This window comes from Budorcas taxicolor, chromosome 19, assembly GCF_023091745.1.
Source record: "Budorcas taxicolor isolate Tak-1 chromosome 19, Takin1.1, whole genome shotgun sequence".
In the NCBI taxonomy this organism is placed as follows: Eukaryota; Metazoa; Chordata; class Mammalia; order Artiodactyla; family Bovidae; genus Budorcas; species Budorcas taxicolor.
In genome coordinates this window covers 35,327,988-35,616,345 of record NC_068928.1, presented here as the reverse complement: position 1 = coordinate 35,616,345, position 288,358 = coordinate 35,327,988, and the positions used below count along the sequence as shown (strand labels likewise).

At 41.5% G+C, this 288,358-nt stretch overlaps 2 protein-coding genes, 1 non-coding gene and 1 pseudogene across 4 annotated transcripts; 1 reads left to right on the top strand and 3 right to left on the bottom strand.

The window, feature by feature from the left end:
- Window positions 1-8,912: 8,912 nt before the first annotated feature.
- TOB1 (transducer of ERBB2, 1) lies at window positions 8,913-12,696 on the bottom strand. Its single transcript, XM_052657415.1, has 2 exons — window positions 12,417-12,696; window positions 8,913-10,746 (listed from the first exon to the last, which is right to left on the bottom strand). Exon 2 carries the CDS (start codon window positions 10,603-10,605, stop codon window positions 9,577-9,579), a length of 1,029 nt encoding a protein of 342 aa, XP_052513375.1. The 5' UTR covers window positions 10,606-10,746; window positions 12,417-12,696; the 3' UTR covers window positions 8,913-9,576.
- Window positions 12,697-72,486: 59,790 nt separating this feature from the next.
- On the top strand, window positions 72,487-79,018 carry LOC128065427 (group XIIA secretory phospholipase A2-like; annotated as a pseudogene).
- A 22,150-nt stretch (window positions 79,019-101,168) lies between these two features.
- SPAG9 (sperm associated antigen 9) lies at window positions 101,169-255,154 on the bottom strand. Of its 2 annotated transcripts, XM_052658900.1 has the most exons (30): window positions 254,852-255,154; window positions 220,073-220,193; window positions 191,527-191,597; window positions 179,533-179,627; window positions 173,518-173,668; window positions 153,833-154,040; window positions 153,127-153,226; window positions 141,785-141,906; window positions 134,847-134,904; window positions 134,075-134,227; window positions 133,572-133,623; window positions 130,641-130,771; window positions 126,973-127,029; window positions 125,772-125,945; window positions 125,114-125,243; window positions 124,362-124,451; window positions 123,951-124,118; window positions 123,320-123,491; window positions 119,642-119,860; window positions 119,175-119,370; window positions 117,857-117,982; window positions 116,571-116,651; window positions 115,837-115,904; window positions 113,678-113,826; window positions 112,517-112,688; window positions 110,449-110,562; window positions 108,576-108,614; window positions 107,504-107,680; window positions 104,538-104,687; window positions 101,169-101,842 (listed from the first exon to the last, which is right to left on the bottom strand). In XM_052658900.1, the coding sequence occupies exons 1-30, from the start codon at window positions 255,152-255,154 to the stop codon at window positions 101,727-101,729; spliced, it is 3,963 nt and encodes a 1,320-aa protein (XP_052514860.1). In that variant the 3' UTR covers window positions 101,169-101,726. The 2 variants fall into 2 exon arrangements, with proteins under 2 accessions (XP_052514860.1, XP_052514861.1); XM_052658901.1 differs by lacking the exon at window positions 108,576-108,614.
- LOC128065753 (small nucleolar RNA SNORD86) lies at window positions 169,165-169,251 on the bottom strand. The gene has a single exon (XR_008201130.1). It is a non-coding gene; the product is annotated as a small nucleolar RNA SNORD86 (small nucleolar RNA).
- Window positions 255,155-288,358: the final 33,204 nt, after the last annotated feature.

Sequence of the window (288,358 nt, the reverse complement as noted above, 5' to 3'; positions counted from 1 at the left end):
TCAGGAGAGTGTGGTGTACCTGGACTAGGGGACTGGTCCTGGGTCTCCAAACTTCTGCAAAATATCCATCTAGGGAAACGGTCTTTAGGAGGAGTGCCACAGCTGCACACACGCAGGCTGTTTTACTGTCCTTTCACCTTTCCCACACCTGAAGCAAGGGCAGATAGAAGGGACATTTGGTAACCCTTTTCTATCTGCTGTTGGACTCTTCTCCTCTGGCAGAAGCTCCTGGGGAGATGAGGTCTTATTTCTCTATTCCTTTATACAGAACCCCAAAAGTTCTTTGAACTAAATAAGAGTTTCTTTCCAAAAAATATTTCTTCCTAAGTTCCAAAAAAAAAAAAAAAAAAAGGTTCTCCCTTTCTTCCAATATATTTTCCAATCTATTGTAAGATTCAAAAACATGAAATTTCTCCAGGTAAAACTCTTTATGTAGCTCAGACAGTAAAGAATCTGCCTGCAATGCAGGAGCCCCGGGTTCAAAACCCTTTATATCCTTATGGAAATTGGGTTTTCTCAGTCTTTAGTTAAATGGCCTCTGGTGACACCTTAGTTTCTAGAAAGGCTGTCCAGGGATTGCAGCTGTCTTAAGCATTGGATTGAAATGGTTTAGGGATCCCCATCATGTTTCCTGGAAATAGAAACGAATTAGCCAAAAGTCAGTCACAGAACTGTATAGAACTTTAAAATGAACTGGGGCTTCCTTGCAGCCCTGTGGTTAAGACTCCACACTTCCACTGGAGGGGGTGTGGGTTCATGCAAGGTGCAAAAAAAAAAAAAAAAAAGAATGGCAGGTAGTGTACAAAACAAGGAAGGTTCTTGTTCTTTTTTGTAAAAAAGAGCTCTGAGATCAGTAGGCAGATCTGAAGAACCAGTGAAGAAAGAGCAGACATACTCATTACAAAACAAACAAACATCCAGCCTTCATCCTTACTAGAAATGAATCCATGTTTGGTTGGAGAGGTGGCCAGGAAAAGCCATCTGAAAGGAGTACTTGCATTTAGTTCAAAACAGAAAAAGGAATTGTCCCTAGAACTACTGAATTCATGTCACAGAACATCTGAACTCTGGACTAAAATGGACAGTTGCAGGGGCCTGTGATTCCATTTCTTAAACCTTACTGATAGAAGGAGCATCGGTATTCCTGTCTATCAGTATCCAGAAGTCATCAACTTATACTCACCTGCTAGAAACCCAGCTAGACAATGCCATGTCCATACTTGTCTTACCTTTCTAGGCCAAAGGACGTTCAAAATTGTTTTGAATTAGTATCTGGTTTGGGGAAATATCACAACCTAGCTTTCATGCTCCAAAAGAGGCTATGGAACCATATTCTCCCAGCTCTCTCAACAGCACTAAGGAAGGAAAAGGAGACTCAAAAGCTGTCAAAGGGCATGTGGAGAGCTAGTGTTTAAAAATAGCTGCAACCTGATGGCTGGGATAGAAGCTTATGTTTGACTTTAACATTTTGTACAAAAAACCCCATAAAAGCAATATCTTATTTTGTGAATGTGGCGTTTCCACATTATTTTTGAAACACTTGAGTGTATAGGCAGAAGGGGTGTGACCTACAGCATATGCCAAGATTTGTCTAAAAATATTTTACACCTGTTCTCTGTTCTGCACACTGGTCATATTTTATCAGTGAAGTAAAGTACTCATAATGCCAGATGAGGAATGTGTTTTTCCTTCCAAGTCCTCAATGTTTTTCCCTTCTGTAAAGCAAACCTCCTCTTCTTTTCTACCTGCACTAAAATAAAGCTAGAGACATTATCCACATGACCCATCTACCCTCAAAGCTACATTTTAACTCTTCCTGTTCCTGAGCGGTACTCTTTAGGAACAACCATTTCAATACTTTTCACGACAGTGTGGACACTTCAGCAAACATTTTTGACTGCTCCCAAAAGAATGCCAACTTGTACACTAGGTTTAAATCAACTTGCTGATTGTATAAAAAAGAACGCTGAGACACGGGTTTCCCTATCAGTGACTCAAAACTAGAAATACAAACTCAGTGGTATTTATTATGGAAACATGGATAAAATAGCTTTGGGGATATTACTGTAGAATTTTCATTTAATTCTCTGTTGATGCAAATAATAGACTGGACAACAAAATGTTGAATAAAGACAGTTATGGTTTTAATTTACATTCTTGCTTTCAAGAGGCAACACAATAAATAAATATGAATAAAATTCTGGACCTCGTGGTTTCTAAGAATGCATTACAATTTTTGATAGAAGGTGAATATTTCCTTATAATTCTCTGGGGAAGTGTATTGATATCACTGTACTTACTTTGCAGATGAAGAAATTGAGCCATCTGAGTCAAATTTCTTAATATGCTTAAGAAAGGAAATAGACTCATAATTTCCGATTGCCTCCAGACATGAGCTGCTTCCCAATGTCCTTTTTCCTAAGCTGTGCCTAATTATAAGATGATCTCAAAGCTTCACTTATAGATTATATGTATAAAGCAAGTCTTCTTAAACAGAAATCGTAAAACTCAAACACTGAGAAATGGTCAGTAGAGGTTTCACTATTCACAAGTCAAATACCATTACTGACAAGACTTGTAGCCCAGTCTAAACCTCCATAAGCCCATCTAATGGTTCAGCAATATTTGGTCCAATTAAATTTAACCCCAAGTCAAAAGACTAGGCATTTAGTATAACAAGATTTAATACATATAGAAATTACAGAAACTCTTCTGAGCTATTTTTTAAGTGGGCTTTTGTTTATTGTGCAGTTTAAACATGTTCAAAATGAATAGCAACAATAAAGGGAATATATGCGACTTCCCTGGAGGCCCAGTGGTTACGACTCTGTGCTCTCAGTGCACGGAGCACGGTTTCAATCCCTGGTCAGGGAACTAAGATCCCACATGCTGCGGAGCATGGCCTGAAACAAAACACACACATACGCCCAGAAAAACAACAAAGGGAATCTAAGTTCCTTCATAATAGCTTATCCTCCTAAAATGTAACCCCTTCTTATTTTAAATGATTTTAATTTATCTATTTTTGGCAGTGCTGGGCTTTTCTCCAGTTGTGGCCATTGGGGGTTATTTTCTAGCTGCAGTGAGCCAGCTTCTCTTGCTGCACAGCATGGGTTCAGGCTTCAGCAGTTGTGGCTTCCAGGCTGTAGGGCACAGGCTCAGTAGTTGTCACACATGGGCTTAGTTGCTCCACGGCATGTGGGATCTTCCTGGAGTAGGGATCAAACCCGTGTCTCCTGCGCTGGCAGGTGGATTCTTTACCACTGAGCCACTGGGAAAGCCCCCTTTCTTATTTTAAAGCAAAATATATTGATCTTTTTAAAGAAAATCTTTCAGAATCAGTTCAAAACAAGGTCATCTGGTTTCCTTAATGTTTAAAAATAAAGCAAAAAGACTAGTTATCACAACATCTATACATATAGAAGTCACATATACTACAAAGGTATGCCTTAAGATAGTTTTTCAAAGTAACTTAAATCATGGGTGCTAGAAACATATTGTTGAAGACTATTTTGATAGCTTACTTGGTCTTTCCTTATGTTGTTTATCGACAGCACAGGTAAGGAATGTGTGTGAAAATAGCTACAGGAGGCCAATGTTCACAATTTTACTTAGAAGTGATACAGCCCTTACTCAATTTGAAGGAATCATCACCCAGTGGTTCCAAAATAAGAGAAGTAAACACAACTTAATTAAGAAAATCAAAATTATAGAATTGATATAACAGTGATTTCTAAAAACATTGCCAGATAGCCTGGGATTATAGTTTATGACTGCTGGATTTCCTAAGTATATCTTTCAAGACATAATCATGACTTCAGAGTATGGCTAAGAGCCTTCCGCTAGCCTCTTCTCATTGACATTCTTGTAGAGAGATTCTACAAGTGACATGGCTAATATATCAAAAGAGGTCTTATTCCTGTAACTTCAAATCAGAATAGCAACCGGTGAGAGGGAAGAAAGCATAGAGCTTAAAGAGCAAGAGCTCTGGAACAGACTACCTGAGTCTGAATCCGAAGTCTGCCACTTACTGGCCATGCAGTATTAGCTGTGCCTCAGCCCTCCTTTGGTCTTCCTGGATGACTTGGTGGGTAAAGAACCCACCTGCACTGCAGGAGACACAGGTTTGAGCCCTGAGTTGGGAAGATCCCCTGGAGGAGGGCATGGCAACCCACTCCAGTATTTTTGCCTGGAGAATCCCATGCACAGAGGAGCCTGGCGGGCTGCAGTCCACAGCATCACAAAGAGTCGGACACACTGAGCACATGGCATAGCCCCCATCTGTAAACTGGGCTAGAACCATGCGCAGCAGAAAGTGATATATGTGTCCATTACCTGTAAAACATTAAAAAAGTATGTGTTGTATTAATTTTCCATGTATTAATTTTCTGTATGCACATTGGTTCTGGGTCCTTTATTCCCTTGTCTGCCAGGGAATTCCTGGTCCTAGGTCACTGAAGCATGAAGATATCTTCCTATGGGAGTTCCCTGGTGGTCTAGCGGTTAAGATTCTGAAGCAGTGTCCTGGGTTCCAGTTCCGCACTTGGTCGAGGAACTGAGATCCCACAAGCCATGTGGTCTGGCTAAAAAATAAATACATAAATAAAAAATAATTAAGAAAAAAATTAAAAGACGCTTGCTCCTTGGAAGAAAAATGATGACAAACCTAGACAGCATATTAAAAAGCAGAGACATCACCTTGCCGGCAAAGGTCCATATAGTCAAAGCTATGGTTTTTCTAGTAGTCATGTAAGAATGTGAGAGCTGGACCACAAAGTAGGCCGCGTGTCCAAGAATTGATGCTTTTGAACTGTGGTGCTGGAGAAGATGCTTGAGAGTCCCTTAGACTGCAAGGAGATCAAACCAGTCCATCCTAAAGGAAATCAACCTGAATATTCTTTAGGAGGACTGATGATGAAGCTGAAGCTCCAATAGTTTGGCCACCTGATGTGAAGAGCTGATTTAATGGAAAAGACCCTGGTGCTGGGAAAGACTGAGGTTAAGAGGAGAAGGGGGTGACAGAGGACGAGATGGTGGGATGGCACAACTGACTCAAAGGACATGAGTTTGAGCAAACTCGGGGAGACAGTGAAGGACAGAGAAGCCTGGTGTGCTGCAGTTCATGGGGCTGCAAGGATGGTCAGACATGAGTTAGAGACTGAACAACAACAAGGGAAAGAAGAAGATATTTTCTTAATATAACAAAAAAACTGAAGAACTCTGATCTAAAGTGAACTCCCGGGTCAAACTGATTAAGCATCAGCTGACTGGCATACTGAACAATAGAATGGGTTTTATTAAGCAACGGTAATTTTACGTCCTTGTCAGACTTTTTCCTTATCTGATCTTGCCCTAGAGTATTTTCATCCTCCCGACAGGTTTATATATTCTAGTCAGGCAATGAAATATATTTGATGTGCTGTGCCTATCCCAGGACTTCCCAGGCAGCTCGGTGGTAAAGAATCCGCCTGCCAGTGTAGGAGACGCAGGTTCGATCCTTGGCTCGAGAAGATCCTGTGGAGTAGGAAATGGTGATGGAGTAGGAAATGGCAACCCACTCCAGTATTCTTGCCTGGAACATTCCATGGACAGAGGAGCCTGGCAGTCCATGGGGTCGCAAACAGTCAGACATGGTTGAGCAACTGGGCACACATACTGAGCAGGCATGAATGTCTATGCTACATTGTTTGTGTAGGAAGGTCTCCAACCGGCGTTTTACTTCATTAGCTTAAGTACATGCAAAAAGAGGTACAGTTTATCCTTGAACAGTATGGGCTTGAACTGTGTGGGTCCACTTATATGGGGATTTTTTTTTTTTCCAGTAGCAAATATAATACTACATGGTCTGCAGCTGGTTGAATCCTCAGTGTAGAACTTGGAAGGACTGACTATGGATTTTCAGCTGAGTGGAGGGTGGTTGCTGCTTCTAACCCCATGCTGTTCAAAGCTCAACTATACTTCATTTTCTCTGTGCATTATATTGACATTTAAAAATAACCTAAGTTCTGGACATTTGTTAGATTAAGTCAATTATAATATGAGTAACATAGGCGAATAACACTGATACACATTAGAAAAACATTTTAAACTCAGGATACCTTTTAGTTTCACCTTCACAAGTTAAGACATTAATTACAGTAAACAAAGATTATTATCTTTGTGTGTGTGTGCGCGCTAAGTCTTCGATGATGTGCGAGGGCTTTCTCTAGCTACAGCGAGCAAGGGCTTCTCTGCAGTTTTGATTCATGGGCTCCTCATTGTGGTGGTTCTTCTTGCTGCAAAGCACGGGGTCTAGGCTCATGGGCTTCAGTAGCTGTGGTGTACAGGCTTAGTTGCTCCTTGGCATGTGGCATCTTCCCCAACCAGGGATCGAACCTGTGTTCCCTGCATTAGCAGGCAGATTCTTATCTACTATACCACCAGGCCAAGTCCAAGATTATTATCCTTAAGGAGGCATTTCGACTGAAGGCTTCATTTTGCCATCTAAGACAGGTTAAAGTTATCCAAAGGAGATTTAACAATACACCTGATTTTAGAAAATGGACAATAAAGGAATATTCTAAAATCAGAGAACTACTTTTTGGAATCATCATCTTCACTCATCAGTGATCTATGTACTTCGTAAAGCAGCATTTTAGACACCAAGATAGGGCTATTCAGAGGCTGCCACAGTATACTTATTGAAGAGCCACCCTCCCCACCCCCCCCCAAAAAAAGGGAAAAATCTATTAATATAATTAACTGTCAGCTATAAGTCTCCACACATAAGGTCAAAAAGTGTGATGGCAGTGGGGGAAAAAAGACTAAGATGTAAACTTTTCTAAGGTTTTCTAAGTTGTGCTAAACAAAAGCACCTTTAAAAATTTCCATTCCTCATGGACAAAAAGGGCATGAAAACAGAGAGCCTTTGTTCATTCTTAAAAAAAAAAAAAGAAAAGACTTCAAGGATACCAAGCTCAAATCAATTTCAAATCAACTAATTTTTTTTTTCTTGAACCCAATCATGATAAAATTGAGTTAACATTTTCAGCACCAAGCCAATGTACGCACCAATCTGAAATTTCCCTCAGATTGTTTGTCAGTACATGCATACCTAAGATCTAAAAGACAGTCATACATTAAGTTCAATTATTTACAATATGAATACATAAGTATTGTGTGTGTGTTAGTTGCATCTGACTTTGTGACCCCATGAACTATAGCCGACCAGGCTCCTCTGTCCATGGAATTCTTCAGGCAGGAATACTGGAGTGGGTTGCCCAGGGATCAAACCCTCGTCTCCTGCATTGCAAGCAGATTCCTTACCATCTGAACTACCAGGGAAGGAGCCCTGAATATGTATATTAGTGTTCTTGATTGTTACAAACTCTATTTTGTGTCTACTGGCCAGTTGCTTTTAGAAAAAGTTAACTTGAGCCTTTCTTCATTTATAAAAAGACCAGTTTTCTTCCAAGTTAAGCCTATAACTTTACCCAAAAGCTTCTAGCAGAAACTAGTATTTAAAACTGTTACTCTGATCATTCTTTTACAGCTTTTCAAACTCACAAAAGCACATAATTGATAGCATACAAAGAAAAATCTCTCCCATTTCCAGTCACCATCTCAATACTTCTTCATAACCTCATTCTGTCCACTAATGGACAAAGGCCTCACCATAGAGCTGACAGAACAGCTTAGCTCTGTTGTTTTCAGGGCTTGTTTCCTTAAAACTTTTTATTCCTCTAAATTACAAGGGTAACAGACAAAAGGCTTCTGTAGACTGGTGTCTAAAAAAACTCATTTGAGACCAAATTTATTTCACAAGTAACCTGGACAGTGCTGCTGCTGCTAAGTCGTTTCAGTCGTGTCCGACTCTGTACGACCCCACAGACGGCAGCCCACGAGGCTCCCCGTCCCTGGGATTCTCCAGGCAAGAATACTGGAGTGGGTTGCCATTTCCTTCTCCAATGCATGAAAGAGAAAAGTGAAAATGAAGTCGCTCAGTCTGGTTTCTCACTGAAAAAGCAGAGAAAGTTATTCCAATTCAAGACAATTTTCTAATGTCAACACTGTATCAATGGACATTCAAACAGTGAAATGACTCATTATTTTACTTTAACAATGTGTCTCACCCTTGCAACTCATGGGCTAAAAAAAAACACAAAACCTCCCTCCTTAAGGAGCCACTACAATTTGACACATTATGACTAATCTTTGAAGTACCAAACCAGGAAAAAACCAACCCAAAACCTGTGTGTAAACTTTGATAGGAAAATGCACAGAAATACTGACAACCTGTCCAATTTTTAATAGATGTTAATCATAAATTCTCCAGTTACAATGACTAGTCTCTAAGTGTAAGGATCAGTAAAAACAGAACTAAATCATCTTTAAGTAGTCAGGTGAGCTGCTTTGTCAAGCAAGTTTTCTGAGCTATTCATCTCCCATGCCGAAAAAGAAAATTGACCCAATGATTTCTTTCTCCATATACATTTCAAATAAATTCTCTCAGTTTACATTAGAGAATTTCATTTTATCATCTGACTCCATCTTAGATGTTAGTGTGACACAATTTTAATAAGGTTAACTTGCCTTAAGCATACCACCCTTGTTGCAGGGAGACCTGTGGGCTGAACAGTTAGTTGCTAAAAACAAAGCTGTCCCAAGTGTTGCTCAGGTTAAGCACAACTTTTTATATGGTAAGCTACTATCTGTGCCCTAGTAGAGCAACTGCTTTCCATTATAACTTTGTGATTCAATGAGTCAGATCTTTCTGCTGTATCAGCATTTACAACATAATTCCAGAATTAGATCTTTGGCAAAGACTTAAAAACAAAGACCACAATAAATGGTTTTAATTTTAAAGAATTTTAATACAAACTTAATATAAACTATTTCAGTCCCTCTTAACATATAAGACACTGACTCAAAATACTTTTATACCATTTTTTCAAGTATTGCACAATATAGGTACAAAATTAATATTTACGATTACATTTTCTTCCATAATATATAGCAAAAATTTTTAAACCTTTAACAGAAAATACTTTTTTTTGAAAAAGCAAATATTCGTACATTTTAATTCCACCACTAAAGGAGTATCCTGTACACAATTTTTAGAATAGGTGATGTCTTTGAGATGGATATTTTACAATTTCAGTAAAAAAAATACAACATGAAGCTGCTGTCACAGATCACTGTAGTAAAAAGATATAAATGCAATACCATGTCGTAGAAACAATATATATATCCTCTGATATTTTACAAACTTTGTACTAAATTAAATTATACAATTAGAAAAGACCAATAAACCCACTTATTAGTGCCAATTTTTTATAATAAAAAAAATCAGCCATGTCCTTGCTATATCTTAAATACTGTAAGAGGCCATATCTGAGAGTATACTTTAAAATATACAGTCAGTATAAAATAACTTTGTGCTTGGTTGGCAATGAAAAATGATGCATGTTTTATTTTTGTAACCAAGCTTGAATGTATCCTTACTATAAGCTTTAAAAAAAAAAAAAAACTCAAGGAGGTTATTAAAAAAAAAAATCCCCCTTGGGCCCAACCATTTTAACTTGTACATTTTTTTTTTTAGTTAGCCATAACAGGCTGGAATTGCTGGTTAGAATACTGCATGTTATTTAAGCTAAAATTCAAGCCATCTACAAAAGACTTCTCGTTGAGGCCTCCATAGGCCGCAAATACATCAAAGGCATTACTGTACTGGAGAGGACTGAGGTTAAGGGGGCTGTCACCTGGGAACATTCCACTGGTACTACTACCTTGACCCTGCATATTAGGAAAAATAAATTCCTTGGCATTAGGAGAAAGAGCAGAGGTTTTCTGCTGTTGCTGCTGCTGTGGTGGTGGTGGTGGCTGGGATGGCTGCTGCTGTTGCTGCGGCTGCTGCTGGTTACCCAGGCCAAGCCCATACAGAGAGTGCACTGAGGAAGAGATGGCTTTCTGCTTCAAGAGGTCATTCACATTCAGGCCGAGGTTAATAGGAGAAGTACGTGCAACCTTGTTGCTGCGGCCACTGTTCTTCATTTTGGTAGAGCCAAACTTGGTGGCAGCGAAAGTGGCAGTAGTAAAGGTTAAAGGCTGAGTGGACCGGGGCATGAAGGTAGGGCTTACAGCAGCAGAGTGACCAAACGGAGGCGATGGGGAGCTGGACACTGATGAGGCTGGGTCACTTATGGGCATAAAAACCTGGGCCTCTGGGTTAAAGCTGTTTTTGATCTCCTTATCCAACTCGCATCCATTTTCATTATTATCATCCACATAAAGCACCTTCACTGGTCCCTTTTCACCAATTTGGTAGGAAACCTCAAACGGGTCGATCCAAACACTAAGATCCTGTGGCAGATTGCCACGCACATCATCAATGTCCAAACCACTCTCTTTGGATGCTTGTTCAATCACTGGGTCCACTTTCTCCCCTATGTGTATACATCTAAACCCTGATCCTTTGTATGGCTTTTCAGGATACCAGTGTCCTTCATATTTCTTCTTAAGAAGTCTTTCAAGCTCTTCACCAAAAATGTTGACACGTCTTCTGGGAAGCTTATTATACAGATATGAAATAATAAAATTTAGTGCTACTTGGATTTCAAGCTGCATAGCTGCTATGCCACAAAATTAGGTTTGTGTTTCAACTCCCCCCTTGACACACACAAAAAAGTTCAGTTTGTGGCAGAGAAACAAATTTTCATTCAAAGTGCTGGTATTAGTAGATATCCTTCACCTCAAGCAGTCTTGTTCCTTAAAGAAAACATAGAAAACAAAAGAAAACATGTCCACGTAAGATAAACGTTAAGTTCCACAACCCTTTTTTACCCCCAGAGTAATTTCAGTTTTGAAAAAGTCTAATAAGCTAGAAAGTCTGAAAAATCTAATCAACACAAAATGTACGAACTTACCAATAGAAAATTGTCTACTGAAGACCAAAATCTTGGGAAAACAAGATCTACAGTTTAAAATGTGCAAAACAAAACCCTATTATTTACTTTGTTTCTGAATAGAGTTCTAAGAGGAAAAACACTTTCAGAATATACAGCATATTCTTTTTCTTCTTGCAGTTCTCAAAAGAATATTTATTGGAAACCATACTAAGCACACCTGTATATGCTTGTTTTAAACGTTGGTCATACTCCTATTCACTAGTTTAGAAATGAATTCTGTATTTCAGTTAATCCTGGACATATACTTCTTAAATCTGCTTTATTATCAAACAATCCCAAAATGTGAGATGCAAGGAAAAATTTCAAAGTACATGATACAACCTCTTCTCTATACTATTTAATGTGTATTTTTCTAAATCTGAAAATACTTCTTGTGCATCAAGTATAAGAAAAGAAACAACTAACTTCGAACTCTATTGATTATTCTGTTTAAAGGGTAGGGTTTCTGAGTTTTATTCTGATTTTCAAAACCAACTCCCTCTCTCACGATAAGAGAACAGCCGAAGAGGCATGTACGATAAGGTCGACCTTTAAACGTTTGCTGGATCAGCACTGGGTGGGGATAAGAAAAGATCAAGGGCAAACAAGATATTTGCAAAAGGGATCTATCTGTACACTTAGGTTGATTTAAAAGGACATTAAAAAAAATCAAGTTGGTATTAACCCATCTGTTTCATTTTCCATACTCTTGGTGATAAAGGGAAAAGAATCCCAGGCTGCCCCCAAACTACAAACACTTCCCAAGCTCGTGTGCTGGCAAAGGCAAGCTGATTAAGCCAAATTGCGTGAAGGTGCAGTCGAGCGAAATTCAGGCTCGGTGAAAGGTAGTTTCAAAGCAACGCCTTAAAGACGGGAGCATGAAGAATTACATAAACAGCCAGTTGGGTCTCATTAGATTTCTGCTCACAGCCTTCGGAGCCAAGCGCTACAGCAGCAGCAGTAAGAGGAGGAGGTGGAGGAAAGCCACGAGAAATGGAAAAGGGACCACTCGGGGCCGGGGGCTGGACACCCGGCGGGTCGCGGCGCCGGTCGCACCAGGTCAGCCGCTCCCCTCCCCCCGCCGTAACCCGACCCGCCGCTCCCTGCCCCCCACTCCGAGGTTCCTGGGACCCAGCCAGAGTCCGGGGAGCACCAGCTCCTCCGCACCATTTTCAGGCCCGGCGGCCCCGCGGACTCCAGCATTCCCCTCGAGCTCGCCGCTCCTCCCGGGCGCCCCAACCCCCGATTCCCTTTAGCTCGCCCTGGACAGCCCTTCCCCGGTGACCTGGCCCTGCCGAGCCCGACTCGCCGGCCAGCCCCGCCTCCGGGGCGCGCCGGAGACCCTCGGAGCCGCCTCCGACCGAGTGTCGGGAGCCGGTCCCCACCGCGCCCGAGCCGCGACGCCGCCATCCCAAGCCCCGAGGGCCCGGGGCTCGAAGCCGCTGCAGCCCCTCCTCCTCTTAACCCCGCCCGCCGCCCCTAGATACTTACGGGCTGCTTCCACCACAGACCCGGCCGCTGGGCGGAGAAGGGGAGGCGGGGCGGGGGCAAGGAAGGGTCGGCGGCGACGAGCTGGCCGGGCAGACTGCACGCCGACGCCGCCGGGAGGAGGCTGCGGAGGACCCGGGCCTCAGGAATTCGCCCCTTCTGGCTCGGAGTGGCAAGGACGGGGGTCAGGCGAGCCCGCTCACTTCTCCACACAACCCGGTGCCCGGCCCAGGGTGCCCGGTCCAGTGTCCCCGTAGAGCGCCCACTCCGCGCCGGGCCAGAGCTTCACTCTTTCTGCTGCGGCGCGCGCCCCGCCTCTCGTTTTATATTCTCTTCCCCACCCCCATCCCCTCCCGTAGGGATGCGCGCGCGCGCCCCACGTCACACAGCTCCGGGTAGCGTCACCATTCCCCGCCTTCCCACCCGGTACCCTGGACCCAGGCCGCTGGCTCCGCCCCTGCCCTGCCTCCGGACGCCATTGGTCAAGTCCCGCCTGCCCAAGTCCTGACAGGCCGCGGAGGGCCGGGTGGGCAAGGCCACACCTCTTGGTCTCCAGGGTGGCCAATGAACCGATGATCTTCCAGACACTGTGGGCAGGATTAAGAGAAAATTTGGAAAGGGATTGGGGGAGAGACATGCCAGAGAGGACGACAGAAGTGGTTTGGGGCGGCCAACTCTAGGTCTAGGCGGAGAACTGTGGAGAAGGGGGGAGGGGAGCGAAGCTGGGGGCGTAGCAGCGAGGTGAACAGGGAGAAGAGCCCAAGACGCCGAGAGGGAGGGGAGAATGGACAAAGAATGTGGGATTGTGGCCAAGGAAAAGCCCACTCGTTGACGAGCTAACAAGTATCGGCCTCCAGTGCACACAGGAGAGTCCAGAACAGGGGAACTATGAGAGGGACTCTTGTACTGATTGAATATTAATCACCTCAAGGGCCTAGGCCAACTGCCATTCACAGAGGGGCAACTGCAGAACCCAAAGTTGCCGTGCCAGGCTGGGGGTGGGGAAGGGAGACCACCTGGCCACACCTCCCGCCTAGGTGACAGTTTAACTGCCTCCGCATCCCACATCAGACCTCCCCGTGCGACCCGGCAGCAACTCGGATGTGGGGGTGGCTTGCGACTAAGAAGAACCACATTTTATTCCGAATGTCCCAATCCAGGCCTCCACGCCAAATTGTGTACGTATATGTGTATATATACGCATGCGTGTATTTCTAGTGCCTACCTTAACGTAAATACACATAATAAACACGGTGCCTTGTGTTTTGCGTTTAAGATAATTTTCAGTTGAAATCTGGGCGAGTACAGAGGGACTGGGGAAAGAGAGGGCCTCAAAGGGGGCGGGCAAGCTCTCTTTTCACAACCTGCAGCAGAGAAATACACGAAGTTACACTGGGAATGGAACCGCGAGTCCCTCTCCGGCTAAAAATATTACTCACGGGTAGCAACGACGCCTGATTGGCCACCCTTCTCCTTAGCAACCAGGCTATTGGCTGTCTGGTATCCAGGAGACCGACGTCAAATTTGCACAGGGAAAGGCGGAGAGAAAAGTCTACGCGGAGAGAAGGCTAGGAGAAAGAGAAGCAAGGAATGAAACGCCGGTCACCTGGCCTTCCCGTCTCCCCATTCCTGTGCACTTCAAGAAGTGCTTCCTGGGAAAACAACTGGGTCTCCGCCTTCCCCTCAAAACCGAGAGGCCGGCACTCTGAAACTACCACAAGGAAGTTAAATCGCAGTTCACCGAACAGTGGGGTGTTGGCTCAACCAGCTGCGCTGTTCGGGGACAAACTCGCTTTATGGACGCAAAATCTCGTCGTGGCTTTTTTACCCTCAACCTGACTTTATTGCCCCGCTCTGCTCACCTTTTAGAAGGAACAGAATTGAAAAAGGGTATTTCTAAAGCCTCAAAGTGTGTAAGAGGAGGAGGGAAGATGGGTTTGTGAAATAGGCTGAGGGTGGGAGTGGTCCGGTGACCGATTTCTTGTTTATTGTATGGATTTCTGAAACTTGGGCAACATTTTTTAAAAATAGTTTTACTCAAGTTCTAGTTTGGGTTTTTCAGTTGTTAACGAGGAAGAGATTTGGTTGTGACAGTATGAAAGCATTTTAAATTAAAACATCCCTTCCTCTGCATCAAAAAAATTTACATTATTCGTTCAGTGTTGTCTTTTGCTCACTTGTATTTTTTTCTATAGTGAATATTAATTCTATTTGTTTTTTAAATGTTATTTTAATTTTACATTTAATTGAGCACAGAAATTACAAGAATATAGGATATCTGGGAAACAGTTTATCCAGAGAAACAGTTGATTTTTCGTGTTCTCCAGAGCCTAATTTCCCTTACCATTAGACCAGTAATATTGTACCAGATATCCAGAATTGCAGGACTATGAATTAGCCATGCGTCTTGGTTTGTAATTTGGAAATACATCACTATATTAGAGGAGCATATTATGCTTGGCTGAGATTAATATATCTAACTAGAGATAGATGAATTATAATTGTATTCAAGTTATTTATACTTTTCAAGAATTCTCCAAAGGGAAGACACAGATTCTCTTTTCTGAATGCTCCCAATCTATAATCCCAGGTTTAAAATTTGAGAGCAGCCATCTGATAGGTATTAATTAAATATTACTAGTGGTAAATAGAATTTTTAAATCAGAAATTTATATTTACAACATGTTATTGCTGCTCAAGGGTATGAGAATGTTTCAAACCAAACATAAATAAATGGCACACAAGAAAAAGTACTGAAGAGCAGATACTGGGAAATCTGAATTTCACCCATTTTTATCAACTTGTAGTTCTCTCATCTATACATATTTTGGATTAACTAATCTCTTAACTCTTTCAATTAAAAAAATCCACATTTAAAACTCAATGCCCCTAAAGTATTTAATGCAGTTCTTTTCCAAATATATATTGCAAATACAAAGAAAACCAGATTCATAGCCTTCCAATATTGCCAGTCACAAAGTATAAAATTCCCTTTTTTCAAGTTTTGCCCTTTAAAGGATCCTACATACAGATTATTGCTATTTAACACTTACTTTGGAATTGTGTAGGGGAGTAGACTGCTAAATAGGTATTTAAATTTACGGAGAAAAAAGGATTTGATATTATTAAACTTCAGGTGATATCACAACCGACAGATATTCCTCTCTCTGGGCAAGCAATAGTCACTGAAAACCCTTCCCTTTCACATCACTGCATTCCACACAACTCCTGGAGCAATGCCTTACAATAAAGTGATTGTTTGGCAAATTCCAAGGAATTCCCTGGTGGTCTAGTGGTTAGGACTTGGTGCTTTCACTACCAGGCCTGGGTTCAATCCCTTCTGGGGGATCTAAGATTCAGCAAGGCCCCTGGTGCAGCTTAAAAAAAAAGCGAGAGACAGACAGATAGATAAAGTTCCAATGGTTCTTGAAAGTGCCCTGAATTATTATCTCATTCACACATATAAACACACATACACACACCTCACCTGATTTCTGAGAGAGATGTGTCCTAAACTTTCTAATTCTCGTTGTGCTTTCTTGCAAACTGAGACAAGATGATGGACGAATCACCATCACATGATCTGTATTTACTAAGGCTCATTTCTGAGTCTAGGGAATCAACTTTTATGTTTTCTTGAAAATTAGGCAATATGCAAATGTAACAGTGTTCATATCATTATGGTTATTCATTTCTTTTAGACAGTCATGCAACATAGACCATAGCATGCACATTTAAAAAAATTGTTAATAAGGAACAATTTTAAGCTAATCATTGTGTTATTAAAAGCCAAGTATACCAATTCTTTCCTGAACATTTCCCAAAGGAAGGTATGGGAACCTCAGTGTGGTTTCCTATGATTTCTCATATGGATTAGTAGAGGAGGGCCATACTTTCTCCAAGAGATGGGAACACACACGTTTATAATTATAACTAGATAACATTGAACAAACCCATTTATCTTTGGAACAGGCAACTTGGTCTGATAGGATCTTGATGAACAAAAACCCAAATAAAAGTTTGAAATTTCTTTTTATTAGCCAAGAATGAGGATTTTGATCTTAGCAAGAGATTATAGTTGCAAATTCTAGGAGTGATACAGTGTTCACAACATTTCTAAGTAAAAAGCACATTTATTTAGTCTCCATAAGCCAATGTTATTACTTCATGAATTAGAGATTTCATCCATGGCACACTAAGTTAAGGAAAATTGAAAATATTATAATAATATATAAATTTAAAGCATAGATTGCATCTACTGTTATGCAGTGCTGCTTAAAATAGAAATATATACATAATTCTATTTTATGAAATAGATAACATGACCCTGCAATTCTGGATATATATATATATATATATCTGGAGAAGGGATAGGCTACCCACTCTAGTATTCTTGCCTGGAGAATCCCCATGGACAGAAGAGCTTGGCAGACTTCAGTCCATGGGGTCCCAAAGAGTCAGACACTACTGAGTGACTAAGCACAGCACACACACACACACACACACACACACACACACACCACACACACACACACGCACACACACACACACAGTGGTAGCAGACATTGTTGCTATGTCACCCATTTCCCATGCCCTCTCCCCTTCTTCCTCTTGTCTGTCTGACTGAAGAGGCTATTAGAGCTAAATATGTTCTCTTCCCAGCCTTCACTGCAGTAAGAGTGACACTGTTCTGCCAATGAGACATAAACCGGCATCACCTGGGAAAACTTAATCAGGAATCATTTGGAGAGGGATAGTCTAATAGAAGTTTCTCCACTGGTGCATGTGTACCTGCTAGGTCACTTCAGTCTTGTCTGACTCTTTGTGGTGCTCTGAACCATAGCCCACCAGGATCCCCCATCCATGGGGTTCTCCAGGCAAGAATATTGGAGTAGGTTGCCGTCCCCTCCTCCAGGGGATCTTCCCGACTCAGGGATTGAATCCATGTCTCTTATGTCTCCTGCCCTGGCAGAGGGTGTGCGTGTGTGTGTGTGTGTGTTTTAATCACTAGCACCACCTGGGAAGCCTTCTCCAAAGATGGAAAGATGCTGTATCTGTGCTGTGCAGTATGGTAGCCCCTATTCCCATGAAGCTGTTGAGCAATTGAAATGTGTTCAGTGTGACTGAGGAGATGAAGCTTTTATTTTATTTAGTTTTAATTAAATGTAAATATAAATAACCACATGTGACCAGTAGCTCCCGAATTGGACAGTATGGATCTGGAGGCTTCTTCACTTACATGTCTAGCATGTGGGCTGGGATGACCCAAAGCCTAGGCTCAGTTGGCACTGTTGATTCGAGCATGTACACATGGCCTCTGAATTCTCCCTGTGGCTTGGGCTTCTCACAGCCTGGCAGCCGGTTGTGAGAAAAAGTATCCTAAGAGAGAGTTTCTGGACAATGAACATTCTAAGAGAGCCTGTTGGAAGCTGCAAAGCCTTTTATCAACCAGCCTCAGAAGTCATAAAGTACCACTTTTGCTATAGTCTATTGGTTGAAGTAATCATAAGCCTGCCTAGATCCAAGAAGAAAGCACATAGACCCTTACCTTTCAAGGGGGAAATGACAAATAATTGGGATCTTTTTTTAAATCACAGCTGGGACACTGTCTACCTTCTCCCTACCTTAACATGAGTCTGATGTTAAGTCTGATGTTAAGGCACTGCAACAGCCTTCTTATAAAACTGTGAAGAGAATGCAAGATAATCACAGAGATAAAGGCTCCAACCACACCTAGTAACTGCCTGGGTTAGGTCTACTTTTTAATCCACAGTAAATGCTCCATGATTTACAGCTGAGCATATTCTCAACAAAAATACCAATTTAACATCTTTTAAGGAAACCTGAACTTGATTCTTAAAAAAACAAATGTTTTAAAGTCTAAAGTATCAGGGTTTCTTTCTCATTATAAAACCCTGAAATGCTCATTGTAGAAAATTTGGAAAACAGAAATAAGAAAATAGTAATCATCTGTAATCTCACCATACAGTGATAACCATTGTAAGCATTCTGCTCCATTTCTTTCTGAATGAGTTTCTACTGCATATGCAGTTTCATATCTGCAGTTCATTTAGCATTACACTGTTTCTAATTTCTCCTGACATTAAGCATTGTCATGGTTATCATTGTTAATGACTGCATTCTATGATTTAGGATAATTCAGTCATTGCTCAGAATGTAGGATGTTGAGAATTTTTCTGTATTAAAAATAATCATATTTAATCAAACATTTTTATATATGTCTTTAACTACATCCCTGATTATTTCCTTGGGATAGTTCTACAAGTGAATTTACTGGGTCAGAGAGAAGGGATTTTTTTTTAAGGCTCTTAATACATAATTCTCCACTTTCATGAAAGATTATATTACTTAATACTCCCAATGTACAGTTTTGCCTGTTTCATACATGTTTTTCTATTCTTGGATAATTTGATAATAACATGGCATCTCTTTGTTCTAATTTGCATTTCTTTGAACATATGTAGGATGCACGTATTTTCACATTTTATCAGAGCCTGTATTACTCTTTCAGTGAATTTTCTATTCATGCCTTTGCTCTGTGTTTCCATTAGAGGTCTTTGTTTTTCTCTTTAATTTGTATGAGCATCTCACATACTGTGTGCCAAATACATGGCTGAACATGATTCTGTCTTAAATTTCAGTCTAGAAATTGCCCAAATGTTTTAAACAGGTGATTTATTTTGATGCCTACAACTTTGATTTCCAATCTATTGCTTAATTTTCTTAACAATTCAGTCTGACACAAATGCTTAAAAAATAAAAGGCAAAGCAAAACAGTTCTAACCATCTTAGTGCTTACCTTCTCCTTGATCTGTCACTTTTCACATTGTTTACTGATAGCTACTTAGAATATTCCCTTTTGACTTTTCATGGTCTTTCATTGACATAGAATGTACTCAACTTCCTATTTCAGCTTTCGTTGAGTGTAGTGAAAAATTATGAACTTGAGACCAGAGGATTTGTATTTGCATCCTGTTCTGCCAGATATTATTAATAGCTCAACATTCAGAAAACTAAGATCACGGCATCTGGTCCCATCACTTCATGGGAAGTAGATGGGGAAACAGTGGAAACAGTGTCAGACTTTATTTTGGGGGGCTCCAAAATCACTGCAGATGGTGATTGCAGCCATGAAATTAAAAGGTGCTTACTCCTTGGAAGAAAAGTTATGACCAACCTAGATAGCATATTCAAAAGCAGAGACATTACTTTGCCAACAAAGGTCCGTCTAGTCAAGACTATGGTTTTTCCTGTGGTCACGTATGGATGTGAGAGTTGGACTGTGAAGAAGGCTGAGCGCCGAAGAATTGATGCGTTTGAACTGTGGTGTTGGAGAAGACTCTTGAGAGTCCCTTGGACTGCAAGGAGATCCAACCAGTCCATTCTGAAGGAGATCAGCCCTGGGATTTCTTTGGAAGGAATGATGTTGAAGCTGAAACTCCAGTACTTTGGCCACCTCATGAGAAGAGTTGACTCATTGGAAAAGACTTTGATGCTGGGAGGGATTGGGGGCAGGAGGAGAAGGGGATGACCGAGGATGAGATGGCTGGATGGCATTACTGACTCGATGGACGTGAGTCTGAGTGAACTCCGGGAGTTGGTGATGGACAGAGAGGCCTGGCGTGCTGCGATTCATGGGGTCGCAAAGAGTTGGACACGACGGAGCGACTGAACTGAACTGATGACTGTGCTGAGTCTTAGCATTCTTGTAATAAATAGATGCAATAATTACCCTCTGATCTGTGTGAGAATCAAATGAAATGATGCCTCATCGGTGTGATGAAAATTCTTTGTGAACAGTAACACCGTACATAGATGTTCACATTGTCTTGCTTCTTCCTTTCCTCTCTCCTTTCCCCTCCTTTCCTGACCTTTCACCTCTCCTCCTCCTCTTACTTTGATTCTTACAGCTGATTAAAAATTTGATTCCGCTCAAGTAAGAAAATACGTGAAACTACTTTTAAGCTATAAACAAATATTATTAACACACTCTTCTCTCATACAGTCACCCCTACCTGTCATTCGCACCTTCAAAATGTCCCTCGAATCTCATGCCTTGGTGTTACGTAATTCTTAGGTTATGTAACTTCCCATGATTTATGTCCTGTCTCCTATGTTAGATTAATCCCAAGTTTTTATTTTTTTAGGGCAGGTACCATGTCTTACACTTTTTTTGTATCTTGGCACATAAGCTCTATAGTGCCTTATAGTCAGTTGACATAGACTGATTGATGGCTTTGCTCTGCAGTCGCCTAATCCAAGGAAAGAACAAGGAATATTAGAGAAAGGGTACGCGGTTCAGAGTGGCTGGTGTTTAAGTTCAGAAAGTGAGAATCTAGAGAGAAGGCTGGGTAGGCAGAAGACTGATAACTGAGGGCCTTGGGTTAGAAAGTTGAGATTTTGCTTTAATGGATGGGAAGATATTGATTACTTTTTCAGCTGGGAAATCTGTTTGGAACCTGTCTTATTAAGCCCTGAATCCCAGAGCCCAGTATAGTGCCTGTCACACAGGACTGTCTTGTCAGTAGGTAAGCAGTTGTTTTGATCACTCCACAGAGTAGGATGCTCTTCAATTGTTTGGTTATTCTGAAGATGAAATACTTTGTCTTTTAGGAAAGAAATAATAGGCCCTGCCTGTAGACCAGTATTTCTATCCACCTTGAAACGAAAGAGTCCTGTGGCATGGTGTATATATGTGTCTGTGTGTGTGTATATATATATATATATATATATAAATATATAAAATCTTTTGGTTTTGGAAAAACCTAAAAACTCTCTGTGGAGAATTCTACTGGAGCTTCAGGAAGGCTCACTTCCTGTATCGCTACCTTTCCTGTCTGTGCTGCACGTTTGTTGTTACTTTAAGCAACGTTCACGTCGATTCCTCCTGCCATAGCCCTGATTTCTGTCTGAGCATCCATCCCTCTCCCACTCTCTATCCTTGTAGACTCACTATTTAGTTTAAAAACAGGATATGGCCTTCTCCTGGCCACTGTGATTGGTTCAGGGATGGCCACTGACCTATTAGGCCAATCGAAACCAATAACCTTCAGTTCTGTGATTTCGGTCTGAGGTATGAGGGATAAGGACTCTTTCCCATGAAATAATGAACCTATAAGGTTCACATCTGAGGTTCCTGAGGCCGTCTTACTGCCATTAGGAGAGAGCTGTCAGAGGATGCCAGTAACCTAGGCAAAACATGCAGAAAAACCAAGTCCTGGAAACAAGCTTTACGGCCCTGAATCACCCCTATCTGGACTTTCAGCTTCAGCATGTCAAAGCAGGGTTCTCCCAAAGAGCAGAGCTAAAAAGCTTTGTGTCACCACTTTAATTGGGAATGAAAGCTCAAGGAGCAGGAAGGAGGAACAAGGGAAATCAGACAGAGGAGGAGGGAGAACAAACAACATTTTGCATTGCTGAGCCAGCCAGGCCTCCAAGAAGCTACATAAATTGCATTCCAGGACAATCTATTTGAGGAAGGAAAGGGTGAAGAATTTATATGCTGCTTGCTATCTCCCACTGATCAAGATTCGTATCATGGCACATTAACTCTCCCATATTTCTGGTCTTAGACATTGGAAGCCATGCACGTCAGTGGAAACTGGGAGGTCCCTAGGCAGGAGGCAAGGGACATAGTGTGAGGTGAGACGTCAGATTGTATCTGTGTGATGTTAATCAGAGCCTGTGCAGATCTAGTCACAGCAGTGACAGCTGGAAGGAGAGTAGGTGGGGCTAAGAGGACCTGAGGTTGTGCCTAAGAGGTATCAAATACTCATGAACTAATAATAAGTTCCTTTTTGGCTAAAACCAGTTGGAGTTAGGTTTCTACATAAGCAGTCTTGTGTCCACAGCCCCCATCTCCCTGAACTGCAGTAGTGCTTATTGTCTAGGCCATTTATTTTGGCATGAAAGTGTCTGCTGCCTTTTTTTGTTACTTAGCTATCTTGCGTTGGTGTGTGTCCTATCTCTGTAAGAGATCTGTGTTGCCATGAGAGCAGGGAAATAGCTTCTACTATCTGTGCCTTTGCCATTCACAGGGTGCTTAATAAATATTTGGCTAAGTTGAATTTACAAGTTCGCAAAATTCAGTATTCTGCTATTTGGTAATTTGCATCCCAATATATGCTATTCTTTTAACCTATTAAATTTTGTCATGTGGTCAGTACTTACACAATAAATCACAGATGATTTCACATGCTCAGTAGCATCTGGATTCTAAAGTTAAATCTGTGCTTCTGTTCTCAAGGTGGTTAATATGAAAAAATACTAAATGACATGTAAAATAGCTCTATTAATTTTGATGTTGACCTAAATAGGAATTCCAGAAGTTATGAATGGAGAGAAGAACCAGAAGGGAATAACTGAATTATAGAAAAAGTATAATATTTATTTACTTTATATATTGATTAAATATCTGAGTTCTTACAGGATTTTCCAAGAATAGACATTCTTTTCAAATGTCCATGGAATAATTTTAAATTGCCTGGGTTATGTATTGCAAAGAAATTTTCATAAATACGCCAAAGTAGAAATTTTATGACCTAAATGTCTGTAGAACATTACCCCTAGAAATTAACAACAGATATAGCAAAAAATTCTATTCACTTTAAAAGTAATTTAAAAACACTTTTTGAAATAGCTTTTACATTAAAGAGGAAGTCAAACCTGAAATTTCATAGTTTGTATTTAAATGGGAAAGTAATCAAGGGCATCACCGATTCAATGAACATGAACTTGGGCAAACTCCGGGATACGGTGAGGAACAGGGAAGCCTGGCATGCTGCTTTCCACGAGGTCCTGAAGAGTCAGACACGACTTGGTGACTGAACAACAAAAGGGAAAGTAAAACTGAAACAACAGATTATTTTAGAGTAATGACAATGTGCATGCTACATACCAAATCCTATATAAGCAAAAATATGATAAGTGGAGGGAAATTTATTAACTTAAACACATTTATTAGAAAATAAGAAAAACTGAAACTGAAGTTATTGGAGCATAAAACTAAGGATGCTAGAAAAAGAGACGCAAAACAGACCTAAGTAGAATATAAGAATTGCTATTCATTCTTTATAGATACAACAGAAATGGATAAAATAAAAAATAAATGTCAAGATGTCCAAAATCAAATGCTGATTTTACAGTCTATTCCAGGGAAGAGGACTCAAACTGACAATATTAGAAAAAATAGAACCAGAGGTTATTAAAAAATTAAGATATATTATGTACAACTGGATTACATCTGGATTAAACTTAGAATTTTCAGGGAGTATATAAATTATCTTAATTGACTTAAAAATAGTATCAAACCTAAATAGACCACCATCCATGAAAAAAATTTGGAGAAAAAGTAGCTTAAGGTCTACCTGCAGAAAAGAGACCAGGGTGGTTTTGTGGTAAGATCTAACAGACTTATGCCATAATGCTGACATAATGCTGATACTACAGTAAACAAGCATAGGACAATAACAAAGAAAAAGAAAACCAAAGGCTAAATTTGCTAAGAAACATACATTTTAAAAATTCTAAATGAAATAGCAAATTGAATGAGTGTACTAAAAGTGATGCAAAGATGATTCAAATATCAGTAATGCAAGGATATTTGTTGAAGCATTTCATCACATTGATACACCAAAGAGGGAAACAATCATTTCAATGGATACTAAAAAACAAACAAAAAAAAAGCCTTTGATAAAATCCAGTACCTTTTCATGACTGGAGACAGCAACAACTACTTCTTTTAAGTGAAGTAGAAAAGGAAACATCCTTAACTTGATTGAGTCTCCATCAGAAACCTACAGCAGTATTAGTTAAGTATTACTTAACATTGAAGTATTAAAAACATCTTCTTTAAAGTTAGGATTGAGATAAATCGAGGTGATACTATTGTTATTGTTAAACAAGCCTGTTCTACCCAGTCACTATCATAAGAAAGAAAAGGAGGACTTCCCTGGTGGCGTAGTGGATAAGAATTCGCCTGCCAGTGCAGGGGACATAGGTTCAATCCTTGGTCCCAGAAGATTCCACATGCCTCAGGAGCAACTAAGCCCATGTGCCCCAACTATTGAATCCCCGTGCCTAGAGCCTGTGGTCCACAAGGAGGGGAGCCACCACAATGAAAAACCCGCATGCCTCCATGAACAGTAGCCCTTGCTCACCGCCACTAGAGAAAGCCCAAACAAAGCGTCGACAACCCAGCATAGCCAGATATAAAGAAAGAAAAAAGATAATTCAGAAAAAAATTAAGAGAAGGAAATAAGAGATGTACATCAACATGTGAAGGGATGAATACCAGTGATATGAATATTTATCCAAAACATCTAATACCAACACCTTAAAATATGATTGTGGCTTATGAAAGATAAATAAGGTAATTAGGAAATACTGTCGTTCAGTCGCTCAGTCGCGTTGGACTCTTTGCAACCCCATAAATACACGAACATTTGATAGTTATTCTGTACAAAAACAATAATAAATTAGGAAATATAATAGAAAAAGGATGTAATTTACATTAATAAAAAATCTATAAGGCAGTTAGGAATAAATGATCAAATATTATAATATACAACAGGACTTTGGTCAGCTAGAGTCCGCAGAGTCCCAAAGAGTGGCATATGACAGTGCTTGAGCACGTACACAGCCTATAATGAAGAAAGCTATGAAACTTTATTGAAGGACATGCAAGTATTGAATATGGAGAAACAGTATATTCCTGGATGAAAAGTTCAGTATTTAAAAGACATTAATTCTTCTTCAAATTAATCCCTATTGACACACTGCCAGGACTTTTTATGGATATACCGATTCCAACATTCATGTGGAAGAGAAATACACAAGAATTGCCAAGAACACTTTGAAACAGAAGAATGCTGAGAGGAGCACCTCCTGTTATATATCATGACATACAACAAAGATATAAAAAATCTATTAATAAAAACTGTGGTATTGATGTAGGAAAAACCAAATAGATGAGAACAAAACAGAGTCCTGAAATATATCCTATCTAAATAGGAACTTGGTTGATAATAATGATTTAGCATAATAATAAATATGATAATTTATAAATATAGTAATTTGTGAGGGAAAATGGTGTTAGGACAACTGGCTATCAAATTTAGGGGGAAGAAGTTATAATACATCATACACAAAAATTCCAGTTAGTTTAAAGATTAAAATATTTTTAAAGCCTAAAACTCAATGAGAAATAAACATGCAAACTTTTTGGAAATCTCAATTTGGGTAGGCCTAAGGAAGGTGCAGATCCTAAAAACCACAAAGGAAAGATTCATAGAGAGACTATGGATAGACAGATTTATCTCTTAACAAAAAGATTAACCAATAAGCACTTAAATCTTTGGTATAACTAAATTTTGATAAACAATGCTAAAAGACAGATGGCCAACTGAGAGAAATTGTTTGCACCTTAACCAGAGAACAAATGATTAATATTTATAATATGTAAAGAATTTCTACAAATCAACAATAGAAAGATATATAAACTCAGTGGAAACTGACCACAGTAAAATAGAACCAATTCACTGAAGAAAAAAATACAGCTTATTAATAAACACATAAAATGGCATTCACTCTCACTAATAAATGGAAAACGAAAATGAAGACAGTGAGATATTTTATCTTGTCCATTGGTTTAATAGAACTTACTAAAAATTGCTAATTGTTGGCCAAAGAAATGAGGAAAGGGCACTCTAATGGAAATTCAAATTCAGTATGAGTGTGGGGGTGAAAATTGATGCCATTTTGTAGTGAGAACAAAAATGCCCACGTGTGTGCAGATAGATATATCTTTAAAGATACTTACCATTTACAATTGCAAAGAAAGTGGAAGCAGCTTAAATGAACATCAGTAAAGGATAGTTGAATAATGTTGATAAATCTTGTACTTTGAAGTTGTTGATGAGATGGAATCGTACAGATGGGGGAAAGATAGTATGTACTAAGTATTGGTCTCTGTGCTTTACATCCATTTAATCCTCACAGAATTCTCTGAGGAAGATACCATAGTTTGTGCTGTTTCACAGATAAGGAGGCTGAGGCCGCAGTGGGATAAATCATCTAAGATCAAACTCGTAGCTCAGTGGGTAAAGAATCTGCCTACAATGCAGGAGACCCGGGTTCAATCCCTGGGTCAGGAAGATCCTCTGGAGAGGGAAATGGCAACCCACTCCAGTATTCTTGCCTGGAGAATCCCACGGACAGAGGAGCCTGGCAGGCTACAGCCCATGGGGTTGTGAGGGTTGGACACGACTTAGCAACTAAACCACCAACATCAAACAGCTGGTAAGTGGCAGAGCTGGATTCGAACCCTTGTGATTTGGCCCCAGAGCCTGTGGATTGACCTTGACCCTAAATCATTATGACTATGACTGAGAAGATAACCAAGCATGGAAGAATATTGAATAATTTCATCTCTATTAAAATTGGAAAACATTTTGGTGCAGAGGAAAAAGTGGTTAAAATTGGAGTTGGGTGAAGGAACACTTCACTTTAGTTTCATTCCTTACATATTGCTTGCATTTTTCACAGTCAGCAGTTACTTTTGCAATTAAAATATACATCTAACATATTTTAATATTTATTATAGATTATATATGATTTATATTTGAATTATTTTTACATTTGTGGCTTACTTCTTTGTTTATATTGTGCTGGTTTCCAGAAGCTTCCTTCAGTTCAAACTCTTATCTTAAAAATGGGAACCGAATGTCCACACCTCACCTATCTGCCTACATTCCAAAAGCATTAATTTATCACTTTGGAAGAGATTTGGTTTTGTGCACTTTTAAATATCTATTTGTTACAAGAATTTTGTAAATGGTAGGGCTAAAACTTAACATCCTCCCGAAGAGAGCTTGCCTTTTTGTTCCTCGCATCTATATTTCCCTCCCACAAGTTATTTGTCAGATGCCATGCTGGGTACAGGGGCCATAGTACTGAGCAAGCCCCAGGCTAGTGGGAGCTACAGATATTTCCCAAGCTAGAAACTGAGGCACCATCTTGGACACCCTCTGTGCTCACCTTGCCTTTATTTCCAACCTGCTGCTGAGCCAATCTAGCCCAACTATCACTTTTCAGGCCACTGAGCACCCCTTCCCTGAGCTACTTCAGGATCTCGCTGACCCTCCCGCCTTCACTCCTGTCCCCAGTGTTAACCCATTCTCCACTGCACAGCTGAGAGATCTTCGTAAAAAGCAAAGAGGCCATGTTCCCACCTCCTACCCACAGCAGAGTAAATCCAGCAGTGTTTCCCATTTCTCTCAGGAAGAGGACCAAAACTCTCACTGCAGTCTACAAGGCCCTTGGAGGACCCGGCCTACACGCCCAGCCATAGCCCAGAGCTTGCACAACCTTCCTACACCCTCTTTTACTTCCTCAAATATGCCAGGTTCCCTCCCACTTTGCTCAGTACTAGTCCTTCCGCCTGGGGTCTCTCACCACACCGCCACAGCCCCCTCTGCTGCTTTCCCTAGCTCATTAACCTCTACTTAGCTTCCAGCTGTTATTTCTCTACTTCCAGGGAAGCTGTCCCAGCCCTCACTATTAGAGCAAAGCCCTCCTCTTTACCCTCATAACTCCTGTGTAGCTTATTACTCAACTGCTGTCTGTAAGGTCTGTAAGGGTAGGAACTGTGTCTCTTTTGTTCCCTCTGGTATCCCTGGAAACAAGCATAAAACCTGACTCTCAGTGAGCACTTGAGTGAATGAATGAGCGAATGAGTGATTTTGCTCCCTTACCAGACAGAGTGTGGGGCTGTTGGCGCTTGGCTAGACTGTCTTTGCTTGGGAGGAGGGGAAGGTATCACAGAGAAGAAGGAGGCCTTGAAGGGTAGATATCATTTTATGGGCAGGGAAGGGAAAAGGATATTTCAACTTATAGGCTGCAGAAGCCTGATGTAGATTCCACTGTGGTTGTCAAGTCAGAGAGGGGAGAGGCAGCGATAAGGCTGAAAATATGGGTGAGCTCAGCCTGGGGAGGGCTTTGCATGCCAAAAAAGGACTTGGCCTTTATTCTGCAGGTAATGGGGAACTGGGAAGGTTGGTAGGCAGTGTTTCGCCTACTCCCTTTCTTTTCCCATCTGTCCTTTCCTGCTCTTCCTTCTGGAGACGGGGCACCTCCAAATGCCAGATAGTAAGCCTTTTGATGAGAATAAAGTGACAAGCGGTTGTCAAGCAATTTGGCTCAATGGACCACTGTTTTCGGCCCTATCTCCAGACGTACAAAGCAGAACTAGAGTAGTAGAAAAAGGGAAAGTCATTTCACAGGGCAACCATATTCACACAGAGAGGTGCCTAGGAGCCTCTGAAGCACCCAGGGCCCTGAGGCCCAAGAGTGGAGGCTAGAGGGAGGAGTTGAGAGGGCAGGTGCCCATCGGTGAGGATAGCAAATTGATGCAGGCACTGCCAAGTGTTTGGGGAAGGTCCTGAGGATGTGCCACAGTGCAGTGTGTTTCCTGCACTCTAGACTTTGCCTCAAGAGGGCTGAGGGGTTGAAAGCCACAGCTCCCGGGCTCTGGGGCACAAACAAGTTTCACCATGTGCTTCTCTGAATAGGGTTGGTGAGTAAGGGAGCTCAAGGTGTTACCCTCACCTTGAAGTTAGCCTCACCTTGAAGTTACCAGTATCCCAGGTGAGGGCATGAGCTCCTGCCTGAGGTGGAGTTGGGGAGACAAGTGTCTGGAGGGTCAAGTCTGCAGTCATTTTTAGAGGTTCAGATCCATGCTCTCCTGGCACCTCTGCAGACATTTCAAACCCTTCGATATTGGGTTTCAATTTTTCTTCAACAGCATTGATTGAATGCCTGTTCTGTGCAAAGCCCTTCTAGGCTCTCAGTCATGAAGATGAATAACTCATGATCCTTGCTCTCAAGAGGCTTCCAGTCTAGTGAGGGAAACAGAAACCTTCAGAGCAATGTAAAGACCTCAAAAGAGGTCAAACACTATGGAATCCACATGACTTTTTACTGTCTTTACATAACTGCCATATATAATGCATGACCTAGAGGTATGACCCAACATTTTATCATCTTTGCAATTTTTATTTACTTCCCCTTCAGTGCCTCATTTGTGGTTTGAGATCATTTTGCTTTGTTTCACTACAAAGAAGATTAGATATGTCCTAGCGTCTCCTCAAAATTTCCTCCACATCATTGACCAGGTCAGTCTCCTGTGAGTCAGGGTGTGCCCCATCCCCTTCTCACCTGAGAAAGGCAGGCCTTTAACAGGTAGGGTGGATGCTGCTTAAGGAAGTAGCCGCTTCTGAAGATCAGGCAGGACAAGGTGAGTGGGGGTGGGGGAGGGATAGATTGGGAGTTTGGGGTTAGCAGATGCAAACTATAATGTATAGAATGGATAAACAACAAGGTCCTACTGGATAGCATAAGGAAATACACTAAATATCCTGTGATAAACCATATTGGAAAGGAATATATGAAAGAGAATATACATATACATATATTATACATGCATACATACATATGTATAGGGCTCCTCTGTCCATGGGGATTCTCCAGGCAAGGATACTGGAGTGGGCTGCCATTTCCTCCTCCAGGATATATATCCATATCTATATATTGTGCTCATGCTCAGTCATGGCTGACTCTTTGCAACCCCATGGACTGTAACCTGCCAGGTTTCTCTGTCCATGGAATTTTCCAGGCCAGAACCCTGGAGTGGGTTGCCTTTTCTGACTCCAATATCTATATATAGATGTATATAAATTAGTTTGCTGTACAGCAGAAATCAACACAACACTGTAAATCGACTATACCTCAATTAAAAAAAGAAGAAGAAAAGCAGGCAGGAGGGTCCTGGCCATAAATAAGACTTGATAATGTCCTAAGGTTTCACTTTTAGAACTTTATGCCTTTGAAGATGGAAGAGATTTGGGAGGAATGATGCCTTAAATGAGTCTTGACTGTGCGTGCATGCTCAGTCACTTCAGTTGTGTCCAACTCTTTGCAACATTATGGACTATAACCCACCAGGCTCCTCTGTCCACGGGATTCTCCAGGCAAGGTTACTGGAGTGGGTTGCCATGCCCTCCTCCAAGGGATCTTCCCATCCCAGGGAGCGAACCCAAGTCTCCTAAGTCTCTCGCATTGCAGGTGGATTCTTTACCCACTGAGCCACCTGGGAAGCCCCTAGGATTTATCAATGCTAGAGGGGATGTTGGAGAAGGCAATGGCACCCTACTCCAGTACTCTTGCCTGGAAAATCCCATGGATGGAGGAGCCTGGTAGGCTGCAGTCCATGGGGTCGTGAAGAGTTGGACACGACTGAGCGACTTCACTTTCACTTTTCACTTTCATGCATTGGAGAAGGAAATGGCAACCCACTCCAGTGTTCTTGCCTGGAGAAGCCCAGGGATGGGGGAGCCTGGTGGGCTGCCATCTATGGGGTCGCACAGAGTCAGACACAACTGAAGTGACTTAGCAGCAGCAGCAGCAGCAGCAGCAGCAGAGGGGATGTGTCCACAGCAGAGAGAGGCATCCAACTTTCCAGGCTCTCTGCATTCTCTAGACTTTGAGATTGTTTCAGGTAGCTAACCGCAGCAAAACTTGGTGGCTTAACACGCTGGTTTATTATATTTCACATTCTGTGAATTGGCTACTTGGGTGGTTCTATTACTCTCACCTGTGATCATTCATGTGGCTTCAGACATCTGACTTGGGCTGGGGGGTTCAACATGGCCTTATTCACCTCTCTGGTTGTCAGTCCTCCAAATGGCCTTTCATCCTTCAGGAGACTAACTGAACTTCCTCAAGGTATGGTGGTTGCAAGGTTATGAGAAGGTGACAGTAGAAGCTAGAAGACCCCTTAGGCTGAAGATCCAGGATTTGTGCATCATTTCTGCCATCTTCTGTTGGTCCAAAAAAGTCATGAAGCCAGTTCATATTCAAGGAGATGTAAAAGCAGATTTGACGTTGATAAAGAACAAGGTCCTACTGTGTGGCACAGGAAGCCATATCCAATATTCTGTGATAAACCATAATGGAAAAGAGCACAAAACAGATGTATATACGTATAACTGAGTCATTTTGCTGTACAGCAGTAATTAACACAACATTGTAATTCGACTATACTTCAATAAAAGAGAATTTAAAAATACAGACTTGAACTGTAGGTGGGGGAGCAGCAACATCACACTCCACAGGGGTATAGACATGTGGGGTATGACTCATGAAGGCCGTTATCCTAACCTCTATCACAGAGGCCTAAAGGGTGTGGAATGCCCGCTTCAGGACAGCAGGGTAGAGGAGCTGCAAGTCTTCCGTTCTTTTCTTTCCATGGTCTTGGCTAAGATTCTATTACCTTTTGCCAGCAAGAATATAACCTACAAATCCAGTTCTCTAGACTCCACAAAGCCTGTGGACTACAGCACTATTTGACCCACGTGGGTTGCCAAAGCATGTTCTTCACATTGCTCAGCAATATGCTGGTAAACGGGATGGGGCCGGGGAGCCCTGATTTGTAGCATTTGCCAGTTTCTGGGCCTCTCTAGTGGCTCCGTGGTAAAGAATTCGCCCGCAATGGTGCTAATGGGAGGTGCTGGGTGGGGAAGATCCCCTGGAGAAGGAAATGGCAACCACTCCAGTATTCTTGCCTGGAGAATCCCATGGACAGAGGAGTCTGGCAAGCTACAGTCCATAGGGTCACAAAGAGTTTGAAACGACTAGAGCAACTGAGCACGTAGGCCACCTGATCAGCATGTACACGAGTTTCTGTGGTTTAAATACTCCTACCATGGCTGATTTCAAGCTGCTAATGTGACATTACTAAGTGAAGAGTTTGGAAAAGATACGCATAATTAATTGTCAGCTCTGTACAAGCCAGCTGTATACTTGTTCCTTATCTCTGGAATTTTCTAGAAAAAAATGAATTTTTTAAAACCACAGAAAACCAAAAAAGCATAAACCTTTCTTGATGCCAAAATAATAAAATGTGTTAAGAAGACAGTATCTTATCTTGGAGAGTGAGAAATTACACAGCTATTAGCAGTCTGTAATGGCAACCCACTCCTGTATTCTTGCCTGGAAAATTCCACAGACAGAGGAGCCTAGAGGGCTACAGTCCACGGAGTAGCAAAGAGCTGTACACGACTGAGCGACTAAGACAACAATAGCAACCTTGGAGACTATAATAGATGAGATCAAAACATACCTAGTGATAACCTTTGTATGGGCATAGACAATTTCTGGAAGGTTGCTCATGCAACTAGAGTGGTTATTTCTGGAGGTGATGGTGGGTGGAGGTGAGGGACCTATCTTGATATATTTCGGTACCATCTTCACTTTTTTACAATGAATTGCATTAATTTATAATTAAATTGTTAAAATCAAATAAGCATAGATAGTATCATTGAACTTTGATTCAGGGAAACAAAATCCCAGAGAAGTTAGGGTATTTGTCATGGTTAAGACTAGAACCCAGGTCTTCTGACTTGGGAATTCAATTCTTTCTCTCAGCCCAGTCTGCCTCCACTCAATACAGCTATAAATGAGTAAGAAAGTGATAATGCTACCCCCGAAAGGGTGTGGAAGTTTGAAGAGCTTTACTCTGAAAGACTGCGCGCAGCTTGGAAGGCAGCCCACTAGGAGTAGGTTCCCGGCTTGGCAGACCACCAAAGGGCAACAGCACAAACCCCCCTGGGGATGGACATACCCTGTGGCCCCACAGGAAGTCTGACTGACTGCCAGTGTCATTGAACAGTGAGGTATCCAGCAAGTTATGGAAATCCCTGATCACTGGCCTGAAAGATAGATACTCCTACCCAAACTGCTCTGGATTCTCTTCTTGGGAAACTTCATCACTGGTAATAAATCAGCTGTTTGTTTGTTTGTTTGTTTGTTTTGGAGAGTTTAGTGTTTGTTTGATTTGTTTCCCCCTTTGGTGTGCTCATTTGCTTAAACAAGCTTCGGGCTTCAACAAAGTAAGTACAAGGCCAATCAAATGCAGTATAAAAAATAAGCACCAATAAATTAATGAAAATAACATGTAAAGGGCACCCTTATCTTGCAATTGCTTTTAAGAAGAGGTCTTGTCTTATTTAGGATGAGTGTGGGAGTGAGGTCAGGGAGAAGGAGTGCTAGCTGACCCAGGCAAATGAGGAGCTGAAGGGGAAAAACCTCTCTGGAAACAAAACAAATCACTGCAATGCAGGCTCTCAGCTCAGAGCTGCATTCATGTGCCACTGGGATGTGGTTGGAGCCCCAGTAGGGAGATTTCTTTTTCCTGGCTGGGCTGATGCAGAGGGCCAAACCATCCAAGCACTTGGAGGTAAAACCAGTTCAGCTCAGCCTTCCTGCTCTTTTGGAAACATTATGTGTTTCCTACTTCATTCTTAGTTCTGTGGGTGTGCACCCTCCTCCCTACTGGGTAGAAGGCTCCTTGAGGGCAGTGTCCATGTCTTAGTTCTTAGTATCTCTCCAAGTGCCTATCAGAGTAGCTCATTCTTGGCAAGTGATCAGTAAATGTATGTTAAATGAAGGAATCAAATTCAAGGCAACAAATATATTGCGAATGGACTTGGCTAGTTAGTTTTGGGGGAAGTAGTGGGCATGGGGGGTTGGGGGTCAGTAGGAAATAAAATATTAAATGTGATCAGGATCTGTCCCTGCCTCAGAGTTTCCAGACAAATCCAAGAGACAGTCTTCAACACAGACGTGGGTTAATTACTCATGTAGCTTCTTGCTCCGGAGCCTATTAGTTTCTACAGATTGTGACCAGACTTGACACTCAGGCGTCTCTGTTCCTCATGCCAACAGGGCCTCTCCAGACCAAACACAGGAGAACAGAAGAATGTGGTGGAAGAAGTGCTGGATCAGGGGATGCAGAGGCTGATCTGAGCTCCAGTATTCCATGAAGGTCCTCAGCAACTGAGGACAAGGGCCAAGGCTGAGGTCCAAGGGTAGGGATGGGGTAGGGTATCTACTCAAAGACCAGTGGGAGCAGGAGGAGCCAGGAGGTAGGTTCCAGCCAAGGCCCTTAGAGAGTTCCAAAGGTCAAACTGAAGAACGAGAATTCAGGAGTCAGTTCCAAAGGGCAAGAGGAAGGTTGTAAGTGGGAAGGGACCCAGGTGGCCCTGGAATGGAGTGGGAGCGGGCTGGGCAGGAAGTAAGTGTCCTGGAGTATCTGCACAGGACTTCAGAGATGCCAGGTGAAGATGTGGATGGCTTCAGTCAGCGTGACAGCTCAGGGCCAGTGCAGACAACTTGCTCATGGCCATAGAGTCTTCGTCATGTTCCTTGTAACCACACCCCCAAGATAGTCCTGGCCCTAGGCAGGGGAGCCCTGGACATGAGTATGTTCTAAACTCTCCGCTGCACACCACCCATGCTCTGGGCTCTATCAGCTGCTCTCTGAGAAAAAGACAGAGTAAACGAGCACTTTGTTAAGTTAGTTTTTGTTTCCAATTTAAATGGCTATTTTGAATTTATGTCTGTCTTACTTTTGGTAAAAAGCCTTTCTTTTATGAAACCAGAGTGATGGTGGGTAATAAGTTTTTGGTTGTTTGAATGGCCTCACTTGGGTAAATTTAAAAGTTGGCAATACTGGTCCCAGCCTTATGGGGGGAAAAAAATTATAACGCATCAAAGCCCACTCTGATTACTTCTGCTCTAAGGAACTGAAATCCTGTTCCTGAACCCCAGATCCTGGCTACCAAAACACCATTACCATCATCATCATCACCATCACCACTACCACCGTCTTTTTGTAAAGCACTGTCCTAAGCCTTTGCAAATGCTAACTAACTCCTCGCCTTGTTTTGACGTCATGCCCACATGCCTCTTACTTGTGTATGGCTCTCCCTACTGTGTGAGCTTCTCTAGTGGCTCAGAGGGTAAAGTGTCTGCCTGCAGTGCAGGAGACCTGGGTTCAATCCCTGGGTCAGGAGGGTCCTCTGGAGAAGGAAATGGCAACCCACTCCAGTACCTTTGCCCGGAAAATCCCATGGACGGAGGAGCCCGGTAGGCTACAGTCCATGGGGTTGCAAAGAGTCAGACACGACTGAGCGATTTCACTTTCTCCTACTGTGACCAAGCCACTGTCAACTGAACCCCAGTTCTGATGGCTTCCCTACTATAGGTTTCACAATCTTTTCCCTGACCCTTGGCCACCTAGAAAGTAAACTTCTGTCTCAAAATTCCTAGCCACTGGTTGTGTCTCTACTCCCTGCTGCCAAATCCTGGCCATACTGACTGTGGTTGGGCTCCTACCAGACACTCAGACTCTCTGAATACTGAGCTCCAACCCTGGAAGGAGAGCCACCTGCTGCCCAACTTTGCAGCTATTGTAAAGCGTTTTGCGGCTGATGCAGATGAATGGAGATTTGAAGCATGGACTCTGGAGTCTGGCTGCCCAGGTTTAAGTCTGGATTCCACAATAATGTCTGACTTTGGGCACTTTTCTCCAAGCTTCAGTTATCTCCTCTTTAAGGGGAATGACAATCATAATAATACCCGATGGCTCAGCAGGTAAAGAATCCACCTGCAATGCAAGAGACACAGGAGATGCGGATCCGATCCCTGTTGGGAAGCTCCCCTGTAGGAGGACATCCACTTCAGTATCTTGCCTGCAAAACCCCATGGACGGAGGGTGGGGTTGCAAAGAGTCGGGCATGACTGAGCGACTAAACATGAGCACGTGTAGGGTTGCTGCTATCTATCATTTATCTGCGTGTGAAGCCCTTAGCATAGCGCTGGACACACATGAGCTCAACATGAACGTGCACTGCTGTTAGCCTCTAGGCCAAGAGAACTGGGATGTTACCGCCACTTCACCTTTAAGGAAACTGAGACTCCAAGGAGTTGAGTGAAACGCACACTATCACACGGCTTTTGTGAGGTGGACCCAGAATAGAAGTTCGGAGCCTCTGGTGGAAGACTTGAGAGTGCCTTCATTTCTTCCAGTAGTTTCTTATTTTCATTTCTGATACAACTGCAACTGGCCCTGATTCCTAAGCCACCAGTTTCTGCCTCATTCATCAGCTCCTGCAAAAGGGCATCGCTACTGTTCAGAGCAGACCTGGGCCGACTCAGCAGCTGTCCACCTACACTTTGTCACCAGAGTGCTGGCAGGCAGTGGGGAGGAGCATTTACCTCCATCAGGGGCTGAACATTAGCGATGAAGTTGAGATTGTGGCCTGCCCAGGGCTGGCTGGTGTCGTCTCCCCTATTGTACTGGGTGGAGGCTCTGTCCTGAGAGCAGCTTAGCTGCCATATCTCAGTGACTTTGTTGCAGGTGCTGGGGCAATGAAGACTGAACAGGTTAATATAATTCTCCAGTGACTCATCCCAGAAGACCTGTGATGGATCATTAAGTTGTCTTGGAACTTATTTCAGGCCCACACCCCCAGGATGAACATTCTTAATTTGTTTACCGGGTCTCCAACAATAAGCCACTATTCTTCCCCACAACTCAGTTACACAATCTCTCCCCTCGAGTCTTTCAGCCTCCTACTGAAAATCTGCCTGTGCTGAGCGTGTGCGCTCCCCAGCCCTCCACCAGATGACTGGCTGGTGTGTCATCTGCCTTTGATGGGTAGCTCACTGCCTTCTTGCTGAGCTTGACTCTGCTCACCAGGATCCCTCTACAGTGGAGATGCTTATTCTCCTGCTTGAGCAGATTTTGCTCTTTCCCTCTTAAATTTTCTCTCCTTCGTAGACTCCAAACTGTATGTAGACTTCTGAAGTTATCTACCTTCTAGTGCCTAATGAATGTCCTGGATCTAGGGTTGATGTATTTAAATTGTTTAATTATTTTTTAAAATATGTAAATACCTCGTGTTTATTGTAGGAAAAAAGAATAATACAAATGTCCCATCATTCTGCCACCTAGAAATAACCTCTATAAATATTTTGGGGAGTACCTCCTTGTAGACCTTTGTTGTTCACTTGCCCAGTTGTGTCCAATTCTTCGTGACCCCACAGACTGCAGCACGTCAGGTCACTCTGTCCCTCACCATCTCCCAAAGTTTTCCCAAGTTCATGTCCATTGCACTGGTGATGCCATCCAGCCATCTCATCCTCTGACGCCCTCTTCTCCTTCTGCCCTCAATCTTTCCCAGCATCAGGGACTTTTCCAATGAGTCGGCTATTCCCATCAGGTGACCAAAGTACTGGAGTTTCAGTTTCAGCATCAGTTCTTCTAATGAGTATATAGGGTTGATTTCCTTTAAGATTGACTGGTTTGATCTCCTTGCTGTCCAAGGGACTCTCAGGAGTCTTTTCCAGCACCACAGTTCGAAGGCATCAATTCTTTGGCACTCTGCCTTCTTTACAGTCCAGCTCTCACAATTGTAAGTGACCACTGGGAAGACCAAAGCCTTGACTATACAGTTCTTTGTTGGCAGAGTAATGTCTCTGCTTTTCAACACACTGTCTAGGTTTGTCATAGCTTTTCTTCCAAGGAGCAAGCATCCTTTAATTTCATGGCTGCAGTCATCGTCTGCAGTGATTTTGGAGCCCAAGGAGAGGAAATCTGTTGCTACTTCCAACTTTTCCTCTTCTATTTGCCATGCAGTAATGGGGCTGGATGCATTATCTTAGTTTTTTAATATTTAGTCTTCAGCTGGCTCTTTCACTGTCCTCCTTCACCCTCATCAAGAGCCTTTTAAGTTTCTCTTTGCTTTCTGCCATTAGAGCAATATCTGAGGTTGTTGATGTTTCTCCTGCCTATCTTGATTCCAGTTTGTAACTCATCCAGTCCGGCATTTCTCATGATGTGCTCAGCATATAAATTAAATAAATAGGGTGACAGCAGACCGCCCTTTCATACTCCTTTCTCAGTCCTGAAATAATCAGTTGTTCCATACAGTGTTCTAATTGTTTCCTCTTGATGCACATACAGGTTTCTCAGGAAATAGGTTAGATGGTCTGATATTCCCATCTCTCTAACAGCTTTCCACAGTTTGTTATGATCCACATAGTCAAAGGCTTTAACATCAACGAAACAGAGGTAGATGTTTTTCTGGAATTCCCTAGGTTTCTCTATGATCCAGCGAATGTTGGCTATCTGATCTCAGATTCCTCTGCCTTTTCTAAACCCAGTTTGGATATCCGGAAATTCTTGGTTTGTGTAATGTTGAAGCCTAGCATGCAAGATTTTCAGTCATGCTCTCTTACTAGCATGGGAGATGAGTGCAATTGTCTGTTGGTTAGAACATTCTTTAGTACTAGAGTTCTTGGGAATTGGGATGAGGATTGACCTTTTCCAGTCCTGTGGCTACTGCTGAGTCTTCCAGATTGCTGACATATTGATTGCAACTTCGATAGCATCGTCCTTTAGAGTTTTGAATAGCTCTACTGGAATTCCATTGCATCCACTAGCTTTATTCACAGCAGTGCTTCCTAAGGCCCACGTGACTTCATACTCCAGAATGTCTGGCTCTGGGTGACTGACCACATCACTGCAGTAATCTGGTTCATGAAGATCTTTTTTGTACGGCTCTTCCGTGTATTCTTTCCATCTCTTCTTGGTCTCTTCTGCATCTACTAGGTCTCTACCTTTTCTGTCCTTTATTGTGCCCATCTTTAGGTGAAATGTTCCCTTGATATTTCCAATTTCCTCTTAGACCTACCTCCCCGCAAAATTGCCTCTGTGCCCTTCCTGGTAGGGGCACCTCTGATTGGTCCCCCAGCCTGTGTCCTGAAAGCATACAGATGCCATTTCTTCACAAGCATCTACTGCAGGACAGGATATATTTGTCAACTTATACATGGATTGGAATTGTGGAGTCAGCTTCCTCATTGTCTGGGAACAGCTCCAGGTGGGAATGTCTTGTCTGTAATAACCTCCTCCTGGACTCCTGGTCTCCTGTCCTTTGGCCTGTCCCCCACAAGATCTCCAAAGTGAGCCAACCAAGACACTAATGCCACCAAGTCCTTCTGTTTGCAGCTTTCAGCAGCTTTCCATCTCCTTCAGGATGGAATCAGGACTCCTTAGCCTAGAATCAGTGGCTTCTCATGACCTGAGGCTGGCTTGCTTTTCTGTTGCTTCACTTGCCTCCCCACTAAGGTATTGGTTCTCTACCCTTGTCAGGCAGTTTGCTCTTCCTAGAGTGGGATGGCATTTTGTGCTCCAGGATCTTTGTGTTCACTGCTCTCTCTGCCTTGAATGAGCTTCCCTTCCCCCTCCTCTGGATGATTTCTTTAAGACCTAGTTCAAGTACCATCTCCCCCAGAAGCCTTCTCTAACCACCTCCCCTCCAGTCTTGTCCCACCTCAGTTCAGTGCTTCCTCTCTGTGAGGACACATCGTGTTACCTGTGAACTTGGCTCATGACAGAAAATCTGCTGTCTTGTTTATTTCCCTCACTAGATCATGAATTAATGAGGGCAAGGACTGTGTTTTTTTAAACTGTTTTTTCTAGTCATTAACAAAATGTTTGGACCACAGCTCAATGGGTCTTTTATTCTTACTAGAATATAAGAATGAGAAATATACCTGTAACTGCCCAGTGTTACTCTTGCTTAGGAAGTAAGCATTTTTTTTTTTTAATCCAGGTACAGCATACATTTCAAAATTATTTCAGACTCTAATTTTGTACACACCTATGATCACAATACTTTGGCCACCTCATGCGAAGAGTTGACTCATTGGAAAAGACTTTGAAGCTGGGAGGGATTGGGGGCAGGAAAAGAAGGGGACGACAGAGGATGAGACGGCTGGATGGCATCACTGACTCGATGGATGTGAGTCTGAGTGAACTCCGGGAGTTGGTGATGCACAGGGAGGCCTGGCGTGCTGCGATTCATGGGGTCGCAAAGAGTTGGACACGACTGAGCGACTGAACTGAACTGATGATCACAATGCTTTATGTTATATATAAATTATCCCATTTAATATTATTTTAACCTCACAAAAACCACATGAGATAATAATTATTTCCATGTTATAGATCAGCAAGACTCAGGGATATATCAGCATCTTACAAATAGTAAGGTGAACCAGAATTTGAACTAACACCAAAATAATCATCATCCTCTGAAGAAATGATTGATATTCAGTTAAGGTTCATTTGGATGTAGAAACTTGTTTCCTCACCTGGTTCTTTGTAATTCAGCCTCAGAGGCAGTGAAGGAATCTGTGGCTAACTCATGGGCTGACGGGTGGCTCTGGCGCTTTCAGTATCGCCACTACCATCGAGTTGCTCAAACCCTGTCCCTTCCTGACCTTCTTCTCTTACGTATGTGAAAGCTTTTTTCAGTCATCTTTCTTTAAACCGACATTTTCGGCTCCAGTTGAAGAAGGGGCAAATGGTTACCCACCAATGAATTATCACCCATATAGGTGACATAGCTGGTACTCTGACCTGCCTTTAAGATCTGAATAGAAGGATTCTGATACTGAGTATTCCTTATGGGTAGAAAAGGGCCTTGTTAGACTCTGTAGACTCTCATTCATTCGAAAAATATTTACAGAGGGCCTAATAATCACAGTTAATAACAGTAGCTAACATTTGTGTGTGTGTGTGTGTGTGTATTCAGCCGCTCAGTTTTGTCTGACCCTTTGTGACCCCTTAGGACTGTAGCCCACCAGGATCCCCTGTCCATGGAATTTTCAAGGCAAGAATACCGCAGTGGTTTCTATTTCCTCTTCCAGGGGATCTTCCCAACTCAGGGATTGAAGCTGTGTCTCCTGCATTGGCAGGCAGATTCTTTTCCACCCCACCACCTGGAAAGCCCCAGCTAACATTTACTGAGGGCTTAATATGTGTTCCATGCCCTTCACATGTAGTAACTCATTTAATTCTCATTGGTAGAAGATTCCTTCAGGCAGGAACTATTATTTTGATAGTTTTATAAGTGAACAAAATGAGAGACAGGGAGGCTACGTAACTTTTCCAAGGCCACACAGCCTATGGTATATGACTCTCCTGCCACACACAATGTTCTCTGCTGTCTTTGGGTACATGGAGGTGAGTGTGAGGCCCTACCCTCAAGGAACTTTTGTGTTCATGCATAGAAGATATGAAGCCTATAGCTGTGATACTCTGTGATCCATGTGCGAGATGAAAAGAAGCATAAGAAAGGGATGCTTGGTGGCTAGTTGATGACGTCAGAGGAGCCACGGAGGAGGTGACATTTCAGCTGAGTTTTAAAGGACTAATACAAGTTAAGGAGATCGGGAAGGCTAGGGATTGTTGCAGAGAACAAACTTTGCAGTGGAGATAGAAGCAACAAAGAGTGGGATGGAAGAATAAGTTTCTTGAAGACAGTAAGAAGCTCCATGGGGTTGGCTCACAGGATCCACAGGGAAAGTTGACGAGAAATGAGCTAGAAGAGTAGGTTGAACCAAACTCATGGAGAGTCTAGAGACACTGTACTTTATTTTGTGAGAAATGAAGATTTGTGGAAGGCATTTTAACAAAAGAATGGCATGCTTATATTTGTGTTATACCTGTAAGCAATAGGGGAGGTTGACAAGTGGAAGAGTCAAAAAAAAAAAAAAAAAAAGAAGAAGAAGCCAGGAAATTAGTCCACCAATTCCTGGCTGGAATTACCCACACAAGAAACACAGAGTCCCCCAAAGAAGGCATTGGTTGAAAAAGTATTTTAAGTAGCATCAACAGAACCTGATGACCTTAAGCATCTTGCTTGAGCCTTATGTGGATAGGATGACATTAACTATGGCAGGAATAAAGGACAAAGGACTCACTCATTTGTCTGCTTTTTTCATTCAGTACACACCTGATCAGAGAGCCAGGACCTACACCAGGAAGTGGAGATCCAGCAGCCAATCAGACATAAATCCACCCTTGCAGAGCTCACAGTTTAGTGGCTGAGGCAGACAGGTAAACAGACTGATCACAATAGGAGGGATGAGTGAACCACCCATGGAGTTGAGTCCTTGAAGTCTGATGACGAAGTCTTTCCATCAGCCCTCACTGGCATGACCCACCCCAGAGGCAGCACTAATTTCTTCTCCGTTCCTTTGCTGGGCTCTCTACTTCCCTGTCACTCGAGTTGTCCAGCCTGGCTTCCCTGGGGCAAAGGCCAAGAATCTGGTGTAGATATTTGGGGCTGGCAGGACTGGAGTCAAGGCATAGCTCCTACTAAGGTGATGCAGAAACTGGGCATCCCAACATGTGAGCCGAGTCAATGCCCATCTCAGAATGCCAAGAAGACTAGACAGAAACAGGAAGTCTGAAGGGCCAGGAATGGGGAGGCAGAGCCAAGAGTTTGGAGTTGGGCAAACACCAGGCCAGAAGAAGCCAGAATCCCCAGGATGACTGCCACAAACCCTGGGGAGATTTGCTCTTTTCCCCAATGGGCTGGTAAGCACATGGTACACGGGTTCTGGGAGCTGGCCAAAGGGTCAGAGGTAGGACATGAACCAGTGTGCCTTTCCTACCTGCTGCAGAGAATGGCCTGGTCCCCACCTGCCGTTGGCCTCCCATGTAACCCATGCTGATTCATCTGGGCCTGCTGTACACTGAAGAGCACGGGGCAGGCTGCCTGGGACCAAAGGAAGCAGAGTCAGGAGCCCACTGATTCGACAACAGGGCCTGTGGGAAGACTTGTTTCCCTCTCCAGCTCCCTCGAATGAGGTCCGCGAAAGCTGGAGGCTGTTTGAGCTGCCAGTGTTGCCGAGGAAAGCCGGCAGTGCCCGCTCACTCATTTGGGATGTCCCAAGAATCTAGGCCCTGTTCAGAACATTCAGGGCATATGGAGGCAGGTAGAGAAGAAGATAGTGGGAAGTGAGCGGAAAGGGAGGTAGGGCGGTCAGGAAAGGGAGAAGCAAAGGAGAACCCAGGAGATCTGGGGAGGAAGATAGCCACCAAGGCTCTGTTTCCTGTCTCTGATTCTTGGAGGTCTGCATACAGCGGCCTCATTCCACACTACAGGGCTCCTTGGCAAGGGAGGGATCAGGGGGCATGTGGAGAGAGAGCCAGCATGACCAGGGAACCCACCTGGGGCTCTTGAAGCCTGACAGCCCCCGGTAGGCGATGATAGCAGGTCGACTGAGCCATGTGGGGGCAGGAAGCAGGAGAGGGGGCAGGGCATGATGAAAACCAGGGGCCCGTGATCGCCGCAGGCTCCTCTGCGGTTGCCCATGGCTTTGGGCAGCATTTGCATTGATTATTTGTTGCTGTCTCTTCATTTTATTAACTTTAATTCCTAATTGGGTTGATCAGCAGTTGTTCTTCCTGGAGGGTATAATTAGGATTATAAATAAAGCCAAATGGAGAGTTTGGACGACCAACAGCCGTGCATTCTGTGTCGTAATGAGCCTGGGGGCCCCCTCCTACCCTCACCCCCACCCCAGAGAAATCATTTTCCAACAATGGATTTGTTGCTTCGTTGGCTCCAATGGAAAGCTGAGGTCTCAGAAAAGCCTCACACTTCACTGTTTGGAAGGAATCAAGGTTGATGTTCCACAGACTAACTAGCTTGGGTATTTACTGTAACAGCCTTTTGAATTTAGAGGCCATAGCAGGAAATCAATTCCAGAAGTCACATCTCCTACAGGAAACCTCCCTGGGCACCATATGAAAATTCCCTTCCCACTTGCCTTACCCAGGTTAGACCAGCTGTCCCTCGGATCAATTCCCTTTTCTCCGTGCCTATTTTCAGGACAAGTCTTTTGCACCTAGGTTGCTCCATAGTCCTCCTGGCTGGTCTCTCCATGTTATGCATCTCACTTTCTCTAAGGTAATATTCCCAAAATGCAAATCTCTTGATGTCTTGCCTGCCTTCCAGGATAAACTAGACTCCCCTTAGCAAAGCACAGAGCCTTTCATAATCTGGCCTGTCTGACCCCCACATTCCTGCCTTACCACTCTAAGACAATCCCAAACACACCCACCCCTCACACCCCTGGGCCTTTGCACGTGTAATCCCTTTTCTTTGAATATCCTTCTGCCTCTTTCATATGGAAAACTTCTATCTACCCTTCAAGGCCCGGTCCAAATACCTTCTCCTCAAAATGAGTCTTGCTGAACTCCTTCCAAAAGATACCCTTCCTTGGAGCTTCCACAGGACTTTAAATTCACTTCTCAGCGCGCTCTCTTTCTTGTATATATCCGTCATGCTTGGTCTAATATTTGTCCTCTAGCATCTTAAATCTTGTGTGTCATTGCATCATTCTGGAAATGCAGAGGCATTTTGGGCAAGGATTGTACCTTTGAGGTCTTTTTTTTCCTTTAAGGCCCTGCCCATAAGCATCCTGGTAGATGATGCAGGAATGTTCTATGTGATAAAGCTGGTGCTGCTAAGTGTTTAAACCACTGCTGTCCACTAGAATTTTTGGTGATGTTGGAAATGCCCTACATCTACATTCTCCAACATGTTAGCTACTAAACCACTTGTGTCTACTGAACACTTGAAATGTGATTGATACAGTCGAGGAAATAAAAACTTAATTTTGTTCAATTTACCTTAATTAATTTAAATTTAAACAGCCACATGTGGCCAGTGGCTACCATAGTAGATGGTACAGACTTCAGGCAACCCCATGGACTGCAGCACACCAGGCCTCCCTGTCTATCACCAACTCCCAGAGTCTACTCAAACTCATTGATTCGGTAATGCCATCCAACTATCTCATCCTCTGTCATCCCCTTCTCCTCCTGCCTTCAATCTTTCCCAGCATCAGGGTCTGTTCAAATGAGTCAGTTCTTCACATCAGGTGGCCAAAGTACTGGAGTTTCATCTTCAGCATCAGTCCTTCCAATGAATATTCGGGACTAATTTCCTTTAGGATGGACTGGCTGGATCTCCTTGCAGTCCAAGGGGCTCTCAAGAGTCTTCTCCAACACCACAGTTCAAAAGCATCAATTCTTCGGCACTCAGCTTTCTTCACAGTCCAGCTCTCACATCCATACATGACTACTGGAAAAACCATAGCTTTGACTAGACAGACCTTTGCTGGCAAAGTAATGTCTCTGATTTTTAGTATGCTGTCTAGATTGGTCATAACTTTTCTTCCAAGGAGCAAGTGTCTTTTAATTTCATGGCTGCAGTCACCATCTGCAGTGATTTTGGAGCCCCCCAAAATAAAGTCTGCCACTGTTTCCACTCTTTCCCCATCTATTTCCCATGAAGTGATGGGACCAGATGCCATGATCTTTGTTTTCTGAATGTTGAGTTTTAAGCCAACTTTTTCACTCTCCTCTTTCACTTTCATCAAGAGGCTCTTTAGTTCTTCGTTTTCTGCCATAAGGGTGGTGTCATCTGCCTATCTGAGGTTATCTCCCGGCAGTCTTGATTCCAACTTGTGCTTCATCCAGCCCAGAGTTTCTCATGATGTACTCTGCATATAAGTTAACCAGGGTGACAATATACAGCCTTGATGTGCCCCTTGATGTACAAACTTGATGTCTCCTTTCCCTATTTGGAACCAGTCTGTTGTTCCATGTCTAGTTCTAACTGTTGCTTCTTGACCTGCATACAGATTTCTCAAGAGGTGGGTCAGGTGGTCTGGTATTCCCAACTCTTTAAGAATTTTCCATAATATGTTGTGGTCCACACAGTCAAAGGCTTTGGCGTAGTCAATAAAGCAGAAGTAGATGTTTTTCTGGAACGCTCTTGGATTAAGTACAGACTTGGATTAAGCTCATTCAGAATAAATTGGTGAAGATGGTGAAGGATAGGGAAGCCTGGTGTGCTGCAGTCTATGGGGTCACAAAGAGTCGGACACAACTGAATAACTGAACAACAACAATTTAGAATAAAAGTTAGCCAAAGAGGCAACCTACCTGTATTAGATTCAGCACTTCATATTAATAGCTGTATTGTAACCTTTGAATAAAATAAATGCTAACAGTAATAATGATAAGGGGCCGATTTTTTTTTTCTTTTTTGGCTGCACTGGGTCTTCTTTGCTGCTCTCCGGCTTTCTCAAGCTCTGGGAAGCGGGGGCTACTCTCTAGCTGTGGCGCACAGGTTTCTCATTGCCGTGGCTTCTCTTGTTGCAGAATACAGGCTCAAGGGCATGTGGGTTCAGTGTGGAGCACAGGCTTAGCTGCCTTGCAACATATGGGATCTTCCAGGTCCAGGGATCAACCTCGTGGCCCCTGCATTGGCAGGTGGATTGTTAACCACTGGACCACCAAGGAAGTCCTTGAATGGTATTTTGATAGCTTAATCTGGGGTGATATCACAATCATCTTCCCAGTCCAACTTTTGAGAGTCTGAAGCCATATCATCTATGGACTTGATTAAAACATACAGGGACTGGCAGGATCTTGCCAGTAAGTGTCTTCTAAAGAGTCAGAGCTTGAAAGCAGCTAAGTGAGTGACTCCTAAAATGGGTAGTGATGTGCTTTCAAGCAGGGAGAAAGGTTTCTTAGGATAGTATTCTGAGGTCTGAGAGATATTACAGCCTGAGAGTCTTATGCATGTATGCTCAGCCGTGTCCAACTCTTGGGACCCCAGAGACTGTAGCCCATTAGGCTCCTCTGTCCATGAAATTTTCCAGGCAAGATTACTGGAATGGGTTGCCATTTCCTAATCCCGGGGATCTTCCCGACCCAGAGATCGAACCCTCATCTTTTGGTGTCTCCTGCATTAGCGGGTGAACTCTTTACCAAATGCACCACCCAGAAAGCCCAGAGAGTCTTATAAAGAAGATCTTAATTTACCCTGAAGGAGCCAGTTATCGACCAGGGCCCAAAAACATTACAACAGGGTTAGAATAAGACCAGCCAGCAGATGTGCAGTGCCAGGCTTATAGGTTTCTTTAAACTCTTGCTCCAGCGGAAGATCTTTCTTTTACTTTCCCCACCTCTTGGCAGTTAGCAAAGAGTCTGAACTCAGAAAGCTTCATCCTTTCTCTGTGGACAGCTGCCTCGTTCAAAGTTAGGGGTGTCCAAAGCTCTCTGGTGACTGATGGCAAAGTAGGGCAATGTGACAGGGAGGTGAGAGCTGGGGCGGGGCTGACAGCAAAAAAAAGCGGAGTTCTCTAGCTACAGGCTGCCTGCTTCAGCTATCAGCCCACGCTAGTGAAGAGGAAGTGCTTGGGAACAGAAGCACCCACCGCCCCCAGCCTTGGGAGGAAATGGTTTTACCTTAGGGGAAGGCAGGCAGAGAAACCAGGGTGAGACTGCCAACATGGCAATATCTCTGTTTAAAAACACTCTCATGGGATGGTAAGAACTAGCAAAAGGAAAATAATTACAGCTTTTTAGCTAACAATGCATCTGCTTAAACTCAGGTATAAATAGATCCTTAAGCCTCCCCTACTCGGCACAGTTCATTAATCTCAACCTTGAGCAGTCTCTCTGAGGGGAGCAGGGGAATGTTTTTTGGTGAGGCAAAGGGGCTCTCTTCCCACCCTGAAGCACCAAACCACCTTATAAAACCAGTTCAATCCCTGGGGAGGAGAAAAGGCCAAAATGTACAGCAGGGAAGGGCTGCATTCAAAAACTTCCCCCACTCATACACTGTAAAAAGATACAATCATTTTGGGAAACAGTTTGGTGGTTTCTTAAAGAGTCAAACATATGCTTATCATATGACCCAGTGATCCCACTTCTAGGTACTAATGCAAGAGAAATGAAAACATACATACACATAAAGACATATATACACATGTTCATATCCACTTTATTCATAAAAGCTGCAGTCTGTAAGCAACGCGAATGTCCAAAAACCAGGGGATAGATAAACAATCTATGATATATCCATATAATGGAATATTAGTCCCCAATATAAAGGAAAGAGCCATCAATAGACACAATGAGATGGGTGAATTTCAAAATTATTATGCTGAGTGAAAAAAAGTCAGACACAAGAGTACAAGCAATATGGTAATATATATGAAACAGGGAAGTCTAATCTATAGGGCCAGGGGACTTCCCTGGTGATCCAGCGGTTCAGATTCCGTGCTTCCAAAGCAGGGGACGCAGGTTCAATTTCTGGTCGGGAAACTAAGATCCCACATGCCATATGGTGCAACAAAAAATAATGATGATAATAATAATAATAATAATGTATAGGGACAGAAAGCAGGTCAGTGGGCACCTGGGGCCAGAGTAGGGGGTGGTGATTAACTGGGAAGGGGGCTGGAGGGAATCTTTATTAGTCATTGCGGTAAGATTGTTATAGGACAAGCTGGCAGGCTTGGCAAGGTCACTCTGATAAGATGGAGGCTCCAGCCCCTCATCAAGGCTCTTGGGAAGGAATTATTTTCCTAATCAAGAGATGTTCTATACCTTGATTGGAGAAGGGAATGGCAACCCACTCCAGAATTCTTGTCTGGAGAATTCCGTGGACAGGGGAGCCTGGTGGGCTACAGTCCACGGGGTGGCAAAGAGATGAACATGACTGAATGGGTCACGAAGGCATGCCTACATTGGTTATTGTGGTAGTTACGTAAGCATGTGCATTCATCAGCTCATTGACTGGCACCTCTAAAATGAGTACATCTTATTGTACGTAAGGTACACTTTATTGCGTGTAAATTGACCTCAAATAAAGTTGATTAGGAAAAGAATTCCTTCCCAACAGCCTTGAAGAGGGGCTGGAGCCTCCATCTTATCAGAGTGACCCCAAGCCTGCCAGCTTGTCCTACAAGAATCTTACCACAAGCAGACAAATGTCTTCCCAGAATGCCCAAGCAAAGATCAGGGAAGTCTCCCTCCAGGCTTGGTGATACTGCCAAGCTGGAAAAACAGCTCCCTGGTGCCCTGGAAAAGGCTCCTCTCTGGCCCTTGATCCTTAAAAGGCTGGAATTTCTGGGTGAACAAGAAGGCCTGGGCCCAGTCCCCGGGCAACTTGTCTTCGGCTTCAGGCAGGGTGCCCAGCCACTCCTCATGCAGGTGCTGGCTTGCTGTTCAAACACAGTGCCCGAGGGCCCTGACAGGTCCCCCAGGGGGCAGAAGAGGGAGGTCGCTTAATGCCCAGCCCATCCGCTGCCCCTTCCCGCCCACCCTCCACCCCCCACCCCCACACACACGGTGGCGGGGCTTCTGCCTAGAGAGGAAGCTGGCAGGGGAAGGAAGCAAGGTCTCAGCACTCACCCTGCTTCCCCAAACAAGTTCTGGGCCAGGGAGCCCAGAGTCACCCAGACCTTTACTCTCAGTGCAGGTGGTTTTAACAGCCCTCAGAGAGCCAGGGAGTCAGTGACAGGACAGGGCCTGAAGCCGTGGACTCTGAACTCTTAGCCTGGTGCCCTTTCCCCTGCCTCAGACTGGGCTCCCAGTTACTTTCTGGGGGTGAGTTTTTCATGGGGGTTAAGAGTTCTCCAGAGCAAGGCCCATGAAACAAAGGGACCATCTCCGGCAGTAGCTGGTGGCCTTTGGGGAGTGGGGGCTGTGGCTGCTGGTTTGTCAAAGGGCAGATGGTCCCCAGGTGGGCACATTGCCTCTGCACAGTGGCTTAGGTGGAGGTGCTGCCTTCAGATTCTTCCGTTTCTGCAGCTCAGGGCCCTTGCGGGCCTAATCCTCTGTGGTGTTACAGAGAGGGCGGGCCCAGAGCAGATTCTGCTCACTGTGGGATCTGGCTTTCTGGGCCACCCGATTCTCAGGGGTCCCGGAGCCCCGCCTCCTCTGCGCCGTCCGGTTCCATGTGTCTCTGTCTCTGTCGCTCTGCTTTTCTCTGTCTTAGCCTCCCCTCCCACACTCTCTGTTGTCACCTCAACTGTTTCTCCTGCCTTGCTCAGTCTCTCCAATCAATGGACTGTTCATTCCCAGGGGTCTCCTTTCCTTATCTTCCTGGCAGCAGATGGCCTTGGCCCAGAGGTACAGAATTAGTTAACTCTCTCCTCCCATCCACTGTATTTCCAGAGAACTATCAGCAGCAGAGCTTCAAGGGCAGCCCAGGGTTAGAGCTCAGGAAGATTGGGGTCTGGTCTTCCCTGCTGTGTGACCCGACCCTCATCCTGTGCCATGAGCTCGGCCCTTGCCCCTGCGCCTCAGTTTTACCATCTGTAAAATGAGAGCATCTTAGCTTTTTACTATCGCAGCTCTGCACTAGCCCCCAGCATACACAATGCTTCATGCTTTAAAATAAATGAACCTTGTGCTATCAAACTACATTTTTCAGTAATTATTCATTCAGGAAGCAATTTTGTATGAAATAAAACCAACCAAAGCTTCTGAGCATGCCATAGTTTTGTTTCATATTGGTAATTACTGAATAAATGTACATTATCATGTTCTTCAACAAAGAAACTTGACATTTTAGTTAAGCCTGGGAAGACTTCACACAGATAAATGCTCTATTTCTGCTAGGCTTTTGGAAAGACAGAAATCAGCTCCAGGCCTCCTCTTCCCTCCTCTTTTCTGATCTGAGGTGTGAAGTGGAGAGCCAAGGACAGGTGATCGTTAAGACCCTGTGTATTGCTGGAGTCGTAGGCCCAGTGTGTCTCACTAACTATCATATTGGACACTCATTAGGCGCCAGTATCAATGATCATGCCCACCAATGCCTGGCCTCCCATCAGATGACAAAGTAAAGGGCCAGCAGGCTAGGGGCTGGGTACTAAGACACGCACACCACCACCACCACCTGGCACAAGCCCTTTTGCTCCATACCTGCCAACCTAACACCTAAGTAACCCCAGAATCCAGAGCTAGAGACAGTGGAAGCAAGAAGAAGCCACGGTTGTCAGAAGTGCCTCAGGATTCTCCTAAGGGAAAGAGGCCAGGCGCACTGGCAAGGAGACCACACTTGGGAACAGAGGCTGTTCCCAGACCATCTTGAGGGCGTTAAAGCAAAGGTGAGAGAAGAACTGGTCCCCTTGGCGCCCTCTCCCCTGTCCACCTGCTGCCAACATCTCCTCTCATTCCGCAGGTGGGGAAACTGAGGCCCAGCAGTGTCACTTCCTCGCCATCTTCTTTGTCCCCCTACCCCTGCCTCTCAGGAATAGGTCAAGGGTGCTGGGTGGATGGGGTAATCGGGGTTCTGGCCTGGTCCCCATCTAGTGATTCGCAGGTCTGCAGCCCCTGCTCCTAACTCCGTGGTCGGCTAGACACCCCACGTGATATCTTAGAGGTGCCTCAGTTGGTGCTCACACCAACCCACTTTCCCTCTTTGGTGGGGGAGTTGCCTCTCTGGCTGGGTTTCACAGCTTTGCACCCAGCCACCAATCACCCAGGCTCTGCCTTCTGACCCAGGGAACCCACCACCTGCTGCCCTTCATTCCTCTCAACCCAGGCCTCATCCTAGCTCTCCTAGACCACAGTGGTGGTCTGCCCAGGCTCCCACCCACTCCTACGATTTGTTTTCTTCACCTCTGACTGATCACTCACAACCTTGGTCAAAACCGTGAGAGACTTCATTGTACAAAGATTCAGCATAAGTGCAGAAGGCAGAATGGGGAGAAATGAAAGGAATACCTGAAGTTCTTGGAGGACAAGATGGGGAACCATTCATCAGACTCAGTGCCTGGCTCAAGGTCACCCAGCAAGGCAGAAGTAGAGTGGCATCTTTGGGGGACAGTCACACTCTCTCACCAGGAGAACGGACCACCCTTCCCCACCCCATCACCCACTGGATACTGGAGATTTCATGTACCCTATTCTTGCACACTCTTTCACACCTCTGCTTTCTTCTTCATGTAGCAATGTCCTTCCTCTCTCTCCCTACTTACAGTTAGCCAGCTGCCCAAGCTTAGCTGAAATTCTGCCTCCTCCAGGGAGCTTGCCCTCATGCCTGTCATGGCACACCTCTCTCCACGTCACTCAACACTCTCAGATTTAGGTTAGAATCATTCCTGTGCATGTCCCCTAGGAGGGATGGGACTCATCTTACCTTCATTTCTCCAAGAGCACCCTGCACAGTGCCTGGCCTATCATAGGTGTTCAACAAGTATTTCTAGAATGAATTATCATTATATTTATATTGTCATTATAAATGGCTGGTGTTGCCAGAGTCCTTTTTTGAATAAGTCACTGGACTCGGCGTGCAAGTCAGAGCACAGGTGTCTTCCCAATGATTAGCACCAACAATCAGCCCCATTTCTCAGGTGGGAAGACTAAGACTCAGAGGAAACAAGTCACTTGTCCTGGGTCTCACTGCTAGAAGGCAGCAGAATTGGAACTCGGCCCCAAGGGCAGCTGATTTTAAAGCCTAGATGTAGGCCTGTGACTCTTGATCTCTGTGCTCGTCTGCAGCCCAGATGACGATACACCTGGGCCAGGTGGGAAGCTGGTGAGGGCCCAAGGACTTTGTGGGCCCCAGATGGCCTTTCTAGCTGTGGTGACACAGTCTCCACTCAGGTCTGCTTTGTAGATGACCCTGGTGGTTTAGATCCCGTCCTAGAATTCTCAGCCCAGCAAGGTGACAAGAGTTCCCCACTGGCCCCATGCAACAGGAACACAAAGTACCTTTGCACACAACCTTTCTTTGTTGGTGATGGCAAATAGGGCAGGCCTAAGGGCAAAAAGGTAAGGTGGCAGAAGTTTGTCTTGGACGGTGTTTGCAGCCTTTCTGTTCTGTTCTCTTCCTACTTGGAGTTTCCTGCTGGCTGCCCCCTCCCCTTGCTGCAGATTGCAAGCTGAAGTTTAACCTGTTTATAACCCAGAGTGCTATGAAGACTGCTGAGGGAACCTAAGGCTTTGGAGGAGATTTACAATGAAGGGGCGAGGGGTGGCTTTCTCCTCCCTCATGGAACTTGGATCAACCTACAGCTGGTCCCAAAGAAAGCCTATGATTGTTCTGCCCCTTGAGTGGCCCCTTTAGCGTCTCTTCTTCTCTCAGCTATTTGTAAGGCCTCCTCAGACAACCATTTTGCCTTTTTGCATTTCTTTTTCTTGGGGATGGTCTTGATCACTACCTCCTGTACAATGTCACGAACCTCCATCCATAGTTCTTCAGGCATTCTATCAGATCTAATCCCTTGACTCTATTCCTCACTTCCACTGTATAATCGTAAGGGATTTGATTTAGGTCACACCGGAATGGTCTAGTGGTTTTTCCCTACTTTCTTCAATTTAAGTCTAAATTCGGCAACAAGGAGTTCATGATCTGAGCCACAGTTAGCTCCTGGTCTTGTTTTTGCTAACTATATAGAGCTTCTCCATCTTTGGCTGCAAAGAATATAATCAATGTGATTTCAGTATTGACCATCTGGTGATGTCCATGTGTAGAGTCTTCTCTTGTGTTATTGGAAGAAAATGTTTGCTATGACCAGTGCGTTCTCTTGGCAGAACTCTGTTAGCCTTTGTCCTGCTTCATTTTGTACTCCAAGACCAAATTTGCCTGTTACTACAGGTATCTCTTGACTTCCTACGTTTGCATTCCAGTCTCCTATGTTAAAAAGGACATTTTTGGGGGTGTTAGTTCTAGAAGGTCTTGTAGGTCTTCATAGAACTGTTCGATTTCAGCTTTTCAGCTTTACTGGTTGGGGCATAGACTTAGATTACTGTGATACTGAATGGTTTGCCTTGGAAACAAACAGAGGTTACTCTGTCATTTTTGAGATTGCACCCAAGTACTGCATTTCAGACTCTTTTGTTGACTCTGATGGCTACTCCATTTCTTCTAAGGGATTCTTGCCCACAGTAGTAGATATAATGGTCATCTGAAATAAATTCGCCCATTCCAGTCCATTTTAGTTCACTGATTCCTAAAATGGATGTGAGAGTTGGACTATAAAGAAAGCTGAGCGCCGAAGAATTGATGCTTTTGAACTGTGGTGTTGGAGAAGACTCTTGAGAGTTCCTTGGACTACAAGGAGATCCAACCAGTCAATCCTAAAGGAAATCAGTCCTGAATATTCATTGGAAGGACTGATGCTGAAGCTGAAACTCCAATACTTTGGCCACCTGATGTGAAGAAATGACTCACTGGAAAAGACTCTAATGCTGGGAGAGATTGAAGGCAGGAGGAGAAGGGGACAACAGAGGATGAGATGGTTAGATGGCATCATCAACTTGATGGACATGAGTTTGAGCAAGCTCCAGGAGTTGGTGATGGACAGGAAAGCATGGCGTGCTGCAGTCCATGGGGTCACAAAGACTCAGACATGACTGAGCGACTGAACTGAACTAGACTGAATGGTCCGTAGTCACAAAGCTCAGCGGGGAAGTTCGCTCTTGCTTTTGTTTCCCTCGCTGGATCCAAGTCCCTGTGCCAAGGTCCCCAGATATGGGGCCTGCACCGTCTCCTGTTCCTGCTGCTACCCCTGTGCCCCTGCCCCACGACACACCGGACCTACTCATGCTTAACCCTTCTGTGTGTCAGGCCTGCACTCAGCCTTCAGACATCAGCTCACTTGATCATCATTAGGGCCCTGAACTCTCCACCCCATTTGATGGATGAAGCACCCAGGCTCAAAAGGATTTGACAGGCTGCTAGGATTTGAACTTTGGCCCAGGTGGCTACAAAGCCAATCCACTTTGACCCCCTTTCCACCTACTGTAGCCTGGAGATCCGGCTCTGTTCCCCGGGGCAAGCACAGAGCCTGACGCTTCTGCTGCCCTGAACTGCCCAACACTGATGTTCCCAGTGAGCAGAGGCCAGCCGGGAACGAGGGAGAGGGACTGCCCAGCACTGCGGCTTCACTCCAGGGCGGGGGCAGACTGCCTGGGTTAAGCGCATCCTACTCTTAGGACCAACCTGAACCTCAGTTTTCACTTTCGTGAATCTATTTCTGGGGATTCTTCTGAGGATTAAATAAGAGAGTTTGAGCCAAGTTCTTGGCACAATGGCCCTGGGTGGGTGCTCAAGAAAACCTTTCTGACTGGCAGTCACCTGAGTGGAGGCAGGGTGAGGAGGGGATGGTGATGAAATGGCGCAGAAAAACCACAGGAAACTTCATTACAGAGACTGACAGCATGTGCAAGGGAAGGAACAAAACAAGAAGAAAAAACCTCAAAAATTTGGCTGAGTAAAGGCAACAGTATAATTACTATCATTTATAAAACTACTTTCCATTAATGCCTAATTCCCTTGAAGTGCAACAATGATTATCTCATTAACTATGTGTCAGATTAACTTTACTGTAGGCTTTATTTGATTAAAACAGTGAACTCTCAACATATACACTCATTCTTTATAGTCTGTAGTTTCTGGGGCACAGTCCTCTGCTGACAGCCTTTGCTACATTAGAAGGCATATTTTCACGCCAGAGACTTGTAAAATTCAGTTACTTTGATTTCCCAAAGTGAAGTGGAGAAGGGTGGAGGGAAAGTCTCAGAACTTTCGTCAGTGTCCACCTTGAAATTTGCAAAGGCCAATGATGAAAGATGAATTATGTGTCAATGTTTTTAAAATCTACCGTGGGTGGGGGGTGACTTTTATATTATTTGACTATTTTACTGTGTCCATTTGTATTATTTTGTAAGTAGTGGAGGATGCTATTTTTTTTTCCAGATACGTTGGAAACTCAAAAGTTGTTACATTCTGGATTCTCTTTCCCTCATGGGGAGGAAAGGTTGCTCTCTGTCATAGGACCTTAAGCACCTGATACTTTTCTCATTTTCTGATAGGCGATACAGCCTCCTCCCCCTTCTCCTCACCCCTACCTTAACAGAGAAGAGCTCTGTTCTACACAGCTCCCTTCTACACAGGGTGATAGCTGAGAATTTTCAATAAGGAAGTGTCATGCTTGGCCAACTCTGGGGAAGATAGAGTAATTGGCTGGAATCACAGACCTGGGCACATGAGAAGACAGAGCTGGTTGGGGGAAGGTCCCCCAGAGACTGGGCATCTTCCATGATGCCAGACTAGAGGCATTGTGTCCGGAGGCTCAGGCCCTTCAGCAGCCCCTCTCACCTCCAGGGACCCCTGGTGTGTGCTGTTGACATATGGGAAGAGTCTCTGAAGCCCACAACAGACTCCAAGGACCCTCTTTCCAAGGTCCAGTTGTATGTTTGTGGTCGGGGGGTTCAGCGCCAGCACTCAAGTCCAGTGCAGGGGGGAAGGTGGGGTGGGTCAGCTATCCCCTGACTTTATTGCAGGAAGGGAGGCCAGAGATCCAGGAGAGGGTACTGTCCTGCTGTTCTGACTCCCTGGGGTCTATGCACATAGGGGCCTGCAGGGGAGGATGAAATATCAGATGGTGATGCTTACTCTGATTCCAGCTCAGCTCTCAAGGCCTGAGACAAGGGCAAATTGGGATCCTGGAGGACCAGGGTGGGAGGGCCTCAGAGAGAGGAGCCCCTCGCAGTGAGGCGCAGGAGGTACTTGCCAGTTCCACCCTGTCCTCATCCGAATCCAGTGCCCAGATGCGGCCCATGAAAGAAACCTCCAGCTCAGGGCTCCTGGAGACCGTCTTACTCAAGCCCTGGTCTCACTCTTGTGGCCTGGCTGCTTTGCCTTTGGCCTGAGCATAACGCCCAGGGCAACTCTGTTCAGCAGAAACACGCCAGCACATATATGACTTAAGGTTTGCTATGGCCACATTTTTAAAGTGTGAAAGAAATAAGTGCAATTAATTTTAGGAATATATTTTTGCTTAGCCCCACATATCCAAAATATTATCATTCTGCTATGTAATCAGTATAAAAATTTATGAGATCTTATATATTCTTTTTTTGGACTAAATCTTCAGAATCAGGTGTGATGTTCACTCTTGCAGCACCTCTCAGCCTGAGCTAGCTCTATTCCAGGGCTCAATAGCCACAGGGCGCTCATGGATGCCACACAAAGGGCTTTTCCTGTGCCCCACCACTCCTCAAAGGGCCCCACCACCCCTCAAAGGGCCCAACCTGTGGCCTCCTCAGAGACCCCAGGCTTTTGTCTTTCTCTGACCTGGAAGCAAGCCAGCCTTTGGGTCTGGGTGCCTATCTATCTTTCTTTTGCTGAGCAAGGAGGCCCATGGGGAAGCTGTCACCTCCCCTCTCTGTCAGACAGGGGATTCCCATGAGATTTGTAACTTTCAAGCAATGGAACCTGTTTTTCAAATGAGTTCTTATGCAGAAGCCCCATGCATACCTCAGAGGAAAGAGTTGCTGCTGTTTGTTTGAAAAAGATGAGGGTCATGGGCCCTGCTTCCTTCAGGCCCTACACTGGCGGTAACTGATTAGCCAGGTTCCAGAGTACCAAGGAGGAAAATCCTGTACCAAGCATTAGTCTGCAACTCACATTCCTCACACCATCTTATAAATATGCAAAACAACACTGTAGGTTGCCTATGAACCCATATATATAGTAAAAGTATGAAAACACACACGGGAAATGCATCTGTCTCAAGTTAGTGGCCTCTGAAGAAGGAGGAAGAAGGATGAGTTAGGGATGGCACTTCTGTTCTACGGCCAACATTTAACTTTCCGATCAAGGAGGCTAAAGACAATGAGCAAAATGTTAACATTTGTTCAAGTTTAATGGTGGGTATGTGGCTATCTAAAATATTACTCTGTACTTCTCTGTATGATTGAGATATTTTATAATGTAAAATGTATGTAAAACTTTAATAAGGGTAAAAATATATAACCTGATGTCACCTAAAGCAAAAAAAAAAAATTAATAGTAAAGTAAAATGTAAGCCCCCTCCCATCCCAACTACAATCCCCCACCCCCACATTATCCCTAAGCTGCTTTCCACCCTTCCTGTTCTGATAGCCCAGGAATCCAGAGGCTCAGTTGACCAAGGCTTGGGGTCCTGGAGAAAAGGACTAGAGTCAAGTAGTTCTTCAGTGAGCGTTGACCGCATCTATGGCTACCAGACATGTGCGCCCCCCTCACGTGACTAAGAGCTAACCTGGTTCAAGAAGAGCGTGAGAGAAGAGACCTCTGGCCACTGGCCTCTGGAGCTGGAGTGGGAGGCTGGGCTCTGCTACCTCCCTGGCTCCCAGAGCTCCCAGTCGGTAGATTCTGGGGAGCCCCCTCCAATCCCAGCCTGCCTCTCCAGTGCACTATGGATCGCTCTGGACTCATCTAGCCAGCTCTGTAGATTCTGGGGAGCCCCCTCCAATCCCAGCCTGCCTCTCCAGTGCACTATGGATCGCTCTGGACTCATCTAGCCAGCTCTGGGCGCGACAGTACATGCTCGCTCATTCGACTATCTGTCTTCTCCCCCTGAGGACTGGCTCTGGCTCCTCCCAGTAGCCTCTTCTCTCCCCTTGGCTCTTGAGTCCTGGAAGCTCACAAAGGTCATTTTTCTGGTCTGGGCAAGGGGGAGGTGGAGGGTTGTTTGACGACAGCCATGAATTAGGTCTGGTCGGTTTATTTCATTCCAGAAAACAGGTCCTGCTGGTTTGCCATTTGGAGAGCTCGGCCCCAGTTCCCAGGGGCTGGTTAAATGGTAACTTGCCTTTGGTTGTTTGCGGAAAAGTGACAGAGAAGGAGCCACCAGCTCTGATGAGGAGCAAGGTGAGGTCCAGCTAGCTCCAGGTGCTGGACTGAAAGCGAAGCTTATTTTGCTTGTTTCTTACTCTTTTCTGGGATCTCCCTCCTTCACATGACTTCCTAGATGAGTAAGAGCAAGGAGGAGTGGTGATGGTATTAACAGAGTTCCACAGTCACCCAAGACCCTTCATGGGGACACTTCATGCTTAATCAAGAGCCCTGTGTCCATTTGACAGCAAGAACAACAAAGGCCAATTAGAGTGAGGTCACTATGAGTCACTAGCCTTCCTGGCTCAACATTCCCGGGCTGGGCCAAGTGGCTGAGCAGTCTAGGTGGGGGTGGGGCCTCTCCTTCTTCCCACAGACTGTCCCTCCTGGTTTTTCACCCCTCCATTGTGTGGTTGGGGGAAGGGTCACCATCCTCCCTTTGTTTAGCACCTGCCTGATTATAGAGCTGGACACACGGATCTCATCTGCTTCCACAACAGCCTTTTCAGGCAGGGCTGCTTTTGCAGATGAGAGAATTAGGGCCAGAGAGATTAAGGCCCTTGTTCAGAGTATTGCTGCTGATCAGCCCAAAGGAAACCAGGCCTCCAGGCACCAGCTTGGGATGCGGGCTTGTCTGAGGCTCCCAGGCTAATGCCAGACCTGCCTCTGTAGGCAGGACCCCAGAACACAATGTTTCTGGTCTGAATGAGGGAAGGATAAGGGTTGGGGATGTACAGAGGTCCATCTTGGAGTGGACAGTCAGTTTGAGAGCGAGGCTTCAGACCAGCCCTCCATTTTCACCTTCCTGCTGCGTTAGCCTGTCTTAGCCTTGAGAGTGTGTCAGCTCACTCCCAGAGCATCAGTGCCATGCTTACTGGCATTCAGTTCAGTTCAGTTGCTCAGTCGTGTCCGACTCTTTGTGACCCCAGCAATCGCAGCACGCCAGGCCTCCCTGTCCATCACCAACTCCCGGAGTTCACTCAGACTCATGTCCATCGAGTCGGTGATGCCATCCAGCCATCTCATCCTCGGTCATCCCCTTCTCCTCCTGCCCCCAATCCCTCCCAGCATCAGAGTCTTTTCCAATGAGTCAACTCTTCTCACGAGGTGGCCAAAGTACTGGAGTTTCAGCTTCAACATCATTCCCTCCAAGAAATCCCAGGGCTGATCTCCTTCAGAATGGACTGGTTGGATCTCCTTGCAGTCCAAGGGACTCAAGAGTCTTCTCCAACACCACAGTTGAAAAGCATCATATCTGAGGTTATTGATATTTCTCCCAGCAATCTTGATTCTAGCATTAGTTTGGCCATTTCTCAAGTAGGGTCCCACCTGTCACTGTATGCTCACCTGGTATCAACATTCTAGTGAGAAAAAGGAAGAAGAAGCACCCCCCGGCTCCTGGCCCACAATTCCAAGTGGGCAAAGGGAGTTCTTTCCAGCTTTTGGAGAACCTTGGGGAGACAGGCACCCACCCACCTTCTCCCAGTCAAAGATTATGTGCAATACAGGACAGGCCTGGGTCATCCTGGCTCCTTGGGGCATGAGCTGTGACTCCTGAATTTCCTCCCTGGTTCCCTGGAAAAGATACTGCCTTCTTCAGCAGGTCTTGTGAAGGTACAATGACATAATGTGTGTGGAAGAGTCTCAGGCAGGGGCTAGCACAAAATGTGGGCCCAGCAGCCTCACCCCCCATGGCTCCCCGGGCATCTCTGCTGTGATTTCAGCCTCAGAGGAGTGGGAAGCCCCAGGGTTTCACCAGGAGGGAGCATGCTGTCCTGATCCTCAGCAGCTGGCTCTTGCTTCATCGAGGCCACTTGCTGCCAAGCAGGGGCCAGATATTTTTGCTGAGGAATCTGTAGAGTTCAATGGGAGTCAGGAGCCAAGGTCACAAGGCAGGTGGGCTAAGGACAGCTCCCCATGGCAGGCCACAGCTGGGGCTCCCCCCAAGCTGAATGCTGGCTTATTTCCTCCTGCCAAACCATCTTATGCAAATAGGTCCTAGGTTGAGCACACACAAGCTAGAGTTGAGAATTGAACCCCCAGTGTGTTTAAAGGCCTGGCCCAGGGTGAGTCATCACTTAGCCCCTCTAAGGTCAGAGCAAGTGGCCCAAGGAGCTGGGCTCCTCCTCAGTGTGTCCTGGGAGGGACAGGCCTCCAGCCCTGATGCTGGGCCCATCCTCCTCCAGTGAGGAGGCTGAAGGATGCAGCCTTGAAAAGCCCATCAGCTGGTTTGGGAAGAGGGACCCTCTTGCCAGGTCCTTTCAAACTTTGACCCAATTTCTCCCTCCTTCAAGAGGCCCACACAGGGAAAGGGTGAGTCAGGCAGCTCCCATCTGCTGAAAGAGTGTGTCTCCAGTGGGCACCCAGTTTTGCTTCCAAGGCGCTGGTCCCTCTATCTCAGAAAGGGCGCTCCTTTTCCCTGCGCCTTGGGACCTCCTGCTGCCACACACTCGCTTCCTCCAGGGCACCCCAGTGAGTGACCCTCCTGCCCCTAGGACAATAGACTGTGGCCGCCCTTACAGAACCAGTTTGAAGCCAAACAGTGACATATCCCAGTTCAACTGAGCAGGAGGCTACGGTGGGGTGAGCACAAGTCAGTTCAAGGTCAAGAAAGGCAAAAGATCCATAGGGACCCAAAGGTAGACCACAGCAAAACACACCGGTTCATTTTCTCTTCATTACAACAACAGTTTTGGTCTAGTTTTTGAGTTTTCTGAAAGAAATAGGCTGCTTGGCTCTTCTTGCTGGGAAGGTACCTGACAGTACAGTTTCAACTAATCTTAGTAACAAGTGGTATGGCGGTCAACACTCAGAACTCTCTCCCTTGACTCTTTTCTCCTCTGATCAGCAGAGAATACATGGCCTTGCAAAGTAACCCGAGGTTCCCTTCTCTTCCTTGGGACCCTATCAGGGCTGCTGGGCAGCACACGCCTTCCTCTCCTCAGCAGCAGGCCCGATCCCTCACCCTGGGTGGCAAAGGAGGGGGAACAGATTGAAGGCTGTGGCCTTCCTAACATGAGAGGAGCAGTTAGGTGCAGTCTGCTATCTAGAACTTACAGAAATATCCTGAGAGGTTGACAAGTCTCCATGGGAGGGCTGTCCTCCCCCCAAGGGAGCTGAGGGCCCTTAGAGGTCTCATGGATCAGAGGATAGCCCCAGCATGGGCATTTGGGTGGACGTTGAGCAGAGCCTGGCAACAGGAACCAGAGCACAGGCTGAGCCACCATAGGGGAACAGGCCCTAGCAATTTCCTCAGAATTGGAGAGCCTGACAGGGCTCGTACAGTGTACATTCCAGTCTGGAATGGAAAAGCTGGAGGGGGCAGCTGGACAGGCAGCCCAAGGCTTCTTCCTGGAATCGCCCTCAGCCATGCGCTGAGGCCCCGGAGGCCCTCACCCTTTGTGCAGAGCAGGCTAGGGTGGGGTGGGCTAAAGGCGGCACTGCTAGATACAGATTGGGCTCCCTGGCCAGAGCTTAGGGATGAAAACGGCCAAGGACACCTTCTGAAAGTGCTGCCCGGCCTCTTCCTCTGAGGAGGAGGAGGTGGCAAAGAGGGAACCCCAGCAGCCTCTGTCAGCCCTCTGCTGCCCGGCTTCCCTGCTGCCGGGCGCCTTGGGGTGGACTCCAACCCGCAACCCCACCGAGATCAGAAGGCCACATCCTCTCCCGCTGTGTGCTCCCGACTTTCTGCTGATCTTCTGCAGAGCAGTCTGTTATTCTCAGTGTGAAGAGCAAAGATGGCTCCTCGCCCAGGGCCCGCTCACTGGGCACAGGGGGCCCTAGCTGACAGCCTGGCTCCTTCGTAATGCAGGGTATGACTGGGGCAGGTACATCCGCTTCCTGGACCCGCTTCCCGCTGACTGACGGCGTGAGACCGGAACTCCCTTGAGCTGCCATCCAGACCGTACAGTCTCCCATCCCATGCCTTTCCTCACCAGTACCATCCTTTTCCTGCCCACTCATCCACGGAGAGCTGGCAAATAACTGTGCCTTCTCCTCAACCGTGAGGCATCTCTCCTGGACCCCACATCAAGGGGCCCAACAGTCAGGGGCCCCCTTGCAAACACCTGAAGCTGCCTCTCACCACTGGACTAGGTTTTGACAATTTACCACGCACCTGTCTATTATTCATTATTCCCTTTCACCTTCATTGCAAGGCAAATATTGTTAGTTCTATTTTACTAACAATGAGATGACCGAGCCTCAGGCCTTGTGGCTTTGCTCAAAACTGCCAAGCAAGTCAGGGGCAGGGCTTGGTTTTGAACCCAGATCTGTATGGGGCCCACACCTGGGCCCAGCAGAGCCCGTGGGTCACCTTCCTCTGTGGGGCTGTAGTGCAAACACCCAGGTGCCTCCATTCAGGGCTTGGCTCTGCCGCCAGCTGAACCTAGTGATGTCAGCATTGCCATGGAAACCCTTCCCCTGGCATTGGGCAGGACCAACCTCCCTCGTGCAGTTTTCCTTTGTGTGGACTTTGCAATGCGTTGCCAAGGCAGTGGGGCCTGCTGGGCAGGTTGGCATGGGGTGGAGAAGGCAGACAAACTCACACTGCATCCCAGCAACACGGCCCACGTGTTGGGAGAGTCCATTGCTCTCTGGAGGGAGGGGCTGTGGTCTAGGGCCCTAGGCTAGTGGCCAAGGCCATGAAGGTTTTGAGGGAGACCCTGGTCAGAGCCCCAGCCTGGCAATGGCCTTTTGGCATATTTAGTGCTCCCTTGGGGTGTTGCCATCTCAGAATCACCTGGGCCAGAGTCTTGTGGTAAAGGCAAATCCCGAGGTCACTGCAGACCTGCTCATCAGGGGGTGAGGAAGAACCTCAGTTTAATCTTGTCCCCAAGAATTGTCTATTCTGAGAACCATCATTTATGGGAGATTAGATTTACTGAGCACCTAGATGTGTTAGGCCCTTTGGCCCAGTTTATCTTGCATAGTCCTCTTCCCAACACTGAGAGGAGAGGGTGAACAGGGGAACTAGGTTTTTGGTGGGTCTTTCTAATCCCCATTTCATAGTGGAAGACAGTAAAACTCAGAGAGCTCAAATCTCTTTCCTGCCTACTGTCACCTAGCTTGAAAGTGGCAGAGTGTGGATTCAAACCCAGGGGTTCAAAGCCTTGCCCTGCAGCCTCTCCACTGGCATGGGCCAGGAGCCTGGCATTGTTAGCTTCCTCCTGTTGGTTTTCCAGGAAGAATCGTTAAGTACCTTTGTAGAGTGGGCCAGCTCTGTCCTGAGCCTCCTATATGCTCCCAGATCTAAAAGGACCTTGAGCCAACAGAGAACCACAAAGCCTGCGCCTCCCTACCCGCGTCTGCAGCCTGCTCCACCTGGTGAGAAAAATCATCATCCCCCACTAAGTCCCACAACACCATCCTCTGCCGGTCTGTCCCGGCATCCTTGCTTTCTTGAAGGTCTCCTGAAGTCCCTGGTCCCTCCGCCTGCCCTGATGGGTGGCCACTGACCCAGTCCACAGAGATACCACCTTCTTGGAAGTCTCCAGGAAGAGAAACGCTGTGACCTTTGCCTCTGTGCTGATAGCCCACAGCCTTCCTTTGTCCAGCTTCACCCCCCCCCCCCCCCCCCCCCGTCCCCCGCTTTCTTTGAATATTGGCTCCTCTAACACAGTCTCCTTTCTTAACCCTTCAGGGTATTCAAGGGACTTTAGTCCTGGGGTTCTATTCTGCTGGCAACTGTGGGGGGAGGCTGAGACCCTGGCTGGCTCCAGGGCTACTGGGTTGGGACTCTTCCTCCCTACATGCATCTCTCACATTAAAGGTCAACAAATGCCAGTGATGTTGGATGAGGGCTGAACACACAGCAGGGATGCCAAAAAGCGTTGGATGGTGAGTGGTGATGGGACTCTCAGCCCTGTGCTGGGCGCGTCAAAGTCAGTCAGCATTCTGGCTCCAACCATTACCTGGCTCTGCTTGTCTTCTTTCATCGAACAAGTATTTCCTGAAGACTGTGCTATGCATTCTCTGTGCTCATAGGAAGGATTAAAAAAAAAAAATTTCCCAAAAAGCCAAAAAAATGAAGTGGATAAAAACTCCAAACAACTAAATACCTGTGATCCCTGCCCCTTAGGAGAATGTTTAATATCACTTTGGACAGAAAGAAAAGATACCTCCAAATACTCAGAAAGGTCATCTTTATCTGGTTGCATCGTGGGGGATGTTTAATGCCTTTTCCATATTTTCTGAACGCTGTAAGATATGTTACATAAGAAGAGCTGCCCTAGTAAACACAAGTGTTTCTTGCAACCCTATTACGAATATACAGGGGGTTGCCTGGTGGCTCAGTGGTAAAAAAAAAATCTGCCTGCTAATGCAGGAGACACAGGTTTGATCCCTGGTCCAGAAAGATCCCACATGCCGTGGAGCAACTAAGCCCCTATCGAGCCTGCGCTCTGGAGCCCGGGAATTGCAACTATCGAGTCCACAGGCTGCAACCACTGAAGCCCTCAGGCCCTGGAGCCTGTACTCTGCAGTGAGAAGCCTGCGCACCGCAACTGGAGAGTCGCTCCCACCTGCCACAAGGAAAGCAAAGCCCACACGGCAACCAAGACCCAGCACAGCCAAAAGCAAAATAAATTTTTGAAAAGATCTTTAAAAAAAAAAAAAAGAACTCACTATTTACAGCCTCTGGGCCTGGAGGACAAGTCAGAGGTGAGGTTAGCCATTCCCTTCCCCATGCCCAGACACGTTGGCGAGTTTTCCCAGCCCCACCCCTACTGGGAGGGTGAGGCTGCTGGGGCTGAGAGATCTGGCCACAGGGCCCTGGAGACCCCCAGCCCAAGCAGAGAGCGCAGAACAATCGAGGCACAGAGAACTCCTCCCACAGTCCTCTTAACCTCCTCCCTAGGCCTGCCAGCCTTGGGGAACAGAGGGGAGAGAGGCAGGTACAGCTTTCCTGAAGGGGAAAGGCATCAGTGAGACCTGGCCTCTCCCAGTCTCAGTTTAGTCATCTGTAAATGAAGACAACACCTCTTGCACTGTTGGGGGAATTCAGTGTGAAAACTGGCTCATGGGCACTGAGGGGGCTCCTGCTGAGTGAGTGGAAGAACCACAGGCTGGCTGTTCTCCCTTACTGGATGGAACCTCCCCACTTTGACCTTGAAGTTGTGAAACTTTTATAATCTGGATGAGAAGCCCTTCCTACTCCTCGCATTCTTGAGCACAGGCTGCAGCAGAACGCCCAGGGCTGATGATGCCCTGGTGTCCGGCTCTCTGGAAGTTCCCCAATGCCCTGGGGCCCAGGTGACCCCATCAGGACTGCCATACCCAGCTCCAGCACACCGCAAGCAGCAACCACAGGAATGAAAGGGGTTATGACTGTCTTGTGGGAAATGCAAATATTTAAAAACCCCGTGAAGGCCAAAAACTGTCCATCTGTAGGTTACAATCCATGTTCTAAATCTCAGCGTTAATCTTGCTAAAATAGCACCTTTGTATTTTATCAAGGCCTTTCCTCCAAAAAAAGAGACCACAGTGAGGGAATCACAGGCCATTTGACTGTCCCTGGGTCATACCAGGCATCCGTATGCCGTCTCAGCACAACGGGTTTTCAGGCTCCGGTGGATCTGAGATTTTGGCGACAGTCCAAGGCATTGAAGTTTCCCAGCAAATAAGGTTGGGGCCTCTGTGGAAGTACAGGATATGAACTGTTCCCTACATTTGCTGAGAGGAGGTCCACTGCAAGGCTGGGCTTGGGACTCTTGGGGGGGGTCCCAGAAATACCCCTTTCCCACACTAAGTATATAAGGATTTGTATCTGCTCGTCCTTCAGTAACCCCTGCATTTGATTCTCTCACCAACCATGCAGAAGACTATGGCTCCCATTGCCAGGGAAGACATTGAGGCCCAAAGGGTAATTTTTGAGAGGTTGTGCCAGGATAAAATCCAAGCCCTAAGAACTAGGACCATGTTACAGCAGATGTCCCGAAAGCTTTTTGCTGTCATATCTTTCCGAGGAGACTGTGGTTTCTTTGTAGATTTCATTTTGTAATCACAACCCCCACGTTAATACCCATTACAAGAACCCCGAAAGACCAAAAGATAATCTGTAACCAACATCTGTTGTATTTCCACATATTTGCTTCCAACCATTTTTCACAGGAAAATCCTATTTCATTGCCTCTGAGATATGAGTTTTTCACTTTTCTAAAATATAAATATAAATGATTTTATAATTGATATACACACATAATGTGCCTGTGGGTTTTTTTTTTGTTTGTTTGTTTGTTTGTTTTTGTTTTTTTGCCCCAGAAAAGCTCTTGGTAAATCTCTTGTGTTATAGAATCAAAGAAATAGGATAGGTCCTTTTGTAGAGATATAAGGCCATCAGTGTGACTTGCCCTCATCTCCACTTCTCTGTAGAGCTCTCTGCATCAGCAAAAGTCTTAAAGACAAGCAGCCCCTACTGGATGAGACCCAGTATTTCATAATCCCTGGCTGGCCACACAGAGCACTCTGGTAACGTGACTAACTTCAATACAAATCAAAACAGCTGTAGGACGTATGTAAGCCACTGCTTATAAATTCTAAGAGGAAACAGAAAGGAAAGAAACTGACATTTAGGTGCATACCTATTATGCGCCAGCCTTGTGTTGGGGAATTTCAGGAATGAGGAGGGCTTCTGACCTCAGATTGTAAAGGAAAGGTGTTTAACAATTTCAAGGTCAGGGTGGGGAAGGTGTCCAAGGGAGAGTAGTCCAACCTGTAGTGTCCCCTGACCCTTGGGATTAATAAACCAGAGTAAATTTTTTTAAAAGCATCTTTACATTGAAGGTGTCTTGTTAAGCTGCCTGCTTTCAGATGTCAAGTTACGGGCAGCCACCACCTGTACCTCTCACCTCAGTCTTAAATGATGAGCCTCAAAGTTTATTGAGAATCAGGATCACCTGGAGGGTAGGTTAAACCACAAATTGCTAGGCTCCAGCTCAGAGGTGCTGAGTCAGTTGGTCTAGGGTGAGGCTTGAGATTTTGCATTTCTAACAAGCAACCCATGATGCTGGGGCTGCCTGGTGTGCCTGAGGATGACCTGAGGGGCTTTGCAGCTGGTGCCCGGGCCCTCTCCGAGGATGCTGGGTACAGCCTGGGCAGCAGGATTAGCAAAGGTCCCCCATGATTCTAGCTCACTGACAAGACTGAGAGCCACTGGGGTTTATGACAAAAGCCACCAGACACGATTCAGGCTCCTCAGACCTGGAGGGCTCCTTGGATTTCATGGACAAACTGGTCAGTCTTCCTAGATTGGCAGGGCCCCTGAGGGTCAAAGGGAAGTTTCTCATTGCAAGCCATACTTCCATACCTGTTTCTTTGAAGCCAAAAAAAAAAAAAAAAAAAAAAAACAAAGCCATTTGCCAATGCTGGAAAAAATGTGTCAGCCTAATGTTCCTGCTGTTTAACTGCTCAGTCACGTCCAGCTCTTTTATGAGCCCATGGACTCTAGCCCACCAGGCTCCTCTGTCCACAGGATCTCTCAGGCAAGAATCCTGGAGTGGATTCTATTTCCTTCTCCAGAGGATCTTCCCGACCTCGGCATCAAACCTGCATCCCCTGCATTGGCAGGTAGATTCTTTACCACTGAGCCACCAGGGAAGCCCTGTAATTCTATTACTCATGTGTAAATCAGGCGATGTCATAAAACCAAGCCTTCTTGTTCCTCTCAGCAAGCATTTGGGCACGTGCAGTGTCTGACTGGAGCTGAGGATGGCCACCCTTTCAGATAGGCACCACTTGCCAGCTTGCCACAGTTCCCATCACTTCCCAGCGTATAAGCTTCCCTGGGCCTGAGACACCCATTAATCTGAGCTCCTTAGAGCCATTTACATGCTCCCCATTTAGTGCATAGGTATGAGTGGACAGGTGATCTAGCTGTGGGAATCCAAAGTGGTACCTTCAACTGAAGACAGGTGGCCTGGGGAAAGGACTGTGGCAGTGCGTGTGCGTGCGTGGTGGGTGCATGTTGGGTACGTGTTGGGTGTCGGAGAGTGAGGTTAGGTTCTGCTCTTACCCTGGGCAGTCACGGTGGTGGGGGGCTCGAGATCCAGGTTTTAATTCCAGCTCTGTCACCAGTTTGCAGGGTGACCTTACAACCTCTTCCTATGCCTCAGTTTCCTCACCTGAAAGATGGGAGCGTGAAACCTGTCCACCTGCTGGGTCCTTCCCACTCTAGGAGCTGAGAGAAGAGGGTCCAAGTCCTACAGCCATGAGCTGGCAGGAAGGGAGGAGGTGGCCTGGGGAAGAGAGACAATAGGGCCCCGGTTGCGGGCTGGGCAGACAGTCTCAAGCCTTAGCCCTGCTCCACCCTCTGCCAGGTGCCATGCCTTGGTGCCCTGAAGCATCCTGGACATGGAGCCAGTCAGCCCACCTCTCACCAGCTGTGTGACCTTGGATCTCTCTGAGCTTTGTCAAATGGGAAGAATAACCTCCCCTGTATATACCCTAAGCTCCACGAGGGCTGGGACAGTGTTTTATTCACTAGTATATACCCAGCACCTAGTCCAGAGCCTGGCACATAGTAGGTACTCAACAAATATTTGTTGAATCCATAAATGGATCGACTTAAGGATCAAATTGAATAATGTACATGGAACATAGTACCAGGCACACAACAGCTGCTGCATTAATATGCTTCTTGGATCTGAGTCTCCTGACTCCTTGGACTTCCGTATTTTCTTCCTTGTCTTTTCTTGTGGCCTACCCATGGGGACACATTCCAGGAAATTTGACCATGGATCTCCAGGCCATTGGGTATCAGATCTGCTGCTGCTAAGTTGCTCCAGTCATGTCCAACTCCGTGTGACCCTATGGACTGCAGCCCTCCAGGCTCCTCTGTCCATGGGATTCTCCAGGCAAGAATAAAGTGGATTGCCATGCCCTCCTCCAGGGGACCCCAACCGAGGGGTCAAACCTGCATCTCTTATGTCTCCTGCAAAGGCAGGTGGGTTATTTACCACTAGTGCCACCTGGGAAGTCGGAAAGGGAGTGGGCTCGTCCAGGATCACATCTTCCCCGCTGTATACCCCCTCAGGCAGTTTCAGCAGTAAAGTCAGTACGCAGGGCCAGTCCCACACCCTCTCAATACCTCATCTAACCCACTGCACTCACTTTCCTCCTGGTACACATTTATTCATTCACTCATTCATCATTCACTCACTCATTCTCCATTTCATGGAGTCTGTGGTCACCACACCTCCCCAAATCTCTCCCCCAAATTTTGGATTAAACACCTAATGAGTTGTTGAACATCCCACCTTGGACCTGCCAAAATGCAGCAAAAAGGCCAGATCACACTTCTCCTCCAGGGCTCTCCCAGCTGCTGGTGCCACTGCCCCCTGGGTCCCCAAGACAGAAACCCAGGAGCTGCCCTTGACACTCTCAGCCAGGCACCCAGGCCTGACAATTTATCTCCCAAATATTTCTTACACCTCATGCACCCTGGCCTTTTCTAGCGTTGAGACCCTCATGTTCTCTTCCCTGTTCCTAGGTTTTGCCTCCTCACCGGTCTGTCTCCACTTCCCTGCTCCCTCCCCTCTTCTCCACCCTCCTGCCCGCTGCCCCAGAGGCTCCACCTCCTGCCCTCACCTCCCAGCTGCTCTCCTGTCCTTCGAGGCTGGGGTCCCTGCCACCTACCCAGCCTCATCTTGTTCCCTCCCTGTCTCCTATTTCATAAGGGGCTTCCCTGCTGGCTGACTTTGTTCTGTTTCTCACCTCTGGGGCTTGCTCATGCTTACTTCTTCTGCCTGGACTGACTTTCCTTTCTTACCTCATCCCTTACCCAGACAACCCTTACTCACTTTTCAGAGCCAGCTCAATGTCACCTCCTCCAGGAAAACTTTTCAGACCCCACCCAGCCTAGATTACAGACTCCTGCTCTGTTCCCATATTACCAGCGCATGACTCCACCGGTGTGCTTACCACATTATTTTGTAATTATCTGCCTGTGTGTTCAGCTTTGCCATTAAATTGCTATTATGTTGGGGGCAGAGACCACGCTTGTTCATCATTCTACTCCTCTGTGTACAGAGTAACCCACTTTTTACATCCTATCACTTTGTAACAAATCACCCCACAATTTAGTGACTTATTTTGCTCATGAGTTTTTGGATCTGGAATTTGGGAAGGTCTCAGACAAGTAGTTCTCACCTGGGGTCTGCCATGGGCTGCAGTCATGCAGAGGTTCCCCCGGGGCTGGATAGTGTATGCTCATGCCTGCAGCTGATGCTGGCACTTGGCTGGGGGCTTGACGGGCTTTTGATTAAAATGCTACAATGTAGCTTCTCCAGCATGGCAGTCTCTGGGTAGTCAAAGTCAACACCTTGCGGTGTTAGTCACTCAGTTGTGTCTGACTTCTTGCGACACTATGGACTGTAGCCCACCAGGCTCTGTCTATGGGATTCTCCAGGCAAGAATACTGGAGTAGGTAGCCATTCCCTTCTCCGGTGGATCTTCCCAACCCAGGGATTGAACCTGGTGTCTCCTGCATTGCAGGCAGATTCTTTACCATCTGAACCACCAGGGAAGCCCAGTCAACATCTTAGGTAGCTTAATTCCCCAGAGCAAGCATCCTAAGAGAGCCAGAAGAAAGCTGTGTGACCTTTTCTGATCCAGTCTTGGAGTCAGGCAGTGTCACTTCCACTGTATTCTATGGGCTATAAGTGAGTCACTGAGGAAAAAGCCTAGAATCAAGGGGAAGAGACAGGGATCCACTAACTAAAGAGAAGAGTTTTGAAGAATTTGCAGACATGCTTTAAATCCTCCATCACCCTCAACACATTTGTCGGATGGATGGTTGGGTGGATGGAAATTGCTCCCCGCCTAATCTGCCCTGTGGGCACTTGGTTCTTTCTTTCCTGCTTCGTTCTCCTGCCCCACCATGACCCCAGCTATTTGAGAATTGGCAAGGCAGAGCAGCTGGTGGTGGAAGAGCCAACAGGCTAACACCCCACAGCCTGCTGTCGGCTGCTGGGAAATGGTGGGGCCAGTCCCTGTCAAGTCCTGGACTTCAGTTTCCCTGTTCAGATAACAAAGTGCTAGGCCACATCTCTTTAAGACCCCCTCTCCTCTGAGTACATTCAGACCTCCCTTCTTGCTTTCTGAGAAGGTGGCTGGAGGTGGAGTCCAACCTCCATCTGCAAGGCTGCTCCCAGCCTTTATGTCTTTGAGGATTTGCTTCTAAATGACACAAGCACAAACAATACATTCTGGTGTGAGAAATTCAAACAGTACAGAAGTATACAGAGTAAAATATGAACTTCCCTCTGATCTCTCTTTAGGCTCTGCCTCTTTTCAAAGGAGAGCAGCCCCATGAGGCCACCCTCGTGGCCCCTTTAATAGCATCTGCTTTTCTGACCATTGTAGATGCAGGGATAGCTTTGCTGGGGATTTGTGGTTTTCTTTTTCTTTTAACACAAATGAGACCATACTGTTCACATTGTTCTGCAACTTACCCTTCTTCACTTAATGCTGTATCTCTAACATGTCTGAATAGGGATCACCCCCAAGGCTTTTGTTGTCTTCTAGGATATGCCACAGCACCGAATACTCCACGTGGTTCATTTGCCCATTCTCCTTATTGTCAAACATGGGTAGATTTCCCGTTTTCCATTATTCCATGCAATCGTGGACGTTCCCAAGCTGTGTTCAGAGGCCCCCGGGCTTGGAAGGCTGCACCACATTGCATCTCTGCCCAGTGATATGGAGAAGCTCTCTCCAGGCAAACCTGAGTTTGCTCTCTCCAGTTCAAATTCTGAGTGCAAGTCCGGAACTGTGTGGCTTGGGACGCCTCACTTAGGTTCTCTGAGAACTGGCAGAGGCGCCAGTGGAATACGGCCCCCACCTCCTCCAGGCAGGCAGGCAGGCGCAGAGGCAGGATGGCGGGTCTGCGGGCTGCGGCGGTCCCCAGCCGGGCTCTGGTGTGGTTATGTAACTGGACTGCTAATGCTGCTTACATGGTCGGTAGAACCCAAATTAAAAGAGGAAATTATCCTCCGGATGCTCAATTCGCCTAATCCCCATCTGTCTTTCCCCTGGTCCCCCACACTCGCCGAGCGCTGGCATCTAAGGGTCTTGAACGTGCTCCAGATTTCTAATTTAGTTTGCTTATGCAACCAAAAATATTATGGCCGCGTTTCCTGGGGGTGACTAAGTCTGTATTCTGGGCTCCAGGCACGCTAAAAACGGCAGCGCCAGGGCCCCACGCTGCTCGCGCGCACACCACGCGCCGGCTTTTTTTGGTTCCTCCGAGGCTCAAGCAGCTCTGCGCCGGTGGGGGCCGCAAGGGCTAGAGGCCGCCGGACCTCGGGAACGCGGAGGGCCGGGGCTCCGGGGAGGAAAGAGTGCATCCCCGCCAGGGCTAGTCTGGGGTGGTGGCAGACGCGCCGCGCGGGGGGGAATTGGAGGGGGGACTTGGAGGGGGGGCGTTCTGGTCTCCGGCACCTGGGGTCCTCTCAGAACCTCACCCTCCTTCCTTTTCTTTTATTCTCTTGCTCTGATTCCTCTGTGCCAGGCGCAGGAATCCATCTTTTCCGCGTGTGCCCTCACCCAGAGATTTGTGGAAAGGTATTTGCCGCACCATTCTTGACTCTGAAATAGCGAAAACTTGGAGACGCACTTCTATCAGTGGGGATCCATCTAGTAAATGAGGGAGACTTCAGCACTCTGGGGTCAGTGCAGCTGATAACAAATAATGGGTTGATCAAGCTGGCTTGATGTGGATTTGATTAAATTAAAATAAGGGCAAATCACAAAAAATAGAGTAGAATTCTACTTTGTTTTAAAAAAACCCATCAGTGTGAACTCGGAAGGCGACATTGAACTGTAGGGGGTCACCTCTGGTCCGCAGACTGAGATTGGGGGTCGGGGAGGGTGGAAGAGTCTCGGGTTTTATCCTACTTCAGCAATTTTTTTTTTTTTTTTTTTGAAACATACAAAGAGACTGTGTTTGCATATTACTGGCACACTTTGCTTTCAGTGTTACAGGGGAGCTGGAGAGAAGAGCAGGGAGCTTCCCTGACTCAGTCCTAGTTTCTGGAACCAGTGGTCAGATCAAGAGTGGGACTGGCAGGAAGGTATCTGCTCTCTACCCGCTCCTGGCTGGGTATCAAGATGCAGGACCACTGTGCTTTGAGGTCTTGCTGCCAGACTTCTTGGAGTTGAAGACTGGATGGGCACCTGGCCTGGCAGGGCAAATGCTGAGGGGCAGAGCACCAGACCTGGAATCAGAAACTCGGCTTCTAGTCCTGGAGGACTGGGTTGAGGGCCGGTCTCCCTTATGCCCACTGCTTTAGCATCCTTTGCCCTGATGGCCAGACCAGGGCTGGGTGAGAAGGTGTGGCGACCTGGCCACCAGCTCTAAGCCTGAGGCCTACTGTGAGACCTCAGGCACTTCTTGGGGCAAGACCAGGACTCCCTGAGGCCCCAGATGCAGAGGGCAGGACGTGTTTCCCAAGCCTATGACAGGCCCAGTCTGCATCCACACAGTGCCAACCAGTCGAATGGTGGAGGCATCTACACTGTCACTGGAAGAGAAGAGAGGCAGCTGCCCACACTAAACAGGGCGTCCCTACAGCATGCTGCCCGTGCCCCCAGTGTGCACTCATCATTCCAAACCAGGAAGCCCACCGCGGGACTGCCTTAGGTGCCTCTACTTCATGACTTCTTGAGGCCTTTAGTCGCTCAGGCACACGGAGATGCTCCATGAGATGTACTGAATGCAGCTTTTACCAAAAATAGGTGACTCAGGGGCCCTTTCCTTCCTGAGCCTCTCAGGGGTCCAGAGTGCTACAAACTGGTGAGCTAGTGAAGGCAAGAGATGGATGGGAGGTGAATGGAACTGGCGCAGTTTGGAGAAACTTCAGATGAAGATGTCGGGGGGAGAAAGGGGCACCTCATCTGTGAGAGATAAAAACAAACAGTCCTGCTAATGTCTGCCAGGGCAGGTGCGGGGGACCAAGGGCAATCTCTTTTCCTCAAAGCTTGCCCCCTGCACATGCATATCACAAGCATGAACTCACACAGAAGGCATGCAGCGCTCAGCTCCTCACAATCTGAGCACATCCACTCATGCACACCCCCATGTACGCCCTCACATGAGAGGCACACCACTCATGAGAAGAGCACAGATCCATGCACATTCAAGGACACACCCACACAAACCCTGGTGCCCAGGCAAACCCACTGGTGCTCACGCAGAAGAAGGCAAGCATGCAAGACACCAAAGCACAAATGGGGCTCCCAGGTCCACACACACGCTAGCAGCCACGCATGTACGCGCACATGCAGGTGGACGCTGGTCTACTGGAGCTGCTCTGGCGGGCACACTGAGGATACGTTTGCATCCGCACACCCTCATCACACGGTGGTTTCTAAGGCCATAACAGTCTCCCTTCTTCTTCTTGTAAGTGGAGCCAGTGGGGATGGAGTGAAATTGTGGTTTAGAGGGAAGCTGAAGGACTCCTAAAACGCATTTAGCAAAGCAGTTCACAGAGGCATATGTCCCTGAGTATTTTTATCTTTAGCACTCTTATATGTCTAGCAAAGTCTCGGTGGCTCAGTATTGCTGCCAGGAAGGAGGACAAGTGGCATATGGCCTCTAGGTGCAGAGAAAGGGTACCCCTTGTTCCTTGTCACCCTCCCACCTCCCCCCGCCACACACACCATAGTGTTTCCTCCCCCAACCGACTGGGTTCCCCAGAAGCATGCCCAGGCTGCCCTCTTCCCACTAGGAAAACAGCCAGCGGGGCAGGTTCCTGAGCCCCCACCCAGGTGCCTGGACAGCAGGTCTGCCAGTCCCATGCCCACCCCTCAGGAGCTCAGCTCTCCAGAGCACTTGAGGCTGTAACCATCAGCCCTGGGTGTGGGCTGTGGCTGATTGTGGGAGGCCTGGCTCCAGTTCTCCCAAATGTATGCATGGATAGTGTTTTCCACTATTCCCGAGCTGGCAAAAGTTCTGGGCATGTGCCCTAGCCCTCTGGTTGGTCGCAGACAAGCCAGTGGATTTTGGAAGCTGTTTAATCCTTGGGTTCTGACGTGCCCAGTTTACCATCAAGCAGCATCTAGTGCCCACGGATCTGATGTCAGAGGGCGGCCCTGGCGCAGCTCCATCCTTCCTGCCCACATGAGCATGGTGGAGCCGACAGAAAGAGGAGCCCCAAAGACTTGCCTCGTGAATCACAGCCATTTGCTTCACGCTAGGCCTGCAAACATCAGCACCTTCTAAAAAATGATGCTGTAAAAGAAAAATAGCAAGGAAAAGTAATCAGGAGCTATCAAGTGAAGGTAGCATACGAGCAAACCATTATGACCTTGTGTTTATTTTAAACAATACTAAGTGTATTTAGGCAGAGAAAAAACTGGAAAAACTAACGGTGATTATATTTAGAAATTTATCATTCAGCAAATACTTGTTGAACACCTAGTATCTGTATTTGTCAGATTGCTCAGGGTGCTGGGATTATAATAGTGAAGTGACAAAATGCTTAGGGATCTTAGATTCTTGAGAGTTAACAGACAATAACAAACACCTAAGTTCACCTTGTAGCATGTTAAACGTTGATAAGCGTGATGGGAAGAGGGCAAGGAGAAGAGATACAGGGCACTGGAGAGCTGTAATTTTTTTTTTTTTTTTTTGATGTGGACCATTTCTAAAACCTTTACTGAATTTGTTACAATACTGCTTCTGTTTTATCTTTTTGGGAGTTTTGGCCACGAGGCATATGGGATCTCTGCTCCCTGCCAAGGAATTGAACCCACATCTCCTACATTGGAAGGCAAAGTCTTAACCACTGGACCACCAGGGAAGTCTCAGGAGCTGTAATTATTCATAGATTTTATTTTTAAAGCAGTTTTAGATTTATAGAAAAATTAAAATAGTACAGAGAGTTCCCCCAAATCCCACGCTCCACCCCGTACACAATTTCTCCTGTTATTGATGTCTTAGATTCAGTTCAGTTCAGTCACTCAGTCATGTCTGACTCTTTGCAACCCCATGGACTGCAGCACACCTATCTATTCACCATGAAGTGATGGGACCAGATGCCATAATCTTAGTTTTTAGAATGTTGAGTTTTAAGCCAGCTTTTTCACTCTCCTCTTTCACTTTCATCAAGAGGCTCTTTAGTTCTTCACTTTCTGCCATAAGGGTGACGTCATCTGCATATCTGAGGTTATTGATGTTTCTCCCGGCAATCTTGATTCCAGCTTGTGCTTCAGCCAGTCCAGCATTTCTCATGATGTACTCTGCATATAAGTTAAATAAACAAGGTGACCATATACAGCCTTGACGTACTCCGTTCCCAATTTGGAACTGGTCTGTTGTTCCATGTCCAGTTCTAACTGTTGCTTCTTGACCTACATACAGATTTCTCAGGAGGCAGCTAAGGTGATCTGGTATTCCCATCTCTTTAAGAACTTTTTGCAGATTGTTGTGATCCACACAGTCAAAGGCTTTAGCATGGTCAATGAAGTAGAAGTAGATGTTTTTCTGGAATTCTCTTGCTTTTTCTATGATCCAATGGATGTTGGCAATTTGACCTCTGGTTCCTCTGTCTTTTCTAAATCTAACTTGAACATCTGGAAGTTCTCAGTTCATGTACTATTGAAGCCTACTTTGGAGAATTTTGAGCACTACTCTGCTAGCATATGAGATGAGTACAATTGTGTGGTAGTTTGAACATTCTTTGGCATTGCCTTTCTTTGGGATCAGAATGAAAACTGACTTTTCAGTCCTGTGGCCACTGCTGAGTTTTCCACATTTGTTGGCATATTGAGTGCAGCACTTTAACAGCATCATTTTTAAGGATTTGAAATAGCCCGGCTGGAATTCAGTTACCTCCATTAGCTTTGTTTGTAGTGATGCTTCCTAAGGCCCACTTGACTTTGCACTCCAGGATGTCTGGCTCTAGACGAGTGATCACACCTTCGTGGTTAGACTTGATGTCTTAGATTAGAATGGTGCATTCGCAACCCTTGATAAATGAACCAACATTATTGTTAACTAAAGTCTACTGTTTATTCAGATTTCCTTAGTTTACCTAAGTTTCACTTTCTGCTCCAGGATGCCACATTTATGCTTGTCTCCTTAGGCTTCTCTCGGCTGTGACAGTTGCTTGGATTTTCTTTGCTTTTGATGACCTTTACAAAACTAGGAGGTCCTGGTCAGTCAGGTTTATTGGGTTGGAACTTGCCTAATATTTTCTCATGATCAGTCTGGAGCTGTGGGTTTTCAGGAGCAAGATCACAGAGATAAAGTGCAATTTTCATCACAGATCATCTCAAGGGTACATTTTATTAGCATGAGTTATGGCTCTGGATGTTGATCTTGATCACCTGGCCGAGGCAGTATTTGCTAGGTTTCTCTACTGGAAAGCTACTCTCACTTCCCTTCTTGAAGTGTGTGCTGCCCACATTTGGGTGAAAGTGATGCTCCCCCTCCCCCATTTAGGGTGAAGTATCAACATTATTTGGAATTCTTCTGCATGAAAGATTGATTTCTTTTCCCCCATTTATTGATTTACTCAACACATTTATAATGGACTCACAGATATTTATTTTACATTTGGGTTATAATCCAATAATATTTTATTTTGTTGCTAAAATTGGGAGCTCTCTCACTGACTCCTGTGGCCCTTTGACATACCCCCATCATTTTTTTTTTAGCACTGTCTTTCTCTCTGGTACAAGATGCTCCAGACTCATCTTGTGTACTTCCTGCCCCAGTTCTGGAATCAGCCATCAGCCCAGAGTGGGGAGGGTGGGGCAGTTGGGGAGGTGTGTGTGTGTCTGGGCATGGGGTGGGCCACCACGGAGCCGGCCAGAGAGACTGCCTAGGGCACCCACAGTGGCTCGTGGGGGTCAGCCCAGCACAGCCCAGTGCATGTCCTCCTCCTCCTCCTGGCTGCCACTTTCACGTGCCAGGAGCAGGCCCAGACCGCCGACGGAAGGGTCACCCTGAAGGCCATCTGGAAGGGCATTCACACGGTAGACTCATACCTGAATTCTGCCTTGGACTTCCTGGGAGGCAAGGACAGGCTCTGCCAGTGTAAGTGCAATGATGGATCTAAGCTTTTACCATGCTGTGGATATAGACCCTCCCCTCTGCCTCCTACGGTTTGGTGTTCATGTTAACCTCAGCATCCCTTCCTTGAAAAAGCGCTGCAACCAGCCTGGTGGGTGCTGTGAGACCTGCGGTAAACACAAAAATGACTGAGATGAGTGTCAGTGTTGCCCCTCCAAGATTTGCAGAGATGCACAGAAAACACTAGGGCTAGCTCAGCACGTGCAGGCCTGTGAAACCACCGCGGAGCTCTCGCTCGGGAACGTAAGCTTACATTTGGGCTGTAAGCTGAGCTGGACAGCCAGTGAGCTGCATGTAGGTGTCGCCAGGAAGAAAAAAATGATCTTTAAAGAAGATGCTGACAGGTGGTCACAGCAGATGAGGACAGAAGAGCATAACCTTTGACAAAGAGCTCACATTTTTACAGCATAAAGCTGCCTCATTCTTGTGAAAGGATTATTTTAAGACCTTATCTTGACATTAGAACTTCAAACGAAAGAAACAAATGCAGGTTATCTTCCTGGATGTTGATGTCTTCTTAGTGTTCAATTTTGTCTTCAGCAAGGGGTGCATGTTAAGGGGAGAAATTTTTAAAAGAAAGAGTCTGACTCAATTTTCACAACTGTATTTACCAAAAGATGAAGCCAAATGTAAAATTCATTATAAGGTATGTTCAACATTACCTTACTTGGAAATATGGGGAAATCTTCACTTAAGAAGTATGTTTGTTTATTGTAAAATTTAAAATACACATTTTTGCCCCTCCACAAAAAATCATTATATCAGGAATAGAATGAAGGGGATGAGTAGATACCATTATAAGAATCCAAAGAGCAATGACTTTGGCTTAGATTGGGTTGAAGCAATGGGCTGAGCGGCTGAGATTCTGAGGCAGAGCTGATGGCATTTTCTGATAGACTGGATGTTGGGTGAGAGCTGGCAGCCTGATCATATGGAAGGAGGCTGCTGTAACTAGCCCTGTTGTGGGAAGACTGGAAGAGCCGCAGGTTTGGTGGAGTGCAGGAGCTCACCTTTTGGATGTGCTAGTTTGCGGGGTGCCCCCCAGGGTGGGACTTGGGAGCCATATTTACTTTTTCCTCAACTCTCAGCCTCTGGGCCCCAAGCTGGTCATCAGGTCTGCGGAGTGAATGAAGGACGAATTCTGCAGGGCGGTATCTCTGGCCTGTGGGCTGGAGGCCACTGGACTCCTGAAAGAGGAGGGGTGGAGGAGAGGGGGCAGAGAAGGCACTAGAGGAGAGAAGAGGTGAGGGGATAGGAGACAAGGGAAGAGGTGAGGAGGGTCAAGACACAGGGAGGCGTGGGGGGAGGAGAGGAGTGGGGACACAGCAGCCCTCTCCAGACTCCGCAGCTTGGTGAGTGGGCAGCCGCCAGGAGCCCGCCTTGCTTCCCCGCTTCCTCTCACCCACTCTCCTGCCCATCAGCAAACGCTGGGGCCCATTCACCCTCATGATGGACACACGGACCACCCTTCCCCCCACCCTGACCGTCTCCCCCTGGTTCAGGCCGTCACTTCCTCCTACTCTTGCTCAGTCCTGTTCAACCTGCCTCCCCGCTCTCATCCTTGCTCTGGGCCACTCACACGGGCCTCCTCAGTGCCCCCCGACTCAGCAGGTTATGACTGCCTCGGGCCTCTGCATCTGCCATGGCCTCCACCTGCCGACCACTTTCCTCCACCATACCCCCTCATTCTCTTCAGGTCTCAGTTAGGATGTCACCTCAGACAGGCCTTCCCCAACCGCCCTCTACCACCGCCACTCACTACCCCCTTACCCAGCTTAGTTTTTCTTAGTACTTTTTACTGGTTCATATATATATTTAAATTTAAGACTTTCCCATGAGAATTATTTTGCCACCAGTGTATCTCCAGCATCTGGAACAACTCCCAGACTGGTAGGTACTTTGTAATATTTGTCAAATAAACTAATAGTGATCTCTCACCTCAGAGTCCCTTAGAGCTGGCTCAGGCCGTCTTCCTCATCAGGTTCAACCACTTGGCTCTCAGAAGTTCTTAGACCTAAGTAGAACCTGCTAAAGATGGGAAACTGATCAAAACTTCAAAAGAGCCAGTCACACCCTCTTGCAAATGTAAAATTCCACCGTGATGCTGAAAACTCCTCCTCCCCCAAGCCTTTGAGCCAGCCAGGCCTCAGATCCTTCAGGTCACCTCTGAAACATCTTCTCAGTCCCCTTCTTGTCTGGCTCAACTGTCTGCTTGCTCATCAGCTCAAAGCCTCAAAACTTCCACAGGAATCCAGAGTGGTTGCTAACAAGCACATCAGGCCTGCTCCCCGCCCCTGTTTAAGTTCTTTCTGTCGTCCTCAGGATAAAGTCCGAAGTTCTGGATGTGTCTCCTCTGGCCCCACTTCCTCTCCAGGATCCCCCAAGGCTCTCCTTTCTTTTTGATCCTGGGTGAGTCAGCCCCAGGATGCCCTCACATCCCCCGCTTCTCTCCACAGCCCTCTCCTTCTCTTCTTGCATGACTACAATTAACTGTGTAACTGCCATCCTGACTTCCCACTATGAGCTCTCAGGGTTCCATCTGGAGTCCTGTTTGCACAGCAAGCTGGCTGTTCTGTTTGGATGATAATCAGGAGTGGCCGTGATAGGTGAAGGATGGTTGTGGAGGGGGAAAGACCATGGAAAGAGGAGACCAGCGAGCCTACTGAGGCCCCTGGTCTCTCCCCTGGAAGCACTACTGCTGACCTGGTCCCAGACCCTAAGCTCCATTGAGAAGACCTAGGTCCCTGCTCTAGGGCCTGTCAGAGAAGAGGTTCTTAGGGAACATACACTGACTATTGGTTGAATGGTTGACTCTAAGTAGTAGCCCTGAATGATATTTTCTTTTCTACATTTCTGTATTTTCCTTTAAAATATAAGGTATATCCCTCAATATTTAAAACGAAAACCAAAGACTAACCTTGAAAAATCATTATTAAAATGTTAAATAAAAAGTAACACTTTCTGTGTCTTCCAAAGCTGGGGGGACACACATCCCTTCACCTGCAATCTCTGCTAGGGACACACAGCCAACAAGAGATGCAGGCCTGTAGTCACAATAGATCAAGACGAGAGTGTTCATGGCAGCCAGAAGCTGGAACCTAACTAAACGTTCCCCAACCGTAGAATGGGTGAAAACAAAAGATAGAGTCACTCGGTGGTGTCATGCTACCACCCACAAGGACTTAAATAGACTTGAATAAAATCTACTATCAGGCAAAAGAAACTAGACACAAGAGAGCTCATGCTATATGGCTCCATTTACAGGCAACCTGTACAGTTTAGAAGCAGAGCTAGGGGGTTAGTCTAACCGCGGGTAGTAAGTGAAGTTGTCCAGAAGGGGCTTCTGGTGAGAAGCTATTTTTTGGCCCGAGTGCTGGTTCCATAGGCATGCTCAGTTTGTGCAAATTTAACCAGTTGTACACTTTCGAATTTTATAATTTTCCGTGTGTATGTTTAACTCCAATAAAAGTGTTAAGGGGTCGGGGGGAAAGGCACGCATCCTGGAATGAGTTAAATCCAACTCTCCTTTCTGTCCAAAGGGAGGCTGGAGTACAAGTGTCTAGGGTCCCTCGTGAGCTCCAGAGTTCTTCCCCAGTCTTGGAGACACTCAACCCCCAGGCTTGGAGATTCTGTTTCCATCAAGCCTAGAGCTCTGGGGTCAATTCCCAGAGTAAATCTCATCATCACTGTTTAGGACCTAGAAGCAGGAGTCTGGGGGCGGCTACAGGATGTGCCCCCCTGGCTGGCTTACTCTGGGCCTCCCTGCTACCGGCCACCAGCTATGAAGCAGGGCTGGGGCCGAGGGCTGTGGGGAGGAGGCAGGTTGATGTGGGAGGGCAGAGCTCAGCAGCACAGGCCGCTTGGTCCCCGAGTCCTTTCTGGCAGCCTCTTGGCGCCCTCCCATTCCTGCGGAGGGCAGCCTAGCAGGCGGGTCTCACACTTCACTACCTCCGTCCCAGCTTCCAGCAGAGAACAAGGCGCAGGACGTCCGCTCGGCCTTCACTCTAGGTCAAGGGAAGCCTAGGGGCCTCAGTGACCTGTACTTAGCCCCCAGAGGTCACTGCACCAGGGCTCTAGGGGCTCAGGTCACCACAGCCGGGATGGGGACAGCAATCAATCACAGCCCTGCGGCAGGCTGGGGCGAGGTGCGGGTCCAGCCCAGCCCTCCGCAGCTGGCCAGTGAGGTTATTTATAACCACGGGTCACCTTACCTCCTGACCTCCAGCTGGAGCCCAGCGATTCAGCGATTAGTATCTCCTCACCTTGCACTGTGAACAAATACCTTCTGTGTGCCCAGGCCTCACCTTGGGGCTGCAGGAAGCAGGATGTTGGCCCTGAGTTAGGAGCCCCAGGCTTCCTTGGGTAGACCCAGCCAGGCATGAATTGAGGGGAAGGTGGGAGAAAGGCTCAACGACGCCTGTTCCCTTGCTTCCAAGGTTGAAAATGTTGGTCTCTTCTGGGTGGTAGTTTTATTTACAATATAGAACTCTCCTGTATTGTAAGGCTCCCTTTTGCGGGCTTGGATCTGCCCACAGGAGTGCCCTCTTCAAAGTCAGTGGGAAGGAGGCAGCACTGGTGATGGGATCCGCACCCCACCCCGCCCGCCCCCCCCCGCCGCCCCGCCCCGGCCAAATGGTTTCTGGAATCACACAAGACAAACAGCATTTTCCTTAGCAGGGGCCTCTCCTTCCTAGATGGCAGCTGAAGCTCAGAGGGATTCCAGTCACACAGCCATTCATGGAAGATTCCCTGCTCTTGGCTGACAGGGAAGCACCTGGACGTCAGACCTCCTAATTTTGATCCTGAGGACCCACTGGAAAAGGAGGCTGGGGATGGGGAGACTGGCCTTCGCATTCAACACGTGCTGGCTGAGCACTTGTTAGGTGCCAGGCACCATTCCAGGCAGAAACCCTTACCCCTTTCGGAGCAGTACTCTAGGGAACAGAGTCACTGACTCCCTGGAGCCTGGGGTCCCTTGGTGGAGCCACAGTCCAGGCAACTGCTGAGGGTCTTGGGTCTCAGAGCGGGTGACTGGGTCAGGGAGTGAGAGCGCCAGGCTGAGGGCGCTCGGGGACTGTGGCCTGAGGCTGAGCATTTGCTGCAGGTGACCAAGGCCAGGTGAGTGTAGCATCCCAAGCAGGGTTTGGACGCCTCCTTCCTTTGCTGCCATGCTCACACACACATGGAAGCACCTGGAAGAAGTTTGGCTGTGTGACTTCACTCTTCCTTGCCCTTTCTGGATCACAATTTTCACAAGTGAAAATGAAGGGGTCTGGCTACCTGGGTTCATGTTCTAGGGACAGAGATCCTCCATTCTGAGTTGGGCTCAGCCTGAGAGTGTCCCCTTGCCCCATGAAACCCAGAGTGGAGGCTGGTGGAGTCGGGCAAGGCTTAGTGGCCATGGGTAGCCAGTGCTGGCCAGACATGCAGGCCATGTGTGTGGAAGTGCCATGCGCACACTGCCTGTGTGAGCATGCAGGATATGTCTGCAGCTGTGTGTGTGGGAGTATACCTGGTGGGCTGGTGGCTGTATAAAACATGTGCACAGAAGGATGTGTACATCCTGGCGTGTGTGTAGGACTATTCACATAGGGATGGACAGGAGATAGTGTGTGTGCCAAGTGTGGAGTGTGCGGGGTCAAGTGTAGGTCCAGATATGGAGGCTGATGTGTGTTGGAGGAGGGTCTTGGCTGGGCTTAGCTTAAGGCATAGGATGAAAGCCAGGAGGGCGCTCCCTCACTCTGCAAACCCCCTCTGCCCACATGGTCAGCCTGTGGCCGATGGGCCCTGACCAGTCAATGAACTCAAGGTCTGGAAGAGTCAGCGGCTTTTCCAACCTCTTTGCCAAATGAGATGTCAGCACAGAAGCAGGGGCGGGAATGCAGGCTGGGGAAAGTGGCAATGACTTCATGACAACTGGCTGCTGGGGAGGGGGTAGGGAGCTGGGCCTGGCTGGAGTGAGGAGTCCTGGCCCATTGGCCCCTATGTGGAGCAAGGCCCAGAGACCCACTCTGAGTGGGAGCAGCAGCCCAGCCCCAGGCTCACGCTTCTTGGGGACCCCTTGGTTCCTTTTGTGGGGGCCATGGTTATGCCAGGGTCTCCCAGGAAGGTGAGGAGGAGTGCTCTGGAGCACTAAGCACCCTCCAGGGGCTTTCACAAGCCATCCCATGAGTTCAAAGCAACCCCATGAGGTAAGGACCCATTCCTGTTTTGCAGATGAGCAAACAGGTTCAAGGAGGCAAGGGAATGGAAGTGTTTGAAACTATGCAGCTAGAGTAAGTGGTAGAATTGGCCCAGAAATGTGGGTTGATGTGTGTCCTACTCCATCCCCTGTGACAATGGGATGGTGGCTCCTCTCTGAAGATCTTGCAGTTTAGGTGTCGGACCTTCTCTGGATACTCAGACCTGGGGCTCAACTGTTGTTGTTGTTGAGTGAGTGATTTGTGTCCACTCTTTGTGACTCCAAGGACTGCTGCACGCCAGGCCTCCCCGTTTTTCACTATCTCCTGGAGTTCGCATTGAGTCAGTGATGCCATCCAGCCATCTCATCCTCTGCTGCCCCTTTCTCCTCCTGCCCTCAATCCTTCCTAGCATCAGGGCCTTTTCTAGTGAGTAGCCAAAGTATTAGAGCTTCAGCATCAGTCCTTCTAATGAATATTCAGGGATGATTTCCTTTAGGATTGACTGGTTTAATCTCCTTGCTGTCCAAGTGACTCTCTAGAGTCTTTGCCAGCACCACAGTTTGAAAGCACCAATTCTTCGATGCTCAGCCTTCTTATGATCCAACTCTCACATCAGTAGACATCCCTGACCATGCAATGTGGCCACCACAAATTATCAGAAGCCTTACTCTAAGCACAATCCAGAGGCTGGGCCCTGTTCTGAACACAAAGCCTTGGTCCAGTCCAGGCTGCCTTGACTCACAGGGATCGGGCTTTTACTGCTCCTTTGTGGGATTAGAGGGCCTCCAAGATCACAAACCCAGTGGCGCATGTGAGTGCCGTCTTTACATCCAGAAACTGAGATCACCTTTTTGTGTTGTTTCTTTAGTCATTTACTGGTTTCTCATAATAATAACTACCCCTGCCTAAGTTTTATTGTTCACAAAATACTTTCACAAACGTTCTCATTTAATCCTTACACCTGCCCTGGGAGGAGGAGTTAATACACCCATTTTATGAAACCAGAAGCTGAAGTGCACGAGGGAGGTTCTGGAACTAGTCTCGGATCTCATGACCAGGAACTGGCAGTCACCCAGCCTTCCTGACCCTCCTTCAGACCTGCTTCCACAGCAGCTCTTTGCAGAGGAGCATGACGATCATCCGTTTTCTCTAGAGGCAAGCCTCCATCATTCCCCACAGTGAGACCAGGCAATCTGTTCTCTTCACCTGGAGCTGAGTGAAGACTGTTCCCCATCCTCCCCTCCTGCAAATATTGGGGGCTGGGATGGGGTGGGGGGAAGATGTAAAGAAGCAAAAGGGCTGCTGGAGAGTGCTGGAGAGAGGTGCTGGGAGGGGTCCCTGCTGCCCTTGGCATTGGGCCCAGCAGAGGAGTGGAAGGGAGCAGAAGTTCCTGGAACATGAGCCCAGTGCCAGCTGTTGCCGTGTTCTCATCTGCCTGTGGGAAAATGAGAAAAATAAGGACAATATAATGAGGTTTTCATAAAGATTTTCATCAATCTGAAGGACTGTCCTCTTACCTGAGTTGTGTATTTTCCTGTGTGTATCTTAAAAGGACTTTTCCTTTGACATTTCCTTTTAATGTCCTTAACTCAGCAAAATGAAAAACTGGTGACCAGATCAGATCCTAAATTGTTGTTTTGGAAATATTACTGACCTGAGAAATCTGAAGACTGGGAACCACTGAGCTAGCTCTTAGTTCTTGGTGGGACCAGACATAGAAGTTGTTTTTTAATTGAGGGATAATATCTGAACAGCTGGAAAAACTCAGGGGGAAAAGGGAATGGGTGGGGTTCCTGCCCAGATTCAGCCCCACAGCCCAGGCATCCCCAGGAAACTTGAGCAAAAGAAGTATTTGAGTAACTGTACAGGGAATTCTGAGAAAGGCCTCAGGGCCAGTTCTCTATGCCACACACCCTCAGCCTCTTCTGTGATCCAGAGACAGGTGCAAATATTCCCTTAAACTTCACCCCTGCCTTCCCCAGCCCTCTCAAGGCTGGTTCCAAAATAGCCCAGGCCCTGGAGGAGACGTCATGGGTTAGGCTGGCTGCCTGCCCCTCAGAGAGGGCACGTTGGTAATGCCAAGGCCAAATATAGAGGGACACAGGACACCAGAGGGGGCTTGGGGCTTGAGGAACCATGTCAGCTTCAAGATGCCTACCCTACCCCCTCCTCTTCTGAGCCCCGAGCCCCAGAGCAGCTGGGACACAGTGCCTCCTGGCCTGGCCATGGCCCTGGAACATGTCTTAACAAGTCCTGATTAGAGCTGGAGGCGGGCTAAGGGGGTGCAGGGCCTGGGCTGGGCGTGAGCATGGGGACACCGCCTCCATCTGGGGGTCTCTCAGTGGTTTTATAGGCGTCACTTCCCACAAGTTGCACTGAGATCAGGAGGCTCAGGAGACAGGGGAATTAGGTGCCTCCCAGGCAGAAGCACTCTTGCCTTCCTTTCTTCCCAGCTTCTGAAGGAGACCAAGGCCATAAACCTGGGGGTTGGAGGCAAAGAAGAGTACAGGTAACCAGGCGAAACCCCAATAAACTACTGGTTCAATCGGACTGCATATAATTAGTCCTGATCGCCAAGGTTGCCTCCACCCTTCACTCCCAGGAATTAAAAGTCAAAGGGCAGAGCTGCTGACGCAAATGTCAGGGGAGACAGGCACTTTGGATCAGCTGGGATCCTGTTCCCTGGGCTCTGCCGCTCTGGCGCCTTGGACATGGCGTCTTCCGGGCCAGGCTCCAAGAGCCCGGTGTCCATACAGGGAAGAGGGTCCACCGCCTCCCCCTCTTCCCGGTTCTAAGATGAACTGCATCTGGTTGGAGGTTAATCAGAAATTTCTGTGACATGGCATCGCCAACGCCTGGGGAACTCGGGAGAAGCAGCAGCTCAGTATCTTGTGAGCCCCTCTCCTTCCCACACCTAAAAAGGAGGAAGAGAACTCTGCCCTCCCTTCCAGGGGGCTGGCTCCCTAAAACCCGCTGTCTGCCCCCCAAGGTTGCCCCTATAGCAGGCAAGCCCTGGGCAACTGCACTGTGGTCTGTGCACCAGTGGTGACACCCAGTGGCCAGTGTGGGACTTGGGCTACTGCAGAGCCGACGCTGAGCTCAGCCCGGAGCAGTGGCTGGGGAGCTCCAGGGTGTGCAAGGTTTAGGGATTTGATTTTGGCAAGAGGGCTGTTGGCATTTGGAAGTATTTTTGGATGTGCTGATTTTTCCTGATTGAACTGTGGCTGGATCTTGGCCTAAAAGGTCCTACTGTTGGCAAATCAGCTCCAACATGTCTAAGAATGTGCTCATCTGCTAGCCCTGAACCTGTTCCTCCTCCTGACTTCCCTGTTTCTATTAAAAGCATCATCACCCTCCCAGTCCTTCAGGCTCTGAACCTCAAACCTCCGAGTCATCTTCCACGGCTCCCCACACTGGGCTGGGTACCTGGTCCTGCCCCTCCTTGCTCTGCAGGTCACTCTAACAACCCTGTCCCTGGTACTTATGGCCACTGCCCCAATGAGTGGGCCTCTCACCTGAGCAACCACCATCCTCAACATGCCTCTGGGCCAGACCTGGGTACATGACTGGTCCTCCACTTACTCGCTGTGTGACCTTGGGCAAGTTACTTATCTTCTCTGAGCTCAGCTTCCTCAGTTGTAAAATGAGGATAATAATTACAGTTTCCACCTCAAAGAGCATTGCAGAAATTAAATGACAGAATATACATAAAGAATCTGTCACATAGGAAATGCTCAATGCATGTGAATTATGAGAGATCATCCATCCAGTCCAACTTCTCCAGGGTAAACAAGTAAGCTGAGGTCAGAGGCTGAAATGAGAGCTGATGTCTGCAATTGAGTTCCAGGTGTCTTCACAGCTTGCTACAGTGCAGGGTGAGTAGAAGTCCCTGGAGTCTTGAAGTTCTTCCATTGCACCCATCACCATGTTCTAAACCCAGAACCAAAGGCCACCTTCTGAGTTCACCTTCTTTAGGGGCAGGTATTCCTGGTAAGTGTTGAGGTCACGCAGCCACAGCAAATATTCTCTGGGATGAGACAACTACAGGTCACGTCCAGTGGCTGAGTAAGGCTGGTCGGGTTGGCCTGGCATAACTGCCTCCCTGAGGCCGCTAGGCACACAGCAGAGGTCCAAGAAGGGCAGGCTCTTCCTCTTACAATCCTGCCCTCACGTCCCTCACGCTCACCCCACTTCCAGTCCCCAGCGACCTCGGTTTGGGGATCAGAGGGAGGGGGCAGGCTAATTCAGCTGGCTTCCCATTAAGGCACAAGTGAGCACCTGAAGTCCACAACCTCATTGAAATGAAAGGTGAGAGCCTTGTTCTGCGAAGTTTTAAAAGGGACTTTTCTGCACAAAGAAGCAGCTGTAAGAAAAGCAGATGATCCAGGTTCAAACATAGGCCTATCCTAGGGCCCCTGGACACTTACTGTCTAAGACAGTGGCTCTGGAACAGGGATAGTTTTGTTCCCAGGGACATCTGGCAATGCCCGGAGACAGTTTTGGTTGTTATAACTTGGGAGGGGCGTGAGCATCTTCTCCTGGCATTTAGTGGGTAGAGGCCAAGGATTGCTACTAAATATCCCACAATGCACAGAACGACCACACGACAGAGAATTCTTCAACCCAGAGTCACCAGTGCCCAGGTTGACAGAAGCCCTGGACAAAGAGCCTTTGTCCAAAGAGGGGAACCCTTGCCTCAGAGCTGTCCTAAATATTGAGGGAAGCAATGCATTTGAAGATCCCAGGACTGGGCCTAGTTCATGCATGTTGGCAAGGAACCTTGCTCTGCTGAGGCCTTTTCTCAGCCTGGGATATACCTGACGGTGGGCAGAGGTAGGGTGGGCACATAGTCTGTCCCTCACATGAGATCTTTCTGGACGGTCTGGTGCTCACCTGCAAACCCTTTCAACAAGGAAAACGCAGGCTCCGGCAGAAGCCTACTGTCTCAGCAGGTGAGTTCTGTGGAAAATGGGCACTCGCCATTCCGCTTGTGGGCTCGTGAGGTCTCCCTATGACCCACCGACCTACCCCTTTCACTTGAGACTGTGAGACAAAGAGTGGGGAGAGGATAGGAGGCAAAAAATCCCCAAAGAAAACCCCACGTCCTCCAAGCTGTCCTGAGACCTAGATAGCCCAGGAGGAAGACGTGTTTAGAAGAAGCCCTGCACAAAGGCTGGTGTGAAGCCAAGCCAAGGATTGAGCAGGCCCTCCCTGCCACTCACCTCAGTTGGCACCAGGCTCTCCTTCAGCCTCAGCAGCCGTGGGGTCGTGTCTTCTCTACAAAAATCAGTCCCAAATAAGCGATTACTTTCTCCTCTGGGATGGGACTGGTGAACCCAGATCAGAATCCCCATAGCCTGGCCTCTGAGCTCTGCTTTGCTGGTCTACCCAGCAAGTATTAATATAATAGATTATTGGACTATGGCCTTGACCGAAGACAGGAAGGGTCAGGCCGGCTGATAGAGACGAGACCCTGAGAACCTTTCTAATGTTGCTCATTTGTGTGGTCTGGGGACCTGGGGGATTAAAATCATACCCTCTCTCTGCATCTGTTTAAGGCACCTGTTCAGTGGGGACACAGCCACCTTCCAAACCTCACTGATGCCGTGAGACAAGACATGGGTGGGGTTTCTGAGTCTGGAAACCCAGACTCCAGGACAAACTCAGACATACAGCTGTTCTCAAAAAGGAAGCACCTGCCATGGGAGAAGGGCAAGGCACCAAGAGCTGGGGAAAGAGGAGACCCAAGGACTTGAGACTCACTTGAGTACCACTGAAAGGGCCTAATAAAAGGATCTGTTCTGAATCTTCAGGTTGGAGCTGCCTCCCACCACTGGGATCCCTTTCCTGGTGAAATATTGGTTGTTTTTTTGAGGGGGTGGTGGGTTCACCCTCGGGCCCAAGACAATGAAAGCATGGAGTCCTTATCGCTGGACTGCCAGGGAATTCCCTTTGGGGAACATTTATGGGCTTCCTGTCCAAGGAATGATCCCATCATGAAAGTTCTGGGCCCAGACTGCTCACCAAAAGTTTCTTCCAAGGACCCTCAACCATCTGGCTGTTCCAACTCCCAGCTTTCTTGTCACTTTTTAACACCACAAACTTTCTGACATCCTCCCCTAGCTTTCCCCTTCCTCAACTGGCTTTTATCTTGCACGCTCCCAGACAGCGGGATCTGTCTGGGAGCACAGGTGGCTGGGCAAGGATGGACAGGCTCCGAGTATCCTGTTGTCATAGGATCTGTCTCTCTGACCCTGGAGTAATAGTGGTGGTGAGCGACAGAAAGCTGTGTAGGGGGCCTCTCCCACCCATCATAGCCACCTGAGGGCCCTGGAGCAGCCCTGACCCCTCTCAGGCATTGAACTCCCCAGGTATGAGAGTGGCAAAAATCCCTGTTCCCTAGGTCTGTGTCTGTCCCCCTGTTCCCATCTCACGTGTGTGTGTGTGTGTGTGTATTCCCTAGGTCTGTGTCTGTGCCCCTGTTCCCATCTCATGTGTGTGTGTGTGTGTGTGTGTGTGTGTGTGTGTGTATTCCCTAGGTCTGTGTCTGTGCCCCTGTTCCCATCTCACCTGTGTGTGTGTGTGTATTCCCTAGGTCTGTGTCTGTGCCCCTGTTCCCATCTCGCCTGTGTGTGTGTGTGTGTGTGTTTGTATATTTTGACTGGTCTACAGCACTTAAAGGCCAAGGCGGAGGCATTCCCTGTGAATTCCTGTTCATTCCCTGCCCCAGGGCTGGCTGGCCTTATCTCCCTCCTCACCTGCCTCATCTGCAGGAGAGGAGACTGGAGGGTGCGCTTGGAGATTTATTCCAGTCACAGATTCTCTCCCTCTAATCCTTACCCCCTCCCCTTCTCCCTTTTCAGCAGTGGTTATAAAATCCAGGAAATAAATGTGGATTGATGGCCTATAAAGGGCTTAGTTAGTGCCCTGACCTACTGAATTATGTAACTCCTATTTATTATCGGCCTTGGATGAAGTTTCTATTGAAGCAACTCACTAAGTTGATTCCGTGACATTTCTTTTAACCTCACTCAGAGGTGGCAGTAGCAGAAATTCCTTTGCAGCTTCAAAGACCAGAATTGGTGGTGTGGACACTTTCAAAAATCCCCTTCTTTAATCCTCTGGGTCAATGTTTCTCTCTTACCCATGGCAACCCCTGCTCACCTCAGCAGGGTTCCAGGCTCTAGACCACCGGCCTAGGTTACAGGCTGCCTTGCCTGGGGAGGCTCAGAAAGGGTGTCTTCCCTGTCCCTGGTGAATGAAAGGACTGAGAACTCTGGGCTATGAGAATCTAGAGGCAGTCTAGCTGAAAGAAAGAGTCAATCTCTGTTGCTGGATAACAGCCACTCTGGGCCTCTGCTTGCTTGTTAGATGACTCTTTGTGACCTTGTGGACTGTAGCCCACCAGGCTCCTCTGTCCATGGGACTCTCCAGGCAAGAACACTGGAGTGGTTGCCAATCCCTTCTCCAGGGGATCTTTCCAACCCAGGAATCGAACCCGGGTCTCCCTCACTGCAGACAGATCGTTTACTATCTGAGCCGCCAGGGAAGCCCAGCAGCAAAGCGAGCCGGATTACCGGTCTGCAGTCTGGCCTTCAGTAGGCGCCCTCCTTGATCTGGCCTGGCCTGCCCTCGCTAGCCTGGTGAGGATGAACAGGAGGGGTGAAGGGCAGACTGTCTTTGGAAGGCTAATTCCACCACAGCATCACCATGTGTTCAAAAGGGAGCAGAGCCCAGCCTCTCTGGAGCAAGGCCACTTTCCCAAACAAGTTCATTTCCTGTTCCCCCAAAGCCATTTTTTGCTATGGGAGGAGGTGGTATTGGGAAACCAAGGATCCTCCTTAATTCAGCTTCATTGTTTAGCCCTTCTCTTTTTCCCTCTAGTGATGACACAAAAGGGCACTAGGAAGAAAATGTGAAGGCTCAGACGCCATTCTAAAGTAGATTTTTGGAGACCTGTTCCCAGGTTCAGGAAGGGAAAGATTGACACCCAAGGGAAGAGCAAGACCCATTTAAGATAAACATTTATCTATGGCTGATTCACGCTGATGTATGGCAGAAATCAACACAATATTGTAAAGAAACTATTCTCCAATTAAAAATAAGTAACTTAAAAAAAAAAAAAAGACCTAATTAAGACATTTCTTCCATTCTTTGATGCCTCAAGGACAAACTGGTGTATCAAAGCAGTTGGCATAAGCTACATGAATTCCCTCCACTAAGGACCTGCTGGGCATGAAGGCCCAGTCCATACAACTCAAACTATACATGGCACAGATGACCAAGCCTCCAAGAATGTCACCTTAGAAGAAGCTTTAGAGCTCATCTGAGCCAAGTCCCAACTTTTAAAGATAAGGAAAGTTGAAGGTCCACAGAGAGTGATGACTCCTGATGGATCAGTGGCAGGGAAACGTTCTTTATGGACTACAGAGTCCATGGAATTCTCCAGGCCAGAATACTGGAGTGGGTAGCCTTTCCCTGCTCCAGGGGATCTTCCCAAACCAGGGATTGAACCCAGCTCACTCGCATTACAGGCGGATTCTTCACCAGCTGAGCCACAAGGGAAGTCCAAGAAAACTAGAGTGGGTAGCCTATCCCTTTTCCAGCAGATCTTCCCAACCCAGTAATTGAACCAGGGTCTCCTGTACTGCAGGTGGTTCTTTTTTTTTTTTTTTTTGCAGGTGGTCTTTACCAACTGATCTATCAGGTAAGCCCTTCTTTGCAACCCCATGGACTGTAGTCCATGGAATTCTCCAGGCCAGAATACTGGAGTGGGTAACCTTCCTCTGCTTCAGGGGATCTTCCCAACCCAGGGATCGAACCCAGGTCTCCCACACGGCAGGTGGATTCTTTACCAGCTGAGCCACAAGGGAAGCCCTAATACCTAGATGGCATATTGAAAAGCAGAGTCATTACTTTGCTGACAGTGGTCTGTCTAGTCAAAGCTATGGTTTTTCCAGTAGTCATGTATGGATGTGATAGTTGGACTATAAAGAAAACTGAGCACCGAAGAACTGATGCTTTTGAACTGTGGTGTTGAGAAGACTCTTCAGAGTTCCTTGGACTGCAAGGAGATCAAACCAGTCAATCCTAAAGGAAACCAGTCCTGAATAGTCATTGGAAGGACTGATGCTGACGCTGAAGCTTCAATATTGGCCACCTGATGTGAAGAACTGACTCACTGGAAAAGACCTTGATGCTGGGAAAGACTGAAGGCAGGAGGAAAAGGGGATGACAGAAGATGAGATGGTTGGATGACATCACCGACTCAATGGACATGAGTTTGATCAGGCTCCGGGGTTGGTGATGGACAGGGAAGCCTGGTGTGCTGCAGTCCATGCGGTTGCAAAGACTCGGACAAGACTGAGTGACTGAACCGAACTGAATATGGGGCAGAATAGTCTGATAAACCTTCATCTGGGTAGAAGCATAGGAATGGGTCTCTAAATCAGCCAAGGTTTGCCTTGAGGTATCTGCCCAGTTTCCGCTCATCTCCGTCAGGGTCTTTTGGGAAGGAAGAATGTGTGAGATGACTCTAAGAATCAAAATTGGAATCTTTTCTGGTGAAGAACAGGTCAAACTTTAGCTTCCAGTTCCTTATTTACTGCCCCAGGCATACTCTCCAAGATAGAAATATAGATTTTCTACAGAATAAAAGCTTGTTTGAACAGAAGCAAAACAGGTCAAAACGCATCAAAAGGCCAGCAGCTAAAAATCCACTCCAGGGTTTGTCACTTTGTCTGGGCTAGCCAAAAGTTAAAAAAAAAAAAAGTAAGCATAATGAGAAAGGTCAATAGGAAAAGAAATTGAAGCCTCAGTGGGGGTTAAGGACACAATGTCTGTTTACTGTTGAGTAGTACATTATCTCATTTAATCTTTCCAGTAATCGTTTGAATCATTAGTACAATACTCCTGATGACCAAATTCAAGTTTTTGAAAGACTGTTCCACTCTTTTTGGAGTTTTCTGCACTGGAGATGGCCTGCAAAAATCTTAACAGATGGGGGTTTGCGCTCTTGCTTGGGCAGAGTAATGTTAACCTTCTTAATCATGTAGAAAGCACATAATCATTCTCGCCACTATACCACACCCTACTGTGCCTCAGATGTTAGCATTTTATTTAGTTCTGTATGTCATCCACCTGTTTATGTGCAGTGACTAGGAGTTTAATAAAACATATGAGCAACAGATACTGAAAACACACATTCCAATAGCATCTAAAAATGTCAAGCTTACCACTGTTTTCATACTTCAACATGTTCCTCAGTGTGCCTGCAAAGGAATGAAATGAACTCTTCCATGAAAAAGAGAATACAGGTCTCCTCCTATGTTTAGTTTTTATGGAACACTCCTTTTCCTTAAATTGTGGGGTGTTGGGGCAAGAGAAAAGGCATTCCTTGAAAGGTTCAGTAGGCCCAAGGTTTCTTAACACAGTTCTCTTAGGACAGCCAAGGTCTAGAACACTGATAAAAAGACTGTAAATAAGAGTATTCTGTACTACGTAAGCACTGAAGACAGTTTTTCTCTTCTTCTTACCACATTAGAAAATAGCCAAAGCAGACACCATACCAGTATCATTTTTCAGATAATGCCCCAATGGACAGTCGTTTAACACTTGACTCCACTTCACCATTTCGTTCTGTTTTCCTCTTTTACCCTCATCTTCTCAAGGGTGTCTTACTTATCTTCAAACGTCTGACACGTAGGGACCACCAAAGCCTGTTGTTGAGTGCCTCGTGGGGGCGTATAATGTGTCAGCTACCACTGCGTCGCTGCTTCATTAAGCCGTCACGAGAACCCTCTGAGATACTGCTCTTCTTTTCTAGTAAAGGAGCTAGTGGTGGAGGGCTGCAAAATTAGGGAACGACAGACTCAGGACTCGAACCCAAATCTCCCGATCTGAGATCCGGTACTTTCCCAACACACTGTGGTCGCCTACAGCGTAGAGTTTAGTCTGGTTTGTATGCCTCCCTATGAGGACCCTAGGCGTTTACTCATCTCAGTTTAGACCTTTTACCAATGGGTAAGCTGTCTCCTTTGGCCAGGCCTCTGGATCACCTGAGGACAAAGTATAACACTCCAAAGGGTGGCTCTGCGGCTCACCTGGGAATGTATGGAGTAAACACCTTCAGAAAACTATTAGATGTTATGCTTATGTAAGCTAGCCATAACAACCAAAGGGTTATAGCCTTTTTCCCTATGAAAAAAAGAATAGCCTTACCAAATGAATGGAGTGAAATATTCCCTTTATGCTTTTAATGTAGCAAAGTGCCATGAACTTCAGTTATCCATAAATCAACCAGTTATCCATAAATCAAAAACGAAAAGAGCATTGGGTTGAGTCTGGGGTGAGCCTGCTAGCAAGTCCCATGTGCTGAGAATGAAGAAGCTGTTTGTGAATCTAGCTGGGCTGCTTGAGTTAACAGCTAATCCCAATTAAAAGGATCAGAATCACCCAACTGTTTTACCAAACACATCAGTACTCTGATACGCTGGAGATTAGAGGAAGAAGGAAATATTCACTAATTCACTTCTGGAACTAACAAGCTCCTGGATGATTCTGGCCACACCTCCCTCTCCTGGCCTGGTTGTGAACTGCAGCTTTTCTGTGAAGCTGCTGCCTGCAGAGCTGGTCTACCTTCTGCCTTGAGGCCTCAAATCAAAGCATAATTACTTTCAGTCTGTGGGTGGGAGCCAGTGTTCTGCTTGGACATAAAAGTAAGGAGCTAAAACTGCCTCCTTTTGTATAGTGATGATCTAATAAACTGGATTTTCATAATAACTGAATTCTACTGAGATTGGGCAACCTTGGACCTGCAAGCAGGTATGGTTAGTATCTGTACATAATATACCAAGACAAATTAGAGCCAGGGTCACAGAACCAGAAAGGTTAGAGCTAGGATTTTTTTTACGATCACCTGAATAAACCAACCCTCCTTTAACACCCATAGGATAGTCAGTTCCTTGGGTCTGGAGTAGCTTCGTGGCTTCGTGGCTGGCTGTGGAGTACTGTGTTGGAGTGAGGGGCCAAGGGCCACAGTAGGGGTAGGGCCTGCTCAGGCCTGCCTTCTTTCCCTATACCACTGTCTTTAAAGGAAATGAGTTGTAAACTTGAACTGTATTAATTACCAAATATTTAAGGCATTCTGAGAAGTTCTCTATCTTTCCTAACATACTGGCTACAACTGAAGATGACAGTGAAAGTTGATCACTCGTGTCCAACTCCTTTCTACCCCATGGATGTTAGTCCTTGGAATTCTCCAGGCCAGAATACTGGAGTGGGTAGCTGTTCCTTTCTCCAGGGGATCTTCCCAACTCAGGGATCAAACCAGGTCTCCCTCATTGCAGGCAGATGTTTCACCAGCTGAGCCAGTGAAGCCCAATGAGGTGCATGTTTGGCCGAAACCCGGGACCTTCTTTAGAGCTGAGGATGAAGTTCATGCTTTTGTAATCACCAAGGCTCTCCTGCCCACACTAAGTGTGAGAGGCCTTGGGGCTAGTGAGGTAGAGCTTGGAGGTTTAGGCAGTATCTTTTCATTAAGTTTTGAAAGACAATCTCAGCACTGTGTGGGTCTGAAGGCTACAGTTTCAGGCTCCCGTCCTGTTCCTCCAACAAAATTCTTATGAACATTTGTTATCCTGCACTGAGCTACTCCAGTCTCTCACTAGAGACTGGCTGAATAAGGAATATGACTAAATGAGGCTCAAAAAAATCAGCTTCCAAAACAATGACTGGGCAGGCCCCAAAGTGCCAAGGGGCAGTTAGGCAAGGCCCTGTAGAGTAGGAACGAGACAGGCTGTTCGTTCTATTCTAGAGCATCCAGCCTCACTGGCTAGAGGGCTGTGCCGCCAACTATGAACTGTTCTGGTAACGTGGCAATCAGGACTACTCTTACGACCCTGTTAGAATCTCACATTCTTATAAACAAAGAACACGGCATTAGACTACATACCACTGCGCTGGGTTCACACTGCTACCACATGATTAGTTTTATAATCACCTTCGTTCCAGAGTCTCTCTCTAGCAAACGGATCACAATAAGCACACTGTATTAACACCTATGTTACAGCCTCCCTCTTATTACTGAGTGGTCTGGCAAATGGTATGCCTCAGTATCGTGTGCGGGTTGTTACTCAGCATGCCCACACGTGAAGAAAGCCTTACTGTCTACTATTCACACTGTCACTTAAACACGTGAGCTAAGCAAACATGCTCGTCATGTATCCCTCACTGCTCACTTTCAGCCAGCGCCAAATGGGGACAATCCTGACCCTTGGAATGACATGTTTGATGGGGGATGATGGGGCGTTTCAAATATAAATCAAGGTCAGACCCCTGGGAAAAGCAAAAACAAAACAAAACAAAACAAAACACACTCCTCATACATGTTTCATATACATATTTATATATATATTTCATATACAAAGTTACATTCCGAACCCCAGGGATTCCATAATAGAAATAAATACTGAAATAACTACATTGCCAAATGAGCTTTTTGCTCATAGAAATGAAGCATCAGCCTCTAAAGAAATAGCAAGTGGGATACTCTAGAACCCATTTTTAAGATTATAGAGGCAAATAAAATTCCAAATAAAATGTCTAGGACAAAAGACAAATTCAGACCATAAAACAGTTAAAATAATGTTGAGAAATATATGACAAAATTAATAATAAAAACTTATTTTTTTTAAAAAGGAAAAGACATTTAGTGTTACAAAATAGCATAACCCTGTTAGAAAAGCACTTATGATTTCCATGTTTAATTCTCTCTTCTCTTCCCTTTACAACTGGGACCAAAATGAGTCCCTTTCTCAACATGATCAATTAAGAGCCCTAAGTCTGACTGAACCCTTTGGTAACGGTCATAATACTCACAAGGAAGTAAATAGCCAGTTCTACAGCATTTGCAAGACACACGCTCTTTAGGACAGGTACTCATTATGAGACAAGGGTTTTGCTTTGTTTTGTCACTAAGGCAGCCATTTAAAGGTTCTATTCTCAAATGAAGGAAGACCTTTACAAGAAATGAACAACACAGCAACTCAGAGAATGTATTTTAACCTTTTCTATGCAACACACTTCATGTGAGAAGTTATGTGCTGCATATTTTGTGCTCAAAATGGTCCACACTCTCAACAAGCTGTAGCTATTAAGACATCCATTCCTATTTCTAAATTTTAGATCCACATGAGTTAAGAGAAAAACATTCAAAACTGAGTTCCTGAAGAATATTCTCCCTTTGCCTCATAGGGATTTTAACCTGCATTGAGCAGTAAGTATTAGGTTGATGTATATGATACTGTCATTTTTGTAGACGGGCAATGATTGAATATCGGCAATTTTACATGGTTCAATGACATACACAAGCCAAATGTAACAAAATGAGAAAATTCTCAGGTTTTCCTTATTTCTTCCAATGGGGGTAATTTCTTCTCACATGGAGAGACCAACCCAAGGTACTCAAGCCTCTTCTCTACCATTGATGTAGTAGCTATAGGCAGTTTAAACCAACCGCTTGCTGCTTGCAGAAACTTAGATTTGCACATTTTCTACCAAAGGTTACCACCTTGACCAAAGTGAACACTACAAGAATATAACCCTATTGTTGCAGAAAAGGTGGAAATAAAGCAATCTGTAGAAAATATAGAACTGAAATTACAAATATAAAGAGAAGCTCTTAAAACAAATTGTATAGGCATTTTTGTACTCTCTCTAGTCCCTGAAGTTTAACAGGGCCACAGACATCTGACAACTTTAGATAAAATAACTACACACCTATATGCCTTAAGTTAAAGCCAATAAGTTTATAAAGAGCAATAATAAAGAACCACTGCAACATGTTTGCATTTTTCATTTTTAACTCCTGATTCCCTAAATTACATTCAGTCATAGAAACATGTAAAAGACTGAACAGCACATGGGGTCTGACTCTAGGATGTTCGCTTCTTGGGGTTAAAATTCTCAGACATTTGGCTGTCTCTTTTTTTGTGAATTTTATACAACATTCTCCCAACATTTAATGATGTGATTTTTCATTTTAAGGTACTGCCAACAATGGCTCAGATTTAAAATAAAGTATCAGTAAAAACATAACTTATAAGCTATGGAAAAGTGACCTAAGTTTGGCGGCTTGAAAAAAGTGACTAAGTAGTTTAAGTTAAAAAATTAACCTTTTCCTAAAGCTTTTACCAAGAATTTTTTTCCTCCTAGTCATCTAAAGTGGGAAAATTGTACTGTGTATAAAATGTGCTTCTAGACACATATGACCAAATGTATCCAAAGGCCCCTCTGATGTATTAAATCCTATGTACTTTATAATCTAGGCTAATCATCTATATGCTTAAAACATACTGGTGGTACTTTTTAAAAATATCTTTCCACTATAGTTCAGAAGTAAAGTACTTGGTTCTTAAGGATGCTGAGACAATCTGAGACCTTTGTTGCTTCCTTTTCCTGAAGCAGTCCTTCTGACTTGAGGCAGGGTGGGGCGGGGGCGGCACCTTTGTCCTGTAAGTTTATATTTTAAATTAGTACTTAAACTTATATTTAGTTTTGCTTAAAGTGATGGATTAAGAATGGTAAATCATACATTTTCAAGAAGTCTGAGAGGGGAAGAAAACTACAGCTTAATGGTTTTTAAAACTTATTAAACAAGAAAGTCAGGTAAACCCAGACTCTATTTTTCACTCTATTGTGAGTGAAACGATGGAATGTCAACTTTTGCTTTATGCTATTTTGGCTTCTCTTTCAGTTTTCTTCTTTGAAGATGGCATTTTAATCTCAAAAGGGCATGAAAGCTTAAATGTCATTTATGTACAGAATATCAAGTATGGGCAGTTATATAGTTTTATACAGAACAACAGAAAATACCACTGCTAATCAAATCACTCATTCAGTTCATTAGGCCATACTCCATCACCACTAAAGCTTTACTCTTATTAACTGGTAAGAGCAGTCAAAGAACAACTGGTAAGTGAATTTTTTACATGGAAAAAAACTCATCCAACCACCACCATCCATTGGTGTAAGAAATACAAACCACAATTTCCTTTAAAAAAAAAAATCCTCCATTGCTGAAGTGCATCTTCTAAGTCTTTTAAATAACAAACCTTTCAAATATGTCAGTATGAAAATGAGTGACACCAGTCTCAAAGACAAAAAATCAAGTAGAATATTCAGAAAAGCAGGCCTCATAAACTTTAGAGCTCTAATAAGTCAGAAACAAGAAGTTTTTATTTAAATAGTGTAGTCTTAATTTCTTTAATATAAAATCACCCCCCCCCCCCGCAAAATCTGATGGAAACAAAGTTGTATATACCATATAAACAAGATTTGTCAGATTTGAAAGTGAAAGTTAATTTACAGTTAGCTTTTAGCCCTCTAGGGACATTTAGATAAATCCTGATAATCCACCTAACATTAGTTTGTGTCAATTTTATAATACATTGGGAGAAACACTATTGTACTTCATGGTACAGTTTCATACATCAAGTATTTCCGTTAATTCCATTATTAGTGACAGCTAAAAAGTGACCCCATCAAATGAAGTAAGTGACATTTACTGTGCAAGAGTAAACCACATCTGGATTGCTTTCTAAAATTCGCCAGTTTGCAGAAAGTAAACATTCTTTGATTTGATCATAATATACTGAAATTGCCTATAACACTGGTGCAGTAAAACAGCTAGCTCCTGTATTGTTACAGTAGGACAGATTTTATAGTATAAAGTTAACAGAAAAAAATGCTCACATATTATGTGGTGAAACTTATTTCACAAAGAGACCATTAAATAAAGGGAAAATAAACCATGCAGAAGAGATGGCTCCCCTGTCGCCATCTGTTTCCTATGGGCTCACTCACTACCACACATCACTTGCCACACTATCAAGTGACTCCTTTCTGCTTTGGCGACAGAAGGTTCAAGCGGAAGATCCTCTCCCAGAAGCTCTGATTCTCCACCTTCATCACCTGGTGGATGATAAGGAGACTCAGATTAAGGACAAGACCGAAGGTGTAGGCTGCCGTGCATCAGACTCATGGCGAGTACATTTGCAGCATACGTGAAACCTGCCTGACGCCCATTTCAGAGAACACAGTAAAAGAAATGCCACGAGTCAGAGTCTTGCAAAGGACTTCTGAGATCAATTTCTCGTTGTTAAAATATTACAGGATATGAAAAAAGAAATGGAACAAAAAATATCAAATTCAATTTTAAAAAAGCATGTGTGTGCATGTGCTAAGCTGCTTCAATCGTATCCGAAAACTTTGTGACCCTGTGGACTGTAGCCCGCCAGGTTCCTCTGTCCATGCGATTCTCCAGACAAGAACACTGGAGGGGGTTGCCACGCCCTCCTCCAGGGGATCTTCCCAACCCAGGGATCACACCCACAGTTCCTATGTCTCCTGCATTGGCATCTGGTCCTTTACCACTAGCACCGCCTAGGAAACCCTTTAAAAAGCATATTTACTACTAAAACAGACCTATGCTTTACGAGAGGCTTCCCAGGTGGCTCAGGGATAAAGAGTCCGCTTGCCAATGCAGGAGTCAAGGGTTCAGTCCCTGGGTGGGGAAGATCCCCTGGAGGAAGCAGTGGCAACCCACTCCAGTATTCTTGCCTGGAGAATCCCAGGGACAGAGAAGTCTGGCAGGTTACAGCCTATAGTGTCACAAAGAGTCAGATATACACGCACACTTCACATGCTTTAAAACAAATTCTGCTTTTCAGGCAGGACTGCCTAGAGATATTGACCAACATAGTTAAGCAAATTTTACATTTCAACTACCATGTTGCAATGGAAGAAAAAGTTCTAAAAACCACCCAGCCAAATGAAGCCCATCTCTATAAAGGTATTCTCCATTCCTACTGACACCACTGTTGCTAAACATAACATTAAAAATCCTGCCTTTAAAATGTGTCAATAAGCCTTTTACATCAACTCTCCAGCTGTGGCTCACAGGTTCAGTAGCTGTTCCTTAGCATGTGGGATCTTACTTCTCCCACCAGGGACTGAACCCACATCCCCAGCATCGCAAGCTGGCTTCTTAGCCACTGGACCACAAGGGAAGTCCTAATGTGACTTTAAATTTTATATTCCTTTTTTTTTTTTTTAACAGAATTTATAACAAGTATTTGTCACCAGTCTACAACATTATATTCCCTAAAGCCTTATGTTTAGAAACTTTTTCAATCACTGTGATTTTAGGCCAGTCCAAAGGGTTTCTTTATAGCAAATAAATATCTATCAGTGCTTTATAGTTTACAAAGCACAACACTTTCACAACCATCAATTCTCTGTATTTTCTTTTAAACTTCTCTGGCCATTTCTTCTTAGATTCCTTCATAAACTCTACTGATTCTTTAAGTGGAGTATTAAAACAGGGTTCTATCTTAGAATCTTTTCTTCTGGCCCCTACATATTCTTGGGTGAACTAATCAACCCCTGTGATTTTTAGCACCACTGTACGCCAAGAGTCCCCATATTCCTTCCTCCTGAGATATAAAACTCTTATATCTAAAAGCCCCCATGGACTTCTCCCATCTAGACAACTCTGTGTCTAGTACAAACTTCCATGTGCTCCAAGGTCAACATGTCCAGCACCTGTCCTCATTCCTCTCCCTCCGCCAGACCTGCGGCTTTTGTTCTAAGCGTCCTTACTGCTAAGTGAAGAGGTCACTCCCTCTTTCTTCACACCGTTAGCTACCAATTCCCCATCACAGAGCTCGCCTGCTCCTACTGTTGCTACCTCAGTCACTTGTTCTTTCCTACCTCTAGCCTCATATCTCCAGTCCATTTACACCCAAATGTAATCCTATTGCTCCTCTAAAGTCCTCCAATAATTTTCCTTTGCTTTAAAGTACAAACTCCTTAGTTAGATATATACAGGCCTTTCACAATCCAGACCCTCCCTTCCCTTTCTGGATTGATCAGTGGTCAGATTTATACTTGCTTCTACTCCATGCTCCAGTCATTTAAAAATAATTTTTCTTTAATTAAGGCAGTTTCACATTTCAAGCTCTCTCTTACCTTGACATGCCAATCTCCCCAGCCTTCCCCATATCATCCCCAACTCAATTCTTCAGACTCATGTCCTTCAGTGCTGAGTCATCTCAAGCATCATTTCTTGACTTCCCTCTTCCCCTACTCCTAGAAAGAACTGACTACTCTCTATCAGAGCATCAGTAACACTGTAATTTATTGACATGTTCTGTAATTCACTGGAGGGAGACTTTGTTTTTGTATCTCATGCACACAGCAGATAATTAATGTTTATAAGATGAGAGAATGAACAAATGAAATGAATTGGATTATAAATGACCCTTTATGAGATATTGTTATTTCTCCACTTTGCAGGTGAGGAAACTAAGGTTCTGGGAGATTGAATGATTTCCCTAAGGCCTTCTGATTTCATAAGCTCTTCACATACACTTCAATATACTACCAAACCCTGCTATTTCCTAATGCTCCTTCAAACAAACACATCTTGGTATAAAAAGAAAAAAAATTATGAAAGTAGCAAAAAAAAAAAAAAAAAGAAATATAAAATCCAAGTAAAGGGTTCAAAGAAAACCTTAGAAATCACGTATCTGAGTTCCTTGTTTACGTGAGTGAAAATCCACATCACAGAACAGGAGAAACGGAGCCCACAGAACCCGTGACCTACCCATTCGGAAGTCAATGTAGCCCTCTCCTCCACTAATGACAAGCACAGACTTCAAGGGTGTCTGGATGCCAGGCTCCTGTGCAGATGGTCCTGCTTTGTCAACTGTCAGATCTGTACCACTGCTGCCACTTTGTGGGCTGATGACTTGACCTATTTATAGAAGAATGCAAGCAAATATTATTTATCAAGGATTAGAGTGGGAGAGACTAATTTTCTCCTGAGTATTTTCAGAAAACTGAACAACATAATAAGTACATTCTAATAAAAGCCTCTGCATGACGAGAAAACATCTATAAGGCCACGAAAGCCCAATTTGAAATTAAAGTAAAGCTATTTTGTCCCAAAGCACAAACACATCCAGAATCCAGTGTGAGAACTGTATATTGCTTAGTTAGTCTTAGCTGTCTGCTTCAGACTATTATAACCTTCATCTTTTCACTGTGAAAACATCTCTCCTCTGGCAGGGCACATATGCGTTTACATAAAAGATTGGGAAAAGTCTTCAACTTAAGCTTTATGAATGTGGATATTCATAATTAATATCTGAATTAATTTCAAATCCGTAAGTTAAGTTATTAGCTGCTCAGTTGTGTCTGACTCTTTGCAACCCCATGGACTGTAGCCCACCAGGCTCCTCTGTCCATGGGATTCTCCAGGCAGGAATACTGGAGTGGGTAGCCATTCCCTCCTCCAGGGGATCTTCCCAACCCAGGGATTGAACTCATGTCTCCTGCATTGCAGGGAGATTCTTTACCATCTGAGCCACCATGTGAAAACTCAAATCCAAAGGTTTTCTCGTATTTAAAAATAGTACATATTATTTTAAATTTAGATGATGCAAATAAAATGACTGGTTAATATATAATTCTAACATTTACATTTTAAGATAGAATCTTTAAGTATGAAATGACAGAAATCTCGAAATATTATTCACACTCTAATCTCTATGAGCATGGAGTAATTTCTTGACAGATCTGGTATCTTCTGGTCAAACTACACAGACCATCCCTCGAGGTGCTACCAGGACATACGATACACTTTATAAAAAATTACTTTATGTTGGACATGGACAGGATAGTTTTAATGAACTAGATTTTTATGTATAAATATTAACAAATCTCAAAAATGAGAAGCAAGTTGCAGAATAATATATGTGCAACATAAGACTTAAGTTCAAAAATATAAAAAATACTATATATTATTTATAGATATGTCCCAATGTGGTAAAAATACAAAAACATGGGCAGAAGGATACATGTCAACTTCAGGATAGTGGTTATAGATGAACAGAAAAGAGGGAAGGGAGTCAGATTAGAAGAATATAAAGGAGACTCAAATGAGTCTCTATGGCATTTTTTTCTTTAAAGCAAGAAAAGCCTGTAACCAGCAACACCACTTCTTAAAGTTTATTTTGAGGAAATAACTATACAAAAATATTACACATACACTTCAGGAAGCTCATTAGCATGTTGTTAAGAATACTGAATAACTGGTTAGGGTACCACGTGCCAACTAGGTACACTTAATCATTTAATCTTTGGACCATCCTCAGGAAAAAGTATGGTGGCTCATCTTATGTTGTCAGCTTGGCTCGGCTCCATACATTTTGGTCAAACTCCAGCGTAGATACTATGAAGGTATTTTTTAGATATAATGAACACTTAAATCAGTGGACTTTTGAGTAGAGCAGATCAATTACCAGATGTGGGTGGGTCAATCACTTGACGGCCTTAAGAGAAAAAGATATGTCTCCCAAGGAGAAAGGAATTCTGTCTCCTTTAGACTTAAACTGCAAACATTTACCTCTTTCCTAGGTCTTCAGCCTGCCCTGCAGATTTCAGTCTTACCTGCCCCCAAAATCACATGAACCAACTCCTTAAATTAAATCAATCTCTCTCCCCACAGCCTCCTCCTTTTTCTTCCTCTTTCCCTCCCTACCCCACACCCTTTTGGTTCTGTTCCTCTGCAGAACCCTGACTAATACACTGAGATAACACCATGTCCAACATCACATAGTTGCTGTGGCACAGCCAGATTTAAACTTTGTCTAACTCCTAAACTTGCGTCGTACGGGGGGAAAAATATCCAAACACAGGTCCTGCTTACAGATGACCAGTAACATCATTTACTATTCTCAAGGGACATTTCCCATTGGACATCATAACTGCCACTCTTCATCTGGATGGCGCTTTATAGTTCCCAAAGCCCTTTCATTAATCTTTACAACAAATAAGGTTGGTTGAACAGCTATTAATCACACCCACTTAGGAAATAAAGAAATGAGTATCAGAGGTTAAGCAACTTGCTTGACACACCAACCAAGTGGCAAAGGCCCAGACCCCCAGACTACTTCTGTTCTTCGCCACAACACTGATAAAGGTATTAGAGCACATTTTCCACCTCTTACTAAATAGAGCCTTGATGACAGGGCTTCTTTGAAATCTCCTTTATGAGGTCAAAACTACTCTTGGTATTCTGCAGTGACAAAACAATAGTACTGCTTTTCAAAAGTGAAAGAAAGCTCTTAAATAAAATCAAGTTTGTTTTTGGGGTGGAAGAGAGATTCTAAAATAGCTTCTATCAAGTGGAGTCTATAGCACTTTATTCATATTTCCATTATTGACCATTTCAAGGATTATGCTGGAATTATCTGTAATTGCAGTACTTAGGATTAGACTGGATAGAGGGACAGACAATTATAGTTGGCCCTTGAACCATGCAGGAGTTGGGGCACTGACTCTCTGTGTAGTCAAAAATCTGAGTAAAATTAATAGTTAGCCTTCCATATTCACGGTTCTTACATGACCACAATCTGTATCCAAAGATTCAACCAGCCATGGAATGATACAGTACTGTGGTTGTTCACTACTGAAAAGAATCTGTATAAATAAACCCATGCAGTTCAAATGCACATTGTTCAACAGTCAACTGGACATGCAGTTTCTCAACAGAATACTCTAACTCACCTGGGACTGCCACAAAAAATTTCACAGCATCCCTGTGCCCATGGAAGCAAAGCTGAGCGTGTGCCATTGAACAATAGGGTATGAATGTCCCTGGTGTCACTTTATCACTGTTCTCATCACCATATACTCGAATGACACTTCCAGGACGATTTCCCGATGCTCCTGATGTTTTATTCGCTGCAACAGAAAAACCAAACACCAAATATTTTCCCCTAGAAAATAGTAATGATGCAAGAGGTTACTGGTTAATCCTTATATTATCTAAAAGCTACAGCCAGTTGAGATAAAACAAGAGCAGCAATACCAATTCAAGACAAAGCTGGGAAAAAAAGAGATATATAGCATGCTAGTTATTTTTAAGTATCTTAGTAAAATGGAGTAGGGGATTTTGCCAGTCTAGCACTAAGTTTACTTTCTAAACACATCTATTAATTAAAAAATCATTTTAGTTAAAACAGCTTTCTCAGGTATATCCATTTTGTTTTTTAATCCTCATTTTAGACAACTAACCAGTTATATAGCTTAAAGTAAACAGGTATACTTTTAAGCAGAATTTTTATACTTTATCTTTTCATTTTTCTCCCTGTGCTAAGTATATTTCCTTTGTGTGATAGTAAAAAGCTGAGCTTAAAAGGATCCATCTAGTACAATAAAATAGCTTTTATTTACACCAGACTGATGGTTGATTAAATTATTATTTTAGAATGACCAGACTCACAAAACACCCCATTCCACGTGCCAGTAAGTGAATGAAAGAAACATGACTGGTAACAAGAGTAAACAATGTAGATTAATGACAGTTTTCAGAGAGGTTTGTGTTTTTATTGGAGGGAAAACAAAGTCTGACAGAAATTTCAGCTGCAACAAAAGATGATAAATAGACTAAGCTGCTGAGCAGTAGTTTGGTGGCCATGTAACAAATATTAAAAAACAAAAGAACACCTGCTGCAATGCAGTGACTGCAAGTGGATGACATTTAGGAACATTCGAGAGGGTATCTAGAGACGTGAGAACGGCCTCACGCGGCCACGAGAAGCCAGGAAGAAGAGTGTGGCTCAGGATCTGAACTTACCCCTCAGCCCCAGTAAGCGTCCCTGGTGGAGGATTACGGCTAAAGTGAGAAAGGAGGAAAGGGGACATGGAGAGGCGCATGACAGGGAGGAGAAGGGTTACTACGAGCTGCCACTCTTCGCATATTCTATCTGGCAACTCAGGAGCTCAAAGCTCCTAATTAAATAAACAAAATCCAACTTGGTATAATACCAAGAAACATACAAAGTTCTTACCAAAGCCTCTGAAGAACATCGCTGCTCAAAAAGGACAATTTTATTTACTATGATTTTGCTTTTCTTAATTATAAAGCAATTTTAATGAATAAGAACTTACTAGAGAGCATTTCCTAATTGCAAATATTCTCCTCTTTTCTTGAAGAAATCCTGTGCAAATGACTATGCCAAAATGGAACTCTCATCTATAAAGAACTGAAATGAACTCTGGGGATCCTAGAATCTCTTAAGATATAAGAAGTGGTCTAAACACGTAGATTTATAAATAGCTGTCCAGTGGTTAAGAATCTGCCTTTCAATGCAGGGGACACAGGTTCAATCTTTGGTTAGGGAACTAAGATCCCACATTCTGTGGGGCAACTAAAGAAGCCTGCATGGTGCAATAAAGACCTCGCACAGCCCCAGTTTTTTTTTTTAATTTTAAAAAAAAAGGAGGGGGGGACTCCCCTGGTGGTCCACTGGTTAAGAATATGCCTGCCAATGCAGGGAACGTGGGTTTGATTCCAAGTTGAGAAGATTCCACATGCCATGGGGCAACTAAGCCCTGTGCCACAACTACTGAGCCCATTCCTGGAACTACTGAAGCCGGACACTCTAAAGCCCGCGCTCTGCCGCAAGAGGAGTCACTGCAGCGAGAAGCCCGAGCGCTGCAACTGCAGAGCAGTTTGTCACAGCTGGAAAAGCCCGCAGGCTGCGACGAAGACCCAGTGGAGGCCCCCAAATACAGAGAGCGATTAGACATAAAAAATGGCAAAGAAAGTACAGCTGGGACTAAGAATTTAGGTTCTTTCGGGAGTTCCCTGGCAGTCCAATGGTTAGGGTTCCATGCTTCCACTGCTGAGGACCCAGGCTCTAACCCTAGCTGGGGAACTAAGATCCTGCAAGCCACGCAGTGTCGGGGAGAAAAAAAAAGTTTAGGTTCTTTAAAGGCTCAAAATGTAACACCATCCAGTCTTCCTCCTTTCTCCTAAAAATTCTGGTGTGTTTATTATGTTATTTTATGGTAGTATTTTCAAATTGTTTTAAATTCTGATGTGTTTATTAAATTACTTTATGGCAATTTTCTCAAATCCTGCCCATGAATTCTGCAACACAAAATCACTTATATAATGAGTGATCAATGTAATGGAACACAGTATGAAAAACATACGAAGTACATTTTGTTCACATTCTTTTCAAATACAAGATAGCTTATCTTAAAGTCAGTGTTTGATGACGTCCTAAGTAAGAATGTCTCCCACAACTCATAAGCTAAATGGGATATTCTAAACTAATTGCCACAACGGTATGAAAAACTAGGATATTAGGTAGTTAGGAAATGTTTCTGGATACTAGTATATATAATAAGGTTGAAAGAAAAATGGACTATGACTATTATTTAAGGAAATAGGACTGTGATTCCCAAAGTGAGAAAAACAGTTTATCAAAATGAAAAACTTTTAACTGTAAATATTAGTCCTGATACATTTACTAGAGTTTGTAAGTTTCACAGAAAGAGTGAAGGAACAATAGTTAGATCTCTGCCATCAGCTTGACTTTCTGAATTACCACAGGTTTGCCAATTTAGTTCTATTATTTAGCTCAATTCCTTCCACTTGGATTTCAGACAAGGCTATTCCCCACAACTCTTCTGTGACAGTTCCCTAAAAACGTACTTACTTTCTGTCAATGGGATGGAGATAATGACACCATTTCCTGTTCCCACCCACAAACGATTACAAGACACCATAAGCGCTGTGATCCTCACAAAAGAGAAGCCCAGTTTTCCAGTACCTGTATGGAAGGAGGGAAAACATTTTATTGAAAAGACAGAGCAGATGATGTTTTAGGTTCCAAGTCCCTCAGAGCAGCTGGACTAATATAATAGAGAGGATTGTGACCAGAGCTGGTTGGATATTTCCAGAAGTCACATCAATCAAGATCAACTCTCATTTGACTTTATTATCTATCAATTCATCTGACAATTCATGGCTATCATCTATCAATCAATATCATCTGACAATTCATGGCTAATAGAAAAAGAAAACTCTAAAAGTGGCTAGCATTATATCATCATTCAGAAGGAAGATAATGTGGATTAGGAAATACGATGCAGAATTTACTTAAGGACCTGCAAAACCAAGCCAAATAAACCAGAACACAAAACAAAACCAAAAAAAAGCTCAACAAAAACAGTTTACTAGATTGGGGAAATTAAATGTTCTTCCATTTTATAAGCTGACAGAGTTCTTGCTTGCCTTAAATTTCTTTGCATAGGTTAAGAAATCTTTGCTAACAAAACCTATACCCTTTGCTTTTTATATATTTGGGTCTAAAGTAACTTAGAAATTTTAGGGTACCATATGCGTGCAATTTAGGGAGAATTAATGCACTTTTTAATTTCAAGGAAATTTTAAACTGATCTTATTTTCAGGGATTTGAGAAGCAAAATTATTAACAGGTAATATTAATACATTTAAGACAAACAACATTTAGTCATGAGTTCTACTTACTAGAAATGAGAGTATGACCATAGGATCGCAGTGTTTGAAGGAATCTTGAACAGTCTAAGCTAGAGATCTTTAACCTATGGTCAAAGTATATTCCTGAAATTGGTTTGTGTCTATGTTTATGTATGTGTGATTCTAGGAAGAGGGCACACAGCAATCATCAGGTTTCCTGAGGGCAATGATTCTAAAAAAAGTTAAAAACCACTGATGTAGTTCAACCTCCCTTCATAAAGAAATCATCTATGATGTTCCTAACAGCACTGGATTTGGTGCTAAGGATACTGCAAGGAATAAGCAGAGATAGTCTAAAGCCCCCTTTTCATGGGGCTTTAGTTCTGCAGGGGGAGAGACAGTATGATGATACTGGTACAATCACAGTAATGATAAGTCCATGGAGAAAAAGTATAAGAGGGCCTAAATAAAGCTGGAAATAAAGATGAGGAAAGGTCTTTTATGGATGTGACCTATAAGACATGACCTGAAAGCCAAATAAAAAGGGACTAAGAAAAACTTCTCAGACAGAAGATATAGCACCATGTGAAGGCCTTGAAATGGAAAGGAACCTGCTGAATTTAGGTCAGTGTGGATAGACCAGTGAGCAAGGAGAGCTGTCCATACCATTTAAGTTCTTCTAATAATCTCACAAAAAAAATCTCACCTACAGACAAGAATATTCTGCACGGCTGGCAGTACATAAATGGAGGTATGTCACGGTGATATGTGCACACTGGTTACTACGTAGAAAACTGACTGGACTAGAGATAGGAAGATCAGAGGCTGCTGGTCATCTGAGGAGGAAAAGATAGTGACCTGGCCTATGGGAATAGTGGTAGAGATAAAGATGTAACTCATTTAAGGGAATTCCCTAGTGGTTCAGTGGTTAGGCCTTGGCAATTTCACTGTGGGCCATGGGTTCAATCCCACGCTGGGGAACTAAGATCCCAAAAGTCTTGTGGTGGGGCCAAAAAAAGGTATTACTGGTTTAAGATATTCTGGGGGGGAAGACTCGACAGTTCTGCTGATGGATTAGATGTGGGGAACAAGAAAGGAAGAGTCAAAAATGATCTTAAGTTTTTGTCAAGAATCACAGGGTAGATGGATCATTTGCCAACAGTTTCAGTGATAAGAGATCACTATTCCTGAGGCAACTTACTCATTGGTTCTACTCAGCATTTGAAATCATTTAAAAATAAACCGTTTTCTTTGACTGACAAAGATAAAATGCTTTGGATGCTTACCTAGCATTTTGCTCACATAAGGCTCAATGTCCACATCCTGCAGATGTTGGTAAGTGTGTGCGTGATAGAGACGGAGTGTGGAATCCAAACGAATGGAGACCCACACGCCATCACCCACCCAGGCAAGCTGCCGCACTTGGCTCTCCTTCCTGGGGTGTGCATCAAATGATTTCTAGAACAGATTGTTCAATCACAATGTTACTTTAGTTATCTAGGAGTTAGTGTTTAAAAATTGTGCTAATTTGCACAATAATCTGACAGACCACCTAATAAAAGAGGAGCCTAAGTATTGTTTACTCTTATATACACAGCTGCTATTATCCCGTACTGCAAAAAAAAAAGAAAAAAGAGCTAAAGGATGTTGTGTAGACTATCAACTTATGAAAGCAATCTTGACACATTCATTCTATGTAACAGCATTCAACAAAAAGACAGAATTGGACCTCAGGATTTTGCATTGCTCCAGAGCAATACCCAAAATAAGATCCTATTTATAGTTAAACAAAAATGAACCTACTGTGCTATATATGTAAGCATATACCTGCATGTAAAGAATATATCTAAAAAATAAACACCAAATGGAACTTCTAGGTTTGTAAACAGGATTTGGGACAAAGGGAGAACTTCCACCTTAAAAATTTCCTACTATTTTTCTTTCTTTAAACAATTAGAATAAATTTATATATTGTGGCAAAACTTTTTAAAGACAACAATGCTAAGAGGTTTTTATTTTTACAACGAATTCCCACTGCAATATTATTCCTCGGTCTGTGACATACATATGGATTTGCCTGAATACACACTGAGTAGTGGGGGAGACTTGAGAGTTCTCCTCCCAAACCACCTCTACATGACTAAACATTTCAAGAACCACGTATTCAAGCAGTACACATATGGGTCTACAGATACTCAGACATACATTTAGACATTCATGTGTGAATCTTCCTTCCTTTAAAAAAAAATCACTTCCCATACTCATAGTCAAAAGCAGCAAGAGAGATAAAGTATCATAGAAAGCTGAGAATTCATCCAGTATATCACTGAAGTACCTCAAAATACACAGATTCAGAAAACAATTTCTAAAAAAGCTGAAAATAATTGAATCTTAGGGATTTCAGGTAATATAAATTCAGTAAGTACAGAAAACATGGGTTAACTTGCCTCTATTTTCATGGCCTTTGGCTGAACCACATAAATTTTGTTCCTATAGCCACACCAAACTTTGTCATGTACCACAGTCATGCATCGGATGGAATGGTGAGGTCGTCCAAGATCTAACAGGTGATAGTTTGACAAATCCCACTGTCCATCTTTAAAATAAGAAGTAGATTATTAGTTTATGTATACCATCTTTTACTCAATTTTAACTCAAGAAATATTTTATTTGGGTGTGTAATTAAATTAATGAAGTATCACCAAATATCATGTATTTCAGTGTATATTTACAGATATTAATCCCAGGCAAGCTGTATATATTACAGATATATATATACACAGTGTATATATTACAGATATTAATCTATATATTAAATCTGTAAATCAGATATAAATCAAACAGAGTTGGATGAGACCTCAAAGATCAAATGGTCCAACCTGCCACCTGGACCCCCTTGCTCTCAACAGAGGTGATGTGATTAGTTATTTTTAAGTTACCTGTTTACAAAAGTATTTTAAGTATTAGAATGAATTTAAGGTTATTTGGGGCATAATATCGCTCTGGCTCACTTGCATTTTTGATGTATCTTCTTAGATAGAAGTCAAGGGCAACTCACTGCTAAGGCTCTAGGAATTATGCATAACTTTAGTGATGACAAGAAATTCATTACAAATAAGAACCAACCACTGTAAGCTTGCTTTGCTTGATAATTTCAGTGAAGGAAAACATACTTCCTCACAAAGCAGCTGTTTCATTTTAAGAAAACTGTAATTATCTTAAAGTATTCCCCACACTCAGCTAAAGTCTGCCTTCTTGTACATAATCACTCTTTCATCTATAGTTTTGCCTAATGGAAACACAGAATAAATCTCACAGAATAAGTCTCACTTCATTGCTACTGCCCTGTCTTCGTGTTTTGGACACATTCATTTATGGAACTTTCATCCTAACTCCATTTTGTCCAGATCCATTTCATGCTATCTTTCTACCAGAGTGGAGCAGGATCACCAGCCCTGCTCTGGACACTAATTTCTATGAGGTTTAGCATGTTAAACTAACTTGTACTGAGTTTAATGTCACCCTTTAGGTAACTGTCACTCTTCACACAAATCTCCATCTACTCTTTGGAACCCAAATGCAGGACTTTACATTTATCCTTATTTAATGTATTCTGTCTTGCTCAGTTTTCAATTCAGTCTACCAAAACATTTATTATTCCATTTTTATAGGTTCTCCTACTCACTAGCTGAGTGACCAGGAACAAGTAACTACTGTGCCTCAGTTTCCTCAGCTACAAAATGAGGATGACAATAGAATTTTCTTCATAAGTTGCTGTGCAGATTAAACTCAGATACCGTCTATAAAGGCCCTGAACAACGTAAAACAGAGGCCTCTCTTTTCATTATGGAGTCATTAACCAAAAATCTCTAGGCACCTAAGGATCATCTACCTCACTTTTCTTGAGGCTGCAAAAAGATATGAGACTCTGGAAAAGCCTCGCAAAAATTAATAAAATAAAAAATTAATTTTTGCAAGGCTTTTCCGAAGTCTCATATTGGATCTATATTTTTATATTTCCCTGATCCACCAATCTAGTAGGAAGGAAACATCACTTTTGGACTATACATGTACCAAGGAATTATATGCTCAATTTCTTAAATTCACTCAGTGCAGTTTTCTGACACCTTCTGTCTGCAGATGGTAGAAACACTACTTTAAAGGGGAAGAATATAAAAAACGTGACAAGAAAATGATTAAACTTTACCTAATTAAAAACTCTTTTCAAGAACATTCCAAATGTAAGTGAATGCAAATTACTTTTAAAATACTGGACAAAAGAAATGATATACTCTCACTAAATTAGGTCTATGACTAGAAAACAAATAAAACAAATAAATACTTCCATTGTACATTATTTAAGAGGAACGTAAGGACTATTTGCTCAGTATGGTAAACAAATTTTCACTGAGGTACATGATTAATGTATGCCTCCAGTCAAGCACTCACATATTTACTCATTTCATACATGATTAGTATTCAGTTTAAACCTTTATTCTTTCTTCTATGAAATATCATTTCTTTAAAACATATGAGGTCAATATGTTCGAAAATGCTCTTGCAAAGCAACGAATCAGCGCACATGTTACATATTCATGAAACTCACCAACTCCTCTGTGAAAGATTGCAAGGGTGCCGTCAGCCAGGGCCACCAACACAATTCCTTTCACATGTCTGCAAACAGGAAAGGGGGTCTTAGAACTCTCCATTTGGGAGTGCAGAAGACACCACATGCTGCTGAACTAGTTCAGAGGTTCTCAGAAGACCAATCTGTGATGTGAGGAGCTTACAGGAGAATCTAAAGGAACAGATTCTTTTCTTCATTGAGAAAAGTCTCGTTATGAAAATGTCAGCTGGACTCAATAGGAAGCATGTGTGGTGACTCAGCTGTTTCACTTTCTAACCTCCTCTCATTGCAGACAAAAGGTCCACAGACCAGAGGCACACACCTTGAGTAGAAAGAGTCAGCTCTGTGGATCTAAGAGACAAACTGACTTTTCACAGTCAACATACAGAAAAGGACTGGTAAATCAATCACCCAATCAACATATTCACAAAGTGTAAAGAATATTCTAAAACAAATATCATGGGTTTTAATTGGTTTTCTCACCAACAGGCTAAAGAACTCTCAGAACAGTGAGGAATCAACCTGGAAAGTTTTCTCTTCTACTTAAAATTACTTGGTTTCTTTTCTAGTTTTAATCTCATTCATAAAGAGGGTTAAAAAAGACATGGATACTGATTTAGTCATGAAGTACATGTTAACTTTAATAGTCTCAGAATCTAGTTTATACCAAAATACATATTTTTCAAAGGAAGAATTTCTAAAATAAAACTTACACAATACTGAGAATCGAATCTTTAAGTTTAATAGAATGGAGACATTTCCTCCACTGGGCTACAGATGAATGGACATACAAACTGCAAGAACAAAATCAAGACTGGTAAGGCATAGAGAACACATCAAGTAGTTGCTTATATCTAATAATGACACAAAGTTTCTTCAAAAGAAAAGAAGAGTAACATAAAAATTTCAGGACAAAACAAGGAAAGGATAGGCCTAAGGCAGACAAATAAGCTGCTTAAGCAAACAGAAACATAAAAAGAAGGAAAAGCCAGAACTAACGCATGGTTGGTTTCAGATTACCACATACTTCAGAATCCTTGGCTATCAATCTTTTAAAAAAATAGTCTTCTTACTTTTCTACTACACTGAGCTATAAATTTCTGATAATCGAGTGGTTTACATCAGGGAGTGGCAAACTAAGGCCCATAGGCCAAATCTAGCCATCTACCTGTCTTAGTACAGTCTCAAGCTAAAAATGGTCTTTATATTTTTTAAATGGTTGGGAAAAAAAAAACCAAAAGGAGAGTATTTCATGACATACAAGACTTATATGAAATTCAGTGTTCATAAGTTTTATTATTATTAGAACATATCCACACCAGTTCACTTAGGTATTGTCAATGCAGTGGCTGCTTTTGCACCACAACAGCATAGTTAAGAAGTTGCTACAAAGATCATAAGGCAACAAAACCTGATATATTTCTTGTCTGACCCTTCACAGAGAAACGTATGTCAAACCTTCATTTTGTAGTATTAGTCCTTTATGGGAAAGATGCACTAGTGATCTTGTTTAACCTTAGGAAAAGCACAAGTTTGTAAGACTCTTCACACTACTACAAAGTGGAAAAGTCCTATAGTGTTTATCAACTCCTAAGCTTTTAGACTATGATTTGTCCTTGTTTCCCGAGAAGTTATGTTTAAAATTGGGCCTTTCTGCAGCCCGAGATTTTTTTAATCCCTTTTATTTCCTGAACAACAGGATCTCCCATTTTTAGATCACCCAGATTTTTAAGTTTACTTAACTTTTTTCCCAAGAATATTATACGAAGGGAACATCCTATGACAAACATACGGTTCACCACTCAGAACCAATGCAAGTCCAAGTACAAGTTATGAGGTAGTTGCAATATAACTTCAAAATTGTGTGTATATAAAATTCTTCACTTTAATAGGCACTTTTTGTTTGTATTTGTATGTAGCACATTTTAATTATCTTAAGATTTCTAAAGCAAAAGTGAGAGACTTAAGATTTCTAATATTAAAAAGAGTTGATACCTACCACCCATTCTGAGCTCCAAGCCACATAGTTGGTAAAAGGCTACTCATCTTCTGGGCTTCCTCTCTCACCAGGTCTTGTTCATTTGGCAATACTGATATTTGATCTTTATATGCATCTGAGTCATTACTGTGGGAAAAAAGGAAAAAAAAGTCTTATTGTGTTTAGCTACAGTTTTCAGGAATTGATAATTTTTACATTTTAGTGTACTGTTAAAAAAATAAGTTCCAGTAAAGCCAAAGTTAGATGATTATATTAAACACTTCAGAGACAGTGAGAAAGGGAGGGAGGGAGGGTGGAGGGAAGGCAGGCAGGCAGACAGGCAGCTAGGCAAGGCAAGGCAAGGCAATGGGAGGCGGAGGGGAGGGAGAATAGGAAGGAGTGAAAGGTATATAAATATATATATATTGCAGCAATTGTACCAGAAGTAACACTGACATACTAGGAGGTTCAAGGCACAGAAAAGGGAAATAAGACACAGTAATGAAATATAGCAGTTAATATCCAGACTAAAGTTAAGGTTCTCTCTTATAGTTATCTTGAATTTTATGAGTTTCTTCTGTGGGAACAGAAGTATGTTCTAAAATAAATAAACTGAAACATGCTTTTATTCTATCCCCAAACTTTATTTCTTTGGACTGTCAGAGGACATTTAGTTTAAAAAAAAAAGCATAACTGGGCTATCAAATTCAAAACAGACAAATGAATCAGTAAGTTTAAAAAGATGACTTTATACCCCTATCACCTTTCTATAAGGTCTAGAGAAGGCAAGAAAGGAAATTAAACAACTCTTTCTTTTGAAGGAAAAGTCTGAAACAAATTGTTTTCTAATAAAATACTTGCCAGAAATCTAAATTCAAAAGGTCATTAAAACCCACATGGGAAATTTAAATGGCCAGTTTTGTGGATAGAGTGGGTGTAGGAGTGGGGATTAAAATGAGTTATTAATAGAATAGAAGACAGTACAATTTTTAAAAAATCCAGATATTTGGTATGGCTTAAAAAAAAAAAACTGTACTCACTGTATTCTATTCTGTTAATAACTCATTATTTTAATCCACACTGACTCGTAAGGATTTTGACTAATATACTTTATAGGCAAGATTTTTTTAAGTTGCAAGGAATAGAGAGCAAATAGGGGAAAAATATGTCTAGATTTTTCTTCTGCAATGTAACAGATGAAGACATAGTGGGAATAAGTAATAACATCTAAATCTGCCACAACAATGTCAATTAGTAGGAATATTTTGGTTGCTTGAGATCATTTTGGTTCCTTTACATGTGCACTCTGGTTTCCTCAGTTGTTTACGCATTTTTATACCTTGACTGATACACCGGTGAGAGGTCTTCTGGGATCTGAACCCCCAAAGGATCTGTAAACACATGCTCTGTGTACACGCCAGTTTGGGAGACATCCACAGTATCTTCAGCTGATCCTGCATTGCCTTCTGTAGCTTCAGTTGCTTCTTCTGCTGTTGGAACATTTTCATCAATCTCACTATTTTCTGTCTCCTTTTCTAAAAAATAAATAAAGCATGCTAACCATTCCAAGTTTGAGCTTTTCTTCCAATCACTTCCGCCACCAAAACCCCCTCTATAGAATTCCACTCTTACCCTCTTCTCTATATAATAAAATTGAGGATTCTTGATTTCATTTAACAATCATCACAGCATCCTCTTTCAAGCTCTTTCATCCCTGTTACTTTAAAATCTAAGTTAAGTCCATACTGAGTCACCTGGGACAGGCTCAGAAACTATACAGATGGTGTCTAGAGAAGACAAACATACCCGGCGGTTTTTCCATCACTGGAGAAGTTTCATTGGTATTAGGGGAAATGGCAGCTGCTGTTATACCTTCTGCAGAACAACCAACTACTGTGATGCCTCCCAACAGGCTATCTGTCTCTGCTGAGCTATTGCTTGTCATGCTTCCACATAAAGATGCTTTGTCTACTTGTCCGGATTCTGAAAGCTCTTCTCCTGCAGGGTAGTCTGTTTCTCGGGCTCCTGAAGTACAGGATACACTTTCTTTAAATAGCTCAGTAAACTTCTATAAGTAGCATTTTCTCTATTAAAGCAACTATAGGTTTGAAATAAGAGTAAAGGTGAGACAAATATCTAAGCAAATACACTGCCAAGATGGTAAATAAATTTTATTTAAACTAATTTAAACTCAATTCACAAATTGAGAAAGTAGTTTAAAAAATTAAGAAAATAAATGCAACAATAATAAATAATAATTAATGCAAGCACAAGTAAACCAAAAAAATGTCAGAAATGTATTTGTTCTTAATATGAGTTCTTAAAGCAGCCAACTAATGAGATTAAAAACAACAAAATATAATTCTATCTGAAAAGTCAAAAATTTTTTTAATTATCACTATTTCTATTTCAAATATGAATTTCTGCCACTATTAAAAATTAATACAGCCTAGGTGTATATAGTGCATTATTAGTAACACACTTAAAAACTAAGCATTTAACATTTAAAAAATCTTCTCAGTTCTCTTTATTTAGAAAGCTATTCTTATCCATATCACATTAAAAAATTTTATTGTAGTAAAATATACATACATTGTTGCTCAGTCACTCCATTGTATCTGATTCTTTGTTACTCCATGACTGCAGCTCACCAGGCTTCCCTGACCTTCACTAACTCCCAGAGTTTGCTCAAACTCCTGCCCATTGAATCGGTGATGACACCGAAACATTTCATACTCTGTCATCCCCTTCTCCTCCTGCCTTCAATCTTTCCCAGTAACAGGGTCTTTTCCAATGAGTCGGCTCTTTACATCAAGTGGCCAAAGTATTAGAGCTTCAGCTTCAGCATCAGTTCTACCAGTGAATATTCAGGGTTGATTTCCTTTAGGATTGACTGGTTTGATCTCCCTGATGTCCAAGGGGCTCTCAAGAGTCTTCTCCAACACCACAGTTTGAAAGCATCAATTCTTTGGCACTTAGCCTTTTTTACGGTCCAACTCTCACATCCATATACGACTACTGGAAAAACCACAGCTTTGACTATATGGACTTTTGTTGGCAAAGTGATGGCTCTGCTTTTTAAAACACTGTCTAGGTTTGTCATGGCTTTCCTTCCCAGGAGCAGGAGTCTTTTAATTTCATGGCTGCAGTCACTGTCCACAGTGATTTTGGAGTCCTAGAAAGTAAGACGTCACGGTTTCCATTTTTTTCCCTATTTGCCATGAAGTGATGGGACCAGATGCCATGAGCTTAGTTTCTTGAATGTTGAGTTTTGAAGCCAGCTTTTTCACTCTGGTCTTTCACCTTCATCAAAAGGCTCTTTAGTTCCTTTTCGTTTTCTGCCATTAGGATGGTGTCATCTGCATACCTAAGGTTATCGGTATTTCTCCCCACAATCTTGATTCCAGCTTGAGCTTCATCTAGCTGGTATTTCACATGATATCCTCTGAATGTAAGTTAAATAAGCAGGGTGACAATATATAGCCTTGACATACTTCTTGCCCATGTTTTAACCAGTCTGTGGTTCCGTGTCTGGTTCTAACTGTTGCTTCTTGACTTGCATACAGAGTTTTTAGCAAGCAGGTAAGGTGGTCTGATATTCCCATCTCTTGAAGGATTTTCCAGTTTGTTGTGATTCACACAGTCAAAGGCTTTAGCATAGTCAATGAAGCAGAAGTAGATGTTTTTCTGGAATTCTCTTGCTTTTTCTATGATCCAATGGATGTTGGCAATTTGATTTCCGGTTCCTCTGCCTTTTCTAAATCCAGCTTGTGCATCTGGAATTTCTCCGTTCACATACTGAAGAAGCATAACTTGAAGGATTTTGAGCATTACTTTGCTAACATGAGATGAGGGCGATTGTATGGTAGTTTGAACATTCTTTGGCATTGCCCTTCTCTGGGATTGGAATGAAAACTGACTTTTTCCAGTCCTGTGGCCACTGCTGAGTTTTCCAGATTTGCTGACATATTGAGTGCAGTACTTTCACAGCATCACCTTTTAGGATTTGAAATAGTTTAGCTGGAATTCCATCACCTCCTCTAACTTTGTTCAGAGTAATGCTTCTTAAGGCCCACTTGACTTTGCATTCCAGGATGTCTGGCTCTAGGTGAGTGATCATACCATCATGGTTATCTGGATCATTAAGACCTTTTTTGTATAGTTCTTCTGTGTATTCCTGCCACCTCTTCCTATCTTCTGCTTCTGTTAGGTCCTTACCATTTTTCTGCCCTTTATTGTGTCCATCTTTGCATGAAATGTTCCCTTGGTATCTCTGATTTTCTTGAAGAGATCTCTAGTCTTTCCCATTCTATTGTTTTTTCCTCTATTTTTTTTGCATTGTTCACTTAAAAGGCTTTCTTATCTCTCCTTGCTATTCTCTGGAACTCTGCATTCAGATGGGTGTATTTCCTTTTCTCCTTTGCCTCTCACATCTCTTCTTTTCTCAGCTATTTGTAAGGCCCCCTCAGACAACCATTTTGTCTTTTTGCATTTCTTTTTCTTGGGGATGGTTTTGGTTTTGATCACTGCCTCCTGTACAATGTTACAAACCTCCATCCATAGTTCTTCTGACACTCTATCAGATCTAATCCCTTGAATCCATTTGTCACCTCCACTGTATAATCATAAGGGATTTGATTTATATCATACCTGAACGGTCTAGTGGTTTGCCCCACTTTCTTTAAGTCTAAATTTGGCAATAAGGAGTTCAGGATCTAAGCCACTACATAAAGTCTGCCATATTAACCATTTTAAGTGTATAATTCAGAGGCATTAATTATATTCACAATATTATGCAGCCATCACAGCTATCTACATCCAACATTTTTCTGTCGCTCCATATAGAATACCTATACCAAGTAAATAACTCTCTGATTACCATACCCTTACCCCAGGAATCTCTAATTTAATTCTGTTTATGAATTTGCCAGCTCAGATGAATAGACAGCTCAGATACGGAGAATCATACAATATTTGTATCTGAGTTGTTTCTAAGGTTAATCTGTGTTATGGAACGTATCAGAGTCTCATTCCTTTATATGGCTGAATAATATTTCAAGCTATACATCAACTTTTTTTTTTCTTTTTGCTGTGCTGGGTGCCATGTGGGATCTTAGTTCCCCAACCAGGGATTGAACCTATACCCCTGCAGTGGAAGCACAAAGTCTTCACCACTGGACTGGCAGGGAATTTCCTTTAATTTTTAAACCAATGTTTTAATATCACATAGTATTTAATATGGAATTCTAAAAGGCCTTTCCATACTAATCCATTTAAATAGTGCCTTGCCCTCTGATTTTCACCCTTCTCAAATTTCCATTGTTTCATTTTTTTCACAGTATCTGAAAATATCCTTAGTCATTTGAACTCAGTTTCTTTTTTGCCTTCACAAACTAGAAGAGATGCACAACTGTCTCTCCAGTAACCAATCAGTTTCTACCAGTGAGGAGCTGTGGATGGTGCGGAGAGAGGAACTACTCTTACCTGGTACGCTTGATATACACAGAACATGAGAGTTACAAACAGTGAAACTGTCTAGGATGTTGCCTGGTTGAACAGCATCAATAATGATAACTTTTGTAGCTGAATGAGTGCTGGTACAGATCCAGACTAGACTGGATAATTCTTCTTGATTTTTTAACTCCTTCTGTTGTTCCTGCATAGGCAAAGCAAAGAAAATGAACGTTTAAAATGAGATGTGTGCATAAATATTTATATGGCCGTGCTATTACACTAAAGGACACTTCTATTTAAAGTTCACTTCCAGATTATTTAGAAGGCTGAGAGTATAATCACCTTTCAACAATAATTAGTAGACGAAAAACTAGTAGCTAAAGCAGATCAGTGACAAAAAATGTTCTCTGTCTTGACTGTGATAGCTGTTACACAGGTTCACACATTTGTCAAAACTCTTTGAACTGTACTTATTTTGAGTGTATACTTTATTGAATGTAAAATATACTCTAGTAAAACTGACTTAAGAGTGAGGGCAGGGATGAGGAGTAACCAAGGGCATAGTAACCCCAATTAGAAGCTGGACCTAGAAGTCAGTCTGAGACCAAAGAGCTAAACAATTAGTCTCAGAAACGGGGGCAAATGCAGTGCAAGCACTTACCTTAAGTTCCTGATCTAACTTGTCCAAGCTATTCTGAGATGCACTTCGCTGTTTACTGCCTTCTGCTTCCAAACCAGCAACATCCTTGTAAAATACACTTGCTCCAACAACAGAACCACCATCTCTGGTCTTCCCACCGGACAAATTGACTCCAACAGCACACCACAGCTTTGTTGGGTTAAAAAAAAAGATGGTATTCAGTCATTTTCTCTCTAAAAATGTTTAGAACTCTTCACATTCCCTTAATAGATGTAATGATTACAAAGAGAGGGCTCTAATATTCAAACTATTTCAGTCTAAAATGACATAATGAGTAACTCTGCCCACAAAAGTAGAATTTAAACTCCTGTTTTAGAAAAAAATCCATCAAGACTTAAAGTAATATTACCTTTAATTTCAAGATTACTTTACCTTCATTGATGTATCTTTTTCATCTAGAGGTCTGAGATAGACAGGCACAGGTAAGTTTTTCATCTTATTCTCCCCTTGTCCGTTGGTTATCTAATAATTGGGAAGGGGAGAGAAGGACACACTGGGTAAGTCTCATCAAAAGTGAACTTAGAGAACTTATGGGCAAGCACTGCTGCAACATATTTACTCTATGAAGTCAAGTTCAAGTTAACTTTGTCTTACTTGAAAAATGAGCAGAAAATCAAGTGGTAGTTAGAGAAAATAAGGGAGCTCAGAAAAAATACACGAATTCACAGCCCTGTTAGTACACACATGTGGGTATGACTGTGTGTGTTGTGTATGTGTTTTAGGGGTAGGGAATATGTTCTTAAAAGACGTGAATTGAGTTTTAACAGTCTGAAAGGCTCCATGAGGAAGGCTTCTTTTAATGTTTAAACAAGATACTATTTTTCTTTTAAATGAAATCTTCAATATTAAAACAGAGTACATTATCTCAAAGTCCCATACTCAACCACCTCCTATATTGACCCTTCTCTCTCTTCACAGAACTCGGACACATTTCTTTTGAACTGTAGGGCTTTAGAAAACAGCCTGAAAACAAAACCACAATCCTTAATGCTTCTCTAAACACGTGCCAAATGCACGCTGTTTGAAACTAGCAGGTGTGGGATGTGTGTTTAGAATCTTTCATGCCAGGCCTACTCCTCTCTCTGCATTTCCCACCAGACGCTCTCACCATATGCAAACATTACCTGTTTGTACTTCTGAGGCAGACTCCAGCCAAAAGCCTGCACTCTACCATCTTCCTTCTGAACATGTGCCTTTACCTGACGATACTGTTCTCTCTTTTGTTCTCTGCGTGAGGCTAAACTAGCTTCAGTTCTAAAAGAAAAAGAAATTTCCTTTTTTAATTAAGTAAATATAACAATAGCTTATCTCCCTTCTTCTGCTAAAATAGAAATAACAAGAAAAAATTACCTTTGTGTCCGTTTACAGATAATATATAATTGAATCCTAACACTTCTGAGGTAGGCTATCATGCTCATTTATAGGCATGAGAGGTTAACTTTCCCAGGATGGGAAGCCAACTTCCTCTTACAACAAAAAGTGTCAGTTGCTCAGTCATGTCAGACTCTTTGCAGCCCATGGACTATAGCCCGCCAGGCTACTCTTTCCATGGAATTCCCCAGGCAAGAATACTGGAGTGGGTAGCCATTCCCTTCTCCAGGGGATCTTCCTAACCCAGGGAACAAACTTGGGTCTCCTGCATTGTAGGCAGATTCTTAATCCTCTGAGCCACTAGGGAAGCCCTTTATAGGTCCATCCAAACCCTTACAGCTGATCTGATAAGAGGTAAGAATATTCTAAACTGTTATTTAGAGCATAACCATTAGTCTGGAAAATACTTACTCTTCACTAAGGAAATCAAAGGCTCTGGACTTATCCCCAGGGAGTTGAGATAAGGTGCTGCTTCTTTTCTTGACAGAAGGCGTAACATGAGAGGTTGGTGCATTGTACTTCAGATTAACTGGTGGTTCAGGCTTCTTAGTAGTGTTACTTGAGGAGCTGAAAAGTCGGCTGAAACTAAAAGGAAAGTAAGAGAGAATGTGTGTGTGTGGTGTGTGTATGTACCACACAAATGCTTAAGAACAATCCACAATCTTCACAAATTCCAGAGTTTTTACAAGGCAATGAGTTAGAAACTAGCAAAAAGACTTTTTGTAGTAACACACTGGAGCCTTAGCAATAATTCACAGCCAAACTCAGACATTCAGGAAAGAGAAACCATTGCCTAGAATGGCAAATCCCTGTTCTTTAATTAGTAACTCTCATAATGAAAGGAAGAAGCTCTTGAGTACAGACACCTTCTCATAATGAAGAAATAAGACCGTTCCTTTAGCCAGCCAGTGGTTGTTAAACAGCAAGGTACAGCTGCGTGGTTTGAACAGAAGCTTAGCAAGCAACTTCTAAAAATAGTAATAATAAAGTACTAGACCACATATCACCATTTTACCACACATCTTCTACATTTCCTTACTAACCTCAATTTAAGTAACTATTTTTTCACATTCACTCAAAAAGAAAAACAAAAACAAAATCTTATTTCTATTAAATAGCAGATTCCTCAAAAAGGGGTAAGTTTTAAGCACAATAAATGCATAGTACTTCTGGCACAAACACAGTTCAAGTCCAAAGCACAAACATACACACACTACTCAAACCCCACAAACACTAAATTTCTGATCTTCACTCTCTAAATTTTCTTACAATCACACAATCAATGAATCAGAAAACTTATTTAATGGGGATCTAGGAAATCATCAACTCTAAAAATAATTCCCCATTATTCTATTCAATTGAGCAGACAATGCCACCAAATGCACAACCATCATGATGCAGCTTACGATAATACTAATTTTTTGTCCTCAAGAACAGCCTTACCGAGCTGGCATACTACATACCAAAAAGAAAAAGTACAGTTTAGCTATATACCCTGAATTTAAAAAGGAAAGTAAGAAGAAAGAAATCATTTGTGAAAACAGATTGATTCTAATCTTCTTTGTCTCAAAGTGCTGCTAGCTAACGTCTTCATGTGATTTTAGATACTTACAACTGCCAAATGCTTGACCTTTTCTTCTCCTGCATGGCTGGATTTTCTCTTGACGCACTACATGGAAAGGGAAAAGGAAAGAGGAGGGAGAGAAATGAAATGAATGTGTCATTAGTGAGATGGTCTAGCTTTCTATCTAAACAACCAGGGACCCAAGAAGCTCATGAAATACGTGGAGAATCAACAGGTTTAATAAAAAATTACTTTGATCTATATGTGTCAGTCAGTCTGTTAAGGCCAACACAACTAATAATATTGAAATTCCATCCCTTCCTCAAGAGCTTAGACTATTGATAGAGAAAAAATTGCTATCTGTGCAGGACAACCAACAAGCCTGAATTTGTTTAAGTTTTCTATTGATGAGATATCCTCCAACTTTCCTTTTTATTAGGTTGGTACAAAAGTAATTGCAGGGTTGCATTGCTGAAACTTGCTGTTTGATATTGGAATGCATTCTTAAATAAATGTGGTCACGTTATACATCATTTTAATGTGCATTTCTTGCTTTATGCTTTTTTGTTATTGACTTTTTACTGTTTATCTTATATTTATTTTAGACTAGGGAAATGACGTTAGACAAAAAGCAAATTCGAGTGATTTTTTTATTCGAGTTCAAAATGGGTCGTAAAGCAGCGGAAACAACTCATAACATCAACAACGTATTTGGCCCAGGAACTGCTTGCTAATGAACACACAGTGCAGTGGTGGTTCAAGAAGTTTTGCAAAGGAGACAAGAGCCTTAAAGATGAGGAGCATAGTGGCTGGCCATCGGAAGCTGACAACGACCAACTGAGAGCAATCACTGAGCTGATTCTCTTATAAGTACATGAGACGTTGCCAAAGAACTCAACGTCAACCATTCTACAGTCATTTGGTATTTGACACAAACTGGAAAGGTGAAAAAGCTCGGTAAGTGGGTGTAACATGAGCTGGCCAAAAATCAAAAACATGGTCATTTTGAAGTGTTGTCTTCTCTCATTCTGTGCAACAATGATGAACTATTTCTCGATGGGACTGACATGCAACGAAAAGCAGATTTTATATGACAAGTGGCAACAGACCAGCTCAGTGATTGGACTGAGAAGAAGCTTCAAATCACTTCCTAAAACCAAACTTGCAACAAAAGAAAAAGTCATGGTCACTATTTGGTGGTTTGCTGCCAGTGTGATCCATTACAGCTTTCTGAATCCTGGTGAAACCATTACATCTCAAAAGTATGCTCAGCAAATCAATGAGACGCACAGAATACTGCAACACCTGCAGCCAGTATTGGTCAACAGAAAGGGCCCAATTCTTCTCCATGACAACACTTGAGGCATGTCACACAACCAATGCCTCAAAAGTTGAACAAACTGAAGTTTAGTATCATCCACCATATTCACCTGACCTCTAGCAAACTGACTACCACTTCACGCATCTTGACAACTTTTTGCAGGAAAAGTGCTTCCACAACCAGCAGGATGCAGAAAATGCTTTCCAAGAGTTCACTGAATCCCGAAGTACAGATTTTTACACTATAGGAATAAACAAACTTATTTTTCATTGGCAAAAATGTGTTGACTGTAATGGTTCCTATTTTGATTAATAAAGATGTGTTTGAGCTTAGTTATAATGATTTAAAAGTCACAGTCTGAAACTGTAATTACATTTGCATCAACCTAACATTAAAATATTGCATTGTAAACCTCTGTCTCTACATAAAGATATTGTTTGTCTTATATTTCCAGTTCTCAAAAACTAGCTTGTAACTTTATTGTTCTAATGGGTCATTTTTCACAGGACTGACTTTTTCATCGCTGAAAAGCTGACCAGGAAAGAAAATAAAATGGATTGATTAGGTAATTAGGCAAAAACTTTTTTTTAAAAAAGGGCACTGCAAACTGATTTAGTATGGCTGTAAGGATTTTGCCATCACTGTCAGAGCTCCCTTTCCTGGGTTTTTTTTTTGACTAATTTTAAAACATCTTTTAATTCAATGAAGAAAGCTACCATTTTTTTTCACTTGTTGACTACCATTTGGCTGTGAAAATTAAAAACAGTAATAAAAAGTGGAGCCTGACTATATGTCTCACTTAACTATTTACTTATTATTTATTCAAAATCTCTTTATTCAAAGCAGGTGTTTAAGAACATATCTGTTAGTATATTGGTTTCTTCGTCCAATAAATAAAGATTAAGATACTAATCAGGCTTCCCTAGTGGCTCAGTGGTAAAGAATCCACTTGCCAATGCAGGAGATGTGGGTTCAATTCCTGGGTTAGGGAAGATCCCCTGGAGAAGGAAATGGCAAACCACTCCAGTGTTCTTGCTTGGGAAATGCCATGGACAGAGGAGCCTGGTGGGCTACAGCCCATTGGACTGCCAAAGAGTCAGGTATGACTTAGTGACAAAAACAACAAGACACTACTTATCTTCTTCCTTCTTAGCAGTTATAAGCAATTACAACTTTTGAAACCTGTAAAAGTGCTACATAAAATGTTTCATTCATTACTATTAAGTAAAGGATATATTCATAAGGAAGTAAAAGTGGTGGTTAGAAAATACTTTCATAAAGTTTATGAACAATGTGTCAGTGTGTACTGTTACTTGGTAAATCTGATGTGACCATCCAAACTGAAAAACATGGGCAAATCAGAAGGCAATTAGATTACAAACTTTTCATGAACACTTTAAAATTGAAGTAACAAACACTGTTACTGAGGATATGACCATTAGAGGGCAGCATTAATAAGATCCACTGACAAAGCTGCTTTTATACAAGACTGGTCAGAAAGGAGAAAAAAAATCAGGGGACTATTTTACAGGAAAACACTGAGTAAGAATGATTTTGTTTCTTATGTTGAAAATGAAAATTTTATCTCTTCCTGACATTATTGCAAAAGTAGTGTCAGTTTCTATATTCTTTTAAAAAACGACTGATGAAAGAAATGTTCACATATTGAGGTATGGAGAAGTATTCTGGCTTATACATCGTTTAATGGAAATGTTATGCTAACTTAAATGCCTATTTGTGGACTATCAAACATACATTATACATATGCTTTAATTATTAAAGAAAAGGGTGCACTGACCAGAAGTAAAGAATGTCTATGTTAAAAAAAATAAAAGATGAAATGCCTCCCTTCCTGGGACACCAATGCTGCTACTCAGTCTTTTGATGGTAAGACTCCCTTTCCAGGTGGCAAGGCCATACTGCCTCACTGTGTACACGCTGATCTGGTGTTTTAGAAGCCCTGAAGGAATGTTTCCCTGACTTGGTTGATTCTGCTTGTTCTGACAAGATATAAAACTGAGCTGAACACCACACATCTGTCAGTTATTAGAGAGGCTTTCTCCCAGGTTACAGTCCTCCATTTGGCACCAAAAAAACTCTTCCATTTCAATTATAGATCATTTATTGATTATTTTCGTCGACAGACTACTCAGCTGCCTTTGAGAGGTTGTGGGAATATCCTCCAAGAGGCTCTACTGGCCCAAAAGGCACCCACTTCCATCACATTCCAATTTTAATTGCCAGTGTTTCTCTAGACCTTTCCTAGTAAACAGAGCAAGGGCTTGGATCTGCAAGGGAAGACTCCAGTTGTGAACAAAGAAATGAATATTAGTAAACAATCAGAAACCTAGTAAACAATAAGTAGAAAAACACCAGAGGTACTTCTCATACAAACCGAATCATCTCTGTCCATCGAACAGCTTCCTGAAGCTCCATCAATCTCTCTTTATATTGGTTCCTCTCCATTAGAACTCGGGCCATTTCTACTCTAGTAAACCGCTTCCTTTGGGCTGTGGGAATATCACTCTGTAACGAAAAGAAGACTGCAGATCATTCTGGGAGCCTGAATCTGTTTTGGTCCTATAGCTCAGACTTAGGTAAAATTTTTAATTTAACTTCTTAATTTTAATATATTAACTTACAGAAAACTGGTCTTACAAAAATAAAATCAATAAACAGAAACAATTACTTATGACTGAAAAGTAGATGATAAAATTTCTAAACAAATACAAGTATTTGAATATATTATAAAGGAAATAAATACAAAGAATAGTGCAGATTTTGAAGGAAACTAAAAAAAGCTGTTATCTCTATAGATTTAATATGCTCACCTGGAAATGCTGTTATCACAACAGTATCTTAAATTCATGTTCTATATAACAAATGCTAGTTATTCAGAAATTAGTTATTCAGAATAAGTTCCAAAATGGGGAAACAGTGGAAACAGTGTCAGACTTTATTTTGGGGGGCTCCAAAATCACCGCAGATGGTGACTGCAGGCATGAAATTAAAAGACGCTTACTCCTTGGAAGAAAAGTTATGATCAACCTAGATAGCATATTCAAAAGCAGAGACATTACTTTGCCGACTAAGGTCCGTCTAGTCAAGGCTATGGTTTTTCCTGTGGTCATGTATGGATGTGAGAGTTGGCCTGTGAAGAAGGCTGAGCACCAAAGAATTGATGCTTTTGAACTGTGGTGTTGGAGAAGACTCGAGAGTCCCTTGGACTGCAAGGAGATCCAACCAGTCCATTCTGAAGGAGGTCAGCCCTGGGATTTCTTTGGAAGGAATGATGCTAAAGCAGTGAACATGAATGAATTATACACCACTATACAACTAGGGTAAATATAAAAAAACATAATACTGAAAAAAGAAGCAAGTTTCCAAGACTAAATACATATAAAACACAAAAACAATGAAAATTAAACCATAGCTTATAAAGATACATATGTGTGTGATATGATAAAATTATTTTTCTTTCAAGTTAATAGAATGATAAGTATAGGACAGTAGTATCATCCAGAGGGAAGAGCATAGCATAGCTTCAATGTTTGATAATGTCTTAGTTCTTAAACAGTAGGTTCATAATGTTAATTTATTATAATGTTATTTACTCATAACCTACATATATAGCATATATTTTAAATGTATCAAATATCATATAAAAGCACAAATAAGAGATTGGAGGGCAGCAAATAATCATTCTGATCAGGACATTCATATATCTCAAGTCTGATACTTAAGCAGCAAACACCTATTATAGGGAGTCCATTCTAAAGGAGATCAGCCCTGGGTGTTCTTTGGAAGGAATGATGCTAAAGCTGAAACTCCAGTACTTTGGCCACCCCATGCGAAGAGCTGACTCATTGGAAAAGACTCTGATGCTGGGAGGGATTGGGGGCAGGAGGAGAAGGGGATGACAGAGGATGAGATGGCTGCATGGCATCACTGACTCGATGGATGTGAGTTTGAGTGAACTCCGGGAGATGGTGATGGACAGGGAGGCCTGGTGTGCTGTGATTCATGGGGTCGCAAAGAGTCGGACACGACTGAGCAACTGAACTGAACTGAACCCAGTTAACAACAGAATAACTAGTATGCTAACACTGGCAAGAAGTTCATATTTATTCTCTTCTATTTATATGTTGAAAACAATATGGGCTAATTGCTTATAAAGTTGATAGACATCTTTTTATGTTTAATACCATTAAATTTTTTATTACTAAAGCTTTTGTATATTTCTAAGTTAAAACTGGAAACAAAACAAACAACAAACAAAAAAAACTCCAAAATTCTCCAGCTAGCTCTTGAGCTTGAACATGCAAACACAAGTGAGAGTACAAAGCCACAGAAGAAAACTGAGAACATGCAAAGAGCTAGAAAGCTTACCATCTGGATAGCACACAGGAGCATGATCTATCCTATTCATGATCATAAACGTGATTTTGACTTTTTGACACCACCCTTATGGCAGAAAATGAAGAAGACTAAAGAGCCTCTTGATGAAAGTGAAAGAGGCGAATGACAAAGTTGGCTTAAAACTCAACATTTAGAAAAACTAAGATCATGGTACCTGGTCCCATCACTTCATGGAAAATAGATGAGGAAATAATGGAAACAGAGACAGCCTTTATTTTGGGGGGGCTCCAAAATCACTGCAGATGGTGACTGCAGTCATGAAATTAAAAGACGCTCGCTCCTTGGAAGAAAAGTTATGACCAATCTAGACAGCATATTAAAAAGCAGAGACATTATTTTGCCAACAAAGGTCTGTCTAGTCAAAGCTATGGTTTTTCCAGTAGTCATGTATGGATGTTGAGAGTTGGACTATAAAGAAAGCTTAGCGCCAAAGAATTGATGGCTTTGAACTATGGTGTTGGAGAAGACTCTTGAGAGTCCCTTGGACTGCAAGGAGATCCAACTAGTCCATCTTAATGGAAATCAGTCCTGAATAGTCATTGGAAGGACTGATGCTCAAGCTGAAAATCCAATACTTTGGCCACCTGATGTGAAGAACTGACTCACTGGTAGAGACCCTGATGCTGGGAAAGACTGATGGCAGGAGGAGAAGGGGATGACAGAGGATGAGATGTTGGATGGCACTACCGACTCAACAGACATGAGTGAGTAAACTCTGGGAGTTGGTGATGGACAGGCAGGCCTGGTGCGCTGCAGTCCATGGGGTAGCAAAGAGTTGGACACAACTGAGTGACTGAACTGAACTTTCATCTTTAAAGTGATATATCCAAAGCTTAATTAACAAGATTTCCCCAAAATACCAGAATGTGGCAAGGTAAGGAAAACAAGTTCAAAATTATAAACCTACATCATCATCATCTTTTGCTTTTTGCTTTGCATCTTCAACTTCTGCACGAGCTCTAGTGGGGGGAGGGAAAAACAAAACATGTTATTCAAGTTGACTTCAACTTTTTAAAGAATAGAGAATAGGTCAAAAATTTTAACTACCGTTAAATGATTATTTTTCTTTTTCCAGAGTATTTAGCTGCTTTCATTTAAGGGAACATTATTATAGCACTGTTGTCAGAAAACCAGGTATTCAAGAAAAATAATGAATGTTTACAGTTTCCTGATTAGCAACATCTGAACAGTCTAACTTCTTTCACGATCATGACATACACAAAAAATTATAATAGTCAATAAATGGGAGGGTCTGTTCAGAGTAGACACAATCGGCCAGGCACTTAACCCTATCCCAGGCAGTTCTGTACCCTTTGTGACTTGAGAGGACTAAAGGTAGCAGTCTTGTTATAATCCTGGTGGTACACTGGCAATGCTTATTTGGTTTAGAACCACATGGTAAAAACTTACTTCCTAAGCTCTTCTTCCAATTCTTTGTTCTTTTCCTCCAGCTTCAGCTTGGCTTGTTTCACAGCCTCCAGCTCCCCCTGCAGCACATCTTTCTCACAGGTAAGTTCATCTACTTTTGCTATCAAGTCATTCTTCACTACATTCAAGGCATTTCTAAGAAACACATATTTTAAAAACACCATTACAAATAAATATTCTATCTTTAAGCTTATTTCTCTTGTAGACTAAAGTACCTACAATCAAAAAGCTAAATAATAATTGAATGCTTCAAAGATACTCTATCTGATGTTATCTGCAGGTTAAAAAAAAAAAGCCCACAAAGTAATGGCCTATTTTTACTTTTCCCACTTACCAAAGAATAAATAGATAAGGCAAGGCAGATCACCAAATTATTAAAAGTCAGAATTAAGATTAAATTTATAGCATCCATAAGGGTATTATTCTTAATAACTTCTGAAACGATACTACACAGGACACACTCACAAGATTAAGAGAAAAGCATGGATACTTGTAGGGTAAAAGGAGATCAGAATTTGTTTATGGGGAAAAAAAAACAAAACCCAGAGCAATGAAACCTACCTATTAGTGAAATTAGGCCCCATTAACTATCTGCTTGTGTACATGTGTATGCACAAGGCCATACACAGCGAAGGGGAGGAGACAGGGTAGTAAGTCTGCATTTGTACTGTGTTAAATTAAAGATGTGACATCGATATGGATGAGAAGAAAATTCAATATCTCTTGTTCCCTGTTAAATTCTGTATATACGTACTTGGTTTCCAACAGTTGTGTATTTTCCAATATAAGATTTTCAACTTCACGACCCATTCCTATCAAAGAAAAAAGATAAAAACTTTGAAAATAAAATTATTAAAACTATATATGTAGACTTAAAATAAGCCATAGTCATAAATTTTAACATTTTATCTGTCCCTCAATAATCTTTTGTCTGTAATTTCATTTTTATATGTTTACTTGCATACATTTTAAAATTATAAATAATTATCTACCACAGAACAAAGCTAAAGGTTTCTTAAGTCTGTGTTTTGCTTCTCCTAGATAATATTCCAAAACAGTGAAGACTTTTCTGCCAAATATTTTTAAAAGTAACAGTATTTAGTGGGGAAAAAAGAATACCATTAATATGGATGAAAAATCATTTCTAAATCACACTTGATATTGTATGTAGGCTTTTGCCTAAAAATTAGGTCTTATTAATACAGAACAGGCAGAAACAAGAAACAGAACCCCAACACAGATGAAACCTTACCAAAGAAATTATGGTCTTAAAGCCCATGCATTCCATGTAAAGCAAAAACAAAGAACAAGAGATGTTTCATGTGAGAAACAGCATGAAAATAGATACTAAATCCAACAAGTTTTATGCATGACATGAAAGACATTTGAAAGCACAATGTTATGATTTAATGCATAATGATGTGATAAAGATAGAAATTAAGATGATTTCCTGCATTCATAAGGGTGCTCTGATATGTTATTAATTCTTTCATAAAATAAACTTAAATATAATTAGAATGAAAATTCCAGATCAATAATATAAAGGTTTCTTCAAAGTGCCCTCTTTGAAACAATGTTTACTTGTCAATTTATAGAACCTTGCTTAATAACTTAATGAATACTGTAAGGCGTGTGGTAGAATATTCAATGCAAGATCCAACGTAGTGATCTTCAGGGAGAAGAAAGCTATTCAGTTTGTGACTTGTAAGAAACTGAAGAAATTAAACAACACACTAGGGAACACACCTCAAAAAGTTACAAAAACAAAGCAAAACAAAACACCAACCATTCCATGTTTCATAAGCTAATATTGGAAAACTACATACAGTGGAAGAAATAATATTCATAACCCACCTAAAAAAGGAAATATTTCTAAAGAAAACAACAAAAAATTGAAAGAACTAACATGTCTCTTTATTTTTAAAAAGAGGTAATATTTCATGTAACCAAAGGATAATTTAAAACTCAACCAACTTGGGAATGCTAGAAGTTCTCTGCTCACTTATGGACTCCTATATTGTCTGTATCATAATTATCTCAGATATTCTCAAAGAACAAAGTACTTCCACCATGAAGAATAAATACCAGAAATAGTAGCTTATTTAATCATCTACATATTATCCAAAAGCTGAAACTAAACACAAACTAAAACAGTTTCCAAATTCCAATTTAAAAATGAATTTGACAAGATATGTTGAAATATTTGCTTTAAACACTAATGTTAATAAAGCTATAGAGTCAAAAGAAATGGGGTTGAGGTTGGGTGAAAAAGTTTTTATAATGACTGTCTGCTAAATTCTCAAGCACATAGGGAGATAAGCATAAAAGCTGAAAAATATATGTGGGGAAAATATAGTTGAGCAGAAAAAAAATGAGAAAGCATTAATGAGAAAAGCAGCCAAGACCACCTAGCTTAAGAAGCTGTAACATTAAAGTATTTAAAAGCATACACACCAGAATATTCCCCTGGGGAAGCAGCCCAAGCAAAAAAATGAATAAGAATCTCAATTAGATTGTTTTCAGAAAGCAAGATCCATATTTATTTCAAAATGAGAGAAAGGAGCCAATAAAATTGAAAAGATGTAGAGAAACCAAAGTATAAATATCATAAACAGGAATATTTTTGAAATATGTGTTCTATGGAAATCATCTTATAGTTTCTAGAGTTTACACATTTTCAGTGAAGAGTTCTTCTAAAATCTAGCATATAAATTTAACGCATAACCAATACCACTGTCCAAAATTTTCACTTTGAAATGTATTGATAAAAATGATGACTATAAGAAAAATGTAACTTGAAGTGGCCATACTTCTATAAATGTCTTCAACTAAGCATAAACTTAGGTGTAACATGTTTGGAAGACTTACCCTATTAAGACAAGCAAAAAACTGCCTGACAGTTTTAAAAATAAAACACATCTCATTTGGATTTTAGCACTGATTTGCAAGTTAGGTTTATAGATGGGATTCCAGATTATCTGTTGCTTCCTTGAGGAAGTATGCACAATTTTATCTATTTCTGTATGTGCATTTTTCCAAAAGTACACTCCTCTCTTACAAATTCTCCTGTAAAGGAGTTTCAATTTCAAAAGTTAAAGAAGTATAGATTTAGAGGTGAAACAAAAGTGTTAGAACTATTTAACAGTCCACTCACTCAGTTGCTGTGCCATGGGCCAAAGACTCAACAGTGAGCAAAAGATATAATTGTCTAGGCCATACTGAGCTTATAGTCTAGTCAGGGAGGCAGGCACATTGAAAAACTACAATAAAGTATTATGAAGAGTTGCATAATAAATATAGTGCTACGGGAAGGCTTCCAGACAACTGAGCTTTAACTAGGAGATTAAGGCAGAATTCATAGAGGAGGGTATGACAGTTAGTTAGAGGCAAGAAGGAGATATAGAAACAGATACACAGACTTTTTTTTTTTTTAAGGAAGGAGGCAAAAAATCCTCATGACTGGTTTTGAGGGAAGTGAGAAAGATTTAGGATGGAGAACTGAGTTGATGGTGAGGTCATTCACTGAGTTAATACATGTTGATGTAAGAACAGCCTTGGGGGACACATAAAGAAAGATGTTGATAAACTGAGTTTTAACAACAAAGCTCTACAAATCATCTTAGAAGTGGTCTGTTTGGAAGTAATAGTCTGGTGCTATAGAAAAAAATCCTAGATGGAGAGAAAAAGTTTGGAGCAATGAGCCATGAAAACCCAGAAAAAACAAGAGCAAATAAGACATTCCAAACATGGAAGCAAGCCTGGACTAGGAACATCTGAGAGCTGGGCAGAGAAAGGATCCTGCATGATGAAAAGACATCATCAGAGGCAGGAAAGAATACAGAGAACTCTGACAGGACAGAACCTCAAGCAAAGACTGTTTAAAGACAAATGCTATTTGAGAAGTCATGTGAAATAACTGAGAACGAACTGCTGGAGATAGCAAACAAGGCTATTTCTGGGAAGGTTAGTGTGGGGCAGAATGACAGACTGCAGTCACACGAGGTGTAAGTGAGGCTAGGGAAGTTCTGCCTGTTAAAAGTAGACATACTTTCAAGAAGTCTGTTTTGTTCACTGGTATATCAATCCAGACTAGTGCCGGGCACATATTAGACACCTGCCTCACTGATATTGATGCAAAAAACCATGGCTGGAAATGGGAGGAGAGTCATCTGGTGGAAAGGTACTAAAGATATGGAGTCAGAAGAGGGCAGTAGTTTTATTTTTAAATGGTAAAGACCAGAACATGTTTAAATGATAACAGGAAGAAGTTAGTTAAAATAGTGAAATTGAAAAAATAAAATTTAATCAATAGTAAGAAAATTAAAGAAAATCTCAAGAATAGGATGAATGAATGTATGATTCACAAGTTCTAGAATGTGGCCATGGGGGGTAAGTGACAAAAGTGAACGGAGAAAACAATCACTGGAAATAAAGTCAAAGAATGAGATATCAATCAAAATAAAGGACAAACTGGGGGGGGATTATCTTTTTTAAACTATTAAAATTTGAAAAAAGTAATCTAAAACTGAGTACATGCATAATGATTACAAAGACCAGGGAAGAGTTTTACAATAACACAGTAACTGTAAAACGAATAATGAGTTATAGAAATGGACTTATTTATCAACTGAAGACAATGAGGAACTCTGGGAAACAATTTTACCAGTTTAACCATGTTCCAGGTAGTGAGTGTTACAATGCAATTACTATTGCTGAATAAAACAGAAGAGAAGCCAAGGAACAACTACGTGTGTTGGAGGTTTCATTTAGTATTTTTGGCCAAAAGTATTCATATAGGCTTAAATCACTTAAGGTAATATATGAAAACTTCAAATCTGGAACATTTTCCAGGTAAATATATAAATTCTGCAAAAGAGAAAAGAGAGTAGTTTACAGTGTATTTCTTTTTTTCAAAGTGGAAAGGAAATCAGGATTTTGTTTTAAGCTATTTATTATGCTTAATTTTCTGACTTAAAGAATGGAAGCTTTTGGAAAAATATTTGATTTAAAAGATGACAATTATTTCTAAGCATTATGTGGCTTCTTACATCTTTACAAGAAAGTAAGTTTAGGGCCACCAACCTCAATAATGATATTATTCAATACTGGATTATAAGGAAGCAGAGGGTAAAAAGTACGTTTAAAAAGTACTTCACTCTGGTAAATTACAAAGGGGAAGCATGAAGGAATTTTTTGACAGGTGATATATTGTTAATTCTGGTGGTGGCTATACAATTCTATGCATTAGTCAAAACAAAAAATTGTGCTTTACTATATATAAATTTGAGAATGTGTTTAAACATTAAAAATTATTTTTTCTAACATTTTTTTGCATCTGTTCCTCAATTTTGGCAGAAAATCAGTTTCTTATATCAAATCTTAAAAGGAACTTTCCATGTACAATTTAATGTTAACAAAGTTAGAACATAAATTTAAATGTAAAAATGGAGTGCTTCTTAAGAATCCTTAAGATATCCTTGAAAAATGCAAATTCATTCAAAGCTTCCAATGTTTTACTTAGTGGTGGAAGTCTATACCTAACTAAGTTTATTAATGTACTTTCCATCTCTCTTACTTTAAATAAGCCTATGGGCTCTGTGTAGACAGAAACTGTGTTTCCTTCAAAAAATACTTATTGAGGACATAACTGGTAATCAATAAATTTGACATAAATGAATGCAAGCAACACTTCTCTATATCCACAAGATTGACAAACAGCACCTTTTAAGAACAGTGTAACCTATACTGAATTACTAAGGGATACAAAAAATGTTTGGAGACCAGAATCCATTCCAAAGGCACAGATTTTTAATACTATAATGTACTCAATTTCTATAAGGTCTTAAGTTATAAAGAAAGGCACATCAAAGCTAATTGACAAGAGTCAGATTTATATAAACATTTTTTTTTTTTTTTTAAACTCATGGTGCAACTTGCAAGATCTTAGTTTACTGACTAGGGACCGAACCTATGTCCCCTGCAGTGGAAGTACAGAGTCTTAACCACTGGACCCTCAGGGAAATCTCATTCATGTTCAAAGAAACTTTAAAGATCACTTAGAGCAGGAGAAAACTTTTTGTGTAAAGGCCCAGATGGTGAATATTTTAGGCTTTGTAAACCACATAATCCCTGTTAGGGACAACTTAACTCTGCTATTGTGGGGCAAAAGCAACTACTGTGTGTGGGTGTCTGTGTGTTTGTGGGTGTCGTGTGTGTGTTTGTTCCATCCTGACCAACTCTTTGAGACCTTATGGACTATAGCCCACCAGGCTGCTCTATCCATGGGATTTTCCAGGCAAGAATACTGGAGTGGGTTGCCATTTCCTCCTCCAGCGGATCCTACTGAACCAGGGATTGAACCCCCATCTCTTGCATCTCCTGCATTGCCAGGCAGATTCTTTACCACTGTGCCACCTGGGAAGCCCCAAAATCAAGGCTAAAACATTAAAAAAAAAAAGTGTGGCTGTGCCCCAATAAAACTTTATTTGTACACAAAAATAATCCAGGAGTCACAGCCTATCCAACCCCTGAATTAGAGCACAAGTCTTTCTTTTTATACACAAAGAACCTAATGCCCAGAGAGGTTAAGATATTTGGCAAAAGGGTCATTCACTCCCTGGTGGCTCAGCGGTAAAGAATCTGCTTGCCAATGCAGGAGACCAGGGTTCAATCCATGTGTTAGGAAGATTCCCTGGAGAAGGAAATGGCAATCCATTCCAATATTCTTGCCTGGGAAATCCCATGGTCAGAGGAGCCTGGCAGGCTATAGTCCATGGGGTCACAAAGAGTCAGATAAGACTTAGCGGCTGAACAACAACAACAAACCAGATCAATAGTAGAAGAGCCAAATATAGTATCCTTTTCAAACCAGATAATCTTCAACAACACAAACTCTAACGTATTTCTCAAGAAGCTAAAACAGAATACTCTGAAATCGCAGAAAAGTCAAGTGAATTTAATGAACACTATTTAAGCCAGGAAGTAACTATCCATCAATCCATAAAATCTATACATCTATATATAACCACATGTATACATATATCACTGTGTTTCTTATATGTAATACTGTTCTCAGAACATAGCAGGAAGGAGTTCAATAAATTGTATATGTGAATTCAAAATACAAACTAAAAAGCAATTCAATTCTAAATGCATCCATATGCGAGGACATTTTCATTTAAAACTTTCATGACTTCAAAGAATATGTTCCTATTAATTACTTAAAAGCACAATAACTCTGGACAGTTAGGGACTTTTTTTTTTTCTTTTTTAAAGTTTATTTTTGGTTGTGCTGGGTCCTTGATGTGCAGGCTTTTCTCTAGTTGCGGGAGAGCAAGGGCTATCCTCTAGTTGTGCACAAGCTTCTCACTGTGGTGGCTTCTCTTGTTGTGGAGGACGGGCTCTAAGGCACACGGGTTTCAGTAGTTGCGGCATGGGGGCTCAGGAGTTGCAGCTCCCAGGCTCTAGAACAGGCTCAGTAGTTGTGGTGCACAGGCTTAGTTGCTTTGTGGCACGTGGGCCCTCCCCAGATCAGGGATCAGACCAGGGTCTCTTGCATTGGCAGGTGGATTCTTTACCACTGAGCCACCAGGGAAGCCCCAGTTAGGGACATTTTTAAGAAATGTTCCATTATATCATTTAAAAAATCTATTTTTAAAATAGTATGATACTATTTCAGATAAACTATCATACCTAGTAAATCTGCTCCTTCATCCACATCTCCAATTAGACCTGAACCAGCTGAAGACAGTTCTTCAAAGAGAGATTCTGTATTGCGATCAAAAGCTTTGTTCTCTATGCCTTTGGTGGGAGTGCTAGGCAACAAAAACAAAACCAAATCAACAGATATGTCAAAGATGTTTTTAACAGTGCAAAATGAATACAAAAGGCTAAGTGACATAAGAATTTTTAACCTGTAATATTTAATATAAAATATAATTTAAAAGAATTTCTCACAGGTTTCCTAAGATATTTTCATTATATTGCACAGAGAGAACTAGTGAAGAAAATACAGAATGTTTTTGTGGTCAGATCCTAGCAGACACAAACAAAAACAGCAGCTAAGAGAGCACTATTCTGCATTGTTCAGGCGGTGGCCTAAGTCCTTTCATAGATTACCTTGTTAAAACTACATCTACTCTACAAAAGAGCTGCTGCTCTCATCCCAACTTTACAGAAGAGGAAACTAAAGAGGTTATGGAATTCGCCAAAATCATCCAGCAAATGAGTCAGAATCCATGATCTTTACCATATCTATGTTATCTGGGTATAAACTGGAACAGCCATTTTATTTCTCTTTTAAGGGCAACTTGGCAAAATCTACTAAAATTTAAAATGCAAATGCCCAGTGACCAAGGACTTGATGTCTAAAATACTCCTACAGGGAACTCCCAGGTGGTCCACTGGTTAGGACTTGGCACTTTAACTGTGGTGGCCCAGGTTACGGAACTAAGATCCTGCAAGCAGTGCGGTATGGGCAAAAAAAAAAAAAATTTAATAAAAAATTCTACGAAAGCTCTGTCACAAGAAGGCAATTATGTATGTAAAAGGATGGTCAGAGCAGCAAAAGTTGAAACAACCCAGGTGATCATTAAAAGGGCACGATGAAATAAGTTATGTGTACATCTAAAAGTTTAAATTTTTAACTTTAAAAACATTAAACTAGAGCTTGAAAAATGAAAGAAACCCATTATATAGAGGTGCTTTTTAAAAAGCAAGTTGCAATACAGTGCGTGTAAGCCCTTTTTGAAGCGGTATGGGAGAATGGGGAAATGTGAGTGTCTAAGCATTAATGTTACATTAATAGAAAAAAGTCTGCACAAGATTTCCAGTTAAAGATGGTGGAGATAGTAATTTATCACACAATAATTCAAAAATGCAACTAAAATGACAGTGAAAGAATCTAAAAAGTATCTGCCCACAAGGACAGAGGGAACAGAATAAGAACCTACAGCAGACACAACATGAACAAAACTCTACAAGATAGAAAACATGTGGGTAAACATTAGAAACTGATTTAACTGACCAGACTAAGCTGAAACTCAACCCAGCAGTGTTTAGAGAGAAAGTCAGTATGCAGCCAAAATTCATGAAAAGCTTACGAACTGACGTAACCAGCAATCTGCAGACAGAAGTATGCAAGAGAAACATTAAGATAGAGGGATGGGATGAAAGTAAGTACAAGAAGCAGTATAAGAACCTAAATCCAACCCTCCAGAGCAGTGAGACCTCCCTTTTCCTGGCATTACTCCCTGAACAACAGAAGCCAAGGTCAAATGTTACAGGCAGAAAACTGAAGAATCAATATCATTTACTTGTTGTTCACTCGCTAAAGTCGTGTCTAACTCTTGGTGATCCGAAGGACTGTAGCCACGAGACTCCTGGACATGGGATCTTCCAGGCCAGTATACCAGAGTAGGCTGCCATTTCCTACTCCAGAGGATGTTTCCAGCCGAGGTAAAGAACCCGTGTCTCTTAGGCCTCCTGCATTGGCAGGCAGATTCTTTACAACAAACGCCGAAACTTTGTTGTTGTTCAGTCGCTCAGTTGTGTCCAACTCTTTGCAACTCCATAGACTGCAGGACATGAGGCTTCCCTTTCCTTCCCTGTCTCTCAGAGTTTGCTCAAACTCATATCCATTGAGTTGATGATATCATCCAACCATTTTATCCTCTGCTGCCTGCTTCTCCTTCTGCCTTCAATCTTTTCCAGCATCAGGGTCTTTTCCAATGAGCAGTTCTTTACATCAGGTGGCCAAAGTACTGGAGCTTCAGCTTCAGCATCAGTCCTTCCAATGAATATTCAGGGTTGATTTCCTTTAGGATTCACTTCTTTGATCTGCTACTAGTCCAAGAGACTTTCAAGAATCTACTCTAGCACCAAAATTCGAAGACATCAGTTCTTCGGGGCTCAGTCTTCTTTATGGTCGAACTTTCACATCCATACATGACTACTGGAAAAACCAAACCTTTGACTATACAGATCTTTGTTGGCAAAGTGATGTCTTTGCTTTTTCACCTGCTGTCTAGGTTTCTCATAGCTTTCCTTCCAAGGAACAAAAGTCTTTTAATTTCATGACTGCAGGAACCATCCACACCAATTTTGGAGCCTCCCAAAATAAAACCCATCACTGCTTCCACTTTTTCCCTTTCTGTTTGCCATCAAGTGATGGGACTGCATGCCATGATCTTAGTTGCATGTTGAGTTTCAACTCAACTTTTTCACTCTCCTCTTTCACCCTCATTAAGAGGCTCTTTAGTTACTCTTCACTTTCTGCCATTAGAGGGATATAATCTGCATATCTGCTGTTGATATTTCTCCCAGCAATCTTGATTGCAGCTTGTGATTCATCCAGACCAGCATTTCGCATGATGTACTCTGCATGTAAGTCAAATAGGGTGACAATATATAGCAATGTAGTACTCCTTTCCTAATGTTGAACCTGTCAGTTGCTCCATTTAAAGCTGTAGCTGTTGCTTCTTGACCCACTTACAGGTTTCTCAGAAGACAGGTATGGTGGTCTGGCACTCCCATCCCTTTAAGATTGCAACAGTTTGTTATGATCCACATAGTCATAGGCTTTAGGGTAGTCAGTGAAGCAGGAGTACAGATGTTCTTTTGGGATTCCCTTGCTTTCTGTATGGTCCAGCTAATGTTGGCAATTTGATCACTGGTTCCTCTGCCTTTTCTAAACCCAGTTTGTACATCTGGAAGTTTTCAGTTCAGTTCAGTTGCTCAGTTGTGTTCAATTCCTTGCGAACCCAAGGACTGCAGCATGCCAGGCCTCCCAGTCCATACCAACTGCTGGAGTTTACTCAAACTCATGTCCATTGGCTTGGTGATGCCATCCAACCATCTCATCCTCTGTCATCCCCTTCTCCTCCTGCCTTCAATCTTTCCCAGCATCAGGTTCTTTCCCACTGAGTCAGTTCTTCACATCATGTGACCAAAGTATTGGAGTTTCAGCTTCAGCATCAACCCTTCCAATGAATATTCAGGACTGATTTCCTTTAGGATGGACTGGTTGGATCTGCTTGATGTCCAAGGGACTCTCAAGAGTCTTCTCCAACACCACAGTTCAAAAGCATCAATTCTTCAGTGCTCAGGTTTCTTTATCGTCCAACTCTCACATCCTTATGTGACTACTTGGGAAAACCATAGCTTTGACTAGATGGACCTTTGTTGGCAAAATAATGTCTCTGCCTTTTAATATGCTGTCTAGGTTGATCCTAACTTTTCTTCCAGGGAGCAAGCATCTTTCTATTTCTTGACTGCAGTCACCATCTGCAGTGATTCTGGAGCCCCCCAAAATAAAGGCTGTCACTGTTTCCCCATCTATTTGCCATGAAGAGATGGGACCAGATGCCATGATTTTAGTTTTCTGAATGTTGAGCTTTAAGCCAACTTTTTCACTCTCCTCTTTCATTTTCATTAAGAGGCTCTTTAGTTCTTCTTCACTTTCTGCCATTAAGGTGGTGTCATCTGCATGTCTGAGGTTATTGATATTTCTCCCAGCAATCTTTATTGCAGCTTGTGCTTCATCCAGCCTGGAGTTTCTCATGATGTAATCTGCATATAAGTTAAATAAGCAGGGTGACAATATACAGCCTTGATGTTGGAACCAGTCTGTTATTCTATGTCCAGTTCTAACTGTTGCTTCCTGACCTGCATACATATTTCTCAAGAGGCAGATCGGTGGTCTGGTATTCCCATCTCTTGAAGAATTTTCAGAAGTTTGTCATGATCCCAACAGTCAAAGGCTTTGGCATAGTCAATAAAGCAGATGTTTTTCTGGAACTCTTGCTTTTTTGATGATCCAACAGATGTTGGCAATTTGATCTCTGGTTCCTCTGCCTTTTCTAAATCCAGCTTGAACATCTGAAAGTTCAAGGCTCATGTACTATTGAAGCCTGGCTTGGAGAATTTTGAGCATTACTTTACTAGCGTGTGAGATGAGTGCAATTGTGTGATAGTTTTGAGCATTCTTTGGCATTGCCTTTCTTTGGGATTGGAATGAAAGCTGGCCTTTTCCAGTCTTGTGGCCACAGCTGAGTTTTCAAAATTGCTGGCATATTGAGTGCAGTGCTTTCACAGGATCATCTTTTAGGATTTGAAATAGCTCAAATGGACTTCCATCACCTCCATAGCTTTGTTCATAGCGATGCTTCCTAAGGCCCATTTTACTTCACATTCCAGGATGTCTGGCTCTAGGTGAGTGATCATACGATCGTGATTATTTGGGTCTTGAAGATCTTTTCTGTACAGTTCTGTGTATTCTTGCCACCTCTTCTTAATATCTTCTGCTTCTGTTAGGTCTATACCATTTCTTTACCCACCTCTGCATGAAAAGTTCCCTTGGTATCTCTAATTTTCTTGAAGAGATCTCTAGTCTTTCCCATTCTATTGTTTTCTTCTATTTCTTTGCACTGATCACTGAGGAAGGCTTTCCTATGTCTCCTTGCTATTCTTTGGAACTCTGCATTCAAATAGGTGTCTGTTTCCTTTTCTCCTTTGCCTTTTGCCTCTCTTCTTTTCACAACTATTTGTAAGGCCTCCTCAGACAGCCATTTTGCCATTTTGCATTTCTTTTTCTTGGGGATACCCTTGATCCCTGTCTCCTGTACAACACTGTGAGCCTTCATCCATAGTTCTTCAGGCACTCGGTCTATCAGATCTAATCCCTTGAATCTATTCCTCACTTCCACTGTATAATCATAAGGGATTTGATTTAGGTCATACCTGAATGGTCTAGTGGATTTCCCTACTTTCTTCAATTTAAGTCTGAATTTGGCAATAAGGAGTTCATGATCTGAGCCACAGTCAGCTCCTGGTCTTGTTTTTGCTGACTATATAGAGCTTCTCCATCTTTGGCTGCAAAGAATATAATCAATCTGATTTCAGTATGGACCATCTGGTGATGTCCATGTGTGGTGTTTTCTCTTGTGTTGTTGCAAGAGGGTGTTTGCTCTGACCAGTGCATTCTCTTGGCAAAACTCTATTGGCCTTTGCCCTGCTTCATTCTGTACTCCAAGGCCAAATTTGCCTGTTACCCCAGCTATTTCTTGACTTCCTATTTTTGCATTCCAGTCCCCTATAATAAAAAGGTCATCATTTTTGGATGTGAGTTCTAGAAGGTCTTGTAGGTCTTCTTACAACTATTCAACTTCAGCTTCTTCAGCATTAGTGGTTGGGGCATAGACTTGGATTACTGTGGTATTGAATGGTTTGCCTCGGAAACGAACAGAGATCATTTTGTCATTTTTGAGATTGTATCCAAGTACTGCATTTCGGACTCTTTTGTTTACTATGATGGCTACTCCATTTCTTCTAAGGGATTCTTGCCCACAGTAGTAGATATAATGCTCATCTGAGTTAAATTCACCCATTCCAGTCCATTTTCGTTCACTGATTCCTAAAATGTCGATGCTCACTCTTGCCATCTCCTGTCTGACCACTTTCAATTTGCCTTGATTCAGGGACCTAACATTCCTGGTTCCTAGGCAATATTGCTGTTTGCAGCATCAGACCTTCCTTCTATCCCCAGTCACATCCACAACTGGGTGTTGTGTATGCTTTGACTCCATCTCTTCCATCTTTTTGGAGTTATTTCTCCACTGATCTCCCATAACATATTGGGGACTTACTGACCTGGGGAGTTCATCTTTCATTGTCCTATCTTTTTGCCTTTTCATACTGCTCATGGGGTTCTCCATACAAGAATACTGAAGTGGTTTGCCATTCCCTTCTCCAGTGGACCACGTTTTGTCAGCACTCTCCACCATGACCTGTCCGTCTTGGGTGGCCCTACACGGCATGGCTCGTAGTTTCATTGAGTTAAAGAAGTTTTCAGGTCATGTACAACAAAACCTAGCTGGAAGGATTTTGAGCATAACCTTACTGTCATGCAAAAGGAGCACCAATGCACGGTATTTTGTCCATTCTTTGGCACTGTCTTTCTTTGGGATTATAATGACAACTGGCCTTCTCCAGTCCTGTGGCCACTGCTGAGTCTTCCAGATTTGCTGATATATTGAGTACAGTATTTTATCAGCACCATCTTTTAGCAATTTTAACAGCTCAGCTGGAATTTCATCACCTCCACTAGCATTATTTTTAGTAATGTTTCCTAAGGCCCACTTGACTTTGCACTCCAGGATGTCAGGCTCTAGGTGAGTGACCACACCATCGTGGTTATCTGGGTCATTAAGACCTTTTCTGAATATAATTCTTCTGTGTAGTCATGCCATCTCTTTTTAATCTTTTACTTAAGTATGAGCAAAACAGCCAAAAAGCACCAGACACCCAAAGAAAGCCTCCATTATAAAATTTAAAGCCCCAAAGTCATGGACTGTGACAGGGTACTGAGAATAAAAGGAGACAATGAATGCAAACAGCAGCAAAAATCTGGGAAAAAAAACAAACCCACAATAATTTTATTTTCATAATAAAGCTACATCCACAAGAGAATTGTAGGATGTTATAAAAAAGTAACCATCCAAGAAAAAGCTTTTAAGGGAAAAAAATGATGACAGTTGAGAGATAAAGTTGGGGAAATCATCCAGTAATTACAACAAAAATAGGAGAGAGAGAAAAAAAGAGGAAAAAGGGATTTATGAGTGTCAGTTCAGAATGTTCAGTATCTACCTAATAGCTCCAGAAAGAGAGAAGACAAAGAGAAATAAAGAAAAAAGTTCTCAACTGGAAATAAAAATTTGCAGATGAAACACATTACCTCAGATACAGAAGAAGACCCTTACATCATCATGGATTTTTAGAAAGGAAAAAACAAAGCAACAACAAATAGGGACAAATATCCTAAAGCTTACAAAGAATATATATAAAAAAGCAAGAGTCCACATAGCAACACTCCAAACTGACCATGATAATGAATTAATGTCTTCACAATTGTGAAGGAAAACTTACAAAGATTTTCCAATATAGAATTCTGTATTCAATCAAACTATGAATCATCCCTTTAAATGACATATATCACATTCAAGTTCTCAAAAATCTTAGTTGCAAACAGCCTTTTCCAGGAAGGCTAGTAGGAATATGTTCTGCCAAAACAAAGGCATAAGTCAAGAAGCAAGATGACATGAAGCCGAAGAGGTGGCAAGAATACACAGAAGATACACATAACAATAAAGACACACACTAAAAAAAATAAATACATACACATACAAAAAAAAGATCTCAGTGACCTGGATAACCGTGATGGTGTGATCACTCACCTAGAGCCAGACATCCTGGAGTGCAAAATCAAGTGGGCCTTAGGAGGCATCACTAAAAACAAGGCTAGTGGAGTTAAGGAATTCCAGCTGAGCTATTTCAAGTCCTAAAAGATGATGCTGTTAAAGTGCTGCACTCGATATGCCAGCAAATTTGGAAACTCAGCAATGGCCACAGGACTGGAAAAGTTCAGTTTTCATTCCAATCCCAAAAAAGGACAATGCCAAAGAATGCTCAAGCTACATGCTAGCACTCATTTCACATGCTAGCAAGGTCATGCTCCAAATCCTTCAAGCTAGGCTTGAACAGTATGTGAACCAAGAACTTCCAGATGTACAAGCTAGATTTAGAAAAGGCAGAGAGGAACCAGAGATCAAATTGCCAACATCTACTGGATCATCAAAAAAGCAAGAGAATTCCAGAAAAACATCTACTTCTGCTTCACTGACTAGGCTAAAGCCTTTGATTCTGTGGGTCACAACAAACTATGGAAAGTCCTTCAAGAGATGGGAATACCAGACCACCTGACCTGCCTCCTGAGAAACCTGTATGCAGGTCAAGAAGCAACAGTTAGAACCAGACATGAACAACAGACTGGTTCCAAATGGGAAAAGAGTATGTTAAGGCTGTATATTGTCACCCTGCTTATTTAACTTATTTGCAGAGTACATCATGCAAAATGCTGGGCTGGATGAAGCATGAACTAGAATCAAGATTGCTGGGAGAAATATCAATAATCTCAGATATGCTGATGACAATGCCCTTATGGCAGAAAGCAAAGAGGACTAAAGAGCCTCTTGATGAAAGTGAAAGAGAGTGAAAAAGTTGGCTTAAAACTCAACATTCAGAAAACTAAGATCATGGCATCTGGTCCCATCATTTCATGGCAAATAGACAGGGAAACAATGGAAACAGTGACAGACTTTATTTTCCTTCTTGGGCTCCAAAATCACTGTGGGATGGTGACTGCAGCCAGGCATTTGCTCCTTGGAAGAAAAGCCATGACAAACCTGGAGAGTGTATTAAAAAGCAGAGACATTACTTTGTGGACAAAAGCCCATCTAGTCAAAGCTATGGTTTTTCCAGTAATCATGTATGGATGTGAGAGTTGGACCATAAAGAAGGCTGAGCACAGAACTGATGCTTTCGAACTGTAGTGCTAAAGAAGACTCTTGAGAATCCTGTGAACTGTAAGGAGATCAAATCAGTCAATCCTAAAGGAAATCAACCCTGAATATTCACTGGAAGGGACTGATGCTGAAGCTGAAGCTCCAATACTTTGGCTACCTGATGTGCAGAGCCAATTCACTGAAAAAGACCCTGATGCTGGGAAAGACAGAAGGCAGGAGAAGAGGGGGTGACAAAGGATGAGATGGTTGGATGGCATCACTGACTCAACGCACATGAGTTTAAGCAAGCACCAGGAGATAGTGAAGGACAGGTCCGTGGGGTCGCAGAGTGTCAGACGTGACTAAGCAACCGAACAACAACAACAACAACAGATGACATAGTGCCCAGGAAACAGAACAGAGGAGAGACATGAAAAGAATTCCCAGCAAGAAAATGAGAGCAAATTCCAGGACCAGAGCAAACACAATAAAGTCTACCATTGGAGAACGGAAATAGATGCTGCCAAGAAACTGGTTTTATATTTGGCCATTTGAGAATGTTTACATTTATGATTTGTTGGGTATCTGTCAGTGAATAGTGATAGGTATATAGAAACCTAAGCAAAAGAAATAAAACAAAAACAAAAAAACCCTGAGGCTTTACTAAAAATTAAAGAAAATCAAAGTTGTAAAAGAAAGGAAATATAATCATGGCATAATCTGTGAGTAGGCTGTTGTTAGTATTTATATAATCATAATGATACAGTGAATCTTAATTTAAATGAAACTGAAATATATTGGGAGAATGAAAGGAAAGATGATGGTTTAAATAGCTATGTCCTTGTCATCTTTCACTATAAAGTCAATAGCTAATAATGCAGCCTTTTTTAAACCCATGGTCCTAATGTGATCCACAGAATTCAGAAAATGATGAGTGACTATTTGCTCTATTTTTTCAAAGAAAATACATAGCTAGTACTGTTCCAGACACACAGGAGTATAGTTAATTCACTATACAAATGGGGTGCTGTAGGGCATTAGCACTTGATTTTCTCACAGAATCCCAACTGAAGAAGAAAGAGACCAAAGAATAGCACATGAAGATGTGATTCAGATACCTAAAGAGAAATACGCAAAGTGACATGAGCGGTGCTAAGAGATATCCTCTTGAGAATGGAAATGAAGGGTCAGTCGGGGCAAGGGGCTACTACTGCCCTTCATACTTTGTATTACCATTTGACCTTAATACTGCATACATACATTGAAAAAAAATGTGTTAGTTGCTTAGTAGTGTGCAATTCTTTGCAGTCCAATGGACTATAGCCTGCCAGGCTACGCTGTCCACGGAATTCTCCAGACAAGAATAGTGGTGTGGGTAGCCATTCCCTTCCCCAGGGGATTTTCCCGACTCAGGGTCTGAACCCAGGTCTCCTGCACGGCAGAAAGATTATTTACCATCCGAGCAACCAGGGAAGTATTTTGTTATTACCATTTAACCTTAATACTGTATACATGCTTTACTCTAATGAAAATATGTTTTTGATTTTTAAAAAGAGGTTCAAAATGATAAGTGGGCACAAGTGTTAATAAGTAGGTTTAGGAGAGGATGGAAAAGCAAATTTCACTTTTTATACACTGCATCGTTTAATTTCTTAAATAAACAATAAAGAAAAAAATATTTCAATAGGGCATAGCCTTTGAAATCAAAGTCTTAAACTGAATGCTAGTTCCACCGCTTATTAGTCTGGACAAAGTAGTATACAACTCTGAGCTTCTTTATATGTGAAGGGAAGGACATCTGTCTCCTAAGGTTATAATTAAGATAAAATTATATGATGGTAACAATAATGTTCAGTTCAGTTCGGTTCAGTCGCTCAGTCGTGTTCGACTCTCTGCTAACCTTTATTAACTGGGCACTCTGCCAATGATTTAACATATATTGATTCATTTACTCCTTATAATCATCTAAGGTATTATCATAATTCTCTTTCATGGATATAGAAACGTATTTCAGATTCAAATCCAGGTCAGGATTAGAATGCATATAGTCTTATCCTAGGGTTTTCCTGATAGCTCAGAAGGTAAAAAAATCTGCCTGCAATGCAGGAGACCTGGGTTTCATCCCTGGGTTGGGAAGATCCCCTGGAGAAGGGAACAGCTACCCACTCCAGTATTCTGGCTTGGAGAATTTCAATTCAGACGACCTTCATTAAGATGATACATACCATTCTCCTCTAATCACTAAACAGCCTCCCCATGTAAAAAGATACTAAAATGAGACTAATTTCTTGCAGTAATGAAACCATTATAGTTTTGAAGGGAATACATTCTCTTCTTCCTGATTTGGAGGAAGAAATAGGTTTTTTCAAATCATACTTTCCCCACTTTTGCTTTTATGTTTTCCCAAGTTCCACAAACCAGGGAATATTTCTTTATGGAATATTCCTTCACTGTCTTTTTTCCCCATCCTTCTGCATGCTTCTAGTCCCTGATGCTACAAAGGTAACAGTCCAAAGAACATGTAAATTATGTACAAGGTCTGGCTTCAAAAAGAGAAAACTTAAATATAACATCAACATTTCTTCAGCAAAACATCTGAATGCACTTTATCTGGTCAGAGACCGGGGAACAGCAATGTGCTTAGGGGAGATGGGAAAGGGAAAGAAGTAAGATATCCCAATTAGACCTGAACAGTACCTTGAGCCTTTATATCCACTGAGATCTTTGTCCATATCCAACTCAGGAGTGGATTCAATGATTGCCTGAACTTCTGATTTCTCTTCATTTTCAGCAGAACCTTAGAAAAGGACAAGATAACAAAAATAACGCATATAACACATACAGCCCCTGACATGAAAATTGTTTCTGTGGTTGTAAATACATCATTTGATCACAAAAATTTTTAGAGAGCTGAGAAACACAAGGTTAGACAGACAATAGGTCATATATTCAATTAACAGTCAATATGGAAATTAAAAAAAAAATCAATGAAAGTTTTCATAAAAAATCAATGAAAGTTTTCATAAAAAAAATCAACGAAAGTTTTCATTTGTGTTACTTTAGACACAATGCACTGTACACCAGGCCAGAACTCAGTATTTTCATTTTATTTAAGGGGTGAAATACAAAGAGATTAAGGACAGAGACTAATGACCTATGGCAGGGAACAGATAAAGAATGTCCTCCTGCCTTTCAGGCTTTCCAAACCCCAGCCACTCTCTACCCACGCCATTTTTACTCTCTAAAACTTAACTTAATCATCACATCTTTTAGGCTTATTTACAACTGAGTACAATTTTATGAATCTGCAGCAGCGACAACCCCGGAGATGTCCCTTCTCACATTTGCATCATTTGCATTCACCAAATACTCTGCCAGTATAGAAAAAACTAAGGTTACTTACCTGTTGATATGTTTCTAGTTTCTTGGACTACTTGTACTTCAATATGCTTGCTTATCTCTGACTTATCTGGTGTATCTGCAGCCTTCACAATTCCTTCATTCTCCTCATGTAAGGGAGTATCGCTAGGTATCGCTGCCACATCTGAAGCAGTTGTTGACGCTGGAGTGGTAGCTTTAGATCCTCCCTGGCTAACATCAGAAAGTTCATCCTACAAATATAATTAGGGAAAACATTTTGATGAGTATTTTATTTAAATGGCCTTTTAAATAGGTTAAGAAACTTGAGAGAAAATTCTGTTAAAAACTAGTAAGTCACTTATTAGCAAAGGTAATCAACAAATAATCTCTGTAGTTTGTTTTCAAGTAACTGGGTACTAGTTAAGTAATAATATTTTTCCAGACATATGCTGAAATTCTTCTAAATAGAAAAAGTATAGATAAAGGAGGACTGGCAGTATTATCAATAAAAGTATACACTAATGTCATCATCAGAGTTTATAATGGCAGTTCTAATTTGCACAATCATTTGATAATGAAGACTTGTCTCAAAACACTTGAAGACGTACTATGTGGCTGTTGTTACTGTTCGGTAGCTCAGTCATGTCCAGCTCTTTGTGACCCCATGGACTGCAGCACTCCAGGCTTCCCTGTCCTTCACCATCTCCCAGAGTTTGCTCAAATTCATGTCCATTAAGTTGGTGATACTATCTAATCTTCTCATCCTCTGTTGCCCTCTTCTCCTCCCGCCCTCAATCGTTCCCAGCATCAGTGTCTTCCAATGAGTCAGCTCTTAGAATCAGCAGGCTAAAGTATTGAAGCTCCAGCTTCAGCATCAGTCCTTCCAATGAATATTCAGGGCTCATTTCCTTCAGATTGCCTGGTTTGATCTCCTTGCAGTCCAAGGGACTCTGAAGAGTCTTCTCTAGCACCACAATTGGAAAGCATCAATTCATATTCATGCTCAGCCTTCTTTATGGTCCAACTCTAAGGTCACATCCGTACATGACTACTAGAAAAACCGTAGCTTTGACTATTCAGACCTTTGCTGGCAAAGTGATGTCTCTGCTATTCAATATGCTGTCTAGGCTTGTAGAGCAACTGTCTTTTAATTTCATGGCTGCAGTCACCATCCACACTGATTCTGAAGCCCAAGAAAATAAAATCTGTGACTGCTTCCACTTCTTCCCCTTCTATTTGTCATGAAGTGATGGGACCAGATGCCATGATCTTAGATTTTTGAATGTTGAGTTTTAAGCCAGCTTTTTTACTCCTCTTTTATCCTCAGCAAGAGGCTCTTTAGTTCCTCTTCACTTTCTGCCATTAGAGTGGTATCATCTGCATATCTGAAGTTGTTTATATTTCTTGATTCTAGCTTCTGTTTCCTCCTGCCCAGCATTTCACATGATGCACTCTGCATGTAAGTTAAATAAGCAGAATGACAATATTTGGACAGTCAATTGTTCCCAATTTTGAACCAGTCAGTTGTTCCGTATCTGGTTCTGTTTCTTCTTGACCCATATAGTGGTTTCTCAGGAGGCAGGTAATATAGCCTGGTACTCCTATCAGTAGAAGAATTTTCCACACCTGTGATCCACACAGTCAAACGCTTTAGCATAGTCAGTGAAGCAGAAGTAGATGTTTTTCTGGAACTCCCTTGCTTTCTCCATGATCTAACAAATATTAGCAATTTGATCTCTGGTACTTCTCCCTCTTGGAAATAGTTTGTACACTTGGAAGTTCTTGGTTCAAGTACTGCTGAAGCCTAGCTTTAAAGATTTTGAGCATAACTTTGCTATTATATGAAATGAGCCCAATTGTGCAGTAGTTATGCAGGTGACACCACCCTAATGGCAGAAAACAAAGAGCAATTAAAGAGCCTCTTGATGAAGGTGAAAGACCAGAGTGAAAAAGCTGGCTTAAAACCCAACATTCAAAAAACTAAGTTCACGGCATCCGGTCCCATCACTTCATGACAAATAGATGGGGAAAAAATGGAAACAGTGACAGACTTTATTTTCTTGGGTTCAAACAATCACTGTGGGACTGAGACTGCAGCCATGAAATTAAAAGATGTTTGCTCCTTGGAAGAAAAGTTATGACAAACCTAGACAGCATATTAAAACACAGTCATCACTTTGCCAACAAAGGTCTGTATGGTCAAAGCTATGGTTTTTCCAGCAGTCGTGTATGGATGTGAGAGTTGAACCATCAAGAAGGCTGATGCCAAAGAATTGATGCTTTCAAACTGCGGTGCTGGAGAAGATTCTTGAGAGTCCCTTGGACTGCAAGGAAATCAAACCAGTCAATCCTAAAGAACATCAACCCTGAATATTCAGTGGAAGGAAAGATGCAGAAGCTGAAGTGCCAATATTTTGGCCATGTGATGCAAAGAACCGACTCACTGGAAAAGATCCTGATGCTGGGAAAGATTGAGGGCAGGAAGAGAAAGGGGTATCAGAGTATGAGATGGCTGGATGCCATCACTGACTGCACAGACATGAGTATGAGCAAACTCCTAGAGATAGGGAAGGACAGGGAAGCGTGGCATGCTGCAGTCCATGAGGTCACAAAGTGTCAGACATGACTGAGCGACTGAACAATAAACAAATGGAATGAAAAGTCTCTGCCACAGTGTTTGACTGAAGGCACAGTATTTTTTTCTCCTATGGAAGAAATTATGAAATTTCATCACTAACAATGCATCCATCTAAAGATAGAAGGAAGAAAGACAATCCTAAATATTAGCCTGTTGTTAAATATAAAATGTATCACTGGTCAACAGTAAGTCCATAAGATTCCAGGTACAAAATGAGGAAAAATTTTTACTAGGACCTAAATGGAACCTGGAAGCCTTGATATGAATTATTTAATGTGAAGTTGTAGGGGAGTTGCATGCTATTATTTTATATTCAATCTGTGACATCAAGAGACCTCTAATTCCTATTTTATGTTGCTCTATGTCAGGCTGTACTGTTTCAGCTACCAATTTTGACTACAAATGCTGCTTTATCTATCTGAAGACCACCAGCCTAACAATTTGAATTACCTGACGTCATTAAGATGTCCTCTTCAATGACACACGTAGGTGCCATAAGCAGAGACTTACTGGGTGGTCAAGTCTCTTTCTAATAAATGTACTTGTTTTGTAACCCCACTCAAAGTCTTTCAATCTTCAAGAAACTCTATTACAGGCTTTCAAGTCACTAAACAATGCCCACAAAACTAAGGAACCTGACTTGGGGTTCCAGTGCTGTAACTACAAGTGCTGTGCAAGATAACAAGTCCTGGTTAGATGTGAAGAAACTAGGACCCCTGTGTACTGCTGGTGGGGTGATATGATGGTGCAACTGCTATGGAAAACAGTGTAACATTTCCTTATAAAATTAAAAATAGAACCACCATATGATCCAGCACTACCCCTCCTGCTTATAAAACCAAAAGATCTGGAGACAGGGATTCAAAGAGATATTTACACACTCACGTTCACAGCAGAACTATTCATAGTAATCAACAAGTGGAAGTGACCCGAATGTCCAACGAGGGATGAAATGTATAAACAAAATGTGGTGTATAAATATATATATATGCATGTATATATATGTATACACACACACACACAACAGAATATTATTCAGCTTTAAAATGGAAGGAAATCCTGTGATTTCCTTGCTACAACATGGATGAATCTTGAGGACATTATTTCATTAAGTGAAATAAGCCAATCACAAAAAAACAGATACAATACGATTTCACTTACATGAGGTATCTAAAGTGGTCACATTCATAGAAACACTCAGCTGACAGTGCTGAGGGGAGGGACCGAAAGAGGAGTTTAATGGGTGCACAATAAAAAAGTTCTAGCAATCTGTTTCACAACAATATGACTAGTCTTAACACTACTGTAGTGTATAGTTAAAATGGTTACAATAGTAAACTTTGCTTTTTTTTTTTTTTTAATCACACATACAAAAAAAGAGAATGGGGAAAAAAAGAGAGAATAGGTGGCATTAATTTTAGCTTCCTTGAGATACCATGGTGAAAACAGTCTGGTCTTTGTGCTATTTTTCTACTGGTTTTAGATATCAGGCTAGAAGGCTATACACCTTTACAAAATACTTTCAACTGTTTCATTCATCAATGCCTCACATACCCAGTACTGTACAGAATATACATGTCACATATTATCTGCCATTGTCCCATTGCTAGTTATATTCAGAGAGACTATAAAGTAAGTTCACAACTATAAAAATAAATCAGTCAATTAAGGACAATTTAGAAATGTTCTAATACAGTGTTTTCTTACGTAGCTTGCCTGATTTCATCTGAAATAAGCTAAAAAAGAGGGCAAGTAACTCTGCTATATAAACCTGTCTTTAGTGTCAAAGATTTTAAGCTTAATCTAAGTAAAAGACAAACAGAATCACAAAATTCTGTGTATACATGTATTTTCTAGAGAGCTTCATAACTTTAATCTGATTCCTAGAGGAATCCGTGACCCAAAGAAACACTGAGAATCACTGAGATGACATAAGTCTAGCTATAAGTTATACTACAGGTTCAAAAAAATTTAGCTTATTAAAACAGAGGGATAGATAACCTACTTCTGAAGATATTTCTGAAAATGATACTGGTTCCACCGTTATGAACCAGGTGATGGCCTTACCCTGGTTAACCCTGATCTACTGGGTAGGACACAGTCTTATTTTGTCCTTATATCCCCAGTGCCTAGCACATCAAGCCTGACATGAAGTAGGCTCTCAAAAGATGTTTGCTGAATGGTGCCCCGATAGGTGCTAAACAAATCTGTTTAACTAGAGAGGCAGCCCATGGTAAAATGACTTACTAGGCTGTCTCCAGGATACTTTCAAGTTGTGTACATTCTGCCCCGAGGATGGTACTTGTGCAAACATAGAAGTCTTCTTACCCAGAGCTGTATAAAGAGAAATAAGCTGAACTTCCATAGGATTTACTTATTCTTTTCTCTCCTTTAGAGATTACAGTAAAGCCCCAGCAACCACCATAGAGGAAATAATTTTTTTTTCATTTCAGTGGGTTTCCTTGGTGGCTCAGCTGGTAAAAAAAAAATCCGCCTGCAATACAGGAGACCTGGGTTTGATCCCTGCGGGGGAAGATCCCCTGGAAAAGGAAAAGGCTACCCACTCCAGTATTCTGGCCTGAAGAATTCCATAGACTGTATAGTCCACGGGGTCACAAAGAATCAGACATGACTGAGCGACTTTCACTCACTCAGTGAATAACATCAGTAGTCTTCCAAACTGAGCACTTGATATCTTGAGAGCGGCAGTTGAGGAAGTAACCAAAAGTTAATCACTTTCATCTACTTTTTGCAAAATGTTTTGAAAGCCCATTCTCACCTCCTGTTCTATAGCCTTCAGAGGTTCAGGGCTACTTCTGACCTGGGAATAGGGAAAGATTATAAAAGAGAAAAAAAATTCATATATTTACTAGGTGTCAGCATATGTCTAAGTATCTTTGGCTTATGCTACCTCTCAGGATAACAACGTCCATCTCTATTTTCTACTTTGTTCAAACGAGGGTTTGGGGGTTTTGTTTTGACTTAAAATCACCTCCTTTAAGTCTCTATTTTAAGCCATATCATGACTCAAAAGCCACCACCTGGGTCTTATCTTACCCTGTAGTTTGTCAATAAGCAGTTTATCACTTACCCGTTTTTTCTATTCATAAGGGCTTCCCTGGTGGCTCAGCAGTAAAGAATCTGCCTGCCAGTGCAGGAGAGACTGATGGGGAAGATCCCACATGCCCCAGAGCACCTAAGCCCAAGCCACAACTACTGAACCTGTGCGCTAGAGTCCATGCTCTGCAACAGAAGAAGCCATCGCAACAAGAAGCCCACACACCATGACTGGCCCCTGCTTGCTGCAACTAAAGCAAAGCCCACACAGCAACGAAGACCCTGCTGAACTGAAGCAAAAGTCACTCAGTGGTGTGGGACTCTTTGTGACCCCATGGACTACACAGTCCATGGAATTCTCCTGGCCATAATAGTGGAGTGGGTATAAGTTCCCTTCTCCAGGGGATCTTCCCAACTCAGGGATAGAACCCAGGTCTCCTGCACTACAGGTGGATTCTTTACCAGCTGAGCCACCAGGGAAGCCCAAGAATACTGGGGTGGGTAGCCTATTCCTTCTCCAGCGGATTGTCCCAACCCAGGAATCGAACCAGGGTCTCCTGCACTTCAGGTGGATTCTTTACCAGCTGAGCTACCAGGGAATCCCAAAAAAACAGAAATCTTCCTGAAATTTATCCTAATCATCTTGAGTAATTAATGTAGTAAATATTCCAATTTAGCGTACTTGGAAATGCTAAACACACTCTTCTTCCCCCTGCCTCACCCCCTATCATTTCTGAAACTGACAGAGAACACTAATAATTAAAGGGTGACCAAGATTCAAATCCTTTCTCAAAAAACATTTATTTACTCATATTCTCTACTTGTACATTTGCCCTCTTTGAGACAACAGTGTTTCTCTTAAACAGAAAGCAACTTCAAGTTTTAAATATTCTTAGTTTGGAAATCCATCAGTCTTTTTGAAAGTCTAAAATATAGCTGTGGTGCACTCTCTTGTTCCCACCCAAAAAAGTACAGATGAACAAGAAAAGATTCACTTTTTTTCTAAATGAAACATAATTGACTTACAACATTATATTAGTTTCATGTGCATAATACAATGGTTTGGTATTTTTAGGCATTAGAAAATGACCACCAAGTCTAAGTACCAACTGTTGCCATACAAAGTTATTGCAATATTATTGACTGTATGCCCTATGCTATACATTACATCCCTTTGACTTCTTTATTCTATGAATGTAGCTTTGTACCTCTCTCACCTATTTCACTCATCTCCTCACACCCCACTCCCTTCCGGCAACTTCAATTTGTCCTCTGTACCTGTGAGTCTGCTTCTGTTTTATGTTTGTTCATTTTGCATTGTGTTTTTAGGTTCCACATATGAGAGAAATCACATGGTATTTGTCTTTCACTGACTGATTTTTTTCACTTGGCGTAATACCCTCTAGGTCCATCCATGTTATCAAAACTGGCAAGATTTTTTATAACGTTGGATGATATTCCATTTAATATACCACAGCATGATTCACTTTGTACAAACCAGACTGCATCTCCTTTAATATCTGTTTACACGAGCTTTGATTTTGGATTCTCATCTTTAACTCTTCTCAACTAACATTTCATCAAAAGCTAGGTAAATAACTCTCTAAATAAAAACAAAAAGATTGTGAATATGTATTTCAAAATGGAAAACAAAAAGCTGCAGGAAATACTTAAAAGAGTATAAACTCATTTATCATACAAAGACATATATGAGTATGTATTATCTATGTGCAATATGGACTTCTCTCATAGGTCAGTGGGTAAAGAATCCACCTGCAACCCAAGAGACCCCAGTTTGATTCCTGGGTTGGGAAGATCTCCTGGAGAAGGGATAGGCTCCTCACGCCCATATTTTTGGGCTTCCTTTGTGCCTCAGCTGGTAAAGAATCTGACCGCAATGCGGGAGACGTGGGTTTGATCCCTGGGTTGGGAAGATACCCTGGAGAAGGGAAAGGCTACCCACTCCAGTATAATCCATGGGGTCACGAAGAGTCGGACACGACTGAGCAACTTTTACTTTCACTTTTCATGTACATATGTGAAGAAAGGAGCGTGAAGAATATACCAACTGAGGATACACCAATAACTGAGGTGAAGGAATGGAGTTTACAGTTTTTACTCTAGATTCTATATTATTTGATTGTGAAACCTTATTAATATAACCTTAATAAAATATGTGATCTCAGATCAACTTTACATTTCTAGCATCTGGCATTGTTTATGACCCAGTAGGTATCAAAGTTTTTTAATGTAAAAAGCAAAGTAACTTTTTTTCAACAGAAAATACTTAAAGCTATTTTTCCTAAGAGTTTGTTTAAACATTAAATATCAATAGTAATAAAAATGCATGTGCCAATTACTTCAAAAGAAGTCACATTAGAAATATAAGCTTTAAATATAATAATTTTTAACAGTGTTATTTTTAACCAACCAAATTTTACCAGTTTTCATTCTCAACATACGCAAGCATCTTGGTCAACATACAACATAATAAATATGCCAAAAAGAGGGGGAGAAAAACCCTGTTTATTAACACCCAATAAAAAAGAACTAACCTACTGCACACTTTCTAAGCAAGGGTTTAAAAAGGCCTTCCCTTTTAAGTATGAATCTTGTAATTTTGTCAGTATACCTCAATAAAAATGAATGAATGAATGGGAAAGTACCAAAATATTAAGAAGAGTAAATCTTAATTCAGTTTTCCCTTTAAACCCCCATTGTCAGCTGTGGATGATTTCTGAAGTTATCAAATAAGGATATACTTGAGTGGGAAAGTTGGTAAATAACAAGTAAAGTTATAGGACTTCCCTGGTGGTGCAGTAGTTAAGAATCTGCCTGCCACTGCAGGGGCCACGGGTTTGATCCCTACTCTGGGACGATTCCACATGCCATGGGGAAACTTGGAAACTTAAGTCCATGCACCACAACTACTGAGCCCACATTCTAGAGCCCGTGTTGCAACTGCGGAGCCTCCATGCTCTACAGCCACTGATCCGCAACTAGAGAAGCCACGGCAACGAGAAGCCACGGCAACGAGAAGCCTGTGCACTACCATGCCTGCCACAACTACAGAAAGCCAGGGCAGCAACAAAGACCCGGCGCAGCTAAAAGTAATAAATGTGTATCATTATTTAATATTATTCAATTATTGGTGGATGTATTTTGAGACTTATAAATAAGTCTCAATTATTAAATAAGTCTTAATTTGAGAATTATTAAACAATTATTTAATATTAATATGAAATAATATTTCTTATGCTCTGTCCCAAGCAAACCATAAAATATTACAAAATATAATCCATTTTTTTTGCATCCCAGCATGTATTTTGAAAACTTTTATACTGATACCAAAGACAGGCAAAGACACTACAAGAAAATTACAAATATCCTTTACAACTACTGACATAGAAGTACTGAACAAAACACGAGCAAACCAAAGCAGTACATTAAAAGGTTTATACACTATGATCAAATGGGATTTAATCTTGGAATTTTAAAATAGGTCAACAGATAAAAATTAATCAATGTGATATATCACCTTAATAGAATGAAGAGAAAAAAAAATCATCTCAATTGATGCAATAACAGAATGACAAAATTCCACATCTTTTCACAATAAAAACACTTAATGAACAAGAAACAGAAAGAAACTCACTATGCTGAAAGCCATACATGAAAAACCCACGGCTAAAAACATACTCAGTGGTGAAAGACTAAGTTTCCCCTTTGAATTAGGAACAATGTCCACTTTTGCCACTTCTAGTAAATATTATATTAGAGGTTCTAGGCAGAGCAAATAGACAAGAAGAAGAAATAGGCGTTCAGACTAGAAAAGAAGAAGTAAAATTATCTCTATTCACTGACAACATGATCTTATATCGAGAAAACCCTGAAGATTACACACACAAAGTTAAAGCTAATAAATGAATTCAGCAAAGTTCCAAGATACAAAATCAACACACAAAAATCAGTTGCAACGAACAATCCAAGAAGATAATTAAGAAAACAACTCCATTTACACTAGCATAAAAAGAATAAAATACTTAAGAATAAATGTAACCCTTAATCAAAGTCTCAATGGTGATGAGGCTTTCAAACGGGAGAGGTGGTGTTTATACAACATTGAGAATGCTCTGAATGCCACCTGACTATGCACTTTAACATGGTTAATCACGTTTTGTCCAGGCAATACCCAGCTTGCTTGCTTTCTCTTTTCCTCCCAACATTTTACTTTTAGAATTTTTCAGTGAACACCCACATACTCATCACCTAGTTTCTACCCATTAGCATTTCACTATTCTATTCTTTACTACTCTTTACCACATAACTACCCATCTTTCTACCAGTCCAAGATGCATTTCAAAGACACTGTCATCATCAATACACTTCACCCCTAAACATCTCAGCACACATGTCATCAACTAGAGCTCAGTATCTGTTTTACATATTTTTGAGTTAAACTTACATAAAATGCACAAATTATAAGTGTATTTTGCTGAGTGTTGACAAATGCATCCGTCTAATCCAACCCCCTATCAAGACAGTACATTACCATCATCCTAGATATTTCCCTCAGGCCCTTTCTTAGTCAGTCCCACTCACATCCCACCTGAGACAACTACTGTTCTAATTTTGTCCTGACCATACATTCATTTTCTGTTATATAAAACTTCATATAGTTGGTACCACAGAACATGCATTCTTTTATCTAAGACTTCTGTCATTCAGCATGATGTCTTTGAGAACTGCTTCTCTTTTAGACCTCCAATTTTGTAATTCAGAGCTAGGAGGATGCTCTCAGACCAATTAAAAAAAAAGCAGAAATTGAGCAATTCACAAGACATATAAAGGGAAAGGGAGAAAAAAAGTAAAGTGAATTGTGATTCATATGGTACTTGTGGGGAAAAAAAAGATGTAAGCTTTTATATGCTTAAAATAACTCAGGAAGGACACAAGAAACTGGTTACAGAAGTTGCCTCGAGGGAGGGGAAAGACACTAAAGGAGAGATTTTTTTGGTAAAAAAATGAAGCATAATACCCGTACAAATAAGTTCACAAGTGTACAGCTCAATTTTCACAAACTGAATACATCTGAGTAACCTGCACTTAGAACAGGAATCAGAATCTTGTCAGCACCCTAAAAACAAAGAAGATAACCCTCTATCACAGTTCTTTTGGGGGGCTATGCTGGGTCTTCAGTGCAGTGTGGGCTTTCTCCAGCTGTGGCGTGTCGGGGCCACCCTCTAGCTGCCATGCTCAGCCCTCTCGCTTGCAGTGGCCTCCCTTGTTGTGGGGCACGGGCTTCAGGGCACACAGGCTTCAGTAGTTGCGGCTCCTGGGCTCTAGAGCACAAGCCCAGTGGTTGCGGGCTTAGCTGCTCCAAAGCATGTGGGATCTTCCTGGCTCAGGGATGGAACCTGTGTCTCTTGCATTGGAAGGCAGATCCTTTACCGCTGAGCCACCAGGAAGCCCGCTTCTGTTGTTTATACTCTGGTTTTTGGCCATGAGGCATGTGGGATCTTCTGACATTTTAACTGTGGCTTGGTGTGGGTCTCTTTGGGGACATCTTGTTTGGGTCTCACTGCTTTCTGGACTTGGCTGTCTGGTTTCTTTGCCAGATTAAGAGACTTATTAAATAAGTTTTAATAAGCAATAATTTAATAACATTAAATAAGCCTCAATTATTAATAAATGTCTTAATTTGAGTATTTAGTAATTATTTACTATTAATAATAATCCCCAAGCAAAACATAAAATATTATAAAAAATAATCCATTTTTCTTAAAACTCAATTTTTATTTTACTCTACTGTAAATACTAATATAAAAATCCAAAGGAAGTAATGTATAATATAAACCAATGGAAAAACCCAACATAAGGATCAAAGGAAGAAAGGGCCTAGAAGCAATCACATTCCAATCCATAAGCACATTTAGTGCCTAGATCCTGGTCCTAAATATTTCCTCCAATAAACAGAACCAGGGTCTCTCTGAGAAGCAGCCAACTGCACAGCAGGTACAGGGAAAATACAAGAGCCTGGAGCATCTGGTGGCGTCAGGAAGGAAGGACTCAGAAGAGTATGGGCATAAGGGGCATTAGGATGACTCCTAAAAGAGCGCCTGATGTCCTAAGCTGAAACAATTTGAGCAACAAAATAAATACAGTAAGTACCCTACACACAAAACTGCAAGTTTCGAACTTGCAAAAATGAGAACGTGCATTCTATCAATGTCAAGTATGAGTGAAACTGTGAGTCTCCTACCGCTGACAATCTCTCAGCTCTACCATCTCCCATCTTCTCTCCCTCCTCTAGTCAGCAACTCTTCTTGCCTGTTGTACTACTATACTTTTAAAGGTACTGTACTGTAAGATTAAAAAGTTTTCTTTATTTTCTGTTTGTTTTTATTTGTGTGAAGAGTATTATAAACCTGTTATAGCACAGTACTATTTGACTGGTTGTGTTAGGTAACTAGACTAACTTTGTCAGACTTACAAATTGGACTTAGGAACGTGCTCTGAAAATGGAACTTGTTCGTACGTACGGGACTTACCATAACAGTGTTGGATAACCTACAGAAAAAAATAATATCTATTAGTTCAAACAAGGAAAGAAAGAAGAGAGGGAATGAGTAGCTCTCCCTTCCCAAAGAATTCCAGTTAATAAATGCAGAATGAAGAAAATAGAAAATAAGCATTAGAATGCCACAATAATGATTATTGTAGCTAAGATTCACTGATGGGTACTAAAATCAGTAAACGAAAGTTTGAGAAACAGGATATCAGCACAGTCTCAAAACACATCCACCAAGATATTTATTAATCCAATTATAAAGAGAAAAACTAACTTTACAGTGGAGAAATCCAACATACACTAGATGAACCAAGCAATCAAGGTTAACATCACCATTACAGCATGCTGCTTCTGTAGCAACCTTATTAAAAATATGTAGCCTCAATTTAACCATGAGAAACCATCAGAGAAGCCCAAATTTAGAGACCGTCTACAAAATAACCAACCAGTATTCTTTCAGCTTGAAGGTCATGAAAGGCAAGCAAAGACTGAGAAGCTCACATATTACAAGGGACTGAGGCAACATAACTCAATGCAATGTGGGATCCTGGACTGGATCCTGGAACCAAAAAAGAACACTGGTGGGAAAATTGGCAAAATCGGAATAAAAGTCTGTAGTTCAGCTAATAGTATTGTACCAACGTTATTTTTTTAGTTTTAATAATCTTATCATGGTTAGTTAATATTGGTGGATGGCAGGTGATGGGTATCGTTCCCTCTGTACTGTTTTTGCAACTTTTCTCTAAGTCTAAAATGTCTCAAAAAGAAAAGTTTAAAAAAAACAAAAAACAACCAAGAGCATTAACTGTTTTGAAATGTAAAATCATACATGCATTTTAAGACAGGATCTTTAATCACCGAAGATACAAGAGTAAGGTTTAACTACTACAAAGATTCAAACTTGGGAAAACTCAAGAAATAGGAACAACTACACATAAATGGAGGAGGATGGAAAATTCTTCTAAACAAGAATGCTGGCTCTGTTCAGGCATTTTTTGTTTTGCATGCTAAGCACATCCTCTGAAGAATGCAGCACGCATTGACCACTGGCTTTATATACCAAACCCTGCTAACAAGACCTTCTCACAGCAGCTCCACTGAAGTATTTCAAGTCATGCAGTTTTAAAAGAACTCTTTAAAACTTTCCTAAGTAGGTACCAACCCAATTGCTTTTAGCTAAAATTGCTTTTAGCTAAAATTGTTTTTTCTCAGTTTTAAAAGTCACATTCTACTAATAACCAACAACCTAGGAGACTCTTAAAATGAAAAACTAATAACCTTTTGGGAATATATATACATATTTGCACATTCACACGTCTATAGGCATGTGCAGGTGCATATATATACATCAGTTGTATATATACACATACATATGCGTACATGTCAAACTGGATGGAATCTATGAAATCACTGCCAAAGTGATACCAACCAAGGTCTAAAAACTGTGACAATTTTATGTATAGCGTATTTCAAATATTTAAAACATTTTGTTCTCTTTTATATATGGGCACAAGGGAGAGATATCTGAACTCTAAACTTGTAAAGCAATGAAGAACTCACACAACACAGCTTGTGAGAACACAAATGGCTACCATCCCTTTGGCAGGCAATTTGGTGATATCCAGCAAAATCTGAAATATGGGCTTTGATTCAGCAATCCCACTTATGGGAACTATAAATACCAGCACAAAATTATGTACAAGGTTTATTCAACTCAGCATTGCTTGTAATGCCAAGAGATTAGGACAAAGTGAGGTGTCCTATCAGTAAAGTAGATTTTCATCGCAGTTGGTATATGTGATCCCTTTCCCCTGGCCCTTCCTCTGCAATTCTGATGTATCACTCATCTTCCTTCATTCCCTTGTTTTCAATTTCTTTTTACATTGGACTCTTCTTCTAAGCACACAAACAGCCCAGTCTGTCCCATCTTTGTTGTTGTTGGTTTGTTTCTAATTTTATAGGGCTCTAGAGGATGTGTAGGGAAATATCTCTGCAAGTTATGCCTCACTAGGAAAATGTCCATTCTAATTTTTCTGGGATAGTTTTTGGAGCTTTTCCTTTTTCTTGGAGCCACCATTTTTGCTTCCCTGATAGCTCAGTTGGTAAAGAATCTACCTGCAAGGTAGGAGACCCTGGTTCAATTCCTGGGTCAGGAAGATCTACTGGAGAAGGGATAGGCTACTCACTCCAGTATTCTTGGGCTTCCCTTGTGGCTCAGCCAGTAAAGTATCTGCCTGCAATGCGGGAGAGACCTGGGTTCAGGCCCAGGGTTGGGAAGATCCCCTGGAGAAGAGAAAGTCTATCCACTCCAGTATTCTGGCCTGGAGAATTCGATGGACTGTATAGTCTGTGGGGTCGCAAAGAGTTGGACAGGACTGAGTGACTTTCACTTTCTGTTATTGCTAACAGAAGCCTCTTAAAGTCCACTGCTGAGTGGGTCCGCCTTGGAAGAGAATTTCCTGTTTTTCTTTGGGGACCCTCTTGTTTCCTGACTCTTCAGGGTCATTAACTGATTCTTCTTTGGGAAAACTTGGAAAGACTTCTACAGCCAGCTGTCTCTTCAATATTGCCACTAACTAGCTCCTCCTTGGAAAAAAGATTTCTTTTTCTTGGGTTTGGAGGTGATAAGATGGATATTCTCCATTCTCCCAAGGAGCCTCCTCAGGCTTTCGCTTTTTCTTCTTTTGGGGTCTTTTACTTGTCTCCTCATTCCTCCGGGGCACTACTGTTTTTTGAAGATGCCAGGGCAATCACAGCCAGCCTTTTCTTTTCCTTATTCAAGTGTTTCTTCTCCTGTTTCTAGCTTCCTAGTAATCTCAGCAGCTACTTCATCTACCTGAATCATTGCTTCCTTCATGACTTGCAGATTTCTTTTGTGGACTCTCTCCAGTCTAACACACAGAAGGACAGTCCCTCCTCAACTTGTTCTCAAAGCTTCTCCCCAAATACACTGGTGGGTACCTCAGAGAAGCAATCAATTTGTAAGGCAATACTGCCTTTATTTTGCCAGGTATTAGGAGAGGTGGCCTCTGTTCTTGGCAGCTGCTTGGCCAATGAAGGTAGAGTGGAAAATGAGTCTGGAAATCTGATCCCTTTGCTGGACCCAGGAAATCACTCAGACACTAGGACTGGCCATCAGCCCTATAGCAAGAGGCCTGTTTGAGTGACAGAGCCCTGATCAACCATCACCATGAATGTCCCACCCTAAGAGTACCTTTCCTTTACCCTGCAACTCAAGATACCCTTTTACTTTCCTCCAACCACAACTACTTACTTCTTGAGTAACCTACATACTATGTCCTTTTTTCATGAATATAATTCAGTTGGAGGAACAACCTTACCCTAACATTTTTGACCATTTTCAGCCTTAGCTTTTTAACTTTTATTTATTTACTTATGATTTTTGGGCTTTGCTGAGTCTTCACAACTATCTGGGCTTTTCTCCAGTTGCAGCAAGCAAGGGCTACCCTCCAGTTTCAGTGCGCAGGATTCTCACTGTGGTGGCGTCTCTTGTTGCAGAGCACGGACTCTAGGGGGCAAGGGCATCAGAAACTGTGGCACGTGGGCTCAGCAGTTATGATTCCTGGGCTCTAGGGCACAGGCTCAGCAGTTGTGGCACACAGGCTCAGATGCTCCACAGCATGTGGGATCTCCCCAGATCAGCGATCAGACCCACGTCACCTGCATTGGCAGGCAGATTCTTTACCACTGAGCCACCAGGGAAGTCCCAGTTAGGGACGTTTTAAAGAAATGTTTGGTTAAGTCATTTTAAAAATCAATTTTTAAAACAGTATTATACTACTTCAGATAAACTATCTTACCTAGTATATCTGCTCCTCCATCCACATCTCCAATTAGGCCTGAACCACAGAGCCACCAGGGAAGCCCCCAGCCTTAGCATTTTTATAATACATTTTCAACAGAAAATGTCATTTAACATAAGAAGTTTCTTTTTACCAATTTTACCAGAAGCCCCCCGATAAAAAATTTCTGTTAGTGATACAGTATAATACTCTTCTGCTTTCAGCTTTAAACTGATCTCTAAACTAGATTTGAGGACCATCGAAAAGGTGTCAGGTGAAGCTTCAATGTAAGCTATGGCATTCAGATTGGCCTTGACAGAGTACTACTGGTGGTTAACCTAAGCAGGATACAAATGTGTATGTGGGCAAGCTATAAAGAAAGCAACTGGATGCAAACGTGCGGAGTTGGGAAAAGGCCAGAGAGTAAAATCTGGATGGCACGTACAGACATGAGACTTCAGTTACCTGGATCAAGTAGAGCAGAGGGCTGAGCGTTAAGCCCTGGAGAACTCCAACGTCTAGAAGTCCAAAATCAGCAAAGGAAAAGCACCCGGGAAGAATACCAGAGACTGAGGGGTTGGGGGGAGTGGAGAGGGGGTGGGGAGAAGCATCCTGGTGAAAGTGAAAGTGAAAAAAGGCATTTCAAGAAGCAGAGAGTATTCAAATGTATCAAATGCTGCTACAGTGTGGCAAGGGAATGGGAATTTTTATGTTTAGAAAGATGGATATTTTGGATAATTGTAAAAAAAAAGGCACACTGGTGCACAAGGAGAATGAAAGTCTCAGAGGAATAGGATGAACTGAAAAAAAAACCACATTCTTCAAACATGCTAAAGTCTGTCCCTACCTTGAGGTCTTTACAGATGCTATTTGACCATCCTGAAACACATATTCCTCTGGACCTTTCCATGCACCCAAACATCTTCTTTTCAGGGCACAAGTCACCACTTCCAAGAGAAATTCCTTAACTATCCCTTCTTACTACTATTCTCTAGCCCCTTACTTTGTTTTATAAAAACAGTACGTAACACTACTTGAAATTCCATGCTTTCATTTATTTGTTTCTGTGCTGATTTTCCCAACAAAAATACAATAAAAGGAATAAATATGTACAAATACGTTTAAGTTTTTTAAGAACAACATGTATCTTTTTCTAGGTGCACCGGTCTTGGGAGATATTCCATTACAGTTATCTCTTGTTATCTGCAGGGGATTGTTACAGAACTCCCTGTGGATACCAAAATCTACAGATGCTCAAGTTCCTTATATTAAATGGTATAGTATACCTGAAGATATAACCTTGTTGACTATAACTCTCTCACAGTGAGAAATCTGCAATAAAGCAACAAAAAAGGTCCATAAATTTATAATCATGGGCAAATTTCCTTTACGGTCATTCTTCTGCCATAGTTTCCCTGGTCTTCTCACACAACATTTTCACCTTAACCTTATTTCACACACACAAAAATGTGCTAGTAAAATCAATATTACGAGCACAGTCTTAATAGAGCTAGGTCATCCTCAAAGTTCTCAGACAAATGACAGCTGGAAAACACATCACAACAGAGATGGCCTAGGCCCACTGCTGCCAGACACGGAAACCAAGGCTAGTGTGTTTGTTCAGTGCAATCCACACGTGAGCTCCAGACCCAGGCTTTTGCAAAGTTAGAGAAAGACATCTGACTAATAACAAAGACTTGAGTAAACAGTAAAATATGTCCTGATTATGAGACATATTTCACAAACTTATCCCTTCTGGGGTGGGGGGAGAGGCTGCACTGGGTCTTTGTTGCTACACGTGGGCTTTCTCCAGTTGCAGCAAGCAGGGGCTACTCCCTAATTGCAGTGTGCAGGTGTCTCGCTGTGGTGGCTTCTCTTGTAGAGCATGGGCTCTAGAGCGCACAGGCTAGTTGCGGCACATGACCTCCAGGCTTAGCCGCCCCACAGCATGTGGAATCTTCCCAAACCAGGAGTCTAATCCATTTCCCCTGCACTGGTTGGTGGATTCTTAACCCCTGGACCACCAGCGGAAGTCCTGTTAAGCCTTTATCTCATTTACTGGCTCCATGTCCACAGTAGAAACAAACTGGATTCTATTTTAAAAACCTCTCTTGGGAACACCTACCTTAGTATCCCTAGGGAGGACACAACTCCCCTGTTCAAATCCATCTGTTAATCAGTTTATAACTAGTCAGAGAATGGAAAAAATGTAAAGTTAGGCCTACTGTTAAAAATACTTTGCAGTGGGAGCAAAGCTACAAAATATTTATTTACTTCTTACTGTTTTGAGCACACTTCAAAGATCAATGAAATGATTCTAAATGCCTCTACCTACTAGAGCTGAGAAACAGACCATTTACAGTATATCAAAAGAATCTATCTAACATCTAAAACAAATAATTCATTTGACAAACATGTTCTGAGAGACCACTATGTGCTAGGCACCTTTTCTAAGTGCTAGGGGCATGGCAGTCAATAAACCGCATGGATTTTACATTCTTAGTGGAGAGAAACAAAATAAATAAGTAAACGACTTCATATTTTAGAGCTATCATAAGAACTATCTAAGGGGACTTCCCTGATGCTCCAGTGGCTAAGAATCTGAGCTTCCAGTGCAGGGGACCTGGGCTTATTCTTAGCGAACTAGACCCACATGCCACAACTAAATATCCTGTGTGTCACAACTGAGACTCAGTGCAGCCAAATAAATTAAAAACCAATTTTTTTTAAAAAAAGAGTTATCTGAGTATTTAAACCATAATAAGTAATTTCGAGAAAGAGACCAGAAAAAAAGAGATAAAGATGTAAATAACTCAACTGTATTCATTTAGGTGGTCTGTTTGTTTTATGACAGAGTAGATTTTCTAATGTAACAAGGTTCCTTTATAATCAGTTTCCTTTATAAATATTCTACTTTAAAACATATAGACTATAACGTCAAATATTTTTAATTATTAGCATATCTCCACTCTTAGAATATATTATTATTTATATTTACAACTTATTTTGTAACAAGTTCTTGGTCAAGAATATAATTTATAATGAACTAACACCAGGCCTTTTTAGCTAAACACACATCACTTTTGGATGTTGCTTTATGAAGGTTTTGAGGAAGTTGTTATGCTGTTGCTCAGCCGTGTCCGACTCTTTGCTACTGACCCCATGGACTGCAGCCTGCCAGGCTCCTCTATCCATGGAATTTTCCAGGCAAGAATACTGGAGTGGGTTGCCACTTCCTTTTGTTTTTTTTTAAAGTAAAGCCCTATTAAATTGTGAAGCTTTCCAGCAGTGAACTAAGGATTTCAGGTGGCAATGATTTTCAATTCTTAAAAACATAGTTAGGTTCACTGATCACCCCATCCTAAATTCATATAATGTAAATCAAATAGAAACAGCCTAAATGAAATTGAAATGTTGGTCATTAGTATGACAATCAAGATGTAACAACGCTTGATTCTGTTTTCCTATAAAACTTGAAAAATGAGTAATACAAAACAAACTCTTTGGTAAGAGCTCATTTCCAATTTAAAAAAAGCATTAGTTTTACCAAAAAATGTACACATACTATTTCATTTTATTCTCTTCTGGTTGTCTAGCACTTCAATTTGGATAAGAAAGCTTATAAAACAAACTGAAGATTTTAATAGGATAAAGCTTACCTTCAGACTGGTATGAGAACGTGGCTGACTTAATTCCTGAAATTTCCATTGTTCTGATCCAGGGGTCTCACCACCTTTCTGAGTGTCAGGTGTAAGCAATCCGTCTCCAGAAGGTAAAGGGAAAATCCCTAATGATATAGGACGTTCTTTTCTATTTGGAGAGGGCAGAAGAACTAAGCATTAGTTCATTTCGAAGTTTTACTCATCATGACTGTAAGTAATAAGCCTAGGATGTCACTGCTTTAGAGTCATCACTCTTAAATAATATTGTGTGCCTATCTGAACAAGCAGACTTACCAAAGAGAAAGGACAAAGTCTCAGAACTTAAACTAAGCCCCAAGAAATCAATTAAGAAAGGTAGTAAAAACAATAGTTTACAAAATCTTAAGTTACTGCTGAGTTCCTTGCTCAGGAAGCAGTCTGTGGTGTGGTTTCACAGCAAGGGGAGCTGCTACAGTTTCACTCATGCTTAGGTCAGCCCTAGGGAACTGCAAATGACCCCCACTCCTGCTTCTCTAGGCTTTCCAATTTCTCATATTAATCCCTAAATACTTACCCAAGTCTCTTTAGGGTGTGTTTTTTCTGCCTTGAGGAAAATGAATACATGGTTTAAATCAGGCCTACTGATTAAATAGTCAAAAGAACACGTACAAAAAAATGTTGCCTGCCATTTCAATCAAGAAAGAACAGAATGCTGTCTGCCATTCAGCCATTAGCCACTGTAGCCAGTCTGGATGGAGAGCCCTGAGAGGAATTCAGGATGGAGAAAAACGGGATACTGACCGTAGATAGTTAAGCTGCATATCAAAGAAATAATTTCAGTGAGCCCAGACTCCTCCACCTTCCCAAGCATAGAAAAGCACTAAAATCATTAACTTGAGATGTCTGTCTTTTGTAATTAGCCAACACTCCTGAGTACCCGAGGTCCTCCCTTGCTTGTTTGGAACAGTTCCTCAGAGCTATCCGAGAGGCTGCCCTGACGGACTATGGTCCTTAGAAATGTCCCTGAGTAAAGCATAATTCTCAACTTTTAGGTTGGGCTTTTTTTGCCTCCAGAGTTTTATCCCCTAAAGTAGGAAAACTCTATTTTTCTACAGGAATTCATATTTTTCTGTATGAGCTCCTTTTCACCATGGTATGTATGACAATCCAACTGTCAGTTTTTCCAAACAAGGATGCCCAAAGATTCTATCAAAAACTGTAGAGTTTCCAATGCTTTGTGGGAAATTTCAGTGAATAAGGGTTTCAATTTTAATAATAGAACTTGAACAAGAAACACATCCTTTGTTAATACAAAGGGTTTTTAAAGAGTAGAAACAAGCCTGGTTCTTCCTGGGTCATTAACTCAAACAGAAATTCTCTAGAAACCAGACACTAAAGATTTGGAGCTTCTAGTAAAACTATAAGAACAGGAACACTGAGGTTATACATTAAAGTTGGAAAATATTCAGTTTTGCTAAATAAATCGTTATTCTGTAAGCTTATCTTTATACCAAGAAACTTTAAGCCACTTTTGAAATGTGCCCTCATTGAACACAAAGGGTACATTGCTTTCATTCCTAATAACAATCAGGAAGAATTAGTACAACTGTCAAACACCTTAAAGATTAGGTGAAGCAAAAGGGTTGAGAGATTGTATTCTATTAAAGTTGTATGCACAAAGAAACAGAACAGGACTTTTCTCTATCAGAGTTAACTACTCATCACTTCGTCACACTTAGGGTACTTTTCCTATTTGATTTGGGAGAAAAATTCAAACACACATAAGCAGCACAATAAAAGGTTAGATCTTAAAACCAATGTAAGCTTGTTATGACAAGCCAGAACCACCAAATTACAAAGCAGTCAGCTATTCTGTTTAATTCCCAACTGCTGGTTCAGCAAAAAAGCTTTCATAAGACCAGAGAAAAAGAGGCATTATTTATTATATCCTTACTGGATAATACAGAACACATTATATACATACATGTTTCCACTTTTGTAGAACCTGTTCTTTCTTGAGAATGACTCACCCCTTTCCCCCATCTTTTCTGCTTGATTTTAAAATGCCCTTTATTTCATCAAACGATGGTGACAATGACCAGAAATTTGGGACAGGCAACGTATTTTGGGAACTGAAAATCTAAGGATCTTAGACTTACTAGATTACCTATTCTTTTTAACATATCTTGATGACTTAAGCAAAAAAGTGACCAAGAATTTAATCAGATGGAATTTAATGGAACGCTCTCTGACCCCAAATGCAAAGAAAAGTAATACAAACTTCATTTGAATTTATCACACTGCCAACAGAAATAAAAACACAGGCCAGTCATGAGAGTTATATTCCTTTATGAATGAGAACACAATCATTTTTCACACATGTCAAACACTGGAAAAGTGTAAAACTACTGGGGGAAGGAGTCAGCTTGGAGTCCAAGCTTTACTTTCCCATTTCTGTTAACTACAAAATCTACAGTTGAAAATACAAGTAGAATTCAAATCTTTACATTGCTTTTATTTTCCTCCAGAAACTGCTCTACAGAAGGGGAACTTTTCTTCAGAAACTGATAGCTGTCAAGAGGGTCAATGATGCTCTAGGTTATGCTGTTTCAACTCTGGAAAAATAGTATTACTACACACCACTCTTCCCTCTTTTTTTTACTGACTTGGAGGGAGGGAGGACATATAATAATGCATGTTAGTTTGAGTCCTATTTTCAAAAGGAAACCCTGAAAAGACAACATTAGGTCCTGTATGTATACTGGTATGTATATTTGATACAGGGATCGAACTCTATATTAAACATATATTATATATTTATATAAATTAACTATATATTTAACTATATATTAAATGCTTCAGTAAAACTCACAGAAGAAACCAAAGAATGAAAATACATGTGGGAAAATATCAAGTGGCAGATTTAAACACCAGGTGTTTTAATAATGATACTACTGTCAAGAAACAAAGCTATCAGAATCAGCCATCAGAATCCTCATTACATCTATTTTTTAAACTGCCATACGTCCATTTTTAAATTGGTTATTTAAATGTTACCTACTTGCATAAATAACTTCACAAATATGTCTTTAAATATTTTTATTTCCATTTAAAACAAATAATCATTAATAAAATCTACTATACATATATATAAAGAACAGTAAAAAGATTACATTTGTTCAACACCCAACAATGTGGCAAGCACTGAAATGGATAATTTATTTACATATTCTCATTTAATCCTCACAAGGAAATAAGAATTATTTTCCCTGTTTTCAGATTAGGAAAAGTGATGCTCAGAGACTTTGGGGACTAGTAATTGGAAGAAATGGGATTCAAAGTCAGGCCTGTTTTGACTCCAAGACCCATGTACATTTCCTGGAACTATTACTTCTTGACAACTGCACTTCAGTCATGTTTGAGTCTTTGCAACCCTATGGACTGTAGCCTATCAGTCTCCTCTGTCCATGGGATTCCCCCAGCCAAAATACTGGAGATCTGGATTGCCACACCATCCTCCAGGGGATACGTCCGACCCAGGGATCGAACTCCTCTCTCTTAAGTCTCCTGCACTGGCAGGTGGGTGCTTTACCACTAGCACCAGCTGGGAAGCCAATCTTAATATTGAAGACTTTGATATATTTCTTCAGTCAGATCAACAGCGACTTTTATGTCAAGAAACTCTTTGAGTTTAATCATAAGTTATTTTATGAATAAAATAGCTAGAGCTGATATAGTTTTACTAAAAATGGAGTAAATATAAATGATTATGAAAATTATTTACTTGTTTAATTTACAATATATCTTTAACTGATTAAATACAAAATAATCATCTCACAAATTTTTAAAATGACTCAACGGGTAAGAAGCTCAAAGGAGGAAACTCGGGTACAGAGATTAAGTAATTTGCCAAAAGTCCCATAACTTATGTGTGGCAGAGCATTTGTAGCCTGGTAGTCCAACTCTGAACCTCTTATCCACTGCATATTACTGCCTTCATAAATGGAACTGAAACCTAGGACAGCCCTTTAAAATTAATCTTACTTTAACAGTCTATATGTTCTCAAGTTTCAATTTCCTAAAAGCCTATATATACATACACACAAATCCTTTATGTACTAAAATGCACACAAAGCAAAAAGATTGCTCCCAGTTTTTATAAAGTCAGGAAAAAAGTAAATAAATGACCAAGTTTTAAGACCACAGATGAAATTAAATTCTGGACCTTAAACTAATGTTGAACATGAGGATGAGGGAACTTAACTACTTTAATTTCTCTTTAAGTCCACAATTAGGAGTTGAGTTTTAAATAAACATTTACATAATAAAAGCTATACATTAAGAACCTTCATTTAAAAACCACACACAAAGCAGAAATCTCAACAAATCAAATTTTTATCTTGGTGAGTTAGAAAACAAAAGAAACCACAACATTAAAACTCTAAAATATAGAAAATGGTTCTTAGAGCATGCAAGTACAGTGACCAGCAGAAACGCTACAGAGATTAATGATATCCCCACAAGCAGGCATGGATATCTGTTACCCAAGTCTACAAAGAAAAGGCAACATCTGACAAAACAATAGTGAATAGGCTTTGTAAAGCTTTCCAACTTTGGTGCATAAATAATTGGGAGAAAAAAATGAATTCCTTGCCCTAAAAGGTTTAAATCCTTTCACTTCAAATATATTTTGCTGTAGGAGGAAAATATTTAAATTGTCAGTTCCCATGAACTGCTATCAAAAACTGCAAAAAGGATGCCTGAACCTCCAACAGTCTAAGGATCACTGGAACAAAATAAACACCTATGGCCTATGTCTAATCAACTACAAGTCCCACCATAAAGATATTTGCTTCTAAATGCTCAGATGCTCTCATGCAGAGGTGTAAATTTGGACCCAATGCTCTACTCCTATTTTCCCTTTACTGGTTGAACCCTCTGCTTAAAACAAGACCACTCTGACCTTGTATTTGTGTATAAGTACAATCTAAAAATCGTTTTCTTAAGCGGGTGGTTTCCAAACACAAAGCATATCCCTAAGCCATAGCCTATAAATTACTATATATAAGAATAGAAGTCTTAGCTTCAGGCCATTTTCCATTGTTTCAATCTGCAACATGAATGGTTACAAAGAAGACCCATAAAGCTAAAAATAAAAGAAACACCAACTAAAAAAGGACTTCTAAGAGAGACTGAAGTACCTGAGTATCCTTGGTAGGTTCTGCGTCAAAGCTGGCACTCCAGTAGAAATAGAAAAGTGCACAAGCAGCAAAACGGAGAGAGATACTAAGATAGCAGAATTAATGACCACCGCCCCGCCAACAAAGCCAAACACAAACAGCAGCATGCATCCAGGACTCATGGCGCTGTGCTGGCATGGTGAAACACCCGAACCAGGAGGCCTACACGGGGGCCAAAGGGGTATCTTTGTAGTGAGGATCTGTCATTCAGCTGCTGCCACAAAAACAATGCCATCAGCAGCAGCTTTCCACTCCATCCTGCTGCAGCTCCGAAGCGCTGACGTCATCCTGCTCTCACAGCCTCATAACCATAGAGCTGCTGCTCCTAGCATTTATGCAGCAATCCAGAGCAGAGGCCAGCCTATTAACTATTTTCCTCCCCACTAACAGGCCTGGCTTAGCTCATTGGCTACAATGCTTGGAGATCTACATAATTTATTCACACTCCTACATCAAACAGAAGTCTAGCTAACCCTTTTAAACATGCCTCTCTACAGCAAAAATGACTTTTAAACCAATTATACAGGAGAATTGAAAAAATTTACAGCATTCTGACAAATGAAAATTTTAAACCTACTACAATCTTTGTTAAGTATCAGAAAACAATGGCTATCAATTTACCTTTTCATTAGTGAAAGCTGTTTTGTTTTTCTATGCTACCCCCTCCTATAGCATTCCAACTACAGCAGGGAGAGAGCTAACTATTGTTTGAGGATTAAAGAACAGAGAGAAACAGAAACAGATTATTTTATTTTCCTTTTTACCAAGGCAAAAATGTATAAAAAAGGCTTACCTAATTCTACTGTGAGCTGTGGATTCTAGTTGATCACTCCCTGAGATCTGATGAAGTTTTGTTCTTTCTAAGTGTTCCATATAATTATGGATCATCTATTTTGAAGAAACAAAAGAATACACAAAATTTTAAGACTAATACCTGGAAAAAAAGTTAACATTTTAACAAGGGAAACCTTTTCATACAAATTTCTTATTTATCGGACTACCCATGTTCCATATAAAAGAATATTAAGGATGAAATTTTATTTTATTCTCAAAGGGATATGCAAATGCTTACATTTAAGGATGCTAGAGTCCAGAAAAGTAGCCAACATTTTGCTTAACATAGCAAAAATTTTTTACAATACGTAATGCTATTAAATAAGTCTGACATAAATAACACAAATTAGATATAGACATTGGGAAGGAAGTGACAAGAGATTACTGATTAAAGGGGACAGATGACACTTGAGAAATCCATTGCTTAAGTGGGAAACAACAAAGAAATTAACTTGAAACTTGAGTAAAGATAATTTTCAATTTAATACCAAGATATTTATTTATTTTTGCTACAGATTTAGTTCAAAGAATGCTAAAATATTCTCTCCTATGTTAGACTGCGAACTTACTGGAATCATTACTTAATATAATCATATAAAAATGGCAGCAAACTTAAAAAAACAGAGCACATTAACTCTTTAATAAGGAACCATAAGACACGAGCTGAATATGGCAGTGAAAACTTCAAGAATATCAAGTGTAAAACCTGCCAAGAAATTCTACAGTCTGATCTGACTCCTTTATTTTTTTTGGCTGCACTGGGCCTTAGTTTCAGCACGTGGGGTTTAGTTCCCTGACCAGAGATCGAATTCAGGTCCGCTGCATTGGGAGCATGGAGTCTTAGTCACTGGACCAAGAGGAAAGTCCCTCATTTGATTCTTGATATAGTTCCACTTTTAAGGGACCCAAAACTGGTATTAAAACATGTAAAATGCAACAATTTCAATCATAAAATCAAAAAGACTTTGCTAGATATTGATGTGATTTGAATAAGAAAAAAATGAATACGAAAAGTTACGTTAGCAATTTCAGTTCAGTTCAGTTGCTCAGTCCTGTCTGACTCTTTGCGACCGCATGGACTGAAACATGCCAGGCTTCCCTGTCCATCGCCAACTCCCAGAGCCTGCTCAAACTCGTGTCCCTTGAGTCGGTGATGCCATCCAACCATCTCATCCTCTGTCATCCCCTTCTCCTCCTGCCTTCAATCTTTCCCAGTGTCAGGGTCTTTTCCAATGAGTCAGTTCTTTGCATCACGTGGCCAAAGTATTGGCGCTTCAGCTTCAGCAGCAGTCTTTCCAATGAATATTCAGGACTGATTTCCTTTAGGATGGACTGGTTTGATCTCCCTGCTGTTCAAGGGACTCTCAAGAGTCTTCTCCAACACCACAGTTCAAAAGCATCAATTCTTCAGCGTTCAGCTTTCTCTATGGTCCAACCCTCACATCCATACATGACTACTGGAAAAAACATAGCTTTGACTGGACGGACCTTTGTTGGAAAAGGAATGTCTCTGCTTTTTTATATGCTGTCTAGGTTTGTCATTGCTTTTTTCCCAAGGAGCAAGTGTCTTTTATTTTCATGGCTGCAGTTAACATCCACAATGAGTTTGGAGACCAAGAAAACAAAGTCTGCCACTGTTTCCATTGTATCTCTATTTGCCATGACATGCTGGATCCAGATGCCATGATCTTAGTTTTTAGAATGCTGGTTTTAAGGCAGCATTTTCACTCATTCTCCTCTTTCACTTTCATCAGTTCCTCTTCACTTTCTGCCATAAGGGTGGTGTCATTTGCTTAACTGAGGTTGTTGATATTTCTCCCAGAAATCTTGACTCCAACCTGTGCTTCATCCAGTCCGGCATTTCTCATGAGGTACTCTGCATATAAGTCAAATAAGCAGGGTGACAATATACAGCCTTGATGAACTCTTTTCCAAATTTGGAACCAGTCTGTTGTTCCATGTCCGGTTCTAACTGCTGCTTCTTGATCTGCATACAGGTCAGATGTGCATACAGCACATTTCTCTGGAGGCAGGTAAGGTGGTCTGGTATTCCCATCTCTTGAAGAATTTTCCATAGTTTGTTGTGATCAACACACTCAAAGGCTTTAGCGTAGTCAATGAAGCAGAAGTAGATCCTTTTCTGGAATTCTCTTGCTGTTTCTATGATCCAATGGATACTGGCAATTTGATATCTGGTTCCTCTGCCTTTTCTAAACACAGCTTAAACATTTGGAAGTTCTCAGATCACATAGTGTAGAAGCTTAGCTTGGAGAATTTTGAGCAGTACTTTGCTAGCATGTGAGATGAGTGCAACTGTGTGGTAGCTTGAACGTTTTGAACATTTAGTTTGAACATTGCCTTTCTTTGGGAATGGAATGAAAACTGAGCTTTTCTAGTGGTGGCCACTGCTGAGTTTTCCGAATTTGCTGGCATACCGAGTGTGGTACTTTTACAGCATCATCTTTTAGGATATGAAATAGCTCAACTGGAATTCCATCACCTCCACCAGCTTTGTTCGCAGTGATGCTTCCTAAGGTCCACTTGACTTCACACTCCAAGATGTCTGGCTCTAGGTGAGGGATCACACCATTGTGGTTATCTGGGTCATAAAGATCTTTTTTGTATAGTTCTTGTGAATTCTTTTTTGTATAGTTCTTGTGTATTCTTGCCACGTCATCTTAATATCTTCTGCTTCTGTTAGGTCCATACCATTTCTGTCCTTTATTGTGCCCATCTTTGCATGAAATGTTCCCTTAGTATCTCTAATTTTCTTGAAGAGATCTCTAGTCTTTCCCATTCTATTGTTTTCCTCTATTTCTTTGCATTGATCACTTAGGAAAGTTTTCTTACCTCTCCTTCCTATTCTTTGGAACTCTGCATTCAAATGGGTATATCTTTCCTTTTCTCCTTTGCCTTTAGTTTCTCTTCTTTTCTCAGCTGTTTGTAAGGCCTCCTCAGACAACCATTTTGCCTTTTTCTTGGGGATGCTCTTGATCACTGCTTCCTGCACAATGTTATAAACATCCATCCATAGTTCTTCAGGCACTCTGTCAACTCTAATCCCTTGAATCTATTTGTCACTTCCACTGTATAATCATAAGGGATCTGATTCAGGTCATACCTGAAAGGTCTAATGGTTTTCCCTACTTTCTTCAATTTAGGTCTGAATTTTACAATAAGGAGTTTATGATCTGAGCCATAGTCAGCTCCTGGTTTTGTTTTTGCTGTTGTAAAGAGCTTCTCCATCTTTGGCTGCAAAGAATATAATTAATCTGATTTCAGTACTGACCATCTGGTAACGTCTATGTGTAGAGCCATCTTTTGTATTGTTGCAACAGGGTATTTGCAATGACCAGTGCGTTCTGTGTTAGCCTTTGCCCTGCTTCATTTTGTACTCCAAGGCCAAACTTGCCTGTTACTCCAGGTATCTCTCCTACTTCTACATTCCAGTACCCAGTGATGAAAAGGACATCTTTTTTTGGTGTTAGTTCTAGAAGGTCTTGTAGGTCTTCATAGAACCGTTCAGCTTCTTTGGCATTAGTGGTTGGGGCAAAGACTTGGATTACTGTGATACAGAATGGTTTGCCTTGGAAACAAACAGAATATTCTGTCATTTTTGAGACTGCACCCAAGTACTGTATTTTGGACTCTTTTCTTGACTATGAGAGCTACTCCATTTCTTCTAAGGGATTCTTGCCCACAGTAGTAGATATAAGGTCATCTGAATGAAATTCACCCATTTCCAGCCCATTTTAGTTCACTGATTCCTAAAATGTCGATGTTCACTCTTACCATCTCTTGTTTGACCACTTCCAATTTACCTTGATTCATGGACCTAACATTCCAGGTTCCTATGCAATATTGTTCTTCACAGCATCAGATTTTACTTCCATCCCCAGTCATATCCACAACTGGATTTGTTTTTGCTTTGGCTCAGACTCTTCAATATTTCTGGAGCTATTTCTCCACTCTTCTTCAGTAGCATAGTAAGCACCTACCAACCTGGGGAATACATCTTCCAGTGTCATATCTTTTTGCCTTTTCATATTGTTCATACTGTGGCTATTGTGACTAGTGCTGCTATAAACATAGGAGTGCATGTATCTTTTTGAATTACAGCTTTGTCTGAATATATTCCCAGAAGTGGGATTGCTGGATCATATGATAATTCTATTTTTAGTTTTCGGGGAACCTCCATACTGTTTTCCACAGTGGCTACACCAACTTACATTTCCACAATTTAAGAAATGTAAATATCAAGAGTAGGCAAGAAAAGGAGAATATTCCTAGAATTCTTAAAATTACAGCATGGAATAGCTTTGTAAGTTGCTAAACTTTAGCTGCATGAAGATAGGTTTCAACCTCAAATAACTTAAAATATGCATTGTAGCAATATTAAAAGGATAGCTACTGAAAGAAAATTTAAACAAGTTTTAAAAATTTATTTTTAAGAAGTATGCTTTTGTCAGGAGTTCCCTGGTGGTCTAGTCATTAGGATTCCATGTTTTCACTGCTCTGGCCTGGATTCAATCCCTGGTTGAGGAACTAAGTGAGATCCCACAAGCTGCACAGTGTAGCCAAATAAATAATAAGTATGTTGTGAAATTTATACTTGGCATGGAAGCATATACAAAAATTAAGACGTATATAAATCAATTTGAAAGTGTTATTTACTTCAGATAAACAAGAAGTCTGAGGCATGGATTAAGATGGGTAATTCCATCAAATCAAATATAAAAGAATCACCTAGGCTGTTCCCAAAGTTAAAATTAGTACAAATAAGAAGTGTATCAGGCAAAAAAAGATGAATATATAATCACACAGATATGTATATGAAAGCATTTTAAAAAGCTTTTGAATTTACATAATTTTAAGTTTAAATATTTTGTCTTTTCCAACAGTTCTGCAGAAATACAATTTTTGTGTTTGTGTCAGTGAGGCAGAAATGCTGAGTTGCTTCCTTCTAGTATCAGGAAAATCTTCAAGTGAGGAAGAAATTTAAATGAGACTAGCGTAACAAAGTGATGGTTGGACCAAATATATTAGTTTAAATTTTCAAAAGATTTTAGAAAATCTGAGTTGAATTCTTTTATAATGGAAAGTAATCATATGAATTTGATTTATTCAAATGAAGACTCTAAGTTCCTTTACAGATTGAAATGAATAGAAATCTCTCCTAAATTGAGTCTATAATAATCTATTTATTCAATATAGAAAAATAAAAAGATTAAATAAAATGCAAAGATACAGAATTGGTTCTACCCCAAACAGTCCGTTCTACATACTGACTACTGTCTTAATAAATTAAAAATTTTTAATTTAGATGTTGAAGTTCAAACCAATTCCCAATCAAAAAAGTGATCCCAAGTAACTAGAGATACAGTATTCTAACATTCCAAAATGGTCTACACAATGAAACTGGTTTTAACCCAGTTAAACTAGCACTTAATAGGACAAAAGAACAACAACAAAATGGCTGCTAATATTTATTGATCACCATCTACAAATCAGCTAATGCATGTAGAGCTATTGTTTCAGTTAATCCTCACAACAATATGATTTTCTAGATAAACTCTATTTTAAAGAGGTTAAAATAACTTGTCCAATCTGACCAGCTAGTTAATGATTACCTGTTTTCTAACTGTCAGTGGCTAGTTGGCTTTGCAGCCAGAACTCAGATAAATCTGACTCAGTCATCAGAGCAGTTAAGCATTGACTTGTGGTATATCTAGGTGCCATTTCAGTCAATTCTGGAGGCAAGCAATAAGCTCATTGTCCTTTTTTCCTCACACCCACAAGAAAACCCCACATTCTAAAATATTTCCTGATATCTGAAGTATATTCTATATAAGCACTATATTCTATATAAGCACAAAAAAGTAGATAAAATAAATTATACATAAAAATGTAAATTTTAATTACAGGGCTTCACAGAGTAGCTCTGGTTTTTTATTAAAACAGAAACAAAACAAAACCAACTGAGTATTGGGCAATGAATACTGCAAGGTAGAAAAGAGAGGCAGGAAAGTAAAATATAATATATTTTAGATAAATCATTTAGGGTCCACCAGACCCATGCCTCCTGATCTCAGAACTGCAACTCTCAATTCTCTCAGGTGTGCATATTAATTCACATAAATTCAGGAGTCAATTCAGCAACAAGTAGCTGGAGTCATGGAGAAGGATCCCAAGCACATTGTTTGGAACATCCCAAATCCCCTCCCACCTAGAGAAATCTTCAGGCAGAGGTTGATTTAGCTTTGGCTAAAACTGAAATGCAAGACAATAGTTATTAGAAAAACAAGGCAAAAAAGAGAGATTTTGGAGACAAACAGCATAATCCTTTTAATTCTGTTGGCCTTTAATCTTTCCATACAGCTCAGTAAGTATATCCACAAGGCCACAATTCTTAAAATGGTTGAGACACCATGAAACAAAGAGACAGAAAATCTTCTAGTGCATTTAACATCCATGTGTTTCACAGCTTAAAAGCACCAAAAATTCAGGAAAAGGGAATCAGAGAGACCTAGATTCAAATCCAGTCACATACTAGCATAGCATTTGGGACAAATCACTCCATATTCGCTTTTAAGCTTGTTTGTAAAATGGGGTGAGTGATAAAGAGTTTGCTCAGAGGATAAGATGACAATGCATTTAAACACTCCCTAGAGTAAGACAAGGGTTCAAGTTTTTGGTGGTTAATGAGTATGTAAATTTCCTCCACTGTCCTTTTAAGCAAATTCAATAATGTGCATAAAATTTTGAATTTGATTCAGTCAGTTCAGTTCAGTTGCTCAGTCACGTCCGACTCTTCGCGACCCCATGAATCAGAGCACGCCAAGCCTCCTTGTCCATCACCAACTCCCGGAATTTACCTAAACTCCTGTCCATTGAGTCGGTGATGCCATTCAGCCATCTCATCCTCTGTCATCCCCTTCTCCTCCTGCCCCCAATCCCTCCCAGCATCAGAGTCTTTTCCAATGAGTCAACTCTTTGCATGAGGTGGCCAAAGTACTGGAGTTTCAGCTTCAGCATCAGTCCTTCCAAAGAACACCCAGGACTGATCTCCTTCAGAATGGACTGGTTGGATCTCCTTGCAGTCCAAGGGACTCTCAAGAGTCTTCTCCAGCATCACAGTTCAAAAGCATCAATTCTTTGGCACTCAGCTTTCTTCACAGTCCAACTCTCACATCCATACATGACCACTGGAAAAACCATAGCCTTGACTAGACGGACCTTAGTCGGCAAAGTAATGTCTCTGCTTTTCAATATACTACCTAGGTTGGTCATAGCTTTTCTTCCAAGGAGTCAGCGTCTTTTAATTTCATGGTTGCAATCACCATCTGCAGTGATTTTGGAGCCCCAAAAAATAAAGTCTGACACTGTTTCCACTGTTTCCCCATCTATTTCCCATGAAGTGATGGGACCAGATGCCATGATCTTCATTTTCTGAATGTTGAGCTTTAAGCCAACTTTTTCACTCTCCTCTTTTACTTTCATCAAGAGGCTTTTTAGCTCCTCTTCACTTTCTGCCATAAGGGTGGTGTCATCTGCATATCTGAGGTTATTGATATTTCTCCTGGCAATCTTGATTCCAGCTTGTGCTTCTTCCAGCCCAGCATTTCTCATGATGTACTCTGCATATAAGTTAAATAAGCAGGGTGACAATATACAGCTTTGACGTACAGACAGAACCAGTCTGTTGTTCCATGTCCAGTTCTAACTGTTGCTTCCTGACCTGCTTACAGGTTTCTCAAGAGGCAGGTCAGGTGGTCTGGTATTCCATCTCTTTCAGAATTTTCCACAGTTTATTGTGATGCACACAGTCAAAGGCTTTGGCATAGTCAATAAAACAGAAATAGACGTTTTTCTGGAACTCTCTTGTTTTTTCCATGATCGGCAATTTGATCTCTGGTTCCTCTGCCTTTTCTAAAACCAGCTTGAACATCTGGAAGTTCACGATTCACGTATTGCTGAAGCCTGGCTTGGAGAATTTTGAGCATTACTTTACTAGCATGTGAGATGAATACAATTGTGCGGTAGTTTAAGCATTCTTTGGCATTGCCTTTCTTTGACATTGGAATGAAAACTGCCCTTTTCCAGTCCTGTGGCCACTGCTGAGTTTTCCAAATTTGCTGGCATATTGAGTGCAGCACTTTCACAGCATCATCCTTTAGGATTTGAAATAGCTCAACTGGAATTCCATCACCTCCACTACCTTTGTTCGTAGTGATGCTTTCTAAGGCCCACTTGACTTCACATTCCAGAATGTCTGGCTCTAGGTGAGTGACCACACCATCATGATTATTTTGGTCATGAAGATCTTTGTTGTACAGTTCTTCTGTGTATTCTTGCCACCTCTTCTTAATGTCTTCTGCTTCTGTTAGGTCCATACCATTTCTGTCCTTTATCGAGCCCATCTTTGCATGAAATGTTCCCTTGATATCTCTAATTTTCTTGAAAAGCTCTCTAGTCTTTCCCATTCTGTTGTTTTCCTCTATTTCTTTGGACTGATCACTGAAGAAGGCTTTCTCATCTCTCCTTGCTATTCTTTGGAACTCTGCATTCAGATGCTTATATCTTTCCTTTTCTCCTTTGCTTTTCCTTTCTCTTCTTTTCACAGCTATTTGTAAGGTCTCCCCAGACAGCCATTTTGCTTTTTTGCATTTCTTTTTCTTGGGGATGGTCTTGATCCCTGTCTCCTGTACAATGTCACAAACCTCCGTCCATAATTCATCAGGCACTCTATCTATCAGATCTAGGCCCTTAAATCTATTTCTCACTTCCACTGTATAATCGTAAGGGATTCGATGTAGGTCATACCTGAATGGTCTAGTGGTTTTCCCTACTTTCTTCAATTTAAGTCTGAATTTGGCAATAAGGAGTTCATGATCTGAGCCACAGTCAGCTCCCGGTCTTGTTTTTGCTGACTGTATAGAGCTTCTCCATCTTTGGCTGCAAAGAATATAATCAATCTGATTTCAGTGTTGACCATCTAGTGACATTCATGTGTAGAGTCCTTTCTTGTGTTGTTGAAAGAGGGTGTTTGTTATGCCCAGTGCGTTCTCTTGGCAAAACTCTATTAGCGTTTGCCCTGTTTCTTTCCGTATTCCAAGCCCAAATTTGCCTGTTACCCCAGGTGTTTCTTGGCTTCCTACTTTTGCATTTCAGTCTCCTATAAAGAAAAGGACATCTTTTTGGGGTGTTAGTTCAAAAAGGTCTTGTAGGTCTTCATAGAACCGTTCAACTTCAGCTTCTTCAGCATTATTGGTTGGGGCATAGGCTTGGATTACTGTGATATTGAATGGTTTGCCTTGGAAACGAACAGAGATCATTCTGTCGTTTTTGAGATTGCATCCAAGTACTGCAATTCAGACTCTTGTTTACTATGATGGCTACTCCATTTCTTCTAAGGGATTCTTGCCCACAGTAGTAGATATAATGGCCATCTGAGTTAAAGCCACACATTCCAGTCCATTTTAGTTCGCTGATTCCTACAATGTCGACGTTCACTCTTGCCATCTCCTGTTTGACCACTTCCAATTTGCCTTGATTCATGGACCTAACATTCCAGGTTCCTATGCAATATTGCTCTTTATAGCATTGGACCTTGCTTCTATCACCAGTCACATCCACAACTGGGTATTGTTTTTGCTTTTGCTCCATCCTTTCATTCTTTCTGGAGTTATTTCTCCACTGATTTCCAGTAGCATATTGGGCACCTACCGACCTGGGGAGTTCCTCTTTTAGTATCCTATCATTTTGCCTTTTCGTACTGTTCATGGGGTTCTCAAGGCAAGAATACTGAAGTGGTTTGCCATTCCCTTCTCCAGTGGACCACATTCTGTCAAAATTTGATTAGAGAACAGTTATTCATATTACGAAATGAGCCCGAGATTTCCCTTATGCAGCAAACAACGTGTTTGACAGAAGTGCTGTCTAAACAACTTTTCTGTGTACCTTTAAAAAGGTTACTGAGTTAGAAGTAACAGTGGAAAAATTAAACCCTTCAGACTTCCTTTCTCTGAAGGTTTTAAAAATTTACCTTTAAATGACCTAGTTCTTTAGCATTGGATAGCAATTTACACGGAGAAGACAATGGCAACCCACTCCAGTACTCTTGCCTGGAGAATCCCAGGGACAGAGGAGCCTGGTGGGCTGCCATCTATGGGGTCGCACAGAGTCGGACACGACTGAAGCAACTTAGCAGCAGCAGCAGCAGCAGCAGCAATTTATAATTGCTAATTGAATGGTATTTCTAGTACAGATGTATAAACACACAAACATTTTAAAGAAGCCATATCTGTGTCTTAGAAACATTCCTTGAGGCAGAGCAAAATACAGACAGCCTATCAGAGGACAGAAGCTGCTTATGTCTAAAGGAGGGGATCTTGTGAAAATGCTACATGTAAGATCTGTCACAGTTATTAGACAGGCCCAACTCTCTGCCTTGGTGTTTAAGATTTTCCTGAGATCCTTCTTTTTTTCTTTTAGACCGTTCTTCTCTGAAGGAATAGAAATACAAAAACTATGTACATATATGAGAGAAAATATGTTATTTCACTTTACAATGACTTTTTCAAGACAGCATATGTTTTAGACATATTTCAATTTAACAATCCTCAATTATTACAATGATTAATTAAAACCTTCAATTAAGAAAAACATAATTCATTACTACCAATTATTTATGGCACATAAACCTATTCCCCCAAACGTGTTTGTAATTATCAGCATTGATGATAACTACCAGTACAGGGCACTGCTGGGGCATGAAATGAATGGTGTGAAAAAACAAACAATAAACCTTTAACAACCAATTGTTTTTTAACAGTCTTAATATGTACCAAATACCATCTTACTAAAATGTGGTTATCTTTTCATACTGAAAGGCTGCTGTGTAAGCTGTTTCTGTTTTCCCAGAGCTCTACGGTTCCAGCCCTCTGTGGCCAGTCTTTTTCCTTTACCACTCAATATCAATTCCGTGACACTTCATGCTTGGTACATGGCTATGTTAGCTAAAACAGTAACAAACCTCACATGCCAGGAAGAAATTCCAACAAGGTGCGGAAGGTGTTAAAAGCACATTACTCTCAAAAACAAATGAAACTGAGTGCGGTGGGGTTTTATACTACTTAAAAGCAACAATATAGGTCCCTACCAGAGGCAGGATAAGAGATCACCCCCAATACTGAAAGGTAAATGGAAGCTAAAGACTGTACCCATCTGTATCATGGGAAAGACTGGACTAGAAAGAGAGAGAGCAATCATTTTCTTCATGTAACAGTGCATATGTCTATGAAAATTCTATTTAAGTATGTGAACCCTAGTTCACAATTTTCACATGGAGGAGACAGAGAGAAACAAACGCAACGCAGAAAAGGCTGACAGAGAATCATTAAAAGGAGTTTAAAAAGACCCTCAAGTACATTTTCTAAGATGCTTTAAAGAGATTATGTGCTAGAGTTATTAACTAAAACACTGAAACTTCATGCAGAAAGCCTGTTTTAGAGCCATTTTAAGACATTATAATGTGTTTGCCATTTGTTATGAGCTTAATACAAATTAAAAATGTAGAGACTCTGACCAACAATTTAGCAATCCATCATTTCCCAACAGGTATCACAATAAGTTATATCAATTCTCTCTATTAGTATCACATATACTTTTTAATATGTACAAGTTAGGTTTTTACTCAACCAGTCAAAAACATAACTATTGGAAATGCCTTAATAATTACATTTTTCATAACATGAAAAGTTAACTCCAGATAAAAGACATTAAAGTCAGCATTTGGTAACTGAGTAAATGCTACATGAAATTTAAAGTCTTCGTGAATAATAACCCCCAAGGATAACACTGGCTGATTTTCAAAGAAAAATTAAAACATATTTTCTAGGCTTAATTTCTTTATCTTAATGTTAATATGGTAAGAACCAACCTAGAAACCCACCTCAGTGTGTCTCTGATGCAAGGCATTATATTCTTTCTTCAGTTCTGCTTCTCTTTCTTCAAGTCTGCTAACTGAAATTAAGATACATACACTTAATCAAAACCAAATAAAAAGTTTACTTGAAAATTCTATCTTTTAAACTTGGACTGGTTTATCCATAATCCTTGGTAACTTCAAGCCTCGTTACTCCATATGAAATTCTTCACAAGGCTAGTGACCTTGCTTCATGTCCTTAATAAAATCTATGGAGAGGGAATAAACAGAATATTTTTAAAAAGACTAAACATCTAACTGCTTCTCCCAATATGCTTATATAATAAACATCCTTATCTAAGTAGGCTTTTAACATGATAGAGAATTACCTCTTTGAAAAAGATTCCACAAATCTCCTCACAGAGCCTAACCCCAAGAGTTGAGCCTAACCTGAGCCTAACCCCAAGAGTTGACTCATTGGAAAAGACCCTGATGCTGGGAGGGATTGGGGGCAGGAGGAGAAGGGGATGACAGAGGATGAGATGGCTGGAAGGCATCACCAACTCGATGGACATGAGTCTGGGTAAACACCGGAAGTTGGTGATGGACAGGGAGGCCTGGTGTGCTGCGATTCATGGGGTCACAAAGAGTCAGACACGACTGAGCGACTGAACTGAACTGAACTGAACCCCAAACCACTGATTTCTAATAGTATTCCACCTCTTTTTCATTATTGAGCAGTATGTGAACATGTTACTGTTTTTATAAGCACTTTCTTCAACTTCAGGTCTTAATTTCAGGGACTCATCTTCCTGTATTTAGCTCCCTCTGCTGATGGAGTTTGTGAGTAGCACTGAGTTGGGATAGAGCACAATTTCAATATTTTAAAAATAAATTTTAGACCCCGACATAAGATGGTACCAGAGAGGAATGATTCTGAGAGAAAATGGAATCCAAGCAGGACCAGGAAGAAATTACAGTGCTCAAGCTAGACAGCACGGGGCTATAGCAAGCAGGTACTGCTACTACAGAGACGGGAACACAGAACCATGGAGCCGGCGAGGCAGAGAAGAGACAGCCAGGCTGCAGGAGCTCATGCTGACTAAAGAGCAGTGGGCGACAGTCGGCTGGTGCCAGGTAAAGCTGGTGCTAAAGGAGTCTGTCAAGATACTCTCGTTAGTCTGTTTGAAAGCATGAGCATAGTTGGAAACGTTCTCTTGGTATAACGGTCAGACAGCTACAAACATGCAAGATTGTTTATAAGAGCCAGCTGGTGACTGTGTCAGCTGGCTCTAAGAGTTAACTACTATGAACTGTAACAGCACATACATGAATGTTTTTATATGCCTAACATTAACATGCCAGACACCACGTAACACATAACTTGTGCTGACTGGTAAACTCATGTTTTTTATTTGTGTAGCTCTACACCTTTATTTGAGTACCTTGAAAATATGCCATGAATTAGGAAAAGTGTAGCTCTTTCAGTTTGTTTTTAATCAAGCCTATGTGTTGGCTCATTAAATTTGCAACAATAAGTACATACACTATACTAGCTAGAGAGTTATCGGGCCATGGAAGGCCTGAGGACATGGGCTGCTCATCTTATTTTGTGGCTGAAAGCAATAAAAAGCAAATCTGTAAGGCAGCTGTTCTGCGATAACACAATAGATACTGAAGCCTCTGTGATTTTTATTTAAAAACAAGAAATCCAACCAAATGTAGATATTATATTTAGTAACAATTTCAATATAAACATTTTCTACTATTTTTTGTCAATTAAATTGTTCTAAAAGCACAATCCTAAAATTACTGGGTGAACCTTAAGTGTTTTTAATTGCTCATCTATATGAATCAAAATTTTCCTCAAATTGTGCAACCAAAACAAAAAACTGGAGACTGAGGCTAAAATAAAATTGCAAAGAATAGCAAGGATAGATAAGAAAGCCTTCCTCAGTGATCAGTGCAAAGAGAGAGAGGAAAACAGTAGAAGGGGAAAGACTAGAGATCTCTTCAAGAAAATCAGAGATACCAAGGGAACATTTCAGGCAAAGATGAGCACAATAAAGGACAGAAATGGTATGGACCTGACAGAAACAAAAAAGATCTTCATGACCCAGATAACCACTCGTGTGATCACTCACCTAGAGCCAGAAATCCTAGAAGGCGAAGTCAAGTGGGCCTTAAGAAGCAGCACCACAACAAAGCTAGTGGAGGTGATGGAACTCCAGGTGAGCTATTTCAAATCCTAAAAGATGATGCTGTGAAACTGCTGCACTCAATATGCAAGCAAATTCGAAAAACTCAGCAGTAGTCACAGGACTGGAAAAGGTCAGTTTTCATTCCAATCTCAAAGAAAGACAATGTCAAAGAAGGTTCAAACTATCGGACAATTGCACTCTTCTCACACGCTAACTAAGTAATGCTCAAAATACTCCAAGCCAGGCTTCAACAGTATGTGAACTGTGAACTTTCAGATGTTCAAGCAGGATTTAGAAAAGGCAGATGAACCAGAGATCAAATTGCCAGCATCTGCTGGATCATTGAAAAAGCAAGAGAGTTCCAGAAAAACATTTACTTTTGCTTTATTGACTACACCAAAGCCTTTGACTGTGTGGATCACAACAAACCATGGAAAATTCTTGAAGAGATGGGAATACCAGACCACCTGACCTGCCTCCTGAGGTATCTGTATGCAGGTCAAGAAGCAACAGTTAGAAGTGGACATGGAACAACAGACTGGTTCCAAATCAGGAGAAGAGTATGTCAAGGCTGTATATTGTCACCCTGCTTATTTAACTTATATGCAGAGTACATCATGAGAAATGCCGGGCCAGATGAAGCACAAGCTGGAATCAAGACTGCAGGGAAAAGAAAAGAAAAGAAAGTGAAGTCGCTCAGTCGTGTCCAAATCTTTGCAACTCTATGGACTGTAACCTACCGGGCTTCTTTGTCCATGGGATTTTCCAGGCAAGAGTACTACAGTGGGTTGCCATTTCGTTCTCCAGGGGATCTTCCCGACCTAGGAATTAAACCCGGGTCTACCACATTGTAGGCAGACACTTTACCATCTGAGCCACCATGGAAATCCAAGATTGCCAGGAGAAATATCAATAACCTCAGATACGCAGATGACACCACCCTATGGCAGAAAGCAAAGAAGAACTGAAGAGCCTCTTGATGAAAGTGAAAGAGGAGAGTGAAAAATTTGGCTTAAAATTCAACGTTCAGAAAACTAAGATCATGGCATCTGGTCCCATCACTTCATGGCAAATAGATGGGGAAACAGCGGAAAGAGTGACAGACTTTACTTTTTGGGGGGCTCCAAAATCACTGCAGATGGTGACTGCAGCCATGAAATTAAAAGACGCATGCTCCTTGGGAAAAAAAAAAAAACTATGACAAACTTAGACAGCATATTAAAAAGCAGAGACATTACTTTACCAACAAAGGTCCATCTAGTCAAAGCTATAGTTTTTCCAGGAGTCATGTATGGATGTGAGAGTTGGACTATAAAGAAAGCTGAGTGCCAAAGAATTGATGCTTTTGAACTGTGGTGTTGGAGAAGACGCTTGAGAGTCCCTTGGACATCAAGGAGATTCAATCAGTCCATCCTAAAGGAAATCAGTCCTGAATATTCATTGGAAGGACTGATGCTGAAACGGAAACTCCAATACTTTGGCCACCTGATGCAAAGAACTGATTCATTGGAAAAGACCCTGACACTGGGAAAGATTGAAGGTGGGAGGAGAAGGGGACAACAGAGGATGAGACGGTTGAATGGCATCACTGATGCGATGGACATGAATTTGAGTAGGCTCTGGGAGTTGGTGATAGACAGGGAAGCCTGGCGTGTTTCAGTCCATGGGGTCACAAAGAATTGGACATGACTGAGCGACTGAACTGATCATCCATAACCCTCATTTCAAATTTGTGCACAACAGTAGAGCCTCATTCTCAACTAACTTTGTATAAGTTCATAAATAAATTTATATTCATCTCCACCACTAACAGCCAGAATTACACAGTACTTGTCAAGTACCATGCACTGTCCTAGGTACTTTATATTAAAAACCTAACTTGAAAAAAAAAAAAAAACCTAACTTGACCATGACATTAACTTTATGATGAAACTTCATTACATTTCATTTTAAGGATAAGAAAACTGAAGTAAATAGGGGTTAAGTAACTTGCCCAAATTCACAAAACTAGTAAATGGCAGAATTACAACTCCTAATGGATGAGACTAGGCCCAGAATCTGCTTTTATTTATCATGGCATTCTGCCTCTCAAGAAGTACTTCTTTTAATTTGTTTTATGTATTGGAATCTACTTTAAATTTTCATTTTGGGGGAAAAAAGTATAGAGAGTGCTCCTTTATTACTTGAAACAAAAAACCCTCTCTTCTGGAAAGAACCTAATCACAGGTACTACAATTCAAAAGTATCAAACTGCCACGTAAAATATGTAACCAACTTAATTAATCATGATGAAATACATATCAAAACTAAAATGTGGTAGTCCTGGTAATCCAGTGGTTAGGACTGTGCACTCTCACTGTCAAGCACCTGAGTTTGAACCCTGGTCAAGGAACAAAGATCCCGCAAGCCATGCAAAAATCCACTATATACCTGTCAGAAGACCTGAAATAAAAAGTGTTGGTAAGGAACAAGTTCTGGTAAGGAACTTTCACACTCGGACTTCCCTGGTGGTCCGGTGGTTGGGATTTCGCCCTCCAGAAGGGTGCGTTGCGGGGGGCTGCGTGTGGGAGGGCTTCTAACCCCAGTCAGGGAGCTAAGATCCCACATGCCTCCTGGCCAAAAACCAAAATCAGAAAGCAGGAGCAATATCGTAATGAATTCAATAAAGACTTTTTTAAAAAGTACAACTTTCATACACTGGTGGTGGGAGTATAAACTGGTATACCAATTTGAAAACTGTTTGGCAAGATTTAATAAAGTTGAATTATATGCCACTCCTATGACAAAACAAGCTCATTACTATGATATGTCTATGTGTCCACCAAAAGGCATTTTAAAACAATGCCCACAGCAGCACTATTTGTGTTCCAACATGGAACCAACCCAAATATTGATCAACTGAAAAATGTATAAATATTCATGTACTAGAATACTATACAATAATGAAAACGAAGAAATTATTGCTGTGCACATCACGGAGGAATCTCACAAATAGCATACTGAGGAAAACAAAGAGAAGCAAAAGAAACTTCAAATGAACACAAACTAATCCAAAACTAATCTAATGTGTTAATTCAGTTCAGTTCAGTCATTCAGCCGTGTCCGACTCTTTGTGACCCCATGGACTACAGCACGCCAGGCCGCCCTGTCCATCACCAACTCCCGGAGTTTATTCAAACTCATGCCAATTGAGTTCATGATGCCATCCAACCATCTCATCCTCTGTTGTCCCCTTCTCCTCCCACCTTCAATCTTTCCCAGCATGAGGGTTGTTTCCAATGAGTCAGTTTGCGTCAGGTGGCCAAAGTATTGGAGTTTCAGTTTCAGCATCAGTCCTTCCAATGAATATTCAGGACTGATTTCCTTTAGGATGGACTGGTTGAATCTCCTTGATGTCCAAGGGACTCTCAAGAATCTTTTCCAACACCACAGTTCAAAAGCATCAATTCTTTGGCACTCAGCTTTCTTTATAGTCCAACTCTCACATCCATACATAACTACTGAAAAAACCATAGCTTTGTCTAGACAGAACTTTGTTGGCAAAGTAAGGTCTCTGCTTTTTAATATGCTGTCTAGGTTTGTCATAGTTTTTCTTCCAAGGAGCAAGCATCTTTTAATTTCATGGCTGCAGTCACCATCTGCAGTGATTTTAGAGCCCCCCAAAATAAAATCTGTCACTGTTTCCACTGTTTCCCCATTGATTTGCCATGAAGTGATGGGACTGGATGCCATGATCTTAGTTTTCTGAATGTTGAGTTTTAAGCCAACTGTTTCACTCTCCTCTTTCACTTTCGTCAAGAGGCTCTTTAGTTCTTCTTTGCTTTCTGCCATAAGGGTGGTGTCATCTGCGTATCTGAGGTTATTGATATTTCTCCAGCAATCTTGATTCCAGCTTGTGCTTCATCCAGCCTGGCATTTCAAATAATGTACTCTGCATATAAATTAAAAAAGCAGGGTGACAATATACAGCCTTGCCGTGCTACTTTCCCAACCTGGAACCAGTTTTTTGTTCCGTGTCCAGTTCTAACTGTTGCTTCCTGACCTGCAAACAGATTTCTCGGGAGGCAGGTCAGGCGGTCTGATATTCCCATCTCTCAGAATTTTCCAGTTTGTTGTGATCCACACAGTCAGAGGTTTTGGTATAGTCAATAAAGCAAAAGTAGATGTTTTTCTGGAACTCTCCTGATTTTTCAATGATCCAACGGATGTTGGCAATTTGCTCTCTGGTTCCTCTGCCTTTTCTAAATCCAGCTTGAACATCTGGAAATTCACGGTTCACATACTCTTAAAGCCTGGCTTGGAGGATTTTGATGGAGTAGCTATCAGAGTCAACTGAAGAGTCTGAATGCTTACTTGGATGCAATCTCAAAAACGACAGAATGATCTCTGTTCGTTTCCACGGCAAATCATTCAATATCACAGCAATCCAAGTCTATGCCCCAGCAACTAATGCTGAAGAAGCTGAAGTTGAACGGTTCTAAGAAGACCTACATGACCTTCTAGAACTAACACCAAAAAAAAGATGTCCTTTTCATCATAGGGGACTGGAATGGAAAAGTAGGAAGTCAAGAGATATCTGGAGTAACAGGCAAATTTGGCCTTGGAGTACAGAATGAAGCAGGACAAAAGCTAACAGAGTTTTGCCAAGAGAATGCACTGGTCAGAGCAAACACCCTCTTCCAACAACACAAGAGAGGACTCTATACATGGACATCACCAGATAGTCAATACTGAAATCAGACTGATTATATTCTTTGCAGCCAAAGATGGAGAAACTCTATACAGTCAGCAAAAACAAGACTGGGAGCTGACTGTGGCTTGGATCATGAACTCCTTATTGCCACATTCAGACTTAAACTGAAGAAAGTAGGGAAAACCACTAGATCATTCAGGTATGACCGAAATCAAATCCTTTATGATTATACTGAGGAAGTGACAAACAGATTCACAGTATTAGATCTGATAGACAGAGTGCCTGAAGTGGACGGAGGTTCGTGACATTGTACAGGGGGGCAGGGATCAAGACTATCCAAAGAAAAAGAAATGCAAAAAAGCAAATGGTTGTCTAAGGAGGCCTTATAAATAGCTGAGAAAAGAAAAGAAACTCAAGGCAAAGGAGAAAAGGAAAGATATACCTATTTGAATGCAGAGTTCAAAAGAATTGCAAGGAGAGATTTTAAAAATGCCTTCCTAGTGATCAATGCAAAGGAATAGAGGAAAACAATAGAATGGGAAAGACTAGAGATCTCTTTAAGAAAATTAGAGATACCAAGGGAACTTTTCATGCAAAGAAAGGACAGAAATGGTATGAACCTAACAGAAGCAGAAGCTATTAAGAAGATGTGGCAAGAATACACAGAAGAACTACACAAAAAAGATCTTCATGACTCAGATAACCACAATGGTGTGATCACTCACCTAGAACCAGACATCCTGGAATGCGAAGTCAAGTGGGCCTTAGGAAGCATCACTACGAACAAAGCTATTAGAGGTGATGGAATTCCATTTGAGCTATTTCAAATCCTAAAAGATGATGCTGTGAAAGTGCTGCACTCAATATGCAAGCAAATTTGGAAAACTCAGCTGTGGCCAAAAGACTGGAAAAGGTCAGTTTACATTCCAATCCCAAAGAAAGGCAATGCCAAAGAATGCTCACACTACCGCACAATTGCACTTACCTCACATGCTAGTAAAGCAATGTGCTTAAATTGACTGTTTTACATAAGTCTATTAGTCTGATGCATTCACTCTTTTGTCCTGATTGTGTCCTTCATCTATAACTATGCTTTTTAAGAAGACTCCATCCAAAATCTGCAAACACGGTGCAGTCCCCTTTGGGGAGGAGTTATTATCTAATGAATTTACTGTGTAAACAGCTCCATCCCATCTGATTCCAAACATAACATGTACCTCCTTCACACAAGCACTTTCCTTGGCTAAATACTCATGCTTTATGCTCTCCAACAACTCCTACAAATTCTACATATAGCACAGGATTTAAACAGACTACTCAGAACCATAACAAATAAACTGTGCTGATTCATCATTAAAATGTACAGGGAGATAAGCAGAAATATTACCAGATTGGGGAAATATAAAAAGAAATAAAAAATGATTGCCATCATTGGAAAATAAATTGGAATTACACTTTTGAACATCATGTTGGTGACAGGTATTAACATAAGCAACGTGTATAATCTGACCCCCTGTTACTACTGTTATTTATGCTATAGAAATACACTTGATGCCCAAAGGTATGAAAATGAATATTCTATGTGCTTTTTCTCAATAGTGCTTTTCAGGTCCACTATATCCTTCTACTTTTCTGTCTATTCATTCTATTAATTTTTGAGAGTTTGACATTGAAGCTCCAAGTAAAAATCTTAGTTTACCTAATTAATTTGGAATTCCCTTCCCAAATGTCATCAATTGGTTGGAAAAGTAAAGTATGACAGTCATACGATAGACTACAATGTAGTAACTAAGCTACTTCCAAGTTATGTTATATCAGGTATATTAACCTCCCTGGACCTCTATTCCTTATTTATAGTTGAAGAATAATAATAATATATCAGAGTTGGTTATCAGGATTAAGGAAGATCTAATATTTGAAAAGCATAGAACACAACCTGGCACATGTGCTTTTTCTCTTTCTTTTCTATTTTTTAAATTATGAAAGTATAACACATTTACAGGAGACTTAAAAATTACAGAACAAGAAAAAAAATTACAGAACAAAGTTACACATAGTTACATTATACATTAGAATTATTTTTTAAGTAAATAAATTAAGATTTTAAATTGGATCTTCAATATCAAACCTTCAAAAGTTAATAGAATGAATAGATAGAAAAGTAAAAGGATACAGTAGACCTGAAAAGCACTATGGACCAATTCAACATAATTAAAACTTATACAATTTTCACACAAAAGCAGGACACAAATTCTATTCAAGTTCCCAAAGACTATAAAGCAACAGACACTGGAACATATGCAGGGACATAAAACAAGGTGCAAAAGTTTCACAGTCCAAAGGTACTGAAGTCAGACAGAGTGTTCCCTTATCACTGCAGTATTCTGGCATGTGTGTTTTTAATACAACAATTAAAGGTACTGTTAAAATGAATGTAGTATTATTCATAAGCACTGGCTCTTCTGTTCATGGAATTTTCCAGGAAGGAATATTGGAGCGGGTTGCCACTTTCTACTCCAGTGACTCTTCCCTCCACCCACGGATCAAACCCTCTTCTCTTGTGTCTCCTGCATTGGCAAGCAGATTTTTTACCACTAGCGGCACCCGCTCCAGTGCTCTTGTCTTGAGAATCCCATGGACGGAGGAGCCTGTGGGCTGCAGTCCATGGGGTCGCGAAGAGTCAAACACGACTTCACTTTCGCTTTTCTCTTTCATGCATTGGAGAAGGAAATGGCACCCCACTCCAGTGTTCTTGCCTGGAGAATCCCAGGGATGGGGGAGCCTGGTGGGCTGCCGTCTATGGGGTCGCACAGAGTCAGACACAACTGAAGCAACTTAGCAGCAGCAGCAGCAGCAGCGATACCTGGGAAACCACTGTTAAAATGAACGCATCATTATCCATAAGCACTGACATGGAATAGTGCCTAGAACTTAAAAGAAGGATGTTGAATATTATTGCTATATCTGAAATTTTGAAACAAAAAACTATGTATAGTATGATGTCTACAAAGTCAAACGTACTGATTTTTCTCTCCCAAATCTGCTCTTTCCCATAATTTTCTTAGGCAAAAATCTTGCAGCTGTACTTTTGCTCTTTTCTTTTCCCACATTACGTTCCATCAGCAAATTCTGTCCATTTTGCCTTTAGAACAAATCGTGAATCTGACAACTTTTTACCATTTCTTTTACCTCCACCTTGATCTAAGACATCATCTCACGCCTGGATTATTACTACTATCTTCTGACTAGTGTCTCTGCTCTAGTCTTTTCTCCTCTGTATTCTTAAATTTGTAGCCTGGAGTCAGATAGTGACTGCTCAAAACCCTTCAACAACTTCCTGTGACAGAACCAAAGAAAGTAAAGAAGAGGGAGGGAACCTGTATTACGGCCCACAAGACCCTTCAGCATCAGATATATCAAGCCATACCACTTTTGCTCCCATGGAGAATTGTTGTCTCCTGACCCAACTGTTAGAGACTGACTGTGTCCTGCCCAAATTCATATGCTGAACCCGTAATCAATGTAATTATGCCTGTAGACAGGACTTAAAAAGGCAATTAAGGAGAATTCGCTGGTGATTCAGTGGCTAGGACTCAGCACTTTCACTGCTGGGGCCTGGGTTCAATTCCTGGTAGAACTAAGATCCTGCAAGCCACACAGTGTGGACAAACAAATAAAAATAAAATAAAAAGGTAATTAAGGTTAAATGAAATCATAAAGATGGGGTCCTAACTGCATTGGACTGATCTCTTTCTCCCTACACACGCACAGAGAAAAGGTCACACTCAGCAAGAGATAGCGGTCTCAGAAGAAACCAAGCCTCTCAGCACTTTCCAGCCTTTAGAACTGTCAGAGGGGACTTCCTTAGTGGTCCAGTGTCTAAGACTTTGTGCTTCCAACACAGGGGGCCCAGGTTCGATCCCTGGTCAGAGAACTGGATCCCACATGCCGCAACCAAGAGTTCTTGTGCCTCAACTAAACATCCTGCATGCCACAACTATCTCACATGCCACAGTGAAGACTGAAGATCTTGTGTGCCACAACTGAGACCTGACACAGTCAAGACAAAGAAAGGAAGAAAGAAAAACTTCTTTTAAGAAGTGTACAAAAATTCTGCAGTTTAAGCCACCTAGTCTGTGGTATTTTATTATGGCAGCCCTAGCTGATTATAATATAAGAACTAAATATCATTAAGATAACCATGGAGAGGAACTTTCATACAAGATGTTTATCAAGTGACCTGGGACAGAGAGCTGGGCTTGCAGCTTATAGAAACAAGTCCTGTTTATAGCAGCTTGCTAACTGATACTGGTTTGGGTTGCTTTGTACTACTTAATAGCAAGAATGTGGAAATGGAAACATAAAACCCCAAAATACCACTAATCGCCAGAAATTTCCTATACTTACCTAAATGAGAGTGATCATTATTCAAAATGGCTGAGGCTTATTTACAAAAATTTCTTAAATTCCTATTAATCACTCTGTCCCATTAAAGCATTTTGGATTGTTTCTATTGATAATTACTTAACCTTCCACTCATTGCTTCTTAAGTCATTAAACTTACATTTCACTTATTTTCATTTAGCATCATATTCTTACTTTTGACTCAAAAATAAATTTCATAAACTATCAACTCATTCTTTTATCAACCCTTTCACATTATATTTACTAATCTCATAGAAATTATCTATATATATATTATTTTTTAGCAACCCTATATGACATAAAACAAGGCATTTAGTACATACAAACTACACACAGTTTATATGTGACTTGCTTCTTGAAGTGAAGTGAAGTGAAAGTCATTCATTCATGTCCAACTCTTTGAGACCCCATGGACTGTACAGTCCATGGAATTCTCCAGGCCAAAATACTGGCATGGGTAGCCTTTCCCTTCTCCAGGGGATCTTCCCAACCAAGGGATTGAACCCAGGTCTCCTGCATTGCAGGAAGATTCTTTCCCAGCTGAGCCACAAGGGAAGCCCAAGAATATTGGAGTGGGTAGCCTATCCCTTCTTCAGCAGATCTTCCCAATCCAGGAACTGATCCGGGGTCTCCTGCATTGCACGCAGATTCTTTACCAACTGAGCTATCAGGGATTTGCCTCTTACTCTGTTATTTTTTTAACAGATTCTATTTTTTAGAGCAGTTTAGGCTCATAGTAAACCAAGAGAAAAGTACAGTTTTCCACATATCCCTACCGCCATACACCCAGAGCTTCCTCTACTATCTACATCCCACACCAGTGTGGTACATGTATGACAGTCAATGAACCTACCTGACACATCATAATTACCCAAAACAAAGCTTACCAAAACCCCAAAGTTTACCTTAGGATTAAGTCTTGGTACTGAATATTCTACAAATTTGGACAAATATATAATGACATGTACCCACCATTATGGGGCTTCCCAGGTGGCTCAGTGGTAAAGAATCCACCTGCCAATGCAGGAGACATAAGAGATGCAGGTTTGATCCCTGGCTTGGGAAGATCCCCTGGAGGAAGAAATGGCAACCCACTCCAGTATTCTTCTCTGTAAAATCCCATGGACAAAGGAACCTGGCGGGCTGCAGCCCATGGGGTCACAAAGAGTCAGACATGACTGAGCAACTGAGAGTGCACACAAGCACATCCACCACTATTAAAGTTTCATACAGAGTAGTTTCACTGCCTTAAGAATCCTCGATTCATCTCTGCCTTCCTCCCTCCCACCATCCATTCCACCCATCAAGCCTTTTCATGTATGTAGCCTCTCAGACTGGCTTTTCACTCTGCAGTGTCTATTCGTGGCTCCTCCGTGTGCTTTCATGGCGCACTATGTCACTGCTTTTCAGCACTGAATGATATTCCACTGTATGGATGCACCACAGTCTATTCCTATTATTTTCATAAGTCTACAATCTTAAAACTATAAGCCTTAAATACTCATCATCTCACCTAAGTACAAAAGTTAATTTTCTTAAAATACAAAGATATTTTCAGTTAGTACTGCTGCATATTACACACTTTCATGCTGACAGATGATTTTCATATTTTCACTGTTTTTAATACACAATAAATCACAAGTACACTTAAACAAACCTCTCACTCAGCTTTTTGTACAGATCTATTTTACCTGTTACGCTATTTAATACAACTAATTTTATTTCTTAAGACAGAAAAAACATCCAGGGGAAAAGTAGAACATATTCACCTAAAAATGTAAATTGACTGTATTTTATATCAGCCAATTAGTCTGATACATTCACTATTGTATCCTGATTTTGTCTCTCATCTATAACTATGCTTTTGAAGAACATTCCATCCAAAAGCTGCAAACACTGTGCAGTCCTCTTTGGGGGAGGGGTTATGATCCATTTCAAATGCATGTGAAACATCCTCCAAAACAGACCACATGCTAGGCCACAAAACAAGTCTCAATAAATTTAAGAATACTGAAACCATATCAAGCACCTTTTCAAACCACAACACTATGAGACCTGAAATCAACCACATGAAAAAGCTACAAAAAATAGACATATAGAAAGTAAACATGCTACTAAGCAACCAATGGGTCAATGAAGAAATCAAAGAGGAAGTCAAAAAATACCTTGCAACAAATGAAAATGGAAACATAATGTTCCAAAATCTATGGATCACATCAAAAGCAGTTCTAAGAGGGAAATTCAAGAAACAAGAAAAATCTCAAATAAACCTCTAACCTTACACATAAAGAAAGAAAAACAAAACCCAATGTTAACAGGAAGAAGGAAATAATCAAGATTAGAGTGGCAATAAGTGAAACAGATTCTTAAGAAAATAGAAAAAAAAGATAAACTTAATAAATCTTTAGTCAAACTCCTCAAGAAAAAAAAGAGGGTCCAAATAAAATATGAAATGAAAGAGAAGTTTCAACAGTTTCCACAGAAAGGCAAATAGTCCAAAGTGACTACTACAAACAATTATACACCAACAAATTAGGCAATTTATAAGAAACAGATAAACTCCTAGAAACATACAATCTTCCAAGACTAAATCAGGAAAAGTTAGGAAATCTGAACAGATTACTAGTAGAGAAATTGAATCAGTAATAAATAAATAAATAAAATTTCCAACAAACAAAACGTCAGAAGCAGAAGACTACCAGGGGGAATTTCACCCAACATTTAAAGAAGAGTTAATACCTATCCTTCTCAAACTACTGTAAAAAATTAAAGAGGAAGGAATGTGTCTAAACCCATGAGGCCAGGGTTACTCTGATACCAAAACAAGACAAAGACACCACACAAAAAACATTAAAATTACAGGCCAATATCCCTGATGAACAATAGATGCAAAAATCCCCAACAAAATATTAGTGAACAAAATTCTACAAGACAACCAAAGAATGATGCACAATGCTCCAGTGGGATTTTTCCCAGGGATACAAGGATGGGTTCAATATAAGCGAATGCAGTATATCATTCAACAGACCATGTTAACAAAAATCAAGAATAAAAACACATGATCACACAACTCAAAAGATGCAGGAAAAGCATGACAAAATTCATCCAGTTATGATAAAAAGAAAACCTCTCAACAAAATGGGAACAGAGGAAATGTACCTCAACAAAACAAATGATACATACGACAGTCACAGCCAACATCATCAGTTCAGCTCAGTCGCTCAGTCGCTCAGTCGTGTGCAACTCTCTGACCCCACGGACTGCAGCACACCAGGCTTCCCTGTCCATCACCAACTCCTGGAGCTTACTCAAACTCATGTCCATTCAGTCGGTGATGCCATCCAACCATCTCATCCTCTCTCATCCCCTTCTTCTCCCACCTTCAATCTTTCCTAGCATCAGGGTCTATTCCAATGAGTCAGTTCTTCACATCAGGAGGCCAAAGTATTGGAGTTTCAGCTTCAGTCCTTCCAATGAATATTCAGGACTGATTTCCTTTACTATCGACTGGTTGGATCTCCTTGCTAACATCATACTCGACAGTAAAACCTAAAAGCTTTTCCTACAAGAACATCCACTCTCACCACTTGTGTGTGTGGGAGGGGGGTGGGGGGCTGTGCTGTGCAACGTGCAGGACCCTAGTTTCCTGCACAGGGATCAAACCTGTGCCCCCTTGCAGTGGAAGCACAGAGTCTTAAACGCTGGACTGCCAGGAAGTCCCCCTACTTTCACCATTTTTATTTAACATAGTACTGGAAGTCCTGGCCACAAATCAGACAAGAAATAAAAGGCATTCAAACTGGAAAAGAAGTAAGACTATAGCTATTTGCAGATGGCACAATACTACACATAGAAGAAAGACTCTACCACAAAACTATGAGAATGAACGAATTCAGTAAAGTTGTATGACACAAAATTAATATACAGGAATTTGTTGCATTTCTATACACTAACAATGAACTATTAGAAGGAGAAATTCAGGAAACAATCCTACCAAAAAGAATAAAATATCTAGGGATAAACATAACTAAGGAAGTGAAAGACTGGTACTCTAAACACCATCATGGGCTAGAAGAATTAGTATGGTTAAAATTCCACACCATCCAAAGCAGTCTACAGATTCAATTCAATTTCTATCAAAATACCCATAGGGTTTTTCACACGCATGCATGCTCAGTCATGTCCAACTCTTTGTGATCCCATGGACTGTAGCCTGCCAGGTTCCTCTGTCCATGGGATTTTCCGGCAAGAATACTTATGTGAGTTGCCATTTCCTACTCTCCAGGAGATCTTCCCAACCCAGGAATTGAACCCAAGTTTTCTGTGTCTCCTGCACTGCAGGCAGATTCTTTACCTGTTGAGCAGTCTAGGACAAATAATCCTAAAGTTTTTATGGAACCACAGAAAATCTCAAAGAACCAAAGCAATCTTGACAAAACAACACTAAGGTAAAATGGTCCCTGATTTCAAACTATATAACAAAGCTACAGTAATCAAAACAGTATGGTACTGCCACAAAAACAAACACATACATCAATGGAACAGAATAAGAGCCCAGAAATGAATCAATACTTAAATGGTTAATTAATCTATGATACAGGAGGCAAGAATATACACTGTGAGAAAGACAGTCTCTTCAATAAATAACACTGGGAAAACTGGACAGCTACATGTAAAAGAATGAAACTGGACCATTTTCTTACCTCATATACAAAAATAAACTCAAAATGGACTAAAGACTAAAATGTAAAACCTGAAACCATAGAAGTCCTAGAAGAAAACATAGGTAGTATGCACTCTGACATTGGTCTTAATTTTTTTTTTTGATTTATCTCTTCAGGCAAAGGCAATAAAAGCACAAATAAATGAGTAGGGATATATCCAACTAAAAAACTCATGTAGAGCAAACAAAGCCATCAACAAAACAAAAAGGTAAGCTACTAGATGGAAGAAGATATTTGCAAATGATATGTTGGATAGGGGTTAATATCCAGAACACATAAAGAACTCATATAACACAATTATTTTAAAGAACAATCTGATTAAAAAATGAGCAGAAGACCTGAACATTTTTCCCAAGAAGACATACTGATGGCCAGCAAGCATATGAAAAGATGCTCATCATCACTAATTATCACAGAAATGCAAGTCAAAACCACAATGAGACATCATCTCATACCTGTGAGAATGACTATTACCCAAAAGACAAGAAATAACAAGTACTGGAAAGAATGTGGAGAAAAGAGAACACTTGTGCACGATTGGTGGGAATGTTAAATTGCTACAGCCGCTATAGAAAACAGTATAGAGATTCCTTAAAAAATAAAAAACAGAACCACCATACGATCCAGGAATTCACTTCTGGGTATGTATCCAAAGAAAATAAAACACTAATTCAAAAACATATACGTACCATAGCAACATTATATACAATAGCTAAGATACAGAAGCAACCTAAGTGTCCATCGACAGATGAATAGATGAAGATATGGAGGCGTCCCTGGGGGCTCAATTGTAAAGACTCTGCCGGCCAATGCAAGAGACACAGATTCGATTCTTGGTCCAGAAAGATATCACACACCGAAGAACTACTAAGCCCACACACCACAACTCCTGAGCCTGTGCTGCAGAGCCTGTGCTCGGGAGCTGAAGCTGCTGAGCCGATGTGCTGCGACTACTGAAGCCCGCACACCCTCGGGCCCATGCTCCACAGCAAGAGAGGTCACCACAGAAAGGAGCCCGTGCACCGTGACTAGAGAACAGCCTCTACTCTCCCGCACACCCTCGGGCCCATGCTCCACAGCAAGAGAAGTTACCACAGAAAGAAGCCCGTGCACCGTAACTAGAGAACAGCCTCTACTCTCCCGCACACCCTTGGGCCCATGCTCCACAGCAAGAGAGGTCACCACAGAAAGGAGCCCGTGCACCGTGACTAGAGAACAGCCTCTACTCTCCCGCACACCCTCGGGCCCATGCTCCACAGCAAGAGACGTCACCACAGAAAGGAGCCCGTGCACTGTAACTAGAGAACAGCCTCTACCCTCTACAAGTAGAGAAAAGCCCACACAGCAAGAAAGACACAGCACAGCCATAAACAAAGAAAACCTTTTAAAAAAAAGATGTGATTTCACACACACACACACACACACAGTGGAATATTGTCCAGACATAGAAAAAATGAAATCTTGCCCTTTCAGACAACATGCATGAACCTGAGAGAATATTACCCTAAATGAAATAGACAAAGACAAGTATCTGATGATCTCACTTATTTGTGAGATTAGAAAAAGAAATATAACAAAATATATAGACTCAGAGAACAAACTACTGCTTGCCAGAGGGAAGAGATTTTTGTGATATATAAAAATTATCAAATCATTCATTATGTTGTAACTAATATAATATTTTAAGTCAATTATACTTCAAAATAAGTAAAATTAATGAAATGGTAATCAGTTTCTCTAGCATTAAGTATCATCCTCCTCTCCACTCCAGTACAATTAACTTAAGAGTCTACTTATTTGAGGCACTTAAATTGTTTCTCTAGCCCATTAAAATTAAATACGTTTTTTCTTTTGTATAGTTACAACCAGATGTATTATACAAATCAAAACAAGAACACTAATTTATTACCTGCTACCTTGGACAACCATATTCAAAAGAATATGATTCAAAGACAGTGCAAATATTAAGACATCTACTTCGCCATTTATGAACTAGTAACTAAACAAGTCACAATGCCAATGAGAATCTCAAGGAATATCTTCTTTCAACTCTACAAAGCTAGGTAGAACTTCAGACAGCCAAGGAAGACTTTTGATTGCTTCTAGTTCTGAGACTGAGAACCAACTGCCTGTTTAGCATGATAAACAGACAATTAAAGCTGGGAGGCTAGTCATAAAATGTATTATATCCATATGGAATATTATTCACCCTTAAAAAGGAATTAAGTAACAGTAACATTACAACGTGGATGAATTTTATGCTAAGTGAAAGAAACTCATAAAAGACCATATACTGTATGATTTCATTTACATGAAATATACAGAACAGGCAACTTCATAGAGATCACAGTACCATACAGTACATTACTACAGGCTAGGGAAAGCCAGAAATAATGAGTACTATCAGGTATGGTGTTCCTTTCGGAATGATGAAAATGTTCTGGGGAATTAGATATGACAATGGTTGTACAATTTATGATTATACTAAAACCATTGAATTCTATACTCTAAAATGGTGGATTTTATGCTACACAAATTACATTTTTTTAAAGGAGCAAGGAGTGTCATTCAAAGTTTATCCTTTACCATAGGTATCAAAAAAGTATATCTCAATTTAATAGTAACATTTTTTAAAAAAGGAAAAGTTAGCGAACAAAAAAGAAAATCTCAACACTTAGTGTTTGTTGAATAAATGAATGTCCAGCAAAGTTTTAAAGTGATAATAAAAATTAAACCAGAGTAACCCTAAAGTTTTTAAAAAATCAGATCAGAGTACAAATCATAAATGCTCTATTTTCATTAAAGTTTGCTCACCTTCTCTTCCTCAGAGTACTTACTCACAGTACAAGGAATAGGCAGGTAGATGGTTGCTTAGCTTTTAAGTACATCCCCTCCCTTGCCTCAATACTTGCGCAAAATCATGTACCATCTACTAAGGCTTTTAGGCTAAAGGAAAGATTAGCCAGATATTATTACCCAAAGCAGTTTCTCTCTTTTCGTGGGATACAAGGCTAGACTACATATTTCAGCCTCTGTAAGTGAGCTTCTAACTGAGTTATACAGCCAGTAGCAAAAGCTACGTGTGCTACTCCTAGGCCTGGTCCAATAAAAACCTTCCACATACAATCCTCCATGCTCTTTCCCTCTTCCTCCAACTCAATGTAAGTATGACAAACTTGGACCAAAATTGGAAAGGGTCTGTGTCTCCAAAGGAGCCACCCATGTATTAGAAACAATCGATTTAAATTTCACATGGGGAAAGAATTCCTTGGCAGTCCAAGAGTTAGGACTCAACACTTCCAGCACCATGGCCCAAGTTTAACCCTTGGTTTGGGTAATATGGCACAGCAAATAAATAAGTTTCACATGAACAAAAAATAACATATAACATCTGAGTCATTATCTATGTCTTTTGTGGCTTATTTGCTACAGCAACTAACTAGAGTTGCCTTAATTCATACATTAGCTCACAAACATGCGTTAAAAATCTCTTAAAAGACATTCTAAATTATCAAAGGTGTGTCACCCCATGGTGCTAAAGAATAATTTATATCTTTGTTATTCTGGATGATTTTCTGAATATTATTTTGGCCATTATTTTCTCCAACCTAACATTTCCAGCAAGTATCCTGACAGAAACTATCTATGGCTTCCCGCATTTCATGTTTTAACTGTACTAAGATTGTGAAAATCAATATTATATTTTTAGATATATGAGTTAACCACCAAGATCATATACAAATTAAGAATCTTTCACTCTTTTCTCAACATACTACTTAGATCAACACAACAGCATAGTCAATGGACTCAGTTTTCTCAAGGCCAAAGTCACATGAGATGGTATAGTGTTTAAATGACAAGTACATTTAAATGTTGGGAAGAGCCATATCTTCACAGTCCTGAATGCCATTAAGTAATCAGTAAGGAAATGAAAAGAAAAGTAGAAGGGATGGGAAAGTGGGAAAGAAAGGCCCATCTGGGCAAAGATGGTAGACAACCCCCAAAATCTCAAGTATCATAAAACTAACCTATACCTATATTATTGTATCATATCTGAAGATATGAAGAACAATCTTAAACAAGAAAAGATTGTTTCTAGTCTAATAGTTATCATGTGAATCCAAACTTCAAAATAATCTCCGGAAAAATCCTAAAATCATATCATTTTACTCAAACTAGCCACAAGCTGAGATTAACTTGAAATAAACAAGATTCTGTTCATCCTTCCTATCCCAAAACAACATATAACTAATCTGCCAATTTTTAAGCTGTTAATACTCAATGGGAGAAAAAAATAAATCAAGGGATCAAAAAAATCAAAAAACAAAAAAGAGTAAGGGGGGAAAGATAAGAGAAGAATCAAGAGACCAATTCAAAATGTTTCCCTTAGACTAGCTAATGAAGATACTTTAGCCTCATTTTAATTGCTCTTTCTTTCCATTCATCTTTCCAAAGAGCAAGAGGATATGATTAAGGCAGGAAGAGCCACCTGCTCTACCTGCTCAAAATCAGAGCTTACCTCCTTAGATTGGTGGCCTTTGCCAAGTTTGGAACACCTTTTCCATCTGTTGTCTTCTGCCCCATCAGACTGCTGATAGGCCTATGGGGGGAAGAAAGAGAAACAGACCTGCTAGAACTCCATATCCAACTCATTATTTGCCTTCTCAAAAGGAATCATCAATTCTTACTATTCAAGGAAGGCAGATAATCCAACTGTTACTTGGCCTCAGAAGACGGACACTGGTCTTTCAGAAGCTTTCCTTGAACAATTTAGCATTAAATGTCTCAACAGGTAAGCAAGAATCAAATGCTCACTTAAGAGCAAACAAATCAGACACAACCACATCAAAACAGCAATTAAAACCTCTGCTCTGCCAATTAAGTCCTTCACCATGTCCCTAACCTTCAACAAAAGATTTTTCAAACAGGTATTATATACCACCTAAAGTCTCTCTGTAGGGAGAATCCATGTTTTCCCTCAGCACATATTCCTATGTATCATCTTCATGATCAAGAACTACTTCCTCATGATCAACCAAAAACAGCAAATTCATTTTCTCTGATTTAATCTTCCAAATTTATAGAAAAACAACTTGGTATTTTCCTTATTCATTTCTTTAGTAAAGAAGAACCAAACCATTCATGTTTATTCTGTTCTCTAAGCTAAATCACCATCAATTCTTTAATTCTTACTCATAAAATTAATTTTCCATGAAACTTTATTCTAGATATTAATTATGAACTTCAACCTTAAGTTTCTCAATCAACAACACGTCTACAGAAGCCAAACACTCCAAATACAGATAAAAAAACATAAAGCAGATCTGCAGGCCACATAGGTATTACCTAATGAAGCAGAAGCAATAAAATGTTAGTATTTACATAAATACTATCTTGCATATCTTGCGCCAAATTGTCTCCTTCCCTCTCATGTACTCTTTAAAAAAAAATCCTTATATAAGGCCTATTAAATATACAGAATTCTTAGTATTGCAAAGAACTAGATTCAAGTTAAATGAACTATAAAAAACTTTCTATATAATAAAATTTTTGTAATTTTTTAAAATCAGGAAATATAAATCTAAACTTTAAAGCTACCTTAACAAATATGCTTTCAACAAAAATATAAATCATCATATCTCTTTACATCATTCTAAAAATAATGTAGAAAGGGACAGCCTACTGACAAGATAAAATTAAAACAGAAGTAACTTATTAGAGTATTATTGAAATTCTGAAAGTATTAACATTCTTTACCAATTGCAAAGTACAGTAAAAATGCTGATAAAGCTCTATATTGGCCTCAAGCTATTTTTTTTTAATAACTTTAAAAAATAGTGACAGAAAATATTTAGGTCCTCTCAACTATTAACTTTGGTGTGAAATTATACCTGTTAGCTGAAAAAGATTGTTTTTTTCTGTGTTGTGAAAATTCTAATTTATCAACCATATCATTAAAAGATAGCCCTTACTTTAAATAATAATTCTCAAATGTGAAGTATGTTTTAAGCCATTTATTCCTTTAAAATTAAAAATGTTAATGATTTTACTGCCTTCCCATTATGTTGCATCTAATGATGTGCTAATTCTTATGACCAATAAGTAGAGTGCTCTTTCCAATAAGTGTTTCAGGTAAAGACTTGAAGGTATTTTATTAGACTAAAATCAATGCCAAATTTGAAAAGCAAATACGGGAGACAGAAGTGTAGAAAGGTCAGAGTATAAAATGTTTTCAGGTGTCAAAAGCATTTTTCCATTTAATTTTAAAATGTGGATTTTCATTCAAAGGAAGAAAAGGAAGAATCAGAGATTACTTAGGTAGCTTAAAATCACTAAATCTTGCCATCTTCTACACAATTCAAGAAAAAAGCCATCTCTTTTAAACTGGAGGGCAACAAAATTTTCCCAAGGAAAAAATCAAATAAATAATAAACAGTTCTGTAACAACTCTAGGGGCTAATATGTTGTAAATAAAGACTCAAATTCATAAGTTATAAAAAATTAAATGGAGTTTGCTACCAATTCTTACTTCTCCAATTCTGTACACATTAAAAATGGCCAAACACTACTAAATACCAAAAACCACTCTCTGTTCCTATTCTGACCCACTTCTGTAACTTTGCTCATGTTCTCTGACCTACTTCTGAGCCACCAGGGAAGCCCAACTATATCCTAAGAAAATTACCAAAAGAGGGCAATCCAGGTGTGACAGAATTATTCACTATAATATGATTTGCTACAGTAGGGAAAAATGTCCAGCCAACCAATAGAAATTTTTTTACTTTTTTTTAAATTCACCTATATTTACTTTTTACCAATTCATGTATTCCTTCTTTCCAGAAAGGATTTTAGGTATGTTAACAATTCACTATATATGTATAAAATTTGGACCAACCAAACCAGCTGTTATGGTCATACTTCAAAAGTTTATTCTGAATTTCTGAGTAGCCAAGGTAAAAAACCAAAGTAGCCATTAAATAATTCTCAGAGAAAAAGAGAAAGCAAAGTTCCTCAGGGAAAACAATAATTGTTAATAGATGGCATAGCTTCCAGATGATGGGTGAGAGCCCACATTTAAAAAATAATTATTAAACATTAAATGCATGAACATTCACATTATAGGGGTCCCAGAAGGAGAAAAGAGAGAGAAAGGACCCAAGGAAATATTTGAAGAGATAATAGCTGAAAACTTCCCTAACATGGAAAAAGAAATAATCAACAAAATCCAGGAAGTACACAGAGTCCCAGAAAGGGTAAACCCAAGAAGGAACACACCGAGACACACAGTAATCAAACTAACAAAAATTAAATATAAAGATAAAATATTAAAAGCAACAAGGGAAAAATGACAAATTACAAGGGAACTCCTATCAGGCTATCAGATGATTTCTCAACAGAAACTCCCCAAGTCAGAAGGGAATGGCATGACATGTTTAAAGTGATGAAAGGGAAGAACCTACAACCAAGAATACCTACTTAGCAAGACTACCTACCTAGCAAGACTTTCCTTCAGATTTGATGGACAAATCAAAAGCTTTTCAGACAAGCAAAAGTTAACAGAATTCAGCACCACCAAACCAGCTTTACAACAAATGCTAAAGAACTTCTCTAGGCAGAAAACAAGAGAAGGAAAAGTCCTACCTACAGAAAATAAACCCAGAACAATTAAGAAAATGGTAATAGGATCATACATATCAATAATTACCTTAAATGTAAATGGATTAAATGCACCAATCAAAAGACACAGACTGGCTGAACAGATGAGAAAACATGTTCATGTACACACTTCCACTTCCCACATCACTCTGCTTGACACCCCCCCCCAAATTGTATGTAATTATTTTTTATTGTTAGGTTAATCATGTTCCCATTATGACTTGCAACTGCAATCATCTTTCATTCTTTGTCTGGTTATTGATTACGAAAACTGATAAACATCTTTTGCTATTGTGATTATGTAACTATTATTCACTTAATATCACTGTATCATGACTGGTCAACAGAATTAGAATTCTATATGCGAAAACTACCATTTAATAGAAAAACCTGTAATCACTTTTTAAAGTCCAGATGTTTATCAGAATTATCTTGGAACTTTTTGAAAAATACAAATGCCCAGGTATTGCTTTTTTTTTTCAGAGCTCCAGATGTGTTTTAATGAGCAGCCATATTTAAAAACAACTGGACTATATGAGGATCTTCTACTTTTATCTAGTTTGTTTCACTTTTTCTATTTCATATTCAGTGTTCCCATTCCATTTAGTTTGTTTTCCAATTTCTCATCTTTCTTTCTTATGTTCTTTCTCAAGCCTTTATCTAGTGTAGTACAAAAGCTTTTGTATACATATATCTTTAAAAATATGCATCATATATATATATTTTAGAAAACTTACGAATTTTTGCCTAACTGAAAAATTTATGACATTTTGATTCCACTTGTTTGACTTAGTATGAATAGAATGCTAGATTTCTAAATTAAAAAAAATAGATACACAACAAGCAACAAAGGTTTACTGTATAGCACAGGGAACTATAGTCAAGATTTTATAATAACATATAATGGAAAATAATTTCAAAAGTAAAATATGTGTATATGTATAACTGAATCACACACACACACACAAAAGAATTCTACTTTTTGAAATTTACTAATGTTTTATCTTTCTGCCAGTTTTTCTAAGTGTCCTATGGATATCTAATAATGTATGAGATACAAAATTTTAAATATATTTGCATAGGATATGATATTAAGTATAAATCTATATTTAAATTATTAACATCATTTAAGATGCTCTATTATTTTTTCTGCATTTGATAAAATATTCTCAAATGTTAATATAATTATATATTTTTTCTTTTCCCCTATATTTTTTCTGATTTTTTCTTTATGTATCTTTCTTGTTAAGGTGTCTAATGGTTTATGATGTCTATCTTCTTTGTGAATTGTACCTTTTACCATTAAAAATATTCGTTTCATTCAAAATAAATCTTTAAAAATAATGATTAAAGATTATACAATAAGGAAAATACTTATGATAATGTTAAACATACAAAATTATATACACACTATGTAGTGATATAAAAGCATGATACATATGGAAAAGGTGGGATGATCATACACATAACCTTTTCTCCCCACAAAATTATGATTTCCTTTACTGCAATGACCATACCATGCTGTTCTGTGCCAAAACATACCTCGAGGCTGAATGCTAGGCAGACAGTAGTAGTTTAATATTTTTTAACTTACTAAACTGTCTGTACTTACTTGACTTAAGATAGTATTTGGTTTATAAAAATAGTAATGATCAGTATATAACAGAAATAATACAAAAAGTATTTTCTGATGAAGAATTCCTTGCTACCACTATCAATGGCAAGGTTGACTGTAAACACCTTTCATAGCTGAAGGGCACCAAAAAGGCCTCAATCCACAACTTCCTTATACCACTCCATATACATTTCAAATTCTTCCTTAAGGCTCACAAGATGTTAACTACCAAGAAGTGTTACTATTATTCTCAAATAAAATAATATGCGTCCTTTTAAAAAATGCTTTATTCATGTTTGAAAAGCCAGAATATTTCTTAGGTAGTTCAAACTTTTTATAAGAGAGCAACCAGAAATCTCCAAAATCAAACATAACCATAAAATTATAACAAAATTTTTGTATCATCAAAAATTTTAAAATCATACCACAAAAACCTGATAGATTCCACAGTATTAAAAGTTGTCAAGTATGTCCTTTAATTCAGTTCCTGTTTCTTGACTTTTTCTTGCTTATCAAATAGCAAGTAACTACATAAAAACTTTCCCTTTTAACATAAGTATTAGTCTGAAAGCAGAACTTGGACTTTCACTAAGACTCCTTTTTACAAGGGGTATGTGTCCTCAAACACGTCAACCAAAACTGACAGTCTTTTAAAGTTAAAGACTCTAACATATTTATAAAAACAAACATGGAAATGGATGATATTGTTATCATATGGACTCAAAAAATAGTACAGAAAAAACCGATCCATCCTTCTTCTCTACAGGTATCATCATCGGTAATTTCTTTGGCCTTAAATGCTTAAATATAGATGTTCAGAACACTAAAAAACACATTTAAAAAAAAGATGTTGGGTTACACTGACTCTAATAAAAATCACTACCCAGTCTTAAAATATAAAATAGTAGAATTAAGATTAAAGTCCAGATATTCTGTATCCTGTTATACAAAAAAGAATTTATATACTCTGACCTCATCCATTTATACATGCTTCCATCTTTTTGAAAAACATATTCCCAGTCCCAGTTTTCCCATAAGATTGAGCACTGATGATACTTTAAAATTACCTCTTACCACCAACTTTGTTAAAAAACAAAGGGGCTTTTGCTTCATACTGGAGACCTGGGGAAGCAAAAACTAAAGCAGTAAAATGAAAAAGGTCAAACTATGTTTCCCTACCTATAATTTTTTTCAGATGTTTAAAATGTGGTAAAATAAAGAGAAGAAAAATTTTAGATATTCTTAGATTTCACATCATACTCACTTAGAGAAAAATGGAAGAGAGAGGAAAACGAGTAGATGGAAAAGATAAAAAAGATTTCCAAATATCAAAGGAGAAGGGAGCAAGTTCCAAAGCATTCATAAAAGGAGACTCATGATAGCCTTAACTCATGGACCAAGAGATTATTAGTTTTGCACCTGAATGGTCAATTTTGATTAACCACAGTTTTAAGTTCTTTAACTGTTATTTAGACAAGATTTATTTCAAATTGGAAGAGCAGGAAAAAAGCGGAGGATGACAGACATCCAGGGGCAGAAATTCTTAGAATATTATATTAATAAAAAAATAAAGTTTTTCGATCAAATTTAGCTCAAGACCATATCCAATATTTGGTGAATAATTTACTCATTCCTTTCATAAAGAATTGTCAATTATTTTTAAGTGACACCATATTTTTAAAAATTGTTGTTCAGTCACCCAATTGTGTCTGACTCTTTGTGACCCCATGGACTGCAGCACAACAGGCCTCCCTGTCCCTCACCATCTCTCAAGTTCATGTCCATTGCCCAAGTTCATGTCCATCACATGGTAATCATGGTAACCAGTACAGTACTTTTGAGAGAGCAATGAGGGAATGGATACCAAAGAATATGACAATTCCAAAAAAGGTAGGTATGACTCACTAGACTGGATAAAATATTGATTTTTAAAGCTACTGTTATTATTGCTTCTTGGCCTTTTGGCTAAGATCAAGTGTAAAAGCTACTGTTATCAAGTATAAGGTAATTCTTCCTTTAATAATTTCCTATCACAGAAGCAGCTTATTTAATGCATCAAAAGATTCTAGATAGGGTGTTCCTTTCAAAGCCAAAAGAAAATTTTCTTACACAAAACTTGATACTCCTCAGAAGTTAAGAGGAAAATGTACAGGTAAAAGAATGAGAGGGTAGTTCTGTCGCAACCATAGCTTTAGTGTTTTGTTCTAAAATACGTCTCTGATATGAAAACACAATCAGGTTAGTTAACAAAGGTGTCTACAAGCCTAAAAGACATGACTCATTTTGTCTCATTTTGTTTGCCTTCCATTACCAAATATCCATGGCTCCCTTCTATGACATCTGCTTAATAGCCAGTTCTCCTTGAATTCTAAAATGCTTAAAATGCAAAATTCTAATGATTCTAAGTTTAGCTCTACTGAAATCTTCCAGAGTCCTAAAAGAAGCAGTTACTACACACATTCTAAGCCTGATGAAAGTTATTCTTCATAAATGCCAGCCCTTTTACAGCAATGTCACTATGTGACCATAAAGGGTGATGTGGGAAGAGTAACAGCTGGGCATCTCTTGTTCCCTAGAATTCTAAAAGTCTACTATTCTGGGAGAAAAAACTGGAGAGCAACCTGCCTGAATTAAACATGAAAATATGCCATGATGTTTCTTTTTTGAATTTTGACTTAATTAGGTCCACTTTCATTAGCCAAAAGGGGGGACTTGTCTATAGAATTACAAACAACCATTATTTTTGAATCAAGAATATATGAAATTATATTAAAAATAAAATGATTTTGAAAAATGACATTCTGTACCCCTAAATGCCCTCAATTTTCCATTAGAGAGGAATGAAAGAAAATTCAGTAATTTTTTATACATACTCTGAAGCTAGAGTTTCTCTTAATTTTTAAATTTCAAAGCAATACAGAAACCAATAGAACTTTGTGTTGCTGATTAACACTTGAAGAAAGGATCCACAGGTACACACTGGAGAATCCTGTGTAATGGATACACTATAACGTCAACTACTAGTCAATGTAAACTACAAACAAAACCCGAGAGGCAAAGTGAAGAGAGTCCTGTAGGTATCTAACTTGGGGCATTTCCGCAGACATGGGGACACCATGAAAACGTGAACAAAAAATACTAAAACTAGATCTCAGATCTCTCTCTTGAGTCTGGGGTGACAATTCCATGCATATTTTTGGAATCCTAGTCAAATGTCAGGATGAGTTACCATTCCACTCTTTTAACATATTTTACTTACTCTGGTCAGCATAGTTTTTGGCCTTGAGTTCAAGTTGTCTTGTTTGAGATTCTAAAGATTCCACTCTGGTCTGTAAATCTTTTTTTTCTTGTTCTTGAGAGTCTTCAAATTCAATGAATTTCTAATAAAGAAGAAAAACACATTATTTTCATTAGATAAATGAAACTTATTAACATTATAAACTCCCGTGTTTCTTGGTATCAAGAATCACAATTAGGCATTAACTACTCAAAACAGTCTCATGTAAAGGTCTAGGGGACTTTCCTGGCAGTGCAGTGCTTGAGATTCTGTACTTCTACTCAGGGAGCATGGGTTTGATCCCTGGTTAGGGTAACTAAGACCCTACATGCCTCACAACATGGCCAAAAAATTTTTTTTTAAATTAAGGTTTAAAAATCTCCAAATATAGAAGGGAAAAGATGACAAAATAATGTTTATGAAAATGTATCTACTTCATTGTAATATGCATTTCAAAGAAAATATATAAATCTTTTAACTTAGCCTATAACATGTAAAACAGAAAAGTACAGAATAATGAAATATCAATAAATATATATTAAATGATTCTCTGAATAATGAACAGTCTTCTAAATTACCTGAACCACGTGCTAGCATGTGCTAGAAATACCTCCATTAATCAAATTTACTAAAATCACTCTCATTATGGAGTTATCTATAAATCTCTCTTCATCTTGTTTTATGAATTGTTTTATCTGCATCATCTGGCAACTGACTACTCATTTCTCCTTAAAAAAATTTCCCGCAATTTGATCTTTTCCTTGTTTTCCTCCTACTTTGCTGATTGCTCCTTCTTGGTCTTCATTCCTCCTCTTGTCCCCACTTTCTTAACGCCGATAAGTTCAGTCTCTGCACAACTCTTTTTCTTAGTTGTTTCTTCTTATTACCTAGTGACCATAATGTTAAATGCTAAATGAATGCTAACAACCTCCAAATTTCTAACTCAGTCTCTAGCCCAGATCTGAATTCTAGATTTGCAATGTTCAAATGCCCGCTGGACAACTTCATCTGAATGTCTAATAAGAGCCTTAGGGCTTCCCTAGTGGTCTAGTGGATAAGAATCCAACTGCCAATGCCAGGGTTCAAGCCCTGCTCCAGGAAGATCTCACATGCTGCAGAGCAACGAAGCCCAGTGTCCTAAAGCCCTCAAACCACAACTATTGAGGGCTCCTTAGAGCTGGTGCTTCACAACAAGAGAAGCCACCTCAATGAGAGAAACTCATTCACTGCAACTACAGATAGCTCCCACTCTCCACAACTGGAGAAAGCCTGCATGTAGCAACAAAGACAGCCAAAAATAAATAATTAATTAAAGAGGGAAAAAAAAAAAGGAACCTTAAACTTGACATGTCAAAGCTTGCTCCTCCTGGTCTTACCTAGCTCACTAAATTACTATAGTCAATTGCTCAGGCTCAAAATTCTACTTCAATCCAATCCTTTGGCAAATCTACCTTCAGATTTGACCTCTTCTCTTCATCTTCACCACCATCCTGCTCTGTGCCACCATTAGCCATTGCCTGGATAAGTGCAGCAGCAGTATTTTCCAAACTGGCCCCTTTACAATGCATTTTCCAAACAGTAGTTAGGGTGACACTTTTTAAAAAATCACATCAGTGTATGCCTATGCTGAAAATACTTTGATTTCATTCTTCCAAAGTCCTTAACCATAGCCTCCGCAGGACTAATGTAATCAATCATCCTCTTACTTATTTGACATCATTCTAATACTCTTCCTTCAGATATTTAAATGTCTCATTCTGCTCTCACCTCCTTAATATCTTTGTTCAAATGTTAGCTTCTTACTAAGACTTTCTTTACCCATCATATTTAAAACTGCAACACCCACTCACTACTTGTCTTGTTTCTTCCTCTCTCGCACTTATCCTCATCTAAAACACCATCAGTTCAGTTTGGTAACTAAGTCACGTCTGACACATTGCAACCCCATGGGCAGCAGCACGCCAGGCTTCCCGGTCCATCACCACCTCCTGGAGCTTACTGAAACTCATGTCCATTGACTCGGTGATGCCATCCAGCCATCTCATTCTCTGTCTTCCCCTTCTCCTCCTGCTTCAATCTTTCCCAGCATCAAGGTCTTTTCAAATGAGTTAGTTCTTCGCATCAGGTGGCCAAAGTATTGGAGTTTCATCTTCAGCATCAGTCCTTCCAATGAATTTTCAGGACTGATTTCCTTTAGGATGGACTGGTTGAATCTCTTGATGTCCAAGAGACTCTCAAGAGTCTTCTCCAACACCACAGCTCAAAAGCATCAATTCTTTGGCACTCAGCTTTCTTTATAGTCCAACTCTCACATCCATATATAACTACTGGAAAAACCACAGCTTTGACTAAACAGATTTTGTTGGCAAAGTAATGACACTGCTTTTTAATATGCTGTCTAGGTTGGCCATAGCTTTTCTTCCAAGGAGCAAGTATCTTTTAATTTCATGGCTGCAGTCACCATCTGCAGTGATTCTGGAGCTCAAAATATAAAGTCTGTCACTGTTTCCATTATTTCCCCATCTATTTGGCATGAAGTGATGGAACTGGATGCCATGATCTTAGTTTTTTGAATGATGAGTTTTAAGCCAACTGTTTCACTCTCCTCTTTCACTTTCATCAAGAGGCTCTTTAGCTTTTCTTCACTTTCTGCCATAAGGGTGGTGTCATCTGCATATCTGAGGTTATTATATTACTCCTAGCAATCTTGATTCCAGCGTGTGCTTCATTCAGCACAGCATTTTGCATGATGTATTCTGCACATGAGTTAAATAAGCATGGTGACAATATACGGCCTTGATGTACTACTTTCCCAATTTGGAACCAGTTTGTTGTTCCATGTCCAGTTCTAACTGTTCCTTCCTGACCTGCATACAGATTTCTCAAGAGGTAGGTCAGGTGGTCTGGTATTCCCATCTCTTTCAGAATTTTCCACAGTTTGTTGTGATCCACACAGTCAAAGGCTTTGGCATAGTCAATGAAGCAGAAGCAGGTGTTTTTCTGGAACTCTCTTGCTTTTCTCATGATCCAACGGATGTTGGCAATTTGCTCTCTGGTTCCTCTGCCTTTTCTAAATCCAGCTTGAACATCTGGAAGTTCACGGTTCACGTACTGTTGAAGCCTGGTTGAGAGGATTTTGAGCATTACTTTACTAGTGTGTGAGATGAACACAATTGTGCGGTAGTTTGAGCATTCTTTGGCATTGCCTTTCTTTAGGATTAGACTGAAAACTGCCCTTTTCCAGTCCTGTGGCCACTGCTGAGTTTTCCAAATTTGCTTGCATATTGAGTGCAGCACTTTCACAACATCATCTTTTAGGATTTGAAATAGCTCAACTGGAATTCCATCACCTCCACTAGCTTTATTCGTGGTGATGCTTCCTAAGGCCCACTCGGCTTCACCTTCCAGGATGTCTGGCTCTAGGTGAGTGATCACACCATCATGGTTATCTGGGTCATGAAGATCTTTTTTGTATAGTTCTTCTGTGTATTCTTACCACCTCTTCTTAATATCTTCTGCTTCTGTTAGGTCCACACCGTTTCTGTCCTTTATTGTGCCTATCTTTGCACGAAGTGTTCCCTTAGTATCTCTAATTTTCTTGAAGAGGCCTCTAGTTTTCCCCATTCTATTGTTTTCCTCTATTTCTTTGCATTGATCACTAACTAGTAAGGCTTTCTCGTCTCTCCTTCCTATTCTTTGGAACTCTGCATTCAAATGAGTATATCTTTCCTTTTCTCCTTTGCCTTTAGTTTTTTGCCTCAGCTATTTGTAACCCCTCCTCAGACAACCATTTTGACATTTTGCATTTCTTTTTCTTGGGGATGGTCTTGATCACTGTCTCCTGGACAGTGTCACGAACCTCCATCCATAGTTCTTTAGGCACTCCATCAGATCTAATCCCTTGAATCTATCACTTTCACTGTATAATCATAAGGGATTTGATTTAGGTCATACCTGAAAGGTCTAGTGGTTTTCCCTACTTTCCTCAATTTAAGTCTGAATTTGGCAATAAGGAGTTCATGATCTGTGCCACAGTCAGCCCCTGTTCTTTTTGCTGACTGTATAGAGCTTCTCCATCTTTGGCTGCAAAGAATATAATCAATCTGATTTTGTGTTGACCATCTGGTGATGTGCATGTGTAGAGTCATCTCTTGTGTTGTTGGAAGAGGGTGTTTGCTCTGACCAGTGCATTCTCTTGGCAGAACTCTGTTAGCCTTTGTCCTGCTTCCTTCTGTACTCCAAGGCCAAATTTGCCTGTTACTCCAGGGATCTCTTAACTTTCTACTTTCACATTCCAGTCCCCTATAATGAAAAGGATATCATTTTTGGACAATGTTCTAGAAGGTCTTGTAGGTCTTCATAGAACCATCCAACTTCAGCTTCTTCAGCATTACTGGTTGGGACACAGGCTTGGATTACTGTGATATTGAATGGTTTGCCTTAGAAATGAATCGCGATCATTCTGTCATTTTTGAGATTGCACCCAAGTACTGCATTTCAGACTCTTCTGCTGACTATGAGCTACTACATTTCTAAGGGATTCTTGCCCGCAGTAGTAGATATAATGGTCATCTGAGTTAAATTCACCCATTCCAGTCCATTTTCGTTCACTGATTCCTAAAATGTTGATGTTCACTCTTGCCATCTCCTGTTTGACCACCTCCAATTTACTTTGATTCATGGACCTAACATTACAGGTTCCTATGCAATACTGTTCTTTACAGCATCAGACTTTACTTCCATCACCAGTCACATCCACAACTGGGTGCTGTTTTTGCTTTAACTCTATCTCGTCATTCTTTCTGGAGTTACTTCTTCACTGATCTCCCGCAGCATACTGGGCACCTACTGACCTAGGGAGTTCATCTTTCACTGTCCAATCTTTTTGCCTTTTGATACCGTTCATGGGGTTCTCAAGGCAAGAAAACTGAAGTAGTTTGCCATTCCCTTCTCCAGTGGACCACATTTTGTCAGAACTCTCTACCATGACCCATCTGTCTTGGGTGGCCCTACATGGCATGGCTCATGGTTTCATGAAATTAGACAAGGCTGTGGTCCATGTGATCAGTGTGGTTAGTTTTCTGTGACTATGGTTTTCATTCTGTCTGCCTCTGATGAATAAGGATAAGAGGTTTATGGAAGCTTCCTGATGAGAGAGACTGACTGTGGGTGAAACTGGGTCTTGTTCTGATGGGCAGGGCCATGCTCAGTAAATCTTCAATCCAATTTTCTGTTGACGGGCAGGGCTGTGTTCCCTCCCTATTGTTTGACCTGAGGCCAAACTATGGTGGAGGTAATGAAGATAATGGCAACCTCCTTCATGCCCTTATCTTCATTACCTCATGTATGGAGCTTCCTTGGTGGCTCAGAGGTTAAAGCGTCTGCCTCCAATGCCGGAGACCCGGGTTCGACCCCTGAGTCAGGAAGATCCCCTGGAGAAGGAAATGGCAATCCACTCCAGTATTCTTGCCTGGAGATCCCATGGACAGAGAAGCCTAGTAGGTTATAGCCCACGGGGTCGCAAAGAGTTGGACACGACTGAGCGACTTCACCTTACGTCACCTCACCTAAGGAGTCACTCAGTACCCCCGACCCTGCACCACGCCACCAACAGCCCATGCCTCTGCTGGAGACTTCAGGACACTCACAGGCAAGTCTGGGTCAGTCTCTTGTGGAGGTCACTGCTCCTTTTTCCTGGGTCCTGGTGCACACAAGGCTTTGTTTGTGCCCTCCAAAAGCCTGTTTCCCCAGTCCTGTGTAAGTTCTGGTGGCTCTAGGGTGGGGTTAATGGCGACCTCCTCCAAGAGGGCTTATGCTATACCCAGGTCTGCTGCACCCAGAGCCCCTGCCCCTGCAGCAGGCCACTGCTGACCCGTACCTCTGCAGAAGACACTCAAACACAGTTCTGGCTCAGTCTCTGTGGGGTTTCTGGGTCCTATATATTCCAGTACTTTATCTTATTTATTACCTGCCTTGCCTCGCTAGAATGTAGGTTTCATGAGAGCAGAGATTTGTTTTGTTTGCTGTTGTATCTCAGAGAAGGCAATGGCACCCCACTCCAGTACTCTTGCCTAGAAAATCCCATGGACAGAGGAGCCTGGTAGGCTGGAGTGCATGGGGTCGCTAAGAGTCGGACACGACTGAGCAACTTCACTTTCACCTTTCACTTTCATGCATTGGAGAAGGAAATGGCAACCCACTCCAGTGTTCTTGCCTGGAGAATCCCAGGGACGGGGGAGCCTGGTGGGCTGCCGTCTATGGGGGTCACACAGAGTCGGACACGACTGAAGCGACTTAGCAGCAGCAGCAGCAGCTGTTCTATTTCCAGTGCAAAGAATGACAATGGTGCATAGCAGGTGCTCAAATATTTGTTAAACGAATGAACAAATGAAAAAATTTTCAGAGTATAAAAACTAAAACCCATATAGAAAAATGTATAGTTCACAAATAAACTTGTTCTTGTAGTTCAGTTGCTACGTCCAATTCTGCAACCCCATGGACAGTAGCATGCCAGGCTTCCCGGTCCTTCGCTATCACCCAGTTTGCTCAGATTCATGTCCACTGAGTTGCTGATGCTATCTAACCATCTCATCCTCTGCCCCTCTTCTCCTTTCTCCTTCAATCTTTTCCAGCATCAGGTCTTTTCCAATGAGCTGGCTTTTCTCATCAGGTGGCCAAAATATTGGAGATTCAGCTTCACCATCAGTCCTTCCAATGAATATACAGGGTTGATTCTGTTAGGAAATAAATATCACTAAATACACTCTAGTTTTAATATGAAATTTACTATTACCTACTTTATCGATCCTGAAACTTTTCAATCACTGTAGTAGACATTCTGCACACACTATCTTCCTTTGAAGAACTCCCCAGTTTCATGCTAAATCTATTCAGCTCATGCAGTTTGACTAGTGAGGACTTCATCTCCCTAGGTCTGGGCATACAACCTGAACCCGACTGATCAGAGTCTTCTCTCTGGGACACGTGCTAGTTTTTGGAAAGAATTATATCTCTTCTCAGCTGAAGAGACATCCTTTTCAACAGACGGAAAGAGCATGCCTCAAAACAAAATCAATGTAAAAGAAAACAAAGACCATGTGGCAGGGACAGCAAGGAACCCTAATTAGAGATACTATTTGAGTCTTAGATTCAGTATTTCCTGGAGCCAGCATTTTCCAATTGTTTCATTTTTTCAGTTACATTAGCCAATAAATTCTATTTTTATAGAGGGAAAAGGAGTACGTCAAGGCTGTATATTGTCACCCTGCTTATTTAACTTCTATGCAGAGTACATCATGAGAAGCGCTGGGCTGGAAGAAGCACAGGCTGGAATCAAGATTGCCGGGAGAAATATCAATAACCTCACATATGCAGATGACACCACCCTTACGGCAGAAAGTGAAGAGGAACTAAAAAGCCTCTTGATGAAAGTGAAAGAGGAGAGTGAAAAAGTTGGCTTAAAGCTCAACATTCAGAAAATGAAGATCATGGCATCTGGTCCCATCACTTCATGGCAAATAGATGGGGAAACAGTGGAAACAGTGTCAGACTTTATTTTTTTGGGTTCCAAAATCACTGCAGATGGTGAGTGCAGCCATGAAATTAAGACGCTTACTCCTTGGAAGAAAAGTTATGACCAACCTAGACAGCATATTCAAAAGCAGAGGCATTACTTTGACAACAAAGGTTTGTCTAGTCAAGGCTATGGCTTTTCCAGTGGTCATGTATGGATGTGAGAGTTGGACTGTGAAGAAAGCTGAGCGCCGAAGAATTGATGCTTTTGAACATGGTGTTGGAGAAGACTCGAGAGTCCCTTGGACTGCAAGGAGATCCAATCAGTCCATTCTAAAAGAGATCAGTCCTGGGTGTTCTTTGGAAGGACTGATGCTGAAGCTGAAACTCCAGTACTTTGGCCACCTCATGCGAAGAGTGGACTCATTGGAAAAGACTCTGATGCTGGGAGAGATTGGGGGCAGGAGGAGAAGGGGACGACAGGATGAGATGGCTGGATGGCATCACCGACTCGATGGACATGAGTTTGAGTGAACTCTGGGAGTTGGTGATGGACAGGGAGGCCTGGCATGCTGCAATTCATGGGGTTGCAAAGAGTCAGACACGACTGAGCGACTGAACTGAACTGATAGAGGCTTGAGTTGGTTTCTACCACAAGAAACTGAAAGCATCCTTTATATTCATCTACTTTCCCTTAAGAGCTATTTTATTTTCTCATTTTATTAGTCAATATTTCCACATCTTTGAAGCCTGAAACATCCAACATCTGACACATTAGTTCTTAATCATTCTGGAGTCTGCCCTTCCCAAACCCTGCCCTCTACTTTTCTATGAAGATATTTCATATTTCAGAGATTTCTGGGAAGCCTGAAGCAGCCATTGTCTATTTTTTTGTAGAGTATTAATCTAAAAATGATTACATAAAGAAATACTCCAGAAAATCCAAATTTTAAACGTGTTAAATGTTGGTTTGGAAATGTGCAGCTGCTGCCCTCCTTTAAAATGCTAATTACTACTGCACAACAAAAATAAATATTCCTCAGTTCTGATAAGGCACATAAACAGATCACACACGGCAGTGAAAGCCTGGGAGGACAAACACTTCGTAATAGACTTCAAAGAGTAATCAAGAAAAAGTAACAAATGATTGAAATTTTCAAAACTATTATCCAAGAAAACTGTATCTGTCAAATAGATTAGTTTTGAGCCATTGTTTCATGAAATATCCCTGATACCACAGATAATCTTGGGAAAAGAAGCTCCTATAGGGTAGGATAATTCAAAAAACTTCAGAAAATGACCTGGTTCTATATGGCACTTGGCAATAATGTACAAGTAAAAACATAAAAATTTAAGAAAAAAATTAGAAACAGAGTTCTATGAAATTCAATCAGCTGCTAAATAAGAGTGTTGGCAAAAAAAGGTATAGACTCCTGGTTCTAATGGGAGTCTTTTTCTGTCTCTTTCTGTACTTAATCTTCTCATACTATATTTCACTATATATTCATATATATTTCACTATACTGAAAATAATTAGGCAATATGTGGCATGGATTACACTAACAGAAAGTTCTCCTCTATGCTCAGAGAGCCTAGGTGGCCTAGTTAGCATACATATGTGAGTACTGCTAAAATTCTTCATAGCTTTGTAGACTACAAACATGTTTGACTCAAGTTTTAAAAATTTAACTTACTTCAAAATAACATGTCTGCTTTCTACTCCCGTATTTTCAAATTAACACACAGAATGAGACAACAAAAAACTGGAACGAAGCCCATTCTGTCACTTTCTAGTCAAAGAAAAATTATTGTCACAATTAAATAAAACCACACACTTTCGACTGTTTTCCAGATGCCAGGAGAAGTACACTAGGCAGTGAAGTAGTGCAAAGAGGTTTATTTCAAACTACTAAGTAATGACATTCAAAAGACTAAATCAAATAACACATTAACTAAAAAGTAAAAACTCTTTGTCCAACCAATCTATGCACTTACTTCATGACAGCCACCAAAGAAACAGCTATCAAAATAACACGTTAAGCACTACAATGGAACCAAGTACAAGGGCCAATAGAAACAGAAAAATAAGTAACTGAATCTGATTTAAGTAAAAAAGAAAGAGAAGCCACTTGGCTACCTTGAAAGAAACAGATCATCTGACAAAATGTGGTAGAAACATTACAGGCAGAGTTAACAGCATATGCAAGTGCATAGAGGCGTGAAGACCAAGGCATGCCCACGGAGAAAAGCTCAGGGTTTGCATCTCAGTAAATAATGTAAAAGGCGAACGATTAGCCGGAGTGAGTTGGAAATCTCTCCTCTGATTCACAAAGGTAGTAAGTGGGCAAGTAAGAGTCCATTCATCCATCCATCGTTTCAACACACAACTTGAGTATTCTAAGGTGATGAGAATGTAGCCGACTATAAGACACTCCTGGTCCCTATGCTCCACTGCTTGAAATCTGGCAGAGGAAAATAAACCTTAAATATATGTAACTGATGCGAATTCCCTGGCAGTTCAGTGGTCAGTATTCCTTGCTTCCGCTACAGAGGACCTGGGTTAGATCCTGGTTGGGGAACTAAGATCCCAAAAACCATGTAACAAGGTCAAAAAAAAAAAAAAAACTGACAAAGACTGATTTGCAAAGATAAGTAACAGGATAGTTGTCTACTTGGAGGTTACTGTTAGTAAGGAATGGCTGTTATTTCTTTTACTTTTTTTCTCTCAGCAGCCTTGTAGTTTGTATGGTAAGTCAAATTAGTACACTATACTATGCTACACATTTCACAATCCACAGAATTGTCTCTTTCATACAATTAACAGTTGAAAACTGCAAAACAAATTTTTGTAATGCTTTGCTTCTATCTTTAGAGAGACTTTTTTTAAAAACTGGAGTATAATTGATTTACAATATTGTGTTACTTTCACTTAGGTATACAGCAAAGTGAATCAGTTATACATACACATATGTGTGTGCTGTGCTAAGCTGCTTCAGTTGTGTCCAACTCTGCGACCCCATGGACTGTAGCCCTCCAGGATCCTCTGTCCATGGGATTCTCCAGGCAAGAATACTGAAGTGGGTTGCCATGGCCTCCTCCAGGGGCTCTTCCCAAACCAGGGATCAAACCCACGTCTCTTGTCTCCTGCACTGGCAGGCAGGTCCTTTACCACAAGCACCACCTAGGAAGCCCACATACACATCTATCCACTCTTTTTTTTAGATTCATTCCCCAGTAGACCATTACAGAGTATTGAATAGAGCCTGTTACTTTCTCAGTGATAACAACGTGGGATAACACAACCTTGGTTTATAACTTTATCCCAGGCTTGTATATGATGTGATTCTCTCCAAGACTTTCTAAAATGAGGATTTAACATGTCAAACTCTGAATACAAAAAAGACTTTAAAAATCATAGTTCAAGTTCACACACAATGCAACCACACTATAATCATATGTGACACAAGAAAGGATATCAGAAAAGTGTATAATGTGGAAATGACATGGTATGACTAAAGACATTTCTGAGACATTTAAACTGAGACCTAAAGGATTAAAAAAAAGTTTATAAAGAGCAAAAAGTTCATCAAACTGAAAGAAACTAAGAAAATCCAGTATGGCCAAGCTCAGAGATTTGAGAAAGAGAATGGCCTGAGATGAGGATGGAATATAGATAAAAAACAAATCACACAGAGCCTTACAGGATACTGGGTCACATTAAGGATGATGGAACTCCACTCATACTTTGAAAAGCTTAGTTTCTGAGGATACGGAAAATGGGCTGTGCTGAGAAGGAAACAAGAGTATCTGAATGGAGACCAAAGGTAACCATATTAATGAGAGAGGATTACATGCTAGCAGTGAGGATGGAAAGATGAAAATGAATTCAAGCTATTCTGGAGATAAAATAAACAGGACTGGTGACTGAATGAAAAAGAGAGAATGAAAGCTCAGGAAAAAGTCAAGCTTCCTGAACTGACCAAAAGTGAGGATGGTGGTACCACTTGTTGAGTATAAACAGAAGAGAGAGTGGTATAAGTTTTACAATAGATTTTTTTCCCCCAGATAGTTTCCTCCTTTTTTACTGAAAAGTCAGGCTTTTATCAGTCTCCCATCAGGCCTCCCTTTCAGGCTTCCAGCAATGCAAAGAGGATCTTAACACGAAATTTCCTCTTCGTCCAGCCTGTGGCCTGTGTTTCAAGGGGACCCAGCATGGAGAAGATTTTGAGGCCAAGTTTTTCCCCTTCTTGCCACTCCTCATAGCTGGAGGAGGGGCTAGAAGTAGATAACCCTTCCTTTTTCCTGGTATTCAGTAAGCTTCATCCTTTCACCTCTTCTGCCTTGAAAAATTTGCTCTCTCAGGAAGTGTTGGTTGCTCAGTCATGTCCAACTCTTTGCGACCCCATGGTCTATAGCCCACCAGGTTCCTCTGTCCATGGAATTCTCCAGGCAGGAAACTGGAATGGGTTGCCATTTCCTCCTCCAGGGGATCTTCCTCATCCAAGGATTGAACTTGGGTCTCCTGCATTGCAGACAGATTCTTTACCATCTGGGCCACTAGAAAAGCCAGGGAAGCTCTTGCAAGAAATGAACTGACAGACTCATCCACACTGAGGTTTACGTGGTGGATAGGGCTTCACTGCTGACTTCTCTTGGGGTATTTTAAGTTCAAATGGTGTGAAATCCAAGAGCTGAACCAGGAAAACTGGAACTTTACACACCAGAAAGTAGACTGTGCCTTCTCAGAATGCACACCCTTGGGGTTCAGCCATATGCCTCACTTCTCACAGCCTCATGGCTGGATGAGCCCCATCTCCTTTTTGGGATGCTTTCCCTCTGTTCTGCAAACCACAGGTTCTGGGGGGCCACACCCTCTCTTGGTTATAAGGCTGCTTGATACTTTATCCAAGGAGGAGACAATCACAATGTTTTGTCCCAAAGCTCCCACCCATCCCACCTGGGAGGGCTGGCTGGGCTGGATCCAGTTGCTCTTGGATCTCCAGATGAAAGCTCCAGGCTATGCCACTGATCTGCTCCAGAACATTAACAAGAATAGAATAATAGAATTGATTTTAAATACCAAGGCAAACTACCTAAGAGGTATTCAAGAGTACCATATGGAATATTTATTTGTAAAAGTATCTCATTATTTGGAATCTAATTGGTATAACCAACATGGAAGTTAGCAATGTGGATCAAAGTTCTTAGAGAATGAATGAAAAAAATGTTACTTTTACCATACTTTAAGAGCTTTGATATATTACCTCATATATAGTGTGATCTTACAATTATAAACTGGAGGAAAAGTAAATGGGCAAAAGAAAAGCTTTGGTGGCCTATATTAAAAAGGCTGTTAAACAGTAATGGGATTTAGGGTGACTTTATCTTTTTTTAATAGCCTTATTTTTAAGTAGTCTTCAGACTTCCCTGGCAGTTCAGTGGTTAAGACTTCCCACTTCCAATGCAGGAAGTGGTTCTACCCCTGTTCGGGAAACTAAGATCACATATAGGGTTAGTGAAGCCAACAACAAAAAAAGAAGGAAGTCTAAAGATGCTAGGTTTTTTGTTTGTTTTTGCAATAAACATGTAAAATTAATAAAGGAAAGGGGGAAATGCAAACTGTAGGCCTATATCCCTTTAAAGGTGGCTCAAGAGCTAAGGATGAACCTTGATTCATTTGCATTTCATCTCAGAAAAAGCTTGATATATCAAGCATTCATTAATACTGTCATTTATCTGACCAAAAATTTTTGGTTTTCCTAATGTGGCTGCATGCAGTATGCAGAATTGCAGTATGCAGAATCTTAGTTCCCTGATCAGGGACTGAACCCAGGTGCACTGAATTGGGAATGTGGAGGCTTAACCACTGGACAACCAGGGAAGTTTCTAAGAGCATTTTTTGAAATGCAATTAATCAAAAAAATCTGAAATGGAATACTGAAACAAAGGAAAATCAATGTGAAGGGATAGTTTACTTTTAATTATATACAACTGGCCCCCTGGAGAAGGGAAAAGCTACCCACTCCAGTATTCTGGCCTGGAGAATTCCATGGACTGTATAGTCTATGGGGTCACAAAGAGTCAGATACAACTGAGCAACTTTCACTCACTCACTCACTTATGGAGATAGTAAAGGACAGGGGAGCCTGGCATGCTACAGTCCATGGGGTCACAAAGAGTTGGACACATCTTAACTACTGAACATGTTATATATACACCATGACAGTATATTAGATCTGCTGAAGTTGAATGCTAAAATACGAGAGTGATGTATTTCAGGACTAGAATATTGAAGTGTGGATCCTTTCCAGAAAGCTTATTATTACCATAACTTGCATGAAATAGTACTTTTAGGGAATTCCCTAATGGTCCAGTGGTTAACACTCCACGCTTTCCCTGCGGGGGCACAGGTTCAGTCCATAGTCAGGGAATTAACATGCCTCAACCTTGCATCACAGTCACCAAAAAAACAGAATAACAGGTTTTTTTAGGCAAAGTAAACAGGATTTTGGAGGCTGTACCCTAGCCAGAGACAGTTTTAAAAAAAAAAGTAAAATGAATGCTCATAAGAAACCTGTAAGCATTCATCATTGATTTAATGTGATTCAATTTCTTGCCAGCAGCATAACTTTATAAAAATGGCCAACCTACAGTACATTTGGCAAATGGTAGGGTTAGGGCAATATCAAAACCAAGGCAGGAGACAGGCAGTTTCTCAAACTACAAAGCAGTACTATCCCTAGAGAATTCTGGTTCCTTTCCCCCAACACAGGAGAGTCTGTCAGATCCCTCAGATGTGTTGGTATAGGGTGCACACCTCTCCACAACCCACCTGTTTGTCCATCCATTTTTCTAAGCTACTCTCTCACACACAGTTTTTTACAAAAGTGTTAGGGGACTGGGATAAAAGCCCACCAATGGGCATTTTCATCTTGTGTTACAAATATATCTTCATTAGATACTCCTTTCTCCTCTCAATAACTAATTGGCCAACAACAAATGTGACTCCAGACAAACTCTCGTGGGAGCAATGAGACACTTAAAAAAAAAAAAGTCGGTATACAATACAAATTCATCTCAGGATTCAAAAAGAATAATCTTTGTGATGAAGCAAAATGGTTTCAAGTTCAGATGGCTTATAGGAGCTATTCTGCCACAATGTTCTGGAGAAAAACAAAGCTCTGAAAATGCATGGTCCTTAAGCTAAAAAAAAAATAAAAAATCCCTAGAGACTGCTGCTTTATTGGAAAAAGATACTAAAGTGAAGTGAAAGCCATTCAGTCGTGTCTGACTCTTTGCGACCCCAAGGACTATACAGTCCATGGAATTCTCCCAGCCAGAATACTACAGTGGGTAGCCTTTCCCTTTACCAGGGCATCTTCCCAACTTAGGGATCGAACCCAAGTCTCCCACATTGCAGGTAGATTCTTTACCAGCTGAGTCACAAGGGAAACCCAAAAATGCTGGAGTGGGTAGCCTATCCCTTCTCCATCAGATCTTCCCGACCCAGGAATTGAATCAGGGTCTCCTGCGTTGCAAGTGGATTCTTTACCAACTGAGCCATGAGGGAAGCCCGGGAGAAAGATATTAACAGACAAAAAACAAGCAAAAAACCTCTACAACCTTTAAAGTAGTAACTTTGTATATAGTACTTTTCTTAAAAAAAAAAAAAAAAACAGGACCAAATAAAAGGCTGACTTACTGCTCAGAATCTACCAATATATTATCCACGACCCCCATTTACTCTGTAAAGTGAGGGAAAGAAACATTTCCATTATTTTAAATAATTATTGTTAAACTCAGTTCATTTAAATGTAACTGTTTTTCAATATAGTATCTTTTAAGAAATAAAAGAACAAACCATATTATTAAGCAATGCCTGAGGAATATAATTCCCCAAAGCCTCCCCAATCCAAAATGCAGAAAAAACTTCCAATACAAATGACTAAGTTTCTTCAAACCTAAATAACAAAGTGGGGGTGTGGGGTAGGAGGAGAGCACTTACAGATGATGAGATGCCTAAGAGACACAGAGAAAGGAAAGGGAGAAAGAGAAAGATATACCCAACCGAATGCAGAGCTTCACAGTGTTGTAGGTGAGATAAGCATGCCTTCTTAAATGAACAATGCAAATAAAATGAGGAAAATAACAGAATGGAAAAGACTACAAATCTCTTCAAGAAAACTGGAAATATCAAGGGAACATTTCATGCAAGGATGGGCACAATAAAGGACAGAAATGGTAAGGACCTAAGAAGAGCAGAAGAGATTAAGAAGAGGTGGCAAGAATACACAAAAGAACTATATAAAACAGGTCTTGAAGATCCAGATAACCACAACAGTGTGGTCACTCATCTAGAGCCAGACATCCTGGAGTGTGAAGTCAAGTGGGCCTTAGAAAGTACTACTATGAACAAAGTCAGTGGATGTAATGAAATTCCAGCTGAGCTATTTCAAATCCTAAAAGATGATGCTGATAAAGTGCTGCACTCAATATGCCAGCAAATTTAGAAAACTTAGCAGTAGCCACAGGACTGGAAAAGGTCAGTTTTCATTCCAATCCCTAAGAAGGGCAATGCCAAAGAATGCTCAAACTACTGTACAACTGCACTCATTTCACATGCTAGCAAGTGATGCTCAAAATCCTTCAACCTAGGCTTAAATAGTACGTGAATCAAGAACTTCCAGAGGTAAAAGATGGCAGAGGAACCAGAGATCAAATTGCCAACATTCGCTGGATCAGAGAGAAAGCAAGGGCATTCCAGAAAAACATCTACTTCTGCTTCATTGATTACACTAAAGCCTTTGACTGTGTGGATCACAACAAACTGGAAAATTCTGAAAGAGATGGGAATACCACACCTCCTTACCTGCCTTCTGAGAAACCTGTATGCAGGTTAAGAAGCAACAGCTAGAACTGGACACGGAACATCTGACTGGTTCAAATTTGGGAAAGGAGTATAGCAAGGCTATATACTGTCACCCTGCTTATTTAACTTATATGCAGAGTACATCATTCGAAATGTCAAGATGGATGAATCACAAGCTGGAATCAAGAAATATCAACAACCTCAGATATGCAGATGATATCACTCTAATGGCAGAACATGAAGAGTAACCAAAGAGCCTCTTGATGAGGGTGAAAAAGGAGAGTGAAAATGCTGGCTTAAAACTCAACATTCAAAAAACTAAGAGTATGGCATCTGGACTCATCACCTAATGGCAAACAGGTGGGGGAAAAGTGGAAGCAGTAACAGATTTTATTTTCTTGGGCTCCAAAATCACTGTGGACAGTGACTGCAGCCATGAAATTAAAAGACAATTGGTCCTTTGAAGAAAAGCTATGACAAAACTAGACAGTGTATTAAAAAGTAGAGACATCTACTTTGTCAACAAAAGTCCATATAGTCAAAGCTATGGTTTTCCCAGTCATGTACGAATGTGAAAGTTGGACCATAATGAAGGCTGAGCACCGAAGAATTGAAATTTTCGAATTGTGGTTCTGAAGAAGACTCTTAAGAGTCCCTTGGACTGCAAGGAGATCAAACCAGGCAATCCTAAAGGAAACTGACTCTGAATATTCACTGGAAGGACTGATGCTGAAGCTGAAACTCCAATACTTTGGCCATCTGGTGTGCAGAGCCACCTCATTAGAAAACACCCTGATGCTGGGAAAGATTGAAGGCAGAAGGAGAAGGGGATGATAGAGGACGAGATGGTTAGATGGCATCAGCGACTCAATGGACATGAGTTTGAGCAAGCTCCAGGAGATGGTGAAGGACAGGCAAACCTGGCCTGCTGCAGTCCATGGGGTCACAAAGAGTTGGGACACAACTGAATGGGTGAACAACAACAACTAGTAGCTCTTGTAGGTCTTCACAGAACTGTTCAACTCCATTGGCTTTAGTGACTGGGGCACAGTCTTGGACTAGTGTGATGTTGAATGGTTTCCCTGGAAACAAACGGAGCTCATTCTGTCATTTTTGAGACTGCACCCAAGTAATGCATTTTGGACTCTTTTATTGACTATGAGGACTACTCCATTTATTCTAAGGAATTCTTGCCCACAGAAGTAGATATAATGGTCATATGAATTAAATTCACCCATTCCCATCCATTTTAGTTCATCAACTGCTAAAATGACTATGTTCACTCTTGCCGTCTCCTGAAATAAACGTTTACTATTCTTCATAGTAAGTGTGTGCTTAGTCGCTAAATCATGTTTGACCCTTTGGGAACCCCATGGACCATAGTCTGCCAGGCTCCTCTGTTCAGAGGATTTTCCAGGCAAGAATACTGGAGTGGGTTGCCATTTCCTTCTCCAGGGGACCGTCCCAACCCAAAGATCAAGCCCGCAGCTCCTGCATTGCAGGTGAATTCTAAACTTTTCTTCAAAACACATCAGTTTTTTTTACTAAACAGTTCATTTGTTACTTTAGGGTACTACTGCTATATCCTAATTAGAAATGTCTATCAAAAAATTCTAAGCCTGAGATGACTGGATGGCATTACCGACTTGATGGACATGAGTTTGAGTGAACTCCAGGAGTTGGTGATGGACAGGGAGGCCTAGCGTGCTGCGATTCATGGGGTCGCAAAGAGTCAGACACGACTGAGTGACTGAACTGAACTGAAGCAATAGTTAAAATTAAGGGTTGGCACTTAACCATTTGTGTGGAAAATTTATTCAGCTAGAAGAAATTTTCAATCAGTAACTTAGAAATAAATATTTGTGGCTAAAACTAATTAAAAAGCAATCAGAGCCTTCTTTCTTATGAGGATACAGTGCGAAAACTACAGCCATTTATGAACCAGGCAATGGGTTCTCATCAGACCCTGAATCTGTCAGCATCATGACCTTGGACTTCCCAGCTTTTAGAACAGTGGAAATAGATATTTGTTGTTAAAGCCACTCAACCTATGGTATTTCTGTTATAGCAGCCTGAGCAGACCAAGAGAGAACAGAAGTGGCTGACACCACCTCTTCTCTCTTTTTCTCTTGAAAGCAGCCTCGATGCCCAGAGTTCTGAATATTAATTTTTAACCATGAGGTATATTGTAAGAAGTCCAGAGTCTTGGCCTGGACTTTGATGCCAGCACCCTCTATTTCTAAACTTCCTGCTGAGAGGAAAAACTTCAACAAACAAAGAAAAATCCCTAACAAAATAACAACCACAAAAACAATCAGAGAAGGAATTCCCTGGTGGTCCAGTGGTTAGGACGTTATGTTTCCACTGCAGGGGGCACAGATCCAATTCCTCGCTGGGGAACTAAGATCCTTCAAGCTGTGTGGAACAGTCAAAAAAAAAAAAAAAGAGAGAGAGAGAATCATGGTGCTAACATGATTTTTAAGTAGTCTACAATATTCTGACAACAGTTTCAATAATCTTAATATTTCAATTTTTTAAATGCCTATATATTTCTAGAATATCTAGTATGTATAGGACAATGTAGCCAAAGTGTCTGTAATAACTATACTTAGGAGAAGTCAGTTTTTCTGTATATGCCTAAGTCAAAGGACTCACTGAAGAATTTTCTGGAAGTTGTAGCATAACTTGGTACCAGCAGTAAATAAGGACAATAACTTGAATTCACAAAATGGAATTTCAAATAGCTAGCCTTGGCAATTTGACCTTTAGTATATTTATCTATCCACCATCCAACCAAACAAAAAATATCTAGTACCTACTGCACCCCAGTAATTTAGTGGGAGAATTAAAGCAATAGGTTAGTCAAACACAACACTGAAAGTACTATGAAAGGAGGATAGTATGCTATGGGAAGATATAAAATGGGTACAACCCATACTTCAGTGTCGTACAAGGCGTTCCAGAATTGAAACCTGAAACATGAATAATGGTAGCCAGGCAATCGAAGAGAAAGAGAGTGCCATGCAGAGAGGCAGCTTTTAAGAAGGCCTGGAGAAACTACCTTTTACATAACAAATTCAAGGTGTTCAGTGTGGCTCTAAAAGGAAAAGATGAGACTAGTAAAGTCAGAAGCAGCCAGACTACAAGGCCTTGTATGTTAGGAACTTTAGTCAATTCAAAAACAGACTTTAGACAGACCCACTAAAGGCTTTTACATGTGGAAACGATCTGATCAGATTGCCATTTTGGAGAGAACCAGGCACAGTGTGATGGACAATGTGTAGGCTCGCAATACAGGATGCAAATAGATCATTTATGGGACAGTTTGAGTTGCCCATTTATTTATTCAGAAATATTCAAAGGGTATTTCTTATGTGCCAGACCTGGTCTCCAGTTTGAATGAAAGAAGCTCCAGCTCTTCATAGTAGTAAGCTTTACTTTCAGAGTAGTAAAAATAGTTTTGAGAAGTAAAGAGATTCCAGATATATTTAGGAGTTGAAAACAAAAGAAGGCAGCAATGGGGATGAAGGAGAGAGAACAGTTAAGAATGATGACCTGGCTTCTGGCTAGGCAGACAGTGGTATCTACTCAGGAAGAGAATGAGCAAAGCAAGCTTGTGAGTTCAGTTCAGTTTTGGACATGCTGGGAGACATTCATGTCCAATAAGCAACAGTAATATGTATCTGAAACTCCAGATAGAGAGATCTGGACTTAAAAGGCTGTTCTTAGTAAGCTATCAGCTCCATAAAGGAAGAATTTTGTTTTACACACCACTGTATCCCAATAGCCACAGTACCAGGCACACAGCTGGCCTTCAATAAATATCTGTTAAATGAATGAATGAAATACACTATTTTGCAATAGTCAACAAAATGGTCACCAAACTGATCAGAATGGATTATGAGCTAGGCAGCGTACAGAGTGAGAACTTAAGGGGATCTTAGAAAAAGCACCAAAGAACACCAATGCTAACGAGAGTAAGAATAATCCACAGATAAGTAAGAGGAAAACCAAGAGATTTCAAAGTTAGAGAACCAAAATATATGTTTCTTACAGAATAAGTGACCGAAAGAGACAAATGTTGCTAAGAAGTATGAGGAATAAGACAGAAAAAAGAAGAAAGACATCTGAGAGTGTGATTCACTTTTGTGAATTTTCTTATTTTTTTCTTCTTTTTGGTTTTTGTTTTTTGGTTGAGCCACACAGAACTTGGTCCTCCTACTAGGGATCAAACCTGTGCCACTGCAGTGAAAACATGGAGTTCTAACCACTTAGTGCCAGGGAATTCCTATCACCTTTGTGAATTTTCAAGAATATGAGGAGGAGAAATTCTAGTATGCCTAACATTTCGTATCTAAATAATGACTCTACATATCTAAATAATGAGATGGACTGCTTACCCTTATAAACTTGTTTGTTCTATCTAACATCCCTGCCTCTCCACTCTCTATCACCTCACCTCTATTTCCTGCGTAACACGTACCACAATCTATAATTAACTGGTTTGTTATTACAATATAAACTGTAAGAAAGGAAGGGCTACTTTTCTTGTCTGATCTGTTTGTGGACACATTCCCAGAGTCTAGAATAGTCCTGGCTCAATAAATATTTCTTTTTTCTGATCATTCATGTGTCCTGTTTATCTCCCTATGGGAATGGGACAGGGAAGAACTAAAAGACTATGGAGATTCCTCTCAGCCCTTAAAAAAATACCTGCAAGAAAAGCAAGTAAAAATACACTTTAAGGACTTCCCTGGCAGTTCAGTGATTATGACTCCGTGCTTCCAATGCAGGGGGCGTGGCTTCTATCTTGGCTGAGAAACTAAGATCCCATGTGCTTCCTGGTGTGGCCAAAAAATAAATTTAAAAGAAACCAAGATTTTAAAAGAAAAAAGATTTTAAAGCATAGCAACAGAATCGAGAAACACAAAAATCCTGAATTCATCCCCTATAGAGGATCTAATCAGCGGGAGCGCAAATTAGAAGGAAAAAATTCTTCTAGGGCTCTATAATCCTAGTGGAGCAGGTAAACAATCAGAAACAAGGTACCCTAAAATATATGCAAGACTAAAAAAAAAGTTGCCAGAGAAAACATTAAATGGAGGGTAGTTTCTCAATCTCTGCATTTCAAAGCTTAAAACGGGAAAAATAATCCATTAAACTTTTATACTATAATCTTAAAAAAAAATTAGACAATTTTAACTGCTTTGTAGAACTCAGGTTTAAATTTCTATTTATAGAAAAGCAGTTAAACTGCAATAATTTCGTCCTTTCCAGATGAGTGCCATTAGCTCACTATAAAAACACTAACTTACTCATCTTTATAACCAACACATGCTCTGCTCTAAAAAATTAATTCACAGACTTCCCTAGTAGTCCAGCGGTGAAGACTCTGTGCTTCCAGTGCAGAGGATGCGGGTTCAATCCCTGGCTGGAAAACTAACATCCCATATGCTATTCAGTACAGCAAAAAAAAAAAAAAAAAGGCAAAACACAAACTCAAATGGAATACTAGATATTAGAAAATGTTCTCCTATGTAAATAAAGTTATGACTATATGGTAGAATGCATTAATTTTTATGATAAGTACTTTTAAGTACTGAAGGGCGAAACGTCATAACATCTGCAATGTACTTTGAAATGGTTCACAATGTAAAAATATGTGTATGCATGTGTGTGTGTGTGTAAAATTTGTTGCTGCTGTTCAGTCACCAAGTTGTGTCCAACTCTTAGTGATCTCACACACTGCAGCACACCAGACAGGCTTCCCTGTCCTTCGTATCTCCTGGAGCTTGCTCAGACTCATGTCTGTTGAATTGGTGAGCTGTCTAACCATCTCATCCTCTGCCACCCTCTTCTCCTTTGCCCTTCAATCTTTCCCAACATCAGGGACTTCTCCACTGAGTCGGTTCTTCATGTCAGGTGGCCAAAGTATTGGAGCTTCAGCATCAGTCCTTCCAATTGATTTCCTTACATTTAAGAATTTGATCCATTTTATTTTTGTGCATGGTGTTAAGAGAACATTCTAATCTCATTATTTTACATGTAACTGTCCAGTTTTCCCCCCACCATTTATTGAAGAGACTGTCTTTTCTCCACTGTATATTCTCGCCTCCTTTGTCATACACTAAGTGACAATTAACTGAATAGCAAGGAGAGATAAGAAAGCCTTCTTCGGTGATATCAATATCACTAACCTCAGATATGCAGATGACACTACCCTTACGGCAGAAAGTGAAGAACTAAAGAGCCTCTTCATGAAAGTGAAAGAGGAGAGTGAAAAAGTTGGCTTAAAATCCAACATTCAAAAAACTAAGATCATGGCACCCAGTTAGATCACTTAATGGCAAATAAATAGGCAAACAATGGAAACAGTGACAGACTTTATTTTCTGAGCTCTAAAATCACTGCAGATAGTGACTGCAGCCATGAAATTAAAAGGTACTTGCTCCTTGGAAAGAAAGAAATAAAGGGAAACAGTAGAATGGGAAAAATTAAAGATCCCTTCAAGAAAATTGGAGATACTAAGAGAACATTTCATGAAAATATGGGCACAATAAAGGACAGAAATGGTATGGACCTAACAGAAGCTGAAGATATTAAGAAGACGTGGCAAGGATACACAGAAGAACTATACAAAAAAGATCTTCATGACTCAGATAACCATGATGGTGTGCTCACTCACCTAGAGCCAGGCATCCTGGAGTGTGAAGTCAAGTGGACCTTAGGAAGCATCACTACAAACAGTTAGTGGAGGTGATGGAATTTCAGTTGAGCTATTTCAAATCCTAAAAAATGATGCTGTGAAAGTGCTGCACTCAATACGCAAGCAAACTTGGAAAACTCAGCGTGGCCACAGGACTGGAAATGCTCAAAATTCTCCAATCCAGGCTTCAACAGTACATGAACCGTGAATTTCCAGATGTTCAAGCTGGATTTAGAAAAGGCAGAGGAACAAGAGTTCAAATTGCCAACATCCGCTGGATCATGAAAAAAGCAAGAGAGTTCCAGAAAAACATCTACTTCTGCTTTATTGACTAGGCCAAAGCTTTTGACTATGTGGATCACAAACTGTGGAAAATTCTTCAAGAGATGGGAATACCAGACCACCTGACCTGCTTCCTGAGAAATCTGTATGCAGGTTAAGAACCAACAGTCAAAACCAGACATGGAACAACAGACTGGTTCCAAATTGGGAAAGTAGTACATCAAGGCTGTATACTGTCACCATGCTTATTTAACTTACGTGCAGAGTACACCAAGTGAAATGCCAGGCTGGATGAAGCACAAGCTGGAATCAAGATTGCCAGGAGAAATATCAATAACCTCAGATATGCAGATGACACCACCCTTATGGCAGAAAGTGAAGAACTAAAGAGCCTCTTCATGAAAGTGAAAGAGGAGAGTGAAAAAGTTGGCTTAAAACCCAACATTCAAAAAACTAAGATCATGGCATCCAGTTCCATCACTTAACGGCAAATAAATAGGAAAACAATGGAAACAGTGACAGACTTTATTTTCTGAGCTCTAAAATCACTGCAGATAGTGACTGCAGCCATGAAATTAAAAGGTACTTGCTCCTTGGAAGAAAAGCTATGACCAACCTAGACAGCATATTAAAAAGTAGAGACATTACTCTGCCAGCAAAGGTCCATCTAGTCAAAGCTATGGTTTTTCCAGTAGTCATGTATGGATGTGAGAGCTGGACTATAAAGAAAGCTGAGCACTGAAGAATTGATGCTTTTGAACTGTGGTGTTGGAGAAGACTCTTGGGAGTCCCTTGGACTGCAAGGAGATCCAACCAGTCCATCCTAAAGGAAATCAGTCCTGAATATTCACTGGAAGGACTGATGCTGAAGATGAAACTCCAAAACTTTGGCCACCTGATGCAAACAAAAGACCCTGATGCTGGGAAAGATTGAAGGCAGGAGGAGAAGGGAAATATTGAAGGCAGGAGGAGAAGGGGAAGACAGAGGATGAGATGGTTGGATGGCATCACCAACTCAATGGACATGAGCTTGAGCAGGCTCCAGGAGTTGGTGATGGACACGGAAGCCTGGTGTGCTGCAGCCCATGGGGTCGCAAAAGTCAGACACGACTGAGCGACTGAACTGAACTGACCATGGGTATGCGTGTGTTTATTTCTGGGCATTTTATCTTGTTTCACTGGTCTATATTTGTTTTTGTGCCAGTACCACACTCTTGATTACTGTACCGTTACAGGATAGTCTGAAGTCGTTTTGAGTCACTTCAATCATGTCCGACTCTCTGCGACTCCATGGGCTGTAGCCTGCCAGGCTCCTCTGTCCATGGCATTCTCCAGGCAACAACTGGAGTGGGCTGCCATGCCCTCCTCCAGGAATCTTCCCGACTCAGGGATCAAACCCACATCTGCATTGGCAGGCAGGTCCTTTACCACTGATGCCACCTGGGAAGTCTGAAGTTGGGACCCTGATTTCTCCAGATTCATTTTTCTTTCTCAGGATTGCTTTGGCTCTTTGGGGTCTTTTGTGTTTCCATATAAATTTTAGAATTTGTTGTTCTAGTACTGGGAAAAGTGTCAGTGATAATTTGATATAAATTGCATTAAATTGAAAGATCACCTTAGGAAGTATAGTCATTTTGAAAATATTGATTCTTCCAATCCCAAAACACAGTATATCCTTCCATCTGTTTGTGCTATCTCCAACTACTTTCATCAGTGTCTTATACTTTTCAGAATACAAGTCTCTGGACTCCTAAGGTAGGTTTATTTCCAGGTATTACATTCTTTTTGATGTGATGGTAAAAGATTGCTTCCTTGATTTTTCTTTCTGATCTTTTGATGTTAGTATATAGAAATGCAAGAGATCTGCATATTAATTTTGAATCCTACAACTTTACCAAATTCACTGATGAGCCCTAGTGTTTTTCTGGTAGCATCTTTAGGATGTTCTGTGTATAGTATCATGTATATCAAACAGTAACAATTTTACTACTTCTTTTCCAATTTATATTACCTTTATTTCTTTCTCTTGATTGCCATGGCTAGGACTTCCAAAACTATGTTAAATAAAATTGGTGACAATGGACATTCTTGCCTTGCTCCCAATCTTAGAAGCAATGAATTCAGCTTTTCATCACTGAGAATGATGTCAGCAATGGGTTTGTCATATATGGCCTTTATTATGGCCTCTATTCCCACTTTCTAGAGAGCTCTTATCATAAATGGGTGTTGAATTTTATCAAAACCTTTTTCTGCATCTACTGAAATGATCATATGCTTTCTTTTTATTCTCACTTTGTTAATGTGGTGTATCACACTGACTGATTTGTGCATACTTAAGAATCCTTGCATCTCTGGGATAAATCCCACTTGATCATAGTGAATGGCTCTTTTAATGTCTTGTTGAATTCAGTTTGCTAGTATTTTGCTGAGGATTTTTGCATCTATATTCATCAGTATCAGTTCAGTTCAGTTTCTCAGTCGTGTCCAACTCTTTGCAACCCCCATGGACTGCAGCACACCAGGCTTCCCTGTTTATCAACAACTCCCAGAGCCTGCTCAAGCTCATGTCCATCGAGTCAGTGATGCCATCCAACCATCTCACCCTCTGTCATCAGTATAATTGGCCTATAATCTTTTCTTTTGATATCTTTGGTGTTGGTATCAGGCTGATGGTGGCCTCACAAAATGAGCATGGCAGTATTCCTTCCTCTGCAGTTTTTTTATAACAGTTTCAGAAGGATAGGTGTTAACTCTTCTCTAAATGTCTGATAGAATTCACCTGTGAAGCCTTCTGGTCCTGGACATTTGTTTGCTGGAAATTTTTTAACTACTGTTTTCAATTTCAGTACTTGTGAATCATCTGTTGACATTTTCTATTTCTTCTTGGTTCAGTCTTGGAAGGCTGTACCTAAGAATCTGTCCATTTCTTCTAGGCGGTCCATTTTATTGGCACATAGTTGTTTGTAGTAGTGTCTTATGATCCTTTGTATTTCTGTGTTGTCAGTTGTAACTTCTCCTTTTTCATTTCTAGTTTCATTGATGTGAGTCCTCTCCTTTTTTCTTGATGAGCCTGGCTAGAGGTTTATCAATTTTGCTTATCTTCTTGAAGAATCAGCTTTTAATTTCATTGATCTTTGCTACTGTTTTCATCTTTATTTCACTTATTTCTGCTCTGATTTTTGTGTAATTTTTTTCCTTCTACTAAATTTGGGCTTTGTTTGTTCCTCTTTCTCTAGACGCTTTAGGGGTAAGGTTAGTCTGTTTATTTGAGATATTTCTTGTTTCCTAAGGTAAGATGGTATTGCTATAAATGTCCCCCTTAGAACTCCTTTTGCTGTATCCCCAAAGTGGTGGACCATCATGTTTTCACTGTCATTTGTCTCTAGCTATCTTTTTATTTCCTCTTTGATTTCTTTAGTGATCCATTAGCTGTTCAGTGACATATGTTTAGCCTCCATGTATTTGTGTGTTTTTCTTAGTTTCTTCCCCTGTAATTGATTTCTAATCCCATAGCATTGTGGTCAGATAAGATACTTGATATAATTTCAATTTTCTTAAAGTTATCGAGGCTTGATTTGTGGCCCAAGATATGACCTGTCCTGGACAATGTTCCATGTGCAGTTGAGAAGAAAGTGTATTTAGCAGCTTTCAGATGGAATATTCTTTAAATATCAGCAGGGACATTACTTTGCTGACCGAGGTCCGCCTAGTCAAGGCTATGGTTTTTCCTGTGGTCATGTATGGATGTGAGAGTTGGACTGAGAAGAAGGCTGAGCGCCGAAGAATTGATGCTTTTGAACTATGGTGTTGGAGAAGACTCTTGAGAGTCCCTTGGACTGCAAGGAGATCCAACCAGTCCATTCTGAAGGAGATCAGTCCTGGGATTTCTTTGGAGGGAATGATGCTGAAGCTGAAACTCCAGTACTTTGGCCACCTCATGCGAAGAGTTGACTCACTGGAAAAGACTCTGATGCTGGGAGGGATTGGGGGCAGTAGGAGAAGGGGACGACAGAGGATGAGATGGCTGGATGGCATCATGGACTCGATGGACATGAGTCTGAGTGAACTCCGGGAGATGGTGATGGAGAGGGAGGCCTGGCGTGCTGCGATTCATGGGGTTGCAAAGAGTCGGACACGACTGAGTGACTGAACTGAACTGAACTGAAAGTCCATCTGATCTAATGTGTCATTTAAGGCCTGTGTTTCCTGATTTTCTGTGTGGACGATCTGTCTCTTGATGAGAGTGAGTTATTAAAATCCCCCAAAATTATTGTTTTTCTGTTGATTTTTCCTTTTACGGCTGTTAGTATTTGCCATAGATATTGAGGTATTCCTATGTTGGATACACACATATACATATATACAATTGTTATATCTTCTTCTTGCATTGATCTTTTGATCATTATATAGTATCCTTCTTTGTCTCCAGTAACATTCTTTATTTTGAAATCTATTTTGTCTGATATGGGTACTGCTACTCCAGCTTTCTTTTATTTCCATTTGCATGGACACTTTTTTCTATCCCCTCACTTTCAGTCAGTATGTAGGCACCAGAAGTCTTGAGTGAATTCCACGGCCTTGTACTGAAGCTAATAACTAAATATCATTGGCCAAAATTTCAAAATGTATAGGATTCATACACATATATTTTTAAATATCATCTTTTTTGATAGACACATTACATACATGATTAAACTGCTTCTATGCTTTTATTTCTTATCTCAACCTAGAAATTTAGGTAATAGCTACATTCTTTGTAAGTGCTGAGCACAGCAAAAAAAAAAAAAAAAGGTGTTTTTAAAATAACTCAACCATTAGTCAAGGGAACAAAAGAAAATGTATTTGGCTACATTATTCTAATACTAGTTCTCCCGGGAACCAAAAGTATTTAAGTACATAGTGTGTAGTTAAAGGTAAGCTAAGGAATCCAAGAAACTCACTCACCAAACACAGGCACAGAACTGGATCAGTGACCTGTGTCATATACCACAGTAATCTAGTAAGTCGTTTTTACTCAACTAATCCATCCTGGTACCTTGGCCATTTTCATAGTCTCTTTTGTGATTTTAAATAAGTAAAATGTGAATGTCACTATCCCAGGGACACATAATAGATACTAAGAAACTTAAATTCAGAAATCTCTGAAAGGTAAACGGTAAACTGTTAGCTCCTCAGTTGTGTCTGACTCTTTGCGACCCCACAGACTAGCTTGCCAGGCTCCTCTGTCCACGGAATTTTCCAGGCAAGAATACTAGAGTGGGTTGCGATTCCCTTCTCCAGGGGATCTTCCTGACCCAGGGATCAAACCTGGGTCTCCTGCTGCAGGCAGGTTCTTTACCATCTGAGCCACCAAGAAATCCTGAAGGTAAATGGTAAGATCTATCTTAATAGCTAAACAATAAGTATCTCTGATTACCATTTCAAAAGGTGACATACACACCCTCTCATCAAAGTAAGCAAGAAAAACAAACAGATTGTTCATTTCAGAAAGTGCCTGGAAGTAGGGACTGACAGGCAAGGACATATCTACTCTGACAAGGGGCAGTGTGAAGCTTATTTCAATAGTTCAGCAAAAAATAAAAATAAAAAGGTATTTTCAAAATATGAAAATACGTATTTTTAAAATGTACTGGTTTTATGTATAAATTCATTTGCATATACAGAGATCAATGAAGCACTAAAGTGTATTTTGAGCATTCTAAAACTTAGGTTTAAAGAAGTTAAGATGTAACAGTCCAAAAAGCTGTTGACCCTTGCTGTAACTAAACCAAGACAGAGAAATGAAGTCAGCACCTCAGTTATCCTTGGACCAAAAATCTTTAGTTCCCTAAAGATACCACAAGATACTGGTTTTAAAAACCACTGGATTTCTTGGATTCCTTAGCTTACCTTCCTTGGTGGCTCCATGGAAAAGATTCTGCCTGCCAATGAAGGAGATACGGGTTCAATCCCTGATGCAGGAAGATCCCACATGCCACAGAACAGCTAAGCCTGTGTGCCACAACTACTGAGCCTGTGCTCTAGAGCCCAGGAGCCGAAACTCCTGAAGTCCACACGCCCTAGAGCCCGTGTTCCATGACAAAAGAAGCCACGGCAATGAGAAGCCTGCACACCACAACTAGAGAACAGCCCCGCTCACCACAATGAGAGAAAAGCCCATGCAGCAACAAACGCCAGCACAGCCAAACATAAATAAATAAGATTAAAATTAAAAAACACTGAACAAGTGGTTTGAAAACTTCATGTCAAATGTTCAATGGACCAGCAAATTGCTCTGTACTAACAGATCATCTGCGCATATAAATAAACCACCATTCCACTACTGTTCCACGGTAGTGAAATAAACCTACTTTTAAAATTATTATTATTTGCCTCACTGTGCAGTATGGGGGCTCTTAGTCCATCCCTCCCCCACAACCAAGGATCAAACCCATGCCCCTGTAGTGGAAGCTCAGAGTTCTAACCACTGGACCACCAGGGGATCCCCAAAGCCTACTTAATAGCAAATTAAACTCCTTTTGATACCAGAGTAATAGAATTAAAACTAAAGAACCATCATAAATATCAATTCAAATAACAACTTTGCCAAAGAAACAAAATAAACAACGTTGAAGCAAATACGGAATTTCTGTTTTTAAGATCCTAAGTCCTCAACAAATATAAGCTACAGTATTCAAAATTACTCTTCACGCCTGTCTTGAACTGAAAAGACTTCAAATATTCCTTTCTAAGTATTTATTGAAGAAGTTGACTTTCATTATAAATTATTTCACAAACAAAAATTAATTTCCTTAGCATTTTTGAATAACATATTTTTATGGGGACTTCCCTGGTGGTCCAGTGGCTGAGGCTCCTCACTCCCAATGCAGGGGGCCTTGGTTCAATCCCTCGTTAGGGAGTGTGATCCCACATGCTGCAATTACAGATCCTGCATGACACAACTAAGACCAGGCACAGCCTCAATAAATAAATTTTAATTTTAAAAAATAATATATTCTCATGAAAGAATGAGAACTACAACATCAATATCCACGCCTGCCTTCCTGCCCACAAATCTTATCATTCACTCTCATGTGCACAGACTTGCAAAGAAAGCAACCTGATAACAAGTCTTCTTATGCTGTGCTGCGCTTAGTGGCTCAGTCGTGTCGCACTCTGCGACCCCATGGACTGCAGCCTGCCAGGTTCCTCGGTCCATGGGGATTCTCCAAGCAAGAATACTGGCGTAGACTGCCAGGCCCTCCTCTGGGGATCTTCCCAACCCAGGGATCAAACCCAGGTCTCCCGCATTGCAGGTGAGTTCTTTACCATCTGAGCCACCAGGGAAGCCCATGAATACTGGAGTGGGTAGCCTATCCCTTCTCCAGGGAATTTCCTGACCCAGGAATCAAACTGGGGTCTCCTGCATTGCAGGAGGATTCTTTACCAGCTAAGCTACCAGGGAAGCCCGTAAGTCTTCATATAAAATATCAATTGTTACCACTTTAAGTGCTGATTCATTGGAAAAAAGTTAATTAGAAAATTCTCAGTAATATCCCTCACCTATGCATTTAATCACTTCATTTTAGACAAAAACCCACAGAAAAGCAGTCCTAAAAACCACATAATCACATCATCTTCTTCCCAGCAAAGATATTCTGTCTTCATATATGCTTCTACTACTCAAGGAGGATGAAGAGGGTACATCTTCATTTTTATGTGCAATCTCCCTCCAGTCAATCACGCTAAACTCTCACTTTAAAACTAAATTCACTATGTATAACTGGATCACTTTGCTATACATCTGAAATTAACACAGCACTGCAAATCAACTATACTTCAATAAAAAAAAATTTAAAACGAATTTCTTAAGAAAAGTTTTCTTTAATTCATTTGCCTATTTCAGGGAAATTTTTTTTTAATTACTCAAAACAAATCATGTCTATTCTAAAAGAATCAGAATTTACACAAACATAAAAAAACACTAACATATTCTTCCTAAGAATAACATCTCTCTCTAGATTTTTTTTTTTTTTTTTTTGGTCTGTGTCACACAACTTGTGAACTGTTTTTGTAATCAATGATTTAACAGATCAGTTGTTCATAGATTCACAGGTTTACCTTGGATAGAGTAGACAGGAAATGTTGAGCTGAAGAAGTGAAATTTAAGCTGAGTCAAAAGTGAGGAGCTAGTCAGGATAAAGCTCTGAGGGAAAAGTATTCTAGGCCAAGGGGGTGAAGGCATCAGACAGTACTTGGTTAAATGGAAAAACATATATATGGTTGGGGACTTCCCTGGTGGTCCAGTGGCTAAAGCTTCGTGCTCCCAATGCAGGGGACCAGGGTTACATCCCTGGTCAGGGAACTAGATCCCACATGCCTCAATAAGGTCAAAGATCTCGTGTGCCACAACTAAGACCTGGTACACACATAAATAAATATTTTAAATATATACTGTTGTTGTTCAGTCGCTAAGTCATACTCGATTCTTGGCAACCCCATGGACCACAGAATGCCAGGTTTTCCAGCCCTTCATTATCTCCTGGAGTTTGCTCAAATTCAAGTTGATTGAGTCATTGCTGACATCCTACCAGCACATCCTCTGTCGCCCCCTTCTCCTCAAGCCCTCAATACTTCCCCAGCATCAGGGTCTTTTCTATCGAGTCCATGCCTCGCATCAGGTGGTTGAAGTGTTAGAGCCGCACCATCAGTCCTTCCAATGAATATTCAAGGTTGATTTCCTTTAGGACTGACTGGTTTGATCTTGCTGCCCAAGGGACTCTCAACAGTCTTCTCCAGCACCACAGTTTAAAAGCATCAGTTCTTCAGTGCTCAGCCTTCCTTATGGTTCAGCTCTCACATCCATACATCACTATGGGAAAAACCACAGCTTTGACTACATATATATATATGGCTGGAGCAGGGAGCCCAAAGGGGAGAGTGGTAAGCTATAAAATGAGATTTCTTGACTAGGATTTGAAGCTGGTTATAAATCTATATAAAATCAGCCCTTCTTCAGATTATTTTTATAGACTCAAAACCAGCAGGTTAACTCATCACAACAAATTCAAATTAACGCAAAGAAAAAGACAGAAGGTATTCAAATTAAGTAATATCATTATAATAAAGACTACATTTCCTATTTAAAGGCCACAAAACTTAGAGAAAATTAAACACAGAATCATTTCTGCAAGTTTACCTGAGAGAGACTGAATTTCTGAGTACTTGGGTAAAACTTGATCCATGATCTTACATGAAAACTAGTAACAAGACGACTTTACATTTGCGGTCATCTAGCCATCAACATTCTTAGTCTCAGGTCATGCTTCATTACATAGAACTTACCTGCACATTTGAAAAAGCATCAATTACAAAAGAAGTCATTGGATAGCCACTTCTTACATGTCATTTACTTAAGAAATTAATATATAATCCAGAGTCTAGCAGCTTAGTTAGTTGTATTTTCTGATTCTGCAACCTGTGGCAGATGGTTTTCCTGGCATGCATGACCCTGGCATTTTGCCCATGTTTACATGGACTGACAGGAGTTTAAGGCTGATGGGAGTAATTTCTTGCTTTTTAAAATTATGTATTTATTTACTTATGGCTATCCTGGGTCTTTGCTGCTGTGCGTGGGCTTTCTCTAGTTGCAACGAGCTGGATGAGGGGGAACAACTCTTCCTTGGGGTGTGCAGGTTTCTCCCTGCGTGGCTTCTCCTGTTGCAGAGCACAGGCTCTAGGGTGTGTGCGTTTCATTAGCTGTCAAGTGCACAGGCTTAGTTGCCCCACGCCATGTGGAATGTTTTCAGAACACATATCAAACCTCTGTCCCCTGCATTTCCAGGCAGACTCTTAACCACTGGAGCACTAGGGAAGTCCAACAATTTCTTTTATCTGTGATAATAAAGTCATGCCGGGCCTGTTCCTCACCTGTGTGTATATTTGGTTAATTCCACAGTCTTCCCATGTACATCCATAAAATAGCAAGGGCCTCTCTGAGCATGAAGACATGGCAAGTCATCTCAGGAGTAGTACATAAGCTCCATTCCATAAAGAGTGCTAGTAAACTAGTGGAAATTGTGATTCATCCTTAGATTTTCTTTTCCAACCTTTCCTTCCATATATACTTGGAAATACTTTTGCAATAAAGTCAGTTTTGTTTGGCAAATTCATTAGCATCCCTTTGAGACAAATGGATCACAAAATCAGAACTGAAAAGCATCATGCAGTCAAACTTAAGGAAAACAACAACTAATTGACCTCATACAAAGGCACTAAGTAAAAAAAGTTTACACGGTGTACTATTTAGTGTCAGGAAATGAGCTGCACACCTTTAAAACTTTTCAATTATTTCTGAAAGACAGTATGTCATTCCTTCAATAATTAGTTATTTAGCTTCCTTCTATCACCATATATTTACCCAGGTTTGCTAGACACTCAGGAAACAAAGATGAACAGGACACTTCACCTACATCAGATAAATTCCACAGAAATAATGCCAGCATATACTGAAAGCCAGAATCCTTGACCACCTCAAGAAGTTAAAACACCTATCACTTGCACTCCAGAGCTCCAAAAGGCTCAAAGTCAAGGTTGGGGCACCGAGGTCACTGAAGTTAAAAGCTGAGGTATTATAAAGTTAAAAGCTGGCCAAGTGCAGTCTCTGAAAAGAGTTGCCAACTGTCACCCACATCTCCTTAACCCGCCCCCTACCACTTCCCCGTCCTTTTCATAAACAGTTTTTAAAGGGAACTGTCCAAGGTTACCACCTGACAAGGAAGAGTGCATTGATGTGGTATACCAATACAATAAAATTGTATACTCTCCATATTTACAGAGTATTCCCATACATCTAAGTGTCGACAAAGTCTCAACCAACGCACGTAACACATAAAATAAAACTTCCTCAGTAGGGTTAAAATATCAAGAAACTGACCGAAAGAGGAAGATATCAAACTTCCCAAAGCAGCAACCCCCAGGAAAGGTACCGGAACCAGCGGAAGTTACATATCCAGGACAGTTGTTTAAAGGCGCTCCACCCACCACCCCAAGGTAAAAGTTTGAAACGCCGTCTGACTACCCCCACGGTGGTCGGAAACTTCCCTAAACTACAAGAGGCAGGCAGATACCCTAAAATACCGCTCTCAGCCAACCCCAGGTGCCCTCAGGCCAGGCTGTGGCTTCCTCCCCAGGCCTTCCTCCCCCATCTCACTCTCTTCTCCAAGACACTCACCCATCTCCCTGGGCGTCCAATGCTGGCCGGGGGTACTGGGCCTCTCGGCCGCCAGGCTCATTCCGACGAGCCTCGGACTGAGGCCTGCCCCAAGGAGGCTGGCGCGCCTCCCCTCCGAGACGGAGCGCGACCCCCCGGCCCTCGGGCCCGGCCCTCACCCTTCCCTCTGGCCGGCCTCACCTCCTCTGCGTGCTTGCGCAGCGCCTTCTCTCGCTCGTACTGGGTGATGAGCTGCTCGTTGTCGTCCCGGAGCAGCTCCAGCTCCACCTGGTGCTCTTGGTCCTGCGCGAACACCGAGTCCAGGTTCTCCAACACGGCTACCACCAGTGGCATCAGCTCCTTGACCACCTCCTCGTCGTAGCGCCCGATGAGCCGCTCGAACTCGCGGTAGATGGAGCCGGCCAGGCCGGACACCCGCTCCGACATCACGGCCCCGGAGCCGCCGGGCTCCTCCTGGTACACCACACCGTCCTCCAGCTCCATGGTGGCGGGCTGCCCGCCGGCCGGGGGCGTCTCCGGCTGAGAGGGCGACACGGGCCCGCACGGGACGGGGCCGCTGCGGCTGGCGCTGGGGCTGGGCCCGGCGGGGTGGGGGCCCGAGCCGGAGGAGGGGAGGGGTGAAGCGAGCGTACTCAGCCCAACCGCCGCTGCACCAACTGCCGGGGCGGCCGGGCTGCGCGCGCCACACGTCACTGAAGGGGCGGGATCCGCCCGTGTCAGCCCGTAGGGCGGGCCCCGCAGGAGGCCAGGCGCGGTCGGGGGCGGGGCCAATGCAGCACCCTGCGCCCGCGGAGGCGGCGTTGCGTCAATACTGGGCGCCTCGCGGACGTCGTGTAAGCCAATGGGAAAGACTGCGATAGGAGGGTGGTGAGAAGTACCCACCTCAGGCGCGATTTGCGGGCCGAGCCCCAAAGGAAACCGAGGGTTTCTGGAAGAGTGATTAGCAGTCCAGAATAGCCAACATTTTATTAGTTTTTATAGCGCACAAAGGGCTTTCATATTTGGGCCTCGTCACAGGCTTGGTGCGGTAGACGTTTTGGCCTTCGTTTCACAGACGCGGAAAGTAGGCCTGGAAAAGTTAATGGTTCACTCAAGGTCACGCAGCTAGAACGGGAAGGAGGCCGATCAGGGACTCAAAGCAGTTCTAAGAATTTGAGAATTCCGGACTCAGAGTAGTGGAACACAGGGAAAGGGAAAGCAACCTTAACGGGGAAAAGGTCCGCCTCAGTAATAAGGTGGTCTTGAATAGGAAAGAATTATTTGGGGTTAAAACAGTAAGGTTAGCCTTAAACAGAGAACGTGCAAAGCCTCCTGGAGAAGTGTAAAACAAACTCCATAATCTTGCACTTTCCCAAACACTAGTTTCTCTCCTCACGGACTGCTTGGGAGAGTGGTATTTCCTGGCTCCAAGCACCCTCCTTTCCTCTAATCTCTAAGCAGGACAGGCTAACGTGGGGTGGAGAGTAGAGGAGGAAAGAGGTGGAGTCACTAGGATGAGTAAGTCTGGTGGTACGCGAGGTCTCTCCCCGGCTGGTAGAAAATCACGTGTGGGGAATGACAACACCCAAACCTCGGGCGGGCTGAGTCAAGGATCACTTCCTGGTGTTCTGACCAGGAACAAATAGGGCAGAAAATACACCCCAAAGCCCGTGATCTCCGCGGCAGGTGACGGAAGAGTACTGTCGCCTCAACTCCTGTAAGAATAGGGCCAGGGAAGGCAAGATTTGAGTAAAGAATGGTTCAGTGGGGAATCAGCTACCTCCCAGGATCATAAAAACTCTCAATTTGGTATTTACAAATTCAAGTTCTCTAAGTACGAACTAGTTCTCCAAAGTCTCCCAATCTGTACCCAACCAGAGACCCACAAAAGCAGTAAGGAGGTGCAAAACTTAGCCTTACAAGGACACACGTGATTGAATTTGTGGCCTGTACTGTCCCCCTTTCGCACCCTCACCAAGCAGTCACCTCTTATTGTTTGTGTATATGTGTAGGTCTTAGATTTGCCGATCAGCTAGTTGGATATGTGCCCCAACTGCCCTTTCTTTTCTAAAGCTCGCATTTAAAAACCAGGAACTAATCTTCTCTGGATCTGTTTTTTCTTTTCTTTTTTCTCTCCTAAGGACTCTTACTTGGGCACCTATATTTATGTCTCTCTCTCTCTCTCTCTCTCTCTCTCTCTCTCTCTCTCTATATATATATATATATATATATATATATATATGTATACACCTATATATATGCCTCTGTTTTCCTAGAAGTCCGAGGAGCAGAAAAACTTAGGGCAAGACTTTATTTTGTCTTTCCACACTATCATACACATCAGAAACTTTAGAGGGAAAAAATTGATATTCAGGTCTAAGATTATAACAAAGTCTTAATAGTAAGTATGCTGAAGTATAAATTCAACATAGAAATATATGAGATATATATTTATATATTGCTTCCCAGATGGTGCTAGTGGTAAAGAACCCACCGCCAATGCAGGAAACAGACACAGGTTCAATCCCTGGTCAGGAAGATCCCCTGGAGAAGGAAGTGGCAACCCACTCCAGTATTCTTGCCTGGAGAATCCCATGAACAGAGGAGCCTGGTAGGCTCCAGCCTGTAATGTTGTGGAGAGTTGGACAGGACTGAAGCGATTTAGCATGCACATGTATATGAACTAATTTTAAGCTTCTGCTAGCTCAGTGATCACATTTGTTTGAAACAACATTCTGCCAAATATCTATCAATTCTTGAATTAAAATATTATGTATGCATATAATTAAATATTTATTATTCAACAACAAAAAGAAATGAAGTATATATTACAACATGGAAATACTGAACCTTGAAAATATTCTAAGAAAAAGAAGCCAGTCACAAAGGACCACATGAAAGATCAGTGGTTGCCTCAGGCTGGCTGGTGAAACAAGGGAAAATAAGAGCGAATGCTAAAGGGGATGGGTTTCTTTTGGGCCTAATGAAAATGTTCTAAAATTGATTATGGTGATAGATAATATACTGATATACTATATTATGATACTAATTATATATATTATTGGCTCAGCTGGTAAAGAATCCGCCTGCAATGCGGGAGACCTGGATTTGATCCCTGGGTTGGGAAGATCCCCTGGAGAAGGGAAAGGCTACCCACTCCAGTATTCTGGCCTGGAGAATTCCATGGACTATATAGTCCATGGAGTCAGAGTTGGACATGACTGAGCAACTTTCACTTTTTTTTCACTTTCTATACTAATATAATATGGACAGTATACTAATACTCTGAATTAAGTCATTGAATTGTACACTGTAAATTAATTATTTATGTGCATGGGTGCTAATTCGCTTCAGTTGTGTCTGACTTTTTGCAACCCCATGGACTGTAGCCCATCAGGCTCCTCTGTCCATGCGATTCTCCAGGCAACAATATTGGAGTGGGTTGCCATACTCTCCTCCAGGGGATCTTCCAGACCCAGCAATCAAACCAGCGTGTCCTGCGGCTCCTGCATTTCAGGCATGTTCTTTACCAATGAACCACCAGGGAAGACCAGTTTAATTATATAGTGTGTGAATTGTATTTCAATAAAGCTGTTAAAACTAAATGAAATTTATGGCTATAATAACTTTATTCTAACCCAACAGAATTACATAATTTAGTGTGACAAAGTGGAAAGAAAACATTTTTTAAATTGGGAATCTTATACTCTTAGTATGGACTGGTTGTTTTGAAGAACTTAGGCCAGAAACAAAAAAGTTAGTGGTTAAGAATCCACATGGAAGTTCCAGGTCAGGCCCTTCACCGGCCTCGATCGGCCCTCACTATGACTAGGAGCCGTGGTGCTGGGTCGGCGGCGGCAGCAGCAGTGAATCTGAATGCATCCTACTTGAGATTTCAAGAGTTTTGGATACTAGATTAGATGTGGAAACTCTGTCTATATGTGTGCGGCTTTGTGAACAAGGAATTAACCCAGAAGCTTTATCATCAGTTATTAAGGAAATTCGCAAGGCCACAGAAGCCTTAAAGGCTGCTGAAAATATGACAAGCTGACTTTCTGAAGAAATCCTGATGGGCTATGTCAAGCCGTGTAAGAGGATTGAAGATTGCATTGTAGTCGAGAACATATGACTAACAATGAAATCACTGCATGTAGCAATGTGGAAACATTGTCCTTTTTAAAAGAATTATAAAACCATAGCTTTATAAATCGGTGGAAAGTGGCTCACAGAGAAAACTATCAGTTGTGTTTACATCACATCTTTTTTTTTTTTTGCTTTAACCGCTCTAATGCTTTGGCATTGCTGTGTTCGTATTTATGTATTCCTCATTTATAGCTCTGATAGGTTTAATTTTCTAAGCAGTCTATCAGATGTGCACATCTGCTGTGCCTGGGTGAACTATAGTGGAACCCATCAGCAGTAATGTTGTAGTTAAGACTTGTTGACATTTCCATTATAAACTTAAATTTTGAATTGTTGAAGCAAAATTACTGTGGATTTATGTTGTATTAGGCTGAAAGTTGACAGAATTTCCACTACCATGTGTGGATTTTTGATTTAGATTTATTATGCATATCAGAATCTTGTTTTTTATAAGAACATGGAAAACGTGTTGTTAATCTGCTCTTTAACAAAGAATATTTCTTTTTTTAAACATAAAGTTTGAGTGGCAGTTAATAGTGTGACCCAGATCATATTAATATTGATTAAAAAGTAAAACTTTTAGAAAACTTAGATTTTTAAAGGTAATGACAGAGCTTGGCTTAGTATTATTTGTCATTTGATTCATTTAAATTTAGGGAAGATATTAATTGAGAATGTTTTTCTAGGTTTTTAATTCATAATGAAACAATTCCAACATGAAAAGTCTTTTTACTTTTGTTAAATAAAAATAATTTGAGTGCTTACTTAATAAAATACCTTGAGTAGTTATCTAGTAAATCACCAAACAGGTGGTCTTTTACTTTTGTTAAATAAAAATAATTTGAGTGCTTACTTAATAAAATACCTTGAGTGGTTATCTAGTAAATCACCAAACAGGTGGTGACATTCAATAAATAATATTACTGTTTTCTGAAGGAATAAAGATTTCCAGTCATTAAACAAAAAATAATCATGTTTTCTGCATCAGGAATTCTGAATATGCCTTTCTAAGATCATTTTTGTGCGTCATTATTTTTACCCTGTAAGTTTTAACTAACTGAAGTGATGGTTCAAAATAAAGTTTAGAAAACGTAGGATAATATGGTTTCTGTTCCTCTAACAGAATCTCCATGAACGATTTTTTCCCAAGACTACTACAAATTGAATCTGATTTTTTAAGATTGTGTTAGCTTTCCAGTTAAATGATAGTACAAGCATATACTCTTTGGTAGCATATTTTGTTCTTCAAACAAACTAAGTGATTTTAATAAGGCTTAATAATATTTAATGGCAGTCTCCTGTTCTATTTTAAAAATCTAGTCTTTTGACCACGTTGACTTTTGAATGGTGGCATCTTTACCAAGTACACTGAACATCTGTTGTAGGGAGAACAGTTTGGAGACAATAAAGGTTTTGATTTTAAGTTATCTATATGATTCAAAAACACTGCAAATACTGCATGTTGTTACTTATATAAAATCAGAAAGAACACACTCTTGTCAAGCTCCAAAATTTGTATACAGTTTTAGGTCATAAGAGTTAATAGTTTTATTTATAACTTTGTAGATTATGTTATTTATGTATGAAACAAAGCAGGAAAATATATTGAGAAGGAGTTCTGTTTACAGAGGACTTTAATGTGTTACATTTCTTAAATGTAAACATGTATTTTTAATGCATACTTAAGTAATACTTAAGGAAACCAAACAAAGTAATGATACAGTTGCATTGTTGTGCATGTTGTCAGTGTCCAAAACAAAACCATTTTGGCGATTAAAAAAAAAAAAGAATCTACCTGGAAATGCAGGGGATGCAGAGTTCAATCCCTGGTGAAGGAACTAAGATTCCACGCACTGTGCAGAAACTAAGACCGCCTGCTACAGCTACTGGAGAAGGAAATGGCACCCCACTCCAGTGTTCTTGCCTGGAGAATCCCAGGGACAGGGGAGCCTAGTGGGCTGCCGTCTGTGGGGTCGCAAAGAGTCAGACACGACTGAAGCGACTTAGCAGCAGCAGCAGCAGCAGCTGCAGCTACTGAGCCCGCTTGCCACAACTAGAGAGTCAGCGCACCACAATGAAAGATCCCTGATGCAGTCATATAAATAAACACTTAAACACACACACAAAGCTAATAGTCACTGAGTACCTACTGGGTGCCAGTGGCTGAGATAAGGACTGTTAAGAACTGTGAGCCTCAACTTCTTCATCTGTATGAAGAGGTGTATTACAGAAACTAGAAAGATTTCTTGCAGTTAAGTCCTATGATTCTGGTTTGTAGGTGGGAATGAAAGACAGGAAAGAGGGCCTTAAGATTGAGTCCCTTTAGTCAACTCCTAATTTTGTAGGTGATAATACTATTTTTTATACTCAACCACCTGGAAAAATTCCCAGCTCCCACCTCTAACACCACAGGCTGAGATTACTGTTAAAGACCACTAGTCATTCAGGAAAACAGGTTATGTTGTGGATTTAGAGCAAATGTTTACTTTTGGTTCCTAAAAGGAAGGAAATTCCATTTTTGGAATTCTTTGGCCTTGCACAAATAGTGAGGACAGTAATGGGAGCAGCAGGGGTGGGGGGTGGGGTTGACTGGGGAAGGAAGGGAGGAGTTTCTTCCAAAGCTTAATTACTGTAATCACTGGAAGGCTGAAATTGCTAGTCTTGTTGTTTGTCTGGCCTTCAGGAACTTTTACAGTTATTTCTATGTGAATCAATTTCTCTGGTTTCACAAACTACATTTTCCCACATGGGGAGAGTGGGTCCCTGAAAGAGGAAAAGAAAAAAGGGCTCCTCGCGCACAAGACCCTCTACCTATGGTAGTGTGAAATGACACATGATTTATCACCCCTTATAAACTAGAATGTGCTCAGTAAGGCAGTCCAACTATGGAATTCAGGCTGTTGAAAGTGCCAGAGAATTTTTCTGAGCCCTCAGTTTTTCCTTCGAAAGCCTTTTATTTATTTATTTGTCTTTTTTTTTTTTTGGCTGCACTGGGATCTAGCTCCCTGATCAGAGATGGAACCCAGGCCTCCTGCTTTGGGAGTACAGTCCTAACCTCTGGACCACCAGGGAAATCCCCTGATAGCCTTTTAAGGTGTCAGGATTAGATGGCTAAATCTATCCAGGTTGAAGTTGCAAGAAGGCCTGTTCTCTTGTAGTACCCTCCTCTATCCCTCACTCCCCACCTAGAACATTGGACTGCCAGAAATTCCCTCTAAAATGAGAAGGCTAAACATAAGGCTGAAGCAAGAATCCCATTATATGCTGCTGCTGCTGCTAAGTCGCTTCAGTCGTGTCCAACTCTGTGCGACCTCTTAGACGGCAGCCCATCAGGCTCCCCCGTCCCTGGGATTCTCCAGGCAAGAACAGTGGAGTGGGTTGCCATTTCCTTCACCAATGCATGAAAGTGAAAAGTGAAAGTGAAGTCACTCAGTTGTGTCCGATTCTTCGAGACCCCATGGACTGCAGCCCACCAGGCTCCTCTGTCCATGGGATTTTCCAGGCAAGAGTACTGGAGTGGGGTGCCATTGCCTTCTCCATCCCATTATATGAGACTGTTTTAAATGGGACCAAGTTATGTTAGTCATATTTGTATTTAGGTCTATTTTCTCTCCACCTCCTTCTGACTTGGGTTGGTGGAAGAGGAGGCCCATCGCCCACCTCTCAGTATACTTTTTATAGCTGAAGTTCACTCTAGGAATAAAAGACATGTTTTCAAAACAGTGGGTTAGTTGGGTTTTTTCCCCCAATTACAGACAAAATACATACTATAGAAAATTTGCTAAATACAGAAAAGCACAAAGAAATGTAAAACCACCCAACAAATCCCACTTTCAAGATATCACATAGTTAACATTCAACAATCTGTAAGGTAATCCAGGAAATCATTGTCCGTGTAGAAGAGTCGAGTGCAAGGGAACTTGCTTTGTCTGGAGCAAGTAGGCATCCAGTGAGACTCTCAAGCCACAAACTTGAGTTTTGTTCCCCCACTCCCTCACTTGAGTCTCCTAAGTAAGCAGATGAGAACGGTATACATTAGAATTTTAGGAAACATCAGAGAAACTCAGAGCCCATTTCCAAACGAGTTTAAGGAGATTTCACTGGGATAACACTGTTAGTCCATTCTAGATTAAAAATGAATTTTGACACATTTTTACTTAACAGTCCTTCCTTTCACTGGGAAAGGAATGGAGATGAGAAGAAAATCATCTAATTTTTCTGAATACCAGTTAGTTCATGTATATATTTTGGAGGAAGGTCTCAATGACCCAAAACATCATACCTATAATCCTCCATCTTTAAGAACTCAATACACTTTAACCAGATTTGTTGCCTGTTAGATACCAGTCCAGAGAAGGCAATGGCAACCCACTCCAGTACTCTTGCCTGGAAAATCCCGTGGATGGAGGAGCCTAGTAGGCTGCAGTCCATGGGGTCACGGAGAGTCGGACACGACTGAGTGACTTCACTTTCACTTTTCACTTTCATGCATTGGAGAAGGAAATGGCAACCCACTCCAGTGTTCTTGCCTGGAGAATCCCAGGGACAGGGGAGCCTGATGGGCTGCCGTCTATGGGGGTCACACAGAGTCAGACACGACTGAAGCGACTTAGCAGCAGGAGCAGCAGCAGATACTAGTCCTGTATGAAGCCCAAGTTGAAGGTGCCAGGCCAAGATCAAGATGAATCAGGCACAATATTTTCCCCCAAGACAAGCAACTAGTGAAGGAGGCAGGCCTCAGAAGCATTAGAAGCGTTAAATGCTATGCAAGTGCAACAATCTAAATACGTATAAAGTGTGATGGTAGAGAGAAAAGAATAGTTATCTCTGTTGGGAGGTTATTTAGGTGAAGGCCTCCTAGAGGATTTTGCCAAAGGGAAAGTAATCTCAGCAGAGGTTCGGATTGGGGGTTAACTCACAGATTCAGATAAGCAGAGAAAAATGATTTATTTGTTTTGTCTAAACCTGATCTGGCCTACTTCCTGAAATCTCACTGGTAGAACAGACCAAGTTCAAAGGAAAGCTCAGTCTAAACGGATTATTGAAACAGTTCCTTTAGGTCATGTGCAGTCTCTCTTGGATAAAAATGATGAGTCTTTTCAGCTAACGTCTCCCTTTCTTGATCTTCCCCTTTAGAGTATTTAGATTATGGGAGAGAAATCTTTCTTTGGCCACTTGATAAAGGTGGATACAGGTGAATGGGGTCTTTGGATCCATGAAGTGAACATCACTCATTGTCTTCTAGTCTCTAAGCAGTGTTCCTCACTTGCCTAGTCTCTAGATATCCAGCTGGCCTTCAGAGGTGAAGCTTTGAGGGACTTCCCTGGTGGTCCAGCGGTTAAGACTCTGCCCTTCCACTGCAGGCAGTGTAGGTTCCATCCCTGGTTGACGCCCTAAGATCCCGCATCCAGTGTGATGCAGCCAAAAAAGTTGAGTTTTGAGCTTCTAGAACTCAGAGTCCATTCTTTTGATATCACTCCCCATGTCCTGTCCTCTCACAGGACACCTCACGCGGCCACCTCGGCCCCGACCCCGCCACCTCTCTGGGCAGCTCTTTGCCCACAGCACGGCGTCTCCCCCAGAATGTGCGATGACCACGAGGAAGTTTTTTAGGTTTGGTGTCTGGGCTTTATGCGAGGGAGGAGCTGTGGTGTGTGGGGTCCCCAGTCCCTCCCCAGCGGGACACAATTTCTCCTGAGGTTTTCAAATTTGAGGGAGTAGTCTGGAAAATCCCATGGACAGAGGAGCCTGGTGGGCTGCAGTTCATGGGGTCGAGAAGAGTTGGACACGACTGAGCGACTTCACTTTCACTTTTCACTTTCATGCATTGGAGAAGGAAATGGCAACCCACTCCAGTGTTCTTGCCTGGAGAATCCCAGGGACGGGGGAGCCTGGTGGGCTGCCGTCTATGAGGTCGCACAGAGTCGGACACGACTAAAGCGACTTAGCAGCAGCAGCAGCCCCATGTAACTTGAGCTTCTTTGACTCTGATGTTACTGAGATGTCTCTGAGGTTTGGCAGTGATGGTAGCCTTGCCTGTGGTCCTTACCTCAGAGCTACCTGCTCTACTGCCCACCCCCACCCCAAGTTCCCAGGCTAAGAAAGCTAAACCACTGAGCTTCCCACTGCCCAAATCCACAACATAGACAACTTGACGTACTTGTGGCTAGCTTGATATGATGTGGTCTTCAAGGTAGCATCATCCTGAGCCCCAGATAAGAGAAGGGTAGAGCCCTGAATGTTATTTTCATTTATTCTACACTTCTACTCCCTGGGACAAAGCCTGGACTTCCAAAAATGTAGATGCATATCTGATAGTTTTATTCTCTTTATTCCTGTGCTCAGTGCCTCCATCCTACCAATTTTTCAGTGTGAAAAGTGAGGCCTTTTCCCATATATTCTTTCTCCATTTCAACTTCAAGTTGAATCTTAATAGTCAGCAGAGGTACTCTCTCTACATTTTGGGAGCCCTGCAGACTAGGCTACTAATATGTTAAAAGGTGGTGGTGGAGGTAAAGTGCTATGGGCAGGAGTCAAGAACTTTGTCTGGCTTGCCAGACTAATGTCTTGCTGCATGTACTTGGTGCATGAAACAGGAGGGAAGGGAGCAGGGCACAACTTGGAAAGAATGACATAGCCCGAGGACAAAACATAACCTGACTAGAATCAAGTAGGTCCAAGATGGCAGACAAATTGATTTCAACTAGACCTTAATATTCAGTATATGTTCATTGTAACTCATCAGCAAGCTAAATGACACACCCAGAGGCACCATTACAGTTCCAAGGCTAACCATCAAAGACCAAAAAGTGGGCAGTAGCCCAATTCATGGAAATCTCTGCCCATTCCCAATGGGAATAACCCTCCCACTCATTAGCTTATGAAATTACCCAGCCCATAAAAGCTAACCAGACCGCATTTTGAGGCTGCACTCAACCGTTTGTGATGCCTCATACTCTTGTCTGTGGAATATGTTTCTCCCAAGGTCACTCCTGGATTATGAGATGGCCCACACTTTGTCTGTGGAATGTGTTTCTCGCTAAATAAATCCACTTCTTATCTATCAGTTTGTCTCTCACTGAATTCTTTTTATGATGAGACATCAAGAACCTGAGCTTCATTAAGTCCTGAAAACAAGAGTGTGATCTCAGTTGGAAGACTGTTGATTTGGGCTAGTTTCGAGTCCCAGCCTTATGAGTTCAAATCCCAAGCAGGGTTTTGGCCAAGTTCAGGTCCCAGGTACATGGGTTCAAGTCTCAAACTGAGGTGAATGGTTTCAGTCTTACTTAGATCTTGCTCTTTGCATTCCGTTTTTATCTGCCTAATCTGCTTCCCTGCTTCCCCATCCTTTACGTTAAGGTAATGACAACGTTATGGATGTGAAAAATATTTGAGAAATCCAACGGACAGAACTTGGTAGTTTTAGAGGATGACAGAAAGAGACCCACAGGTTTCTGGTTTGGACACATGGGTAAATGATAGCACCACCAATCAAGAGAGTTAATTCAGGGGAATTCCCTGGTGGTCCAGTGGTTAGGGCATGGACCCTTTACTGCCAGGGGCCCTGGCTCAGCCTTTGGACAGGAATCAACAACCCACAAGCCACCTTGTGAAGCCAAAAACAAAGTTAATTCAGGAAGGAAAGTAGTTCCCTGCCCCCCCCCCACCCCCACCAAGAAAGCAAGGCAAGGATTTATTAAGACATAGTGAAACCATGTACCTCAGACTGGGACCTGAACCTATGAGGCCAGGACTGAAACCCAGCCAAAAGCCACAGTCTTTAACTGAGGTCACACACGTGCTGTCTGGACGTACTGAGACTTAGAGTCTTTATGTCTCAGCACAGAAAGAATTCAGTGAGAGACAAAATAATAGGTAAGAAGTGGATTTATTGAGAGGAAAACACTCCACAAAGTGTGGGCCATTGGAGAAGGCATGAGTGGCCCTGAAATATAGCATGGTTAGTTTTTATGGGGTGAGTAATTTGATAGGTTAATGACTGGGAGGATTATTCCAACTATTTTGGAGAAGGGGTAGAGATTTCCAGGAATTGGGCCACTACACACGTTTTGGTCTTTATGGTCGATCTCAGAACTGTCACGGCACCTGTGGGCGTGTTATTTAGTTTGTTGAAGTGTTACAATGAGTATACGCTGAGAATCAAGGTCTAGTGGAAGTTGACTCATCTGCTTCTTGGACTTATTTGGTTCTAGTCAGTTTATGTTATGTCCTCAGACTTTCAAATGTTGTGCCCTGACCCCTTCCCTCCTGTTTCAATAGTACACTGTCACAGAGAGAACAGGCAGACTCCGGTGAGCAGCTACCAACAAAGAGCTTTTTAAAGTAAAATAGTAAGTCCATTTAAAATATTTTTAGTTTTAGGTGCTTCTGGACTGGATCTCAAAGAAAGATGGTAGTGTTGCCAAAATTGGCTGTCTGTGCACCAATGCCAAAGAGAAATACAGAAATAAGAGTTTGGGGGGAGAAGGAAAGAGTGGCTTTATTACTTTGCCAGGTAAAGGGGGAACACGTAGGTTAGCACCTCCAGAACTGTGCCCCCCTCCCTGGTGAGTAGCAAGAGGTTATATAGTCAGCCAGGACTACCTGACAAGAATCAAGGCAGTAACAGTCTTGTATTCTTTTTGCTTCTGCCAAGTTTCAAAAGGGCAGTGTTGTTGACAAGATTAGGCTGTGTGCAGGGTCTTAGGTGGTCCCGTCTCCTAATCTGGATGAGCCTCTCTGGCACCTTTAATCTTGCTTCAGGTCGTTTCCTGGCTGCTCCTCCTTTCATTAGTAACTGTTCTGCCCTTTGGAACTCAGGTTGTGGAGGCTGGAGTCTCACCTAAAAGAAATGGGGGGCAAAAGACCTCCATGCCCAGGAGTTCCACAGGGCACTGCTGGGCATCAGTGGCTGGACAAACCATTCGAAGTAATTAATTTATGAACGTAGTTAAGTCTTGTTTGTGGACAATACTCCTAGGAAACTCATGATTCAACATTCACCCTTTATATTTTGCTTAGTCAACAGTTTTCTACCAAATAGCTAGTTGAAATCAGCAACCCTGAGGGAATGGGAGTTTTATTGGGTAAGAGAAAGAAGCCTGATATAATTTTGAAATTTTTTTTTTACTGCTTCTTAGAAAGGCATACTTGGGAAAAGAAGTTAGATTAAGAAAGAACTTCAGTGGTTTACTCCTCCAACTTTCCTCCCATTTTACAGCTAGGAGAATAAGGCTGACAGAGTGAAGCTTTGAGTACAAAGCAGAATTAGGGCCCCAGCCACAGGGATGGAGGGAATGGAGATCCTAGAAGGTGAGAGATAATCCCCAAAGCCTAAAGAGAAACACCACCTTAAAACAAGGCAAAATTACTTTACCATTTTGCCCAGACTGTCCTGTCCCATAAGATTTTACTACCTGGAGAGGATGCCTGATACCTATCCTCAAGTTGCTACATCACCAGCCAGTGGCTGACTATTCAAGAGAAATTCTGTATATGTAATCACTTTGTATACTGTAAAGAATAGTTGCAAATGTTAACATCAACCTCTACTCCTCAGAGAAGTACATAACCCAACTCTAACGGAAAAGCTTAATCTACAAGCAGTGAACAGGATATGAACAACAACATACTAAAATACAACATACTGTTGAATATGTTCTCTATTTAAACTATGCAGCTTATCTGAACTAAAACAAAAAAAGTGGGGCTGGGTGGGAACAAGGTGTGGTGTCTGGTTGGAAGGGAAATAACCCATGGTTCCTTTATAACCTTTGTCACTTTTTTCTTCCACATATTCACGTATGAAGATGACTCAGCCCTAATACCAGCGGCTTATTTTTAGTAAAGGCAACAGAGCCATTTGAAAACCTAAGCATAGTAACTATTGCCAGTTGACAGCTTTACACATCAGAAACAGTCAACAGATGCTCATTTGTTCACTTCAGTTTAATATGTATGACTCATGGGGCACCAGAGAGTCTTTCCTTCTGCCACAGTGCTGGAAATTCCTGGTGAGAAAATCATTTCTTTGGACATGAGATTTCAACACTGGATGTCCCTTAGAGTAGAATGGAGTCCAATTCCCTCATTTTACAATTGAGGAATTAGGCAAAGTTATGTTTCCAAATAGGAAAAGGAGTACGTCAAGGCTGTATATTGTCACCCTGCTTATTTAACTTCTACGCAGAGTACATCATGAGAAACGCTGGGCTGGAAGAAGCACAAGCTGGAATCAAGATTGCCAGGAGAAATATCAATAACCTCAGATATGCAGATGACACCACCCTTATGGCAGAAAGTGAAGAGGAACTAAAAAGCCTCTTGATGAAAGTGAAAGAGGAGAGTGAAAAGTTGGCTTAAAGCTCAACATTCAGAAAACTAAGATCATGGCATCTGGTCCCATCACTTCATGGCACATAGATGGGGAAACAGTGGAAACAGTGTCAGACTTTATTTTTGGGGGGTCAAAAATCACTGCAGATGGTGACTGCAGCCATGAAATTAAAAGACGCCTACTCCTTGGAAGAAAACTTATGACCAACCTAGATAGCACATTCGGAGAAGGCGATGGTACCCCACTCCAGTACTCTTGCCTGGAAAATCCCACGGGCAGAGAAGCCTGGTAGGCCGCAGTCCAGAGGGTCACGAAGAGTCAAACACAACTGAGCGACTTCACTTTCATGCATCAGAGAAGGAAATGGCAACCCACTTCTGCGTTTTTGCCTGGAGAATCCCAGGGACGGGGGAGCCTGGTGGGCTGCCGTCTATGGGGTCGCACAGAGTCGGACACGACTGAAGCGACTTAGCAGTAGCAGCAGCAGTGAATTTAGAGGTAGAAGGTACGAGTGAATGGGCTGTGACTAGACTGGGAAAGAGACAAGATTGCATATACGATACAATGATAAGAAGGCAAAGATATTTCCAGCTCATAGAATGCCCTGTGATCCTCCTTTTCCTGTATCCCTTAGAGTTCAGTTCAGTTCAGTCTCTCAGTCCTGTCCGACTCTGTGACCCCATGGACTACAGCACACCAGGGCTCCCTGTCCATAACCAACTCCCGGAGTTTACTCAAACTCATGTCCATTGAGTCGGTGATGCCATCCAGGCATCTCATCCTCTGTCGTCCCCTTCTCCTCCTGCTTCAGTCTTTCCCAGCATCAGGGTCTTTTCAAATGAGTCAGTTCTTCACATCAGGTGGCCAAAGTATTGGAGTTTCAGCTTCAACTTCAGTCCTTCCAGTGAATATTCAGGACTGATGTCCTTTAGGATGGATTGGTTGGATGTCCTTGGAGTCCAAGGGACTCTCAAGAGTCTTCTCCAACACCACAGCTCAAAAGCATCAATTGTTCAGTGCTCAGCTTTCTTTATAGTCCAACTCTCACATCCATACATGACTACTGGAAAAACCATAGCCTTGACTAGACAGACCTTTGTTGGCAAAGTAATGTCTCTGTTTTTTAATATACGGTCTAGATTGGTCTGGAGAAGGGAAAGGCAACCCACTCCACTATTCTTGCCTGGAGAAACCAATGGACAGAGGAGAGCCTCATGGGCTACAGTCCAAGGGGTAACAAAGAGCCGGACACGACTGAGTGATTTCACTCACTCAGCTAGGTTGGTCATAACTTTTCTTCCAAGGAGTAGGCGTCTTTTAATTTCATGGCTGCAGTCACCATCTGCAGTGATTTTGGAGCCAAAAAAAAATAAAGTCTGCCACTGTCTCCACTGTTTCCCCATCTATTTGCCATGAAGTGATGGAACCAGATGCCATGATCTTAGTTTTCTGAATGTTGAGATTTAAGCTGACTTTTAACTCTCCTCTTTCACTTTCATCAAGAGGCTCTTTAGTTCTTCCCTTTCTGCCATAAGGGAGGTGTCGTCTACATATCTGAGGTTATTGATATTTCTCCTGGCAATCTTGATCCAGCTTGTGCTTCATCCAGCCCAGCATTTCTCATGATGTACTCTCCATAGAAGTTAAATAAGCAGGGTGACAATATACAGCCTTGACGTACTCCTTTCCCGATTTGGAACCAGTCTGTTGTTCCATGTCCAGTTCGAACTGTTGCTTCCTGACCTGTATACAGATTTCTCAAGAGGCAGATCAGGTGATCTGGTATTCCCATCTCTTTCAGAATTCTCCACTGTTTGTGGTGATCCACAAAGTCAAAGGCTTTGGCAAAGTCAATAAAGCAGAAATAGATGTTTTTCTGGAACTCTCTTGCTTTTTCGATGATCCAGTGGATGTTAGCAATTTGATCTCTGGTTCCTCTGTCTTTTCTAAAACCAGCTTGAACATCTAGAATTCACAGTTCACATATTGTTGAAGCCTGGCTTGGAGAATTTAGAGCATTACTCTGCTAGCATGTGAGATGAGTGCAATTGTGCGATAGTTTGAGCATTCTTTGGCATTGCCTTTCTTTGAGATTGGAATGAAAACTGCCCTTTTCCAGTCCTGTGGCCACTGTTGCACTTTCCAAATTCACTGGCATGTTGAGTGCAGCACTTTCACAGTATCATCTTTTAGGATTTGAAATAGCTCAACTGGAATTCCATCACCTCCACTATCTTTGTTCGTAGTGATGCTTCCTAAAGCCCACTTGACTTCACATTCCAGGATGTCTGGCTGTAGGTGAGTGATCACACCATCGTGATTATCTGGGTCATGAAGATGTTTTTTTGAATAGTTCTTCTGTGTATTCTTGCCACCCCTTCTTAATCTCTTCTGCTTCTGTTAGGTCCACACCATTTCTGTCCTTTAGTGTCCCCGTCTTTGCATGAAATGTTCCTTTGGTATCTTTAATTTTCTTGAAGAGATCTCTAATCTTTCCCATTCTATTGTTTTCCTCTATTTCTTTGCACTAATCACTGAGGAAGGTTTTCTTATCTCTTCTTGCTATTCTTTGGAACTCTGCACTCAACTAGGTAGATGTTTCCTTTTCTCCTTTGCTTTTCACTTCTCTTTTTTTCACAGCTATTTGTAAGGCCTCCTCAGAAAACCATTTTGCTTTTTTGCATTTCTTTTTCTTGGGGATGGTCTTGTCCCTGTCTCCTGTACAATGTCATAAACCTCCATCCATAGTTCATCAAGCACTCTGTCTGTCAGATTTAGTCCCTTAAATCTATTTCTCACTTCCACTGTATAATCGTAAGGGATTTGATTTAGGTCATACTTGATGGTCTAGTGGATTTCCCTACTTTCTTCAATTTAAGTCTGAATTTGGCAATAAAGAGTTCATGATTGAGCCACAGCCAGCTCCCCATCTTGTTTTTGCTGACAGTATAGAGCTTCTTCATGTTTGGCTGCAAAGAATATAACTAATCTGATTTTGGTATTGACCATCTGATGATGTCCATGTGTAGAGTCTTGTCTTATGTTGTTGGAAGAGGGTGTTTGCTATGACCAGTGCATTCTCTTGGCAAAACTTTATTAGCCTTTGCCCTGCTGCATTCTGTAGTCCAAGGCTAAATTTGCCTGTTACCCCAGGTATTTCTTGACTTCCTACTTTTGCATTCCAGTCCCCTATAATGAAAAAGACATCTTTTTTTTGATGTAAGTTCTAGAAGGTCTTGTAGGTGTTCATAGAACCGTTCAGCTTCAGCTTCTTCAGTGTTACTGGTTGGGGCATAGACTTGGATTACTGTGATACTGAATGGTTTGCCTTGGAAACGAACAGAGATCATTCTGTCGTTTTTGAGATTTCATCCAAGTACTGTATTCTGGACTCTTTTGTTATGATGGCTACTCCATTTCTTCTTAGGAATTCTTGCCCACAGTAGTAGATATAATGGTCATCTGAGTTAAATTCACCCATTCCAGTCCATTTTAGTTCACTGATTCCTAAAATGTTGACGTTCACTCTTGTCATCTCCTATTTGACCACTTCCAATTTGCCTTGATTCATGGACCTAATCTTCCAGGTTCCTATGCAATATTGCTCTTTATAGCATTGGACCTTGCTTCTATCACCAGTCCCATCCACAACTGGGTGTTGTTTTTGCTTTGGCTCTGTCTCTTCATTCTTTCTGGAGTTATTTCTTCCCTAATCTCCAGTAGCATATCGGGCACCCACCAACCTGGGGAGTTCAACCTTTAGTGTCCTATCTTTTTGACTTTCCATACTGTTCATGGGGTTCTTTTAGAGTTAGGCAGGGTCATTTGACTAATTCTGATCGATGGACTGGAAGGAACAGTGCCAGGCGTCACTTCCAGGCCAAGCCCACCATTTAAGGGCTGCTGCCTGACTCTGCAGCTGTCTCTGCCTTGTTGTGCAGCACATAGGCTTTGTATTAAGATGGGAGAGTCACATGTTGGAAAGAATCAGGCTCCCAAGTCATTGCAGGGGAAGAACTAACCACAGAGATCATGGCCCTGCAGCAGATTTTAGGTGAGTGATAAAGTCTGGTTTTGATCAGTGCAATAAACTATATGTTTATGTCCCATCCCCATCTTTGGACAACCAAATTCATATATTGAAATCTTCAGACCCTAGATAATGGTATCAGGAGATGTGACCTTTGGGAAGGGCTCCATCCTCATGGGGCTTCCCTGGTGGCTCAGATAGTAAAGAATCTGTCTGCAACGTGGGAGACCTGGGTTCAGTCCTTGCATTGGGACGATCCCCTGGAGGAGAGCATGGCAATCGACTCCAGTATTCTTGCCTGTAGAATCCCCATGGACAGAGGATCCTGGTGGGCTACAGTCCATTTGGTCGCTAAGAGTTGGAAATGACTGAGTGACTAAGCACATGAATAGGATTAATGTCCTTATAGAAAGATCTTGGAAGACCCCATGCTTGCTTCCTCCGTGTGAGGTTACAGTGAGAAGACTGCAGTCAGTGAAGAAGGGGATTCTCACTAGACACCAAATCTATTGGCACCATGATCTTGGACTTCCCTGTCTCTAGAACTATGAGAACTAAATGTTTGCTGTTTGTTTATTTCTTTATTTGGCCACACCGTGGCTTGTGGGATCTTAGTTCCTGGAGCACCCAGGCCCTTGGCTGTGAAAATGCAGAGACCTAACTACTAGATCGTCAGGGAATTCTCCAATGTTTGTGGTTTATAAACTACCTAGTCTATAGTATTTGGGGGTTTTTTGTTTGTTTTTTGGCCTCCCTGTGTGGCCTGTGGGATCTTAGTTCCCTAACCAAGGAACGAACGCCAACCCCCCCCACCCCCACCCCCCCCCCCCCCGGCATTTGAAGCATGGAGTCTTAATAACCAAATCGCCAGGGAAGTCCCAGTATTTTTGTTATAGCATCTGAAGTGACTAAGATATTAAGCCATGGAAATGAAACCTTTCAACTCAGATTAGGACTTGAACCCATGTGCTGGGACTCAAACCTGGCCAAAACCCATGATCTTCCAACTGAGATCACAGACCTGGTTTCAGAACCTAATGAAGCTCAGACTCTTGATGTCTCATCACAGGAAGAAATCAGTCAGAGAGAAAGTGATAGGTAAGAAGTGGATTTATTTAGAGAGAAACATAGTCCAAAGAAGGCAAAAGGAAAAAAGGGTGGGAGAGATAGCTAGATAGTATCACCAACTGAGTTGACATGAATTTGAGCAAACTCCAGGAGATAGTGGAGGACAGAGGACCATGGTGTGTTGTAGTCCATGGGGTCACAAAGAGTTGGACATGATTTAGCAACTCAACAACAACAACACTTCATAGACAAGAGTGTGGGTCATTGCAGAGGGTGAGTTTGGCCTTGAAATTTGGTGTAGTTAGCTTTTATGAGCTGGGTTATTTCATGGGTAATGAATGGGAGGATTATTTCAGTTATCTGGGGTACAGGGCAGAGCTTTCTAGGAATTGGGCTACTGCCCACTTTTTGGTCTTTGATGGTCAGCCTTGGAACTGTCATGGTGCCTCTGGGTGTGTCATTCAGCTTGCTGATGAGTTACAATGAGCATATACTAAGGATCAAGTTCTAGTTGAAGTTGACTTGTCTGCCATCTTGGACCCATTTGATTCTAATCAGTTTATGTTTTGTCCTTGGATGTCATTCTTTCCAAGTTGTGTCCTGCCTCCCTCCCTCCTGTTTCACGATCAGTTTAAGTGCGTGCACCAAGACATTTTCTTCTTAAGCACAACCCAGCCTATCCTGACTAATACAAAAGGCACTACAATCATAGTATTATAGAAATTACAGATTATATGACATTTACATTCAGCCCCAATTTGAAGAGGTTGAAGGGAGGAAGGAGAGATATTGCTGAATCAGTCTACTATTGTCATCTTCAACAGGACAGACCAAAGATTCCATGTGTGAGTCGCAGGCTTCCAGTAGGCGTTCTGGAGAATCAAAGGATGTGAAAGCAAGAAACAGATTGAAACTAAATCCCTGCTCTGAATGTAGAACCTCTTCAGCTACATAATCCCTTCCCCAGAGAGTTTTATCCTGAAAGACTATCAGGGTTAAGGCAAGTGGACGGACTATTATAGGCAAAGTCCTTATTTTTGCTAAAGGCTTTAATATACCTATTACCTTTATTATACCAAGCTTAAAACTTGAAGACAAGAGAAAAAGAAAGAAACAAAGTGGAGACAAGAGGAGAGTTGTAAGAGAATGTAAAAATAAATGGGATTGAGGAGTTTATGGAGACAAGATCAGTGGTATTAGTGTTATTGTTCAGAGGCAAGAGCAGAAAATTCAGGGATATCAAAAGCAGGCAATATAGTTGAATAGAACAAAGATGACTGATGTAATTTGGGTTGGGTTGTGAACCTTAGGGTCTCACTGGGCCAGAGAAGTCTGTGATTTATGAGGACATCATATTCTATGTGGTGTAGCATGGTAGTTAAGCATGTGAGTTCTGGAGTAAGAGTAAGATGGATTCACAGCCCAGCTCTACTACTTACTAGTTTTGCATTCTTGGGTAAGTTATTTAACATTCCTGTGTCTCTGTTTCCCCACCTGTAAAATAGGAATTAGAATAGTGCCCTTTTTATATGGTTGTTGAACCAGACTATGTGAGGAGTGATTCCTTCCCCAATCAGCAAATAATGCAGGTGTCCCGAAAAACCCTCCCTCTCCCTCCCTCAGTGATCAGGGTATCACTCAGAAGACTGAGGAGGTAGTTTTCCCTTCCACACTCTGTAGCTAGAGGCAGACAGATGATCTGTGTATAGTTTTTGTGCAACAGGCAATTACCCTCACCAAACGATCCTGCTGTTTGATTTGTAGTTTGACTCTGGAGTCAAAGGTGGGAGGGTTCATATTTCATTCTTGCTTACAGACAGTGAAGATGCCCTGGGGGCCCATTTCCACATATTGTTATGAATGTTCTCTTTTTGCCCTGCATTCCCAGATGTCTTTCTGTTTCTCATACACAGGCATAATGCATTAGTTGTTCTGATTCCTTAAATCATTAATAACAAGACAATCATGACCTGAGTCAATTCTATTCTTTCCACAGTATTAAGAGTATTGGTTTAGAATAATGATTTCTCTGCACCCCACAGTGATTCCCTCCATGGAAGTGAGACCGGGAATATAACTTTTTGCAGAGTGAAGCACCACATGTATGGTTTACGGCCCAGGCTCCGACACTGCATGAATTAGTTTAAATTCTGGTTCTACCTCTTTTAGCTATCTGAACTTGAGCAAGTTACCCAAGCCCCATGGACCTCAGTTTCCTCACCTGAAGAATACAAATAGGCCTGCCTGGTTGGGGACCTGGGGACTGGCCTTGGCCTGGGTAGGACGGCAGAGGTGGCAGACCTCTATAGCCCCAGTGATGATGGCAGTGTTTCACGATGAGGTGGAGATCAAGGACTTCCAATATGTAAACAACTCAGAGGTGTACTTCTACCCCTGCCCACGTGGGAATAAATTCTCCATCACCCAGGAAGATTTGGTGAATGGGGAGACATGGCAACATGATCTAGCTTCTCTCTCGTTATAAAAGTGATTTATGACAAAGGTCAGTTTACTTGTAGAGAGACAGTCCCAGCCTCTTCCACCAATAATGAACTAGTTAAATGCTAAAGAAGACGTTAGGACTCCAAAGCCTGAACTTTGGGGATTGAGCCAAGCTGGAAAAATCAAATTCAATCACTATCTTCTTCATGGGGATATTTTTTTTTTTAATTTGCTGCACCATGTGGCTTTCAGGATCTTAGTTCCCCAAGCAGGGATCAAACCCATGCCCACTGCAGTGGAAGCACAGAGTCCTAACTGTTGCAGGAAGCGGGACCCCTTCCAGGGCCTGAAAGGGAGTCTTTTGTCTAACACTCAGAAATGAATTGTCTGAGGAGACACAGGTGCTGACAAAGCAAGAGACTTTATTGGGAAGGGGCATCTGGCTGAGAGCAGGAAGGTAAAGGAACCCAGGAGAACTGCTCTGCCTTGTGGTTCACAGTCTCGGGTTTTGTGTTAATGGGGTTAGTTTTCAGGTTGTCTTTCACCAATCATTCTGACTCAGAGTCCTTCCTGGTGGCGCATGCTTTGCTCAGCCAAGATGGATGCCAGCGAGAAGGATTCTCGGAGGTGGTTGGACACGTGGTGTCTCCTTTTGACCTTTCCTGAACTCTTGCGGTTGGTGATGACTTGTTAGTTCCATGTTCCTTACCAGGACCTCCTGTCGTAAAATAACTCACATAAATGGTTACTATGGTGCCTGGCCAGGGCGAGCAGTTTCAGTCAGTGTGCTTCCCCTGACATAATCACTGAACCATCAGGAAATTCCCAAAAATCATTTTGTAGCTTGCTGTTTGTTAAAGTGTGGATTCTTAGAACTGGCTGCTGAATTCATCTCCAGTTGAAGAAGAAAGTCCACCATGTGACATACCTGAATTTTGTGCCTAGAACTTTGAATTGGAAGTTTTCTTAATTTTCCATCTGAACATAGAAGAAGAAAATTTCAAATCAGTTCTTTCTTTCCTTCAGTTTTGTTATTTATATATTCAGTTCAGTTCAGTCGCTCAGTCGTGTCCGACTCTTTGCAACCCCATGAATCGCAGCACGCCAGGCCTCCCTGTCCATCACCATCTCCTGGAGTTCATCCAGACTCACGTCCATCGAGTCCGTGATGTCATCCAGCCATCTCATCCTCGGTCATCCCCTTCTCCTCCTGCCCCCAATCCCTCCCAGCATCAGAGTCTTTTCCAATGAGTCAACTCTTCGCATGAGGTGGCCAAAGTACTGGAGCTTCAGCTTTAGCATCATTCCTTCCAAAGAACACCCAGGACTGATCTCCTTTAGGATGGACTGGTTGGATCTCCTTGCAGTCCAAGGGACTCTCAAGAGTCTTCTCCAACACCACAGTTCAAAAGCATCAATTCTTCGGCTCTCAGCCTTCTTCACAGTCCAACTCTCACATCCATACATGACCACTGGAAAAACCATAGCCTTGACTAGACGGAACTTAGTCAGCAATGTACTGTCTCTGCTTTCACCTAATTGCTTCATTATCTGACAAAAGCATCGTCTACCTCAAGTCATTAGGATTCTTTTTTTCTTTTTTAATACTTATTTATTTGGCTGCATTGGGTCTTAGTTGCAGTACGAGGGATTTTTTTTTTTTTCAGTGCACAGACTTTCTAGTTGTGCTATGAGGGCTCTGAAGTACGGGGGCTCAGTATTTGCAAAATGCAGGCTTAGTTGCTCTGAGGCATGTGGGATCTTATTTCCCCTACCAGGGATCAAACCCGCATCTCCTGAATTGCAAGGAGGGTTCTTAACCACTGAACCACCAGGGAAGTCCCAGGATTCTTTAATTAAAAAAAAAAAAAAATGGAGATTAAAAAAAATAGTTGAGGTTAATAGTAGTATGTATATTATTAAGGGGTTGTTCAGATTTTAAAAATTACTGTAAGTAAAGCACTTTGTACTTGGCAAACTTTCAATAAACATTGGTCATTATTCACTTCTGTGTAATAAATGAATAGTAAATATTGCCCCTTCGTAAATATTTTGTAGACTTACAGATCACTTTTATGCAAATAATTTCTACATGTTTCTCCCTAGACCTAGCATCTCTTCTGAACCCCAGATAAATGTCCTCAGTTGATCACTCCATATTTTCTCTCTTGCATTGCTCTCCATCAGATTTGTCATTACATCAAACTCATCTTCCTCTAGCTGACTCCCTCTGGTCTTCCCTATTTCTGTTAATACCATTATTGTCACAGTTCCTTAGGTGTAATAATTTTGTCACCCATAGCTACATTTAAAAAAAAAAGCTGACACTTATTATTTACTATGTGCCAGACAGTGTGTTAAACTTTTATTGAATTACTTTATACCCCAAACAATCTTATGATGGTTTATCAAGTATAGAAACTGAGGGTTAGTGATATTGGATAACTTCTGCAAGTTTATATAATTAATAAGTGACTGAGTCAAGAATCACCCTGACAGGACTTCCCTAGTGGTCTAATAGTTAAGAATCTGCCTTCCAATGCAGGGTTCAATCTTTGGTTGAGGAACTAAGATCCCACATGCTGCAGAGCAACTAAGCCTGCCTGCCATAATTAGAGAAGTTCATGCCACAATGACGTCCCAGCCCAGCCAAAATAAAAAAAAACCACCTCACATTTTTAAAAACAGAGCCATGCTCCTTAGCACTATCATCACTATTAAACAGGTCCTCTCTCGCTTTTTCAGTTATATCTGATCAATTCCTGTCAGTTTATCCTAGAAATTCTGTTATAAACATTCCTTTTACCACGTTAATCCTTATACCTTGATTATTGATGATGTCAGCATCCTAATAATGAGTTTCTTTTCTTCCAGCTTCTTGCTCTTCCAAATTTTAGCTAGATTCTTTACTGTCTAAAACATAGCCCTTCCTACATACCAGGGTAATTTTGAATCATCTCTTCTGATCTATCTGTATCTCTGTAGAGTTGACTCATTGGAAAAGACTCTGATGCTGGAAGGGATTAGGGGCAGGAGGAGAAGGGGACAACAGAGGATGAGATGGCTGGATGGCATCACCAACTCGATGGATGTGAGTTTGGGTGAACTCCGGGAGTTGGTGATGGACAGGGAGGCCTGACGTGCTGCAATTCATGGGGTCGCAAAGAGTCGGACACGACTGAGCGACTGAACTGAACTGAAAGTGAATGAATGGAACTGAAACCATCCATCTCAGATTGGGACTTGAACCCACAGTCTTCTAATTAGAATCACTCACCTGATGTCTGGACTTACTGAGGCTCAGGTTCTTTGTGCCTCAGCACAGAAGAAATTCAGCGAGAGGCTAAGTGATAGCCAAGAGGTAGATTTATTAATATAGCACACTTGGGAGAGGTGTAAGCAGGCAGGTGAGGGGGCTCTGCCCTCTGGATTAAGTGGGCTACATTTTTATAATCAAAGGAAAGTGAGGAAGGGGAAAATACACCTTCTTCCTCATTCTTTGAGTAGATGTCAGGCACTGGCGACCCCACTCCAGTACTCTTGCCTGGAAAATCCCATGGACGGAGGAGCCTGGTGGGCTACAGTCCATGGGGTCGCTAAGAGTCAGGCACGACTGAACGACTTCACTTTCTCTTTTCACCTTCATGCATTGGAGAAGAAAATGGCACCCCACTCCAGTGTTCTTGCCTGGAGAATCCCAGGGACGGGGGAGCCTGGGAGCCTGGTAGGCTACAGTCCATGGGGAGTCGGATACGACTGAGTGACTTCACTTTCACTTTTCACTTTCATGCATTGAAGAAGGAAATGGCAACCCACTCCGGTGTTCTTGCCTGGAGAATCCCAGGGACGGGGGAGCCTGGGAGCCTGGTAGGCTACAGTCCATGGGGAGTCGGATACGACTGAGTGACTTCACTTTCACTTTTCACTTTCATGCATTGAAGAAGGAAATGGCAACCCACTCCGGTGTTCTTGCCTGGAGAATCCCAGGGACGGGGGAGCCTGGTAGGCTGCCGTCTATGGGGTCGCACAGAGTCGGACACGACTGAAGCGACTCAGCAGCAGCAGCAGCAGGCTTACATCACTAGCTCCTGCTTTTGTATCTGACAGGAGAGTGTCTGACCCTACAGGGTCAAACTAGGACTGTCACGCACCTATTCAAATCAGCAGAAGGGTGGTAATATTTTTCTTTCACTTAATGACCTGAGGTATATCTTGTGCTTTATAGTTAAGTAAGCCTGCTTCATTCCACAAAATTCCCATAGCTTTCTTGAGCGATCATTAACTTACAGTGGTCTCCCAGATTTTCCTAGGTTTCCCTCTCTATCTATAATCTTCTACTGGGACTTCTACAACCACCTATGTAACTATCCTATTCTATCCCTATCAGCCTTGATAGGTTTGTTGTTGTTGTTGTTATAGACTATTAAGATATTTCTCATGTTATTATCCTATCCCCAAGCTTCAGTGGGTTTCCACTAATTATAGCCGAAGGTCCTAACTTAACCTAGCATTTAAAATTTGTCTCTAATCTTGGTGGTTCTATCCCCGACTGTACTGTAGCACTTTATTAAGAATGTCTAATCAGTTTCTCAAACATTTTCTGCTTTTCTCTTATACCTTTACCCTTTGCTGCTTTCCTAATCTCTTAGTACCTACAAACTTATCTAGTTACTATCTTCTTTTTGTGTACACAAATCCTACTTCTTCTATAAAACCTTTACTCTATCAAAGCAGTCTAGTGACCCCACTTTCTCTCTTCACAGTAGTTGATATCGTTAGTACAATTCACTAAACATTACTGCTATTATTATTTTGGGAGATGAATATATTTGATTGGCAGATTTTATCAAGGAGTGGGTGAAAAGCCAGTGATCTAATGTCCGAGATAGTGAATTCCCCATTCTTGGAGGTTTCAAGCAGACACTGAAACCCATAGATAGGGTTTCTGGAGACAGTATTGGTGCATTTGCCAGTTAAGATTACTTTCATCTTTAAATTCGTATTTTTTTTCTGATCTGGTTTGCAGAAACATTTATGTATGGAAGCATGGAGGGTTTTGTGTAAAGTTAGGAAAGGAAAATTAAGGTGAATCATGTAACTAGAATGGCTTTGAGGAAGAGATGAGACCGTCCTGTTTTCTATTGCCCATCTCCCTTCTCCAGTATTTGCCTGGGCAAGACCCTCCCCACCCAATAAAGTTTAAATCATCAAGTTAAAAGAACTTAACTCTAAGACACGGTCTTGCAGTCTACCAATCAATAGCATTGGAATCCTCAGATTCTCAGAATCCATCCCAGAATTTACTGAGTCAGAATTTGCATTTTAACAAATTCCCAGTGATTAATTTGTACACAGATATTTTAGAAGTATTAGTAGAGTGGACTCCAAACATTAAAAAGGTGCTTTATATAGAACTCTATTGAGCTGATAATGATGGCTCAGTTGTTAAAGAATCCACCTGCAATGCAGGAGACCCCAGTTCAATTCCTGGGTTGGGAAGATCTGCTGGAGAAGGGAAAGGCTACCACTCCAGTATTCTTGGGCTTCCTTCTGGCTCAGCTGTTAAAGAATCTGCCTGCAATGTGGGAGACCTGGGTTCAACCCCTGGGCTGGGAAGATCCTCTGGACAAGAGAAAGGTTAGCCACTCCAGTATTCTTGCCTGGAGAATTCCGTGGACTGTATAGTCTTTGCGGTTGCAAAGAGTGGGACCCTACTGAGCAACTTTCACTTTCTACAAAAAAAGAAGAAAAGAAAACTAGCAGTCAGTCAACAACTCTTCTTCTCTCTGCCCCACATCCTATCCATCAGCAAGATTTAGGTATAGGCTTGAAACCACCCAGTTCATATGGGACTTGAACTCAGCCAAAACTCAGATTGGGACTTGAACTCAGATTCAGACTTGGACTCACTGTCTTTTTCTATTTTTTGGCTGCACCACACATCGTGCAGAATCTTAGTTCCCTGACCAGGGATCGAATCTGTGCCCTCTGCACTGGAAGCATGAATTCTTAATCACTGATCCACAAGGAAGTCCCTTGAACCCACTGTCTTTTAATTAAAATCACTCACCTGGTGTCAGGACTTACTGAAGCTCAGATTCTTTATGTCTTAACACAGAAGGAATTCAGTGAGAGGCAAAGTGATAAGCAATAAGTAGATTTATTAATATAGGATGCTTGTGAGAGATATAAGCACACAGGCAAGGACCCTCTGCCTTGAGAATCAAGTGAGAAGGCAGGTTTATTTAGGGAGATGCTCACTCCATAGACAGAGTGTGGGCCCCTCAGAAGGTGAGACACCCTGGGAGATACACATTTAATAGACAGAATGCAGTCTATCTCAAAAGATGGGCACAGCCTGGAAATATAGGGTGGTTACCAAGTTTTTAATGGGCCAGCTGAGAGTATTATTCCAACTATTTTGGGGAAGAGGCAGGATGTCTAGGAATTGAGCCACTGGTCACTTTTGGTCTTTAATAGTTGGCCTTCAACTGTCATGGTGCCTTCAGGTGAGTCCGTTAGCATACAAATGCATTTCAGTGAGCATATAATAAGGCTCAAGGTCTACTGGAATCCAATCTTCCTCTATCTTGGGCCTAGTTGGTTCAAACCAGTTTATGTTGTATTGTCAATAGCTATGTCATTCTTTATGGGTTGTGCCTTGCCCCCTTCCCTCCTATTTCAGGTTCAACCTTAAATACATACCCTGTAACTAACTACATTTCTTTCGTCACCACCCATTGCAAACCACCATCATCTCCCACTTAGACTACGACTAGAGTCTCAATTAGTTTTTTGTTTTCTTAAAAGATTTATTTATTTAAGCTTTCTTTTTTGGCTGCGGTGGGTCTTTACTGCTGCCCACAGGCTTTTGTCTAGTTGCGGTGAATGCGCGCTACTCTTCGTTGAGGTGTGTGAGCTTCAGTAGTTGTGGCACATGGGCTTCGTTGCTCTGCTGCATGTGGGATACTCCTAAACCAGGGATCGAACCAGCGTCCCTGGCATGACAAGGCGGGTTCTTAACCACGGGACCACCAGGGAAGCCCTCAATCAGTTTTTCTGATTCTGTTTAGAAATTTTTTTAATTTTGGAATTTTAGACTCATGGGAAGTTGCAAAAATAAATATAAAAAAGGTATGAAGAAGCCCATGTATCCTTCATCCGGTGCCTCGAATGGTAACATCTTGTATAACTAAACTACAGTATTGAAATTGACATAGATATAATCCACAGAATTTATTCGAATCTCATCATTTTACATGCACCAATTTTTTTGGTATGTGTATGCTTCTGTGCAACCTTATTACATGTGTAGATTCATGTAACTGTCTCCACTCCACAATCAATATACAGAACAATTCCATTACCACACAATTCCCTTCTGCTACCCTTTTAGGATGTACCCTGCCCTTTCTCTAGTCACTAATTCCTGGCAACCACTAATCTATTCTTTATCTCTGTAATTTTATTATTTCAAGAATGTTGTGCAGTAAATAAGAATTCACCTGCCGATGCAGGGGACACGGGTTCAATCACTGGTCTGGCAAGATTTCACAAGCCAAGGAGGAACTAAGCCCATGTACCTCAACTACTGAGCCTGTGTGTTGCAACTACTGAAGCCCATGTGCCTACAACCTGTGCTCCACAACAAGGGAAGCCACTGCAATGAGAAGCCCACGTGCAGGGATGAAGAGTAGTCCCTGCTCAGTGCAACTGCAGAAAGCCTGTGTAAAGCGACAAAGATCCAGCATAGCCAAAAATAAAATAAATAAATAAAAATTAAAAAGAATACTAAAAAATAAAAACAAGAGAGACTTCCCTGGCAGTCCAGTGGTTAAGACCAAAGCTTCCAATGCAGGAAACATGGATTTGATCCCTGCTCGGGGGACTAAAATCCTGCATGCCATGTGATATTGCCAAAAAAATAAAATTTAAAACCAGCAAGAATCTTATACAAATGCAATAATATAGAAAGTAATTTTTTTTTGTGACTTGCTTTTTTTAATCAGCATAATTCTCTTGAGATCTGCCCAAGTTATGGCATGTATCAGCAGTTTCTTTTTTTATTGTTGAGTGATGCTGGGAGGGATTGGGGGTAGGAGGAGAAGGGGACGACAGAGGATGAGATGGCTGGATGGCATCACCAACTCGATGGATGTGAGTTTGAGTGAACTCCGGGAGTTGGTGATGGACAGGGAGGCCTGGCGTGCTGCGATTCATGGGGTCGCAAAGAGTTGGACACGACTGAGCTACTGAACTGAACTGAACTGAACTGAGTGTTCCATTGGAGAAGGAAATGGCAACCCACTCCAGTACTCTTGCCTGGAAAATCCGATGGATGGAGGAGCCTGGTAGGCTACAGTCCACGGGGTCGCAAAGAGTTGGACATGACTGAGCGACTTCACATTCACATAGTGTTCTGTACTTGGGGTGGGGGGTTGTTGTTTCTTTATTTTTATTGGAGTGTAATTGATTCACAATGTTGTGTTAGTGTTAGATGTACAGCAAAGTGAATCATGGAGATTTGGGTTGATTCCAGTTTGGGGCTATTATAAAAAAAACTTCTATTGTTACTAAAAAACTGGATTCACCTCTTTGTGAGTGACAAGCAAAAGGACACATCCAAGCCAAAGTGTGGGAGAAGGAAGAATTTATCACTTACAGCTAGTAAGGATAACACCAAGGATATTTCCCCAAACAGTGTCTCCCAACAGCAAAATTGGGAAAGCTTTTAGCTAAGGGTACATGTATCTTCATGAAGGGGCTTGAACAGAGAATTTAGCTTAGATTTGGGACAAAGGTTGACAGAGTTCAAGCTTTTGTTAACTGAAGTCATGAGGTTCAGAATATGTCAATATTATTATTCCTTAGGTTCTGACCAGTCTGGGATCTCAGCCTATAGCCATCCTCCACAAGGGTGGGGGCCTTAGTTCCTGCTGAACTCAAAGATATGCATTGCATTCTTATGCATGTCCCTTCAGGATCTAGGATTCTTTTATTAATAAACTATTGCTTCTTGATTGCTTTCTCTTTGTTCCTGCATTCTTTAGTTCCTTCAGAATCCGTAATTACTGAGCCCTCTTCAAGGGCAAGCCTTGTGGCCAGACTTTGATCACAAAGCAAATGGCTTCTCTTAAAGTCAAAAACACCAACGCTAGGTCTCTTTCTCTGGGAACCCCCTACCTTATCTGCTTACACTATAATTTGTGTACAAGTTTTTGTGTGAACAGAACATAAATCACTTTCTCTAGGATAAACACCCAAGAGTGCGATTGCTGGATCACACAGTAAGCATATGCTTAGATTTATAAGAAACTGCCAAATTTTTCCAGAGTAGCTGTACCACTTTACACTCCTGCCAGCAATGTATATGAGTAGATACAGTTCCTCTACCTCTTTGAGAGTATTTGGCATTTTCACTGCTGCTGCTAAGTCGCTTCAGTCGTGTCTGACTCTGTGCGGCCCCATAGACAGCAGCCCACCAGGCTCCCCCATCCCTGGGATTCTCCAGGCAAGAACACTGGAGTGGGTTGCCATTTCCTTCTCCAATGCATGAAAGTGAAAAGTGAAAGTGAGGTTGCTCAGTCATGTCCGACTCTTTGCGACTCCATGGCCCACCAGGCTTTTCCGTCCATGGGATTTTCCAGGCAAGAGTACTGGAGTGGGATGCCATCACTATTTTTCAAAAATTTTAGCCATCATCATAGGTGTTCAGCGATATCTCATTATAATTTTTAACTAATTTTATTTATTTGTTTGTCTTTAGCTGCACTGGGTCTGCCTTGTTGAGCACTTCTCTGGTTGTGGAGAGCATGGGCTTCTCATAGAGGTGGCTCCTCTCGTTGTGGAGGTAGGTGTGCAGGGTTCAGTAGTTGTGGTCCATGGGCTTGGTTGCCCCATGGCATGTGAAATCTTTCCAGACCACGGATGGAATCCGTGTCCCCTGTATTGGCAGGAAGATTCTTAATCACTGGGTTACCAGGGAAGTCCTTATTGTGATTTTTACATTTTCCTAATGGCTAATGATGAATATCTTTTCATTTGCTTATTTGCTGTCTGTATATTCTTTAAGTGAAATGTCTATTTCTTGTTTTTGCTCATTCTCTAATTGATCTTTTTTTTTTAACAGTTTAGTTGTAATAATTCTCTGTATAATCTAGATATAAGGGCTGTTGGATATGTGGCTTGCAAATATTTTTTCCCACCCTCTGTCTTCCCTGGTAGCTTAGCTGGTAAAGAATCCACCTGCAATGCAGGAGACCCCAGTTTGATTCCTGGGTCAGGAAGATCCCCTGGAGAAGGGATAGGCTACCCACTCCAGTATTCTTGGGTTTCCCTGGTGTCTCAGCTGGTAAAGAATCTACCCGCAATGTGGGAAACCTGGGTTCAACCCCTGGGTTGGGAAGATCCCTTAGAGGAGGGCATGGCAACCCGCTCCAGTATTCTTGCCTGGAGAATCCTCATGCACAGAGGAGCCTGGTGGGCTGCAGTCCATGGGGTCACAAAAAGTCAGACATGACTGAGCAACTAAACATAGCACAACCCTCTAGCTTGTGTTTTTACCCTCTCCTCAGGGTCTTTTGAAGAGCCAAAGATTTTAATTTTTATAATGTTAGGGCAAACACTGACTGAAACTGCCCACCCTGGCCAGGCACCACAGTAGCCATTTGCATGAGTAATTTTACAACAGGAAGATCCTCGTAAGGAACACAGAACTAACAAGCCATCACCAACTGGAAGAATTCAGGAAAGGTCAAAAAGGGACAGGAGAAACCAGTCCATATGTCCTCCCAGAATCCTTCTCACTGGAAGCCATCTTGGCTAAGTGATGTGTGTGCTATCAGGAAGGACCCTGAGTCAAAACGACTGACCAGAGACAGCCTAGAAACTAATCCCATCACCATAAAACTGAGACTCTGAGCCGCACGGCAGAGCAATTCTCTTGGCTTCCCTTACCCTGCTGCTCTCCACCTGGGCAAACCTTCCCAATAGTCTCTTGCTTTGTTAGCCTATGTGTTTCCTTGGACAATTCATTTCTGAACATTAGACAAAGGCCCACTCTTGGGCACAGGAAGGGGTTCCCATACCTGCAACAATAAGATCCAATTTATCAGTGTTTTCCTTATATGGATGGTGCTTTTGGTGGCAATTCTGAAAACTCTGCCTGGCCATTGGTCCTAAAGATGTTTTACCATGTTGTTTTTCTAAGCTTTTTATAGTTAAAAGAAACACACAGCCTAAAAGTTATGAATTAAGGTTTATTTAATGACGTTACTGAGGCTGGGTAACAGTCTCTCAGGTAACTCTGAGGAACTGATCCAAAGAGGTAAGGGAAAGGTCAGAATATATAGTTTTTGCTATAAAAAAAAAAAAAAAAAGGTTAGTAGAACATCAAAAGATTCAGTTCAGTTGCTCAGTTGTGTCTGACTCTTTGCAACCCCATGGACTGTAGCATGCCCGGCCTCCCTGTCCATCACCAACTCCCAGAGCTTACTCAAACACTTGTCCATTGAGCTGGTGATGCCATCCAACCATCTCATCCTCTGTCATCCCCTTCTCCTCCCACCTTCTATCTTTCCAAGCATCAGGGTCTTTTCCAGTGAGTCAGTTCTTCGCATCAGGTGGCCAAAGTATTGGAGTTTCAACTTCAACATCAGTCTTTCCAAAGAATATTCAGGACTGATTTCCT

Excerpts from the sequence above, each read along its gene's own strand:
- TOB1 (XM_052657415.1), bottom strand. The coding sequence starts at position 10,605 with ATGCAGCTTGAAATCCAAGTAGCACTAAATTTTATTATTTCATATCTG.
- SPAG9 (XM_052658900.1), bottom strand. The coding sequence starts at position 255,154 with ATGGAGCTGGAGGACGGTGTGGTGTACCAGGAGGAGCCCGGCGGCTCC. Across the intron at positions 173,669-179,532 it reads ACAGCTCACAGTAGAATTAG|AAAAGAACGTCCTATATCAT; the intron begins GTAAGCCTTTTT and ends CTCTCCAAATAG. Across the intron at positions 119,371-119,641 it reads AGTGATGGAAAAACCGCCGG|AAAAGGAGACAGAAAATAGT; the intron begins GTATGTTTGTCT and ends TTTATTTTTTAG.